General features: G+C 35.4%; 19 protein-coding genes across 29 annotated transcripts in view; 8 read left to right on the top strand and 11 right to left on the bottom strand.

Moving 5' to 3' along the window:
• LOC115447366 (ras-related protein Rab-23) overlaps positions 1–15,888 on the top strand; it is a 43,101-nt gene extending 27,213 nt beyond the window's left edge. Inside the window, exons 1-6 of one of the 2 annotated variants that reach the window (XM_037439288.1) lie at positions 10,268–10,351; positions 10,891–11,091; positions 11,525–11,687; positions 14,378–14,457; positions 14,978–15,153; positions 15,651–15,888. In XM_037439288.1, the coding sequence (XP_037295185.1) occupies positions 10,937–11,091; positions 11,525–11,687; positions 14,378–14,457; positions 14,978–15,153; positions 15,651–15,760 (684 nt within the window). In that variant the 5' untranslated portion in view covers positions 10,268–10,351; positions 10,891–10,936 and the 3' untranslated portion in view covers positions 15,761–15,888. Of the gene's footprint in view, positions 1–10,267; positions 10,352–10,890; positions 11,092–11,524; positions 11,688–14,377; positions 14,458–14,977; positions 15,154–15,650 lie in introns of those variants that run through there. The other variant, XM_030174396.2, reaches the window with a different exon arrangement.
• Positions 13,474–14,247, top strand: LOC115447367. Its single transcript, XM_030174398.2, has one exon. It carries the CDS (start codon positions 13,541–13,543, stop codon positions 14,114–14,116), a length of 576 nt encoding a protein of 191 aa, XP_030030258.1. The 5' UTR covers positions 13,474–13,540; the 3' UTR covers positions 14,117–14,247.
• A 9,493-nt stretch (positions 15,889–25,381) lies between the features above and the next one.
• Positions 25,382–31,865, bottom strand: LOC115447352 (BAG family molecular chaperone regulator 2). The gene is made up of 4 exons (XM_030174378.2): positions 31,556–31,865; positions 30,079–30,221; positions 29,604–29,716; positions 25,382–28,326 (listed from the first exon to the last, which is right to left on the bottom strand). Exons 1-4 carry the CDS (start codon positions 31,660–31,662, stop codon positions 28,087–28,089), a joined length of 603 nt encoding a protein of 200 aa, XP_030030238.1. The 5' UTR covers positions 31,663–31,865; the 3' UTR covers positions 25,382–28,086.
• A 953-nt stretch (positions 31,866–32,818) lies between these two features.
• LOC115447372 (protein FAM91A1) lies at positions 32,819–45,312 on the bottom strand. The gene is made up of 19 exons (XM_037439211.1): positions 45,074–45,312; positions 44,746–44,830; positions 43,982–44,089; positions 43,266–43,367; positions 42,803–42,984; positions 42,354–42,454; positions 41,731–41,908; positions 40,934–41,067; positions 40,513–40,615; positions 40,220–40,321; positions 39,939–40,025; positions 39,400–39,578; positions 39,012–39,178; positions 38,321–38,554; positions 36,863–37,009; positions 36,150–36,748; positions 35,761–35,864; positions 35,585–35,654; positions 32,819–35,472 (listed from the first exon to the last, which is right to left on the bottom strand). Exons 1-19 carry the CDS (start codon positions 45,143–45,145, stop codon positions 35,362–35,364), a joined length of 2,865 nt encoding a protein of 954 aa, XP_037295108.1. The 5' UTR covers positions 45,146–45,312; the 3' UTR covers positions 32,819–35,361.
• A 2,540-nt stretch (positions 45,313–47,852) lies between these two features.
• On the bottom strand, positions 47,853–49,265 carry LOC115447342 (ATP-dependent (S)-NAD(P)H-hydrate dehydratase-like). The gene is made up of 2 exons (XM_030174365.2): positions 48,716–49,265; positions 47,853–48,619 (listed from the first exon to the last, which is right to left on the bottom strand). Exons 1-2 carry the CDS (start codon positions 48,974–48,976, stop codon positions 47,885–47,887), a joined length of 996 nt encoding a protein of 331 aa, XP_030030225.2. The 5' UTR covers positions 48,977–49,265; the 3' UTR covers positions 47,853–47,884.
• Positions 49,266–49,376: 111 nt separating this feature from the next.
• LOC115447339 (muskelin) lies at positions 49,377–65,790 on the top strand. Of its 2 annotated transcripts, none has more exons than XM_037439215.1 (14): positions 49,377–49,658; positions 49,822–50,034; positions 50,924–51,125; positions 53,028–53,220; positions 57,988–58,154; positions 58,439–58,553; positions 58,978–59,210; positions 59,766–59,929; positions 60,263–60,401; positions 60,916–61,107; positions 61,978–62,136; positions 62,861–63,109; positions 63,245–63,397; positions 63,514–65,790. In XM_037439215.1, the coding sequence occupies exons 1-14, from the start codon at positions 49,579–49,581 to the stop codon at positions 63,739–63,741; spliced, it is 2,487 nt and encodes an 828-aa protein (XP_037295112.1). In that variant the 5' UTR covers positions 49,377–49,578; the 3' UTR covers positions 63,742–65,790. The 2 variants fall into 2 exon arrangements, with proteins under 2 accessions (XP_037295112.1, XP_037295113.1); XM_037439216.1 differs by having other exon boundaries at positions 49,379–49,658; positions 58,978–59,204.
• Positions 65,791–65,960: 170 nt separating this feature from the next.
• On the bottom strand, positions 65,961–81,990 carry LOC115447341 (protein bicaudal D). Of its 4 annotated transcripts, XM_030174363.2 has the most exons (12): positions 81,608–81,987; positions 80,108–80,248; positions 73,425–73,649; positions 73,073–73,310; positions 72,602–72,765; positions 72,198–72,341; positions 71,702–71,954; positions 71,210–71,350; positions 70,822–70,995; positions 69,310–69,567; positions 69,017–69,183; positions 65,961–68,916 (listed from the first exon to the last, which is right to left on the bottom strand). In XM_030174363.2, exons 1-12 carry the CDS (start codon positions 81,821–81,823, stop codon positions 68,842–68,844), a joined length of 2,196 nt encoding a protein of 731 aa, XP_030030223.1. In that variant the 5' UTR covers positions 81,824–81,987; the 3' UTR covers positions 65,961–68,841. The 4 variants fall into 4 exon arrangements, with proteins under 4 accessions (XP_030030223.1, XP_030030222.1, XP_037295114.1 ...); XM_030174362.2 differs by lacking the exons at positions 65,961–68,916; positions 69,017–69,183 and adding an exon at positions 70,110–70,711 and having other exon boundaries at positions 69,388–69,567; positions 81,608–81,990; XM_037439217.1 differs by lacking the exons at positions 65,961–68,916; positions 69,017–69,183; positions 80,108–80,248; positions 81,608–81,987 and adding exons at positions 70,110–70,711; positions 76,502–76,943 and having other exon boundaries at positions 69,388–69,567.
• A 1,371-nt stretch (positions 81,991–83,361) lies between these two features.
• Positions 83,362–120,341, bottom strand: LOC115447338 (guanine nucleotide exchange factor subunit Rich). 2 transcript variants are annotated; one of them, XM_037439213.1, is made up of 27 exons: positions 120,027–120,341; positions 119,075–119,182; positions 118,684–118,833; positions 118,232–118,415; positions 117,754–117,887; positions 109,312–109,403; positions 108,730–108,846; positions 108,135–108,291; positions 107,763–107,876; positions 107,324–107,584; positions 106,650–106,818; positions 105,742–105,933; positions 105,230–105,390; positions 104,523–104,594; positions 94,677–94,920; positions 94,271–94,380; positions 93,577–93,804; positions 93,112–93,255; positions 92,470–92,584; positions 92,180–92,304; positions 91,800–91,957; positions 91,276–91,553; positions 90,801–90,918; positions 89,745–89,909; positions 89,043–89,231; positions 88,671–88,887; positions 83,362–85,596 (listed from the first exon to the last, which is right to left on the bottom strand). In XM_037439213.1, exons 1-27 carry the CDS (start codon positions 120,165–120,167, stop codon positions 85,588–85,590), a joined length of 4,152 nt encoding a protein of 1,383 aa, XP_037295110.1. In that variant the 5' UTR covers positions 120,168–120,341; the 3' UTR covers positions 83,362–85,587. The 2 variants fall into 2 exon arrangements, with proteins under 2 accessions (XP_037295110.1, XP_037295109.1); XM_037439212.1 differs by lacking the exon at positions 83,362–85,596 and having other exon boundaries at positions 86,320–88,887.
• Positions 95,920–97,602, top strand: LOC115447344 (cuticle protein-like). Its single transcript, XM_030174368.2, has 4 exons — positions 95,920–96,346; positions 96,417–96,512; positions 96,584–96,680; positions 96,749–97,602. Exons 1-4 carry the CDS (start codon positions 96,329–96,331, stop codon positions 97,411–97,413), a joined length of 876 nt encoding a protein of 291 aa, XP_030030228.2. The 5' UTR covers positions 95,920–96,328; the 3' UTR covers positions 97,414–97,602.
• On the top strand, positions 97,960–99,689 carry LOC115447345 (cuticle protein 19-like). Its single transcript, XM_037439218.1, has 2 exons — positions 97,960–98,590; positions 98,837–99,689. Exons 1-2 carry the CDS (start codon positions 98,501–98,503, stop codon positions 99,344–99,346), a joined length of 600 nt encoding a protein of 199 aa, XP_037295115.1. The 5' UTR covers positions 97,960–98,500; the 3' UTR covers positions 99,347–99,689.
• Positions 120,342–120,631: 290 nt separating the features above from the next.
• LOC115447369 lies at positions 120,632–147,778 on the top strand. 2 transcript variants are annotated; one of them, XM_037439383.1, is made up of 22 exons: positions 120,632–126,432; positions 126,506–126,713; positions 127,269–127,583; positions 127,791–127,915; positions 128,195–128,332; positions 128,693–128,894; positions 131,762–131,899; positions 132,445–132,585; positions 133,039–133,158; positions 134,325–134,713; positions 135,189–135,532; positions 135,782–135,968; positions 136,238–136,408; positions 136,939–137,110; positions 137,432–137,553; positions 138,318–138,517; positions 139,741–141,098; positions 141,453–141,799; positions 141,977–142,421; positions 142,455–143,893; positions 144,235–144,362; positions 145,472–147,778. In XM_037439383.1, exons 1-22 carry the CDS (start codon positions 120,806–120,808, stop codon positions 145,528–145,530), a joined length of 12,375 nt encoding a protein of 4,124 aa, XP_037295280.1. In that variant the 5' UTR covers positions 120,632–120,805; the 3' UTR covers positions 145,531–147,778. The 2 variants fall into 2 exon arrangements, with proteins under 2 accessions (XP_037295280.1, XP_030030260.2); XM_030174400.2 differs by having other exon boundaries at positions 141,977–143,893.
• Positions 147,779–149,691: 1,913 nt separating this feature from the next.
• On the bottom strand, positions 149,692–160,572 carry LOC115447370 (PX domain-containing protein kinase-like protein). The gene is made up of 11 exons (XM_030174402.2): positions 160,153–160,572; positions 157,906–158,094; positions 156,722–156,818; positions 155,705–155,811; positions 154,395–154,511; positions 153,550–153,793; positions 153,077–153,319; positions 152,367–152,593; positions 152,185–152,265; positions 151,474–151,573; positions 149,692–150,462 (listed from the first exon to the last, which is right to left on the bottom strand). Exons 1-11 carry the CDS (start codon positions 160,252–160,254, stop codon positions 150,332–150,334), a joined length of 1,638 nt encoding a protein of 545 aa, XP_030030262.2. The 5' UTR covers positions 160,255–160,572; the 3' UTR covers positions 149,692–150,331.
• Positions 160,573–161,126: 554 nt separating this feature from the next.
• On the top strand, positions 161,127–166,422 carry LOC115447353 (ATP synthase subunit alpha, mitochondrial). Its single transcript, XM_030174379.2, has 10 exons — positions 161,127–161,297; positions 161,697–161,819; positions 162,505–162,618; positions 162,942–163,206; positions 163,763–163,987; positions 164,265–164,434; positions 164,634–164,728; positions 165,022–165,241; positions 165,629–165,796; positions 165,955–166,422. Exons 1-10 carry the CDS (start codon positions 161,232–161,234, stop codon positions 166,168–166,170), a joined length of 1,662 nt encoding a protein of 553 aa, XP_030030239.1. The 5' UTR covers positions 161,127–161,231; the 3' UTR covers positions 166,171–166,422.
• A 1,098-nt stretch (positions 166,423–167,520) lies between these two features.
• Positions 167,521–174,942, top strand: LOC115444586 (polynucleotide 5'-hydroxyl-kinase NOL9). The gene is made up of 5 exons (XM_030170412.2): positions 167,521–169,345; positions 169,521–169,737; positions 170,485–170,970; positions 173,846–174,009; positions 174,243–174,942. Exons 1-5 carry the CDS (start codon positions 167,707–167,709, stop codon positions 174,491–174,493), a joined length of 2,757 nt encoding a protein of 918 aa, XP_030026272.2. The 5' UTR covers positions 167,521–167,706; the 3' UTR covers positions 174,494–174,942.
• LOC115444587 (ras-like GTP-binding protein Rho1) lies at positions 174,915–176,403 on the bottom strand. Of its 2 annotated transcripts, none has more exons than XM_030170414.2 (2): positions 176,169–176,403; positions 174,915–175,959 (listed from the first exon to the last, which is right to left on the bottom strand). In XM_030170414.2, the coding sequence occupies exon 2, from the start codon at positions 175,952–175,954 to the stop codon at positions 175,376–175,378; it is 579 nt and encodes a 192-aa protein (XP_030026274.1). In that variant the 5' UTR covers positions 175,955–175,959; positions 176,169–176,403; the 3' UTR covers positions 174,915–175,375. The 2 variants fall into 2 exon arrangements, with proteins under 2 accessions (XP_030026274.1, XP_030026273.1); XM_030170413.2 differs by having other exon boundaries at positions 176,092–176,334.
• Positions 176,404–178,905: 2,502 nt separating this feature from the next.
• LOC115444590 (aldehyde dehydrogenase, dimeric NADP-preferring) lies at positions 178,906–220,404 on the bottom strand. Of its 3 annotated transcripts, none has more exons than XM_030170419.2 (11): positions 220,221–220,404; positions 197,595–197,638; positions 196,953–197,192; positions 190,634–190,855; positions 188,506–188,669; positions 186,909–187,139; positions 186,339–186,542; positions 183,590–183,705; positions 181,864–181,999; positions 180,998–181,148; positions 178,906–179,705 (listed from the first exon to the last, which is right to left on the bottom strand). In XM_030170419.2, exons 1-11 carry the CDS (start codon positions 220,387–220,389, stop codon positions 179,685–179,687), a joined length of 1,698 nt encoding a protein of 565 aa, XP_030026279.2. In that variant the 5' UTR covers positions 220,390–220,404; the 3' UTR covers positions 178,906–179,684. The 3 variants fall into 3 exon arrangements, with proteins under 3 accessions (XP_030026279.2, XP_030026278.2, XP_037295060.1); XM_030170418.2 differs by lacking the exon at positions 183,590–183,705 and adding an exon at positions 184,340–184,455; XM_037439163.1 differs by lacking the exon at positions 220,221–220,404 and adding an exon at positions 200,014–200,305.
• An 11,442-nt stretch (positions 220,405–231,846) lies between these two features.
• Positions 231,847–234,470, bottom strand: LOC115444607 (esterase E4). The gene is made up of 3 exons (XM_030170442.2): positions 234,149–234,470; positions 232,337–233,685; positions 231,847–232,108 (listed from the first exon to the last, which is right to left on the bottom strand). The coding sequence occupies exons 1-3, from the start codon at positions 234,350–234,352 to the stop codon at positions 231,883–231,885; spliced, it is 1,779 nt and encodes a 592-aa protein (XP_030026302.2). The 5' UTR covers positions 234,353–234,470; the 3' UTR covers positions 231,847–231,882.
• A 1,816-nt stretch (positions 234,471–236,286) lies between these two features.
• LOC115444606 (esterase E4) lies at positions 236,287–238,938 on the bottom strand. Its single transcript, XM_030170441.2, has 3 exons — positions 238,672–238,938; positions 236,947–238,304; positions 236,287–236,510 (listed from the first exon to the last, which is right to left on the bottom strand). The coding sequence occupies exons 1-3, from the start codon at positions 238,855–238,857 to the stop codon at positions 236,312–236,314; spliced, it is 1,743 nt and encodes a 580-aa protein (XP_030026301.1). The 5' UTR covers positions 238,858–238,938; the 3' UTR covers positions 236,287–236,311.
• Positions 238,939–240,714: 1,776 nt separating this feature from the next.
• LOC115444608 (esterase E4) lies at positions 240,715–243,101 on the bottom strand. The gene is made up of 3 exons (XM_030170444.2): positions 242,847–243,101; positions 241,077–242,413; positions 240,715–240,963 (listed from the first exon to the last, which is right to left on the bottom strand). Exons 1-3 carry the CDS (start codon positions 243,030–243,032, stop codon positions 240,744–240,746), a joined length of 1,743 nt encoding a protein of 580 aa, XP_030026304.2. The 5' UTR covers positions 243,033–243,101; the 3' UTR covers positions 240,715–240,743.
• Between the last annotated feature and the right edge of the window lie 692 nt (positions 243,102–243,793).

The raw sequence follows: 243,793 nt of genomic DNA on the forward strand, positions 1-243,793 counted from the left end.
CTACTCTGCTTACCCTCAATACAAGCCACACAAGGAGTATATTCACTAGGAGTATAATTAATTCCGCTAGCCATACCTCGTTGTAGTAGATCCATACTTCGCTTATTTAGATGCCCAAGCCTACGATGCCATAACTGCTGCGATGACTTTGTCTCACACAAATTCGCAATCTCCGGTCGTTCTCTACCTGACGGTTGGATATCTAGTCCATTCGCAGTCACTGAGTAACTCGTCGCACATAGCTCGCGTTTACTAGTCGGCTGCTGACATCCCACGTCCAACTGATAGACACCGTTGATCATTGTAGCGCTGGCAACTGCAATCTTACCACAATAAATGTTACATTTCTGTGCACTAAAATGCACTTCAAGTCCCTTTGAAGCCATTTTCCCAACAGAAATAAGGTTTGTTGACAATCCTGGAACGTAAACAACATCACATAATTTTGTATTTTGAGTTTGTCCTTCTAATAACAAGTGCACTTCGCCATGTCCTTCACTATACATCTTTTCTTTGTTGGCTACCGTAACCAACCGCGGTGTGTCCACAACATAATTTTGTAGTAAATATTTATTATTTGTCATGTGACAGGTCGCGCCAGAGTCCACATACCAAGCATTTGAATTGACATCTGTAGATAATGCAGTTAATAACGTTCCATTCAACGCTTTTTCGCATTTTCCACGTTTTGCATTCCGGTTTGTAAACATTGCACCTTCTTCGTTCTTGTCAAAGTCTCTGCGTAATTTTTCTTGTAATAATTTACTCTTCACTGTCTCACTACACAATTTAATGTTCGAATTTTCCAATGCCATTATAAGCGGGTCGTAGTCTGATGGCAAACCGCTTAATATTAAAATCGACAGGAAATCATCATCCAATGGAGCATTTATATCTCGTAATTGTTGATCTAGATCGGTGATCCTTAGAAGATATGCTTCCATGTCATTAAATTGTTCTAATTTCAATCCTAACATTGTACGTAAAAGTCCTAGTCGTCTACACAGCCCTCTATCTTCATAGGCCGTTTTGAGGTTATTCCAAGCCTCAAAACCACTGGATGCATTTCGTACATGGGAAAAAGACGACGGTTGCACCATTAGACATATTTTCGCAAGTGCCCGTTGTTGTTTGCGAGCATCATTGTCTTTGGGGACACCCGCCTCGCCATCAATGCAATTCCATAAGTCTTCATGAATCAAATACATCCGCATCATGAATTTCCAATTGCCGTAATTAGATATACCGCTGAGTTTATCAAAATTTACAGATATTCCAGCACTTATAGCTGTAGACGTTGAAGCCGCCATTGCCGGTTCTGGCAAAATATTTTTCGGCATAGCGTATTTTTTTATTAATATTTCTTCGAAACTAATAACGTACAGTTAATTACCACATATCCTGGGCCCATAACCTGATGGATTATGAAAGAAATAACTTAGGATTGTAAAAGTATTAGAGGATTTATTGAGAACAGTAAAGACTAGACAATGACAAAATAGAAGTATATAAATTTCTAAATTTAAAGCGGCATACTGCCAGTACTAATATAGCTCACATTGGTTATTGTTTGGTTTATACTCTTTGTTACTATACAGTTCCAACAAAAGACATCACCGGATGAAGATGGCGGGTTTCGACTTACAGCTGATCGAGTAAATTTGTGTTTTGGGGTTAAATATTATTGTAAAGGTGGGGTACTGTGATTTTTATCAAAATTGAATTTCGATAATTATAATTTGCTCTGATATAAAGTTCGCTATGTGTTGCTCAGTAATTTATTCATCGTTTTTGTTTCTGTAGTCCAAGTGTTTGAGTAAGAAAAAGTTAAGCACTGATTAAAAACTTAAGAGCATATTAGTCAAGACCTAGCTAAGCATAGCTTTGCGAATTTTTTATAAGTCAGACTCATTGTTTATATTCTGATACATACTATCTTAATAGGTATAGGTCTTTCATAACTAAATTCTAGTTAAGCTGAGGCTACAGTATAATCGGTGCAACACTCATATTTATGCAGGTTGCACCTACCATTTGGCTTCATTTTTATGACCGACCTCCCCGACGTCTACGAACTCAACATAAAATATTTCCATACAATTGAGTCATTTACGCAGGTAGAGTTGCATGTAAAACGTACTATTGATATGATATGGTATGAAAGACCCATGACGTCAGGCCAGCAGAATGTGAAACTAAGACGTTTTCTGCTTTCCGCTTAGTCGTTAAAGCGACATTACTAAAGTGCGGGTAAAAACAAGTTTTTGATCTGATGACCGCTCGTGTTTTTTGTTTTGTACAAATGACAGCGTCCTTTGTGTCTCGAGGACATTATTGTAATATGTTGATGATATTTGAATGGAGTCGACTTACTGTTTACTCGGAATGCAATTTGCTTGCAAATGCGCTTTGAGAAAATGGAGCGTTACTTGAACGAGGTGATAGGTTCCATATATACGTTCAGTCATTACCGCTTCGTCTATTTATGTTGGTAAGCAGCGGTGTGTACAGTATTTTATACCACTTTGGATATATTAACCTAAATTGGCATTTTTTTTATACGGACATATGATAGTGACCCCGCTGCACCTGCTGGTAAGTGGAGTGGAGTTCAATAAATTATCGACTGACGAGAGATAATTAGCCCTTGACAGTCGACACAATTATGCAGGCCTATTGGAACTGGATATACACTGACTGATCCCGGAACGCGACACTAACTTGGGCCACTACGACGGGTACACCTTGTGTACGGCGGTCACTATTCGGGCGCATATAAAATATATCCTTCCACCAGCAAAACTAAAGACGTAACATCTCGTACTAGATTTTCAAATAATATTCCTTAACGTGCACTATTTTATAAATTATTCTTTAAATAATCTGTCTAGGACATAAGTATAACAGACCGGTATAATTTTGGCAGCCGATGACGCAATGTCTTTTCTTGGTCGACATTATAATTGGATATTACTTATCCATTCTGTCTACAAAAAGCCGATAGATTATTCACTCTACATTGGTCCTGATCCGATCTAACTTTTTAAATACAAGTTCCTTAATTAAATCTGATTTTTTACAAACTTAACCTCCTTTAAAGGCGTGTTCATTAACTTAGTGCTCGAAGAATTTCTTAAGTGACATCATGAAAGCTACGTTGCCGCATTCCGAATGCGACCTGTAAACCGACGCGGGCGCAACTGGCTCATGACAACTGATCCCCTGGCGCGGCGTCTCAACTTAAGGGTGTACGCACATGTATTAATAAAAATTGACAATACACGTTATTGATACACGCTAATTTGCTAGTCCGTACGAATTTTTCATGAAGATCAGAATGGTGTAGAGTACACTAGTAATAAATCGAATGAATTAACATTTATGCTATGTTGTACAATGATGAACGAGTAAAATCGAAATATGGCTTCTCGCTTCAATAGGAAAGTAACTGTTGGATAGGACATAGAATAGAATTAAAATAAGAATTACCTAATAATCAAATGTTTCTCATTAAAAATTACTTAATAATCCCTGAGTAGCCTAGTATTAGAATTTTATAAGACGCTGTCCAGAGACCGAGAGAAAGTTTCCGGCAAAAAAATTAAACAAGCACCATACCGTACACTGATGAAGTTGAATGATATTGATATTTTTTGTGAAACCCGCAAAGTTTAGTACATTCAAATCACAAAGTAAACATAGTATTTTCTGAAGTGAAATTTCGACAAACAATTGACTCACTTTCTAGACAAATTGGCAGACAAATGCAAGGCTTGACGAGAGATATATTATTAACTATTACTATGGCTTAAGGCGTACTCCATAGAAAGTTTCTCTAAGGGCCTGCTTTGTAAGACGATATTCTATAAATGATCGTTTAATACTTGCAGTTATTGAAAATTAGAAATCATACAATTCATTATAATTGAACTCTACACTCACAATATGCCTTCGTTAAACACGGGATGTCGTAATTTGTACAAAGTAAGACAGTAGAGATGAAAATTGTCAAGTTGGAAGGGAGATCTATTAATTATATGAATTTATGTCCCTTGTAAATTGAGAACTGACATTAGTTTTTTTTGTAAATATTAATGCAAATTTCTGCATTGTATGTAAAAATAATTTTATTATAAAAGTTAATTAAAATCAATTTAAATAATTGATGACAAATAAGATATTAAATGAGGAGTTATGCATATGTTTCCAAAAGGCATTTCAAGTATGTTGCTTCCAAATCGGGTTATATATAAAAATATTTCTATTCTGCTAATATAAAGGTCTTAGAGGCATTATATTTAATTTCATAGCAAGAAACATTGCTAGTATATTCGAAACAGTTTTTACGAAATATTATTTAGATTTTTTCTGCCTCATGTTTTTGTTTTTGTTTATCTTAATACCTTCATTGTATAAATTATTTGATGGAACAGTTGTATTAACACAAACAAAAAAAGATAAATGAGACAGAAAAATTTGTAACAATATTCGTTGTGTACGTTTATATTGAGATATACTCTACTAATTTTTAGTATAAAAATCATGGAATACTTAAAAAAAAACATTTTTCAGTATCTATTTTCCTATTTACAGGTATGTGGAAACGCCACATTTTGGCGTAAGAATATGACAAACTAAGATTACCTAGTAAAACACTGCTCAAACGTATAAAGATATAAAAGAAAATGTACAACTAAATTGCTCTTCAAAACGATGTCGAGAGAGCAGTAAGAAAGCCAGCAGCATAACATCCCATTTATTTGTTATTGGCACACGCGATCATTACAGGCGGCCATGGTACTTTCACTCATAGACAACTACACCGTAAAATAGACAAGGTCGGATAAACTGTGATTAAATAACTTATAGAAAAAAATACGAATACTTGTTTGTAATCAATCTTATCTTACTTCTTATCTCATCTTATTAATATTACTAATGCGAAAGTGAAAAAATGTTTGTAAGTTTAGAAATTTGTTAACAGTAAACACAGTTGGCTGAACGGATTTGGATGAAATTTGACAGACAGATAGATCATGTCCTGGATTAACATATAGGTTTTTTTATTAAACATGTAAGGCATAGTGGGCCCACTGAACGTTATGGTGAGTAAATTTGGGTCCAATAGAATGTCAGCGACGAGTGATGGTTACCTCTCGACAGACGACACAATTAAACCGGCCTGTTGGAACCGAATATACCCAGGCTGATCGTGAGCCACTATAGCGGGTTTTAACACCTTGTACTACTTTTATGTAATTAATTTGCTCCGTTAGAAAATAAATGTATTTGTTGATCTGATTTAATAAGAACATGGCACTGGCGTGGTACAGGTGCCGCCAGTTATCACTACAATAATTTTGGGACTTTTGTAGCGACAAAGAATTTTCTAGCGGGTGAAGCCGCAAGCAATACCTAGTTATTAATTACAGGAACCTAATTGTAATTATTATGTAATACACTCAGACCGTTGGGTAAAGGAAATCGTAATACAATGATGGCGTATTATGTTAGTTAGATATTCCTACTAATGCGGAGGATAGGTTTTATAATTACCCAAAGACATTAGGCAGGTGGGTAGAAGGATGTACTCTTGTACATCGTCTTCGATTTCTTGTGATCAGATATTGCATTCCTGAGATGCAGGTTTCGTCTTTTTTGTCTTTTTTTTAGGGGCTCGGCATAGTGCCATCACTGCACCTGATAGTAAGTGGAGTGACGTTCAGATAGTGATATCGACTGGCGAGAGATGATTACCTGCCTCTCGCCAGTCGATACAATTATGCCGGCGTGTTCGAAAGAGCGTTAGCGAAGAGGATACATTATAAAAATAGGAAAACGGATTTTAAATTCTATAGGTTCTATTTACAGATTCAGGAAGTCTAGCCAATGCAGCTCTTAATAATAAATGTCATACAAAATTGTTAATTCCACCATTTTATATGCAATTTATTTCACAATTTTTATGTTCGATGCTAATTATTATTTTGCCTTAATATATTGCAACATTTATAACGATTCGTTTTGTGGCACCAAATACATATGTCAATAAAAATAATATAACAGTATTTTAATTAAGTATTTACATATATTGCGCAGTAAAAAAAATACCAACCGCTTCCTCTTCTGAGGTTAAGTAGGAAGTATTTCTTAATGTTTCGTGGTTACTCTATGATATATGTATCTCCAAGGACCAAGCAAATATAAATTCTACTTACTCCTATAAAACAAAAAAAGCATCGATAAAACATGGGCAGATGTAACGCATCAATTTTAAACAGAGCTTACACAATATATTTACATAAGTTATGGAATTAGTCATTTAGATCAAGGGTTATTTGAACTTGTCAGGACAGAAATAATAAATACCATATTCAAATACGCTTTTGTATGACATCCAAAAATACGCGAAACATACTGCGTGACCTGGGGCCATAGTCAATATGTCTTTCTACAATGTTAACACTAATAAAAACAGATATATGTATGTAGGTTGTCTGGAAGAAATCGCTTTTAGCGATAAGACTGCCTATTGTACAACAATCTCTTGTATTTGTTTAACTTCTATATTTTTCTGTTTGTTTATTGGTTATGCAATAAAGAGTTCTATTACTATTATTAAGTTAATGACATATTCTATCGATAAGTCTATAACTGGCATATGTCATTCTCATACATAATGTTAGCTTTAACGATCGTATAAAGGTATCTTGGCTACGGACCCAGATGTGTAAACTAGGTAACGCACTTTCTCACTCAGATATTCGATAGTTTTGGACAATATATCATAAATACGCATGCAATCGTCTATTTTACACTTTCAACACTTAATTCTCCCAACCTTTATGATGTACTGTGTGGTTTGCATCGCGAATCTTTAGTAACAATGTATTGCATACTATTATGTTTTAAGGATAATAAGCGAGTTACGACAATGCATAGAGCTCAGACTTTGTATGTAAACGATCGTTTAAATTATAATTACAGTAAGAACTGATTTTAACTGGCTTAAGAGATGAAACTTATCGAGTTAATAAAATAAAATAGTATGTGGAGAAATGTGTAGGCACCCATCAAAGTGGCAAAGTAATATACGACATAGATCCTCAAAGAAGTATTTAAAAACAAATACTACAAAGAGAAGTTAAACGCTTAACGTGTTTCACATACGACTGCAATATTAATTCTTATCTTTTATAGTTTATCCTAGAAATAACTTTCATTAGTTCCATCTGATGATTAAAAAATCAGTCCTAAAAGTCATTCTCTCTGATTTTGGTGTATGAACTCCTTCCGTCGTCACTTTTAGAATTAATATCATTAAACAATATAAATTTGTAGTTTGGTATCAGTGAATAGAACGGCCATTCCTCGCTCTACAACAGAGCCTCTTAAACTATATTTATAGTACTATCATTAACTGTATAATCAGGCAAAAATTACACAATTTTTAACCATACCTAGATGATTAAACTTGCTGACTTCCACCGCAGTACGGGAATTGTGCGCGCCATTTCCTGCATACCAGTTGTTACCGCGCAATAATTATGGAGAGGATGTATCGTGTATCCGTGTATGTGTATGATTTTAATTTTAATGGTGTCTATTATAATTGCTTGCGACCAAGTGCTTGAACTCGCTGATCAACCCTTACATTGTTGCGATACGAGTTACAAATTGGTCATCAGTGGTAAAGGATGCAATTAGTGTAGTTTATTCTATGTGTTAAGTGTATTAAAGTATACATTATTATTAATAATAGCATTTATGTATGTATATAACGGCAAAAAATCAAATAGTACAGTTTACTGGTTTAACTATTTGATTCGATTATGGCAATAATAGTGAAGGGGTCGTCCATTAATCACGTAAGGCTCGAAAGGGTGGGTTGATTTTTTTTAGTTCATACAATTTTCCCATAAGGAATTAGGATTAAAAACTGCGATAGGAGTCATTACGCAACCAACAAGCTTAGCGACTGATAACGTAATGTTTTTTGCGCCAGTTTCCTCTGAGTCTATACGGGATATAAAGAAATAAAATGAAAACGCAAAATAATCGAGCAATATAAATGTAGCATCGTCATAGGAAAGCTAAAAGTGGGCCGAGCGTGATAAAAACCTGCTGGAAAATCTAGACACGCGTGACGAGTATGCAACATTTGCTAATGAGCATCACGTTGTAATTTAAAACTGATATAACGCTAAAATTTATTTTAATAACATAGATTAGCTACCAATAAGGTACAATTAACCATATTCAAATGCTTTATTTAATATTGTTTCTAATACCTAATGTTCGTCATGTATTACATGCCGCACTGCTAGGCAATGAGAGAGTTTAGATATTAGGCCGTAGTCAACCACGCTGGCCTAGTGTGGGTTGGAATTAAGTTCTTATAAATTATTTGATTTCATGCACATCATGTATTCTTTTATCCCTTTACCACCGCGCTGCGCACTGCGGCAAAGCTGCTTTTGCAAGATAAATAACAATATTATGGAACCAAAGTATACACAAGCCTCTACAGATTACTTAAATCGGACTTAGACTATGAAACTAATGTGTTGTTCGCTCGTTACGACTCACATCTTAGGGCATAATTGTGCGAGAGCGCATCCATTCAGGTATAAAACTTGAACACTTCACCTATAATATCATACACATACACACACAACTTTATCCCCAAAGGCGTAGGCCAAGACGCAACTGGACATTCACTCCGCCGTCCGAATTCAATCCCATGATACCTAGGGGACCTACCGCCACATTGGGCACAAATTCCCGACTATAATATCATCATTAAAATAGTTTAGAAGACACGGAACCAACATTGTTAATCACGGAACTAACTGATAGTAAACAGGATGCACCAACAATACGTTGACATAATAATCTTCATCTGTTGGTATGACTCGGCATTTCCACGCCGGGAGAAACGCAATCGAAAGTTAAATCATAATGACTAATCGAAATAGGAATCATTCTATTCAATAGACTTTTTTGCTTTCATAACAAATATTTGGTGACCTTTCGCGGATATTCAGTGATAGTTATATTTGTGAATAATAGAAACTTATCTTCGGCGTACATTACAAATGATCTTAGGAACATGAATCCAAACTTTTAACATATAACTTCGTTTTAAAGTTACATCAACACGTAGGCGAAATGTTTAATAATTGTAATAAATACAATTTATAAATTTTACCAGCACCAATTCATTATGTTTATCAACAACTAGACTTCATGACAGACTGCTTTTTCTTTATCGTAGCGCGATTTTGAATCCTGTTGCAATCACATAGATGTTATTTTGTGAACACTAATTATTCTATTCCCTTAACTTTTCTAGTCTTGTAAATATTTTGTTTGCACCTGCCGAAGTGTTCTCAAATAGCTCTACAACTTGTCTTCAGACATTATTCCCATGTGTTGCTGTATCTCTTCATGCTTTACATAATGACTCAATTTCTAAGTGGCATGTTTTGAAATGAACATGGTTACAATTTTTAAGCCTGATTATAATTTGACAGCAAAGTTTTAATTCGAATAGTTGCTATATGAGAAATTGTTAGACACACAAATCGTACATAAAATTTACAAGGATTCTGTTCCTAAAATTCTGATACTGCAAAATAATTAATCGACGCCCTTTTTTTTCTTGGTCCTGAGTCCTAGTTCTGGTAATGATTTTTTATAAAAAGTTTACATTATAAAATATTTGAGCTATACATTTTATTTTTATACGATCTGCGTTTGCCTAACAATGCCTTGGAACTCTATTTGTAGAGTTTACATTGTAATTTTATTTTGTGAAAGTCTATATTCCAGTAATTATACAGTATTAAGTAGTGTAGATCTAAACGTAAAGATTCCTCTATTTTCACAATTTCTTCAACGTAATCAGTTTTCTTAGTTGATGACAGTGACGCAGTGGCTCACAGCGGAGTACAAACAGCATACCACATCCCTTTAAAACAGCCGACATCAAGCTTAAGTACGAAGATTTCATAAAATACACATTAAAGACCAAAGGTTAATGAATGAACGGAAAATAAGAGATACGTTACACATTCTTGGTAAAATATTCGCAGTAAACAATATTTTATCTCCCAGTCTTATCTCATACAAAAAATATTAATTAAAACAGTGCCAAATTTAAGCGTTTTAAAGTATTGACCTATTTACATTTTATGTCAAGTTATCGTGCTGTTTATAAAACATTATATTTTTAATGTTACTTGTATTAATATATTTAGCATAAAGTATCGCATAAGTATTTTCTAAATATTGCAGTGACACTGGTATTCAACAGGCACCAATCTTTGAAACCTTTTATTTTACAAAGGTACTATTGAATAAATTACGAGGCGGGACCCGCCGTCTATAATTTTTCCACACTTTACACCATCTAACATTCCTACTGCTTTCCTACAAGAAATACACGTATCTAATCCGCCATTTTTATCCAACATTAAACCTAGGCATAAGATAATGTGACTGATGAAAGCCCGGTTCCTAACAAGGCCAACCATCCATGATTTTTGTTTTTTTTTGTGTTGCAACGCAAAAACATACTACTGTTTTCTATAATTGTTTTTTAAAATATGTTGCATATTAACCAAAGATTTTTGAGCATACTTTTCATTAATCAATTTCATGAAGATTTTAAAATTATGTGGGCGTTCGAGGGTTGCCTTACCTTTTAATAAAATAATATTACAATACGACATAGTTCTCACCACATGAAACCTAACATAACTAACAAAATTTATGTGTTACACTTCTGGCTACCCGTGAAAAAAAGCATGATACTATATGCAATATACCTACATATTAATGTTCTTGGTATTTGTAAGTTATTTATGGATGAAATATATTTTCCAGGATCCCAGTGACTCCTAATGTACGGTGATCGGGTGATGCGGGTAGGATGCGCGAGGAGGAGCTGGAGGTGGCGCTCAAGGTGGTGATTGTGGGCGACGGCGGCGTCGGCAAATCCAGCATGATCCAGCGCTACTGCCGCGGCACCTTCACCAGGGACTACAAGAAAACCATCGGCGTCGACTTTTTGGAGAGACAGATTGAGTGAGTACACTTATAGATACGATAGAACTAAAACAAAAACTTTATTAGCTTACCTTAACTAATAAGTAATTACGACTATAGCTACGTTTGTATGGGATTCGTGACCCGGGTCAAAATATAAGTGATATTTTCAAACTCTAGTTTATATTTACATTCTGATAATGTAGCATGTACTGTGTGTACCTACTGCGTACACCACTACTTACAATTTCTGGCTTAATACCCGGTTTTTTCCGCGATTTTCTTTACAATTCTTAGTGCATTCCTAAGAGAACATATTTATAAAATTTATATTTCTAAAATCTCTCCATATAGGGATTTTATTTACAAATTATTTATACAAGTATCTAAACTCGTATATTTCCAATGCTTCGTTATAAACACGCATATCGTCATGCATTTTACTAACTACTAAATCATTTTCTCATTTCAGGATAGATGGCGAGGAAGTGCGGCTGATGCTGTGGGACACGGCGGGGCAGGAGGAGTTCGATGCCATCACCAAGGCGTATTACAGAGGCGCGCATGCGTGTGTCCTTGCCTTTTCCACTACTGACAGGGACTCATTCCTCGCTCTCCACTCGTGGAAGTTGAAGGTAACATGTTTTGTTAGATGAGAATGTTTAAGAGACTTCATTACATTAGTTGTTCAAAGGAAATAACTAGATCACAAGCGGGGTTTAGATTAGCAAGATAATTTACACGAGTTATTTATTTTATTACTTAAATAAATTTTATACCTATGAAATACATTTTTATTAATTTAACTAATAAAATGTATAATAAGTTTATTTTTTATGTTATTTTTGCATAAGATATTTTTACCGTGTAAGTCACTGCAAGCGAACTTAAACAAATTTTGGATCTCGCAGGAGTTACGACGAGTTGCATGTGTAGCTAAAGATTTGTTTATATTGCCACTAGGAAACGCATCTAGAAGTTCTTTATATATTGCTTCGAGAACTTGCTAATCTTTACTAATCTTTGTAATTGGGGACTCGGTCACCCTATATTATGTGTCTATAATTATACTCTCGCGCAAATACTGTTCGCAAATATGATAAATTTATTAAAAATATTATTAAAACTTACACGAGACATATTAAATTAATCGTAACTAGTCGGCGATTCCAACACGTATACGTAAGTAATACCGTGTTGCTTTCGGCTAAAAATATTATTCAAACGTTACATAATATGATTTCTATTGAAATACGCTAGTATTTTAACGCTCTATGTCTGTTTGCATTAAAATGCATTGTCATTTCATTTGTACACTCGGATTACAAGTTTTAAGTCGCATATTCTCAGCAAGTGGTAGGCGGTAGGTAGCTGAGATTTCTCGCTTTGATTATTGTTCCGAGAATCTGCCACAATTTATTATACTAGAAGGGTCATAGAACTCTTATAAACGTGTAATGTTGTAAACAACAAGAATATGTCAAAAATTATTATTTTTTTAGGATTTTGGCTTAGTAAATAAACTCAATGTAGCTTTATAATACCTTGTATCATATGGCGACTTTTAGAGTAGGCGCACACGGGCAGATAATGAAACGGGGAGGACGAGTACACGACTTTTATAAAGCGTACTGACTCAGCATCATACAGTTTCAATAGCAACTAAACACTAGACCATAACCATTTGGAACAGATATCGATCCAAATCGGCAAATATTGCAAACTAACTCGCATAGGTATGTACACAGTCATATATTGCAAGAAAGCGGCTGTACAGCATCCGATCATTATTTAACCACCCGACAGGCTCACCCTCTATCACATCATGAGACAAAATACACACAGCGGAAGGTAGATGCACCAGTAGCACCTCCGCCTAATTGTTTGGGAATAAACGGTGTGAGTGAGTGTGTAAGTTTTCGCCTCTCCATTGAAATAAATGAGATCCGGAAAGTTAGCCCATAACAGACTCGCAAAGATAACAAAGGTCGCGTCTTTCGCTCCACGTAAATGTGCTGTGCTGATATATGCTGATAAAATGGGTGCATTTAGACACATAATCGGGGGGTCGTGTTGTTTTGCCAGTAGTGACCATTTATTTAATTCAATTAAACTACGAGACAGCAAGTCGCTCGTGATTGGGCGCAAAAGTTAAATAACAACAAAATAATCCAGAACTGTTCAAAACATAGCACTGCATTGCGTTAATAGGTATTATATGTCAGGATGACGTGTACATAGTTATAACTACGATACGTAAAATATTTTTTTATGCATAATGCTCAGTATAATGCCAACATGTTTGAATATGGTATACAACTCAGCGAATCATCCGTTCTGCTGACATCCGCTCCTGTTACAATCACACACACTACATATCTAAAACACGCTTGCAACGCATATCGTTCGAGATACCACATGTTTACATATATAGACCTATATTTGGAATGGTCTCATCCGTCACAGTAAGCTTACATCATTCGCAAAGATGTGTCGTAAAGTGTGCGTGCTTTTGGTGCTCGCTGTGTGTTTGTTTACCGGAATAAATTGTTACCGGTCGAAGAAGGCTGAAGAACAGTGCGTCAACTATTACAGCAATGGAGAAACATTCGACTTGACTGAACTGAGTGGAAGTTTCTACGCCGTGTACTTCTGGCCGCCGAAACAACGCCAGAGGGATAGTTGCGAAGTGATCGACTTCAGAGTTTTGAGCCCCGAAGAAATTTATAGCACTAAAAATGAATGCAGACATCTGGAAATATCTAATGAAACCGCTGTTCGAGCAACATACACTAACAGCACGGGAAAAATTGTCAATTTGGTCTACTTCGGAAATAAAGAAGTGAAGACGCTTTACCGCTCGTGCGACCGGGATATCCATGCTTATATATTTTCGAAAGTGAATGATAACTATGTGCTGGGCATCGATTGTTCTTCTGGGGGCTTTGGGGTGCTGATGTCCAGGACATATCCAAGCCTGCCCGAGGTCTATAACACTGTTAACAGCATCGAGATCATGACGGGACGAGACGGAAGTCAAGATTGCGAGCTTCGTCGCCTGTAACATACTTTTGTGCTATGTATTATTATTATTTTTGAAATATATCTTTTTATAAAAATGTGATGAATACCCAAAATTTTAATGAATATTGTATATAATCACGTAACCGTTTCACAATATAATAATTAAATTAAGATTATTTTTTTATTGTCTGCCTTAATGTTTATCTTATCGCGAAGTCAAGAGGTGGGTTTCTTTTAAATTGTTTTCTAAAGACGTGACATAAAGTAATAATATTATTACCTATCTGTTATATTTTTTCAGGTGGAGAATGAATGCGGGGAGATACCGACAATAATAGTTCAAAATAAAATAGATTTGATGGACCAATGCGTTGTTGGACCGTAAGTATTATACTATTAGGTTCATTTTATATATCCTACATAACATATGCACACAGTTGGTCGAAATAGTCATAAATTCAATGTTTGCATGACATCATGCATAAAACGAAGCTCCATGTACCTAATTAAAATGTGTTATAGTACTTAAAATTGTTCTAAAGCCACTGGTCTATGACTGTATATCATAATATACATTATAGCGTCTGAAGATTTCAAATACATATGGCTAAAAATTACTAAATTTACAAGACAAAGCTACGCGAAAGCGACTCTGTAAACCTGAAATTAGATGATAATGTTTTAAGAAAGCCTTTTTAAACATTTACTCCATAAAGATATAAAAATGTTTGCGACAGAAACTTCTGTTTGCTCACAACTTTCTTACATAACTTAAACGAAAATTAAAGTGCGTAGTTTTACAAATGAATTCTCTGAGACGGTTAAAATTATGACTATAAGCAAAATACTAAAGGGACATGGTTAGTTGAATAATAAAATAACCTTAAATAAACATTATCAGAGACGAAGCTGAGCTGGTGGCGCGAGCCCTCGGCTGTAGGCTGATGCGGGCGTCGGTAAAGGAGGACGTGAACGTAAGCGCCGTGTTCAGGGCGCTGGCGACGCGGTGTCTCGCGGACATGCGCCGGGAGGACTCGGGGGAGAACGGCATGCTTCCCTGCGTCACTCCTGTTATAGGTGAGGTCTTCTTCATTAGCAATGGCACGAGCCTGCACATACTGCCTTGTATTTGTATCTGTACTTGTATTGCGTGCGCAGTACGACTTCTGCGCGGAGGTCTCGGGTTCGAGTAAACCTGTAGTGAGCTTTTCTTCAATATAAGCTATTATGGGACAGAACACACGGCGAAAAGTGGGTGCTTTGGTTGCACTGTCTGTCAACCCTTCGGGAATAAACACGCACAACGATGGTTGATGCTGTGTTTTCACGGGCACTAAAGGGTAAATCGTGGTTGTATCCGTCTTTAGATGAGCTATAGAGATTATTCGAGGAAAGATTTGATTCATAAATTATACCAAAAGCAATAGCAAAACTGCCGCTTTTGCCGGTTGTCTGTGGGACAATAATAACACTCTGACCGGTCATTCTCTCTGTGGACAGGATGGCGACAGAACGTTATTCCAGCTTAAAGCTTAAAATTTTATATATTTTTTTTATTTAATTAATTATTACAGGTACTTTCACGAACCATAACAGCAATGGTACAATATTGCTTAGGCCGACAAAACACCGCTCGGCCGGCAAAAAGAAAAATGTTCTGAAGAACGCCTGCAGGATACTGTGATCCACGAATGTACTATTACATATACGTTTATAAATATATTAACAATATATCATATTGTTTAAATACTGTATAATTTTATGCTGATACTGGACTATTTTGAAGCATAAATCATTAAACAATGAACAAAATATATATCCTATCAGTATAATCTTTTTATATATTTTATAACGGAAAAATTTTAGTCTAGTATCGTAAACCATCACAAAATCAAAGCAGCTCTTCTATATTTTCATATCATATATTTTAATAAAGTCGTTAAACAATGATCTGGTAAATTGATGCTCTACATTGTACCTACCGTCATCAAGCGAATGGGACATTTCTAGTGCATTAGTCGGATTATACTAGTTTTTATATGTACATAAACTATAGAAATGTAAAATAATCGCATTATATAATATTTTAGCTTAAATACTGTACTTTAAATGTAAACTACTTTGACACTTAAAGTACATTCTAATATTTGTACAATGAAGGTTTGATTTCAGTATAAATTCTTCTTATAATTAAGTGTACATTAGTTTGCACCATTCTTAAAAAAAACCTTTTTCCGTTCCAATATCTTTATATATTTTTGGATTATATTCTTAAAAATCATTTAAGGTATATAAATATTTTCTTGTCCTTTTTCCCATTAGTCTTGGAAAGTATATAAGTTTAATTATTATAGATACCTAACCTACGATAAAAATTATGTAAATATATTGTACACTTATATAAACGTGTAATATTATGAAAATAAATTATTTTTATTATTACATTTCTTTGAATTGCAACTCGACTAAAATAGATTAGGTAGAACATCTTGTGAAATATATGTGGCGGAGTTTGCCTTTGCGATTGATAAGTCATACTTATTTTGACGAGAGGGCGTTGCCCATCCATAGTTAAGACCAAAAAATCACAGCAACACGGCAAACTTGCGAAACGAGCGACTAACAACGGGGCAACTCTACAATTCACATGAAAATGCTTGTAAAATTATTCGCACAAAGCTTATGCAGAATATTCTATTTCAATAATTATTCCACTTATCTCCTCACATCATTGAAAACATTTCTATAGACTGTAGATACTGCCATTTCTTTAGCAATTGCCTGCACGAATGAAAAAACGAGACAACACTTTTATTGAAGTTTTCTTTATAATGCAATAGGAAGTAAATTAAGAAGTAAGTAATTGGATCGTAAGTGTATCGTCGCCGCTCAAGCTCAAAGCCAAGAGAATGACTAAAACTCTATTTAATTTAACGTTGCCCTCTGCATCTTATAATTCTAAGGTCTTATACCAATGAAGTTAAAAGGGAACCATTCCGAAGCTATATGAAGTCCAATGCAAAAATAATCATTTAAGTCGGACTATGGGATGAAAAATGGCGTTGAAAAAAATATATATGTTAGGATTATAATAAAACACAAATGTACTTAAAAACAATTTAATTTCAAACAGTTTAAATTAGATGTCCTCGTATCTGTCTAGAAATAACCATGACGTACGTGCAACGGAAATAGGAAACTGATAAAACATTAGAACTATACAGTTACTATAACAAAAATTACGACTGGATATTTAAATGCGTACTCTAGCTTGAAAATTAATGTCATTATTAACTTTTGTTTAAACTTATTAGCTGTGACGCGATATTATGTCACCCATGTTAGTTTTTCATAACAATGTTCTTTGATTATTTGTGAGTATAACTAACTTAAAATATTGGGCAGGCGCTGTTATATTTTTACCAAAAGACATTAATAACCTATGTTAATAACCATGAAACCGATAGCTATTGAGTCGGTAGTTCTTAAGCAACATCAATTTTAATAACTTAAATGTTTTTTAAAATGTTATCGGGGTTCGAGTAACATTTTTATCGAACACGACTAACAGACGGAGTTTACATAGAAACAACTGAACATTCTGTTTACATTTTAACCAAATACTAACATATTTTTATCGCAGAAAAATACAAGCATTTAATTTAAATACTTATAAGTGCGAAATACACCTTAATTTCTTCTTTCAGTAGATAGATATTAAAGAATTCAACATTTTAATATTATATACTACTAGGTATACCTTCCAAATTTCTACAAGTAAATAAAGTTCTTAGTCTATTTCCGAGAGGCTCGGCCCCATCACATCATGGGACGGAACAAACTTGACGAAAAGTGGGTGCCCTAATTGCGCCTCAGCATACTCCTTCAGAGTTATCTCTGAAGGAGTATGCTGAGGCGCACACATCACGCATTTATATGCGTGATGTGTTTTTTGTCTATCTCTGATCCAATTAAAACTATGCCTGTTCGCTAGATAGGTGGTACTCAACGAAAAACACAAATTTACAAGTGCGTGCTAATATTTGTTACGATATAGCAAACGGATGAGAAATGATAGAGCATTTACAGAACTATATTATCGCACCTATATTTCCGCGGGCGGATCCGCAAGCAGAAGTAATTAACAAACAAGAATCATTCAATTAAATATTCCAATTCTTGATCTGCAAAATTGCTATAATAGTCGTAAGACAGAAAGATATGAAACTAAGAATAGTGTGTAAGTTCAATGGAATTAACCGGAACACGGTGTAATTAAATGGGTGGCTTTTTATAAAGTTAAACAGTTTCTCTATTTCTGCATGGGCTCGTTCATCTGGAAAGCAAATAAATAAATCCATCCAATGTATAATAAAATACATCTGTAGTAGAACTGTAATATAAGCTATCAGGTACCTCCGCAATATTTGTTCCTGCCGCCAAGCAGCAATGTGTAGTCACTGTTGTTTACCGGTTTGAAGAATATTTTAGCGAGTGAACTACTGGAAGCGGTGGAATACCAAACAATACTTTGTAAATCAAGGTGTTGGATGTTTTCACAATTGTTCATGATCGGCTGTATCGCTTACCTTTAGCCAAACGGCAAGCTCGTCTCGTCATTCAAAGCAATTAAAGATAAACAAAATCTTCTAATTCTTTTGAAGTAACCTGAGATAATTGAAACTTGAATGAGATGGATTATATTAATTAAATATCTCGTATACTTGTACTCACTTTTACACTCGATGCGTCTGTCCATAATAATAACAAGCATCTCTTGCACCTCTACAGATATTAAATCTGACAATATGGCGGCTACAATTATTGGCGCATATGCCATAAAAATATCCAAAATGGTGCATATCATAAAGACTACGTTATGTAAACCCTGCAACGTAACTTATTTTAGTACAAAGCAGATTTTTTTAAGTAAATAATATAGTAGATCAAGTAAATGTGTCCCATTTCGAGACTGGCCTATGTATATTCAGTTCAAACAGGTCGACATAATTGTGTCGATTGATGAAGGGTAATCACAATCTATCTATAATAAATATCTGGACTCTATACTACTTATAATCATATGCAGTGAGGTAACTTCTACTTATATATATACTGTAAGCTAACGGTCACTCAGACTGAGTTTTTAATCTTGTTTAAATATGCTGTTGTTATGCAATAAGTTGAAGTAATTGTCTAATAATTTACTGTTGGCTGACTTAGCAATTAGGTAAATACATATCTAGTTCCAACAACCGTCATGTCAGTTTTATAGTTATTGTATGAAAATAAAAATAACAGTGGTGTGTGGTGTAACAATTTAAGAAATAGTAGGGCTTTTTACTGTTAATTCAAGCATGTTTGTTTATTTTGTTTACAAGCCTAAAAACTGAAAAGTGATTGCATTATTAGTAGGTACAAACCTCTTCCCTTGCTTCCTTTAACAAGTTTATAATGTGGTACAAATAATAAGATAGCGGCAACGTACAAAATATTAAGAGCTGAAATAAAGATATATTATCAGTTATATTTGTAAATAGTCTCCTTAAAATTAGGTAAATAAATATTAAATTTGTATAAGATTTATATACAGTCAAAAGTCATAGTAAGGTCGATCATTTAAAACTGGCGCATACAACACATTCATTATTGTGTTGCGCGGGTAAAGTATTTGGTGTAGTGTCTGAAAATAAACATGCATCAGTCGTCATGACAACGCAACACTTACGCATCAACAAAGCCAATAATAATATAATATCCTTGTTTGCATCTATATACGTATCTGCCCCTTCAATAAATGAATAGATTAGGAAACATTTTTTTAATATACTTAATACTGCGTAATATTGTATTGGTGAGTAATGCCAGCTTTAGTCAACTATTCTACCTATGCTAATTAACAAACACCATATTTGGAGGAGGATTTATATATGGCAAATTACACAAAAGTTTAAAGAAATGTTGCTTTAAGGTTCTCACTCTAGCAAAGCGGTGCTAATCGTATTTGCGGAAGCTATTTACTCGAAATTTAAAAACATCTAGGAAAAAATTAAACATCATACTTATTTCTACAATATCTTGTATTAACTGATGTTAACTTTATTTTTTATAATGTGGATATTGTGTCACAATAAAAGTACCAATAAAATTGTTGATTTCGTGCATCTCCTACTATAGTACATTATAATATAATTTTAATTTGCAACCAACACTATGTAATAAATAGATAATTTAATAAGGAATATTTTATTAGTTTAAATTTTCAAAAAGACCTACAAATTAATTTTTGAGATAATTTTTTGTATATTTCCGCAACCGTAATCTGTGCGTCGAAAATGTTTGAAATGAAAACTCAAATTCTTAAGCGAACTAAGAATAAATATAAGAAAGAAAAAGATAATCTGTGAGAATAGGAGATGTTATCACGATATTCCGACATGTCTGTATACCCGAGATGGCATGGATGTATCTACACGCAAGGAAACAACCCCCATCGTCGATTTGATGACATGAAATAGCAAGTGTGGCGAGTCTGTTGCAGAATATAGGTATGAAGGTTGGTACGCAATCTCAAACCCGACACTATCGTGTGGTGGAACGTCTATCGAATGCGAGGGTCCATCTGGGTAGGTATCCCCGCAATGGCTATTCCTGCCGCCACGCAGCGGTGTAGAGTTGAAAGACATTACAGCCAGTGTCATTACTGGGCATCATCAGATAACAGAAATAACATACAAGTAGTGGAGTGACCCACTGAACTTTGTCATTCAAAGATCTGAATGGTGTTACAAATTTATGTGCGGTCTTATCGCTTATTATCAGGCAAACGGCATGCTCGTCTCGTCATTCAATGGAATAAAAAAAAACTAGTTTGTTTTGTTAAACAAAATACTCTCAAATTAAGTACCTAACAATCAAGGTCTAATCTTGTAGTCAATCATAAGACACCACAGGCAAAGGTTAACATAGCTTGGCATTACAGTTCACATATGTAGATTATAAAGTTAACAGGTAAGTATTATTATTTTTGTACACGCGGTTTACCTGAATCTTCAATGGGTGATCAGTTGCTTCCAAGGTGTGCATGATTGTCTCATATACTTGAATGAACCGTCGCGGATGCCGGTTGCCCTGAGAGCTGCAGTTGAATTCGTTCTTCTTCATCGCCCTCCTCATCGACCTTATGCGGCAGTACATGAGTGCCATCACGAATACTACAGTTTGCCTCCCGCAAACCAAGGAACTGGTCATAATGATTTTAAATATAAAGTAATAGAGAAACCCTTCAACGTCTTGATAATAGATGATAATAACACATGGATAAATAAAAATTTTATAAATTATAATCACAAGTAGATATGTGATTAGGTAAGCCCGCAGGGGCTTGTATGTTGCTATGTTCGATATGTCATCAATCAACTTCATCTTCTTATAGTATCGTTTTAAAAACTCATTCTTCTTTGTAATTGAAATCAACACATATAGAAAATATTCGGAAATCCGAAATATGCCCAATATGATATCGATGAATGTCAGGTTAAGAAACAGCACAATCACAATGAAACAGGAACTAGCAATCATAAAGTAAAAGGCGCAGTAAAGCATCGCCAAGCAACGCGCTCGACATGAAGACCCGAAGTCGTTGTAGTAGCCAAAAATCAATGTTAAGTAAAAGTAGAAATTGATATCACAAACTAGCTTGTCCGACATGGTGATCGGTAGAGCACTAGAATAGAACAAAGGCTGCTTGGAACGCTTCTACCACTGGCTGATGCGACACTTCAATATAATTACTAATTCGTTTATGGAAAACACTTAGGTATCTAACATTTCAGGATTCCGGAGTATGTTTGGTATACATATCAGCCACGAAGATCTTTAAATAGTAGCAAAATGCAATACCATCCAGAACATTACATTATATAGCTCTACTAAAATCATTATGATATTTGATTGACATCAATTTAAATACCTAATTACTTCGACTACAATGTTCCGGCAAGAGAAAAAACCAATGGAGTGGTAGCTACTTGCACAAACGTTCGCACTGGAGACTTCATGATTTAATGCAGATATAAATCCGCGTTAGTCATTTAAATTGTTTGTAAATTTATTGCTACACCAAATCCATCTGCCATATGTAAGTTCGATATATAAACACAAATAAATGGACATTTTATATGGAAACCTTTTATTGGAATGGAACCCTCGGCGCGGAATTTTATACGAACTTTATCAGATTTTCGTGTGAGCCTACAATTCTTTATCCAATGTCAGGCCAGGAATAGAAACAATAAATTATATCCGAATTGAATTGATCATAATGCAATTGAGTTATTTAAATATCAGTAAGCATTATTATTATTATTTTAATGGAATAAATTAAATTAAGCCTTTAGGCTTTCCCGCTAGTAAAGTCCCTACATCACAGTAGCGATTTATTATAGATATTTAGAGCGCGGAAGCAAAAAAGCGAAAGAAAAGGTATCCTATGTGCTAATCCAGGATATGGTCTATCCAAGTGCGAAATTTCACACAAATCCGATCAGCTATTTCTAAATTTACTTCTAACAAACGTCCGAACATTTACAAAAACTCACATTTTTAATATTGGTAAGAGAAAGACAAGAAATAATCGTAATAAAAAAATCTGGGCGTATCTATCTATACTATTATATAAAGCTGAAGAGTTTGTTTGTTTGTTTGTTTGTTTGTTTGTTTGAACGCGCTAATCTCAGGAACTACCGGTCCGAACTGAAAAATTCTTTTTGCGTTGGATAGCCCTTTGTTCGTGGAGTGCTATGGGCTATATATCATCACGCTATACCCAATAGGAGCGGAGCAGTAATGGCTAATCTCAGGAACTACCGGGCCAAACTGAAAAATTCTTTTTGCATTGGATAGCCCTTTGTTCGTGGAGTACTATAGGCTATATATCATCACGCTATACCCAATAGGAGCGGAGCAGTAATGGCTAATCTCAGGAACTACCGGGCCAAACTGAAAAATTCTTTTTGCATTGGATAGCCCTTTGTTCGTGGAGTACTATAGGCTATATATCATCACGCTATACCCAATAGGAGCGGAGCAGTAATGGCTAATCTCAGGAACTACCGATTCGAACTGAAAAATTCTTTTTGTGTTGAATAGCCCTTTGTTTGTGGAGTGCTCTAAGTTATATATCATCACGCTATGATCAATAGGAGCGGAGCACTAATGGCTAATCTCAGGAACTACCGATTCGAACTGAAAAATTCTTTTTGTGTTGAATAGCCCTTTGTTTGTGGAGTGCTCTAAGTTATATATCATCACGCTATGATCAATAGGAGCGGAGCACTAATGGCTAATCTCAGGAACTACCAGTTTGAACTGAAAAATTTATTTTGTGTTGGATAGCCCTTTATTTGTGGAGTGATAGAGGCTATATATCATCACGCTTTGACTAATAGGAGCGGAGCAGTAATGAAACATCTTGCAAAAACGGGGACAATTTATTAGTTATGAGAGCTTCCGTTGCGTGCGCTGCGTAAACGATAAAAGTTATGCAACAATGATGTATGACGGGATTGTTCCTCTTAAAAAGTTCTAAAAAATATATTATAAAACAAAGTCCCCCGCTGCATCTGTCTGCCTGAACGTGTTAAACTCAAAAACTACCCAACGTATTAAGAGGAAATTTGGTATGGAGACAGTTTGGGAACCTGGGAAGAACATAGGCTCCCGGGAAACTACTACTTTTATAACGGTAAACTTTAGGCTGAAAAACTTTATAACGCGAGCGGAGCCGCGGGCAAAAGCTAGTAATAAATATTAATAATAATAATATCAGCCCTATATTATATGTATACTTGCCCACTGCTGAGCACGGGCCTCCTCTACTACTGAGAGCGATTAGGCCTTAGTCCACCACGCTGGCCTAGTGCGGATTGGTAGACTTCACACACATTCCTATAGAGAACTTCTCAGATGTGCAGGTTTCCTCACGATGTTTTCCTTCACCGTTAAAGCAAACGATAAATTCACAAAGAATACACACATGATTTTTTAGAAAAGTCAGAGGTGTGTGCCCTGGGGATTCGAACCTGCGGACATTCGTCACGGCAGTCCGTTCCACAACCAACTAGGCTATCGCCGCTTTTATATAATACTGGCTTCCGCCCGCAGCTTCGCCCGCGTGGATTTTGGGTTTCAAAAATGGAGAAGGTGCTCAATTTGTCGGGATGTTTTTTTAATTTATGGTGGTATGCAGGTGGTCCGATTGTCCGGTCATGGTCTGATGATGGGATCCTGGTGAAATCGAAGGAACTTTTAACCATTAAGGTTGCACACGAAATGACGGAAGCTTAAAAAATGGAGTAACTTCTCCCGTTTTCCCAACATTTTCCATCACTGCTATGCGCCTATTCATTGTAGCGTGATAAAAAGTATACTATAACCAGCTCAGGAGTATGAAAAATAATTGTACCAAGTTAAGTTAAAATCCGTCGAGTAGTTTTTGTTTCTATAACGGTTATACAGACAGTCAAAAATTTTACTAATTGCATTTTTGGCATCAGTATCGATCCCTAATCACCCCCAATTATTTTGGAAATATATTTCATGTACAGAATTGACCTCTCTACAGATTTATTATAAGTATAGATATGCAAAAGTAGCTCAAAAATTGTCCATAACGAAAACATGCATTTTAAAGTAAAACAAAAGAAATAATATCGTGAAGCCAACCAAATAACTACTGATATATTAAATTTTGTGACTGTTCAATTTAGTCGGGTCCGCGATATCACTTTTGTTGAGTTTCAGAACGCGACATTACATTATTATATTCTGTGCTCCAACGCACACTGCTTTGATGTTAGGAACACACCTACATTGCTTAGACAACAGTGAACTTTATACAATAGCAATAAAGCTCAAATTGACTCTACGTATTAGTTAGAAAACGTTTGTATGGGAAATAGAAAAATGCTGTTTTGAGGATTTTCCCGGCAATTATTCGAATTTTTCTCACCTTTTAAACCTTCCCTAGACCTCCACGAATAATTCAAGACCAAGATAAGATAAATCCGTTCAGCCGTTCTCGAGTTTTAGCGAGACTAACGAACAGCAATTCATTTTTATATATATAGATAATGGGCGTATAATCCTTTGGTGATAACTCTGACCAACCAATTAGGGTAAATTAGATAATGAAATGTTGTTCCCGACAATATTTGACACTGCGCAGTCGAGAGTAAAGAATGTAAAAAAGGAAAATTCTGGAATAACTTTATCATATGGATATAATTGAAAATAAAACTCCACACATTGGTATCTAGTTTATTATTAAATAATAAGATAGGTAACAATTTGCTTCCTAACTAATAAAAGGCTATTTCGCATTTTCACAAAATAAAGCTAGATATGAATAGCATGTGGTCTTACACGGTCTATTGTTCAAAATATTTTTAAGTATATTAGATATGTGGCCATCTGTGTAGTAGGTACCATAAATTCTCTCAGATTCAGTAATATTTTATGGAGGTTTCCCTTCTACAAAAGTCTTAAGCTATTGGTTGTTCAGTATCGTGTTTTAGTTAAATTTAGATTTTAATATTTCAATTACTATCAAGTAATTACGATAATTATATTAATATATATTACTTATATATTTTTAAACATAGTTTTGTACCACACAATAAATAGATAAAAGGTGGATTTAAAAGACTGGTCATCGAAAAAGAGTGTCATGAATCATCCCACCATAAAATGCTGCCTGGTCGCAAAAAATGCTATCACTATGCACCGTCAAATACCACGCTAAATGCTGGGGACGCAAACTTTTGAACTTCAATTTGAAAAAAGAATTGTAACATAACAGTTTTAAATATTTTTATCCTCTGAACAGCCTTGGGAACAATAACATTAGATCGTTAAAATGCAAATTTATATTTAAAAATAATTTCCAAGCAAGTCTCTTCAATATCACACGTTCTATTATATAACACATTTACAAAAAAAAGCATAAAAATGATATTAATATTTTACTACAATTTTAAAATAGATTGTAATTAAAAAGTCTTATTTTAAATTTGCACATCAATGTTTTTATAGCGAAAGCCGAAAGCGTGCTCGTTCACTGGGAAGTGGGAAGTTATATAAAATGTTTTGTTTAAAACTTGATTTAATTAATTCGATCAGTGATTGAGCTGGAATTAAAAATGTTTACACTAAAGTTCTGCACATCAAAATTAATTCCAAATATAAATTTACCCTTCCAATTGATTAATGTAAGACTAATAAGTGATTAGTTGTATCTCTCTCATTGTTCATTTCTAAGCACCAAAATGTAAGAGACAAAATATAAATTCAAAAAGTGTTTACAACAGTAATTACATTTTGTATGTAATACAAGCATTTGTATTCCATATAGACAAATATCGGACAAACGCTCATGACATGTGTGTAGTTATTCAAGATTTTTATAGGGATACACCAATGTGACTCCACTGCACCTGTTAATAAGCAAAGTGGGGTCCACATAGAGTGTTATATTATTGACGAGAGATGGTTATCCCTCGTATTATGTTTCTTTGAAACCGGATATACACAGGCTGATCCCGGAACGCAACACACGTAGGCCATCATAGCGAGTTTTACGCCTTATGTACGGTGGTCATTCGAACGGATTCAAATCCTTTACCACCAGAAAATCAACATCATAGTTCAAAGTCATAGCTTTTGGAGACTAAGGGAACTGTGTTTTTTTTTTATTTGCCGTCTAAGAATCTGCGTAGGCACATCCGAAATACCCTGAGGTTGGCATTGCTAAGGGATGACGTCAGATGGAGGGTTCGTACCTAACTTCAAGGCGGCTATGACAGCAGCTTTATTGGAAATGCTAAATCAATTACAAGACTGATATTCAAACATAATTAAGCACAACAATAATACATTGAATTGCATTTTAGGTCAACTATAGTGTACTTATTTTATTTTCTGAAGTAAAATTTAGATCAAAATGTAAATTATTACTTAACGGAAAAAATATATAAATAATTACAATCGCTAACTTCAGATCTATAACCAAAATGGACCAATCACGATGAGTTTTGACATGCCTACAGATAATTTTGATTAGATATTCTCGAAATCGATCGAAAGGTAGAGATTGAGATTATTTACCGATTGTGGCTATGTCAATGAAAAACAACATTGTTTATAATTTACCAAGATTGAGTTTACATTAGCGAAGAAGCATAATTAAAACAAACAAACGCAACAATATTAATTACATTATGTACTATTAGCACATTTTCATATGCATTTTATACATTACATATAGGATTTATATTTAAACACTGAATTGGTATAAATTCAGTAAATCCTATGTATATAGTGGTGTTGGTATAATTAACATTAAATGCAAAGTCGGTAGGATGCGTAGCTCGTCAATATTGTAATGGAAAAAGTAGCTTCAATAGTTAAAGATATAAGGTGCAGTATCAATAATAATCAAATTATATCCTTTTAAAGTTTTCATTGATAAGTAGCTAATATGGTGAATATACGTCATCGCACAGACGTGGAATGGCTACAAATAACATTTATAAGGAATTTATCACATATGCCAAAGCGAATATACCATTGTATGTGGACCCCGACATTCCGCGGGGTTTATAACTTTCAACAACTAAATATATTTAACATACGTACAATTTCATGCAAAATAAAATAACTAGCCAATCGCATTTGTTTTAATAATTTATTCAGGTACCAAAACTTTTAAATCTTATCATACAAGGAAACGGCTCGTTTCTGTTCTAAGCCTAACGATACAAAAATTAATCCCCAGTTGGATACAAAGAAACTATTATTTTGACAACGTAAAAAAATACAAAACATACCGCACTAATGTCATGCATGAAAAAACACGTATGCGTGAAACGGAACGTATGTCACAGGTCCACGCACAAGGAAGCTGGCAGTAGATCAGTTTAGGACAAGTCTGTTCGCGAGTTCATCCGCCACTCACGAGTAAGAAGTCACATTTAGCTTCGCGAAGTAGTCCAGGAGACCTTGGAGGCGTTTCTTGATTCGTTTCTGGTCGTCGAGGGTGCAGCCGAGGATGGCCGTCTCGAAGTTCTTGTCGGTGCCGGAGGTGGGGTCGGGCTGGGAGGTGCACGCGTTCATGTACGTCTGGCAGCGCGAGTGCGCCACCACCGCGTCGTCGTGCACCGACATCACCAGCTGGTCTATGTACATGTTCACCTGGAATGGACAACGCAATTCATAATGCATAAATATAACATGCGCAAACTCACGCCAGCGCAATTAATGCGTACATGGTTATATCGTCCGAAAATGTGTTAGGGGCAAGTCTGTATCGGCACATTCCAGGCTCCGCGCTAATATTGAACATAACAATCCAATATCACTTCAAGCGTCCCGGAGATCGCATCAAAGAATTCAACAGCACGGTTTTATCGCAATACAACTACGCCACCGAGGCAGTCATAGCAGGTATGCTTTATAATAATATTTTCAGACTTTTTGATCGAATGGCACCAATATAATAGCTTAGGTTTCTGAGGGGGTAAATAGATTACCGTCTCGATGGCGTAGTTGTATAACGGTTCGACTGCAGTGCTGAGGTTTCGCGTTCGATCCCCGTTTCGGGTGCGTGTGCATGTGCGTGTGTGCGGGTGTGCACGCGCATTTGAACGTGCGTGTGTACGCGCGCTTTTGAGTGTGTGTGTGCGCATTTGTGCATGGAAAACTGTGACTTTCAAAATGGTAAAATTTATGGAATCTTTTTAATTGTTCCAAAGCTTACTCTTATCAATTAAAAAAGTTACAATATTAACGTATAAACAAAACATAAAATATTTAACACTTAACTACAGTACAAATAAAAATGTTTTTAATAGTTAAGTAAAAAAACCTTTATCTCTGTGGGTACGCGGAAGTAAACGAATATAATCGAAGTAACTATTATTGAACGTGAGTCAACTCCGTGACTCTAATTAATACGCTTTGTTTCGATATAATTACGTAATACTGTGTATAGAATATAGTGTAGTTGCCAATTAAAATACTTAACTCTATATTTATGAAATTCTTTTCCATTAGATGTAGATATTGTGTTTTTATGGTCTGTCTGGTAAGTGGTATGCAAGATCAGATTATTGCATAACATCATACCACTGTGTGTGTAACGTGTCCTGTTCTACCGTCGGTATTTTATTTGATGGAATGTCATGCGCATACGCACATACCTTTGCTTGAACACCGGTCTACATAATAGCAGATTGTTAAAACGAAATTTACAGCTCAAATATTAAAGCCACTTCAAAAACAACTACAAACTCAAGAAATAACTTCAATACATATATGATCATTATACTTGAGTCAATGCTTAATTTAAATTAAATATTGCTTTTTTATAAGCTTAATTCTTAATGTATCTGGTTACCTTTGCTGACAATTTACAATAATGAAAATATTAGCTCTCAGAGCTAAAATGTGTATGTTTACACCACAGTTACCTGATGAAGCGCCTCCTCCTGCTGGGAGTCGCGGTCGGTGCGCACGGCCACCTCCACGGTCATGGCGCGCGCGAGGATGCGGTCAGCGTACCGCGTGATGTCGTCCTTATCGCCTGCAAACATTCAAAATATTATATCTCTTGTATTAAATATTAATAATATACTTAATATCAAAATATTATGAAATTAACTTGTAATTTGGAAACAAAAAAAAATTGTCATGCCCTAATGCTACTACTAATATTTTGAAAGAATTCTTCAGAGCAGCAACATCATATACTCAGTCATAATTACACTCACACACACATGTTTGCCATTAATAACAAAGTAAACAAAAAATCTGAAAGTAAACCAATATTTTTGGCAAAAATATTCATTATCTGTGAATAATTTTGGCAGAGATAAATATGAGTACCTACATAAGTGATTTCTTTTAATAAAGCAGTGTCATGATGACCCTGTATAACATTCTTACATTCTGATATGTCTGTGAGTAGTTCTGAGTGCTTGATACTGTCCAGGGTGGAAAGCAAGGAATCCTTCTCTTCTTCAATGCGCACAGTGTCTTTCCGGAGCCTTTCCACTCGCATCTCCACCTGGTCTAGCACCGCAATTAACCTACAGAAAAATTTACTATGTATTTCGCCTTGATAGAGGTTTATAAATAACAAAAGGAAAACTGACTTACTATTTAATTTATTTTTAAAGAATAAACCTATTTAAAAAAAATGTAAAGGTAAGGTAGTTCAGTAAGCATTGTATTTTATACACCATTCACCAGCAACACATAATTTTGTCATACTATGACGAATTTCTACAGTCCACAAGCATTTATAAATCATAACTCTAGAGGATATTTGACGAAACTTTTAAAAGATGTAGTAATGGGAGTACAAATGGACAATTTTTGCACTTATATCCAATCTTACTGCATTAATGATTTCATTTGTTAACACTAATGCTAGAGTTCAAATAATAGTAGTTTTACTTTTTTAATTTGATCACTGCATTCATTGTAATGATAATAGTAACAATATATATTAAGGATAAAGACCACCTACAGATTACAGATACAGATTTGATACAAAAACTATTAAAATTTCAGAGAAACTGAGAAATCTCGACATTGTTTATCTGATTTAATAATGTAATGTTTTTTATGCATCACCTTGAAACACTTTACATTCATCTAAATCACTTTAGAACTAAAATTACTTATGTTCCCATTTAATGTTTATAACTATGACTTTTATAACAAATTACTGCTTATACTGTGTAATCTATACTTACTGAGTTATTAATGTTTGAATAAATTCAATGCCATGACCCTTTATGTCAAGTTTAAGTGAATATTACATATACATTTTGATAAACCTTCAAGTGAAGCTATTTTAAATACAATTAAGCATGCTTTTTTAATTTTCGTTTCATAAATTTATCATTCACATGGTCAAGTATTCACTATACCGCATGGTGAAGAATAAAAATAGTTAACATGTTTATAAAACATCAATAATTCTAAACCACTGGCCCACTACATTGCAATTAGAGTAATGCATGTCTGTTGCAACACCAAATATATGTTTATAGATACAATAAATGCCTGTGTACATACTTATCAGTTATAATCTACGAAATGTACACTCATAGGAATGATATTATATTCGCCACACAATGCCAATTAAATTAAAAGCTATAATTACCTACATAACTATACGTGTAGAATACCATGTACGGACATTCCCCTCGTGACTAATCGAATACTTTCATGGTAGTCATATAAAAAAAAACATGAATTTATAGACGTGCTCACGAATTTTGCGGCGTGGGCGATAGCGTACAACTTTTTATAAGTAGAACGCTTGTTCCATGACCAATTTTGGAGCTTACATTTCATCAGCACTAATGACCATCGTTATTCTTTTCATGGCATTATTTACAGTAATAATTACCTGTCTTTCGGAGCTTGCGGCCCCAGCGCCGAAGACTCGTCAATCAGCGGTAGCCGTGAAACTTCAGCTGGATAAGCTAGTTCAAGGGCAAACTGATCCACTTCCATTTTTAAAAACGTCTATCTACCACTAAATTGAGTTAAATACGTAATAAACAAACTATTTTCACAATTTCACGGTATTAGAAACAAAGCATAATTATTTTTCTTAGAGACGTCAAAGATCAAAGTAACCAAAACAAAATTGATTGACGTTTCTCTGCAGTCTACCCATTGAGTCTACCGAGTTTTCAGAATAATGCACAACTGTCATTACTGTCAAAATGGAAATAGAATTATAGAGGACGTTATATTCTTTTGATATGGAAAATAAGATCGAAGCTCTATTGAAATAGAACCTATTATTAAATGACACGTACACTTAATAATATTAGAACATAGACAATATTATATACATTTTTCTGATATAATAGCGTGGACTGCCTTTATTATGGCAACTTTGTTTTTATAAGACAAGCATCTCTTCAATTTCTGCACTAAGAAGCGCCTTAAATGTTACAGCCACTCCCTTTTGCCTGGAAAGGCCATTACAGTAGCTACCTATCAGACAGTACCATAGTGCTCAAATATTTCTTTTCTAATAATTATTTGTAATTATTACACCTGCAAGAGACATTCGCAATACCAAGGGAAACGCAAACGTAGCTCGTCAAAACTATTAAGGAATGGAATACGGTGGCTTGTTGAACACTGGCCTCTGAAATTTTTACAAAGGCATCAAAAAATAAAATGGAATGTAAAACACACAAAGTTTTCTTTACAAATATTTTATTTATATCTTATATTACATCTATATTATTAAAGTAAGCATTTGTAAACGAAAACAATAATATATACTTTTTTGTAATAACTAATATTTTCAATCTGATTTATATATAACATGTGAGTTTGCGTTCATTAACTATATTAGGACGGACGTCACGACGTCAATATTGTTGAAAGGTGAATTATACAAAGGATAGATATTTTCCTGTCTTTGATAATTAGCATTACATGGGTTGATGTATCTGTCTGCATTCCAGATGTTCCGATCTTCGATTTTCAAACCTACCCTACGTTGGACGTAATTTTTCCTGTATTATTAAGACTTAAACCATTGCCCATCGAATAATCACAGATACAAGACGTAACGCTGTAGTTTCTTTACTTTTTGTTTAGTTTAGATCTATTGTGGCTTTACTTGAGATTGACATAAAACACAAACTTTTCTCATTATTTAGTTCCACAAAAAATAAAAGACAAACACTTAATACGAAATACAATTTAAAATAAAAACTTAACAACACGCAATACTGACATGTACCCAAGGAATATAAATTATTTAGAATTTGGAAATAACAATGTGTAGAAAACTTAGCCAAGCACATAAAGATAATCTCACAAGCAAGGAATGTTTGGGCCTCATGATACTTCAGATGTCTACAGTCAATAAGTTATGTCTGAAATAAACACATTTTTACACAATAGAACAAGTAGACAATATGACGCGACAGTTAACTACATACAATGATATCAAAAATCATTCAAACTATTTCGATATCTAAGATTTGTAACATCAATGTTTCATTATACATAATATACAGATAATTGCAGATAACATTGCATACAAGACTGTACGGTCTACGATTCCTTTGCCTATAATGTATATAAACACTGTGGCAAAAGGAGGGGATCATCAAATAATCCTCTAACAACACAGATATTAGGACCTAAGCATACAAAGTTGCTTAAACAAGCTCCTTAAAAAAAGTCCTGTTAAAAAAACGTCGCGTCGTGTGCCTACTCTCTTTGTGACAAACTGTCAAAGCAAATTAAATAACGACCTTCTATTGCCTAACATGCCTATATAGAATATCTTGTGCAGAATTGTAAAAGAAGAATAAAAATATAGATTTCTAAATACAGCACAAGCTATGCATGTATTCATCTAATAGCTTTATATTAATGGACATTTTCACAGTCACTAAATCAGTTGTCTGAACAACCCATAGATAACCGCTAAGAGATACCATAGACAACGATCACGTTCTACTTGTCTATGCCTTGGAATAGGGTGACCATGGTCTTATAATTATCGGGAATTTAAAGCATTTTTGAAATAGCCAATGAGATTGCTTCGTTTCTGTTCCACAACCCGCGCGTATCCATTTTGGTAATTTCGAACCATAAGGCAGTATCTATGGATGTAATATAGAACACTTCTAAAATTATTAGCGGGGTCTCTCCTAATTTGTATCTACCTAAAATTCACAGTCACTAAATCAGTTGTCATTTTCACAGTTAAAACAAAGATATCGAAATTATAATATTACTTAATTTCAAAATTAAGCAAGTAAATGTATAAACCCAGACTAATAACATGATATGTTTATGATTTTAAACAGAATATATAAAATGTGCTAATGTTTGCAAGGAAACAGGATTGTCGTGAAATCGTATGTAACATGAATAAAGTCAAAAATTCTTACAATTTGGTAAGTACTAAGTAGATAATTAAAATTATGGTAAAATTTAATAACAATATAAGTAAATTAAATTAAATTGCAATGAAAACAAACATAAACTCACTTGAGACAATATAATAAATATTTATTTTTTTTTCAACACCTAAAAATGTGGTGGTGTTTATTAAATAAAAAAAAATGGCACTTAGTAGCATAGCTTCAAGTTTGATTTTTCAACGTCATATTTTCTATACACAACATACATAACCAATGACTAAATAAATAATAGCTTTATCTGTATTTTGTAAAGTGACAGTTGAACGAATTGCAAATAAGTATTACTAACAATACAAACAAATTAATAACGCAAACGACGCGTTTTTACAATATACAATATTTGTTTTCTGATGCTAGGACCACAGTAAAGTGAATGACATAGCTTTACATAGAAATAAATAAAGCATAAAAAACTGCATGGTATCTCCATCAAACATCTATTACTATTGTCAAATTATCGTTATAAATTGTGATATAGCGATATTGGTGCGGTAATTATGAATACCCAAAGACCTTATTGTGGCCCCACCATAACAGTAAATAATTGTACAATAAAAAAAAGAATCACTCTAAAACAATTCAATTCCTGCAATTTGAATCTAAATACACTAATATTACATCTTCCTATACATTTTCCATCTATACCTTTTTTACATTACAGTTAGAAAGGACACATTTTTATGGTAACTATTGTAGAGTGCAGGCAAGCAGTGCCGCGGGTGGAGTTCAAAATGAAATGGTTACTAGTATTGTATGATATAACTCAATTTCTAGAAATACTATAGTACAGAGGACAGATGCGCAAGAGTCTCAATACTAAACGTAACCATGACACCGCTGTATATGGACAGCAGTCCATAATAGAGGTAATATTGAACGTCTTAGAAAAGGAAAACATATATTTAGAGCATAAGTTAGGGGGAAGGAGAAGTGTCCAATGAATTTGGATAATGTGACATACTTTGCATTTGTCTGAATTGTCTATGAATTTTTCTAGATCATCTGGACTATTATTCAAGGGGCCTTAATAAAGTCTTTATCTCTGTATTGCTTCCACTGACTTCAGATGCAATTTATCAGAGAGAGACAAAACAATATAAATATGGTTTTGCCCAACCGCGGCACTCTTGCACGTCATAAGAACTATACTATCTACAAAATAAAGCGCAATCTAGAACCACATACTCATACATGTTTTGTCTCCGTCGCTCTCAGAGGGGAGCGCGTGTGTGCGAGGGGGACAGCATCACTTCCCGCCCCATTCGCTGATGCGACCATTCTCGAACGCCAAGTTCTTTCTCGGCAGGGGCACTAGTGTACCCCTTTTTACTATGCCCATGTCTTCGCCTGGATAGTACTGGAACAATGTGAAAATATATTATAATACGGACACAAACATTGACAAACAATTGCCTGACTATTTTTGTTTCATATTCGTCAAGGGTTGTATGAAGAGCTCTTAAAATTACCTGACATTGTGACACGAACTTAAGTACATCCGATCTTATAAAATCGTTGTCCTCTTTCACTTTTTCTAATCTGCAAAAAAAAACAACCTTTGAAACATACAGTTTTATAAACACGACTTAAATATTAATTAACATTAAAAATACAGTAATAAAATTATTATATTTTGAATACTCACAATTCAGGTTTAGCAATTTTCTCTACAATGCACTGACATACTTTTTCGCATAGCGTTTCATCGAATAACGGAATGCCAAACTGAAGATCTAGAATTGTCCATTTCTGTAATAACGAAAACAATAAGTTTATAATTTCTAGTATAAATTACTTTAACTGCGATCCTAGTAGCGATCTATAGTCTGTAACAGAGCAGTCACAATAACCACATACACTATAAGCTGTTTGTCTCGCTATAATGAAGCTATACTATTAAATATACCTGTAAAATAACATAAAAAAATATTATTTTAATTCATTTCTAAACAAGAAATACACTGTAATAATTAAATCCTCTGACAATGAATATCGATAAAAAAACACTACAATCTATTACAATATAAGTCTTACCTCCGGCCTGCATGTTTCATCGTCGGATATATTGTGCGCAGTCTCGATACCGCTGTCGCCTTCAGTTGTCGACATTTCCGTCAACTTATCCGTCAACTGTGTAAACATCGATATCGATTCCTCGACTGGACTCAACAAATCAGGCAACTGATTCGATTTAACATCATCAGTCTTATCGACTGGCATATGCACCGGCACTATATCGTCAGATAGAGCTATCGATTCTTTGCTGATCGATTTCTCTTTGGAATGTCTGTCTTTCAAGTCTTCTATACTCGTCGATGAGGAATGTATGGGAACTAACTCGTCGCTGCCGGTTATCGACTCTTTGCTCTTTGATTTGTCGTCTATAGCGAGGTTGTCTAGCTCCTCGCACAGTAGTTGGCCGCATTCTACACTCGTGAAACCATTTGCTGGCGAGCTATTCTTGCTATCCGTTGTGGGCGTGACAGCGAAGTGCGACTCTATCGGCGATTGTAACCTACTTTTGATTTTGGAACTCTCTTCAGACGCCTTTTCAGTGGAGTCCGTTGAAGAAAGGGATATTTCGCTAACAGGATGGGCCATGCCGCATATATCTTTTTTCTTTCTTGTTTGTACTGAAATTGTGAAACATAGATATTGTTAATAATTATATAACCAAGAATCAATATCGAAAATCTTGAGATTCCCACTTTCCGTCATGGGGTGGGTGTATGTATGTATTTCCGTACCTAGCTGCACGTTGGCCGGCGGGTGCGCGCAGCCCAGGTCAGGTACTCCGATATCGGCCAACGTAATGTATCCCGCAGTGCGGTACAGCCGTAGCCTCTTCAACAACCGTTTGAGCCCCGCATGCCTCGACCACAGCGCTTGTGATTCTATAAAAATATCGAAAAATATTCTTGATTAGTATAACATAAATTATTTACCAAATTAAATTGAGCTTTTTAATCTCTACAGAAGACTAAATTCATCTTTCTGTATATAGATATTATGTTTATCATTATGGGATTAAATAATATCCAGCACGGAAATTAAGTTTGCAGTGAGTCATAAAAGTGCGTATGATCCAAAAGAAGTAAGCTTACTGAAAATATTGATATATCTATACTATTATATAAAGCTGAAGAGTTTGTTTGTTTGTTTGTTTGTTTGTTTGAACGCGCTAATCTCAGGAACTACCGGTCCAAACTGAAAAATTCTTTTTGCGTTGGATAGCCCTATGTTCGTGGAGTGCTATAGGCTATATATCATCACGCTATACCTAATAGGAGCGGAGCAGTAATAGCTAATCTCAGGAACTACCGATTCGAACTGAAAAAATATTTTTGTGTTGAATAGCCCTTTGTTTGTAGAGTGCTATTTGCTATATATTATCACGCTATACCTAATAGGAGCGGAGCAGTAATGGCTAATCTCAGGAACTACCGATTCGAACTGAAAAAATCTTTTTGTGTTGAATAGCCTTTTGTTTATAGAGTGCTCTAAGTTATAAATCATCACGCTATGACCAATAGGAGCGGAGCAGTAATGGCTAAACTCAGGAACTACCAGTTTGAACTGAAAAAATCGTTTTGTGTTGGATAGTCCTTTATTTGTGGAGTACTATAGGCTGTATATCATCACGCTATGACCAATAGGAGCGGAGCAGAAATGAAACATGTTGCAAAAACGGAGACAATTTATTAGTTTGGAGAGCTTCCGTTGCGTGCGCTGCACAAACGGTTAGAGTTATGCAACAATGATGTATGACGGGATTGTTCCTCTTAAAAAGTTCTAAAAAATATATTATAAAACAAAGACCTCCACTGCATCTGTCTGCCTGAACGTATTAAACTCAAAAACTACCCAACGTATTAAGATGAAATTTGGTATGGAGACAGTTTGAGACCCTGGGAAGAACATAGGCTCCCGGGAAACTACTACTTTTATAACGGAAAACTTTAGCCTGAAAAACTTTATAACGCAGGCGGAGCCGCGGGCAAAAGCTAGTCATAGATATTGAAGGAGTAACAGATGTAACATGTCTGAAATTGGGCGGCGACCTGCTACCAGGTCGATATAGCCCGAAAGATCTGCTTTGAGGGCGCCACCTTATTCTTTTTCATTTTAAATTTAAAACTGTCAGTACACGAAATTAATGGTATATTTTAGCACAACACAGCCAGGCTATAGATTATAGAGATTACCGGGAGAAGTGTCGGCGTCGGGCGGGAAGACGAGGTGCGTGAGCGCGGCGGCGTGGCGCACGCCCAGCGCCTGCAGCAGCACGGGCCCGCGGCGCAGCGCCGAGCTCGCGGCCGCCAGCGCCGCCGGCGCGGGCAGCGCGCCCGCCGCCTCCAGCGCCGCCTCCGCGCCCCACCACCACACCGCGATGCGCGCGTACCCGAGCAGCAGGCGCGGCACCCCGCGCAACGTCGTGCCTGACAACCGTACACTATTATTACTGTTTAGCACGAGCTGAGGCGCATTCTTTTGCGTTTATAATTTTACATACTATATTTAATAATAATTAATACATATAAGGATGACGAAGGTAAAGGCAAAAAATGGTTTATAATTTATTTTATGGCAGTGTGTCATCAATAGAATCAAACATGTCTAATTATTTTTATTTCTGCTTAAAATACGACAATTCAATAAAACATAAACAATAAAACGATGCAACAAACATGTCTGATCTGTAGTTAACTACAGTACACGGAAAATGGATAACGTAACGTAATAAACTTTCCAATACGTCTAAACGATAAAAAAAAATTAAGAAACTTAAGAAATATTTTAATTTATTCCACATCGCGAAATTTTTAGCAGTCACTTGGATTTTAAAGTAAAAACCATGAAGATTTGTGAAGGAACAAATTATAATATGAGACATACCCTTCTTGAGCAGCAGCGTGGGCGGTCCGTAGCCGGCGACGTGGTAGAGGTAGAGGCGCATCCAGGGCGTGGCGGCCTCGGGCGGCGCGGGGCCCACGTGCGGCAGCGCGCCCGCCGCCGCGCCCGCGCGCGCCTCGCGGGACAGCGGCGCCGTCGAGATCGCCAGTCTGATACACGCATACACTATATACATGTCGACAAGACTTGGTCCACAAAACAAAATGTACCCACATATCAATTACGTTTATGTATTTAGTCAAATTTTGTGATCAACATAACTTTATTGTTTTAGTAACGATATTAGAAAGTGAAGAATATTTTAAAAGTGAGCACATATTTATTTAAAAATATTGATAGCAATAATTCAACACAATAACATAATTTTTACCTGTACTTAGTACTAAGTAGCCGTTGCCTTGCCGATGTTCCCAGAGCATGCAGCGCTTCACAACGCAACAGGTCCAGCGGTCGAAGCGCTGAACGTAACCGCCGCAGCGCTGCACGCAGACTCGCTGCAGCCGCTAGATACCGCCGCGCCTCGCCCTCAATCTCTGGGTCCGCTGCCACCTATAACAACAAACTTCTTTAATGGAATTTTAGTCAGATGAAATAAATGTATATTTAAATGAGACAGTAGCAACCTGATCCAGCCCGACTATTAAGACATTGAAAAAAATAAAATTATAGCAACATGGCTTACAAGCAAGGAAAATAAGAATTAATTAAACGTGGAGACATCTGAGATTCCAGATATATCACTAACTATACCGAACGCAACAGCAAGCAGTCGCTCAACGTCAGTTCTTTTCTGATAGTGGTACTACCCTAATAGAGGTTGTGGACAACCTCTATTAGACATAGACCGAACTGTTTACAATTTGTAGTGATTACCTTAAGACTTAATATATGTCATAAAGTCTATCTCACCTTGTCTAACTCCATGAGTAAACTGTCCAAACTCTCGTCGCTGAGCTTGCCCACTTCGAACAGAGTTACGGCATGACTCTTTAAATCCTAAAACCAAATTAAACTCAGAATGAGATCAGTGTGGGATCAATATTAAAGCAAGTACAACGCAATTGAATAAAATATATTGAAAGACTTGCACAAGGAAGAGAGAAACATCTCGCTATCTTTGTTGCACTTATCAATAATATTGTCGGCAATATGACAGAGTATCTGTTATCTATTCCAGAAAAGATACTTACTGGTGACAAATTGCCCATCATAAGGTAAGCCGCCAGCGTCGAATCGAACAGTAGCGCCACCCTGCGGCCACCGTTTGGAGTCTCTGACGGATCTGGATAATTCTGTTAAAAACAATTTATCTAAATTATCTAAGTGAATTCCGGTTTGAAGGACCAAATTAACACAGGAAACATCTTTTCAATTAAGACACAAGTGAAAAAGAAAATATTCTTCTGCATACTACGTGAAATCCGGCTCGAGGGACCAAAATTACAAACCTTAAAGAGTATTAAGGATTTAAGTAAAATCTGACCTGTTTTGAAGTAGACGGTGTTTGCTTTATGAGGACCGGCTCCATTTGTATTGTTTCGTCATCCATGCTCGATTCGAAGGTCAAAGGCGCGATTTGTCTGTACCTGAAAAAACAGTACTTATGTAATTAACTAGCATTTGCTCCCAACTTCGACTGCGTAGAATCAACTTCGTGACAAATATTTTAATAAAGTAACCTGCCTCCTTTCTTTGTGTTCATCTATTCAACTACTACATTTCATAAAATCTTGACAGACAGACAGAGCTATTTTCACTATATATTATTAATAAGGATCAATAAAAATCTTCTGGTTACTTTAATAAATAGTTTTCTTAACAGGACCTATTTTAAAATTTGCTGTAGACGAGTTGGTTACACTATTTATTTGCACCAACTTACCAAGTTAAAAACGTATACTCACGGCGGATGGTTATGAGTTGTGACAGCATCGTTCCACGAGGGATGCTGCGGCGAGACGGGCGGTGGCTGCAAGTTGTTCGCAAACCCCAACCGACAGTAGAGAGATACTGCCTGCTTCACCAACTCACACTCCACCTGAAATAGGCATCATGTAATGCAAAACTTAACAATTGTAAAACAAACTGTTCAACTTTATATATTAGTATAGATCGATTAGTAAGACAAGTGCTTGCCAGCGACTGCGAGTTGTCACAAGCTACGCCCAATGAGTTGTGCACACGTTAACACTCGCCTTAACTCGGCCACGCGGCAATCAGTGCCGAGCGATGACAAGGCATGATAAATATGTGCTGTCTACACGTTAGTAATGATCTTCACTCAACGTTCGACCACGTTCAGCCAACATGTAGCCTAATAGCCGGTATAATAAATCATGATAATTTTATATATTTTTGTAATGACGATTATGTATAAATACGTAAGCTAGGGTCCACATAGATATAAACAGGTGTCTGTGTGTATTTTTGCCCTTTCGTATGCAAATAATTTTTCCGTTTCTGTAAATATGTATGTAGTTGTGGATACTATTGCAGTATCTTCATTCGTTTTATAATTCACTGGTTATAATAAACTTGGCTATAACTAAAACACAACACATGCACATAGGCACGCACACACATGCACGCACGCACTCACAAATGTATAGTAACAGAAATAAATTATAAAAAAAAAATATCCCCATTATTTATCGGCCAAGCTTAGCCCTTTACTACAGTAAGGCCACATGTACCCACCAACCTGAAGCACTGTGGCTAGCTCAGCAACGCTAGTATGTTCGTCTATCGACACGAACACTTTGTAGAGTAACGTCTCGAAGTAGTCGCCGGCGATGCGGTTCATGACGAAACCCTTCAGCGGCGGCACGGAGACCCTGTCCGCCGCCGTGATCGGCACGTCCAGGTATATTAGACCGCGTCTGTAATTTTATCGATATCGATATGGATGTTTAAATTTAGGGAGTAGCGGTAAAAGCGAAGAATGATATTTTTATTGTGAGTGTTCTTGGTCTGCAACAGGCTTTAATTTTGCAGGAAAAAAATGTATTTCGGGTCTTTTAAATAATTTAAAGACTTAACTTTAATATTCATATACCAAGCAATATTCGATACCCATAATATAGAACAGACAAGCTTTTGGAATCTGGAAGACGAAGTGGCAGAGTATAAAAATCAAATAAGCGTCTAGGTTGTAAAATCAAAAATTTGAAATATCAACTGCTTTCCCATTTGTTTTACCATTAAGGCTCTTTTCACAGTAATAATGAAATTATCAACAAAAACTGCCTTATTGTAATATATATTTGAACCAGCCCGATATTGATCCAACCGAAATAAATATGGTAAGATGAAGAGCCAACCCACCTGTACAATGTCTTGACGACGTTATAGTCAAGTGTGCCGGCGGTCTGCGAGCCGCGATCGATTAACAAGTCGATCAAAGCCCTCTCGCTCTCGGTCAGTGGCTAGCAGCAAACATGAGGTTAAATCGCACCACACATACACAATATTCATATGTAAAAAGTATTTGGAATATTGCTATTTAAAAAAACTGGGTTAGTGAAAAAAATTAAAACACTTGCAAAATTTTATATAAAACTTTTTAATTAATATTACTGAAAGTTAGATTTTTATGTTCTGTTCATTACTTCTGATATGATTCAATCCTTCATAATTTTTTTTTAGGTAATACAACATGCAGCAATACAAGAATTGAAGTATAACTTGTTATTTATAGATTATAGTTTCTGTATATTTCCAAGTATCAAAATGCCAAACAAAACTTAACTCAATTACTAAAGCATTAAAGTTACCTTAACATCCTCATCGAGGACGTATCCCAGCTCAACGCGCCACCAGGGCTGCATAGGTATGTAGAGAGGAACACGCGGCAGTAGCGCGCGTATCGCCTTAGCACGTCCACGACGTCCCAGAGACCGAGCCTTCGCAATCAGCTCTAGATACTCGTTCCTTCCTATGCCTAATAGACGTAAACCTGTAATAAACAACAAAATAGTGCTATAAATAGGGCTGAATTATCAGGAAAAGTTTCAAAAGCCATAAAGACTTATTTTAAAGAACTGTTTTTCAAGAACATGATATCTCCAAAATTTTTATTTTATACCCAACCACATAAGTTTTAAACCATTTTTTCTAAGTGGCACTATGACTGTCCCATCAAAAGTGATCTGCTCATTATATTAACTCGCATCTGGAGAGTGAGCTCACTTACCAGGTGCAGTTGATATGAGATTGTATCAGCATTAAAATACTTACAATCAGCTGCAGTAAAGTTTGGCATTGTATCATAACTCTTCTCCATCTCAATGAGCAAAGCCACCACTTCCACATAGTATATGAATGGAGTTATTCTTAAACCTGTAACCACATTTTTTTCTTATAGGGCAGTAAAGCAGAAAGTAGGTTGATCGGAAATAATCACCTTGAAATATATATGACACTTATTAGGTATGCGAATTATGAAATTTTATTTTAAGATTTTACTGCCTTTTTGGCTTCCATATTATATTCACTGAATACCAATAAATTTTTATTATAGGTATAGCTAAATATCTTGTAATGTCTATTCCAATAGAATTTACTGTTCCTTTACATCATTACATCTATTATATTTTTGTTACCCACAAACATATTAAGAAACATTATCCATATTGTTATCCATAATCATTTCAAAAGACACATTTACACACACACTAACTCCTTTTATCCTACAGGTGGTAGACAGCACCGCGGCGAATGCACCCACTTTCCACCACGTGTATTCTGTCTCATGATGTGATAAAGGTGAGTCTTTCACCATATCAGGTACAAATTGTAGACTCTAGGATGATATTAAGTAGAAAATCCAATATCACTACACCACCCGAGGATCGAACCCAAGACTACAGTACTACAGTTTTACCATAATATAAATATGCCATCACAGCATTTCATAATTACAAAAGAAAACAAAAATATTAATAAAGGAATACCTTTCACAATCATATCTGCTAAGTGATATGGATACAGCATGAGCCTCTGTATGCTACTCTGCACCAGGGTTTCATAATACTTTCTTTCATCCTTACGAACTGTTCGTACTGAAATATCATGAATAGAAATTTAATTCTGGCTAATGTCAGTAATTAACCTTCTTCAGCAATCAGCAGAAAACTGTTGGCATATGAATGATTATTAAAGTTCAAAAATAAATCTATGCTATTATATATTCATTTTATTAAAAACCTCCATAATTAATTTTCATCTATGTGTTTTGTATATTTTATGGTTGTAATAATTTGTCACATAAGCCTTTGATTAATGAAAATCCAGGGCATGCTCTATCTACATGTTAAATTTCATATAACTCTATTTGTAATCACTGATTGAACTACTGATTACTAATCAGTAGTTATTGCCAGGCTTATAAAGTTTTCATCACATATGGTTAACAAAGGTTATCGCAATATTAGAAATCTCACATTTTATAATAGTATTTTATAATCAGGAAATAGATAATATCATGAGGCTACACTATTCAAGAAAAAAATTGCCATATATTTAAAACAAATTCAGAAAATATATGAAACCTACACTATTACTGTTTTTTTTATCATAAAGGTCACACATAGATATCCAATTAAAATATACTGTTTTATTTTATGCACTTCATGCATAGCAATATAAATAACCTCAGCAATTGCGGCATTGGAATGTTTACTTATTGTTATTTTTTATGTTGGAATTAAATACTCACCAAGACTCCCTCTATACCTTAGTTGATTTTTAATACTGAATTCAAATACATATCTGTCATAGTCTTTAGAGGAGTCGCCCAGCAGCTGAAATAAAAGTGAAAGATGCCAAATTAAGCGTTCACTTTCGAAATACTTTCATTCTTCTTTGAGACCAGAATCAATAGGCGTATAACAATGTTTTGTTTATATTTACTTTTAGCTCTTGTCAATATTTATTGTAAAGACATTAGGAGGGAACGTATGTATCAAAATAAATAATCTTGTCACAATCTATGCATATCTTTGGTCACGATTTTACCTTGCAAAATATGTATACAATGTGAATACCTTTTTTACGTTCGGAGGCAACTGTGGCCATTGTATCTTTTTTCTGATGCATTCTTCAATTTCGTCTTCCATAATGTGGCACAATATAGTAATCACTACATTGAAAGTAAGTAATTTATCGGTTTTTGATTAAATTGCTTGGAAAATAGAAATATTTTCGATAAGACTTGATAGTTGATAATGTGACCAAAGAGAATATAATCACTACGTTTTAAGAGACAGGACTTAATACAAAGTAATAAAATCGAATTTACATGGCGTATCAATACCAATATCACGGAAGAATACGTCAGGAACGTCAAATAACAATACTACCAACTGAACAAAATACATAGTAGTGAGTACTTTTTATCGATATCGATAAATTCTACTGGGTGGGAATCGACGCTAATGCTACTTTGATAAAATTCATATAATGTATTTTCGAGTCCACATTATCAATCCAACTCACGCTATATAGTGAACATTTTAGCACTATAATTAATTACAAGGCTGGACTAAAATGAGGACTCGAAATAAAATGAAAAGCTTTCACATGTTGAATAATAATTGTATTTTAAAATAAAATCCTTCATTCACCATGTAGGCGAATATAGTTGCACTTATGATAGGTCAAGGTACAATGAGAATATTTAATTATAAAGTCAAAGGATGGTGACACTTCTTTGTCACACTCATTGTTTATAAAAACATGGCACGGAAATTCAAACATTTCATCAGGAAGTGGATCAGCTTTCAAATTTTTCGATGGTATGGCTGACTTTCTAAGGCGATTGTTCTTTTTATTAAATTCTTTGTTATTAAAGTGAGAACCACACACATATTTCAGAGTATGCAGCTTTTCTCTGGGAACATATATCAAATCTTCTTTTCCCACAACCTGAACCCACTTTTGGCATCTGGAAATATTTTTTAATTGTAAATAAATTGCTTATTAAATTATATTTAAGCCTAAAATCATAAACAGTGACCAGGCATATTGATTGCTCAACGCATTTTTAAGTACACACACACACACACACACACACATACACGACTTTAGTATTTTTTGTCCTGATGATAAGTCATCATCTTACTAATATTATAAAGCGTGTGCATGCAATTGTATGTTTATTATTCGTACCCGAAAAAAAATCTAAAATGATTGCGATTAAACTTGGTATGTAGATAGTTCGAATTACTACTTTTTATCACTATGTTCCCACAGAATCTGGACCTAGATGGGTGAAACCACGGAGGGCAAATTGATTAATAAATTTAAACAGGTATCGATAATAATAACAACATCACTAGTAACATAATGGTAATTAGAAAATGAGAATTTTCATTATTTCTAAGCTACTTTATTTGCGCGATGACTAAAAACATCTAATTAATGCTTACCTGACCTCATCCAATGGAAATTTCGCCATAAATATTCTGCTTTTGTGATTTATTCGACTGGCTCGATCTCCACAAATTTCACACGTAATGAAACGTTTTTTGGTGGCATGTCTTTAAAACGTATTCACTTACACCAACAAAAACACTTTTTGGTATATTTTTACTTGTTTGAATAACAAATAATACAAACATAAATCAATAAAACACAAATGTATTCCAAAACGTCAGGAAGTCAACAAACAATAATAATGGCGGTGAGGAATAGAAAAAGAAACTGTACTGAGAGAGAGAGATAACAGTATCCGCCATTAAATGCCATGTCAATTCCATACAAAAGATTTTTTGTTCCTTGTTGCGCTAGGCTGAATGTGACGGAGAAATATACTATTACATATGCAGATACGTTCAAAATTCTACATAGTAAAAACGTACAATTAGACAGTAAATAAAAAAAAATATTACTCTTCTACGTATTCAAGATTAGCAGCAATTTTCATTACAAAAATATTTTTTTATTTGTACCTATAATTGATAATCAGTGATTATGGCTAAATAGTTACTCATATTTGTGTACTTGTACCATTTTTATTGACAAAGTTTCCGAACACATCGTGGTATGTCATTCCAATAATCAATTATTGCCATATTTTCTTGCTGTTTCTTGCATACCTAATCATTTTAATTTATGCGTATTATCTAAACAATATTGGAAAGTGAAAACTAATCATAATAAAAAAATATTTATAAGTTTTTTTCTATGTTACATTTCACAATTTTATTATGTATATAGCTACACTAGTATTTGCCTCAAATTTCACCTGTGTAAAAAATTATTATCGTAAGAATCGGAATGAAAAGTGAAAAGAAATAATAAATAAAGAAGCAAATCTAGAAAAATTAATTATTTAAGAAATTGCGCTAGGAAATACTTTCTCTTATGTATGAAAGTAGCTTATGCGCTTCCTAAAATTTCAAAGTACCTCCATAGTCCATATCAAATTTAATCGAAATCCGTAAGATAATTTTTGAGTTATCGCGTTCAGACAAGCAGACATATGCGGCGGGAGAATTTCTTTAATAATATATTTTTGAGGACAACAGAAACAATATCGATTGTTGAACCACTTTAACTGTTTACGCAGCGCACGCTATGGAAGTTCGCAAAAGGAATAAATTTTCCCCGTTTTTGCAATATTTTTCAATGATACTACCTAAACTCCAATTGGTCATGTTGTGATGTTATATAACCTCTAGCCTTAATAAATGAGCAATCCAACACTAAAATAATGTCTTTGAACCAGTAGTTCCTGAGATTATCGCGTTAAAACAAACAAGCCAACAAACATTCTTCAAATTTATGTATAAGTATAGATTAGCCAACAATAAAAAACATCTGTTTTGTTTGTAGAAAAACGTATACTTTGAAATTCAATGATAGTTAAAAATTGTTTCAAATGCAACATGAATGTATTTTATCATATCCGATGCTAACAAACTACGTCCAAATGTCTTAAATGCTTGAGCATTACATTCCCTTGTAAATTTAGCAGCCGCATATGTCGCCACACTTTGTGCCAGTTGTAAGTTATTGTCACACATTTTGCTTCTTATCGCCCAAGTGTATAATGTACCCAATGCACCAGACAAAATATCTCCTTGCCCTCCTGCGCGCCGTCCAGACCCACCTTCAGAAGAAGCCCAATTATATAGAGTATTGGAAGAATAATATTGATCAATTGCGCCTTTTATTAAAACAGATACATGGTCTCCCCAAAAATTGCACCATTTTGTGTCATTTCTGCCAACAGCTTCAATTATTTTCTTAGCTTCTCTTCCATTAGGCGTCAAGATTACCCCTGGGCTAGGGTATCCATTAAGAATCGATACATTTTTAGACACAGCATATAGGCCATCAGCGTCAATTACCAAAGGCTTTTTAAGAAATTTGCAACTGTCTATAATCTCGTAAGTCAATTTCATGGATTCTTCTTCCCTTCCTAGCCCAGGGCCAATAATTATAGCATCCATCTTCGGCAATAGCGCACTTATTTTAGAAGCATGTTTTTTGCTAAGGAATGGGTACACTATAAGATCAGGGCTATAAGCTTTTATAATTGGAGCTGCATCTTCCGTTGTAATCACGTAAACAAGATCAGCGCCAATCTGGAATGAAATATTTTTCTAATTTTACTTGAATTCAAAAAATTGTTTTAACAATACTTTTACACATATCACATTTTTTCCTTGGTATATACAAACCTTAAGCGCTGATATTGCTGAAAAATATGGTGCACCACAATATTCAATAGAACCACCTATAATACCTATCCTTCCTGAATCACCTTTATTGGTACCTTCCAAAGATGGTACTATACTTTTGGTCAAAAACTTTACTGTTTCCATAAAATCATCGTGATTCGTATGGCATTCACCAAATGTAGATTCCTGAGTTTTTACAATATTATCATCCAATATAAATAAGACAATAAATACTAAACAATAAGGTAAATGGAATTTCATTGTAAATTTATGAACACAAAGTTAAAACCTTAATTAAGTTTAGCAAAACAAAACGTTTTCTCTTAAATGTAACACACAAATAAGTATTCTATAACCTACTCATTGAGTATTACTCAAAGAGAATTAAAATATATTATTACTAGTGATATGTTTTCTTTCTACACGACACTACAAGATCGATATTTAAATTATTTCACGATTTTTAAATTTATAATATTATGTAGGCACTAATGAGCGTCTTCATGATGACATTCATCATTAATTAACTATTTACAACAATCATTACCTATACTTCAGAATGAAGGTCAATGTGATGTTTATCTAAACGCTGAACTTTTTATAGTAATAATATTTTATTTTTATATTCACAAGCATCATCATAATATTATCATAGCGTGTATTTGATTCCTTATAATATAAATGTACATATAGCTTTATAGCAAAAGTTTTTTCCAAAATTTTACCTTGTTCCTCCCTTGAAAAGGACCTATTAATTTTAGTAGCAACTGGCAACCCTAGTCTGAACAGTCAAAGTCAATCAGCCGTGTTCCGAAATAATAACAAAATTCCATCGCAGTAATTTCTCAAAATATTTCATCAAAATGGATGATAAATACGAAACTATTAAACTATCTTATACCATACATAAATACTCGAGTTATTCGGCCAGCTATGTACCAGAGTATGTGGTTCTATTGTGTATAAATAATTAGATAATTTGCCCGGTCTGTGTAAAATTTTGTATTTTGTACAAAGAAAAATGTGTGGAAATGTTGTGATGCGCGTGAATTTGTGATAAAATGCGCGTTGGTTTTTGTAGTGACGTGATCGGTATATATTTTCAGGAATATAATGGTGAATAAACCTTCAGACCAGCTTTCAAGATGGTTCACAGACAGCTCCACTTCGTCGCAGTTCATCGTGTTGAGACTCAAAGGCCCCTCTATCGTGGAAACGATAAAATTTGGCAAATACACAAAGCCACATGTCAGTGATCTGAAAAAATTTCAAATTCTTGGCGGCACAGATGAAAACAACTTGTCTCTATTGTTATCTTCGTGAGTATATTATTTTTATCCCTAACATATACTGTCTGAACGGCATGGAGTTGGAGTATTTATTAATATCAAATACCAAAGAAACCTTCATGCATCCTATTTATCAAGAATTGAAAATTTTTGTGTTATATTTATTATAATTTAATCTACTCAAATAGTAATTGGAGCATTAATTATAATTGGAACATTAATTTAAAATTTTATTAAGCTCACACTATTTTGTTATTGCTATTCATTACGAAACCACAACATACTTATTTAGAGGAAATATTTTAGCCTGTACATACACACACAAGTACTATTTATATCTTGGATTTGCAGAAGTCATTCAGCCTTAGTTATAGATATATACTATTGTTTTAATTTCAACCACAGCAATGAAACAGTTTTATATTCATTATATTTGAATTTTAAATAATTTTAGAAAATTACTTTGGAATTATATCTGAGGATATTATTAATACTTTTATACCATTAAGTTTTACCTGTATTCTCATATTGATGTTAACAAAATACATTTTTGTTTTATTTAAATACTATTTTAAAATACGGTATAGTAATTTAAACATCATAAAAGCTTTAATTAAAAAAATATTATATATAACTATAAAATATAATATTAATAATGTATCCTCATATCTATTGCAAAATTAACAACAAAGATAGACTCTTTGTACAGTCCTATTACTAACTAAGTACAATAACATCTGTAATTCAAAGGAAACATACTTATGATTCACTTAAGTATGTATATATAAGGAATAAACAAGGTCTATAGTAATAAATAATAAAAGAACAAAACAAAATAAAACTAATTCTTTATTAACATTTGTTTTTAATAAACAAGTCATTAAAAAGCAATTAGTTAATGAGCTTTCTAACCTTATAGGGGTCTGAACAAGGACAGTGCTCCAGAAACTTTCAGACTTCGACACAAAACACAGGAGGGACTGTTTTTGCCAGTAACTTACATCAAAATAGTGCCACTGCAGTCGTGGGGCCCAGCGTACAACTACACCATCTGGTACGTGGAATTGCACGGGAAGAACCACAGGGAACTCATCGCAAAGACTATGGAGACTATTAACTTGGTGAGTTTGAAATAGATTGCAGTAAATTATTTGTAGTCACTCCATCTAATATTTGCAGTTAATTTATGCAAGCAAAATATTTTTTTGGTATGTTTGTTAATGAAATAGTGCAATCCATATACTATTATATAAAGCTGAAGAGTTTGTTTGTTTGTTTGAACGCGCTAATCTCAGGAACGACCAGTCCAAATTGAAAAATTCTTTTTGCGTTGGATAGCCCTTTGTTCGTGGAGTGCTATAGGCTATATATCATCACGCTATACCCAATAGGAGCGGGGCAGTAATGGCTATCTCAGGAACTACCGGTCCAAACTGAAAAATTCTTTTTGTGTTGGATAGCCCTTTGTTCGTGGAGTGCTATAGGCTATATATCATCACGCTATGACCAATAGGAGCAGAGCAGTAATGACTAATCTCAGGAACTACCGGTTCGAACTGAAAAATTCTTTTGTGTTGGATAGCTCTTTATTAGTGTAGTGCTATAGGCTATATATCATCACGCTATGACCAATAGGAGCGGAGCAGTAATGGCTAATCTCAGGAACTACCGGTTCAAACTGAAAAAATATTTTTGTGTTGGATAGTCTTTTGTTCGTGGAGTACTATGGGGTATATATCATCACGCTATGACCAATAGGGGCGGAGCAGTAATGGCTAATCTCAGGAACTATCAGATCGAACTGAAAAAAATATTTTTGTGTTGGATAGCACTTTGTTCCTGGAGTGCTATAGGCTATATATCATCACGCTATGACTAATAGGAGCAGAGCAGTAATGGCTATTCTCAGGAACTACCGTGTTTGAACTGAAAAAATCTGTGTTGGATAGCCCTTTGTTCCTGGAGTGCTATAGGCTATATATCATCACGCTATGACCAATCGGAGCGGAGCAGTAATGAAACATGTTGCAAAAACGGGGAAAAATTATTAGTTTTGAGAGCTTCCGTTGCGTGCGCTGCGTAAACGGTTAAAGTTATGCAACAATGATGTATGACGGGATTATTCCTCTTAAAAAGTTCTAAAAAATATATTATAAAACAAAGTCCCCCGCTGCATCTGTCTGCCTGAACGTGTTAAACTCAAAAACTACCCAACATATTAAGATGAAATTTGGTATGGAGACAGTTTGAGAGGCTCCCGGGAAACTACTACTTTTATAACGAAAACTTTAGCCTGAAAAACTTTATAACGCGGGCGGAGCCGCGGGCAAAAGCTAGTAATTATATAATTTTTGTATAAGCCGTTAGTCATTGATGACATACACAGTAACATTGGCATTTATTTTGTAGAAGTATAAGTGATTGCAATTTGTTTTTACAATTATAATAAATGTGTTATAATACTGCAAATAGTATTTATTATTTATTTAATACTTGCTCTATTGTTAACTGCTATTGCCACTGCTGTTGGCTGAATAAAGATAGATATACTATTATTTAAAATAAACTATTTAACTTCATTATACCCACCATTATTAGTTTATTTTAAAGTTAACTTAACCTTGGAATTTTTAATATTATTTAATATTAAAGAAACACCTTTTGTCTATCAAAAACTACATTATAAACAATGAAATCTACAATTATATAAAGCAAAAAATAGATAGCACATTGATAAAAGTATAAATATTAACATGCAACACCAAATGATAGATAATTATAGCTTGAATAGAATAACAAAAAACCTTAACAAATTAAATGTGTAAATCATTTTGTGTGTTGATAACATTAACTTTAAAATAAAAAAGCGAATATGACGCCCCTAGAGCAAGAATTAATTTTCTTGATTAAGCTAGGCTATATTACATAGTATCGAAATGTGTGCGGTCGGCTCGTTTATGCACCATATTTTTTTTATTGTTGAATGTGCGATAAAGAAAGACATCACTGTCTTGTTTCTATAGCGCAAAGAAGAAGAAGCAGTGCGCATACTGCTAAAACATCTTCGACGGCGACGGTACAGAGATGCATTTGAAGCGCTCTCGCGGGAGAGCGGCGTGCAGCTGGAGGGCGCCACGCAGGGCAAGCTCTGGAACGCGCTCGTCGAGAATGGAGACTTCAAACTTGCCGAGCAAATATTCGAACAGGCTGTTAATGGTAAGACTATTATAACGAGATATCAATTAGAAAGAAAAATTGCAATTGAGTTCGACCGTCTCAAACAATCATGGCAAGCTGTCTTGTGCAAATATTGAAGCTTACAGAACTTGCGGCGTGTCGCATGTGTAGAAATATTGCCACTAGTGTGACCACATCTGAAAGGTCATACGCAATATATTGCTAGGATAACTTGCTAGTCTAAACTTAGCTGTAGGTTGGTATGGTCGAGTATATGGTAGGGAATATCGATAGTTCCAACTTCCAATTTCGATTACCATTGCGTAATTCGCCGGGTGCCAGAATTAAACCGGCCATCTTTACTTGAATACCAGGAGATATCAGAACGATTTTCAACGGTTTTTTTACCATGTTTACAATATTCGCTATAAAATCGGGGACAAAATATATACGGCACTAGTGTTGGATTAATTAGCATTAGCATTAATTGTTAGCATGTTAAATCACATTTAGCATTTAACAAATTAAATACAGTTGCTAAATTTCGTGAAGTGCTATTTAATTCGTGCGTTAGCGCGCTTCGCCATAGCAGCACAAGCGTGCGCGCTCTTTTTAGCGCCCACAGTAATAATTATTATTAATTCCGAGTACAGTGTTTAGCACGTTAATTAAATTAATTTGAAATAGCATTAATTGCCATCACTATACGGCACACTCCCATCAGCATACATACTTTATTATTAATATAGATCTGTAAGATAAGAGAAGGCGGAAAATAGGGTATTTTTTTTTCTTAGCATCCCAAGATCACTTATAATGTAATTGTGGCTTTAATTCTTTAATATGGGGGACTTCCCCTTTCACGAGTAAGTTTGTAACAATGTTTAGATGTTTGTTAGATATAAACGCAGGAGCAGCTGAACGGTTTTTGGAGAAACTTGGCATATGGGTAGTCCATGGCCTAGATTAACACAGAGACTACTTTTTATGAGTCATTTTCAACCCATGGGAAATAATAGATTATTTAATTTGTTCTTTTAAACAGGTGGCAGTACGAATCACTATATAGTGTTTTAGCGTATTTTTTGTGGGAAAGGGTTTTCACACAACCGAAGCTGTGAGCAACAACTAGTTAAAAATAAATATAATAGATACAGTAAGCACTAAAAATAGCCTTATCAGGACAGGATTAATACTGTTGTTTTTCATTATCATTAGTATAGAACTTGGAAATAATGTGGGGTGCAGGGTGCGAGGCTCTTGTTCAAGAGTATATCGATATGATGAATAATACTTAAGTAAATTGTACTGCGCGTGATAGAGTAGACTCATTTAGGTCAGATGATAATATAATGCATATGGAAATTTTGATTGTTTGTTTCATTAGCTCAAAAGATTTAAAAATGTAGTAAAGCATATATGTAATGTAAGTATATGTAGTTGACAATGGGCAACATTGTACTTCGTGTTGAACATCATTGCTCGTCAAATATAATGACTACGGAACTATCGTATACGTAATTAGTCTTTGATAAACAATAATACAAGTTAAGCCATTTAGTAATATAAAGGGGAAACATTGAATTTTGAGTTCTCACGTCTGGTTAAAAATTAAAATTATCTATTGTTATTGAGACGTGTCGTGTGACTATTCTCAATTATTCCACAAAACGCGGAGATAAAAATGTTATCGCGATTAAAACACTGAAGTTATAGTAAACAAAATAGGGTTTACCAATATGTTAAAACAGTGATTAACCTAATTAGTGTTCTGTTCTTTTGTTCCTTCAATTATTTTTAAAGTAGTAAAAAGGTTGTATTGAACACTGATTAATAGATTTTTGTTTTAGAAAATAATAGTAATTAATTAGTATGCACCAATATAGAAAATTTTTTTAAGCTGCAGTTTTAAATAAGAAATCGTGTTTGAATATAGGTACTTAAGTATATATTTAAATAACAAAACTAGATATATTTGAATTAATTTACAGACTTATTTTTATATTATTTAACGCTCCGCTTGCCTTCGCTCGTGCAGCAAAGCATATATGCAAAAAAAAATCTATCGTACAAAACATTAATTATACGTATAAAAATTCCACTTGAAACACTCTGCCTCCGACTAAAACATCTTGAAACACTCCCAATTCGTACTCTCGTTGGTGAAAACCGTATGAAAATGTTAGGTATTTTTGGGGTTTGTTGAGTTCAGACAGACAGGCTGAGGAGACTTTGTTTTATATTTCTAAGGATATTAAAGAATGCACAGATTTTAGATAAACAAAATAACCACTGACCTTGGTAAGTCACGTGCATTCTGAGGAATTTTGAGATGGATTGTGTTAGCTTTTAGAGATAGGTAATGGGGATTAGAAAAAGGAAAGGCATTTCTTTTATATATCCATAGCAATGTGACCACACTGCAACTGATTGTAAGCGGTATGGGGGATGTGGCCTGAAGTGGAGAATAAGTATTCCTCTCTACTATTTTTACATGAATCATAAATGATTATTTTTGTTATGGATTAAAGATAGACTCATGTTTTCTCAGTGCTTGATCTTGACATAAGCTAAATTCAGACGAGTACTGGCGGCAATATATTGTGTACGAACTTGCATTAGCGTTTACAGTGGCAGCAACAATTCTATATACATGCGACTCGCCGCGAGTCCTGCAAGCTTGAAAATGTGCAGAAGTCAGCTTGCAGTTATTGTTTACAGGACGAAAATCGCTTGCCGAAGATAAATTCTGCAAGTTTTCTTACTAATGTGTAGTGGCAGAGGCGAAGGGAGACATTCTCTAGAATTACTGACCGTGTGGTACGCAACAGCAATTGCCACGAATTATTTCTGTGGTACTATCTCGGTTTACATAGTTCGAATCATTTTTTAAACTTAGTTTTATAACTTTTAAAACGTAGGTAGTAAAGCGGTTATACGTGTTACATAATAATGTCCATATTATCATTCTGATATAGGCAACTAGTTCAAGGTTACGAGTAGGCATTGCGGAAATAAAGTTTAAGTCGTCGGCGCTATATAATAATCAATTTATAGCCTTTTGGTTTTAAGGTCATTACGTCATATGCCAAAAATATATTGTGATTACACTCAGAGATCAAGATGATGCCATACAGTAATACTGTCTGTTTTTAGGAAGAGAGCAGAAACAAAGTAACATCCCATTTAATTCTTCTGTATTCCACATGGACAATATTTTGGTGGCTATTTCAGGATTTTTAATTCAATAGGTTTTATTGATACGGTATTTGAAATTATATAAATAAATTATTTATGCTAATATAACGCGGAAGTTTTTGAACACGTTTATATTTGTAACTATTGGTCAGAGTTATAATACGGCCGCTCAGTCACGGCCGTCTTGAAGTTTGTCACGAGTCGCACAAAATTGTGGTTATTGAAGTCTAGCGAGTGGCGACAGAGATAGAGAGTGACTGCTGCTTCTGTGACTAACTTCAAACCGGTCAAGACATAGCAGCCATATTGTATATTTGCACTGATTGCTTATAAATAAAAAATGAATAGTGGCCCAATAAGTGTGCCGCGTTCCGGGATCAGACTGTGTATATCCGGTTCCAACAAGCCGGCATAATTGTGTCAACTGCCGTGGGCTAACATCCCCTCAGTCGACATTCTATTGTACCCCACTCCACTTACGATTCAGTAAGGTCACTACATGCTGTGCGGTCACTTTATCATCTATACTATTATATAAAGCTGAAGAGTTTGTTTGTTTGTTTGTTTGTTTGAACGCGCTAATCTCAGGAACTACCAGTCCAAAATGAAAAATTCTTTTTGCGTTGGATAGCCTTTTGTCCGTGGAGTGCTATAGGCTATATATCATCACGCTATACCCAATAGGAGCGGAGCAGTAATGGCTAATCTCAGGAACTACCGGTCCAAACTGAAAAATTATTTTTGCGTTGGATAGCCCTTTGTTCGTGAATTGCTATGGGCTATATATCATCACGCTATACCCAATAGGAGCGGAGCAGTAATGGCTAATCTCAGGAACTACCGGTCCAAACTGAAAAAATCTTTTTGCGTTGGATAGCCCTTTGTTCGTGAAGTGCTATAGGCTATATATCATCACGCTATACCCAATAGGAGCGGAGCAGTAATGGCTAATCTCAGGAACTACCGATTCGAACTGAAAAATTATTTTTGTGTTGAATAGCCCTTTGTTTGTGGAGTGCTCTAAGTTATATATCATCACGCTATGACCAATAGGAGCGGAGCAGTAATGAAACATGTTGCAAATACGGGGACAATTTATTAGTTTTGAGAGCTTCCGTTGTGTGCGCTGCGTAAACGGTTAAAGTTATGCAACAATGATGTATGACGGGATTGTTCCTCTTAAAAAAGTTCTAAAAAAATATATTATAAAACAAAGTCCCCCGCTGCATCCGTCTGCCTGAACGTCTTAAACTCAAAAACTACCCAACGTATTAAGATGAACTTTGGTATGGAGACAGTTTGAAACCCTGGAAAGAACATAGGCTGCCGGGAAACTACTACTTTTATAATGGAAAACTTTAGCCTGAAAAACTTTATAACGCGGGCGGAGCCGCGAGCAAAAGCTAGTGCCCTTATAAAAAAAATACTGTGTATGTTATATATGCAAGTCAGTTACGGCACAAAATTAATGTCTTCAGTCGTTGACAGATTAATCGTAGTGATCTTGATTCGTAAAAGTGACTCAATTCCCTTTTAGTATTAATTTTATATTATCATATCAACATGTATGTATTTGTATGTGTATAGTAATGATTGTATTTTGTCCAGATGGTGAGCTGGAATGGTACATGTCATGGCAGCCGTACCGTCCGGAGTGGCGGCAGATGTCGCCGTGCTCGGCCAACGTGGAGGAGCGGCTGTGCGGCGGCGACATCGTGCCGCAGCGCATGCGCGCGCCCCCGCTCGACCTGCTCTGCGCAGACCGGGAGCAAAACGTGAGCCATACACTGCACACACATACACCTGCGCGCACGCATATAGACTGATACGGGTTCGAACAGGAGACCTGAACACGGTAGTCGTGACGCCTGTGCAGTACAACTATGCCAATTGCCATAGACGGAGTGATCAAACACTGTATATAAAAATATAAAACAATGTCATTTCATAAAATGTCTTGGACTTGGTGTGATATTGAGCTTTTTCCTTAGTTTCGTGTATTTTGTCATAATAGACAGACATAAATTAAATTTATGTAAATATCCTTATGATTTTGTAGGATGGCAACGCAGCGGAAATGGTGGACCTGTGCGACATCACGTGCACCGCCAACTCATGCTGCAACAAGCCCGGCCCTCGCGGCGGACACCAGCTCGTCGTAGACTCCAGCACCGGTGTGATACCTCTATAACATTATATAGCACTGTGTGTGCCAACGACAACGGCGAAAACAAACTGTTTTAATAAAATAAAATTAAGAATTTAGAGTCTGCAATGTTGGGGAAAATCTGGGTAAAATAGAACATAATATGGCAATTGACATCTAATATTGTAAGCTCTGAGTAGCACGATAATTTGATGCGAATGCAGAACGAATAACGATTAACAAATAGTAAATAAAAAAATAATAATTAAAACACGAATATTGATTTAAAAAATTGAAGTACGAAAACTAGAATGTACATAAAATTAACTATACTACATATTAAAAATAAAGAATCAATTATGTTGTTTGACACTTTGGGCTTCAGGCGTGAAGCAGCAGTGAAGCGACTTCGCCGAACCCCTATAATAAAATGAATGAACATTGTTTTGTAGGCATACTGTACCTGTTCGGCGGGTGGAACGGCACGGAGGACCTGGACGATCTGTGGTCGTACTGCACCACCACGGAGCGCTGGAAGCTGCTCTGCCGCCACAGCAGTCTCGTCAACGGGCCCACGCCGCGCTCCTGCCACAAGATGGTGTTCGACCCGGTCCACCGCCGCCTCTACACGCTGGGCAGGTACCTCGACAACGCGCAGCGGATACCCGGCAAGATGAATGTGAGTGTGAGTGATATCTGGGGATACTATGGATGTCTGTGGTAGATATGGTACAATATTGTTTGCATTTGTGTAACTTTGGTTTAACGCATTTTTTTTGGTTTCTATTTTGATTTAATTGTGAATTATTTTTTATTTATTTTGTACAATTAAAAGTAATAGATTTGTGATTATTATATTTAATGTAGGTTTTTAAAAAGCTATTAGAGATTCCTTGGTTTCAATGGTTATAATGATTACAAATACATTAATTTATTCCGTGCACAGCACTTGTGAAATTTTTTTTTCTGCTTTATATTTGTTGTGTAGGTGTTAAGTGTAAGTAGTACTTTTTAAACCCTACATTTAATTTATCAGACTAAAGGCGGACTTTTCAATCATCAGTATTGTATTAACGCCTCTAAACCAACCATATATGCTGTACACTTGACGCATTTGGGCAATGTAGTCGACTATGAACATAAAGGACACAAAGTCGCCTTTTGGACATTGCATTGTCCAAACAGCGCGAATATGTCGACGGGTACGCCAAGTGTAGTGCCAACATATGTGTGTGTGCAGTGCGAGCTGCACGCGTACTCGGTGGACAGCGGCGAGTGGAGCGTGGTGTGCGGCGACACGGCGGGCGCGGGCGGCCCGCGGCTCGTGTTCGACCACCAGATGTGCATCGACCCCGACACGCGCACGCTCTACGTGTTCGGCGGACGCGTCATGCCGGCCAACTCGTGAGTCGCACGATCACTTTATATCTACTCGGTATAATAAATTCTAGACTACATATTTGTGGCTAGATGTCTGGAGGAGGATGTCTTGTGTTTTGATTTTGTCCGGCTCGAAGGACCATAAAGTTTTTGAACTCTTTCCACACCTTTGACTTATAAACACAATACGTTTATAATAGTTATTAGTGATTTATCTTGGTTAGTTTAATAATATTTTCCGTCAGAGAAAGCGAGGAAAAACGTGTTGTGGCAGCGTTCTTACGTTTTAAACCCATTTCATATAATTCTTTGCCCTGATCGAAATGAATTCACAATGAACATAATCACGTGTGTTAGTGACGAGGTGGCGACCGTGCAGTACTCGGGGCTGTACGCGTACTACATCGCGACGCACACGTGGCAGCAGCTGCTCCCCGACAAACACTCGCTGCCGGCGCCGCAGCCGCGCGTCTCTCACTCCATGCTCTTCCACCCGGTGAGTGAACCCGGGAGCTAGCTGTAGTATCAGCTAAGTAAAGGAACAGACGTCACTGAAGCGTCTTTAGTCGAAGCTAACTATAGTGGCAGCTAAGTAAAGAAACAGACGTCACTGAAGCGTCCTTAGATATGTACTTTGCAAAAACTCGATTCCTACCGGCTTCCCTTTTGCAATTTATTTATAATCTAATTATAATAAGAACGATTTGTAGGCCGTATTTATGCATATTATTAGTACCTACAACCTGTGTCGGATTCCTTTACGGAAAATATCACCCTTCACAACTGCTTTGGATACATGTTTTTTTATCGAATCGAAAATAAACAATCATTCAAAGGACAACTAGCTCGTTACTGTAAAAAACATCAAACCCATGAGAATATCAAAGTATTAATAAAGTGGGATATTGATGGTAATTGATCTCCGCCATTATAAACACTTGCAAACTTTCCACTATAGAACAATAATTGACCAAATTTGAACCTTAAGCAATACAATAATGCCATTCTAGGTGCAGCGTCGGCTGTACATATTCGCGGGGCAGCGCAACCGCGAGCACCTGCTGGACCTGTGGTGGTGGGACGTGAACACGGGCGAGACGCAGCCGCTGTGCCAGGCGTCCGCCGCCGCGCCGCCGCCCGCCGACGGGTTCACGCAACGCGCCACGCTCGACCCCGACACTGATGAAATGTTCGTGCTCTCGGTCAGTTGCTTTTGTGATATCAGGGGAAAGTGTAAACGCTTTAAAAATAAACTTAAGTTATGTATTATGAAGCGGCGATAGCCTCGTCGGTTGTGGAACAGACTGCCGAGACGAATGTCTGCAAGTTCAAATCCCATAACCCCACACCTCTGATTTAAAAAAAAATTGTGAGACCCCTCTCAGTAGTAGAGAAGGCCGGTGCCCAACAGTGAGACAGTATATAATACAGGACAGATATTATTAAGTATGATTGCGACTAGTAACAAAGACTAACTAATATTCCTACTTTAAGTTATAAATTTATGTATCTCATTATAAGTATTATAATTCTTATGAGAATGAAGCTCTTTAAACTTATATCAAGCAGTCGAGGGTAGATTCCAAAATTTTAATTTCGTGACTCGGCGGTTGCATACGTGTGCTTTGTACGATTTCCGTGCTGTGGCAAAGTGAAGCATCTTTTAGTCGGTAGGTAGATAGACAAATATATTAAATGTCTGTAATTATATAAGCGACTTAATTTGAGTAATCATTAAATATTCTCATGTACCTTGACTTATCATAAATGCAACGTTTGCCTGTGTGATGAATAAAGCATTTTATTTTATTTACAAAAAAATACCTAAATGAATTTTCCCGTGTTATAAAAAGGGTGCCGTTGCTTCAGGATGCCAACGGAACCTTATCACTAAAGCTAAACCGTCTCGCTGTCTACCTTTGAAGAGCACCATATTTTTTTCAACATTCTGTCCGTGAAAGCTCGATGAAGTTTTCAAATAATACATCGGTGTTGATTAACAAAATTAAATAATTTTATATGTTTGGCTATCGGTACACGAATTTTAACTTTATATATTTTATCGTTTCCAGGGCATGAGCAAGGAGAAGGACAAGCGCGTGTACAACACACTGTGGGCGTTCTCGCTGCGGCGGTTGTCGTGGACGTGCGTGTACCGCAACGACAGCGTGGCGCCGCGGGACCCGCGCCCACGGTTCGCGCACCAGCTCGTGTACGACCCTGTCAAGAAGGTACTTGAACACTTTATAGGTCATGTTCGGGGACGGTTAAATTAAGAAACAATCTTCCGAGATACAAATTGTGACAAAGCGAGCGCGTGCGTGTATTTCCCGCAACTAACTTGGCGTAACGCTATCAGTACTGCACAAATAGCGTATGAGAAAGAGTGCTACGCATGCTCTGTTGCAGCTTCAATGAATACATGTCTAACGAGTGCTGCCGCATTTGTGCTGCAGCATTTGTAACATACGCCATGTTATTTTTTATTTTGTTCACTAAACTAGGATTTACACATTTTAACAATTATCAAATGTACAGAAATGTAGAAAGAATGCATTACACAGTTGTGTATGCCTTTCTGGAAGTGAATACGGCTTGCTTTTTAACTTCTTTCCTTTTTTTTAAATAAAATAAATAAAGTACATAATTTATACAAACCAAAAAATAATAAGGTCAGGCGGGGCAAGTGCGCCGACGGGGGTAAGTGCACCTGCCCTAAAAAAATCGAAAACTATTGTTGTTATACAATTACCGCAATCTTACATCTATGCTACTAACTGAAATACAGTTCCACTAAAAAACATAAATGGCTATGTTCATTTTAATACGATTTATTCGCCATTTTATTTTAAGTGTCATTTAGACCTGTAAACAGAAATGAATTTTTAAATTATTTCAATGACGAAACTTATCGACATTAGATAATTCTATAAAAATAATGTTTTGTATGAACAGATCCACTACCTATTCGGCGGTAACCCGGGCATCTCGAGCCAGCCCCGGCTGCGGCTGGACGACCTGTGGTCGCTGCGGCTGACGCGCACGCCGGCGCCGCGCGTGCTGCAGGACGCGCGCGTGGCGCTGCGCGAGGCGTGCTACCGCGAGCTCGCCTCCACGCCGCGCCAGCCCGCCACCGCCGCCGCCGCGCTGCACTACCTCAGGAACGAACTCGCTGCCGTGTTGGACCACTCCGATCCTGAACAGGTATTAAATATGTCCAATGCTATAGGAAACGGTTTTAGGTTACTTTCTGAATGGTTAGGAAAGGTTAATCATCAATAATTCATAGAATTTTTGCCATCAGTAGCAATTATAATTGGAAGTGATGTTTGTGCGCAGGCGCGTCGGTTCCAGAAACTGGCGACGGCACTGTTTGCGGGCCGCTCGACGGAGTACAACGTGCCCGCGCTGACGTCACGCCGCACACGTGCGCTGGCGCGGCGCCGCGCCCGGCCCCCCGCACCCGCTGACCCCGCCATCGCACTCGCGCAAGTATGTATACTTACTAGTACGTACGTTATGAACAAAATACGATGGGAGTTATTGTTAACGCAAATTCGGAATATTATCGATGAACAAGAATCTCAATCTTTTTCTTTGTTCTCCAGGTACTAGGCGCAGAAGACAACATAATAGAGCCCATACAGCCATACGAGGACTTGTTAGAGCCGGCGCCGGACACGTGGGATGTCGCCGACGACGACGACGACGCCGCGCCCGACGCCGACTGGGACGCGCGGCAGGCCCGCGTCAACCTCTTCGATAAACTTTGCACCTTCTTCCGACCCACACAAGTACCTCCCCGCGCAGACATCATGGACCTCGTCGTACTGTAAGCTGCACACACACTTCCTCTAGTTTGTGACGAAAAATCAATCAGCTATGAAACTGCAAGCTAATTTTAGATAAGAACGTTTCGATAAAATTTCAATCTCCATTATACATTTTTTATTGAAATGTGCAACAGTAGATTTAGGGCGTCTTCAAATTACCCGCGCGGCTGCAGGACGGCAGGAGCGCTGAGATCGCACGTTGAGGTGAACTCATATAAAAAATACACCCGCGACATTTAGCTGTAAATTTAAGGAACTCTTACATATTTCCCTTTAGCGTCGCTAGTGTGGCAATTCTTGTGGATTTATAAAGCAGCGCGCAGCCGCCGCACGGCTAGTTTAAAAGCGCCCTTAATCTAACATTACTAAAATATTTTTTCGATTTAAGAACTTCGTCCCTTTTTAAACAGTATCACGCTACCATAGTTCTGATAGAACCGTACACCTAAAATTCACTGCCATTGACTTAACATATTGTAATATCGACACTCTCTTATCAAATTGGCATTAACATTACTGACGTTTTTTATAATATTAAGATTTGTATCTATTATTTATACCATGATAGCACTTATATTGTCAAATTTAATTGATATTTATAAAAATAATGCAAGTTCCAATAAAAGAAAAATACCTGACATGTGTAATATATAATACGGCTTGTCCAATCATGAGTAGTTTACGTTTTCTTATTGGTAAATGTTTTAAATGTAAGACTCTTTAATTCTTCCTCTGAAAAGATTTTCACGATGTAAGGATGAAAATGCTTTTCCTAATATATCCTTAGTTTCAAAGTACACAAAGTATTTACTTTGAAATTAGAATTTTAAAGCAGACAGTTGTATTTTATATAATCTACGATATTTTGCAATTTTCAAATTAACAACAATAATTATAAATATTAATTCGATAAAATTATGATTTTTAAGGAAATTTACAATTCGCAAATATTTATTCGTAAGTCATCACAGTGGAATATAATTAGTATGAATGATTTCAAATTTTGTGTTAAATTATGAAAATGTGAACCTAAAACTTCGCTGTAATTTAATCATTCAATATACAAGTCATTAGTATGTAGTGTTAAAACATGATGAGACGATGGAAATGTTACTTTTATGTTATACAAGTGTCCCAGTAGTCTTTGTTTTTTTTTTATTTTAATGCTTTTGGGCACTTATGTATTGAACTTTTGTAATTAATTTATCACACTACGTTTTTATTTACAGACTGTGATAAAAAAGCCATATATTCGATAGATTTAATTTGTAATTCTTCGGGAATATTCCTCACTTGGTTTACCACCGCTTTCAATAAATGATCCCAATCTCAGTCTTCAATCCGATTCCAAAAAAATCTTTATTCTGTTTCGTAAATTTTTGTGAGATCGAAGAAAGCGATTGAGAGCCTTTTTTTGAAATTAGCGGTTAGCCGTTGCGGTACGAGTGACGCGACAATACTCTTCGGATTTGGAATTCCAATCCAAGTATTCTGGATATTTCACAGTCCTATTATATTAATCCAAAAAGAGGCTAAGGAATTTATAAGAAATAACTTTAAGTTACGACTTTGTCTCGGTCTCTTCACTAACGTGGCTGCAAAATGCCAGTCATTATAAATCTGTTATGAATTTCTACCTCCGATTTATATTTATATTCTCATTTCGTCACGTGCAAAATTTAACACAAAATATTGTTCAGTATTTGAAATAATTCATAAGGTTTTTTAAGGTTTTATTAAATTAGTAACGGGACAGAATAAAGGAAGTGAAAGTGAGGTGCAGCGCATCGATTCAATATCCATTCGATTTTCAAAACAAATCGTTAGGCCATTAAAACTGACCACAGACAAAATGGCGGGATTTAGCACACGGAAGCTCAATACTCGTTTGTAAATAAATTAAGACATGTGTATCGCAAATTGTCGTGACTCGTTCGTTGTTTAATGTAAATATGCATTTGTATCATGTAAGAGTAAATTATTTGTTTTATTGTAATTAATGTATCCATCGCCAATGTAAATATACATACGTAATAAACATTATTTATCGGATTTTATTGTTTTATTGTATAGGTCGTAAAAGCTAGTCTTTTTGTTGCTGGACTTTACTGTTACATTGTGGTACTCAAGTAAATAAGCATGTGATTTCGAGGGTCAACACTGTTTCTGTGTAAAATATTGGTTAACATTGAAAATCATGTGCGGCAAATGAAACGATCACAAATTTTTAAATATAATAATTTATTATTCTTCATACATGATTCATATCAGTCATTGTGACAACACGGTGTGCCTTACAGTTTGAAAATAAATCCGCTCTGTCATGATATGTTCCCGATGCTGGCTCATTCGATCTGTCGGTGAATACTGAATACAAAGCGGAGTTCTGTCGCAAGCTCGGCAATGCTTCGCAAAGACATGTAATCTGGTGTCGGAGGAAAACAAACGGCGGCCATCTTGTATCGGATGCAGGGGAAGCTACGCAGCTACGTCCGCACTATGCCATAGTGAACCATCAAACTGTGCAATAGTCGAGGCCGGCTACTCATTGACCGTTACTCAGCTACAGATAAAAATGACACCGTCATAGCGCGGGAACATTCATGCATCGAGTTGTCCAACACAAATCATGTCGCAATATAATCAAGTAGCTGGGCAATTCATATACTTTCCACATATAAATAACAAAAGTCAATACTTCTCTATTAAATATAAAATAATATCTATGCCTACGCAATAATAAGTGATCTAAAATGTTATAAAGAAAATATTTGGTTAATCGCTCTGTTCGGTGACACTGCGCACCGCCAAGCGACGGCGGCAGCACACACCGAGCGACACCACCCTCACCAATACTCAATACTGAATCTATACCGCACAACAATAAACTCAATTGCACTAACACAGTAAAGTCATCCGAAACACCTTCTACATAATAACTAATCGTTAAAAAATATACAACACTTTTACCAACGCTATTCATGCTCTGTCACATTATACATTAACAATTATATAACTGTAATAAATAATCATGTCAAAACAAGTTCAGACAAACAGGGCAATGTAACATGTCAAATCATAAAGAATCAATTCAGAAACAGTGAGTTTATTAATGAAAACTTTATCAACAAACTTGTAAATAGTAATACATAAAGCCCGGCCGCCTTCGGAATTACATAAGAACGTTTGACAACAAGCGGGCGGCCGCGCGGCGAACGCTGTAAACGCAAACATATCGGTGACTAGACATAACAATACATAAACGATGTCTGCTGCTAAGCTAAAGAAAATAATACTTAGAGAAAGATGAACACTAAAGCTAACAATAGGTAAGTCCATCGTTTAAGTACACGAAGAGTGATCTACGCTAGAAGCTAGACGTTATACGATTACAATCTAGTAAACAATAAATGCAAGGCCGTGGTCCTGCGGACGCGCACGCGCTCCCTCACAGCGGGCGCATGCGCGACCTCTCAGCGGACGCCGAGAGCTATGCGAAACAATTATTCTACTATGTTAATATTGCAAATTAATTCCACTACCTCAACGGAACGTCCGTACAGTTAGTTAACCTACTAAGTTATTTGAAGGATAATGTATCAACTATATCTACGCCTAAATAAGTAAAAATACTCGCCGGGGCCGAGGGCCCCGCTACGTGGAACGGTCCGACTAGCCTACGTCAGTGAGACGCTACGGAAATACAAACGACTACGTCATCGAGCGGTCGAAGCGATCTCATCACGGGAAGCTGCCAATATCACATCCAATCAACGTAAATAATAATAAATCGTAACATTTTCAATAAAATCTCTTGTAAATTTTGTCTCTTATAAATAGATCCACCGGTCGACTCCCGTGAGCAACGTCTTGAGCAACACACGAGCGGTTTCAGCAGTACTAGTGCGCGTGACACTTGTCGGAATCGACCGGCTCTGGACAAGAAATGGACGCGTGTGGCGACGCCACGGACACCACAGGACGGCAGAATGCGCCGAGCCCGGCGCTGGACCGCGCTCAACGAAACTCGAAACACTACCAGTACAACTAGAACAAGATGGACGAAAGTATTCGGCGGAGGGCCACAACAACACAACGAACGTATCCACTATAGAACAGATTACATAGTCTTTTGCGCACACAATGGATGGACGACGACGAATATATTTTTTTTCGATTTTTTTCATTTGGACGTACTGAACATTCGTATCGATCGGAGGATTCTATACGTGCGAATCGACTCGAACGTTATATATAATTATATGTATATCATAAAAAATAACGTTGCACGGTTTCATCGCGTATCCGGCTCAATACACACACAAACATACGAGTAATATTATCATAACAATAAATCTGCCTTTGACGTGGAATATACCGTCATCTGCGACACCATAACAACGGCGATAAATTCATTTGCGTAACAAAATACACTGATGCTATTACAAAAATACTCGATAAACATCGATCTGATGACGTGCAGACAGACAGCGAGCGAGTGACCTGATGTCGAAACATACGAGGGCGCGAGGAGCGGGAACAGGGAGTGGGGAGTGGGGGGACACGCACGAGCGACGGGCTCCACGAGAGCCGCCAGAGAGAAGCCTACGGGTAACTAAGGATGGGCGGTACAGCGTCCCGCAACATCTGCCGACTCCCTCCCACACATCAGTCAACTTTAATACACAACACCAACCGTTTCCGGGCGGGCGGCGGCGCGGCGCGGCGCGGGCGCGCTGCACAGTTTGACGGTTCACTCGTGGCTCCGGGCGGACGCCCCGCCTCCGCGCCGCGTCGCCGCCCCCCGGCCGCAAAACCGATACCACTAATTAAATTTAAATTTTATAAAACGTACAAATAACGGGGTCCGCGGGACCCGCCACTATAAAAATTCAAGGGCGACGGTCGGCCGGCGCCAGCGCCGCGCGGCGGCGGTGCGGCTGTGCGGCGATGCGTCGGTCGCGCGGCGGCATTAGTCTATAAATTCGTTACGGAGCGCGGCCGCTAGCGGCGGAGGCGCGCGGGCGCAGTCGCGCGGGCCGGCGCCGGCTGCAGCAGCGCGCGCAGGGCCGCCGCCGCCGCCTTCAGCGCCGACACGAGCCGCTAGAAGTCCCGTCCGCGCGCTCGTGCGCCGCCGCTGGGCTTGGGCACGCGCCGCGTGCGCATCTCGCGGTCCACCTGCACCAATCATATACGTGTTGTTATTGTATTCTTACATACTAGAAATAATCGTAACGAATAGATTCGATATAGATAATGATCTAATTGATTATTATACCTCGAGTTCCTCGAGGCGCTGCGTGAGCGCCAGTTTCTGTTGCACGGCGAGCCGTAGCAGCTGGTTGAGGGTCTTTTTCTCTTCCTCGGCGCTGGTGAGCGACTGCGTCAGCTCATCCACCTGCGTCACGTACTCTTCGCAGCGCGCCGCGAACATCGCACGCAAACCTACACACACAAATCCATGTATACACTTCACGCCTCATTGGTATTTTTGTAGATAAAACTGAGTTCACCGCGTTTTGACAATCATAGTGACCATATGGTAGCTTTGCAATGATGCAGTCAACTCACTGGAGAATGTAGCGGCGTCCTCCTTGAGCAGCCGCAGCTCGTTCCTGAGCTTGAGCATGGTCTCCGTGACGATGGTCTTCTCCGTCTCGTACTTGGACTTGAGGTTGGCGAGCGCCACCTCGGCGGTGTTCTTGTTCGACTTGAGCACAGTGCGCAGTGTTGCGATCTGTTCGCGTTTTGTCGATAAGAGTGACTTTAGCTTGATCACTTGTTCTTGAAGTTCCGCGAGTTCGGCACCGCGCTCCTCCGTCTCCATTACTGTTAACAAACGATTATCATATCGATTAATGTTGTACACTTTACACAAACAATATCGTCTTTTATGATTGGCTATACACTTTTCATTTATATTCAATTTACAGGTACTTAAAATATCGATACTTTGTGACGCCACAGTTGACATGCCACCAAAATATTTCTTTCTTAAATATCGACAGTTTATGAAGTACATACAAGCAATGACATTTTAAATTCTACAATATAGTAGGGTGGGAGAAACATTCATGTTCAATTTAAACTTAGAAAATCGATACAGGATAGGAGATGGAAAGCAGGAAAGATGGAGAAAATACGACGGATATTTACAGCTTCTTAGCATCCTTTCCAACTTGCCTAATAGCGTGACGGTGCGTAATTGGTCAGAGCAATACAAACAAAAATAATCTACCATTTTATCGATAATCTACTACAATTTTATCTAAAGGAATTTTAATTTCAATATTGAACAAAGAAACATTTAAATAAATAGTAATATCGACATTTAACTACACCGAGCTTTTGACAATAGTGTTGTATCTTACGTGATTCTTGATATATCGATAATATCACATGATGTACTGCAACATCAGCACACAGGTCATCAAACTTGACTTCAACATGTCTCTCAGGTTAGGGAATGCTAATTTCTTCTCTTTTTTTTGAGATGATTCGAGACATTGTTTAGTACAATTTCTTTGCAATAAATTGTCTTTCCAAAATAAATGTAAATTCGGAGCAATCGTCACGTCTTTGCTTGTGAATAAAATCGATCTTCTCGGAGAGGACAAACACGGAATGTGAGGTTTTAGGAAAGGATGTTCTTTTCTATATCTTTTAGGACTATAAACTTTCGAGGAATTGACTAGAGTTTCATTTGTAATCCTTAAATTATGAGGAGCGTTAACGCCTTGAGTATTTGAAGTTATTGACGACATATTTTCAAAATAATCTGTAATCTCCTTAACCGTACGTCCAGCACATATATTTTTTTCCAAATCATTTGTATTGATAGTTTCCTCACGGCGTGAGTTTAACTGTCTTATCAAAGAATTTAATTTTCTTCGCGTATCGGCCATTTTTAATTTAGCATTCGTTTGCTCTTTCGTTTTCTTTATCGAGCTATAATTTGTGGCCATCCAAGGTTCTGAGAACAGTGTAAATTCATATTACTGTAAGTTTTATAAACAATAAGTATATATTTATTTGGTGTATGGTAGTCGTGATCGTGTGGTGTGTGGGTGTGTGTGTACGCACCGGGCTGGTGTCGGTGCCGCGAGTCGAGCGCGGTGTCGAGCGCGGCGCGCAGGTGCGTGAGCTGGTCGAGCAGCGCGTCCGCCGAGCGCGCCACCTGCCGCGCGCCGCGCAGGCCCTCCAGCTCGCCCGCCGCCAGCGCCAGCGCCGCCGCCTCCGCCGACCCGGCCTCGCCGCCTGATGATGGGAACGTATTAACTATCGACACGCAAACTGACTCATCAAGTAAGCATTATGTGTAATAAAATGTAATAAAATGCTTTACACACACACAGTTTAGCATCCAATAGCATTAACTTGCAACTATTTGCACACCACGACAAATTTTTCCTGTAATCATTTAACCGTTGAGTTACACCCATATCTCTAGTAACTATTGCACGTTACTTACTGTCGTTCTGCCCGGCGTGTTCAAGCAGCAGCCGCTCCGGCTGCGTGCCGTTGACCGCGCAGACATGGTGGTAGATCTGCGCGAGTGTCTCGGCCGCCGACAACAGCGCCGGCGCCGCGGTCGATAGTGCGCGACCAGCCCCTGAAATCACACACAAAATGTTCAATATCGATAAAATTAAGCAACGCCTCTAAGCAGCAATTTTAATTGTAATGGTATAGCCGTGGTACTTATAACCGTTAGACTACCAAGTTCTCTCAAATTTGTGCTAGAATTTTCAGATGTCTTTATACTAGCGGCGGTATTTCAATAATTGTATACACGTGCGACACGCCGCGAATACTGTTAACTTCATAAACTTTGCGGAAGTCAGTTTGCCGCGACTAAGATTATGGTAAAAATCGCTTTTGGAAGGTAACTTATGCAGGTTATATTGCTAATCTAAACCCTATGTCATAGGTATGCAACTTATGGTGCCGTGTGGTTGATTACCCGAGGCGAGCGTGCGCAGCAGGTCGGCCTCGGCGTGCAGCTCCGCGCAGCGCACCTCTGCCTCGGCGACGCGGTCGGCGAGGTCGACGAGCGCCTGCCTCTGCAGCGCGGCGGGCGCGTCGCCGGGCTGCGCGGCGGCCTGCAGCTCGCCCAGCGTGGCCGCCAGCGCGCCCAGCTCGCCGCCCGACACGCGCCACCACGTCAGCCACTTGCTCGCGCGCGCCGACACGCCGCTCTCGTTCTTCTCGTCCTCCTGCACGAATTAACACGTTAACTATATTATACACAATAACCTAGACTATAATACATTTCATTAATAAATACCGAATTAACGATGTCGATCAATTTGATACATATTATCTTGGCAAAGAAAAAACAAGAAACTCAATTACTTACTTAGATTTTTTAATACATTTTAAACGAATGAGTCTAGACTGCAGATCCAAGGTTATCACAGAATTGTAGTTAGCAATTCAATGTCGACATAGTATCTCACCAGCGGTCCGCAATCGCCGTGCAGGTTGTGCAGCGCGGAGACCCGAGAGAGGGCGCGAGTGACGCCGGTGCGCAGCATGGTGGCCGCCGCGCTCTCGCTCTCCGCCGTGGTCTGGGCGCTGCGCACTGATGCTGACAGCTGACTCTGCATAGAAATAATACACCATTTAGCTAAAATGATATAATTTTGAAGTCATACGAAATCTAACAAAGAATAATTAAATCATACGACTGAATAATAACTGAAGACGGAAAAAACATAAACGAATTAATCCTCTGTTTGAAATAGATTAAAACGGAATCATTTTGTCCAATTTGATAAACTTAACAAATGGCACCAACCAACAAAAATATTAAACTGAACTTTATCTCAATTACAACAAAACACAATATCGGTATACTTACGATCTCGTTGTGTGCTTGTTCGAGTTGCTTTTCGAGGCGAGATATCTCGTGCAGGTGCACTTCGGAGAAAAGGTCGGCGTGGTGGTCACCCATCGCGGTGGCGAGCTCCGCGGACGTCGAGCCGCCTGGCTCGCCCTCGTCCTCCGTACCGTCGTCTGGCATACCTAGAGAAAATAATGAGGTAATGTATCAAGTTTATGCTTGTATGTTACATTAGAGGCAGAGGTTTAACTAATGGACTGCTAATAATTACATCCAATGATATTTCTCGATATTGTCATTGATTAGATATTAACTAAGTGAATACATTAACAATCTTAAATGTTTTGCTTAATCTGTAGGTATATCAAATTTTGGATACTTTTTAACTGAAAACATATAGACACTACTAGTTTCTCGATATAAGTGAACAATGAACACACAAGACTCTTTCTTTTCTTCATAAAAACTTACAATATACGTAGTAAATACCTCGTATACTGTATGCCAGATTGGTAATGTTGTAAGCAGCTTCTCTGCTGAGATGCGCGTCTAATTCCTTCTTGGCGGCGAACTTGGCTTCCCTCTCGGCTTGCAGCGCTTCCAGCGCTTCGGCCAGCTGTCGCTCGGCGATGCGGCGCAGCGCTGCCATCTCCTCAGCCGCTGCACGCGCGTTCTCCGCCTCCTCGCGCAGTTGACGCACTTCATGTTTGAGACCTTCGAATTCCACCTGGAAAAGTAGATTAAAACATTGTAACGATACAATTACTTAAATTATATAGATTCAGGCCAATAATGCTGTCCAGTTTTTTTCAAATCATCGATGGTAGTTGTCGCCACTGACCTGCGAGGACCGCAGCGCGGAGACCTGCTTCTGCAGCGATATGTTCTCGTCCTCGAGGTCGCCGATGTCGACGAGTAGCCGCTGTTCCCTCTGGCGCGCCTCCCGCAGCTCGGCGCGCAGCGCGGCGCGCTCCGACTCGCGCGTGGCCTTGTCCGCGCCCAGCTCCGAGCTCTCTGCCAGGAGACGGTCGCGTTCGCTCACCACGCGGTCTAGCTCGTGACGTAACTGTACACAAATAATTCAACTTTAATGCTACGTATTAAAGATACGAATAAAGTACGCTGGCAGCATACATTGAGTTATGACTATTGACACTAGGCATATGTATTTCATATAATTCACCAATCAGTTTGCTTGTGTTCAATTAGTGTTTAATAAGCATCTTTTTCATATTGGTATTTTGTTTAACCATTCGAAGATCATTGTACCTATTAATACCACTATACTACCTAGAAGAGTGTTGGCTATAATCTATAATGTAATTATTGTCTTGATGAAAACATTGTAGGACGTAAGAATAGATTTTTATATATTTTTTAATCTTTTAACGATAATAAAAAATTCTAAATACATTTTAATGTATAACTTGTTTTCTTACTTCATTCACGTGACCGAAAATAAAAAGATAATTCCTCTTTCATTATCAATGAACTAAACATATTTCGAACAAGAAACAAAATAAAAAAATGCAGTATACTTCCTAAACAATGATAAAAGACACATTATCGCGTGTGAAACATAAGACTCGCCCATGTATTAAATGTTATGTGTCCAAACGAAGCCGTCTGAAACCCGCCCCTATTTCATTTAGGTGTACACAAAAACCACTTTGTTGATTAGTTGTTTGTATTAGCGTCTGGGAGCGGTCACTCATAAATTCAGTTTGCCGTGAGCCAAACAGGCGTGGGCCAGTGGGACATGCCACGTTAACTTTCAACTTATACTGATTCTAACTTATTTAGCGCCGTGTTTCATACAATCAAATTGTATCGTTGGGGAAAAGGTCTTCTAATTAGGTATCACTAAGGAAATTATTCGTCTAATTCGATATTTGAAGTTCAAAACTAGCAAAGTATGAGAGTAATTACGTGTTTGATTCTGGTTTGAATTTTCGAAACATATCTATTTTATTTTAAGGTCCCATATACTACTATTCTCCTAAACTATGCAAACATACACGCAAACGTTTATAAACCTATATCATGTTAAAAACATAGTTGTTTATAAGAAGTACGTAAAGTTAAAAACTGCAAATGGTATTAAATAAAATTTAGCACACATTTAAAACAAATCTTTGTAACTATGTACGCTAATATTTTATCCAAAAATAGACGGACTTTACTTGGGGACAGGACTCTAGTCTTCCCTATAGTAACTTGAATGATAGATAACCATCCTTTAATGTTTATTCGTCGCACCACCACCGTAATCTACGGAGCTACGACTCCCAGGAGTATTTTTGAAACCAGGCCACTTTGAACGACACTTGGGAATTTGTTCATTCACGGCGTAAGTTTGATCAATGGCTCATAAAGAATGAATATTGTTTGAAAACTTATAGGAAATTGTAAAACTGAAAGTAATTAGCAGACTCCGTTTTATCTTATATATATTGAAAGTAGAAAACTTCATTAATACATATTATCTAATATTATGTTCTAATCAGCTACAAAAATCTACTCCGAACTAATTAAAGCTTACCTCGCTAAAATCCATGACCACAGTGAACTCCGCTAATAAAGATGACAAATGTTACGGTTTTAATTATAATGCCTGAACTTGAAATAATTTTACACAAAAGTAATGTACGCTCCAGAAAATTAATAAACATTCAAACGACGTTCGACATAGATATTGATTTAAGCGGTATCTATTAATATAAATATATAATGTAAAGGCATATATACATTGACTTCGAATGCTTTATCTCAAACATTATTCAATACCGTATAAAAATAAAACATAAATCCTCAATGTTAACAAAATAAATATATTCAAACGATATTGACTAAATTAATAACATCAATAAATTTTAAATCGTCAGGTCATTCGCGGCATGAAAATCATTACGCGGTTATCTCGCATCGCCGTTCGCGGCCGTCGATGCATCCAATAAAAAAAATTAACAGCGCGCAAATCACTACTAATTATTCAATGCTGCGTCGAACCAGCCAGTGTGAATAATCCTTAACGATAGTGATAACCGAGATGACCTGAATATACGCTACGGATGAACATACCCTTAGTTCTGACTAAGACATTGTCATTATTTAAACTTTACACTCATATCCTGCGTAATACCGTCTCGGAGGAAGGTATCGGTTGCATTGTTTGATGAAACGTGACGCGGAAGGAGTTCCAGACGTGAGAATACAATACGCGAGACTACATATTGTTTTATACTTATGTGATGTGATAATGTCAATTATTATTCATTGGGTTTATTATTGTTATTAACAATTGAGCGGTTGCTATGTGATTGTGGTTTGGGTGTATTGCACACGTAAATTCGGAATAGATAACTAAATTATTTCGGTTACAAATTCTCTAATTAAACTTTTAAATTGTGATGTTGACTACTGAACAGCACACGCGCGGAGCTCTACAGGATCCCGTGTCATAAAATGTAAGTATATATGTATAGTGTACATAAAATGTGTTAGTAACAGGGCTTCATATGATGACTATCCATTCCTGGTGTCCCGATTTACGGAAGGTTCAAGACATGAGAACAAAGCTATTTTTGTCGTCGGCTTAGCCATACCCGCCGAGCCAAGACGGCAATTGAATCACAATAGAATGATAAGTGAACAAAAACGCACCAGTCGACTCATTGAAATTTTCGCAAAGTTGGTAAGAACTTGCGATAAAAACTACAATAAATCTATAAACGACACTTAAATGTCATATTAGTTTGTCTGGCAAGCTTCCAGCGGCTGAACAAGTGTCAACAATGCTCCATTATTTGTGTAAACACTCTGTGACATGAAATACGAGCCGCCCCCGTCGGACCCTCTGTGTACTCTGTACACTGCCAGAATAAATTGTTTGCAAAAAATATATATTAAACGGAATACCTCTCCGTCTTCATTCATTTTGATGTATCCACGCCGTGTAACGCACTAAAACATTATTTACACAAGTTCCACTTGGCACACGCACTGAACATCGCGCATGATATGAGACACACTAATGCACGGCGCGCTTGTGCATTTCCCAAAAACCTAAACACCATTGAGTAATGCGTGAATATGTGAATCAAGGCCGGCGATATAAAAAAGTATTTCTGGATCAGTGTTATGGATTCCCGACGGCTGCGCTTACGCCATTCGCGGCATTACATCACGGACTATAGACGCGTTTTTGGTCTGTATCGTCTAGAACGAGCTGTAGCGTTGATTACATGCGATTAATCACGGCTAGCGGTAATACGCGATTTGTTTTATCACTAACATGTACTTTTCATGAGAGAAAAATGTGTGGTGAAGAGGGGCGTCTCGCGCGCACTGCTCCGAGGGACCGCCGATGATTCACATCAATTGCTCCCGTTTCATTAAACGGGGCGTAGGCATTAGCCGTCACACATGCGTCTCGGGAAACTGGATGCTTAATAACATAATGAGCGCACCGGATGACGCTTCAAACGGCTTAATCGGATTTTAAGCAATGGACGTTTGTCGCCTCGGCGCCGAGGAGCGCACGAGTCACCCACTGTTACTTTCGGGGCCTACGTCATACTCCATTAATGTACATACGTTATCGTTGGAAGCGCTTTAATTGTCTTTAATCGCTCGCCAATTAGAACACACAAAATCCTTATGTAACGATCCTTATTTGCCAGTTTAAAAGGATCTTCGGTACTCGTCATTTAATTGCGTTCATACCGCATTTACATTAATTGAAACGTGTTCCGTTGTTGGGTAGTGGCATCAATTCCCACATCGAGAATATTATTATAATGATTAATAAGTACTTCTTTCTGGTCATGGGATATGGACGCTGTGGGATTGAAAATCCATTAGAATTGCAAATCCACTACATACCTACTTTTTCTTATAATCTCTTATCTATTCGATACACCGCATAGATACAATAATAGCCGAAGGTCGCCAAATGGTTAACCTGATAGTGAACAGTGAAATCGTGTATAAATTGCTGGTGGTGGGATATATTTTATAACCGCCCGGATAGCGACTACCATACACAAGGTGTTGAAACTCGCTACAATGGCTCACGAAGTTCTGGGATCAGCCTATGTATTCCAACAGGCCGGCATAATAGGGGACCGGCCTATGCTTGATTTTGTATATTATTCTATATGTAATGGTTAATAATACGAAAAAGAAGCACCCCTGCGAAAACTACATAAAAATTGGTTAAAAAATGAGCGAGTAATTGATATTTAAAATATTGTAATGTGCAGAAGTGGGCGCGATGTGGGGATATCGCTTCATCTCTTTCTTTCGCACGCGTCGTAATTCCCGATGACGTCACATGAGGGTATTTCGTCTCTTTTCTGTTTCTTGTTAATTACCCCTTCCACCGAAATTCAAATGCTTAAAACTTGCTGATTTCTTACAGGAATTTAATAATTCCTTTTGTGTTATTATTTATATTTTGTGAATATTTGATAATAGTAAACAACAAAAATGAGTCCGGTACCCTATTGTTGCGACTGTCGAGGGGTAATCATCTCTCGTCAGTAAACATTCTATTGTACCCCACTCCACTTACCGTCAGGTGTAGCGGGGTCACTTCGACGTGCACGTATAATTTTTTTAATGGAAATAAATATGGAATTAGTAGAGTTACTTTATATTTCTCTATAAAACAGTTGTACCACCTAGAGAGTCCATTCATGCTGGGAGAAAACAATACCATACGTATACACCAAAAATTATCTCTGTGTGCTGGTTCGTAATTGGCTTAATGATTTTTTTTATGCCTGTTCTTATAAATGTAAGCCCCCTAAAAATAAATATATATGTAAGTACACTTAACAAACACGTTACAAGATTTTTTATTTCATATTCAGAATAAACACAATCACAAAGGCGAGAATGCCAACCACCAGTATGCATATTAAACACCTTTTCCCAAACGTCATTAGCCGTCGTACCGTCATTATACGTTAACCACTTCGGACGTCTACAACGACCGAGCGAGGCTGCGAAACCCTGGCCCTGACCATTAACATCACATTAATAATTCGGCATCTCATCAGTAATAGCGAACTTTCGCCGTCGACGCGAACTACGGCTATGATTATTCATAATGTCATTGTTACGTAAGCACCTACGAATTTGGCGCGCCGTGCATGTTTTAATATGCAAATAGATGCACATATTTTTCTTAATGCACTTCCCTGGCTTCCGTGATTTATAATTGTTATAGAACGTGTACGCCGGCGTTACGGAAAGTCGTCTTAATTTTATTTTTTATGCTCTGTCGGTTCAGTGTAACTGTTTAAAATATTTATGTTTGAAAAATAGTTGGAAACAACGATGAAGTGTGTAGGTGTTAAGTTCCTTATAAAAATAATTTATGCATTATCATGCCTCCGTCCTTATTCCCCCACACATTATTAAATTTGTACATGTCTGTTAGTTTCTACTAACTTTGATAAGATTTTATTGCAAATCAACTAGCGCAGTGCACGCAATCGTGATTATACGTTCAATCCCCATACCTGTTGCAATGACATGATGTGAATGATGTGTCATCGGCCAAATATAAAGCATTCATACGTACGAATTTATCCTTAGTCGGTATTTCCTCAACAGATAATTGACAAAATAACAAGAATAATTCCATTCTTGTGTCAAGCCGGGAACGTTTAAAGGATTTAGACTCAAATACATAATTGAAACAATTAAAATTTACCAGCGGAATTAGACTCACCGCCGCCGACAACCATCGAGCGGCGAATTAATAAAACGAGTCGTAAAACTATTTGGATTAAAATGCATTTCGCTACGGAAAATCGGATTAAGCGTTTTAAATGAATATAAAAATTAAATCATATCAAAACGGCTTCAACATCCATCGCTGCAAACCACTTAAAAACCGCACGCTAAGTGACCTAATTAAAAATATGCTTACAACGTTTTTGCTCGTGATGAATAGCTTGTATAAAATTATTGTACAAGTATTTTAAATTATTTGATGTATTTCGTAATTCGGATGAAATAAAATTATTCTTTTTCGGCTCGCCGAGCAACATGCGCTTGATTCATGTTGGAGAAGGAAATTTTATGTTTCATCAATTTGAATACACATGGGATATTTGGGGTATCACGCAAAAATAAACATAATGTTCTCAGGGCAAAAATGTGATGGAGACCTACCTATGACCATGTCTAGCAAATACTCTAAACCTGTAAAATTGTTGTTTATCAAAAATCTTACAATGTTTTCAAGAATGATCCATGACTTTGTAAATTAATTATGGAAAATAAATATTTTTATACACATATTATGGTAAACTTAAAACTTACTAATATAGTATATTATACCATGTAAATAATTTTATAATTAACATAATATTTTATATGTAGAATGTATCAAAATCTTAGAGCCCATAAATTTGGATGACATGATAAAATTTCCAAATGATTAGTTCTCAATAATAATATAAATAAATTCACTACAACTAACAGATTAATGAAATAATGTATACTAACCTGCTTGGTCTCGCTCTCCAGCTCCAGTATCTGGAGTGTAAGCGAGCTCTCCATCGCCGCTGACTCGTTGAGCAGTGCATTTTCTTGTTCTATACCACTTCTTGTCGTTACTTTTTGTGTTGTGTCCAATTTCATAAGTGCCTGTTGATATAAAACATCCATATCATCTCTGTGTATTTTTGAATGCATGGTAATTGATATGTAAATTGTCAAGAGAAAGGCTGTGTTAATTTTTTTTAGACAAACATTCAGTTAGTTTTCTCTCTGACAAGAAAAAATTATGCCTATTTTAATGACTTGGTAAGAAAATCCCATTTGCATTATGTTGATTTTATTTTTAATAATAATTTGTAAGTTACATGCCTTCATAAGAAATATAGGCTTTTTATATTATTCATAAACATGGATTTTTCCAAGCATTTATATGTTCAGAGAATAATAGATCACTATCAAAGATAGATTAAAACATGTTTATAGATAAGAAAAGTTAACATATCCTCATAACTATGATTCATACATTCTACATTAGCAATATTATTAAAAAAGTAAGAATTAGAAACAAGTTTTCATCATTCTTCCAGTTACAAGAAATAAGTTAAAAAATGTTACAAATTGTAAAGCACAACATGACTAATCAAATACATAACAAGAGCGATGAAAGGTTTTTTACTGCTATAAAATGAGGATATTTGTGTCCAAAGCATAACAAAAAAGTTTCTCTCATGACAATGACCCTATGTTCTCAGTATCTGAGACAGTTTAGTAATAATTTACAGACTACACCGACAAATATTTCCAAGTATAAGACATCATCATATCAGCCTATATCTTTGTCCACGGCTGGACATAGGCCTCCTCCTCTATTTTGCCATTTTACCCATATACATATCGGTAAAATGATGCAAAATAAAACACATAGTCCTTTAATTTTTAGTAAATGAGTGAGTTGAAAGAAGCTCCTGTATTAAAATAGCAAATGAAATATAATTAAAACATACAAAATGAATAAAACACTTTATTATGTATGTGAATAAAAAGAGAAAGTAGGATTGTGGTGGATGATTTAAATTTTTAGCTTCATTGTTATAAACAGATGATTTGAATTACTAATGAGTGTTAATAAGATATGGATTGGATTTTTATAGCCAGTTTAAGTTAAATAATCTTGAGGTAATAAATCCCATTGTTTGATTATACGCCATAAACATAAACAATGATTGTTGCACTCTGATAAGGAAAAGCTTAGGTGTAAAACATCTGAAACAGTGTTAGAGAGGCTGAGACGCATTAATGTGATACAGCACTTAATTAATTCTTACTAAAACTCTATGTAGGTTATACTAATCAACAATATTTTCCACTTGAGGCTTTTGAAAGTAGCTCACAGCTTGTGTGCGAAATTGTAATAGAGATGATTTAAAATTTCCGTTTCGGAACATTCTTATGTACCCATTAATGCATGAAGAGTGAAAATAATGAGAGAGAATGTAGGCCACTAACCTCTTGTGTGATGTCGAGTTCGTGTTTCGTGTTCTCGTACAGACTCTCCAGCTCGTCGCATCGCTGCTGCAGGGCGCTCTTCTCCTCGAGCAGAACCAGGCCGAGCTGCGCCGATTGGATCTTCTCGCTGCTTGCCTGGTCGAGCTCGCGGCCAAGCCTCTCGATCTCGGCCTTCAGCTCCGCGACCGAAAGCTCGCTTTGAGCCGTGGCTGCCATCGTGTGACAGTTAGACGGCGTGATACTTAAACTTCATAAACAAAGTAAATAATCTCAGAAAAACAACTATATAAAACGTGTAAAATCAATTGTTTCTACATTCTCCAAAGGTAAAACGTCTTGACAGCTCATTTTAGGGTTACCGGGTGGCGAGCGCGATTTAATATTTTTGACGTAAAAAAATATTCTATAAATCTACCTGTATGTTTCGTTTATTGGCAATGTTTTAAGTTTTACTAACATACTTTTTATTTATAAATAAAATATCAAAGTAATTTGAAATTAAACCACTATTCACCTACTTTACAAAATACTTTTTTATATTCCGCTCATACGAAATTTTATTTTGGAATAGTGGAAATATTTGTGTTGGCAACAAAATATTAGGCGGTGGCGCGAACATCCAATTAGGCCTTTTTCACACGAGAGTTCTTAGTCGAAATTCCTATGTTTCCGAGGTTCTCCTACATATTTAAACTTAAAAAGTAAGCAAGGTGAACACATTTTACCAGTGTAGGAGGTAATCTCTGGAACTACTGATCCGATTTTGAAAATTCTTTCACTAATAGGAAGCTACATTACTCCTGCGTGCCATAGGCTTATAACACGGGAATATAAAAAGCGTGACTTTTACCACGGAAAAACGTTTCCACGCGGGCGGAGCCGCGGTCAAAAGCTAGTGTTATATTAAATTTCAAAGTGCGTCAAATCATTTTTATTTTTATTTAGTCTGTGAGAATCACCTTTAGGATAAATATTTTCAACCCTCAATGGTTGGTTCGCACTGTTGCGTTACAAACTGATGTCCTCAATAAAGCCAAAGGTATACTTATTTTTTACACGCACACACTCTCAATTGAGTCACACTAACATATTTATCTTCTGTTTACATGCTTATAAAAAACTATGGGTAAAAGCATATAATTTAAAAAATTAAGGAAGAAACGAAGAACCGATAATAAGAAAATTACCAATTTTTTACAAACATGTTCAAAAAAAGACATAGGTAATTATTTTTTTTTAGACTTCAATCTCTATAAATATAAGTATTTTAGAATACAAATTTCCTGAATTCTGCTAAGGGGGAAATAAAATAAATAGTAAGATGATTTGTTTTATATTTTATAATCAAACACCAATTGACTATAATATACAAATGTTACAAAAACCACAATAAGAATGTTATTTTTAATCAATGAAAACAATTTGATTTTTTTTACAGAATAGGATGAGCATACATACGCGTTTAAAGTCATAATTTACTTGTTTATATACTTTTGCAATTTCCACTTCAATAGATCAGCCTAAAATTATTTGCCTGTGTGGTGTAAATATAAATTCAAGTTGCAGGAATTATAGATTTTTATAATTATAATGAATGTGAGTATGAATTCATAAATAATAATATGAAACTTAATAATCTAGTTTTAAGATATGTTATTGTTTACATAGAAATTAGCACATTATAATATTTAACGGTTTGTAGCTAGTAGCTACAGACAATATTCCGTTTTTTTACATGTCGTAAACTGTTGAACTTTTCGTTTGATATAACCTAATGGACACTCCACTACATATATTTTTTAACCAATTATAACTGTTACATGGTTAATTGTTATTTTATTACACGTATTTACACTCACCCCGAGACAATTTCAAATAACAATATTATTTTACATAGGTTGAGTCATAAATAACTTCCGATGCAGTGAAGTAAAACCTAGGCTCATATTATCGCACCTAATATCGAATGGACGCACGTTTGTGCTTTTACATATAGATATTTGTTCAGTGGTAAAATTAATCAAATGAAAGCGGATCGTTATTCAAATCAACTAAAATTTCTTCTAGTCAAAGTCAACCATGTTTCACAAAGAATTTATAAGCTGCCAATAAGATGAAGAAAGTCATATTTAATGATGGTAAACTATTAAGTACAACGTAAATTTTTTTTATCATTCAAGTAAAATAAACAATTGATAAAAAAAATGGAAATAATTTGTGACTCAACCTTATATTAGCACCAGACTGTGTTATAAAGAGTATAATGTCATAAGAATTAATAAAAAACGTCTAATTCCAGTTTAATCTAAACAATTTTAATTGACCTTAATTTCCACTCTTAAAGTTTGTCAAAAATGAGGTCTGTAAATTTTCGAACTGTACAAACTTCAAGACCTACAGAGAAATGACAAACTTACACAATTCTTATTCATATCAAATTCTACAATGTTATTGCTGTAAACTTCATACATATTACGGAATGTCGGCTTTTAGAAAATATAGTAATTTACATTTCATTATAATACATTTATAATAATATAAACAATATGGTGATATACAATTAATAGTGCAAATTGAATTTTCCTGCAGTCACAATTAAATCCAATATTTTGTACTAACGGTGTAAATAATGAAAATTGGCACCAAGATGGTGGGAAAATAAGAGACGAGCCTATACCAGAAAACGATTATATTTTGAATACTAATTTTGATATTAGCAATAGTCAAGTGTGTAGGTAGTCAAAATGCAACCTTATTTTTAATAAAAAAAGCATGTTAATGCTTATTTATGTATTCTTAGTAGCGACTCATCTCTGTTAGTTTGAACACGAAATAAATTATGAGATTATTAATTGAGCAAAAAAAAAAAATCCACATTACTCTGAGCAACACAAATCACTAACAATAAGTACTTATTTAAGAAATAATTTTATTGCTTTATATAAACGTAATGCAGAGATTGCGACATAATGTTTATTAGTATAACTTATAATTATATAGAGATCGGATTATAAACTGACCATAAAGCATTAGTATCATATAAAGTATTACGAGGAGTGCCTCGTTGTCATAGTTGTATGGTGAGCGTGGTACAAAACCGGTCTAAGGTCTCGGGTTTGAATCCCGGGTCGGGTAAAGTGATATTGGGTTTTTCTGCTCAATATCAGCTTGGAGTGACATATGCCAGATATGGCAATAGGGTCAACCCCTGTCAGATTTTAGGACAGAACTCATTTTATTTTATTTTAAGTTCGTATACTAGGATATTGGGAATATTGACTTTTTACTGGAGAGCCACAGTGATACCAATCAAATGTCGGCAAATCAAAATGTAGTAGTGTTTACATTTGCGTCGAATTACTGCGCAAACGCAAAGTGGTATATTAAATTTTTCTGTCAGTTGTATATTGTCCGGCTTTATATAGCTTTCTGGAATGATAAATACAAAAATAATACACAACACTTAAATAATATTAGACAATGTTAGATAAATAGATATAGATATATGGAATATCGAATAAATGCAAATCCGATCTCTATACTCCACGTCTGTTGCTATTACTATGTTAATTAAAAAAATATATTGATTTAGGTGAATCGAGTTAAATTAGTGAAAACATTTTATTAAATATGCTTACGTCTAAAAAAATATTTTAACGAAATTAATATGTGACTAAACTATCCACTTGTACTGTTAGTAATCGATAATAATCTAAATGTATTAAGTAAATACAACCTATCATTAGATAGGTTTAACTTATATACAACCGAGTTGTGATCTCGAAAATTCTATTTCATGATCTAGAAAAGACATGATTTCCGAAGGCTTTATATTTATTGTAATTAACATTTTAACCAATAACTAATAAATTGCCCAAATAAAAAAATGTCTCACCTAATATATGGCTACACCGAATACAAAACCGCTTTTTTGTGGCAACACTCGTGCAGTATATTCCAGTTCCGACATAGACCTCGTTCTATACGATCTGTAATGTACGGAGAAAGCTAAAAATCACGCCCATCAAAGTACAATCTTCACAAAAAAGTAACTCCAGTTACTTTCAATAATATTAAAATGAATAAAATTAATTGAAGGTTCAGTTATCTTTTCTAGATCACACAAACAACATCTATCTTCAACTATCCGTAGGAAACACGAAAATATTCGTCACACTAATATCATCGAGGAAGACAAGAGTCCGCCGACACAATAATGTCGGTAGAACTTCGATTGTTAACCTAACAAATTACAATTTACAGTATAATCCGTTTATTATGACTCTGCCTATATTGACCAACCTCTTATTATGACGTAATTACACTACGAAGTTTGGTTTTCATATAAGATTCTTTATAAAAAAGTCGAATATAATGACTTCCCTTACAGTGACATGTCGCTTATTGTGACCCCTTTTAATAAATTATGTCCGGTTATAATGACCGACATGATTCTTTACGCCCTCGGTAATGTTCCTTGATTCCCGACGACGTTCGGCACGTGGCTCGTTTTTGTTTTGAATCTCAGTGAGTAATTGACATAGCGATGTCTTCTATACACAATAGTATTAGAGACTGTTTTTACAATAAAATAAAAACAAAAGCAGACAAAAATTACAGATTACTTACATTAAAAATACAACTTTTATGTACATACATAGGTATGTACTTATTACGTGCATTTTTATTTTATAAGTTACTATATTTCTCTATTAAAGTACTTAAATACATGCATACTATTTACATATTTTTTTTTTCACAAAACGCTTTGTATGACGTCCGCTTATTATGACGTGTTTGTCAATTCCCTTCGATGTCATTATAAACGGATTCGACTGTACCTACATACATAACGCCTGGTTTGAAGTACAGTCAAATTTTTTTTTCGTAGCATTAAGGATCTTACTGACTGACCAATTTCAAAAAACGATTATAATATGAATCTTTCATCGGATCTCGAGTATTAACAAATGTAAACATGTCAATTTATTTTTCTCTTATTGGTCTATTTTTGTGACCGGTCGAAAAAACGATTGCGTTCGTTTTTTAAAATCAACGGTTAAAGACTGGTTTATAAATTCTTGGATAATTTACAGGAATATATAATATTTCGCCCAAATCAAATTAGAAAAAATATTGACATCCTTTTAAAAATAATATGTAAGTTTCATTAGTGTTATAACAAATTCAAGATATAAGCTGTATGTTTCACAAAAAACGAATTGTAGCCAGAGGCGTAGCTACCGTAGGGCTAGGCAATGCAGTGCTCTGAGGCTCCCAAGGTCAGGGGGCCTCCTGACTGACCAGTGACCTTTTTTGTCATACCTACCAAAATGTTCAATCTTTGCTTTATAATTTGCTTCGCTCTGGGTCCTCGTATCGGCTGAGCGTTTTACGCACACAAAGTCTGGTGGGTGTTTTTTTAACATGGGCGTTTGATTATCTAACTTTGGTTCTGACTGTAGCTTCTCAAATATTAAAATTGTTACCGACTGTACTTCACATTGAATGTAAAATATATTGACAAGCATTTACTATTAGGAATTTTATCAAACCGGTGTTTTAACATTAAATTATTACAATAACTGATATGAATTTTATAATATTTAGTTAAAACTAAATGACTATAACAATTATCTAATCAAGCAATTATACTAAGAACCCAGCTTTCGATATTACTAATGTAAGTCTTTACTTCTCTTTTGCACTAATGTAATTTACAATAATATATTTGTATTTGAAAAAGCATATAATGATATAAATTGCCATAGATAATACTCTACCATAGACAATAATTCCTTCCTTCTTTGTTGTTTTTTGCTTGCCAATGAAACTATGGTTGATGGTAAGTTTTATAGTTCAAGCATAATATCAATCAAAGAACCTTACGTTCCTTGAAGTAGTGTAAGCAGAATTATGTCAGCCCGTCTTATTTAGTTGATTACGAAATGATACAGTATGCTTGATCAAAAATGGCCCGTTTGGAGTCAGGAATGATGCCTGCCCTCTATATCTGTCGTGCCAAGTTAGTTCCCAAAAAGTTTGGGTTAAGATATTTATATTCCTCGAATAGCGACCACCATACACAAGGTTTAAAATCTTAGTAGTAAGTGGGTTATGTTTCGGGATCAGCCAGAGTGTATCCTGTTTCAAACAAGCCGGCATAACTGTATCGACTGGCGGGAAATAATCTCTCATCAGTACACTCTATCTGGACTTTCCTTACCACCCGACGCAATGGCGCACAATACTGTTCCCGTATGAAAAAAAACATCTTTGTCGTCGCTCGTAACTAAATTCAAGTCATATAGATATCAAATCGAAAATATGAGACGTTATCTTTAGTCGACGTAATATTGAAAACTGGGCGTGTAAAATTGAAAACTAATAATTCAGAAATCTCTTACATTAAATAATATAAATAATTTATTGATTTACATTAGTTATTAACTAAAAGGCTACTAAAATGTTGATACATTTCACACTGTTTCGAATTACATAAAGTAATAGTACTTTATTATGACAGGAAAAATAAACGAAAATATCTTAGAAATATGTATCAAGTGATTATTAAAGGTGAAAAGTTATTAACTGTATTGAAGACTAGATGAATGAACAGAATAATAATATTGAAATTATGTTTCATTATTAAGCACCTAAAAATGAATGAAATCGTATGATACACCTATTTTGAGTTTATTATTTAAACAACCACGTATTAGTCTCACCCAAATATTAAATAGACGGTTCTATTCTTATTATAACCCGATTATGTTTAATCCTAATGATGTAGTATTATTTTCATATAACATTACGCTAAATAATGTTTTCTTCTTTTAAGAAAAATATTCCATTGCCTATGAACATTAGATATGATTTAACATAAATATGGATGTAAGTGTGAAATTAAATATAATTCATTAATATCGCATCAGTCATGAATAAGTTACATTATGGCACAACCGGATGATACTTCGTCGCGTGCGGGCGCGCTCGTCCGCGGCGCATGCGTAATGGACGCGTCCGTTACCTCCACGGGCACGTTAGGAGAATCCTTCCTTACCGACTGTTTGGACATATCCTGGGCTTTTTGCGGTGGAGGGAGTTTGGTCTCTAGTGGAGCTTGTATCTTCGGCTTCGAGTCTTGGTTGAGAGAGCCTGTGCTTGGCGTTCGGACTCTCGACTTCACCATGGACATGCGACGCTCCCGTGTGTTGATGATTGATGTCAGGAATGGTATTTGATTGCTGATGGCCATCATGAATGGTTTGTAGCCTAGGCTGTGGACGGATTTAAAAATGTTTTCTTCATATCAACGCTGATATAAAATTTCCGATGACTTCATGTTTTTAACTAAATCTTAAATATAAAGCAACCCATTATGATACTCAGGGTTACAAGCTTAGAGTGTAGTAAGTTCGGCATAGTATATTACCACTCGTCCTCGGTCCAGGCGCAGAGGTCCCGCAGCGCGCGCCGCAGCCGCCGCGCGGCGTCGAGGCTGACGTCGTTGGCGCGCGCCGCGTTGGTGATGCGCATCACCGCCAGCGCGTCCCGCAGCACCACCGCCACCACCAGCGCCCACTCCACGCAGCTCGCCTCCGTCATCAACTGCTGGAAGTATCTGCACAGTGCACGTGACACAACCATCATACCCATCTTTCGTTTTCATACAAGTATACTCCCATAATTACACCAAAGTCTAAGGGAAATAAAACTTAAGAAAGAATCTACTTATGAGGTAAAGCGATTAAGCATATAACTTTTATATAATAATTTGGCTTAATAATCGTAAAAAACAATCTTATAAACGTAGGTAGTGAATTGATGCTCAAAGATACCTCTAGTAAATAAGATGTCTGTTGACAGAGACTTGTTGGTACAGTAAACATTACAAGTATCAAACACAAATTAATAGTCGTGGGGGTGAGCTCGTGTATCTAGATATTAGATGGAAGTGTACAGAGATCGCATGGCACATGTAACCCAACACACAACAAGCATCCATTAAGCAAGCAATAGCGCGAATCACCGTCGAGGTCAAACCGACCAATCACGAGTGTGCTCACGACTCGTGCCTTTATCTGTATCAGTTTGACTTGTTGTGCGTGTTGATGGCTGGTGATGTGCGCCGTACCTGAGCTGCACGTGCGCGGTGTGCGTGCCGCGCGCGGCCTGGTGGTGGTGCAGACGCTCCATGAGCGCGGCGTAGCGCCGCTCCTCCACCGCGTCCGGCGACTCCAGCGCGGCCCCGCCCCACGCCACCCCGCCGCCCTCCGCCACGCTGCACTCACCCGCTGAACTGGATAAAAAAAATATACGGTGTAAAATAAACACAACAATTGTATAAAATATATACTTTCTACAATATAAGGCATATTATTTTGTACCACACCATTTAATGTTTTTTTTTTATTCATACCACCCAAAAAATACATGATAATGTGTGAATTTAAAAAAACATGATTAATCTATACTATTATATAAAGCTGAAGAGTTTGTTTGTTTGTTTGTTTGTTTGTTTGAACGCGCTAATCTCAGGAACTACCAGTCCAAATTGAAAAATTCTTTTTGCGTTGGATAGCCCTTTGTTCGTGGAGTGCTATAGGCTATATATCATCACGCTATGACCAATAGGAGCGGAGCAGTAATGACTAATCTCAGGAACTACCGGTTCGAACTGAAAAAAATATTTTTGTGTTGGATAGCACTTTGTTCCTGGAGTGCTATAGGCTATATATCATCACGCTATGACTAATAGGAGCGGAGCAGTAATGGCTAATCTCAGGAACTACCGTGTTTGAACTGAAAAAATCTTTTTGTGTTGGATAGCCCTTTGTTCCTGGAGTACTATAGGCTATATATCATCACGCTATGACCAATCGGAGCGGAGCAGTAATGAAACATGTTGCAAAAACGGGGAAAAATTATTAGTTTTGAGAGCTTCCGTTGCGTGCGCTGCGTAAACGGTTAAAGTTATGCAACAATGATGTATGACGGGATTGTTCCTCTTAAAAAGTTCTAAAAAATATATTATAAAACAAAGTCCCCGAGACAGTTTGAGTCCCTGGGAAGAACAGAGGCTCCCGGGAAACTACTACTTTTATAACGGAAAACTTTAGCCTGAAAAACTGTATAACGCGGGCGGAGCCGCGGGCAAAAGCTAGTTAATTAAATAAAAATAAACAGTTACCTGACAGGTCTCGGCGACATGGGTCCCGTGGTCAGCGGTAAAGCGGCGCGCAACGAGAGACTCATATACCCGCTGTCACCACATAAACTGTCAGAGTCCGCAGAGGGCGTGTACGGACCTATAATACAAAAAACATTCTTTTTTATACATGTATCGCAACTTCAACAGAACAATTATAAGCGCTTACAGAAATAGTTATTTTCTGTATATCACCATTTTTTTAATGTTCAAGTTTTGTGAGTATATTTTAAATTTTAGCAATAAATATAACATAAAAATCATCAACGTGTTATTCCTTTGCATGGAGAATTTTCTGAGAGTACTCAGAAGTGACCATAAATAATTCAAATGAGATTCCCTGTTTTCTACAACAAAAAAAAAAAAACACACATACACACACACACACACACACACATACGCACGCACGCTCGCACGCACGCACACACACACACACACACAAACACATTGTACTTACTTGTGACAGTACTACCCTTCCTCTGCACATATTGGTCTTGCTCAACGGGCGGGTACGGCCAGGCGAAGTCCTCGTGAAGCCGCTTGACACACAGTACGGCGCTATCGACCCTGGCGGCACGCTCGCGCTCCCCCGCAAGCCACGCCACGAGCTGAACGTCGAGCGCCGCCGCAAGCCGTCCCAGCGCGTGGAGTCGTGCAGTGGAGAGGAGCAAGCGCGCGTGACGCTGGATCATCATGTCGATGAAGAACTCCTCCGCTGTGCCGCTGTATGAGTCTCTAAAAATAAACTTTGTTTATTATTTGCTTTATTGGTTTAATATGTACTACAACCGCCTCAGAGGCGTAATGGGTGGATTGGATTGGATGGTTTTGGATGTTGCTGCTTCAGCTTTGGAGTTTAGAATTGTGCCCGGTAAGTAGCAAGACCGTAACGTAAAGCATGCCTAGTACACGGTCCATACATAGTATATATGTAAGAAGCGTAAGGAATTTAGCTTGGATTGACAGATCGCTATACGTTACCTGTCTGCTCTAGCAGGTACGGACTTCTTCCGTTTGACGGCGGCCGTGGCCCTGGCGGGCGGCGCGGCGGGCGGCGGCGCAGGCGCAGGCGGCGCGGGCGGCGAGGGCTCGCGCGGAGACACCGTCGTGCTGAAGCTGCGCCCGCGACCGCCTGCCAACTGACACCACATACTTAATTTATAAAAATACACGCACATACACACACACACACACACATACAAATAATTATACTCATAATTAATCCAAAGGGTTCCGCAATTTCAACTTTGGATTTTTTTTTACTGACGGTATATGAAAATTGTCGGTGCCGATAAATGAAAAAACGTTAAAAATATAAAAAACGACAGTATAAAATAGGCAAACAAAAAGTAACATTTTACTTGCATATTCCCCAGGATGACGGACAAATCCTCTGCATTAGGACTGACTGTTTGTGACTGCACCACTTGTCCATACTTCGCTTGAACGTTAACAGAATTCCGTGGCGAATCGACGTCGTTGGGATCTACAATGAAAAACATATTTATGGGTAAAAATATTAATAAAATGGTATTATAAAAAGGTTACTGCACGGCTTGTTTTTAAAAAAAAAGGAAAAGAAAAACAAACATGACATTAAAATCAAAATACTTATCTAAAAAAAAAATCAAAACATATTTTAAAAACATACCTATAGCCCTGAGGAATCGCACCAGATCTCTGGCAAGGTCCCATCTCTCCTGCTGCAGGGCCGTGTCTAGTAACTGCGTAGCGAGCTGTCTGCTCACTGTGGAACTTTCTAGATTCTGCGGTCAAACTTTATGCATTACTTATTAGTCATAATTCATTGTGGATCAATCGCAAAGTTATGGTAACATAATTAGATATATTATCTTTCATTACCTGCAGGGATTATAAAAAAAATACAAATATTTAGATTGTACCTTAGTATGCTGTAATAAAACACACAATAGACGGTTTTCAATATGCTTTCATAAATTAAAACAAAAATTTTATACCTTATAATATTATACTTGGTGCTTATCAATTAATAAATGATAACAATAATTATTATTGGGTAGTCGAACTAATGCCATTGGAGAGGCTCTTGCAAAAGCAATCCAGTTTGATAATGGATGTTGATCGTTGTTTTGTATTTCCCAATATAAGTTTATGCAAAACTTGGCCCTAGATAAATAATTAACGCATAAGTCGAAAGTTGTAAACTAAAAGGGATTATGTTTAATCTTGATTTGGTTTTCTATGTATAATAATTGATAGTAAATAAACCCTTAACACTTACATTGTAGAGTATCAATTTGAATAACATTACCTGTAATATGATAAGATATGACGCGGCAGTGTCTAACATCTTCCTTTGAAGACATTCTTGAAACAGTTCTTTGGGTTTTCCAGCGGCGGAAAAGAGATATGCCCATAATGCTATTTCTGTCTTTCTTGCACATTGCACTACTGTCTGGAAAGGAACACAAACATTTGATATTATGTGTTAATTGTTGCCTTAAGTTTATATTAATTATGTTTTCTATGTTCTAGCATTATTGAGAGAATCATATTCGAAAAAAAATATCTTTTTGTCATGTCATTGTTTAGCCATCTCACTCGCACATCCCCATCTTATTGACGGTGACGTCATGGTTTAAGTATCTTCCACCAAATTTTAAAAAATATAGCTTATGTATTTTGGAGCGTATTTTTATAATTCGGAATATCTAAACTATTTATTCATTCATTTAAAAATGGTTTATAAAAACCCTATTATAATTTAAAATCGCACCTGTAAATAAACGGGGAACTCGTGAACGAACTCTATAATGCTCGGCAGCTGCGCGTCCGGTATCGGCTCCTTGCTGGTAGCTTCCTCCTCCAGGACCTCGTGCAGTAACAGCTCCAGGGAATGAGGGAAGTATGCGAGCTGCGAGCATGAACGAGCTATCTCCCACGCGTGGTAGCCCAGGTTCCTTCTCAGCAGCTGACGCAGAATTTGATGGAGATAGACTTGACTCTAAAATTAAGATGTCAACATTATACGAAATGAAGTACGCAGTGGTAATTTTTAGAACCTCAGCACGTTATGTTGCAACACATGATAATGAGGTACAACTTTATTTTTTGTAAGTGTTACTAATGAGACAGTAAGAAAATTATAAGGGTTAGAGACTTTAACGCCCACACACCAACCACCCACACTACAACTGCTGTACACCAAGATCAACAGTAGGTCGCATTTTATGAAACCGAGCAGTGAAGCTCGGCGAGGTGAGGCTTAGGGAACAGTAATCTGTCTTTATCATTTGTTTATGATAACCCTTATCAGACAAATAGGATTAAATAAAATTTAATTTTCAATAAACACACGGTTAATTTGTACCTCTTGCTTACTATCAAATAACAGACAACCTATGTAAATTTATAATGTGAGATCGTAACAATTCGAATAGTTTTTAAAATCAAATGAGAGAATAACTCACCGTCCTATTGACCACGCAGAATGGAAGCGAGAACACCGAGCTGGAGTCGGACGCGTATAGCGTGGTGTCGTTCTCAGCGCCCAGCAGGATGGCGTCGTCAAATAATATCGCTGTGGACAAAGTTCAATGACAAATGGTCTAAAATCTCATTTTGACATTATAGATTTTGAGTTTTAAATTAATGCAAACGATTGATAAATGGATTTGATAACGTCTTAATTTTAAAAAGTTTTTGGCGCGCCTAAATTAATCCTCAGTTACTGTTCAAAATTAAATCAAAATGCTGACATTTCAAAGCATATAATTCAATCGTTTGTTTAAGAATGATCAGGATGTGTCGCAAAATTGTGAAATATTCCCAAGCCCCATCACTTTATTAGTATAAACAATGACGTCACAAACTTACTCAACGGATAAATATTCAAATGGAACGGTAGCATAATCCTTTTCGCCATGAAGGTGTGCCGGCCCGAGTCAGGGTGCCGGGACGCGTCGCGCGGCAGAAGGGGCAGCCACACGCGCGCGCCCAGCGAGCCGCACCATAGCCACAGCGCGCGGGACAACTGTGTGGCCGATGCGGAGGTGGTGCCACAAGACCATACGCTCTCTACACATGAGGCTAGGACCGTTGCTGGGAGACAGCTGTATGCCTGGAATTAAATGTATAGGTTTGTTTGTGATAAAAAAATCGGCCCACAAATCTCAGATAAATCTATGCAGATTTCTTACAGACACGAAAAAAATACAAACACACAAATTGATAACTTCTTTGGTTGAAAGTTGATTAAAAACAGAACAGATTGCTGGATGGAAAATAAAATTTAAAGTAAAAGCAACAACGAAAAAAGTTATCGTACGTTTCAATGTTATAATTTATTGTTATTAAAATTAATATTGAAAGACAATAGGTACCAGATTATTGTAACAAAATGTTAACTTGAATACTGGCAATAAAAGCAGCTCATATCCTAAAATAATAAATTTTATTGTCTAGTTTCATTAAAATTGACTAATAAGGATAATGTACTTTGCGCAATAATATTTCAAAATACTTAGCCAATACAATGCAGACATTGATTGATGTGAAGGGAATACTCGAACAAAGCGTTAACTTTTAACAAAAAGTAACTGATTAAAATCAATACGAGCTAAAGAATTTAATAAAACGTTCAGATGAACGCGAATTAAGGCTAAAATATGATAATGATTGAAACAATAATATAGAAACTTTAAGACCTTGATTGTTTGACAAGTCTGCTCTACATTCTTAGTTGATTATTAAATTTGAATTACAAATAATTAAAAAAACGATATCTCAAATGATAAATCAAGTTCACACGATTGATTGATTTAGTTATTAAACGATATAAGATTATACAACATCTTTGACCGACATTTAGCGGGCGGGTGGCAGTCGAGCGTGCGTCGCGTGCACGCACGTTACCGGCTGACCAATTGGAGCGCGTCGCACCGAAACGGGCACGTTGCGACAACGGTCACACTCTAACGAGCTGGCGTATTATGTTACTTATGTCCATACATGGAGATGTTATCCTTCATAATCTATTGTTGTAAATGAACAAGTATGTTCGATCGTAGTTTGTTTTTTAAATAGAGATATTTTATAAGTGAGAGGTTAATTTTTACATTATAATATGCACGTTTTCTTTGGGATTTTAGCTTTAGGAGGAGTAAATAAAATTAAAAAAAAAAACAGATTAAGTAAGGCGTTTTGAAGCCGATGTTTGTTTAGTGGCAATAGAATAATATAAATGGCGTGAAACCGGTTGTAAGCGTCGGCGAACGCAGACACAGACGTCCTGAATGTACAGTCCTCGTTGCATATTAACACGTGTTTTCACCGGCCGAAGGCTGTTCTATGAAAATGAGGAAGCCTGATGCAACCCTTGTGCGTTATTGCCAGCCGCGAATGCGCACGCGCAAAACATCCGCTGGACGTCACCTCATGAAGGTCTGAACCGGTCTATAAATTAACTTAAACAGCTCCATCCAATCAGTACGTTTTTGACACCAGGTGGTCAGTGCGTCTCCGGCAAAATGAACTCCTATGTTGCGGTCCGTGTGAATATTATTAAATTCAATCATCCATCCATAAGCATGTGAAGTGACAATTTGAATGTTGCAGATTTGGTGCCTCCTAGCTTTAACCGCGTCCACCAAGGCCGACGGTTCGTGGGGTGGTCTCGTGTATGCACCAGGACACGCATCAGTCGATTATTACGTGAGTTTCTAAACGTGTAACAATGTTTGAGCAAATACAGGGAATGTTCTTAAAAATATATGTTGTTTCAGGCGTATCCTAGATATGCCTTTGAATACTCCGTGAAGGACCCCCACACCGGAGACAATAAGGCGCAGTGGGAGAAACGTGATGGAGATACTGTTCGAGGTAGTATAATGTGCTCATAACCAAAGTTTTATATTTTTAAAAATTACTAATGTGTCAATGCATTTCAGGAGCTTACTCGCTGGTGGAACCGGGCGGCAGCATCCGCGTCGTGGAATATTGGGCTGACGACAAGTCAGGTTTCAATGCCGTCGTGAAGAGGCTCGGTCCGAAAGTACACCCGGTGGCAGTGCCGGCAGCGCCAATCTACAAGGCGCCGATACCGATGCTGAGCCCGGCGCCGATCGCACCAATAGTTCCGATCTCCGTTGGTTCAGTTGCGAAATTCGGCGGCCTCGCCAACGCTCCACTAATAGGCGGACCGCTGTACGGTGGAGCGCTGTCAACCGCATCAGTATACAAGGGTCCTGCGGTCTCGATTCCTACTCCGATCCTGCCTGCGCCAATCATCAAGGCGCCGTTGCCGATAGCGCCAGCACCAATCCTGCCCGCGCCTATTCTTCCAGCACCGATCATTAAGGCTGACATCGGACACTACCCAGGACCCATGCTATCCGGACACAACTCTGGACACATCCTCCCCGCCCCGCTGCCAGTTCTTAAAGGACCTATCGGTTATCCTCTCGCACCTATCGCTCCATGGGGAGATGGATTGATCAAAGGTCACATGGCCGGACCTGCGTACTTGGATGACTTAGGGTACGGTCTACTCTCAAAAGGCTCCGCACTGCCGGCGTGGGGCCCTTTGAGTTATGGCCTAGGACTTAAACACTGAAAGAACTGACGCCTGCCATAACGTATTAATACTTGCCGCTGCCCATTAATGTAATACCGCCATGCCCTTCCAAAGCCGACAGATGACCTTAACAAACGAGAGTTACGAAGACTTACGTGTAAATTATTTTAATTTATATAAGAACGTAATTGTTAAGTTAAAAATGCACTAATAAAGCATATTTGTTTATGTGGATTTTCATTCATTATTAAAGCATAACAAATTATTGCTATGTAAAAAAGTAAAAAAGCCGTTAATTTATGTACATAAAAAGCTTGCGATGCACACAAATATTTATTTATGTCGTTGAAATATTCATTAACTAAGGGCGGATCCTAACTGTTGTTTTACAAGCGGATGTTACAGTTTGACAATCACGCAAAAACTTGTAGAAATAACGAATATTAAGCGAGTATTGGCTATTCATAATATTAGATAAGTGATGGGCGGTACGCAACATGCGATGAAACGGGTTGCACTAGTCTTTCAATGAATATTATCAAATAGCCCCTCATATAAATGCTTGTGTACGAGCTGACACTATTCACTCGACATTAACACCTCGTTGCCAAAATGAACCCCTTAGTGATGGTAATTATTTCACGTGCTATTATCACAAGTATAACAAAATTTTACTGTATCAGTATAAACGTGTTCCATCTCGGAGATCATCTAAGTGTTAGCGTACCGAACAATTTAACACACGTAACATTTTGAACGTGATATAGACATATTAAGAATTTAGAAGAAACGAGCAAAATCCAGACTTTTCAAATACTTTTGTAGTCTGTATGGCTGACACTAAAGATTTCACGAAATAAAACAAAAATTTGCAAATTTTATTCATGAAAACATGGATCAATCTAATCATTGTTTTTCTCCTTGAATTTCGAATAATTAACGCGAACAAAAACACGATAAAGCAGTAAATAGTTAGACACGAATTATTATCCATTATGAGTACGGGATTTTACTAATTTTGTTTCGAAAAGTTAAATTAGTTATCGACACAATTTTTGATTAATTGCCGACAAGAATGTAGGAAGCTCTTTTATGGGTGACAATAATAGAATCTGGCACATTTCAGATGACATGCCTGCTGGGTTCAGCAGTGGGCGTGGCTGTACATGACAACACACGCGTGCCTGTGGCAGTCTCTGTGATTGCTGATACAATCGTAAGTATATATTACAGCATCAAACCGCAATTATTAAATTATTTATTACTCTTATTTATATCACTTGAATTCTGCCAAAAGCGTATTCACGCTTCAATAAAATCTTTAATGGTGTTTCCATTTAGCACACGACTAACCTACTCTATTATCAAGTTTAGAATAACTTATGACCACTATCTTTCATTTATCCTTTACACTGCTTTCCAACCGTCTTTTTCGTAAACATATTATCGTTATTATCTACAGGATCATCCACGCTACGCGTTCAACTACGCCGTAAACGACCCTCATACCAAAGACAACAAAGCTCAATGGGAGTTGCGAGACGGGGACGCTGTGAAAGGATCCTACTCGCTGGTGGAACCTGACGGCAGCCTACGAGTCGTGGACTACGCAGCTGACGACGGCGGCTTTAATGCTGTAGTCAAAAGACTTGGACTTTACACTCATCCTTCACCCCTACTCACTAAGACACTAATTCCCATAACAGGACATGTCAACTACGGCTTCGGAGGACCTATAGTAGCTGCCCCAGCGCCCGTAACAGTTCCCGCATTGGGAAAATTTAGTTTGCCTTGGGATCCTCACACCCGTTCCTTTGGAGGTTGGGTTCCATTGAATGCCCCGTTACTACCGCTTCCTGGACCGCACGCGACTATAATTAGCACGAAGGTTACAGACGATAAGGTTATTAAATGGATAACAGGACCCATACCTCTACACGGGAAGACACTCGTCATTAAGAAGATACATTGAAATAGTATTTGGATAAAATGAGCTGAATAGAACGTTTGTTATAAGACCTATTAACGTTATGGTTGAAGTATTTAGCCTTGATCTTGGGTAGTAGGTCCTTGATAATGTAAATACTGAAGAGGAATAGTGAAATAAATAATTTATTTATTGTGATTTTGCGTATACTTATCCCCATACACTTGTTAACATCTATTGTCTCAGACTAACCAGTGACGACGTCAATACAATACCCACTATGCAGTGCAATATGAGCCAAAGTTCGGTTGGTAGTGTTATTTTTTATGGACAGTGTCATTACCAACAGGTGTGTGGGCTGTTCACCTTGTCATTAAGTTTATAAAATAAAATAATAATAATTAACCAATTTTTAATGTGGTGTTGACAGACATATATACTATATAGCCCTAATTATATCAGATACAATTTCTATTACGTAGTCGATGAAGCATGGCGTATGCATCATGTATAAAACATACATTTTGCATATGAAGAATGTAATATGTTCACTCGTAATATGCCGATGTAATGAGATGATTAATGCATTGTTTTTTGCAACACCATACCGACTGGTTTGCTTGTTAACATGATACTTAGTCAGTTTGAATGGTTATTGGTGTTTTAATATGAGGGCCCGTTCAAGTATAACGTACTTAAATTAATATCAGATTAATCATATAATTCATTAATAACTCAGATTAGATTAAAAATATATAATGTAATAATAATATCAGCCCTGTATTGTACACTGTCCCGCTGGGCACGGGCCTCTACCACTGAGAGGGATTAGGTCTTAGTCCACCACGCTGGCCTAGTGCGGATTGGTAGACTACACAGTACACACATCCTCAACATTCCTACAGACAACTTCTCAGGTATGTAGGTTTCCTCACGATGTTTTCCTTCAACAGTAAAGCAAGCGATAATTGCGTGACGTCAGTGCCATCTATTTTTTTTAATAATAAATATTACCTACAGAAGCGAAATGCGGTGACAAATGTACCCTATGTATTAGTACATAGGGTAAGGTAGGGAGCATATCCTGGGTTAGCCCACGATATGGTCCATCCGTGTGCTGAATTTCATTAAAATTAGTTCAGCTATTTCCGCGTTAACTCCTAACAAACATTAACATTTACACAAACTTTCATATTATGTTCGCCATAAGTGATTTCTATATCATAAGAAGGAAGAAATTTATCGCATGTAAGGAATGATAACAAAGATACATATTCCACTTGAATTTGTAATAAAAAATTAAAAAACTTATCGATATTATACGATGCAATGCGCGTGGTAATGTAGTACCTGAGATTTGTACACTACGCCCATGTAGACATGCTGTTAAACCCTAAAGTTTTAAAATCCATAGATGGAAACTAAACTCATACTGTGGTATATGTCAGTGTGACCATGTAGTGTGAGAAATTATTAAATAATTTTGGAGCCAATGAAAAAATTATACCATTTCAAACATGGAACAAAATACATTTTTTAATAATACATCACATAATCACAATCATCGCATTGTTATAGCTGGTCGCGAGAATCAGAGTTGAGGCTCATGAAATAACATCTACAGCAGAATGCCTCTATATTCTAGAAGTTTTAGTTTGTTCACTACGCTTACTCTTTCTCGTCTCCTTACCGCCGCACAGTGACGTCACTGTAATAAGCATTAGACAGTTTTCGTGATTCCATTATTTGAATTTCCACAGTAAATTAACGCTTAATATTATTACTAAATACTATTGCCATGAATATAGTAATGTAGGAGTAGGACTACAGGTGAGATTTTTGGGACAATTCATTTAATATTTGAATTATAATAATAACTAGTTTTTGCTTGCGGCTTAACTGGCGTGAAAGGTTTTTTCTAGGATAAAGTGTTGCTATATATTTAACTAGATAAATGGCTTTTGTCCTAGCAGGGTCTCAAACTGTCTTCATACAAAATTTCATCACAATCCGTTCAGAGCTCTTTGAGTTTATCGCAGTTCAGACAGACAGACGCGGTTTGAGACTTTATTTCACAATTTGTATATAAGCATACCGATGTCGTAATTCATTAGTTTATGCCCCACTTGGAATTTCGTGTCTACGCGTCAGAAATACTGGCAGGAGACTGCTGAGACAGTGCTCCAATTACACCCAGTTATTTCCTTTTTTTATTGCGTTGTATGACGAGACGAGCTAGCCGGTCGCCTGATGGTAAGCGATACGACCACCCATAAACAGAAGAAACACCATCCAACACCTTGAATTACAAGGTATTGTTTGGTATTCCACCGCGCTCGCCATACTAAGACATGAGATGTAAAGTCTTTTTATGCCCGTGGTTACACTGGATGCAATGTCCTTCAAACCGAAACACAACAGGGACGACACACTGTTGCTTCGCGGCAGAAATAGACATTGCGGTGGTACCTTTCCAGGCGGACTCTCACATATGAGAGACCTACCACCAGTAGTCGTACTTTGATAATAAGACCGGAACATAATTGGGGACAATTAGAACATAATTCAACAACGCACAAACACACGCAACCATCCATTTGTATAATAAACGGGTTATTTACGAATAAGAAACACTGGTATGCTAAATTTTTGGGGCAAAAAAGTGATCCAATCACAATTGAGCCGTGGAAACGGGATGTATGACAAACCGGAGCGCCGCCGGGTGGAATAATTAGTGTAGTATAAATAACCAACTGACGAATGACAAAACATCAGTGCACTTCGTTCGCTCACTGGAATACCTTGTTGGCAATATGAACACATATCTTGCGGTAAAGGACAATTTTGAATCATAAGTGTCAAAGAATAGAATTTGGAATCCTTTGCCTGTTTTCACCCGGCTTTTACTAATTAAGGGGGGACTTCTGGCGGCTGGATTAAAACAAATGCAACATTGGCCAAATTGTCTTTAAATTGTTCGTTAGAATGCATTGGCCACGCACCATTTTGAGATTAAAATTTACTGGGCTATTAAAATCACACTGAGTTATCTTTATAGCCATAGTTTTTTTTTGTTTTCTCTTGGATAATGTAGCACATGTAGTTAATGTAATAATTCCTTGCAGATTACTTGCCTCTTGGCATTCGCAGCAGTGGCTCTGGCAAATCCACCAGCAGCACTGTCATACATTCCTATTGCCACCGTCGATCGAGTTGTAAGTATATTTAAATTATTCCTAATATTGCATTTTAAAATTTTGTATAACTTACATACTTAGCTAGGGATAGTTGTGCGATGGATTTACCTTAAAACTTTAGTCTGAAACAATAGTGTTTTACAACATATTTCGATGAGACCTTACAGCGGTGACATGAAAGATTTTTTGAATGTAACTAGCATTTTCTTCACAATTCAATCCTAAAACATGTTATTTCATAGTATTACAATATAGTCTATCTTTCCCCAGTCGAACCCGAGCTACAGATTCAACTACGCCGTAAACGACCCGTCGACGGGCGACAACAAGGCGCAGTGGGAGGCGCGCGACGGCGACGTGGTGCACGGCGCGTACTCGCTCGTCGAGCCCGACGGGAACGTGCGACTCGTCGAGTACACCGCCGACCCGCTGAGAGGCTTCAACGCCGTCGTCAAACGAACTGGCGCCAACATACATTCTGTTTCGCCCGTCGCTCCCGTTATTGTGAAACACGGGATAGCTCCGATCGCTGATATCACACATGGTCCGATTGGCCATATTGCCTCGCACGCAAATATTGGCCATAGTCCGATTGGCCATATTGCCTCGCACGCAAATATTGGCCATGGTCCGATTGGCCACATTGCCCCCCTCGCAGATATCGGCCATGGTCCGATTGGCCACATTGCCCCACTCGCAGATATCGGTCATGGCCCGATCGGCCACGTCGCTCCGATCGCCGATATCGGCCACGGCATCGGCCATATTGCCCCGATCGTTACAGGACCCGCGCACGTCGCACCGGTCGCACCGGTAGTGGAGGCAGCGCCCGTGATCGACGCGTCTCCGATCCACGTCCCCGGGCCGGTCATAACCCCGGTAGTTCCCGGCCCAGTGATCACCCCGGTCATTGAGACCGCGCCGATAATAGCGCCCGTTCCCACATTAGACGTTGTACCTTTCTTACCCTACCACGCACCGTCCCCGTGGGTGACGGTCTCCGGCACCACATATGGCGGCAAAGGCAAAATCGTCCGTCGCTGGGCGGTCGGTCCCATGTCCTTGGCGGGCAAAACCGTCACGATCAGAACTAAGCACCACTGAGTAGTATAAGCTTCATCAGACATAACCTCTCCGTGTATAGGTAACCTATTAGTTACTCGCGGCGCTAGTGTGTTCTTGCACGCTGTACACGTGCAAAAATACACATAGGTCATGTTATAATTTAAGCTATACGGTATATCCAAAGCAACGAAGTGTACCTGAACGATATATGTATTGTAAATAAAATAATATTTTTATAACTAGCGATGGTTATTACTTACATAATTTGACAACTCTATGTTTTAGTGGATAAGGCGCAGGGTCGAATAAAGCGGAATCGAAATTGTAAGACTCGATTCGATTCCGTTTGTCGGGTTCAGTCGACGCTACTCATAAGGCGTAGAAAAAATGGAATCTACAATGTCTAGCAATTTTGTTGGAATGCTGTTCACCTAGTACGCGATCCACATTTCTAGATAATTCGATGTTGATTATTTTTTCCTGAAAATTACAATGTTAAGTAACGCGTAATATAAGTGGCAATTATATACGCATAACAGACATCCACTGACAGGTATAATTGTTACTAGATTCGTACGCACGACCACGTTAGGGTTGTCGCGTAGTCTGACAGGTTTGAATACCAAAATTATAGATATATTTTTTTCGTACTAACGATGCATAATTAATTAATTCGCATATAAACTGCTGAAAAAAATTCGAACAAAGCATTACTGCAATAGTAAAAAAATAAAGCAGATTTTATTAAACTTGAGAATTCGTACGTTAAATGCTTTAGTCAATTTATAAGCAAACAAATATAATAATACAACTAATTATATAACACGGTCACAAATCCAACAGATTCAAACATTGACTTCAGTTTAGGCAAGTGCCAACCCTAAGTGTAACGTTTAATATACGCAAAACATTCGCCGGTTGCAAACAGGAAACTATTATAAAACTGAAAGGCCACTTACCGGATTGTTGTCTTCGTCGATATCATATTCCTCTCTTTGCACCATCATCAGTTTCCCGCTTGCGTTTATAACCTACGAGATTGCAAACCGACTAATTATAATCAAACACAACATAGAAACTATATTGAAAAAGTTATTCATAATACTGTCCCATTGCTGGACATAATATAACAATCAAAACGTTTTCTATATGTCGGCCTGTTTGACCGGATATATACAGCTGATTTTGGATTAGCATAGTTTTGTGGGCCAGTGCGATGGGTGTGTATTGTGGCCACACCTTGGGTACGGTGGTTATTCTTGGAGCGGATACAAAATACAGGTTCATTTTGATATTGCGTTAATAAACGAAACCACATACTTTTCTTTACTTCTGCCAACATTGTACCAAAGATCATTTATGGATGATGAAAAACGCCCAGTTTTAAGTTTCCGTTTTTTTTTCCATCTTGTAGTTTAGTGAGAATATGGCGTGTGCGTATTTTGGGCCGCTATAAAGAATTCTTTTACGAGTAGTAATAGTAGCATTAGCGCGTATAAAATTAATTTTTTTGGGACTATTAATTTTTTTCATAATTTAAACTTTTTTATTTTACATCTAAGGTTCGATGACTCATTGTGTTATTTTTAAGAAGATAAGTATGTGGTATCATTAAGTAACACAATGTGAACATGACTGGGTGGTATCGGCTCGTGACGGCGGTTACCAGCGAGTCCGGATGTCGCTGCAGGTGCTGCGTGAGGTTGTGCGCGCGCAGCTTGGCGTGCGGCGCCTGCAGCCGGCACAGCGCCGCCGACACCACGCACGCGGGGTGCGACAGCGCCGACACGTCCACCGCCTGCACGCACCGCAGCTCGATGTTGCCCGCTGCGGACACACCACGGATTACTCGCCACTACCTCGAGTGGTAGGAATTCAACTCATTATTTCCTGGACAGTGGACAGTATAGTTTAATGTCGAGTAGGACTATTGATGTTTTGTAAGGATAAAAGTTCTAAGCATCTAGGTCTATATAAAATATTTAAATCTACCTATTCATTGATGTGTCAGTATAATAATGTCAAGAAACATTAAAAAGATTGAGGGCAAAATCTCAAATTGATCTGATTAGTTTGTAAATCAACAAACATTTTTAGAACGCTATCTAAAATTAGCATAGCGACATCTAGCGGCACTCTATTGTAGTACTTTTCTATTGAAACAACAAAAAAACTTACTATTATCAATGCACGTGAGTTCGTATATGGTGACGAGTGCGTCTGCGCCGAACACGACGAGCTGGTCGTCGAGCATGTCCAGCACGAACACCTGCGACTGCACGCGGACTATCTTCGCGAACTTATTGTCGAGTCGCGCGTCGCGTGCGTAGAAACGGATCTCGTCGTGGCCGTCTAGAATACTGTAGCACCCTGTATAACAACAAATCAATATGACATTTGTGTTACACAAAAACTTAGTGTCCGTATGTCACTTGGGTCCCTCATTGAAAATCAGCACTGCAATATTAATCAGACTGGTATTGCACCAAGTACTGGTTGAGAGTACCCATTGTTGGGGTAATAGGTATAATTGTGTTATATTGCTTTTTGATTTTCTTTCCTTTTATTGTACATGTTATACTCTTATTGTCGGAATAATTAACCTTTCTTTCCATAGTAGATAATATTTTATAGGTGGTAGGTGATTCTATACACATATTTGTAATGAACCAGCTCGATCATTCACAGGGCACTATCATTTGCCAGAAAACAGATCCGAAACTATCCAGATTTCTATCTCCTATGTTGAGTGACATATTCGGAGGTCCCAATTATTTACTATTCCTTTCTATAAAAACCCGCATTCAAGATCCCGTTACATTTATGTAGGGCAGTAAAGCCCTTTTACATAACGTTACTCTTATTCATTGACCGACTTACCGCCATTTTCATTAATCGACCCCTATTGCTTTTTTCATTAATGGATCCCTATTGCTTTTTTCAACCTATCTTAAAAATGAACCAATCAAAACAAAATTGTATTTGACATGTTTACAAATGAGTTATTTTGATCGGTTAATTCTCGGAATCGGATTGAAGATTGAGATTGAGATCGTGAACGGCTGCTATACTTTAAGATATGTCACCTATAACGATATAGTCCCGCCACCACAGCATGCCGCCGGTGACGACGAAGTCCTTCTCCTGCGCCTCGTTGCCGAAGAGCTTCCACCTCCTGGCGGTGGTGTTGTAGTGCGCGAGCCCGGTGCGGCCCGCCACGCACATGTTCACGCCCGCCTCGTCTATCGCGCTGTACTGGAATGCATTAGTTAGCCTGGTAGAATGACCACTGTATTTGATGTTAATAATGTAGTTATAGCTGGGCTATCCACTGATACGAAAACCTTTGCTTAAGGTAAAAAATTGAAGAAATATGAACGCAATCTTCACTCAAATGTAATTTATTGTGACCGCATTAAGACTGTTGCATTGTCTATGGTCATTTATGCTAACTTGTATTTTTCTTTTTTAAATAAAAACCGTTCGCACTGACTTTCATGCTTCAACTCGTGTAGATTCCTTATAAAAACTAACTGATATTATATATGATAATTCAGTATTTTATCAAAAATCAATACCATTAAACACAAAATTCATCGAGCTTTTATTTTCCCAAGCACCGAGTTTAAACCCAAAACTTCATTCTGATTGGTCCATTTCTGCCAGCAATCCAAAATACATCGAGTTTTTATCTTCCCAAGCACCGAAATTACGCTCAAAAATTCTGTTTAGACCATTATCCCCAGCAATCCGTACTCACCCTCAAAGGCCAATTAGTAGCGATATAAGTAGCCGGTAAGGGCAACACTATCCACTGTTTCCTGCACTCATTATCATCGACAAACTCTCTGTAGTTAGTGCTGTTCTCATATTCCAAGTTACACTGGTCGATGCCATTCTCGCCCTGATACGCGTCCGCCGTCGAGTCTATGATCGATATCTTAGTGCGTTTCGTCAGGTTGTCTTCCAAGTTCACGTAGAGCTTATCATCCGCTTGCAGATATAGATGCCGCTGGTTACTCTGCACATAAAAATATGTAGCTTGTTTTTGGAATTCACAATAAAGATTTACATTGTGAACAACTTTATCGATAATCGATAAGCGTGCTGTTTATCAGTTGACATAGATATTGTTGTTTATATTTAAAAAATATACTTTTTGAAATGTTTTAAATTAAATGAAAAGTTAATTTTATTACCATGCATGGATTAACGCTGAGTGGACTCTTGATGAAGTCCAACTGGATCAAATTGGTGCTTGAATCGGGCTCGACTTTCACCATCCAAAGTTGGTAACCTTCTGTCGCCCATTCCTGTAAATAATTCGAAGTTTTAGTTATGCTGTAACATCGGTTGAAATATGAGGAATTGACGAATGAATGAGTTGACTGATGTATAGCACAATTAATACTCATGAATACTCACTGTATACTAGTATAGGGGAATCTATATGGCTGGGGTATGAGTTAGCTGTATAATATTAAGTTGCGTATGAGTTTATGGGTCGATTATTATCGGTTCATATGTTGGTGTATAATATGTACAACCTACGAAGCGTACGAGTGGCATACCAGGCTGGTGACGACGAGCGGGTTGACGGTGTCCCTGTCGTGGCTGAGCCCGTAGTCCCAGGCCAGCGAGCAGGCCAGCAGCGCGCCGAACGTGCTCCACACGGAGATGCCGCCGCGCTCCCAGCTCACCGCCACCGCGCGCCCGTCCGCCGTCCATCTGGCGCAAACCACACCACACCTTACACCAGTATTCACAAACAATACTATGACGACGCATAGTACGCATCATGAACGTATTTATAGTGCCGGCAATTTCGTTGTTGTCTTTCGACGTTGTTCAGCTTTGTTTATCTAACGGTCAACTGAAGTAAAGTTGTATCTCAATGTAAGCCAATCAAAGCTACCATGAGCCTACGCAATGCGCGGCGCATGTCGAAAGAACTGGGAAACAGGCTTTTTGTCATAATAATGCTCCGTATTTAGCTAAGTATTGTTTATGAATACATTCAACTAACAATTACAATCATACAACTGGCAGTTGAGGCGAGGTAACGCATACTATACATTGCAATTGAAAGAAAACATAGCCGAGTATAGTTTGATGATATCTATTTCACATGCCACAGAAATTTTAGAAATACAATAATCACTTTACCTCATACATTTGACAGGGCCCGGATCCCCGGGGAAGTCTTTAGAACTGAGCACCATCGTGTGCGATAGCTCCAACCCGCCCGTCGCCTCGTCTATCGTAAACACGTCCACTTGAGAACTGGCGACAAAAGTATTGTAAAATTACCAATATTAAACTTACTAAACATAATAATATGGTATATATTAAAATCTATTCCGGGCAAAATAAACTAGTGAAAAACAATCTTTAGTCTATTTTACAGAATATGCATGGAATTTTATTACATAGTCTCCAAATATCTGTTTACATACTAATAGACGTTCTCGATATTTCTAATTTCAAATATCGATAAACATATACTTGTTTAGTCTAAAATTAAATGTAATGTAATTAGTTGGTAAAAGTATTTAGCAAGGTTTTGATTATTATTTAAAGTCGACTTAAGCAAGTAATTTTTACTTTGCACGTTACCATGCTTTAGGTATTGCTGCAAGTCCTATTTGTATAGAACTTTGAAACACTACCGTATAAACGCACCTTACGTAATATTGCTGCAAGAACTTGCTAGTTTAAACAAAGCATTATAGTTACATTAATACTTACTTCCTCCTTCCAATAGCTATAAGTCTGAACTTGTGATTGACGCGCGCACACGTCGCATCGTCGATGCCTTGCGCCCATATACCTTGCACTGCCTGAGAATTAATAAATTATTTTGAATTATGGGATTTTTTATTTCATCCAAACAATTAATAATTACAATCACATACATAGCTCATCAGAACTTTCTTGTAATTATGTTCCTATTATACTATATAACGTTAGTATACCTAGCATATAAAATTATTTAGAGATACTACAAAAAGATAGCCCATAACGGATGTGTGATGAAAAAATTTCTAAGCTTTGTACTTTTATTTTACTTTTTTTGCTTGAATAACACTATTTGTGAGTGGATGTGGAAATACTAGCTTCAAAGTATGATAAATACAAGCTAAGAATGTGAGACCTAGGAATTTTAGCGAAGAGTATCTTGAGAGATTTAACACCAGTCTAGATTACAAGGGGTTAAGACAAGGTGAATATTCTGCCTGATGTCTTACCCTCAAATCTGTTTCCAGATATGTCTAGGATGGTAAAAATGATTACTCAGCATAAAGTCTTAAACCGATATACAATTAATGTCAATAATACAAACCAAAAGATTATATACATTTGTTTTCCATGTTTATGGTCACATGTTATATTTTTTTGGAGTTGGATCTTTTCTTGTCTATGAGGATAAATGACCTAGCAGTCCGCTTTTGATAGTATAAAGCCAGGGGTATGTCACTCTCAAACAGTCACTCTATTTGTTTTTGGTCTAACCTCAAATTAATTTTGTTGTAAGGTACTTTCAGTTAGATGACACTGGAAATAAGTTTTCAAAACACTAATCATGCCTTTTATCCCTATTTATAAAATAATTATGTACGTAATTAAATTAGATAAGTAAAAACATAAAAACAAATGTCAGAGGCTATTTTCATTAATTAAAAAAATATGCATTAATGAAAATTCCGAACGAAATACGATAAAAAATTGACTGACACAATGACAGAGATTGTGGCAAGTCGTCTGACACAATTTCAAACGAGTTGCCACAATATCTGATGATTGTTATTAAATGGTAAAATATTAAAGTTCTCTTTTGTTGTAATATGACAACTGAATCTTAATTTAATTTTTCCATTTTATTAATACAATTATAAACAAAACAACGCATACTTTTTAAATTTTATTCTAGTTTCCAATAAATTACATATCTATTTTCTCATAAGCATGTTAAAATATTTATTGCATTAAGTGGCAATATCGCCTTGTTTCCGTAATTTGAATTCCGGTTGAAAATTTTCAAATTTCCCATTGCAGTTTGTGTGCGATAAGTTCGATTACGATTTCCTAAATAATTAAAGAACTTTGCTTATTCAAACGGACCACCGCTGCCTTCTTACTAATTCACCCCCCGGGCTTTGTTATTTGTTTTGCACGCGATAAGGAACTGATAAAATATTTGGACAAAATGTCTCATGTTATCTTGGTTGTGCGATTGATGGTAAATGACATTTATATTTTTATAAAAATAATATCGATAGTACTCATTAAAATCGTACATAATATTTACTTAGTCACCGCGATGGCGAAATCTGCTCATTTAAATAGTCTTTTTTAAAATACGTGTGGGAATCTGCATACCTTAAAATTATGCGATATTCATTTTTGATTTTAAACTATGAAAAATCTGTTGGTAGACAAGATTGTCGTTATTACGTCATCTTGGTTTAATTTACTTATTTTAGTTTGACTATTGAATAAACAAATATCAGAGCTGTATCTCTAATGGACAAAAAAAACTTGCGGTACACATATACATAAGCACTTTGAGAGCTATTATAAATTATATATTGGTGCTTTATGTAGAACTACATTTCCCACTTTGAATCTAGGTAAGATGTTTTCCACATGTTGCGCCAAGAAATTTACAGGTTGAACTGATTCAGATACTTATATATTATATATCTCCTTAAAAGTGCTTAGACTAGATGTTGTACCCTTAAATATATCACACTGACGGCATACGATATATCACACTGATATATCAAATGCATAATGAATTCGCTGTAAATTCGCGGCGGGCGTGCAGCGAACAAGCCGTGGGTGCGTAGCGTTCACGCAGCGGGCTCACAGTTGGCTACGCATTTTGGACAGTTAGTAATAGAGTGAATTCAGATGAGGAAACATTTCTATTAGCTTTGTTAATTGGAAAAAGTAACTAAAAAAAGGGATATTGCCATGGTTACATGACACCGTATTAAAAAGTATGTAAGTTGGGACTAAAAGTACAGGCGACAGGCACAACAGCAGCCTGAGTGCTTACTAATATAATTTTATTTAATTTTTTTATAATGTGTGTATAATATATGTGTGCTAAGCGAATTTGGCACACGGACAAAGTTGCAATAATATAAGATAGGCTGGGTGCTTTTTATCCCCTGGATAGTATTTTAATTCTGAATCTGAATATAAAATAGACAGTGCTATGCATCGATACTGTTATTTAGGCATTTTTCTAGCGGGAAGGGCTTTTAACGTGCGTGACACTACGAGAAAATCTTCTCTAAAGATCTCGGCTTTCACTTTTCTGTCCGTTCATGTCTCTCATATCGAATTATGTTACAGAACATTATACACCGGATATTCATTTCATGAAAACATGGATTTAATGGCCGAAAGAAGCACATATCTCACCGGTAATGCTATATACATATATTACTTAAAGTTGTGAAAATGTTTACTTAAACTTTTTAAAATTTAGGATGTTAATTTTGACAAATCACACTAATGATGAGGCTAAGGTATAATCGTTATTGAACGTATTCGATTATCGATTACCATTTTTATAAAACTTGATATCGATAGTTGCATAATTATTTGGTATGTTCAGATGATATAAATATTTTTTTTATTGAATTATCTATTATTGGTAAGCCATTTCCATTTATGTTTTTTTTAAACCCTACACCACTTGCAGTTATCATTGTGTTAACTATTTAAATCGTGAAAACATTATATATATTAATTATAGATTTTTTTACCAATAAATGTGATAAATTACAAACAACTCGAATATTTGCAAAAAATAATATAATTAAATCTAAATGCAAATTCTTATATTATCGATTTATTTTATTTCAATGGCGATTTGCGATAGTCCGTGATTGTTCATTATGATAATGAGTGGTACTTCAAAATAAAATATGATATTACCTGTAGTAAATTTTACCGAAAAAATACGAAACTTCATGTGAAGGAGCTGTCAAAATTACCATCCTATATTTGATAACGTATAGTTACTAATTAGAATTGGGTAGGACATGACATGAAAAGAGTTTGTAAGAGTAACCTCATTTTAACATTGAGCCGGTACAATATCCTACTTCAAATTAGGCGAGGCGTACTGAGGCGAGGCGCTTTAATGTGCGCCTTACAGTATTTTGTAATGATAACACTCAAAATACTTTCCTCTGACTCGCGACTCGAAACGCAGTACCATAATATTCATTGTAAAATAACGTCCTATTGTAATTGTCTACCTCTCTGTCCTCGTCCTATAGTTAACCACGGAGAATGAGTAACGCGACTGCCGCGACATAAAGTTTAAAGTAGTACAATATATAATTTTGAGCCACTCTTCCTTTTTGACGTTATGTACGGGACAAATGTACCGCTTCTTATATGTCCTACTCAACAAGTTACTTTTCCTTGCTCGAACAGTAATATTCATTAATGTTTTATTTTTCAGATATTACTAAAGTATTTTCGGACCATATCTACTGCCTTACAAGTAGGTCCCGAAGACACGCGGTATACAATACTCAAATTGGTTTATTCCAAAAAATATAAAACATTTACGAAAGCGAAGGGAAGACGATTTTCACCAGAGGAAAAAAATTGTCATTGTCTTTATTAAAAAACGTCCTAAATGTTACAAACTTTTATGCAAGTATTTTACTCTACCATCATCAAGAACTGTAAAACGAGTACTAAGCCAAATTAATATAATCGCAGGAATAAATCCTATAATTTTCCACTGTTGGAAATAAAGGAAAAAGATTGTTTTTGCTCTGGTATTTTTGTCTGTGTCATATGATCCATACAAAGATACAAGAGTTTGCTTCACATTAAAAATGCTCTTTTTCTAACTACGCTTTGGTTTTTATAATAAAAGGCATAAAAAATATTTTAATCAGCCAATAGCATATTATTTCACAAATGGACTTAATAAGATAGAGCTAAAAATATTAATACGAACTGTCTTGGAAGATGCCATTGATGCTGGGCTTAACGTAATCAACACAACATGCGACCAGGCACCCGTTAATGTCGGTCCCATAACAGAGTTGGTTAAAGAAAGATGTAACTAAAGCTGTATATTTACGGAAAGGAAAAGACTGGTAACATGACATAATACGCGTTAAAGGACAAATAACAACCCCGTTTATTAGCTGTTGCGGCTGAACATTTAACGGCAAGAGCAGAATTCCAGCAGAATGTCGTCAGTTAGTAGATTTCACACTTTTACTTAACAATTTATTTAATTCATTGAACGGGTGTAGCGATTTTTATTTATTGTAAACTATTATTTATTAGTTTATTATTATTTATACAGATATTTTTTTATCTTTCACGTTCGTATTTAAATGGTAAAAGGTGCTGCCCTTGCTGTCCCATCTTAAAAATAGAATATGTATCTACAAAAATGATTAGCAGTCTCATAAGATTGATTTCTTGTGACTACAGTGTTTACGATCCCTTACTAAAAGATCCTTTAAAATTACCATAAGGGCAAACGACTTTGATTTGAGTTTAAAATAGATAAATTATCAAGTCCAAGTGTGATTCTTTTTACTGATGTATCCTTCATGGACAACAGCTTCAGCGTAAAATTAACATTTCAAAATGTTAACGTGCCTTAAACAAAAATACCATTTCTTAATTTTTCTACTCTGAGTACGATTATGTATATTTATATATATATATATATATATACATATATATATATATATATATATATATATATATATATATATATAACCCTTCTGTGTCGCCTAATAATATTGCATCGTTCAGAAAATATTCAATCGTTCCTGCGTCGACCTGCTTGCTTTAGTTGATGTTTTGTTAATGTAACCGGTACGTACATTTCTGCAGCAATTCGCATTACTTCCTTTATATTTTATGTAACAATTATCATTTTGTATACGACTTATTTATGATTTCGTTATTTGATCATAATGCTCATTTTGTGTTTATTGTATGTTGTAATTTAACCACCACGTAACCCATAATTAATAGTTAAGTGATGGCAATTTAAAGATAATATCATGTACACAAGTGCGAAATTATTTTGCTTTTATCGCGTAAATTGTTCGAATCTCTCCTTTTTTTTTAGTACATACTCTATTTAGATCATATACCCACTGTTATGGTATATCTATATATATAAAAATCAATTGCTGTTCGTTAGTCTCGCTAAAACTCGAGAACGGCTGAACGGATTTATCTTATCTTGGTCTTGAATTATTTGTGGAGGTCTAGGGAAGATTTAAAAGGTGAGAAAAATTCGAATAATTGCCGGGAAAATCCTCAAAACAGCATTTTTCTATTTCCCATACAAACGTTTTCTAAATAAAATGGAGAGTCAATTTGTAATTTATTACCGCTGCATAAAGTTCAAATTCGCGTGCGCGTTGGAGGATCTAATATCGCGTTCTGAAACTCAACAAAAGTGAAAGTGAATCGCGAACGCGACAAAATTGCATAGTCTCAAAATACATAGTACATAAATAGTGGTCGGCTTCGAGAAACTCAATTTTAGCTAACTTCAGTTGTTAATATAATATATAACTCAAAGGTGACTGACAGTGATATATCAAGGAACAGCCCAAACCATTGGACGGATCGGGCTAAGACTTTACATGCATAAAGCTACTATGATATAGGCATCCCCTAAGAAAGGATTTTGATAAATTCTACCCTTAAGGGGATAAAATAGGGGATGAAAGTTTGTATAAATGTTCTTAGATTTTCGACTGATTGAACTGAAATTATAGATTGGGGATAAAATTAGTTTGAACCTATAAGTACCGGGAAAATATGTAGCAAGACTTTTATCAAACAGTGGAATTTTATCCTGGAAAACACCTTCACGCGGGCGAAGCCGCGAGCAAAAGCTAGTATCTAATATGTATTGGCAATTTGTATCGCATTCGCATTTCGCTGTTGATTACTACCTGGTTTCATAGACCTGTTTTAAATCAGTTCTTATTATAATTATTTAATCTTTCTTACTTAACAAATTGTTAAATTAATCTGTTTGATATCTACATAAAATATTTTTTATATTATTATCATAAGTAAAACAACCTTCGCATGACGAAGAAAGTATATTTTAATGAATGCTAATCTTTATAGTTCCTTTTTCTATGGATAGGTATAATGATCATTGTAAACTTGATGTTAATTTCTTTTCCAGTGAACATTTTCAATTTTTAAAAGTAGCGTGACTTATTTGTGAAATAATTTTGTTTGGCTTAGAATAAGTTTGTTCTTGTTAATATTAGTTTCACTTGTTTGTGTAGAAAGATAATGCTAGAATCCGAATTTCCTTTTGATGAAGACAAAGATAAATAATATGGCTATCTAGTATGTTTCAGAGTTAATTGCTGTTCTAGATTTGTAAATTTTTATGTATTTCTATATTGAATCGTATATTATTAGGCAATTTTTATAAAAAATAATAAATTCTCTTTTATTTGAACATTGATACTTGATATTTATTTGATGATACATTAAAATGATTATCGAAATACAAAAGAATTCATATATTTTTTATAAAGTTAAATCAATAGGGGACCGGCCTGTGTTTGATTTTGTACATTATTTTATATGTAATGGTTAATAATACGAAAAAGAAACCATCCTGCGAAAACTGCATTGAAATTGGTTAAAAAATGAGCCAGTAATTCATATTTCAAATATTACTATGTGCCGAAGTGGGCGCGAAGCGGGATTTCGCTTCATCCCTTTCTTTTGCACGCGTCGTAATGCCCGATGACGTCACACGTGGTTATTGCGCCTCTTTTCTGTTTCTTGTTACTTACCCCTTCTACCAAAATTGAAAGACTTATAACTTGTTGATTTTTTACCGGATTTAAATAATTCTTTCTGTGTTATAATTTATATAACGTAAATATTTGATAATAATAAAGAACAAAAATGAGTCCGGTCCCCTATTGTTATAAAAATATAGTTTGACAATTGAGAATGTTTTAGCATATTATAAATATCAATGTTAATTATTATTCGTCACAGTATGTATTTTTAGACATAAAATAATTTTAAGTATATTTTATTATTTAGTATTTCGGAATTTTACAGTGTATTACAGTTTATTTTAAAGTAGTATCGTTTACTTTTCCATTGAATATAATTAATAACTAAGATCAAATTATCAGCGCTTACATAGCTTAATAGAGGTGTAATACTTTGTAAATCTAATATTGAATGTGAATATCATTAGTACTTACTATAAGCATTTTGTACACAAAATGTTATAGCAAAAAAATAAAATAAAAATAATATTTTCAATATGATGTTTGTCTGATTAACGATCTTATTCTTAGATCTTATTACTATCGAATTATTATGTATTGATAATGATAGAAGTACACTGTAAATAAGATGTCAGAAATATTATACTACGACGGCATAGCAAATGCAGATCTGCTTCTAAGTATTTTAATACTTGGATTGCCGTCTTCTGCACTTTTAAAACCGTTTGCAAAATAATAAAACACAATAAACCTGAATCGTGAAACGCAACGAAAATCGCGAACGCCCTCTACCTCACAAGTATGAAGCAGCCGTAATGTCGATTGGCACAAAAACCCAACGAGTAGGCTCTCTATTTCCATATATATTATAATTCTCTTTGGTATAAAGCAGGGATGGCGAACCATTCACACGCGTGCCTGTGGCGGCACGACACAAAGTACATAATTCGGCCACAGATATAATATGCTAAACAAAAACTTTGTTGGGACATAAAAAAGGTCGCTGAAAAGGGGCACTGGTGTAGATAAGGCCGATGGAATGTTACCGGAACATTATATATATTTTAAATAATGGCTCATTAACCAATAAAAGTTCGCCACACATGGTATAGAGTTTCCAAGCACTGATCACATTTTTGTACCCAGACATTAAAAACATGTGTTACTCAGTGACAATGCCAATGTATTTACTTTTGTCTCTCTGTTGATTATTTTCAATAAACAATCCTCATGGTGTTTTCTGATCCATCGCAAACAGTTGTATTGACATGCTTAAAAATTACTAAACTTCTTTTGTCAGGATCAATCCAAAGATATCTATTAGTATTGCTTGATATCTGCAGCCTCATGATAGAGAAAAGAGAGGGATAATTATATTGCCATCACTTACATTTGGGTCAAACTTGAGATTGGGCGCTGTGAGGTATGCTGCACGTCCATCGTTGAGCGTAATGCCAAAACCGCACACCAGCGGCGAGTATTCTATGTCGTTCACGTGAGTGTTGTCTTCCAAAATGGGTTCCGCTATAATATAATAAATAACTGAATTTTTTATTTCATTCTCTTTAAAGGTAAAAAATGTTACAAAGTAAAATATCCTTCTTTACATAAATGTTACACATGATCCGTCTTACTTCTAAACTCACGTTATGTTTTAACGAATTGTTTTGCCGCCGATTACCAAGAATTTTACTTATAAACTTGTTTTAGCATTAAGAGGTGGTTAAGCATTGCTTAAATATCTAACAAAATTAAACATTGCCAATGATTAAAAGTTTAAGAGCAGACTAGTCAAGACGTAACTAAGGATAGCTTTGCGAATTTTTTATAAGTAAGACCGAATATCTATACATCTTAAGAATACGTACCTTTAGAAACCTGTTGATTAATGGAGAATGGTATCCGTCCCAAGTCAAGACAGTAGTCCCTGTTCTGCGTACCATCCCATCGGTACCGCAGTAAATGAGCACGCGTCGTGCACACCAATATTTCTGTGCCTGATATACAGCACATGCGAGTTATATGACCATCCCACACTAGGACTTCTTTTAACTGAAATTAAGGTGGAAAGTTGCATAATAAAACAAATATGATTTGAAATCTTTTTTCGTAACTACTCCATATAAAAATCTCTATGCTATTTAGTGCCTGTTTCATATTGTCAGGGTAATTGGTAATCATTGAATACGTTATAGGGCGCAGGGCGACCAAATATAAAAGTCATGTTTGCAAATAAATGATAAACAAAAGAGTATCTTACATTATGTTAACTGGCAGATAAACTTTAGCATTAATATAAATTATAATGACAATACAGTACCAGGGTAATTTTAAGTGAAGGTATGACCTCCTTCACAAACAACTCTGCGGAGTCTCGTCGTAGACTGGCCGTTGGCGGGTCATACTGCTGATAGGCAGTCTGTTCACTCATTGCCTCCACATTGTATAGAATCAAATGCCCTTCTGATGTCTGGAAAAAAGTTTGTTGGAAAATTAGTTCTAAAGCTTTCTATCAGTTTTATTTTAATTGGTAGTATTAGCAGGCAGTAGTCCTTTTATTGAGATTACTTTTAAGGAAATTAAATATACAAATATGTTATTACTGTAATTATTCAACACACAAGTAATTTGGGAAATATTATTTTTTAACTTATTTGTCTATACAACAATATTATTTAATGACATGGAATTTATATACTAGAAAAACAAACCGAAATGCATAACATGGATGAGTCTGGCTTCCATTCCACCCCAACATTAGTGCCGAGCCTCTGCAGAGATTCTGTGCTTCGTTTGTGATACACAATTGGTACCGTTGGCTGAAACAAAAAGAACCATTGACCTCAAACTCTATAATGGACATACATGAAATGTGAACAGATAAATTAATTTATGCAGGAAATGATTTCATGATAAACATTGTGTTATCATACCTTATAATATGTACAGCATGCTAAGTTATATATTGGGCTAAATTTGAAGTGTTTTTTGGATTCCATGTGGAACATGTTAAAGTTGTTTATAAAAGCAAACTCAGAATGAACAAAGAAACCCATAGACAAAATCAAATAAAAGAATCAAGAAAATATCAACTACCATCGCCATTAATGTAGATGAAATTGAATAAAGTAGTGAGTCAATAATGTTGATGCCAGTTGCAACTGAACTCTACATTAGATCTCAAATAATTTTGTTACAATCACTATGTGAAAAATTTACCAACTTTTGAGATGCAATTTATTTGTATGGGAACTAAATGCATATTGTGCAACTAATTAATGTAATCTTGGTTACATCATCACTTATTGCTCAAGGTTAATAATCAATATAAAATTTCTTATAAAACACTATGTAAAAAATGTATCCAAACTATTAGTGTTGATATAGAAATTAAATCTTCATTGATTAATTGCTACACAAGAAATCACTTAGGGTTTAATGCATCAAAAGCAAATGTAAAGAGATGAATCTAATCAAATCACGATAAAAAAAAAATAATAAAAGTACTCATCCACCATGATTAGTAAATCTAAATAATTGTATCACTAACACGACACTTGTTCTGTTTCTCACGGTCAGTTATGATTATTGTGTTTCGCAGCAGTGAACCTGAGCTTTGTACATCAATTACACGCAAATCATATAGGAAACCCGTTAACGTACCTTACAAAACCACACAGTGATACAATCATCCGTGAGAGCCGCGAACAATATTTTGTCTCTATTTGACACGATCTGTTTAATAATTTGATTATCAGCACCTACATTCTGCAGAACTTTGGGCCATCCTATTGGAAAGTACATTTTGATTCACAAACATTTGCTCCTTTTTTATAGCGTTTGTTTCTCTTTCTCAGTCAGACACTAAGGTGTGCGATTTATTTTTATGTACTTTAAGAATGCCTTTAATAATGAAATTAATTTTTTCCACACCAAAATCGTCAACACAGTACACACAACTCTACATTGTCACCAGAATTGTCACCAGAGATTGTCACTGATAGTTAGTGTCAAATTTGCTTCAAATGTCAATGTCTCACGTTTCAGCTTGGATATTCATCATAAAATAAAGTAAAAATTACCAAGCTTTGTAATTTAGTTTTATTACAATAATTTTAATAAAAAATTAATTGATTAAATAATATGATGCATGATGTTATTTTTATTGTGTTTATAATTTACCATTGACTCCTGACATTTGATTTTTTTAAGGACGCTGCTAGAAGAGTTAAATGAATAAGTAATAAACAAACATTTTCGCAGGTGATAACATTGAAATTGTAATTTGTATGTGGTTTTGAGTTTTGACTTGACGCTATGTATCAACAAAATTAGGCTTTTTTATTTCACAAATTGTGATCTTAAAAATGTGAACATTTACTTGTCATGTGCATTCTATCGTTTTTAAGTAGGCAATTAATGTCGATGAACCTTACGCTACCATGTCTGAGCAAATTGAATTGGATGATTCCAACCTCTGTATATCTGAAGATGCATTTGAAAAATTTCAAGCTATCTCAATGTATGAAGAAAATGAGTATATTACTCTGACCAATGTAGTGCCGACACAACCACCTGAGGGTAGCCTTGGCGATAATACAAAAATGAAATCCAGTGACGACGCAATGGTTAATTTGAATACCGACGGCGAAGTGTATGTAAACACTCAGAAGTGCCCTGGCGAGCCACAGAGCCCGCAATACGAGCTGGCTGAGAATTGTGACAGCACAAATGTTATACAGCCGCCTTCCGGAGAGTCCAATAATTCCGCCGTAACATCTAAACACGTTTACAAGAGAGATAGAAAAAACAAAACAATTACCGAAAGTGGTGAAAATATAAGTGAAAACTATAGTGAATCTGTGAACATTGTAGACAGTACTAACGAACCTGCAGAGAGCATTGAAGATATCCAAAATTTTATTCGAAATACAGAGCCAGAATTGACGCCAAAAAGGCGAGGGAGAAAACCAAAGCATTACAATATTAGTGCTGATGTTTTGTCAGGGCCAACAATAGAAAAGTCTAAGGAAAGTAACATAGATACACTTGTTCCACCTTTGAAAACAGAAACAAGTATTACTTATAAAAAAAGACTACCAAGAAGAAGAGTTCAATCTAGAAGATCTCCAGAAACTTCAATCACCAACATCTCATCATCAAATGAAGATGAACTTGCAGTAGTTGATATCACCAACCAGAGTGTATCAACTGATACTAGTGAAGCATCTAAACGAATAATGAAAAAAAGAGGTAGGCCAAAAAAGACATCAGACAACATAGAAACAAATCAAATACAGAGTACTAACATTGTGGACAATCCCAAGTCACCTGATATATTAGACTCTTTACAAGAAGCCCCAGTTACCAAACAACCCAAAAAAAGAGGTAGGCCAAGAAAAAATAGAAATACTGAGCAATTCCAAGGTGAAAGTGGAAGTGAAAATAATGTTTCATCACACAACACCTCTTTAGAATGTGATGATGATGACATATGTTTAAGTAACATAAGCAAAATGGTCAATAAAAAACCTGATTCAGTCGAAGGAATTGATAATGAGGATAAAATAGAATTAAATGATCTATTGGAAATTGATAACAATACAAAACACACTGAAAATGTTAAAAAGAGGGGTAGACCTAAAAAGATACTTCCTGAACCTGTTTCTCAGGAGTGTGACAAAAAAAAATCACAGGAGGATAGCCCCAACAATAAAAAATTGCATGAGGATGGAGATGACGTCTCTCTGAGTGAATTTAAAAAGGCTTTAGAAGAAAAAATTGCAGTACACAAACTAGAAGAGACTTCTGACACCAAAATTATACAACAGTCCTCTGAGAAAGACATTAACTCAACAAAAAATGATGAACAGATGCAATGTTCCAGTAAAAGGAATTCTAAAATGCCAATAATGTCAGATTTTGAATATAATTTAGACAATGTTGTTATTGAAAATAAAGAAATTGAAAACACAGATTCACAAAAAGATGATTATTCCTCTCTTTTAGTGGAGGATACATCAAGGAGACCCACCAGGAAGAAAATTAGAAAAACATTACAGTACCATGAAGATGAATCAGATGAAGATCCTTTTGCTAATGTGGAACTCTCTGATGATGAACCTAGAAAGAAAAGAAAAGGTAGAAGATATAATTCAGATGATGAATACTTTCCTGGAGATAGAACAGAACCAGCAACACCAAGTTCATCTGACAGTGAATCTAACATTGATTTGGACACTGACAAAAGAAATAGAAAAAGAAAGTCCTCAAAGAAAGCAGACAGCCAGTCCCCAAGAAAGAAAGGACGGAAACCAATAACAGAAAAGACTGAAGAAACAGGAAAAACTTCAGATCAAAACAATGATGATGATTTAATAACAAATGATATTGAAGATTGCCTTCATTCATCAGTCATTAAAACAAATGATGAAACATCTAAAGCTTGGGGTACCACAAAAGAGTTTGAGAATTTCTTAGCAAAAAAAATTCAAGGTACCAATTTAAAAATTAAAAAAGTTTCATCAAGTGAAAATGCAGATACAATAACTCCATTACAAATACCTACAATAGATACTAACGAAGCTAAAAAGACTATAGAGATGTGTTCTCAGACTACAAAAATAAGTACAAGTAATATTCAAGTGCAAACTGGCTGTATATATGATGTCCCAATGAAAGAAACTGTCAAACTCACCGCAGAACAATCTGCAAAGTCATGTGAATTTTTAACAAGCATAGTGAACACAACAGCAGAATTAGGTAAACTCATGACTCAAAAATCTGAAGACTTTATAAAAAAGAAAATAAACACTGATCATGTCACAGACACTTTCAAGATGGACTATTGTGTCAGAAAATCTTTCTTGTTATTTAAATTAGCTAAGCATAACCTAACACAAATGGAAGAAGATTTAGCAAATCAATATGAGCAATTCCTTCATAAACATGATTTATTAAAATATAGAGAAGAACCAAAAACAATATTGCCAACGGCCAAAGCTGATAGTGATAGTGATTGTGAGATTGTTGAAGTACCACAGGAGGAAAAGGTAAAAAAAACTTCAATATCAGAAAAATTCAATCCCAAAACTGTCTTTCTCAACAAAGAATTATCAATAAAAATTGCCAAAAAGCCTACAGATGATAAAAAAATTAACATCAAAGGAAAACATACAGTTTGGATCAGTGATTCTGTGATGGTAAAGAAAGTCAAACCTACACAGTCTTTTTTAGCCCAGGACAGCCGAAATAAAAAACCACCTGATCAAAAGTATGTTACTGCAGAAATGGTAAGAGATTTTTTTGAAGATTATTATAGAAAAAAAACATTGGCCACATGCGCTTTATTTACTTCGCCACAATGGCTTAAATTGAATAACAATTATATTTGTAACTATTTTGTGACCAAACAAGGATTTGCTGCTAGTACCAACAATAACGAAACGGCAACTTTTGCTCTGACTAGTGCCAATACTAGTGCTAGCGCAACTGACATGACTCAAAACATGAACACAGTAAAAGGTATATTTACAACATCAGAAACTATCAGTCCAGAGCCATTAATGACATTATGCACTAAAGTGCTACAAACTTTTTTTCATACATCATCTTCTAAAATAAATACAATAAACTCAAACAATAATCAACTTGAAGATGCAAGTTACAATATAAAGGAAAAACCGAAAAGACTGATGGAACTTTGCATAAATGTTCTCAATTTTACAAATGATGTCAAGGATAAACAAGGCCGAAATGGATACATTCATCAGTTGCATGAACAAGTGCCTTCAAAGAAACCAGTTCCATCATTAAAATCACTGTGTCACAAAAAAGTCACACAATTACTTGTTAATACTATAGCGTCCCATGAATCAATTTATAAATGTGATAATTATCTGGAAAATACCAATTTGCATCCAAATAATAATAATATTGTATTGAAGGAACAGAAAAATATTAAATCCTTATTTTCTCTATGTACGGAATGCTTTAATTTTAGAAATGATTGTTCTGTCCAATATGTTCTTTATCCTGATACAAAACAGCAAGGAAAAGCAATCCAGTCTTTGTTTTCTCTTTGCGTTGAGTCTATTCGCCATATTCATGAGAATTCTAATAAAAATCTTGAGACCTGCCTTAAAACTGAAGACTTCATGGAAGAAATTATGCCCAGCAAAATAAAACAGAATAAAAGAGAGTTGAAGTCTTTAATTACTCTTTGTGTTGAGTCTATTAACCTTAGGATGAATAAATCTGAGTTACAGACTATGAAGCCAGTAATAAAACAATGTAGCGGAGATATTAAAACATTGTTTTCCCTATGTGTGGAGTGTATACAAAATATACAGATGGCCCAAAAAAATAGATCTCCAAAAATTAACATACAAATGACACCTTCACAGCTTCTACACACACCTCAATCCTTAAAGAAAATATGCTTTAAGTATATGTTGGGTTTACTTTTTAATAATGAAGAATTTACGTATATGAATCAAGATATAAACACTGAACCATTATATAGTAATAATGATTTAACAGAATGTTTTACCATAAACAGTGTAAATACATTGTCTGAAGAAGCATTCCATAGTCTTCAAAACACTGCAGAGCACCATCTTTATCAAGAGTACGACAATGAAGAATCCTATTTAAGTAACGATGATTTTGAACCACCCTATGAAGAAACCGAAGAATATGGCATAGACGATAATAACTGGGCATCTCAAGTCCAAATGAAAGAACTTAGATCATGTGCCAAAATAAACAACCTGGCAGATACACATAATATATTAAACGGCGACGGCTTAGACACCCTACCTCCTGTAGCCATAAAAACTGAACCAATTGAAGATGTATCTGAAAATGTGCTCAATTCCATTACTGTAAAGATTGAGCCTATGAATGAATTAGATGAAATGATCATGATCCCGGATAGTGTCGTTACAAAAGCCGAGACATCGGTAAATTCTCAAATCACTGATCATAGTCCACGTCCAGCTAATATCAGTTATTCTGCGGAAACTTTTGAAGAATTTGTGCGTAGAAGTAAATTAATGTATTCTTTAGACGACGAGGGCTACAGAGAAATTTACAGTCAAAGTAGTTCAAGAGTACGTAGACAGTTTGAACCAGACTACGATGAGATGAATGATGGAGTTGATGGCCTTCTCGTTCCGCATACTTATACAAATATTTATAGTGCAAAAGATTGTCTGATGGAGAGTAGTTCTGATGAAAATAATATTGACAAAAATGCCGGAAAAAAGAGACCATCTAAACGTAAAGTGAAACCAAAAAAGACAGCTACAAAATCAAATAGTAAAGACGTGGCCCCGCCAGTGAAAGAAAAATCCAACTTGGGAGCCAGTGAAGTCGATGAGCTTACAAGAAAAATGAAAGATAGAATACGACAAGAAGAAAATGACAGAAAGTCTTCCGAATCAGAACTCGAAGATTTGCCGTTAGGAAAAAGGAGGAATAAAGGAAACGGAAAGGATACTAATAAAAAACCAGTATTCGATAAGTCTGCCAAAGATGCAATACAGTGTAACGATGTAGATTCGACCGAACCGATAGACAATTCGCAAACCTCTGTCATTACAAATGATGCCGCGAAGATTTCTTCTAATTCTGTCGAAAAAAATAATTCATCAAATATAACAGATAAAATAAGAACCCATAGAAAAAAGAATTTACACACATCCTGTAATTTCAAAGGACCTTTGGAACTCTTAGAATGTGAACCTACTATACATGTAGATGGTAATGACGATGACCAAAATCTAGCAGAGATTTTGAACGAATCTATTAGTGATGGTGTAACTAAAAGCAATGGTGCTATAAAGGAATCTAATAATGAAGTCACAAAGGAACAATTGGCAGCTAAAGAAGGGCGTGAAATTGTTGACCGTTGTGGTTGGTCATGTTATCCTATTAATACCAAAGATACTAAACTGTATCAAGAAGCTTTCGTACTATTGGATAAATTGCCAGAGTCTTTTGTCCAGACATATCTTCAGTATCAAGAAATTACTGAACATAATGAGGTGGACAGGGAAATAGACAGGTAATAGAAATCATTTCCAGGTTGGTTCTTTAAAATAATATCAATGTACTAACCATTTTTTTATCACTTATAGGTTAATAAACGTAAATTCATTAAATAGACTTTCCAAAGAGAAAGCGAAAAGCAAATTGCGTAGCAAAGTCGGTGTTACTGAAAACAGTAAACCAAGCCAAAAAGATACAAGTCCCATACATGAAAATACTGAAGATAGCGAACAAGTTTATGAGTTCGCGCCTTCTGATGATGACGGAGCAAATTTCGACGACGAGCTATTGCCTCCTGTATGTAATTAATATTATAGTATCAATTACTTGGTTATTTATCTATTTTATACAATATGTATTCTTAGTTGAGGACTTTATGGAAACATAACAAAAATCGTAAAAGTCTTATCAACGTGTGCGTACCCTGTGCTGGGTACTTGTTTGATCTGTCTTATCGGTTATTACGTATAAATATGACGTTTAAGTACGAACTGTTTTCCCCTCTTACTTGAAACCTAGTTTAGGACATGCAAAAATACCTAGGTGTCAAGAAAATTTGGACGAGAATCGAATACTTAATAGTCTTCTTAAACAGATCCCTTAACTAACCATACATAGTGTATATTTTATTATAGTACAATATCTATTAATCACCTATCTGCCCATGTCGTATTAATATCACAAAAAGGATTTTGCTTAATTTCTACGACCGCCCAACAAGTCGTAAACTCCCATGCAAATCGTAGTCAATTATAATTGAAACGACCTTACCCATGTCAAAGCAACAAGAATGTAGAATTTTTACAAATTCAAAAACTAAACTTTGAAAAATGTATACTATTTCTTTATAAGGTGCCTCAGAGGAATGCAGACAACGTTTTAGCTAAAAGTTCCCTCATGAATGACGAGAGTGATGACGAAGGGAGGTCTAGTCCTAAGCAAGTTAATATCAAACAAGAGCATGGTGATGCGCCAGTCAAGAAACGCCCAGGACCAAGATCGAAAACGAGGGCAGAACCAACTATTCCTGAAGGTGAATTAGTCTTGACTGCTGACAAGATGATGAAAGAGGAACTCACATTGCTTCATGCACCGGTGAACATGGACTCCACTGAAGTGAATGATGTGGATACTACGCATAAAGAGTTGGTTATTCGAACTAGAAGTGTAAGTGATATTTTGTGTTATATTTCTGGTTTAGCCATTTATTTAAATAAATAAAAATTTAATAATAATAACTAAGTGTCAATTGTTTTACATAAAAATAAAAAAATATATAATCTAATATCAAGTCTTTTATGTAGATATTTTTAAAGGGAAAATTGGCAATGTGTAATCATAAAAAAGTAATATTTAAATTAAATAATTTTATAGAAAACGCATAAAAAAATGCAGCATACAATGAAAATCGAAGATGACTCGTCTTCGGAAGAAGAGAAACAATGGGTCAGCACTAAGGAAAAACTGCTGAAGAGGCTAAAAAAAGCACCAGATGCTAGGTATGTCGCATCCTTACATTCGTATTGTGTACTTGATTATTCATTATAAATGATATTTTGTGGTGTTGCTCATCGACATTTCAAAGAAGTAAAAACTAATGAGAAACAATACCTTATCAAGGAAACTGATAAAACAAATATTTCCTCTAACAACTTTTGTGTAAATTCTTAGAAAAACAAAATTCTCAATCCCATGTCTTCTTCTTCTTCACTGAGACTTCTTTTTCTTTATAACTCTGTTTGTTCTTCGTATTCATTATACTTTACCCTTTTTCCCAGTGTCAGTGACGCTAAACGGGCAAAAATGGTAACAGAGTTTATTGAAAAACGTGGAGATGGTACCGAGAGCAGGAAAGTGTCGCGAGCCAAATATCGTGGATCAAAGAAGAAGTTTTTGGAACGAGAAAAACAACTGAAGTATGTATTTTAGTTACTGTTTTTATTTATTAAAACCTAACTAATATTTTAGACATAAGAACATTCCTGAAACTTCTATGCATTAGTACCATGTTGTTTCGTGTTGTGTCATTAACAATTAGTATTGTATGTTTTTTTTTCCTGGATAAAAAGTAGTCCATAGCACTCAGGAGTAAAAATAAAACAAAATTGTTTTGATAGTGTCTGAGATTAGAGCGTTCAAACGAAACATACAAACTCTTCTGCTTTGGGTATTAGTCCAGATGTATGAAGTATGAACTGTTATTGTTTATGGTCCTTTAATTTTCTTTTTTGTATACCAAAATTGAGTTTAAACCTCTTTACTGTTTTTAAATACAGGGTGTTGTCGAAAGAACTATACGGCGAAACATCTTCAGACGCGGTTCATCCGCGCAAGAGCTATATGACGACGATGAATTACAAAGGTCGCAGAAATATAAGGAAGGTTATAGACAAGAAATCTCTGGAAATTAGTACCCTCAAGGCTAATATAGAAGAGTTGGAACGAAAACGCAGGTTGAATGAGCGGCAAAACCGATTGGTAAGTACCCACTATTCATCCAAATTTAATCAATCAAGAAAATTTAAGGAATATTATTTACAAATTTTGTTTTATTAAGAAATCATTTCTGTGTATAAATTGTATTCTATGAAATTGTGATGTTTTATCAGTTCATTTACCTAGAATTTTGTGGTATGAAATAAAAAAAAAAATACTGTTACGTGTAAACGTTAAATATAATAGGGTAGTTTATTTGTTTTTATTTTGACAGTCTTATTCGGAACACCAAATAATACAAAAAAATGAGCCCTTTTGTGAAACCAGCGATAAAATGGTATAACAATTCATATTGAAAATATTGTAATGTGTAAGAAAGAGTGCGTAGTGGGAATAGCGCGCTAGCTCTTTCTTTCGCACGCATAACAATTGCTGATGACGTCATAAAATAGTATTTCGTTTCTTACGTTTTTAGACATTCCATCGGATTTCAAAAGTTTATATCTTATTGATTTTTTATTAAATTACTAGCTTCCGCCCGCAGCTTCGCCCGCGTGGATTTCGGACTTCAAATATGAAGGAGGTGCTCAATTTGTCGGGATGTTTTTTTAATGTATGGTGGTATGCAGGTGGTCCGATTGTCCGGTCATTTCCGTCATACATGATTTCTGTGTAGCTTTAACCATTAAGGTTGCACACGCGACGGAAGCTTAAAAAATAGAGTAACTTTTCCCGTTTTCCCAACATTTCCCTTCACTGCTCTGCTACTATTAATTGTAGCGTGATGAAAAGTATACTATAACCAGCTCAGGAGTATGAAAAATAATAGTACCAAGTTTCGTTAAAATCCGTCGAGTAGTTTTTGTTTCTATAACTGTTATACAGACAGACAAAAATTTTGCTAATTGCATTTTTGGCATCAGTATCGATCCCTAATCACCCCCTGCTAGTTATTTTGGAAATATATTTCATGTACAGAATTGACCTCTCTACAGATTTATTATAAGTATAGATATAGATATAGATAGATGATCGTGATTTCTGTATTAAATGACGTAAATCTTGGGTTTGAAGTAATAAAAAATATCAATAAATGGCCTATAATCTTACCCCCTTATTCATAGACGTTTTTTATCTAACGATCGAGTAAGGCTGTGATAACAAGTCTGTTGCTCAGTGCTGACGGCATGGCAGTCGTCGCAGTGCGTAGACGTAGGGCCGTTGTAATTGGCAAATATTAAAATACAACAATAATAACCAATCACAACGGCCCTATGTCTATTTCTCAGTGCCGTTGGGCACTGAGAAACAGGCTTGTTATCACAGCTTTACTCCGTCCTTAGATAAAAAACGTTTATGAATAAGGGGGTTAGTATTTTCATATGTTTTAAAATTAAGACGGAATCCAGAGCTCAAATTCTTGCCGTAAAAACAACAAAATTGTCTATATCATTATCTATACTATTATATAAAGCTGAAGAGTTTGTTTGTTTGTTTGTTTGTTTGTTTGTTTGTTTGTTTGTTTGTTTGTTTGTTTGTTTGAACGCGCTAATCTCAGGAACTACCGGTCCAAACCGAAAAATTCTTTTTACGTTGGATAGCCCTTTGTTCGTGGAGTGCTATAGGCTATATATCATCACGCTATACCCAATAGGAGCGGGGCAGTAATGGCTAATCTCAGGAACTACCGGTCCAAACTGAAAAATTCTTTTTGCGTTGGATAGCCCTTTGTTCGTGGAGTGCTATAGGCTATATATCATCACGCTATACCCAATAGGAGCGGGGCAGTAATGGCTAATCTCAGGAACTACCGGTCCAAACTGAAAAATTCTTTTGCGTTGGATAGCCCTTTGTTCGTGGAGTGCTATAGGCTATATATCATCACGCTATACCCAATAGGAGCGGGGCAGTAATGGCTAATCTCAGGAACTACCGGTCCAAACTGAAAAATTCTTTTTGCGTTGGATAGCCCTTTGTTCGTGGAGTGCTATAGGCTATATATCATCACGCTATACCCAATAGGAGCGGAGCAGTAATGGCTAATCTCAGGAACTACCGATTCGAACTGAAAATATATTTTTGTGTTGAATAGTCCTTTGTTTGTGGAGTGTTCAAAGTTATATATCATCACGCTATGACCAATAGGAGCGGAGCAGTAATGGCTAATCTTAGGAACTACCGGTTTCAACCAAAAAATTCGTTTTGTGTTGGATAGCCCTTTATTTGTGGACCGCTATAAGCTATATATCATCACGCTATGACCAATAGGAGCGGAGCAGTAATGGCTAATCTCAGGAACTACCGGTTTGAACTGAAAAAATCTTTTTGTGTTGGATAGCCCTTTGTTCCTGGAGTGCTATAGGCTATATATCATCACGCTATGACCAATAGGGAGCGGAGCAGTAATGAAACATGTTGCAAAAACGGGGAAAATTATGAGTTTTGAGAGCTTCCGTTGCCTGCGCTGCGTAAACGGTTAAAGTTATGCAACAATGATGTATGACGAGATTGTTTCACTTAAAAAGTTCTAAATAATATAACAAAAGTCCCCCGCTGCATCTGTCTGTTACGTGTTAAACTCAAAAACTACCCAACGTATTAAGATGAAATTTGGTATGGAGACAGTTTGAGACCCTGGGAAGAACATAGGCTCCCGGGAAACTACTATTTTTATAACGGAAAACTTTAGCTTGAAAAACTTTATAACGCGAGCGGAGCCGCGAGCAAAAGCTAGTTGTTACATAAGAAGTGTCACATTATCACATTTAGCAGTATTAATTCACCCAGTATCAATTCAGTTTGTGACCATGAAGGCTGCAATCTTTTCGAAACTTCGAGAGAAAACAACAATATAAATGACCGCGATAAAACCCCTAAAGTTATATTTCAAAGTATATAATAATTTCTAGAGGGAGCACCTTGGCTGCGACGACAATGTGAACGTGCTCGTCATCAACGACGAAGTGTGCCTTGAGTACGACTTCGACGAGGACCAGCCCGTCGTCACCGTGCACGCGTTCTTTACTAAAGTCATGAAGGCGCACCAGGTTAGCAATTTTGAGCTCTATTTACAGAATGAACAAATCAGAATGTCGCTCGACTAGCGCCACAAATAGGTGCCAAACGCTGTTCCAGCAGTGGAAGTATTTATAATAAATAGGCTTTAAAAAAAGGAGGAGGTTCCCAATTAGTTTTTTTTTTAAGTTTGTTACCTTAGAACTTTTGACTGGGTGAACCGATTTTGATGATTCTTTTTTATGTGCTTTCTATTTGTATATTCTATGGCTCCGGACGTTTTAACCTCGGATTGTTGTTTTACTCATTGGACACCAAATGTCTGACTCGTATAAAAGCAAGTTCTTACTTCCCCGTTGATGACCCCAGTCTCAGTATTATGGCATGGGTCTAATACTTTTTAATTGATCTTTTTCTTTACTTTGACTTCCTTAACCCAATCGCCTTATGCCCTCTGTCTGTATGAAAAGGTATATTGTCTCAGATTGAACTTAGTTAAATATAATTTGTAATGAATGATTCTGTTAATCGTTGTTTTATATGCATAACTTAACATTTTATTCATCGGTGTTGCCAGTACGAGGGCGTGAAGTTCATGTGGGACGCGTGCTTCGAGAGCCTGAGTAAGATCGGGTCGGGGCACCCCGGCGGCGGCTGCATCCTCGCGCACTGCATGGGGCTCGGCAAGACGCTGCAGGTGTTGGCGCTGCTGCACACCGTGAGTAGCTACACGAATCACTCGCTATCATAGGACTGATCTCGAGAATAAATCATTAACGGCCGTTTGCAATACACGATCCCAATTTTAATCTTGGATCTGATTCCGAGTATATATCGATCAAAATTAGTCATTAGTAAAAAACCTTTGTTTTAATTGATCCATTTTCGCGATCGATCTGGAGATAGATTGGTATTGTTCATTTAAATCGACCCATTTTTAAACTTAATCCTTGGGCATGTTAAATTTATTTGAATGTAACATAAACATGATAAATTCCTGTGTTTGATTTTCTTCACCATTTTAAACACAATCGAATCACTTGTTTTTAAATCCCTAATTATAGTTTATATTATTATTACATTAGTTGGTTATTTTTTTGTCTTCTATGTACAGAACCCTTAAATTAAACTTAGACAGTCTTTAAATTATAAGTTATCAATATTCATTCAGGTATTAACGCACCCGCAAGTGGGTATGAAGCGCGTGCTAGTGTGCTGCCCTCTGTCGACCGTGCTCAACTGGGTGGACGAGATACACAAGTGGATCGGACCCGTCACCGACCAGCTTAAGGTCAGTTTACTGTATACTGTGTGTAGCGATACCTTTGAGGAAGGATATAAGTTAATTCAATGAGGGCAAATTCACTATCAGTTTTAATGTTTCTAAAGTTTAATATAACGTAAATGATCACATTCGAATATATAACACAATTAATGAAATTTACTATCTACTATAAGTCTAATATTAAAACCGCTTCTACAATATTACCTTTATTTTTCCATCAATTTAAATTTCATTTTAGTCATTTTAAAAATCGTTAATCATTCTTGTGTCTTTCTACAGTTTTTTTTTTCTTTCCTATTCGTTCGATTTGACCACGTGACATATGTCACTTGGTCAAATCTTGTGTTATTCCCATGCATTCATTTTCTACTAGTGTTAATGAATATAGAAAGACATCTTGCCTGAAGCCCCAGATATCGCATGGAACAGAGTGGACTTATAAAGTGATGTTATAATATTTCATAGCGTCACTACTGTTTAAGATTAAGTCGAGGAGCACAACGTCATCGCCTTATCGATGTTAAATTAGGGCCACACATTACTCTTGTTTAGTGTATTGAAATAAGAGAAAGAAATGACTTTTGTATGGGAATAAATTTATTTTCTGACACAAATTTAGACATGTTTGAGGCCCTGAACTTGGAAAATAAATAATTAATAGTTGAATAATTATAATATTATATCAATATCAAATATTTATATGATTTATGCATTTACATGTCATTTCATTTTTTTTTATATAAATTCGTGACAAGACATTTCTCTTAATTGTTTCAAGCCGCGTAAATTAAAGAGGAAGCTGCAGGTAATCTAATTTTAAAACATTTTGAGGTTTTGACAGTATTCCTTTATAAAATCTTTGGGTGGAAATTGATGTCAATTCTTTAACTCATTTTTCTTCATAACTTTATATAATAAATTCTATAGAATGTGATATCATTTTATTTTTGATACCTTTATTTCACTGTATTTTATGAAAATATTATTGTTCACTCTTTTTATACCCGAGTTATTTATTAGTGGAAACTTCAGTAGATTTTTTAATACATTTCTTTGTTATTTACATTTGATGTTTTTTGTTTCTTTCTCAAATAATAAATAAGTAAAGTTTTTTTTTATATAAAATATATTTCACGTGTTTATTTATTAATTACGAGTAAAACTCCACACAGGTATTCGAATTGTCAAAACTAAAGAAAACATACGAACGAGCGTACCAACTTGAAGACTGGTACAACGGCGGTGGGATATTTATTATCGGATACGAGCTGTTCCGAAGTTTGACCACACTCGACCCTGTAATTGACCACGTGCGTCCAACGATTGTGAAAAAAATCCGCAAAGCTCTACTAGACCCCGGACCTGACATCGTAGTGTGTGACGAAGGGCATTTACTAAAGAACGATTGCTCGGTGCTCGCTGTGGCGATGAGCCGCGTCGCCACCAGGCGCAGGATAGTCCTGACCGGCACGCCCATGCAGAACAACCTGAGAGAGTATTACTGCATGGTGAACTTCATCAAGCCTAATTTACTGGGGTCCTATGCGGAGTATTCTAATCGGTAAGTGACTTATTTTTATTTTTCGCGGCAAAGTGACACGGCTGCACCTGATGGTAAGTGAAGTGGCGTCCAACCGATTACCCCTCGGCAGTCGACACAGTTATGCCGGCCTGTTGGGACCGGATATACACATTACACACATACACATTACTACACTTTCGAATTTAAAATGTGATCTTGGTGGAAATTTTGCTGTGCTTATATTGGAAATAAAATTTTATGTAATAGATAATGTTAGAGAATGATGAGCTATGTATAATTGAGGGGGGTTGAAGAGGAGAAAAAGGGAGCATGGTGCAACTGCTCCATTGGAACACATTAGAACATGTCAATTAGTTACTTCATATAACTAGTCTTATTCGTTATATTACTGTATTCTATGTATTAATTGTAAGATGTATGTCATCAAAATCAATAGTGTTTTTTTATTAACCATTCATAGTAAACTACTGACTATATAACGGTTCTTTCACAGATTCGCAAACCCAATAATGAACGGTCAGCACAGAGATTCAAGCGAGGAAGACATCAAACTGATGAAAACCAGAACACATATATTGCACAAAGTATTGGAAGGATGTCTCCAGAGACAAGAAGCCTCAGTACTATACCCGTATCTGCCCAAAAAACACGAGTATACTGTGTTCATACCGCTTACGAAGTGCCAGTGGGATCTCTATAAACATTATTTGTATACATATTGTAAACAAAACAAGCAAGGCATACTGAAGGACTTTCATATACTGCAGAAGATATGGTCCCATCCTCAAGTGCTGCACAACTTTCATACTAAGTTGAGTGATTATAAGCGAACGAAAGGTATTGTTTTATTTCTATAGTTATTTGTAATTGTGTTGGTCACGCTGAAGTTAGTCACAATTGGTGCGGTACTAACTTCAGAATAGTCTAAATAATTCGAGATATTTAAGTTTAATTAAGAAATTTTTATTAGGTGCAATAAAAATACAATACTCTTGAAAATTATAAATAATGTTCTATCATAGTTACATGTACAAACAATATGAGATAAATAATATACTATCATTACCAAGTGTTGAAAATTTTCAGAGGAAAAACTCGAAGATGATTTAGCAGCGGAAGACCTGTCGGTAGATGATATAAAGCCTACTGATACTGAGGTGTGGTGGCTGCAGTACCTCGACGGAGGCAACATGCTGGAATGTCTAGAGAGTTCGAACAAATTCGTCGCTGTGTTCAGAATACTCAATGAGTGCGTTACGCTGGGTGATAAAGTGTAAGCAATTCACTTTTAAAATTTATTTAAAAATATAAAGTAATATTCATTGAAAATTATAATTCTTATGGAATAGCTTAGTGTTACCCTGTGTTTTATCGATAATAAAATTTAGAGTAGTAGAAATAATTTAGATTGAAAATATTTTTATAAGCCGATGAAGTAATACCTGAGGTAACAAGAGGCCATTTTATAACCTACCCACCTACCTTCCTCTGCCCCTTGGTACCTTTTTTTGGTAAATATCGAAAAAAAATATTTTTTTCTAGTTTAATATTCTCGACATCGCTATTCTGCCTGGACACGCTAGAGTATTTCCTGAAAAAGATCAACTGCTGGAGTCTGGGCCAGGAGTACTACCGGCTAGACGGATCGGTGCCGCCTGAAGTGCGCCACAAGTGGTGCCGAGAGTTTAACGCCGACAACAACGTTAAGACTAAGTGAGTTGTTGCACCTTCATGGGTTTTTAGAATTATAGTGGCCTATTTGTCGGTACCGACGGCACTCCATCACTGTCGGTACGTATGACATTTCATGGTCTTATAGAGTACAGAACCTTTGGTGAGCAAAATGGACACGAAAATTATGTTTGTTTGTCAAATATGCTGTATAAAAACAATATATCGTGAATAGGGTGGTTGACTTATTTTTATTTATAACTTATTTAAATTATGTCCGTCGTATAAATTGAAGCAATCATTGAAATCTACAAAAAATTCTACAAGCTATAAAGCTATTCCCACTCCGCGTCTACTCCCGCACGTAGCAATATTTGAAATTTGAATGACTGCCTCATTTCTTATTGAACTTTCGGACAACTAACTATCTGATTCCTTTTTATACTAATTGATATTACACATAAAAAATTCACAAAATCAAACATAGTCGAATACCCTGTTTCAGTGAACATATTTATAAGTAAACGACAGCTTATTGAATACAATTTAAAACATTAAAAATTCTTCCACAGGCTATTTTTAATATCGACTCGGGCCGGCAGCCTCGGCCTGAACATGACGGCTGCGAACCGAGTGATAATCCTGGACACGTCGTGGAACCCCGCGCACGACATGCAGAGCATATTCAGAGTGTACCGCTTCGGACAGAAGAAGGACTGCTTTATATATCGACTCGTTGCTATGGTGAGGAGAAGGAAGGATTATGCGAAATTCGTAATGTGTACCATCAGTCGAGCAATTTTCTTGTTTCTCGTTAATAAACGATCCCTATCTCAATCTTCAATCCGATTTCAAGAATAAACCAATCAAAATAGCTCATTTTTGGACAAGTCAAAAAAACTGGGTTCTGATTGGTTTACTTTTGAGACAGATCGAAAAAAGCGATTAGGATCATTTATTGAAAATGGCGGTTCGCCATATAAATATTGTTATCATAGAAAATACATTTGGTTCTCGATTATCTGTCAAAATATATATTTTCATACATGTCTCAATTCCTTCCAGGGAACAATGGAGCAGAAAATATACGAGAGATCTGTGACCAAGCAGGCCGTCGCGTGTCGCGTGGTTGACGAGCAACAGATCGACCGACACTACAACAGCGCAGACCTCGCCGAGTTGTACAGGTATGTACCTATAGTATTAATAAATCATAATAATTATTTCCCTAAGCGTCTGTTTCACAATGTTGGAGTAAAGGCCATCCATTATAATAGTAGGCGACGATATATAAAAGTCAAGGTTCAAAATAAATGGTAATCAAAAGAGTATTGTCGTATACGGTAATAGGTGTATAACATTTACTTAAATATTGGGAAAAAGGCCCTAAGGCACCTTAAAATTATGCCCACGGCGGTAGCATTGGCACGTTCCTTATTTATAATTTCATAATAGTTGTCACAATACAAGTGTCGCTAAAGTAAAAGACTTGAAAGCTATCTTTTTTATACGGATTTACTGTAGCTGCGCGGTAAATTTAGAGGCGCTTAAGAGTTAGACTGTCTTGGTGGCGTAGTTGTATTACGGTACAATTGTAGTGCTGAGGTCTCGGGTCCGATCCCCGGGTCACACAGTAATATTGGATTTTTCTACTTAACATTAGATCGGTGTCCGTAATTTGTGCCTGATATGATTATAGACTCGTCCTCTAGCACATCATGGAGCGAAATACGCACAGCGGGAAGTGGTTGCACTAGTTGCGCCTCTACCTATCCCTTCGGGGATTAAAGGCATGAGTATGTGTGTGCCCTAAGGGTAGGTTTGAAGATAGAAATGCGTCGCGCATTTGCTCGTATATCATATTTTGAACGACCAATATAATGCACTTATGTATCCGTTAATCGAGTGAGTTATCATGTGATATGTAGTATAGAGATGTGTGTGTGCGCAGACTGGACGAGGCGGGCGGGTCGGTGTCGGGCGGCGTGGCGGCGGGCGTGCGCGACGTGGCGCTGCTGCGCGTGGCGCGCGACGGGCCCGTGCACGCCGTGCACGAGCACGACTCGCTGCTGCGCGCCTCCGAGCCCGCGCTGCCCGAGCACGAGCGCGCCGCCGCCTGGCACCAGTTCCAGCTCGAGCGCGCCGCACAACGTAACAAACGCACTACTCTCCGCACACCGCACACCGCACACCACACACCACAGTACTAAACAACTTCATTTAGACGTAATGAGACGAGATAGGTTGGACTGCGGTTTTCAGAAGTCAGATCAGAATGTAAACCAACCTCTACGGCCGATATCATCGAATCAGAGGCGGCTCATCCGTAAGAGCGCTGGTGCAGTGCACTCCCATGAAAATTACATACTTAGCTAATTTAATAATTTATATATATTTATAATACATAAGATCCTTATATTACATTCTTTATATTTTACTATGCCTATAAAAAGTCTATTATATTACCTATATAGGTACATGTAGCGTCAATTTGTAACGAGTGGAGCGCCAGCGATTGTGCTCCTATGAAACAAAGTTTAGTACGACTCTTAGTACTGTATTCAATGAGTGCGAAAGAGAGAAATCGACTCGGGCTGACGCGTGAAACAAAAGATATTGTATAAAAAATTAGCGTGGTCTGGAGCGCCGCTCACGCGTCACTCAGTTATTGTTCAGCCAGCCGTGCGCGCGCCGAGGGGATATGCTACGTATGCGCAGTTGTCCTTCTTATGTATACAAACAACTTCAAGCAAGCTCATCGACTTCGTCAGTTAATACGCAGTTTTTTTTAAAATAAGTATTAAAAAATAGTTTGTGCGCGATATTTTGTGTTAAAATGGAACAATACAGTATATCTTTTATTAAACAGTGTGAAAAGATAAGATATACAAATAAAATAAATAGTTAGCTCTAGTTTTTCAATTATTTTTTTGTGAAACCCCATCAAAAAATTTCACGAGCCGCCTCTGAACCATATCCGTTGAACCATAATAGGTAGCGGCGGCGTATACCTGACGGCGCTTTCTACACTGATCCACCGCGTGCAACCACTTATTTTAACTTCGACAGCGCATGTATACATAATATATCTGAATTTGAACCGGTTCTGTACCGGCGCGGACCTACATCCATTAGGAACACTAAAGATACGGCTTCATAACATCTTTAATAATAAGCCATAGCGGCAGATTAAAACAAAAGTCTACAACACAAACATGTCTCACGGCACGGCAGTCACTTTAAAAAAATATATATCAATGTAATTCTTCATTCACACCTTATTATTCTTGAAACCCTTCACACCCAAAAACCCAGATATCTGATTTAAGCAGTACAATTACGAAATAATTCATTTATTATTTTTTTAATTGCAGCAACCAACGTACCTACCACGAAGAAAGGCAAAATATCAACAAAAAGTTTACAAAATGCAAAATCCAAAACAACACAAGAACAGAATGAAAACGATTCGCAAGAACCACAAACAAGTAAGGACAAAGATGTAGTAAATTGTTGCATACCGATTAAAAGTGAGAAGCCCGTGTTCTTCACAGACAATGATATCAAAAATGAAATAGCTAACGACGTGGTGCACACTCTCATAAAGCAAAATTTCCCAAACATGCAAGCGATTAAAGACGTGACAGCAGTAGTGACCATTGTAAAGAATATAGTTGAAAACGTACAAACTAGTGAACAAAATAAAACCGTCGCGACCATAGTTATAACGAAAAGTATGTTTGCACACGCGCACCTGCCACTATCAAAACTGTTGAATAAAGTGTCGCATAATTTGAACGCAAACATTGAAGCACAAATGAAACAACTCGAACAGCCCGTCAAACCGGAACCCGAGCCGCCAAAGAAAAGTGAAAGGTTAAAAGAAAAAGAAATGGGACGACAATTGAGATCTCGAAGTAAATTAACGGAGGAACCATTACCTCAACCTAAAAAAAGAACTAAAACTAAGAAGAAAGCAGTTGTTGCGTCCGAATTGACCAATGAGCAATGGGACAATAAAAAACAATCGAGTGGCGATAGCAGCGCCACGGTTTCGGCTGATGAAAGTGTAACCTTAACGGAAAAGCCCGGGCCTCTGTGTAAAAAAACATATATAAAAGCTGCAAAGAAAATACAAAAGCTGAACGACGCAGCAGAACAGCCAGTAACAACCGATAACAGCATGCCAGGAACAACCAATAACAGCCTACCAGTAACAACCGACAAAAGCATACCAGTAACAACCAATAATAATATATCAGTAACAACCGATAACAGCATACCACTAACAACCGATAACAGCATACTACTAAGTGATGACGATGACGTCACTATAGTGCAGACAAGTCAACCTCTAACTATTACCACAAAAACAGCGGGTAATGTAAATCCGAAACCTGTGCAAGTTCAGAAAACACCAACTGCAATGCCAAAATCAAAACAAATTAAACAGACTGGTTTAATTATAACCGAAACGCAGTCATTGGCAACAAGCAAAGGAAAAGCCGTGACAGAAACCAGGGATTCTGAGCCTGTGCCGTTGCACCCATCGCTTCTGACTAACAAGAACTTCATCACGATCGTAGCTCATAAGTATTTGGAAGCGACGCCGTTGCTGGACGAAGACGCGGCCACGCTAGCGGCGCAGTATAGCACGCAGAAAGCCAAGAAGGAAATGGAGGAAACTGGCAAGAGTATCACCAGCGGACCTCTGTACGATATCGCGGTCAATGTACGTACGTGTTTTGGTTATACGTGTGATTTAATCGTCTTTACTAAATAATTATGTCAAAATTAATAAGGCCATCAAATCCAATTTGATATCAAATTTTCGTGGAAACCTGTTTTGCTTACAGCATTATTAGTTAATTTTAACATCTTTAAATCAAACATCGGGACGATTAATTCAGCGGTATCTTCTATTATTCTATACACAAACAATTTAGCAACATCAGTTTAGTAGTTTTGAAATAAAAACATAGAATTTGCATTATTTGTAATAAGCCTCACTTTGATAACATATAGGAATACCATAAATAATTATACCCTTAACTAAAATCTTTAACTAATAGATTTTTTTTCTTAGTTATTAGGCATAGAGACATTGGAAAAACTTAACAGAGTTACACCGAAAGTAACGAAAGCTAAAAAAGCAGAAGCGGCAGCGACATTGCAGTTGCAGGAGTCAGTAATTGACGTCGAAAAGACCAGTGCGTCTAATGAACTGAAACCTGACAACACCCAGCTCACAAAACAGGTAGCGAAGCCGAAGCCAGCGCCAAAACAAACAACAAAAAAAGACTCGAACATTAAGGAACACAAGCTTGTAAAACCTGTAGAAAAGCCGCCAAATCCAACAGTACCTGCGGTCGCGCCACAACACACAGCACCTGTAGTAACGTCCACAACGTCTAATGTTGTGCCGGTGGAACTGTAAGTATATTTATAATATTTTGCCGCCTAAAGCCTGAGCGCCTTACGACAAAACATTATTTATTTATGTATGCAACTGAATAGTGTTTGGTGTAAAAGCCTTGCTTATAATTAAAGAAGCGTGTCTCAGGAATTTCTTATTCTTGTCCAGCCATAAACACATTTTATTTTCCCCAGGTTCAAGGGTCCCAGTATACCGACCAGCAGCCAGTATCCTCAACAAAACTACGAGGAATGTATCTTGCCCGACGACGACGACTCGCCATCTATAGTCGCAGAGACGCCACTGCCACCACCACAAAATCCAGTGCCAGTTAAAGTTGCCACTGCCAAAACGGTGTCCAATCAAAAAAAGAAAAAGCCTATTATACTTAGAACGGCGTTAAAAATCGATACAAAATCGAGCCCGGGTCTGCAACCAGCATTGGTCCAAGTGAGGACAGCCGGCCCGCAGAACGTGACGGTGGGCGGACTGAGAGGGATGATCTCAACCGTGGGAGGGAAAATAGTAGTGGACGCGTCGCAGTTGGACAACACCATCTGCTTGGACAGCGACGACGAGGAGACGGCGGCGCCGGCGGGCCCCGTGCCGGTGGCCCTCACCCGCGTCAACGCCTCGCAGGTGATGCCCATCACCCGCGTCACCACCTCGCAGGTGATGCCCATCACCCGCGTCACCACCTCGCAGGTGATGCCCATCACCCGCGTCACCACCTCGCAGGTGATGCCCATCACCCGCGTCACCACCTCGCAGGTGATGTCCATCCCTCGCGTCAACGCGGCGCAGGTGATGCCCATCACGCGCGTCGTCGCCAGCGCCGCGCCGATCCTCTCGTCTGGCTCCTGTCTCAATGTTTCCGCCGCATCGGCCACAAACAATTTCAGCAACCCTGTTGCCCTAATTGGGACGCCCGTTGCTAACACTTCCTTATTGTACACAGTAAACACTTCCTCAAACTCGTTCGTTAGTACTGCCAATAGCTCGCCCGCTATTTTGGCTGTCAGCGCTCCATCTCCATCGTTTTCCACACCCATTGTCAGTTCGCCTATCAGTATCGTCTCTAAACCCGTCAGTTGCTCTTCAAGCCCACACAAAGCAGATCAAGCTTCCTTGCCAAACACTAGTATTTCAGACGATTCGAATCTCACCATAAAGGCACAGAAGTCGAATCAATTCATTTTAAAAATAAATAACCAAACTCTTAAACTTGTACAAACAACCCCTCCACCGGATTCGGTCAAAACTATTATCAAGTTAGGAAAGAATGACATATTAATTCCGAACGCACTAGACAAAGAAGTGTCGGTGAGCAAAGAAACCATGAATCAAGACCATAGCTCCGCGTCTACAAGACCATCGACGAGAAAGGTTGTCCCCATTAAACCTGCGCAAAGTGTTAACGCCAAAAAAATAGTTGAGGCATCGACAAGTCGCCGATCGTCGTCTGTTTGCCTATCAAGTGACTCCGACACACCAAGCTCGTCAAATGCGAAACGCGATGACCCTCTTGACATATTAAAAGACATAGTTCACATACAGGCATATACCAATGAAAATGATCAGAATGAAAAATCGTTGCGGAATAAAGGGAAAACCACCCAAGACATAAGTTCATCGTCTAACAAAGCAAAGACTTTGCAGACCAATTCAATGACCACAAAGGAAGTGAAAGCATCCAACTCCGAAAAAAAAGGATCGCTGAACTTCAGACAAATAGCTGCTAAACCTAACACTACTGATTTAGTATTGCGTTTCAGCACGGATGCAGTAAAATCGTTAAATAAAAAGCTAACTACCACTCAAGCGTCGTCTTCTAAACCTACAGACAAATCCACAATGAAGGCTAAGGAAATATTGAATATTAAATTAGATAATCCTAAGGCGAAAAGTAACACAAAATCTGTTCGAAATGTTATAGATTTGACTAGTTACTGTGCTGTGGAGCCAAACAAAAGTAAGGATACCAAGAATAGTAAAAAAACAACGCAAGACAAGTCGAGACCCGCGGTGATAAACCTGACTGACAATGTTGTTTGCGTCGAGAAACCGCTGCTAGAGCTGGCGAAGAATGCGTTAACCACTGTGGATATTACGTACGTATATTATATCTGTTTAATCGCATCTTTGGTAACTTTACGTGTGTTGATATTTAAATTAAGATTACCGCAATAATATATAAATTATATTTTAGTGCATCTAACTTTGACAGATATGCTATAGCATTTTGTCTGCAGCATACATTTTTCGACTAGCTTGATAGAAAATGGGGGTGAAGTAGAGCGTTTTCTGTTTGTATTCCTTTACCTTCGGGAAACGCATACATAATATCACGAAATCGATTGTTCATAGAACACCATAATAAAAACTTGGCGCCGTGAGTGATTACGCTCATTTTCAAAATTCTGCTATAAAACTAATTTTATATTTTGCTCAGGGGAGAACCTTCGAGACCCAGACCCGCTACCAGAGCGAAATCTGTCGCGCAACACACGCCAACAAATGACAAAAAAAGATCTTCCACAACTGTCGATACGAAATCCGCAAAGAAAAAGAAGGTCAAAGGTAAGTGTATGTATACCATCATGTATGCTGTTTCACTTTGACGCGTTATATGAGCAAGTTGTTAATCCTGTCATATCTAGTTGTGCAATACTAAAAGTAAAGTCTTAGTTATATTTATTGGATCTTTGACGCTGTACATAGGGATTGCAATCCGGTACAAACTTAAATCCGGCCGGATTCAGCCGGAATCACGAGAATTCCGCCGGATCCGCCGGACCGGATTGCAATCCCTAGCTGTACAGATGTCGAGTAAGTTTGTAAAGTTAGTAGAAGGACCTGTTTAAGGAGGGTATTCAATGTTCGATTCTGCTCCTAAATATATATAAAATGTTTAAGCTTATTTTAACGGAAAATTAAGCAGCTCGGTATTTTTGCCTTCCAAAGCCAGGTTTGTAGTATGAAGGGATTATTATTATTATTATTATTTAAGCCTTTATTCATACACAACTTTTTTGCTTTGTTATTCATATAGTAAACTTTTGTTCCATTTTTGTGTATCCGTTTGCCAGGTGGCATAGGCCTCCCCCAATCTCCTCCATTCTGGCCTTTCCATGGCCACTCTACCCCATGTTATTCCTGCGACTTGTCTAATGTCGTTATCCCACCTTCTTTGTGGTCTACCTATCTTTCTTTTTCCATCCATGAAGGGATAATCAGTCATAATTAAAAGGCATATTGATACATAATGACCGATAAGATAGGCTATACAAGTAATAGTACCAAAAAGATGGACCTTTTTTTAAATAGATTTATACTCTCATTTATCTATATATTTTTGCATAAATTTTTATTAGTTTGATGCCCTAAACTGCCGTTTATTTAAATAGGTCCCTCGGCTACAAATACATTCCGTATATTTTAAACTAAGTACTATCCCGCGTACATTTTTTTCGGGATAAGGAACCCACTATTTATTTTGCCAGAAGTAGAACCCTACGAGTATGTTAAATTAAAATGTAATCTGTGTACAAAATTTTATCGCAATCCGTTCGGCAGTTTCAGCGTTTACTTTTAACAAACATCCAAACATCTTTTCGCATTGATAAAATAGAAACAGTGAGAATAAATTACACTTAAACTAGGCAATAATATATTTTTTCTCTTTCCAGAATTGACTTTGCAAGACTTCGATATAGACGACTTGGATGATATTATCGAGTTGGAATGAAAGAAGTCTTTGATTTTGGATTAAATTATTACAAAGAAGAGTTATAAGTTAAAAGTTAGTTTTATCACTAAAACAGACGTTATCTTTTTGAATGTAAATAAATATTGACATACGAACTTATGAAGAGACATGATACATTTTTTGAATGTACATCGCTAGTACTACATTATCTTACTGGCGATATTATGTCTAAAGGCAGTGATTTTATGTAAGTGTAACTTTATACAGCATAGACTACACATTAGAATCGATAAATTATCAGTAATCGATTGTGAAAATTGAAATGAACGGTAATTTTTATTACTAGTTTATTTTTGCGTTTATTCGAAAACATAAGTATTAAGGGAACGGAAAAATTAAATGTAAACAAATGTGTACCCATTTTAACAAAAACATTATTTGAAGAAGTTTTTATTTGTTTACCTTTAGAGTTTAGTTTCCTTGGGTAATTATAAGAAAACTGTCACCTACGCAAAAAAATATTTTATAATTGTTTTTTTTTTTTGCTACAAAATGGTATTCGAGTATATTTATTGATCAAAATTTATGCGAGAATTTGAAAAAATCTGTTAAATTTGTCCATTCCACGAAGCCGATCAGGTGGAGGAATTCCGCAAGGTGCATTTCCACCCAAGATGTGCGAATATTCGTAGCGAGGCTGTGAAACATTGTGACTTTTTCATTTTTTCACCAGATCACCGCTTTGCGTCCTCGCACATCTAGCGGATACGCACCCATAATACTAGCACTACACTTGGCGTATTCGTCAATATATTTGCGCCTTTTGGGCAAAGCAATATCGACTTTGTGTACACTTGGCGTACTCGTTTGAGCCTTTTGGGCAAAGCAATATCGAGTTCGTGTTCTCTATGTAAAAATAATGTGGCATTGGCCAAATAACGCAAATATTCGTTCAAATGCGCCTAGTTTAGTGCCAGTACAAAATTTAATTAGATGACGTTTTAAGAGATTTTTTTCTTAACGTTCAATTTCGCTCGGTTGGTCATTGTTTATGATCAATCGTCGAAGACCCTAATTTTACTGGTTTAATATTGTTCCTATGAGCCTCTAAATGGGTATTCTTCCGTGATATTCGGTCATTTAGAATTGATAAGGCCCTTTATTGCCAGCCTACGATAGCGCAATAAATTGGTATGAAAAATTAAGTACCTAAATTCACTTTTGCATCTCAGTAAAATTATAAGGTTCAAACGTAATAAAACTTGTTACTTGCGCGTGCGCGTACAGGTTTTAAATTATACCTGCCAATTTTAATAATCTAACTCGACTATAGTTGAAGGCCTCACAGGCCTAGTAAGATTCTGTATACACAAGTGTACAAGTACAAGAAAAATGTTAGTACACTAGATAGTGATTCTTTTAATTTCATTTTTTATATTGTGATAACGGAAAGGATACACTTTTCTTTTTTTTTAATTTTGTGAATATTACTTTACTATAATTACACGTAGACATTATGAACGTTAGTGTAAGTTTAATATTAATTATATAAACATAACCTCTGAAGAAATAATTGGATATTGGACAATTGTATGCAGAGGAACATATTATTTTGATGCTTTATTGAATAAGATATTATAAGGTATTGTTTAACACTCGTAGTGTATTTTAAATTATTAATAAGTAGACCATTAACGTTCGTGATTAATCTCAAATATTTATAATATGTGGTGTTGCGTCAATTCACTTTATAAGTTTGGTATTGTGTCCACAAAATCTGTCTTCCGTTGAAAAATTGTAATTCAACAACTCATGAGGTACTTATCATATCCAATTATTTCTTAAAAGAATGCTTTTAATGTTCTGTAAAACTTAACATTAATAATGTATATTATAGAAGATAATTAAGGTTACTGGATGCGATTTAGTTTCAATTAACAAGTGCATTAGGCGTAGTCGAGATTTAACGGGTTAGAGTTTAGACATAAATGTTATCTGGTCGCTTTATCAATCTTGTAGGCATTGTTTTTTTTTTGTTTTTGTAAAGAATTATCTAGAATATATTGATGTGCATGCGCCCTTATAATCCAGGCTACGCCAATGTATATCTTATTTCTAAGGATATGTATCTCATTATATATTATTCTCTCCACCACAGGGCCCTTCGACGATACATATGTGACGCGTGAAAGCCTTTCGGTAATGTGATTGTTTTAATTTTAAACTATGCAAGAATATGAGTGTTGTTTGTTCGATTACATTAGATACGAATAAATATATAACTGTCGATTGGTTTTTATTTATAATCCTTTTTTCAAGTCATAATTTTTTTTTACGGTTTACGCAATTTGTTCTGGCCTGGAGGACATGGTGATTCGATATTTACAAGGAGTGGATGCCCAAACAGAGATAAAATTACTAATATAACACCGGGAAGGTAAATTGTGTTTAATTTACAGGTAGTGAGCACAGGATTCCTTGTAACAATAAAATTATTAGCTTTTACTTACAAATAATTTTCTAAGTTCTCATACAAAGTATTCCTCTGCCTTGGAATTGTTTCCAAGATTTTTTACTCCATATTATTCACACTGGAGACAAGGGTTGGGCTTACAACCCTTGTCTCCAGTGTGAATTTGGAAAATTAAAGACAATTATCGTCTCAATTCTATATTCTCATATTCTTACAACAAAATATATTAAACATATTCATGTAACTTAGCACTAATATTAAAGCTGTTACATACATATATTATGAAATAAACAATTTCAATGTAAACCAATGCTTGACCAGTTTATATCACTTTATACTTAATACAAATAAATAATTCTGTAAAATTCCTAAGATATTTTTGGTTTATAGACGAACTGTGCATAGTTATTAAATAAATAACAAGAATGAAAAAAATTATAAATAAATTTTAAATTTCATGGATGACAATATAACAAAAAACAATAACTACAAAAAATATGTAAAATAATTATAAGACCCTGTGCATAAAGCACTGTCTAAAGTCTAAACAAACCGTCATAGTACATACAGACGCTTGAAAGGCAATCATATCTAAGCGACAATCAGTAAATTTTTGAGTAGAGTGCTTTAAAGTTTTGATTTTAATATGAAATTTTAACATAACAATTAAACTTTTTATTTTATAAAGATATTATAAAACCTAGATCAAATGAGGCAGAAAAAAATGGCGATTCAAAATATTTATATTATTCATTGTCGGTATATTTGTCGCTTAGATATGATTGCCTTTCAAGTGTCGATACGCAAATCTACCCGTCGACCGCTTACATGCGCAGGAGGCGCAATAAAAACATTCGATAATGACTACGATTGAAGATTTATTTAAACCAAAAAATAACTATACACTGTTCATCCAATATTTTATACATCTCCCGCAGGTTTTGCTATTTAAAAACTTAAACACTAAAATAATACGTCATTATAAGATTTATAATTATCGATATCCTAATCCGTACATTAATTACAGATTAATTAAATTATTTCTTTGAAACTATTATCTTGTACTGTTTTCAATGTGTTTTTTTTACAATTGAGGTGAATTTAAAAATAGAATAATAAGAGTAGTCACATTTTATTTTTAATTGTTTTTTTTTAAATGGTCACAAATGTGAAATTTTTTTGCGAGCTCGTGTCGATTATTGAAAATATTCTTAAAAATATATAATTATTACATTTCATAAACCAATAATAAATTTAAAAACAGATCGATATTTAATTAATCTTAAATTTAAATAAAACGAATACAATATTAGAGATCTATAATTTAATTTGTCCACTGGGTCTATTTCTATAAGTATGTATACAATTTACACATAAACCGATCATCTAGAAAATTTAATTATGATTCAAATTAGTATATAAAATCATGATCTTAAATTCGATAGATTCTCGGCATAATCTTCACAGTTTTATATGTGTATTGCTTTTTGTATAAAATGCACCATTAGTTTGAATCTCATTTCAAAAATAATCATTAATATTTAAATGCAAGGTGCACCGACCTAGACAAAATTCATAGTTCATACATTGTTTCATCAACACCATTCAACAAAAAAAAAATACATTTTAATAAATTCTTCATAAATACCTTTCGTGAACTGAATTCATTGATGATACAGCGTGTAGAATGTCCTATATTTCTCTTTGAATATTTTTGTCACCTACTCAAAGGCTAAACAACTGGGGTACTTAATTCTAGTTGGTCCTGCCAACGTTTTGCATAGCCAGAGAAATACTATTTTATTAGGTGCGTTACTTGTCATGTAATGCTGAACAACTAAAGTATAGATAAAGTGTAAAATTTACTTCCACCTTACCACTGTTTTGTGCAATTATAATATTTATTAAATGGGGCACGTGACCGATTTAACACACACGTGTGTGTTTACTAACTTAAAAATATTTAACGGAAGCTAGCTAGCTACGTTTGTTGTATTGGTCAAAGGTGTTTGCTAAAATCGATCACTCGCTATACGCTTACAACACGCTGTATCGCCGATAACTAATTATACACCAATTTCTTATTATTTTCACATGCACATTTAGAAGGTAAATCCACCGCTAATCGATCTATGAGCTGCCACAGCCGAATAGGTGTACGTAAAATTGAAACTCCAATTATATTGAACATAAATAAAATTTGATAATTTGTGACAAGTCGATACAGATTTATCGATATCATAATCTAATAATCAACCAGAATAATAGAATCTTCTCCAAGCATAATCGATATATGTTATCCACACGTATCAAGTGACCTTTTTCGTTCCGACACAAACATCGGTCTGACAATCGTTGTCGAGTTGTTTATAAGACGCGGGCGAGTTTGTTCTTGTCGAAGGCGCAGATGGCGTCGAGCAGCGCGGAGCGGGACGCGCTCGGACTCGCACCCGGCGCCGACCGCGCGCCCGCGCACGCGCCCGGGGACTCCGCCGCCGCTGCACCACACCCGACACGTCAGACCATTGTACCCAGCATGATTACCACCCATCACGATACTTAATGTTTAAGGGTGACGACTGACGAGAACAGTGGAATGCAACACGATAGTTTGTAATTTAAAATTTGGCTGATATTTCACTTACCATCAGGCGAGTGGCTTGGTCGTTGAGTCAAGCACTTGCATAAAAAAACATAGATACCAGGATATTTTTTTATATTATATTTTATACATTATAAATGATATTTAACTTGTACCAGCCTTTTTCCCACTTCGATGGTTGGGTGCAACGCATGCACTTTTAAACATGTTGGCCCAGGGGGTTTATCTCACTGTAACCCCCTTTAGAGGAACATTGTAAGGGAGGGCGTGAGTTAGTAACAATAAAAAAATTGGGATTTTCATAATAGACACTTATTTAAAACTTTGTGGAATAACCGCGTAAAGTTACAATACAGAAAGAGGCACGAGTCGTGAGCACACTCGTGATTGGTCGGTTTAACCTTGGTTTTTCATGCGACGTACCATGCGGCTACTATACACTTTCGTTAAATTTGTACATGCACGAGCTCACCACCACCGCAGTTCATCTATGCCTATGACATGTTGTTAAACCTCATTTAGACGGATGAATTATCGCTAACAATAATTGTAATATGTGTTATTGCTTTAAAAAGTTATCCCGCATGAATATGCGCAATAGCGAAGCAATTCGCGCCCGTGTTGACCTACACGAGTCCTTTCACAGATATTTAAGTCAATTATAATTGCTAAACATGCCTACCATTATTGTTTGCAACAATCGCACAGTCTAACCACCATTTTCAATAAACGATCCAAATAGCTTTTTCCAATCCATATAAAAAATGGACCAATCAGAATAAAGTTTTTTTGACATGCTTACAAATTAGTGATTTGATTGGTTCATTTTCGGAATCGGATTAAAGATTGAGATTGGGATCATTTATTGAAAACGTCTGTGAAGAGGTTTAATTATAACTATACATACAGAGTGCGGGCGGCGTGGGCGACGACGCCGTGCTCGCGCTCTGCGACCGCACCGTCTCCGCCAACGACGACGTCGACTTCCAAATACTCTCGCGCTTCTTCTGCAAATTGACAACATTTCAAAATGTAACCGTGCCTAAAACAAAAATACCGTTTCTTAATTTTTCTACTCTGGGTTCGATTATGTATTTTTAATACTTAATTTCAAAGAAAAAAATTAAAAACCGAGAAATGCTTGATGACGTCACACATACAGTTGAATGAAGTTGTTCCTTGGTCCACCTTACTTTTTATTAAAAAAAAACTAAGACACCGTCATTTATCAATGTCAAATGTCAATATTACATTAGGTCCGTCACAGCTGTCACTTTCAAGCAGAGAGAGAAAGAAAAAAACTGTCACTTCACTTCTTTTTTACTGCAAAGCAGAGCTTGAGCCGTATATGTGACGTCATTTGGTGCTTACGTCGTCTTAGAATAAAACAAAATTCAAAATGAAAATCATGAATGAAAATATCTGAATTTTGAAAGAAGAAAAAAAAAGTCATATAATTTTAGATCTAGTTTCATAAAATATAAACATTTGAGTATGTTGAAAAAATGAAATGTTGTTAATTAAAGTACCGTAAAAATATCAATGAATTATTATGCTATTAATCATATATCAATCTATCCACTCTGTATCAATACATTTCACGACATAAAACAATTACCGCTTTTCGTTTTTGCTTTTTCAATTCCTCTTCAGAACCTAATATTTCTTGTATTCGCACTTCTCGCTTCGCATTTCGCACCTGTAAACATAAAATGTGATTAGTATGATCTACTTATATCTTTCGCCAGGCAGAACAGTACAAATTCTTTAGTATTCCTGTTTGAACAACAAAAAACGTACCAATTTCTGCTGACTCTTCAACCTGGCTTCAGTGTTCGCGGCGGCGGCTCTTAGCTCTTCCTTGAGCGGCAGCGGGAACTTGAGATGCGGTCTAGCCTCATCTCTGACGCCCAACGTGAGGCCATTATACGGGGCGCCAGAGAACAATGGAGCTTGGAGCAGTTGGTCCAGCGTGGGACCGCCGTGCTTACACGAGTAGCTTGATAGGCACATTTGAAGGACTGATTCTGAGGAGAGATCGATATCGTAAGTATTTGAAGATGAAATAGTATTTGTGGCTTCATCGAGTGTAAAAATACTTTAGTATAAGGATGGCAAACATATTATGTATTAAAAATGTTGGTAGATAAAAAATTAATTTACATAAATTTAATACACAATTGATGACAAAAAAGTAAACCCGGAGTTTCTTTCCGCCTTTCTTCTTCAGGTAGTCATCACTTATCGGATCGCGACGCGCTATCCTTTTATTTCCCCCTACTTGTCAGCCCGAGCTGGCTACTTTGGTTTGTACCTTGTATTCCTTATAAATTTTATCCCTAATTTAAAATTTCCATAGTTATATACGTCATTTTAATTAATATTTAGAAATAATAATAAATATTCTTATACATTGTTTTGACATATTATATTTTATTTTATTTATTATTTTAAAACAATAAATCCATTAACATCTTAATCCTTACGAACGATTATAAAAAATAACTTACCTAAGTCTTGATTAATCTCACTTTGATAATAATCGCAGTAATACTGTTCCATTGGCGATGCGAAGGCCATCTCGTACAGCGTCCTACCGAAGCAGTAGACATCGACCGCCTCCATAGTCGACACTCTCCTCAAATCCAAGAGTTGGGGCTGGTGGAGGCACGGCACACCTAGCACGAAGTTCTCGACATCCATGAGCAACGCTCGTTGGTTCTCTATCGCTATGTTGCCCGGGTGTATGTGACCTGGTAAAGTCGATAAAATTAGGAAACCGATAAAAAATTAATAAGCAGCTGTTTGTTGCAAGATTTATTAGATTTAAGAAATTATAAATTTTAAGTATTAGATGTACAACTTAAGATATATTTCTAGTTTTATTTATAAAATAAATCACAGGAAAATTATTAGTTTTATAGAATATTATACCGCTTTTGTACTAATTTTACTTAAATAATGTGTTTATAACTTAACTCACCGTGAGGTATGCCTTTTTCATGTAAAAACTTTAAAGCCTGCAATATCTGATATCCGTAATGTGCAATCTGGCCTGTAGTGAACGGTTTCCTCACTTTAGGGTTGCCATATTTGGATAAGTAATTCTTGCTATATTCAGTTCCATACAGGATGTCCCTTAGACTTCCGTTTTCATGTATCCTTCTAACAACGTACGCGCCTGTTTCCAAATTATGAATAGCTAATATTTGGTCTATGTATGGATGCTGTGAACAATTAGTCAATGTATAACATAAACAGATAAGCCTTTTCGCAAAAAAACACCGCCGGAATGCATTGTCCCGAAAAATAAGTAGTATGACAATCTAGGAAATCGTCATCTGTGTTCTGCCTTTTATTCAAATCTCATACATACTTTATGCGTGGTTGGTAAACATCCAAACATCTTCCAATTTTTTTAAATCTATATAAATAAAATGAATCCCCAAAATGTTTGTACGCGCATAACTTTCATACTATTTCACAAAATTGGATAAATCTTCCTTTTATGTGTTCCTTATTGTCAGGTTTGTATAAAAAAAAATAATAGCAAATATTTAAAAATCTCAGTAAAGTGTGTGTGCGAATGAGACAGAAGAAAAAATATGACGCTACAAAATTCGCCAGGTCAGCTTATTTATAATATTAAAAATATATATGTTTCATAGGCCTAAAATATCCCAAAAAAATCTTAAAAAACACCAATTAAATAGCACATTTCCTATTACCTTATTATTAAAAAAGATACCTTTTTACAAGACCTTATAACAAGACAAACTAAATAACTATATTTTATTAATAACAGATTAGAGTCCAAATGTTACTCACAGATAAACTTTGAAAACTCTTAAATGTAACTTGTAAATCTTTGTCGCACAAACATCTGTCAGGTCCATAATTTTGCCAGGAAAGTAAACAGTTTGTCTTAGTACTTGTATCAGTCACCTGTAACAAAACGAGTCATTTCCGAATACTGTAAAATAAAAACAACGGAAACACACTTTCTTTTAATCAAAATGCATCTAAAATAAATATAAAATTTTTATATAAATATTTTTCCGGAGTAAAAGTAGTCTATAGGCTCAGGGGTAATGTGGTTCATTATTAGTGAAACAACTATTAAGATCGGTTTATTAGTTGCTGAGATTAGCGTATTCAAACCAAACTCTTCACCTTTATATTTTAGTGTAGATTTGTAATAAAAAAATGATGATGATGATGATGATTTGTAATAGAAATATGTAGCTTGATACAGATATTACAAACAAAACACATTGCATTCTCTCGGCAATAATAATGGCCCGACAGCCGAGAACAGTAACAGAACTTTTCTTCTTATTTTTTTTTTATGTTGCTGGCAACATGACGCTCTCGTGAATGTTGCTCAACATATTGGGCATCAAATGTCTTAATAAAACTACTTTATATGTCTGAATCAAGTAAATAGGTACAACAGACAATATCGCATCGTTACAATGCCATTATTACTTTTACAAAGAGCTGTACGAACCCCACGCAGGGAGCAGTCAAAACAAAGTTGCAATGTATTTTTATCTCCACCGATAAGGCAGTCAGTGGCTTGCTGTGTTGTGAATCATTATTTTCACATCCTTTATCTGTTTCTTTTTTATATTAAAACGGATAAATAAAGTGTATGCTAAATAAATGTAGGTAAATCTGGACGTAACCTACATTTCGATAATCAATGTTATACTTCTTTCACGTGATGTAGTCTGCAGCATGTTGTACCTACAAAAGTTACTCCATATTTGTCCAACTTTAGTAATTTGATATCAACATAGCCTCGCTGTAGTCTACAAATAAATTAAGCTTCCGAGTGTAGCCTTCTTGTCGTCTACATATAAATTCAGCTTCTACCCACTGACATTGCATATCCGCAAAGTATAATGATTCATTAACCGTCGATTTTAATTTTCGAACGAGCGCGAAATTTGACCAATCAGAACAAAGATTTTTGACATCCATACATATGACTTATTTTGATTGGTTTTTTCAAATCAGATCGAATATTGAGATTAGGATCGTTTGAACGCCCGTTAGCTGGCCAATGCCATCAGGAAATCATAATGAGAACGCAAAATCGTCCTTACGATCAATACGAGTAAAAAGAAACTCACCATAAAATAATGTTTCCGTATTCGCCATCCGATATCGGGCACCGGCCCCTTGAGTTCGTACCTACCGTCGCCTCTCAGCGCAATGGACACAGTCTGCAGGGCCTGTTCTGCAACACAATACTGGCCGGTCAATCGCTAACTATCAAATTGCATACCGTTATTGTATGACGGCCTTCGCAATCCGCGAGAGGAAGCGTAGTTTAATGTTACGATGTGGTTTAGTGACGAGATATTTTAGATATTACAGTTTCGACAAGCCCTCTTATATTTTCAATAAACTGAAATTATTTTAGGACATAATATTAGTTGTACATCAGATGTAATATTATAAGTGTTTTAGTATTTTATAATTTTACATACTGTAAATTAATTAAGAAAAATAACTATCGTATATTTCGGCAGATACATAACTGCAAATATTCGCTTAGAACATAGGAATGGTCCTTATTCTACTGTGATTCGGCGCGACCACAACATTTCACTCCCACCATAATATACAAATACAGGAATCCACTGTCAAAATTGTGGTCGTCTCTTTCGGGCCAGAATCGGTCTGACAAGTCACCAGCGTAGGTGTATATCGTACCACGCATCTTCAACATACGCTACTCAATCATCTTACGTAGATGTTTATTACCAATGATTATGAATCCATTTCTAATAAAGATTAAAGTCCTCAGCGAGAAACCCTTTCCTACAGAGTATTTGAACATTATGTAATGACTTTCCTTTTATAAATTATAGATGATCATTATGGTGTTTAAAATAAACATTGTTACTAAGTATTAGTCGATAAAAAATTAATTCGATTACTGGATTGCCACAAAATAATATCATCATCATATTATGAAGTCCAGTGCTGAAAGCAGGCCTCCCTAAAAGATTTCCATACCGAACTGTTACAATCGGATTGCATCAAAGGAATCTTCGGCAATTATCAAGTAGTCTGGTCACGTACATAGCTGCTGGATGTGTGATGTACTACATACATTGGTATAAACAAAGGAATCAAATTACCTGCAATCGCCAGCGAATAATTATTTGGGTCCAAAAAGCTTCTCAATGGCAACGAAAGTGCTAATATTTGATGTTTTAGCACTTCATTTATGTAATTCTGAAACAAGAATGGTATGATATAAGGTTGATTTTTGGGCAACATGGATGTAACAAGTTTAAATTCTACTTAGAATCGGGTAAACGTGATTGTAAAGTCGCCAGTCTTGCTCGGGTATGAAGTAGTTAAAATCGCAAAATGGATATTTTGATGAGTTTTCTTTTTAATTTATTAACTTTTACTTACGCTTTATTTACGCAGACGTTGCACTATTTGCAATAATTAATTGCGATACTAAATATTTGCATTTATATAAAGTTAAAAGGTCATCTATTTATTGGCACATTGTTTAGCAGTGTTTGTATACACAATATTTTAATTAATGTTTGTTATTCATAAGATAATATTTTTCTGAAATATTTCTTTATTCTTTACATTTAACAACAAGAACAAGAACATGCATTACTTATTAACCGTATACCTAATTCCTTAACTTTCTGATCCTGAGATAGTCACTTACACATCCAGCTGTTATATCTTGAAAAGAAAAAAAAAGCGCCACCCTACGTCATTTTAATAATATCAGCCCTGTAATATATACTGGTCCACTGCTGGGCACGGGCCTCCTCTACTACTGAGAGGGATTAGGCTTTAGTACACCACGTTGGTCAAGTGTGGATTGGTAGACTTTACACCCTCAAAATTTCTATAGAGAATTTAGGTAGGCAGGACTTTTCGCAATGTTTTTCTTCACCGTTAAAGCAAGCGATAATTCACAATACACACACATCGTTTTAGAAAAGTCAGAGATGTGTGCCCTTGAGTTTTGAACCTGCGGACATTCGTCTCAGCAGGTCGTTGTACAACGAACTAGGCTATCGTTGCTTGCAAGAAACCTACGCCGTTCACACTGAGTTAGCGTTTGTCAAAAACCAATTTTAATTATTAAACGCCCTCAAACGAATCGATGACTTTTAATTTAAAACCGACCGCCTGCATTATAAATTTTCTATGTGACCTACTCTCAGACAAATGGTACTGGAAAACCCCATTTAACTATTACATGATCTGGGATTCGAATTAATGATTTTCAAATCTGGAAAAAAACACAAACCCATATATATACATTATACTTATAGTAAATTACCTGTAAAGCTATTTGTCTCTCTGCTATAAATGATGGTTGCATGTTCCCAATCAGCTTCTTTGGTGGTAACGGCAGCTCAATGTTGGCCTGTTGTAAAACTGAGTGCAAAGCCGCGAAATCTCTGTAACGGCGAGACACACTCCATTTGTTCTCTTTATGTGGTCCCTTTTGTACTTGTAGTATGTATTCCTAAAAGAATGTGATTTAAACTGCGTATTGATTATTAAAAAATAGCTAGTATTAACGAAGTATGGCATTAAACGGTTGTATTAAATGGTTAGTCCATTGAACAATGCGATTCCCGGAACATAAAATAATGACTAACAAATAAGTGTCATAGTCATTTTGTTTATAAATTAATTGAAATAGTGATAATATTTTAGGTGTTTTGATGATACTATGTATAGTGTATTTTTAAATAACTACAGATAATATTACCAAATACTTATTGTTCAATGACTAAAAGAGGTTTATTGTAATATAGATCTTGAAAATAATATTATTAAGAAAAATGATAAGTAAATTTTTATGACTGTAGACATAAAATACTGACTCTAATTAAAAAAATAATTATTTTTATTTTGAAGCATTTTATATTTTTTATAATTAGGTTTATATTATTATGAAATTGAATTTAGTACTGCTTAGATTTCCAATTAGTTTCAATGTGTGTCCACAGTGATAAGACATACAAATTAACATAAATGTAATTAATATTATTCAATTGCTTTTAACATAATATTCTCATAGAACTTGTTGTAACTAAACACATTTAAGTCATGCATGACATTATTCATATTTTTTATTATCATTCAATAATTATATTTGCCATTCTGAAATATTATCACTTTCTGGAATTGTAGACACGCCCCTATAAATATAACATAATTAAGGACTTGTATCATAGAAGTTTTGAAACATGTTTCCATACGTAGAAGAAACTAAGGAATATAATCATTAAAGCAAAACTACTTAATGTAAAACTGGTATAATATTAATAAAATAATTCCAAATACATCAACACTTATTAGCACATGTAACAAAATTAAATATTTAACTTGGTATGACACTGACCTTGTGATCAATATTATTACAAAACTGGAATACTGTTCTAAAAACCTTATCTTAATTTCAACATGGAATTTTTATAAGCTTGTTTCAAACTAGTTTCTGAGTATATTTAACTTAATCTTTGTTTAACATAGGAAATACCATTGCTTTATTTATACTGATTATTAAAAGAACCATCCCCATACTTGTTATATATACTGCAGTATTCATCTGTAAGCGGTAATGATCACTAACTAATGTTATACTTTCTGTTTATTAATCCATCTTATATCAACAATTGAAAGGCTAAATTATATTATTATAAAATTAGTTTAGAAACATTTTTTACAACACCAAGTTTCATACATTAAATCAGCACTTTTTTCTATGTTATTTAACCTAGATAAATTTTTTTGAAAAAAAAAATATGCTTTATGCAATTAACCTTTTAACCTTGTGTGATGATGTGTATATATAGCGTGATATAATTGTATATAACATGTATAAACCTACATAATTAAACTACTAGTTGTTCAATAACATGTGTAGATGGGAAATATTATTGTGCAGCATATTAAGTAGTATTTTCATTGTGGTTATTACAAATGGGATAGTATAAAGATTAAATAGATATATCCAGCAAAATATATCAGTATATTAAAAGGTATTGCACAACTTATACAATGTAAAATCTATTTATTCAAAAGATAAGTATGTAAACATCTTAACAAATAGATTTAAATTGTATAATATATGGATAGATAACATTTTAAAATAAGTTTCTAGTTACTTAAATAGGCAATGAATTTCAAATGGTTTTAAATTTGTTAACACCACACTACCAACATAATTCTATATAGTTCATAATTTTATAGGGCGGAGATAATCTATTTATGATAAATCAAAATCTAATGAGTTATTTACATTCTAATAAGTTTTGTTTTCATTTAGAAATATAACATTAATAAGGATATGTCATGGTAAATATTTTTTAAATATGTCGCCTTTTAGTAAATAACTAATACGCAAGTCATATAGAATTAATAGTAATCCGATTACAATGATAGTTTTCATACCTAATCTCAAAACATTGTCAGTTGCATTCTAACGAAAAGGCATCGTGACGAAATATTATCCTAAGAAATAGTGAGAGGTCTTTATTAGACCGTGTTATTGCTTCATATTAGTAATACTCACGGTGTGTTTATTAATATTGTGTGCATTTTCTACAGTACACAGCAGCTTTTCAGTGTCGTCTATACGACATCTCGTAAAACTCGATTTGTCGAACATAGCCATGGCCACGAGATACACAAATGCATTGATTATTATGTTATTGACCGCTGAACGCAATAAACACTATGTTATCGCCGTACAACACACTACACAAGACTTCACAAGAGGAAAAAAGAAGTATTGAAATCTCAATCAAATCCAATCACAGAATGTCCCGCTCTGTATAATAATACGCATGTTGGCACCTGAGTTCGTGCTCGCTCTTTCTAGTTTACTGATTTATGAAAGAAAATACGATAATAATGCTAATTTTATATAAAAATACGCCGTGAAGAAACTGACAACTATCAATTGACATGACAGCTGACTGACAGCTGATCACAGTTGACAACTCGACATTATGGTTTTGTGGGTAGTTACTTTCCGTTTTTGACCATCAATCAATATAATAATGTAATTTTATTGGTAGATTTAAAAATGACTATTTTAAAATACAATTAATTATTTAGAAACCTATATATTTTATGCTTTATATCAGCTCACATGTTTACTTCGACTGTCAATGTACGTGAATTTATAAATAAATAAATCTAAAAAGTTCTAAATACTACACATCGAACTGTCCAAATAAAATTGGAAAAATGGCGTGACAATGAGTCTGCCGGCATCTCAGATCTAGTTTATTGGTCTCTGATCTCAGAGCCGGCACAAGTTCATAGGTAAACCGGAAATACATGTGTCATAAAACGTAAAGTTACAATTTATTCGAAATACAATTGCATAGATTAATATTATTATTCGGTCTTGATTATATTTTTCTTTTATTCCTATAAAGAAATTAAATAAAAGTTAGAACTACATCGCTGAATTATAAAAATTCTAAGGTATTATTTTTTCCATATTGTTTCCGAACGAAACTTGTATTACGTAAAGACTATAGACAAGGATCGATATGTCATTTCCGGTTCTGCCGCAACGAGTCGCGAGCGGAGAACTATACGGTCTCTTCTGTCTGCCATAGTTATAAGAGTTTGTGAAAAATGTCGCTCATCTCCGCTCGTATTGCCGGCTCCGTGGCCAGGCGCTTGCCTAATGCCGCTACACAGGTAAATACTTTTAATTTATTAAGTTAAGTGAAATAATTGTTCCTTGGCGTAATAAATGACCCGGTAATCATGTCTGGAAGGTTGCCCACGGGTAACTTATTTTTTGGTTACTTAGTACACATTATTGATTTTACATTATTAGTTATGTAACAACATAGTTATACGCTAAAGCGTTTTTAACAATTATACAATTTATGTCAATAAATTATTTGGGTATGTGTACGAATCGGTGTTATGTAATAATGGGCGATGGAATTTCTGTCAGTTTGTAATCCTGATAGACTAAGTAAAAACGTCGATAATGCCGGTTCCGCGTGAGTTTTACTTGAACTTAGAATTAATTTAGTGTAAGTAATGAGTGTAAGTGCGATATTGACTAGACATGTTGGTTATGTGCAGGTGTCGAAGGTCGCGGCGCCCGCTGTGGCCGTTGCCTCCCGCAAGCTCCACATCTCGACCCCGCATAGGGCTGCCGAAATCTCCACAATCCTCGAGGAGAGGATCCTTGGAGCCGCGCCCAAGGTCAGTTTTGTGATGTTACATAAACTCATGTTCTGTTATCAGGTGCGCGAGGACTTCAAAGGACGACGCTGTGATGCTCAAAAAGAACTGTCTACGGATTTTTAGGTCACCAGTATTGATCCATGACCTATTTGAATAGTTCATTCAACTTGTGTAACAGCTGATTTTTATGATCTGTCCATTTGTAAATTCAAAATTATTAATTACAGTTAGGTACTTATAGGATTAGTGTTTTTTGAAAAAATACTAAGTTCAAAACTATAAAAAAAACAATATTTAAAAATTATTACCTCCTTGGTTATTCTCCTAATGAGAATAAAAATATTCTTATTATTAAGTCTTAAATAATAGCATATTCATTTCCAACTTGCTTTTCTTATGCTTTTTCTACATCCATAATGTAATTAAAAAAAAACAGAATTTTATTCAAGTAATTAACAAAGCCATGGTTCAGAGGAAGGTAAATTGTTCTTCTCAACTCACATGATGTAGAACAACAGTGGAGAAATACAGAAGAAACTTGTCCCATTTCAAAAGGCTTTTATAAAACCATTTCAACCTCACTGTCCTTTTATGAATGTAACAAATTATTTGTATTCACCAAAAAAAAAAAATTAGAATTAATCCTAATCCCATGCAGATTATGTTAGTAGTGTAGTCTTAATGCATTTTATTTTACATATAGGCTGATCTGGAAGAGACCGGCCGTGTGCTGAGCATTGGTGACGGTATTGCTCGTGTATATGGTCTCAAGAACATCCAAGCTGAGGAGATGGTGGAATTCTCCTCTGGCCTTAAGGTTTGTATGCACTTCATGTTTAATACATTCTATAACTTCTAAAAAAATATAGTATGAAATTCATATTCAATTCAATTCATTATGTAACTGTAGCACTGGAAGTTTTTTTTGTCAAATTATAGATTCATGAATTTAGAGTGATCTTTCCTATCAATCCTAAAGATTGACAAACTAATCATAAAAATGTAAAGTTTCTATTGAAATTACACAATGTTACATTGCATACTGTTTAAACCATTTATATTTCAACACTCCAAAAAGAGAGTAAACTAAGAAAACACAAATTAACTGCCAAAATTAACAATCAATTTTAAACCTTATAGGGTATGGCTCTTAACTTGGAGCCCGACAACGTTGGTGTGGTAGTGTTTGGTAACGACAAGCTGATCAAGGAGGGTGACATCGTCAAGCGTACCGGCGCTATCGTAGACGTGCCCGTAGGCGAGCAGCTGCTTGGCCGTGTCGTCGACGCCCTGGGTAACCCCATCGACGGCAAAGGCCCCATTGACACCAAGTCGCGTATGCGTGTCGGTATCAAGGCCCCCGGTATCATCCCCCGTGTGTCTGTGCGCGAGCCTATGCAGACTGGTGAGTTTGTTTTATGTAAAGTATTTTAATAGAGAATGTGCAGAACTGTCTTGTTATGCAATAATGATTGTAAGGGTTGTGGAGTTATAGAAAATGTAGTATCTTCAATTATAATTATTGTGATTTCTATCATAAACATACTATCCATGTGTTGGGTAAATTTTTTGTTGTTTTTTGATAGCCTATTTATTTTGTTCAACTCTTAACTCATTTGCTGTACTAATGTAAAGAATATGCTTCATTAAATTGATTTATTTATATTGCTGAAAAATATTAATCAGCCATTATACAGTAATGATAACAGATAATTACATAAAATGAACATAGATAATACTTCAGTGAACTGATTTTTATTTCTATACCATTTCTTTAGATTAATTTACTATAACTTGTTTGCCATTTTCAAAAATAAAAAGAGTGTGTATTCGCCACAAATTACCAAATATATGAGATACAAGCTATTATAACATTCTCCCTGAATTATTATCAGCTCTACAACAACATTAAATTTTATTTTTCCAAAACAATGTTTTCATTTAAGAATTTTGTTGAACAGGTATCAAGGCCGTAGACTCGCTGGTGCCCATCGGCCGTGGTCAGCGTGAGTTGATCATCGGTGACCGTCAGACCGGCAAGACCGCGCTCGCCATCGACACCATCATCAACCAGCAGCGTTTCAACAAGGGCGAGGACGAGAAGAAGAAGCTGTACTGCATCTACGTCGCCATCGGACAGAAGAGGTCCACCGTCGCCCAGATTGTAAAGAGGTTGACTGATGCCGGTGAGTTTAATATCATATAAGGACATGGTATTGTTAAGTCGTTATTGTCAACAAAAATACTACATGACTTTACATAACTACATTTGAGCTCATATTATGTCAATTATTGAAGCTTTTTTTGGTTATGTAACAGTAGCTCTATTCACGATTTTAAAAAGATATAATGATATTTGATTCGATTTGATTTTGATCACAGGGGATCTACAGCCAAAAGCCCAACTAGGTATATGAACGAAACAAATAGTTCCTAATTTATCTAAATATGTATCCATTACAGGTGCCATCAACTACACCATCATCGTATCGGCCACCGCCTCTGACGCCGCGCCTCTGCAGTACCTGGCGCCCTACTCTGGCTGCGCCATGGGAGAGTTCTTCCGTGACAACGGCAAGCACGCCCTCATCATCTACGACGACTTGTCCAAGCAGGCTGTCGCTTACCGTCAGGTACACACATTTAAACGCCATTATCATAATCAAGTTGAGATGTGTAATTTGATGTTTAAATATGTCAGCTAAGAAAATTTTTTAATAATATTCTTTGATATTTTTTTAAATAATCTAGTTAGAGATTTAAAAATATAGATTTTATTTATCATACATCTATTCATGAAATAATTTCCTACAATAAACTTCGTTGAAACAGATGTCCCTGCTGCTGCGTCGTCCCCCAGGTCGTGAGGCCTACCCTGGTGATGTGTTCTACCTCCACTCGCGTCTGCTCGAACGTGCCGCCAAGATGTTAGTATAAACAGTTTAAACACCATATTTATTGTGACTTGAAATGTTAATATCAAAGTCACAGTCTTGAAGAAAAATTGGTAATATAGTTTACATATTGAAATGATTAATTGATACATCATTTTTTGTTATATAACATTTCAAAAGATTTTTATAATCTCTTCAAACTTCTCAAAACATTTAAAACTCATAACTGTACTCCTTAAATTACTTACATATTATGGCACTCACTGGATTAAAAAAAAAATACTCTTTTTTTAATTTAATTTTTAAAGCTGATTCACCACCCACAGGTCCGACAAGATGGGCGGTGGTTCCCTGACCGCCCTGCCAGTCATCGAGACCCAGGCCGGTGACGTGTCCGCCTACATTCCCACCAACGTGATCTCCATCACTGACGGTCAGATCTTCTTGGAGACTGAGCTGTTCTACAAGGGTATCCGACCGGCCATCAACGTCGGTCTGTCTGTGTCGCGTGTAGGATCCGCCGCTCAGACCAAGGCCATGAAGCAGGTGATGTATTCTATAAGTGATTTATCTCAGAATTTATTGATTAGTATGAAATTCTGTTGACTGACTGACTGACTTTCCCACCTGCGAACTCAGTTTGGAAATCACTTGATCACCAATCTTGAGTAACTTCGTCATGCCCAATAAAAAAAAAGTGATATTAATTTGAGGATACAGTATGTGTAAAATCCATTCTAAAAGACTTTGTTGCTGGTGAATTCAGTAAGATGGAACTAGCAATATTTAGAAACTTAATATGAAGGATGTCTGTATCTTGTTTTGCTAAAGTATGACATGGCATTATCAGCCACTCACAATCTAATCATCAATTGAAATATTTTATTTTCTAGGTCCTTCTTTTTTATTTTATGTGGTTATGTATTTGTGTAGGTGGCTGGTTCCATGAAGCTCGAGTTGGCCCAGTACCGTGAGGTGGCCGCTTTCGCCCAGTTCGGTTCCGACTTGGATGCCGCCACCCAGCAGCTGCTCAACCGCGGTATGCGTCTTACTGAGCTGTTGAAGCAGGGACAGTATGTGCCCATGGCCATTGAGGAACAGGTAATTCGATATTATTGTTATTACATATAGTTGAGCAAAATCAAATTTTTACTGTATTTGCTTTAGAATATGTGGATGTATAAAAATATTAAACGAATTTTGCTTTAAGTCTATTTAAAAAAAATAACTATTACTAACAAATTCGTAAATGTTACCAGGTTGCTATCATCTACTGCGGTGTCCGTGGCCACCTTGACAAACTGGACCCCTCCAAGATCACTGCTTTCGAGAAGGAGTTCACCCAGCACATCAAGACCAGCCACCAGGGCCTGCTGTCCACCATCGCCAAGGACGGACAGATCACCCCCGAGTCCGACGCGGCGCTCAAGAAGATCGTCACAGACTTCCTGGCCACCTTCACCCAGTCGCAGTAAAGCTTAGAGTAAACGAAACTTGGCATGAGGTTGAGCTCTGAAGCATTTAGAACACGCTAGCCCAGTCTCGTGTCAGTGTGTAAGCCGACGTCCATTGATGTAAGCATAGATAATTTTTTTATCTATGTTTTCACCAATGGAACTGTAGTTATCATTCGTATGGACTGTATTGAATGTTGATACAATCATGGAATGTATTTATCTCGCAAGTCTAAAGTGGTTATACATTAATTAAAATCTCTTAAAATATTGTGTTTTATTTTTTTGATCCCGATTTTAACATGTACTCATCAGCCTATATGAATAAAAGTAATGGAACCCAACTATGCAAGGAATGTTTATTATTATAATTTGTGGATTGCTGTCTACCACCTTTTTCAATAATTTCGAAATTGGAACATTGATCCTAATTACAATAATTATATTAGTGGCCAAACAAGGCCAGAGAACTGCTAAAATTCTTTGGAAATCTCGTTATAATAATGAAGCTGTTGCGCCTCATGGGCAAAAATACCCTTGGGCCTTATCTGTGCAAGTGATAAAAATCCTACATCATTTTTTATAAAATCATCAGGGGATTGGGATTATTTTTCTTCAAGGAGTTTCTTCTTTGCTCAAGTGTAAGTATTTTGTGGTATTTCTAAGTTGGGGGTTAGAATCTCAACCTTTGATTGATTCTTGATGTAATGATCATATCGGTGCTTGGTTGAAACGCATATATATCGGTTCTGAAACATAATTTAGGAAGATCTATTCATCCTCAGTAACTTCAGCAGATATAGCGTGTTTGGGCTCATAAGAATATCCTCAATGAATATAATATTTAGTAAAAGGCGAAGATTGAGGTGAACGGTGTAGAATATCTATAGTTTAAAAAAAAAATAACCCCCACATCAAAAACTTGTAAGCGGTAAAGAAATAAAATGTGTGTATCAGATTGTATTGTTTGTTATTTGTTTCTGACTGCTAACGAAATATTTTCATCCCTTCGGTCTAGGGTTCGATCCTACAATGCGACAACATTTGAATCAAAATATTACTTGTTACCTTTTAGTTATTTTTATAAGTGTATACTTTAATAAATTTAAAGTATGTACAATAAAACGCATATTTTTTACAATTTAGTATTCTTTTTTGGTACCGGAGATTATATTATTAATTATTTTATTGCATATGTATAATGTATGTATTGATTCTTTTTGGTTTTATTTTGAACGCCCTCCTTTTTTTAAATCGTCCTACCGAGAACTGGCTAAGGCCAAAGACCAGGCTGCCATATCATAAGTAAATTGCTTCATTGTAGGTATAATAAATTGAACGCGCTACGTCAATGATAAATGTCAATGATTAGGTATGTCAAACTGACATTCGGAGAACTGTGGAGGTTAGCGAATTGTAAACTTTGCAAATAAGTTTAGAATTTTCATATTTAATAAAAAGGGCACAATAATACATTGCCAAAGATATTTTTTCTGGACTTCTGGGTTTTCAATATCATCGTTTTTAGCTTCATTCATTACTCTATACATAATAAAAATGGATTTCTTCGAAAGAGCGCATGTTATAAAAAAACCCGCGGTGAAAACTACTAAATCAGATGAAACAGTGAAGAAACAACTAAAGCAGATGCTCCGTGGTTATAAACAAAATGATACCAAGATTATTAAACAGGCAGAGAATTTAAAAATTGATCTCGACGACACTATATTCAGTGTCGAAGATTCGGATTCAGTAAGCGGTTTTTCAGACTTAAATCTGACTAATTCTAGTAATGAGAACGAAAAATCTAAGGATACTATCTCGGATGTCGAGAGTGTTCTAAATACAAGTAAAAGTAGTAGTATTTTAAATGAAGAAGAAAACCAAAATAAAAGTTTGATACAAAGCGCAGAGTCAATATCCGAGTTTGAAGACGATATCCAATCTTTGCCTGAGAATACACAGGAAGTTACTAATACAACAATGTCAGAAAACAGTGATGATACATGGGATCTTGATAAAACAACAGACAGCAATATAAACAGTGACTCTGATAAATTTGATCCAGATGGTGCTCTCGCTTGTAAAATACTTAAAAGAATTAATGATAGAGAAAATGCAAAACCCAAAAAGAGGAAATTGGACAGAATAGAAACATCAAGTGATGAATCTACAGAACATACTAATATTATTAGACAAAAAGAAAATACACAAAATTATGTTCAATTAAAACCAGTTGAAAAAGATGAGGACTCTGAATCTACAGACAACACTGATACTAGCACTCAAGATTCAGTCTCAACCACTATATCATCACCTTACATCTCACTAACAGCAACTGAAATGACTGAACAGAGCCTGAGTGAGATCTTGGGAGAGTACCGACATCCGACCACGAGAAACATACCGTGTGAGAAACAAAATGTTATTTGCTCAATGGATTATAGTGAAATCTTCCCCACAGAAAGTGTAGAGGTAGCTAACATTGTGACAGAAGATGAAGTGGATAGTTTGGTGCCAGAATTAGGTGATGAACCCACAGTGGAAGATTTAGAAGAGCCACCTAATGTTACTTTAGAAGCACCACTTGATGAGCCATCAGAAATTGAAGATACATCAGAGATGGTAAAACCTCTGGATGACAGTCTGCATGCTGGCTCTGTGGATTCAGATGTTGAAAATCCTATAAAAGTATATTATGGGACAGACACATGCATTTTCATTTTAAAACATCCCACTAAGATTTACTTGCATGGTAAAGTAAAGGCTAAGGCACTTGGAGGAACAATTGAAGTATTTGGATATACACTAAACAATGAATTTTCTGAAATATATGCCCCAACGTTTAATTTTGCTCAATGTATCAAAACAGTTGAATGTGAAAATACATATTACGGTTTGTTTAGGAAGTTAACATCATCAGGGATCTCAATACAAGATGCTGAAGAAATAGTAACAACGATTGGAGAGTATGATGGAGTACTCTGCCTCTCAGCCCTGAGCAACCAAAGAATAGATTTTGTTGAAAATAATTTTACTACTATGGATCTGTTTAAGAAACCAAAAAAGTATAACAGTGGTGATAGTAGCATCCAAATGGCTTCAGAGTTCTTGGATTGTTCTTTATATTTGACACAACCTGGCAGGTGTTTTGTGGAGAATGTCAAATGGGAGCAGATTATTGGTTGTGGTTTAGGTCAGCATTTTTTTATACAATACCTATATTCATATTGATGCATGAATATCAATTTGTTTGCAGTCAGAAAATTAAAAAAAGAAGGATGGCCGATAGCCACATGTTTTAAATTTATATTTGGGCAAGTGTGCGTTACTTTAAAAAATATATATTTAAAATTCCCATTACTTTTCAGACAGTCGTAGTAGAGCTATAATCTGTGGTGGTAAGAATACTGGCAAATCAACATTCCTTAGATATTACATAAATAAGCTGGTAGCAAATGGACCTATACTAGTCATTGACTTGGATCCTGGACAAGCTGAGTTGACAGTAGCGGGCAATGTGTCAGCTACGGTGGTCACAAAACCATTATTAGGTCCAAACTTTACGCATCTACAGAAACCAGATAAGTATGTACTATGATGAATATTGTCCTCTGCTTCTAAATTTGTTTAATTTTTAAATCACACTGCAGATGCAAAGATATGTTTCTCAATTACACAGTCCTTTACAATAAAAGCAGTGTTACTCATGCCAATTTATTCCATAATCAGGGAAGGAAAACACCAAATGTACACAAACTTTATTTATATCCACTGAATTGAATGTTAGATACATTAGAGGTAAAAAGTTAAAGGATTCTGGTAGCCAATTGTATTATACTTACATAAATTTTCTTTTTCTAAGAATAGTATAAGTGCTTAAATTTATGCTAGTTAGGATAATTCATTCAATACAGTTTGTATTGCCGCAGTATGTGTTTCTTAGCTCGTGTAAGAAATCACTAGACTCTAAGATCATTGTAACGAAAATCAGAGTTTATAGATTTATATTGTTATCAAATATTTCCATCGAAGTAAGGGCTGAGTATCATAGCACCGTTTTTTATGTAAAAGCTTACTATATTCGGTAATAGATAAAAACAGACAAATTTGCAATGGATGGATTAAATCTGGTCATATTGTTAGAAATCCACCAATCAACTTTAGCTTAACCAATTTGTATAATAGAAAAGTTTACAGCTTATTTACAATTTAGTTCTCCTTCAGTGGGAATGCACCTTTAGGGCTTTTTATTTATACGTACCTTGGTAATATTAATCTGCAATTAGTAGGGTTTATAAACAAGTCTTAAATAATTTCTGCAAATTCTTTCAGGATGCTAAACATTGGCTTGATAAGCACTATGGACAGTCCATCTCGGTACGCTTCAGCCCTGATCAGTCTCTTCGAATATTGCAACTCGAATGAGAACTACAAAAACATGCCATGGGTGGTGAATACCATGGGAATGTCCAACAATTTGGGTCTAAAGTTCATTACACTAACTATACTGCTTGCTCAACCAACACTCTTAGTTCAAATGGATTCGATCAATCACAAGAAGCGATTTGAAATAGATCTACACCCGTTGAGTGTCCAAGGTTTTTTGGATAGCAATAATTACGACAGAATTTTCAAAAATGTGCCTCATTCTGAAAAGATTGAGTACACTTTCATAATATCTAGTCCGGTAGAACTGGGAGCGAAGACTGAAGTAGGGTTAGCAGCGAGGGACCAGAGGTATTTGAATTTCCTGGCGTATTTCGGCGAGTTGATGGATATTCACACTGGGCCTAGTATATTGGGAATTGTGCCTTATGAGTGAGTATAAGACCATCCTATAACCATATCATTGTATTAAAGATTTGCGATCTGTTTTATTTTACGCGTGTTCCCCTAAAGTTTTCAGTGGTATTACTATAGGTAGGTGACACGGCAGAGTGTTAAGTAATTTGTATTAAATTTCACTAACGCATTACGCATCATCATGTATCAGAAACGACTTCGTACATTATGAGACATGTAAGTTTAGTATGCTAGTAGCAGTCTCAATTATGTTAATAATTGCCTACCACCACATTTATTTTTACCGGTAGACTATGGAGGTAGAGCGCAAGTATGGAAGTAGTATACCTGTTCGAAGGACCAATATTCATTTATCTAATTAGTGCAATTTTGAAATGACTTGCAGGTCAGTGTGGATTTGTTATAAAGCCATCTCTCGGGGTATATATAACTTCATTGTCTATATTTTGCTAAATAGGTGTGTGCAGGCACTATTTTGCTCGGGCTTGAAGGGTATTGCAGTTATCAGACTAATGATGTAATGTAATATCTTAGGGTCTCAATAGTTATACTTTTACAGTTTTGTATTTAGACGTAGTAGTTATCATCAGGCTAGTTACTCAACTCGTCAGTCACTCATACAAGAAGAGTCAACGCTATATATCTCTCTGCCTACTCAGTGCCGAGTAGAAGTGGTCGTTGCGTATCATTTTAGTGGTCGAAAACAGCTATTGATGTAATAGCTAAATAGCGGCTTTCGTGATGTTGATAACTAGTTATTGGCGAATAACGCGGGACAACAGGTTAGACATTTTAGTGAACTAAGGTAATAGGAGCTCACGTTATCTCCTACTGTTTCAAATATCTCGAAACTATTGCGTAGCCCTTCTTAAGTTCTCTAATGTAAACATGTATATTAGTATCCAATCAGATATAACTTATCAATAACCATGAAACATATAGTAGAAAGTATCTAGTTAACACCTAGGTTCAGAAACCATTATCGATAATAACAATAAGGCGTTTCGTTGTTGCTATATCACATAACGTCCAATAACAAATGTCAATACTGAACAAAGGATATCCTGCCGCAAGGATTTATTTTCTTAGAAGTCATCTATTTAGTTCCTGCTCCATACATGGGTACTCTGTCGAAGAACTATGATCCCTTTGGCATTGTAGATGATTATAGGCCAGAGAAACAGGGCGATGACCTGCCAGGGATCAACTTGTCCGTTTGGCATTTCTGGTACAAAAAGTAAAAAAACAGGTTTTCATATGAAGGGGGCAAAGATGTTGATAAACTATTACATCAGTTAGACGCATGGCAGCACTATGAATCATATATGTCGGATCAATTTATTGAATGATAATTTATTATTTAACATCTTGCTGAAATCTACAAACAAAACAACATTTCTATTAAACTATAAAACATTACAATAAGCTCGGTTCCTATTACACGGGACCCCATCAGCTTGAGAAATGTGGGTGTGATACAACTCTGCCTACTTCTGACAAAAGTAATAAGCGTGATGCTATGTAATACAACTTATTGGAATATTGCATCAACATAGAAATTTGATGCACGAAACAGGTATGACATCACGTTGCATATTTTTGTTACTCCCTTTTCTCAACATTCATGCCTTCATACCGCATTGTAACGATCAAAACATTCCAATCCAACTTTTAATATTAATAAGAAAGGCCCGACGAGTGTAAATATAATCTACATTAAATTTTGTTCAGTCCGTTATGATCCTTTGTCGTTTCCGGTGCCAATTGAATAGTAGCGTCGTTGGTCCGCCGTCGAGGCGTCACGCACTACGCATAGCGCATGACTCACGTCGCATCTCGGCCTCAATGGAAGCGTCGTAAATACCCACATCACTCGTGTTTTGAACATTATTATTACGAATGCTGTTTCTGTCTGTACCATTCATGCATTTGTTTTTTTTATGCACTTTTTTATCTATTATTCAGAAATAGAAGTAGATAGTTTTGTATTTAGCCTAGCAAGCTTTTCTGGAGTGGAGCAATGTTAAAATAAAGGAACCCTTTATCATATGTAAAATTATGAATCCTAGTTAAATGCTCAAGAGGGTCAGACTCACCAGGCTAACCCCTGCAATGGTAATGATGAAATTTTAGCCCGTTTCATGTCGATTTGAATTCAAGTCGAATACCACACGTCTTGTGAGCCCTTTTATATATCTTACCCATTAACAATCCGCCTTCTTCGCCAAAATCCTTGATACATTCATGCCAAAATATTTTTAAAAAGTATTTTAAAACCAATTACGTGCAACTTTATTAATAGGGCGTTATGTATTGATACAAGTAAATAAACTTATCAGGCCACGTTCTAGTCGTGAGTAATGTGATAATGTTTTGCTCCCGGAATCGGATGAATCATCTGGTCACCCAACAATTCGTAATTAATCAATTGAATAGTCAGCGTCTGTTATCATTAGCTCTTGTTTAGTAAATTCATTTCTGAATGGTTATTGAGGCGCTGTCCCCTGGCTAACGGTTTATGTTGCAGTATAAGTAGTTACGTGATGGATGAATTTGTTTGTCAAGCCATTTTTATCTATAGGGATGACGTATTAGTACGATGAATAATTTGCAGTTTTTTGTGCCTAGCTTGTTAGCTTTGGAACCCGTTTATCGCTGATATTCAAGGCATAAGATTTTAGTCTATTTTCAGTTCCATCTAACTGGGTCCACCTGTAAGGGCATAGTCACGGATTTAATCTGATAAGAATTATAAACTAATTGATACTGCGATAGTCTTGGCCACACTCCAAATACGCCCAATGTCGTCATCACAAAGAAACCCTGCCCTACTTGGTTTAAAGGCCTTTGCGTGACTGTCACAAGCTTAACTTTCAATGTTTGTTTTCAGAGTGAAATTTGAGGATATAAATATTGCCACCAATGCAAGCGTACGAAAAGAAGCGATAATTAGGGTGATCAATGGCAAAATATTAGCACTCTGTCAAACGACAACGCCAGATAAAGGGAGAGTGTTTAATTTGAGCGATAATCCGGTGTTGTGTCTTGGCCATGGTAACTATCTTTTCCATACAATGTAACCTATAAAAATACATTTTAAATTATTGTTTGTGTCCTCGTAAGTTTTCCCCCGATTGATTAACAAATTACTGACCAAGAATTGTGATACATGCACTAGTAACAATATCGTAAATACGCTATCATAAAAGTGCTGTAATAAAGTGCCGATTAAAATGATAAGTCGAACACAGTGGTGATGCATACAATGATGTTTATTATATTTGCAGGTTTAGTCCGTGGAGTTGACTTTGACAAAAACCTTTTGTATATTATAACTCCGGTACCTGCGTGTACTTTGCCTCAAGTCAACACATTGGTGTATTCAGACTGGGTGCCAGAACTCAAAGGACAAGACCTACAGCTGCCAAATGGGACGGTCATCCCATATCGCACCACATCCAACCAGAAGAATCTCATGACCACTCCACATCGTCGCTTCAACCCATTAAAACTATTGAAAATGTCAAGGAAATCCTAAATTGAAACCTTCAGTTATTAGTTAATAAATTTGTAATTGGAATAGATCCAAAATAATTATCTTAAATTATAAAAAGAAGTCTAATGATAATAATGTTAATGTATATTAGAAAGATAATTTTGTACTTACAATACTAATAAAACATAACATAAATGTTTTTAACTTAAATATTTTTCCCCCATCGACCATTTATTTATAAATGCTGTATTAAATTTTTATAAAAAGTAAAAAGAGTCCTAGAAGAATAATGTTAAACATGGGGTTGGTTTACTAATAAATTATATAAGCAAGATAAAATGTCACACAAATTGATATTACAATACAACAGCCGCGCATACGTACAGAACGCTGGAGCTTTAGCTGAGAGGCACTTAGCGAGAGTGGGGCTCACGCTCCATGTCAAATAAACATCCTACACAAATTTAAACATCACTATTTTATTGAAAAAATTAAAATACAAAATACCAAACTAAACAATCAAGTCTCGGTGAGACTACACCCAATGAGGAATAAATTTATAATATTCAAGAAATGCTAATGGATTATATAACATGTTTATAGCACAAAAAATTCCAATGGCCCTCGGGAGGCGCGCGGGTGGTGCGCGATCACCCCCGACCACATGTGATAAGGCATTTATGCTTATTCTTTATAGATATTCTATAAAATGTACAAGTACCAATAGTGAAAATGTAGCCACACGAATACTGAATGAGTGTGCGTGCAACGCGCGCCGCGACATCGCGTCAGCTGTCAGTATCGGAAGGAAGCACTGTGTGGCCGACGTCGCGACTGCAGAGTCCGAGTCGTTTCAACTTAAGTGTCAGACTGTATGCGAACGATTCATAAATCAGAGTTCTCCCGAGCACGACAACGGCACACTTACAGCAGAGAACACCTAGTCTTCTTCTTCTTCTTGACCTGGAGCGCGGCGCGGGTCGCCGTCTCGAATACCTCGCGCACGCCCTCCTTGCTCTTGGCCGAGCACTCTAGGTACGCGAACGCGTTTATCTTCTCGGCCATGGCGCGGCCTTCCTGCGGCTTCACCGGCTCCTGTTTCATCTTGCGTAGCTCGTTGATGGTGGCCGGGTCGTTGCGCAGATCCTTTTTGTTACCCACCAGGATGATGGGCACGTTAGGGCAGAAGTGCTTTACCTCGGGCGTCCACTTCTCCGGGATGTTCTCGAGCGAGTCGGGCGAGTCCACCGAGAAGCACATCAGGATCACGTCAGTGTCGGGGTACGACAGTGGCCGCAGCCGGTCGTAGTCCTCCTGGCCGGCCGTGTCCCACAGGGCCAGCTCCACCTGTTTGCCATCCACCTCGATGTCGGCGACGTAGTTCTCAAACACTGTCGGCACGTACACTTCCGGGAACTGATCCTTGCTGAACACGATTAGCAGACATGTTTTACCACACGCACCGTCACCGACGATCACTAACTTTTTGCGTATCGCAGCCATTGGTCCTGTGAAACAATACAACGCAAATAATTACGATAGTGTCTAGCGTCAACGCCTTTCATGACTTATAAATATGGCCGCCGTATAGGATTATGGGTAGGGAGTAGTCAGACAAGCCCTCAAATGTGAATAAGCACCTGAACTAGCGGAAGAAGAGCACCACCACATAGTACCCTCACATGCGAGGGTGTTATTTATTATATTTTGTAGATACCTGAAGATTCTGGCTAATTTCTGCAGAATATTGGCTTATCGACACTTTTTTAATCGTCTTTGCTCATCACAAGCACTTTCGTTCATAAGTCACAAATGTTGCTATGCTTGAAAATGTATCTGTTTAAAAAGTTATATAAACATATTTATTTTATCTTAATAGAAGTTTTTATTTTCTCTTTTTAGTTAACTTAAACATAAAATAGCCTTAACTTTGCTTATATTCATTTAAATCCTATATTTTAAGCGTAACACATTTAATTAAATATTTGTTTTGAATTTTTTTATTACCATATGAAAATATTTTAAGATTGTGACATTAGGTCAGTTCGGATACACAACAAATTATTTTTAGTTCACAATGACAGATGTTTTGACAACTTGTTGATTCTTTAAGATTTTTTCAAGATGTAGACTGTGAACTTCAAAAGGAAAACTAGAACCTCAAGCAGACCTATCTACATCATTATTGAATATTAAAACATAAAAAAACCTATTCTTACACCCACCGTCTCTGAAGATTTTTTTTTTTTTTTATAAATTTGATACCGAATATTTGTAATACTGAGGTTTATTATGTACATACTTATCTACTAGATACCGTGTCCGTATGAAAATATAGAGACCTAGGTAATATTTAAGTACTTTTAACTACATACCTTATGTAATATAATTTTATTTATTTTCTTTTTTTGTAAAGTCCTGTTACGTTGATTGTTGACGTCACTGCAACTAAAATAAAACGGTGACGCCATAATAAAATTGCTATTATGATAACGTAATGACGTCATGCCACTACAAGTAAGTATATTACGGAAATAATTAAATTAGTACTTATTCAAGTTTGTGTTTTGAACATTTTACGAAACTCGAATGCTATAAGTACTTACCTATTAGTAATAAGTATATTATTCAGATTTGCTTACATTAATTTCGTTATTGTACTTACTAAAAACCTTTTTTGGAATTCCAAGTTTAGATAAGATTCATTCGGGATCACAGATTCGGGAAGAGATGACGTAAGGCAGACGACTGAGCGTGGAGACTATTCTAAAATACGAATAAAGATGCAGCTGGCCAGCTACTTACCTATTTTGCCCCGATGCCCTATTGTAGTGGGTTAAATCCAAAAGGACAATAATTCAATATACTTACATACCTACTATATCGCTATAGTTATAGGATAAGTAATTATAATGCAAATTAATTTATTTACGTGTGATTTTCGGAATTTATCAGGGTACATTCGGGTAAGTTCGGATGAGGGGTAAGGCCGCCTAATGAAAAATTCCGCGAATCTATGATTTTTTTTTTAATTTAGGCGGCAATGCCGTTTGTTTATGCGCCGCTTTATATATGTGGACTTTATATAACGAACTTCAAAAGCGTTAATAAAACGTAACCCGATCTTTTATCCGCTACTCTTCAAAAAACCGTTCGAATTTAGCCGAATGTACTTTACCACAGGAGTTTTAATTTAATATTTAAGTAATTATAATACCCAAGTAGTAATTTTTGGATAGCTGTGGTGGTGACAAGGAGAAGGCCAACAGGAAAATAATTATCTTAGGCACATAAGTACATATTTGTGAAATTATCATTTCAGAGATGTTATAAGTAGCGGATCTTCACATTTGTCGCCAATAAGCTATTGACATTATGCCGCCCCTATCGACCTTCATATTTCGATACCATAGGTCTCAATCATATTATTTAGGTACCTAATTAAGGTCAGGGGGACCTATTCCTTCTACGGGGTAAACCCGCTTTTCAGTTCGAACAAAATTATCTAGGTGGCATAAGTCGTTATAGGAAAGGATGAAACAGGGATTGTAGTTCATTAGCATTTTGAAATTGAAACATGATTGACGTGTATTTTAGTTTTAACGCGCTTAAACATAAAATTATGTATCATACAGTGTCAGAAGTACTGTAAGTAATATATCATGTCTAATGTCCGTCTAATCGTTCTTTGGAGTCATTTTTCAAGAGAATGGTACAATTTTTTTTTTAAACACATTTGCTTGTAAAATGTCAACCGATATGAATATGGAAATGTAATGTGATGGAGCTCGAAAAAGAAAGATATTAAGATGTTAGGAACATAAAATAATTGATAAATTAAACTAAAAAATGACAAATAAATAATAGTTTAAAAAAACTAAAAAAACACGCTTTTATTGCTAATCGAACGAACTAAAAAGGAGAAAATAATTTCTAAGTACAAAGAATTTATATTACAGTAGTAGAAGGTTGTAGGATCAATCATAGTTACGTACCTCAAAATAAAATTATAATAAACTTGAAGTTATGAACAGAATAATTTAACTCAGAGTAAAAAGCGTGGGGTGCATTTTACTTCGTTTTCATAATTCTCCTGTTATAGATAGTAGTCAATAGAATGATTATAATACATACTATATCAAGCACCCATCAATACGAATAACTCTTACTATGGGACCAACTTCCAAATCGTAAAATAAAAAACCCGCTGCTCCATATATTTTCATTGAGTAGTAATGTACAATTTAGTTGATTATTAAGGTAGGGCATTGCCCCACAATGCCCCCCCCCCCAGCTACGGCCCTGTTCATATAGCTTATAATGAAAACTCAGACATACTGTTTAATTTAGACAGGATATTTTTATGTGTACGTATCTCAACTTTTAAGCCATCCTCCTTCGTTCCACGAAAAAAATCAAGGTAATCAAATTATATAAATAAAAAAAAAACAATATATTCATTATAATTTTTATTTTGCATATTTAACCATTTGATCCCGTATTGCGACATAATTATAACATATCTTAAATCACAAATCTTTACATACCCACTATATAACAGATTAACAAACGCATCATTGAAGTAAAAAAGAAATCAAGAACAAATAATAATTTACATTTCAATTTAATTTAAATCGAGAACTTTAAAAACATTGTCATGCCTGTGTATGTCTATAAATTGGTTATATTTCTTTTGATCACATAAAACTATAACATAATAAATGCTTATATAAATACATAAAAAGTCAATATATTATATCTAAAAATACAATATTCATTTTCTTAATAATTTCAACATATAAACATTATAAAGAAAAAAAAACAAACATGCAATTATTATTCTTTGTTTTCGATATTTTATTTGCTCTAGGGTTTTACATGCTTACTATATTTTTACATGCATTTCGCCACAACGGTAGCATCTGTTTTTTTTGTCACAGCCTACATTGGCGTCTTGGGACTGCCTTTTAGTTAGATTTCATGTTATATTAAAATGTAGGGGACAGAGCAAATCATATCAAACATATGAATATTCTATATATAATTATAATTCACCTCCAACTATTTGGAGATCATGTGATACAGTCTTTATGTTTCTTGATAAATACACAAATATCGATAATAAAATATCATTCTGAGTTATAAATTATTTCACTTAGATCCTAATTTTATTTTAATATGGTGTGACTAAAGCATCTTTTATCACAAACTCGGAACATCTTCAAGTCTTAGCTTATAAATCATCGGACGCCACCTGAAAAAAAAGGTGTTTGAAATTATATATTTTGCAAAATAATATGTCAACTGCACGAATATCTACACTATTGCATAAAACTAAAGATATTATTTCTTTTGGACGCATTCATTTCTAAATTTAATTGGAGACAAGAATAAACATTACGTAAAATTGATTGTTTCTCTAATTATTTTAAGTTTTGACACATTTGTTATAAATAATTTAAAATGAAGCTATAGACTCTGTTGCAAATTACTGGCATACTTTGTTTTCTTTTTGTTGTATCACAATATAAACTTGGCTTCTTTATAGCACATGAATTATATTATGTTAATAATGCTCTATTTTATTTAGTATCTATTACTCACTTTTACTATTTTCTAGAGTGCAAATAATTATGCCCAAAGGCAAGGTGATATATTTCCAGAAATATTGGTAACGAATCATTACGTAAGAAGCGAAACAACTGAATTTAACGATTAAAAGCATAGCCATATAATGATAGCCAGTAGCAGCTTCCTTTAAAAAAGCCATAATGAAATACTTATAAAAGAAATAATAGGTGTTTTAAATTTAGGCAGTCAACGTTCGAAATTCGCGCCACTATAGACGCCATTTTTGAAACAGTGTTGCCATATTTGAAGTTTATCCATAAATCTTAATTTTGTTAATAAAGTTTGGTTATCTAAATAGGTTTCAATATCGTTTAAATGAAACAAACATTAATTTTGAAAAAGTTTATAGGAATTTCTCGTGTCACCATTATTAACAATAAAACTGACAAATGTATGATTGAAAAACACAGAAATTTACGCAGTTTAAACAAATAGTCAACGTATTTTGGCTGCGTTTACACAAAATAATTATTGGACATGATAGAACGCTATATTAATGTTTTAAACACATACTACATACTACATAAATATAGTTAATACATTTTTGTAAAGAAAGTAATCAACGAACACGGGTGTTATGAGGTCTAACGAATTAATTTAATAATAATATTGTTATAATTTAATATGATTGTGTGCTCTCATTCCCTCCGTGAGCTGCTAACGCTTATAGTGTTAATAATTATAATAAGTTATTACTAAAATATAGAATTTATTTCAATGTTTCCAACTTGTATTTTATTTATACCATAGTTTAATAATTACAAATTATTCTTACTGGTAATGTATTAAATAGTGATTCCATATTTAAAATCGAATCTCATGATTTTATTCGAACTTTACTGTTTAATACTGTAACAACTATTATTTGATAGAACGAACGCATTTTTATAATTTCTTTTTTATTTATTTCTTTACCTTTTGCCAGTAGCAGACACCGTAAGAGACGCCCGCGCCGAGTGCGAACGCTAGTATGTATGGCAAGAATTTTAGCGAGGGAGCGAACCGTTTGCGCATCACAGTCGATATGAACTTCACGTTGCCCTCTGTGTATGGTGGGTAGCGCTTCCTGGAAAATTAATAATTGCCAATGAGAAAATGAAAAAGGCCCAGCAAATAGAGTGGGTGGACCTAGACTGATGTTGTCAATGATTAGAGGAGGGGGTCTATTGTGAGTGTGCCAAGCGGCCCTATAGCGGCCTCGCGCGGTCCGATTTAATATGACGAAATTTTAAAGGCCGAAATATCCATGCATATTAATTATTTTTACGTTTTTTTTTTCAACTGCGAGAACTAATCACTAACTAGACGTGAATTTCAATTCTTTACTTGTCAATACTTGTTTAGTTACCCAGATTAAAGGTGAAACAAAATGTATGAAAATGAACCTTAAGCTATGACCTTAAACCTTTTTAGCATGTTACATACGGAACTGTTACAATCGGAAAGTTTTTTTTTGCTTTTCACGGGGCCATACGTCGGTTATTTTTTCACTTCAAGATGGTTAAGACCTCCACTGTTGGTGAATTTATGCATGCCAGTGTTGCTATTATTAAAAATAAAGGTGGCGCCAGATTAATAATATGTACCGCCGTAATGTACCGCCCGGCCCTGGGGACTAAAAATCTACTGGCGGCCATTTAATGTTAATATTTAGACAAGTAGGTACTACGATTTTTTTATAGTAACACTGAAATATTAAATACGATTTTGACCATTAAGATTTTGCTTTGCAAAATTTGGCAGGACAATAAAAAAACGAAGTAGAATTCAAAGTAACTCACGATGCCAACTTCTCTGCGATGGGGAAGAAGGACTTCTTCAAACAGCTCTTCTTGTGAGTGAACGTGTCGAAGGTGGCCTTGCCGTGGTACGCTCCCAGGCCGCTGTTGCCGATCCCGCCGAACGGCAACGTGTCAACTATTACATACAATTTAATCAGCTATAGTTTAATTATGTGTCAATGTAAAAGAACTCTATTCGTGTAGCTGTCGGGAAACAACTTGATCCATCGCTTGAAGATTGCGGGAAGGGTCACATCTATACCAGTGGCGAAAAGTAAAATTTTGAAACCGACACAACATGAATGTACTGATATGCCTGCGGTCTGCAAATTGTTTTAATGATAATTATAAATAAATTATGAAAGAGACGCCGGCAGAAACTGGATTATATGGACCCTTCGCCATTGATATTAAAATGATTGATAGATCAGGCAACGGTCGCTTCACTTCAGGCCACGTTTCTGCGTCAAGTCGATAGACGACATCTATATAAAGCATAAAGCTATTCATGTTTTAAAATGAGCCGACGACGCAGTACAATACGGACTGTGAACGGGGGTTTAGTTTGCAATGTTAATTTTATAATATATGATAAAGTACAGAAAATGCGTCATTAGCGCGTTTATAAAGCATTGTTTATGTAACCTTTTGGTTTATATAAAGTCATTTATTAGCGGGCTTCGAACCCACTTAGTATTAGTACTGCGTTGCGATAATTCGAAATGTAATTAATTATAACTGTAAAAGAGTTCAAATTATATTTTTAATTAAACTGTAATACTTCTAAAAGATTCATGCACTTTATAATAAAATTATTTTAATCTTAACATCTATGCATGCAATAGTCAAAGCTTGAAAGTTAGTTTTAATTAACAAAAGACAGATTTATTAAGTAAGAAAACTTTAGTAAGATTGTAAACAACATGCAAGTAGGAGTAAATTAGGTGACTATATACAGCAATTATCAATTATTAATGTTTAGTAAGAAATTGATAATGTTGATGAATTTTTTCCATGTATAACTAGAACGTCTTTGGCATATTATCGAGTCTTCTCAGGAATAACATCGTAGCTGAATCTTTAAAATATTTACTAATTGATTTTTCCTTATAAATTCTAAAATATTTATTTGCTGTGTTTATTTCCAAAATTCACAATTTATGAAAATATTTTTGAATTAATACTGAAATAATTCGCGTCGTATCGGTTAGGGTGTCCTTAAATAAGCTCTATACCATCACTATTAACGTAAAAATATTATATTGAAAAGAGTATTCTAAAAGTTTGTAGAAATTAAAACGTAAATGTGATAATTATGGCCACTCTTTAGGTGCCGACGCGGTTTACCATCAGGCTTTTCCAGTTGTAAACGTATCTATGGTTAAAAACTTTTTGTAGTTCATAATTTAGTCTTCCGCTTTGTTATGGAGGGTAGACAAGAAATATATTTCCAACTTCTCTCTATCCTTTTATTTAATAAATTTCACTGCGGGATAGAACTAATAAGTTCTTCCCGAAACTCGACGAGCTTCACCGCTCAGTGTCATAAAATGTGTGCCACTGCTGATCCTGCCTTACAGGAGTTGTAGTGGTGGGCAGGACAGTCACTTACCATCAGGCGCCCCAACGTATTTATTTGTATAAAAAAATAAATTCTTATAGCAATATAAAAAGAAAACTAAAATACCTGTCTTATGTACTATTTAAAAAGGTTGAAAATCCAAACCTCCCATGTGCATCATAGTGTCGTTAGTGCACATTCCGCCGCTACTGGTGTTATTCACAAAGCTCTCGTGTACGTCGTCATTACTGGTGAACACGTACAACACTAGCGGCTTCTCGCTATACCGAAACAAATTGTGTGAGACGATTTGTTGTTAACCAATGTATACGGAAAAAAGTTATTGAAATTATAAAATTGTTACATTTTTACACATGCTATATATTTACAACGTAGTTACCGATCTATCGATAGTTTCGATATCGATATAAAATCGATTAATGTTATGAAACTTTAATCGATTGAAACAAAGAGCGGAAATTACATTAGAATTACTATTTAATTCTATTTATTTCATACTAAAACAATTATTATTAAATCATAGTTAATCGATATATCAGAACCGCCACCAAAGACGAAGCCACCACCGATCTGCCACCAAACTCAAGTGTTGTCGACATGCTAGTGCAAAGATATGACCAAACAGACCCTGTAGAAGACAGACGAAAGGAACGCAGAGAAACCAAATCCCAACTATTAATAAAACTACTTCTAGTAGTTTATAGTGACATGTTGCAAAGACAAAAGTCGATTCCATATAAAAAAAAATTACACTATACAGACAATAGTAAATGCAAAAATATTTTATAAACCCGTGTAATTTTAATTACAATCATAATTATATGACCTCGACTGTTTAATTTCAATAATAATGTATTTTGTCTTCACAACGTGTCATGACGTTGGTCACCTTACCGGCGAAAAACATGACCGTATCGTTGAAACTGATAGAGCCTGAGCGAGTCTGTTCAGTGAACAACTTCTGTATGTTGTTTTGATTGGTGAACGCGTATATCACTAACGGTTGTTCCCTGAAAACCGGCAAGGGCAATGCTAGAGGATGGGACGTGTATACACGTTTTTACAACGCAAACAAAAACAGATTTTATCTTATGTCTGGTAGAGTATACATTTCTTTTAAATAATTTATGGAGAATCTATGGGCTTTGCTAATAAAAATATTACTATTTGCAAAAATAACACAGTGGCTGTATGATTGATTGATTTTTCTTCATTTTTGAGGCCTAGTAATTCGTACCAGATATTTGTGATTTATCACCGAATGGTACGATTTAGAATGAATGGGTATGAAGCATAATAAAAATTTGCTAAAATCATTAATATTTTTTAACCAAATCCAAACTTATTTTTGTAGCCACTATACTACTTTGTTGATGCTCGATGAAACCAGACCATGGTTTTGTGCTACATATAAAAAACACGTAATATTTGGCTACAAACAACAAACAGTTTATTTACATTTTATTTTATTCAGTTTCAAGATAAAGCTATCAAATAAACAGAAATTACGATCCCTATTTCGTATGAATGCATTTGAATTTATAATATTTTAGAATCAAATTTTTTATTTCTTTTTGGGTATTTTTATATATTCCCAGAGTAATTATTGTTTGGCGTTATTTTTGTATTTTTTACTCCATTATAAAATAATTTCAACAACTATTGTATGTGTTTCTTTTTACATTCAACTTCATAAATTATTAAACTTCATTGCATCTAAAAATAAATTTACTAATAATTATTAATCCGACGAGATTTGTTTAGGAAAAAGTAAATAACATTTTGCATCACTGGATTTGTACAATCTTTACATTAATGAAATGAGTTTTGATGTTTCTAATGGTATAATAAATGGTATTGTATGAGTGACTTCAGAACCCCACACTATACCTTATGATAACGGAGGCGTGTGTCACGCTGTGTATCGTAATGAATTCGTGCCAATACATTCCCATGATGCACATATCACACATTGGTCCCTTTAGACAGACTAATAAAACCTTTTAAAACCAATTTATGAATTAAAATTTTTATTCGAGATATTTAAGGTAGATTTTGGGGTACTTTATGACCCGGGTCAATTTTGGCACAGTGTATTCACCAGCCAGTACAAGAGACGTTAGCAAGTAATCTATATCCATTTATAATATTGTTTCCTTTTTGACTGGTTTCGCAATATTTTATTTATGCAAATTTGTGATTATATTAAGTAACCCCCTTATTCATAAACGTTATTTATCTAAGGACGGAGTATCGCTGTGATAACAAGTCTGTTTCTCAGTGCTGACGGCATGGCAGCCTTCGCAGTGCATAGACATAGGGCCGTTGTGATTGGCTAATATTGAGATACAACTTGAATCTAGTTGGCTGTCAGATAAACAAACCTGAACAAACGGCAAGCTGTCAGATAAACAAAGCTGACAAACGGACTTGTTATCACAGCAATGCTCCGTCCTTAGATAGATAACGTCTATGAATAAGGGGGTAACTATTTATACTTTACGTGGTTACAGTTGACAAAAAATATACATTTAAATAGAATCTATTAAGGTATTATTTGTAGTCTTTGTTTTCGTATCTTTTACTGACTGGTAAATACATTGTACAAATTACAAGGCGTAATTATATTCATATTTGCGGTTATAACAATTTGATTACTCAAGTAATGGTCATTTAATGTATTATTACTTTACTGCAATCTATATCATTGAATCCATTTGGAATAATTATACCATTAAAATCATTCGTGTAATTGATACTTTTATCTATTATATTGCCATAAAGTGTGATATATTTAATATACCATCTTTATTCACATCCCTTTCACACACAAGAAAATACCAATATGATAAACAGGGACAAACTCAAACGCATATTAAAAAAATATTCTTACCGTTCGTTGATAAATTTAATAGCTTCGTACGCATTTTCCACGGGGACTATGGGCAGTATGGGTCCGAATATCTCATCCTCCATAACTTTGTCTGACGGCAAGACATTAGCCATGACGGTCGGCGCGATGTATCGGTCGTATGCGTCATAATTGCCTCCAACGACTACTTTATCCTTACTAGCGTCCACTAGAGCTTGGAGGCGGCTGGAATTTGTATGGTCGGTCATGTTAGCATTAGAAATGGTTGAATAATTCATGAAGCCTACATGTGAATTAACTTGTTTCAAACTCCTTACCGAAAAAGTTAGGCAAAAATATTATTTATATTTTAATATAATGAAATATGAAATAATTATGTATCATTAATTTTTAAGCTACTGATTAGATTTTAATAATTTATATAAACGTAATTGGGTCATTTTTGACCCACATCTGTTATACGTTTGTTTTGTTAACAATATTACATCTGCAGTTTACCTTACTATCCGGACCATTACAGTAATACTTTACAAAAATACAGAATCATTATACTCACATATGACCATTACTTTTAAAACAAAATATATTTACCTAAAGTGCCTGCTGTTAATAATACGGGCAAAATCAGGCGACTTCTGCGGGTCCTCGCCGTACCACTCCTTTATGACCTTCTTGGCTTCCTCCACGAACTTGTCCTGCACCTCCTTAGAGCACAGTACGTAGTCGGGAGCGATGCAAGTCTGTCCGCCGTTGATAAATTTACCCCAAAGGACTCGCTTGACTGTGATTACCAAGTCCGCTGAGTTGTCAATGTATACAGGACTGTAGACAGTGATTTAGATTATAAAATATTTGTGGTATAGGTGTTTTAAGATTAAACTCGAGGTTTTATTCGCGACTTATTCATCTTTGTGCATGTATCCTTTTCCTATTCTAATTTGAGCAAGCACCAGAGATTAACTTATAATAAAATACGACCGGCAGCATAATATATATAAATTTTTTAAATATAAATAAGGTTCAACCAATTTTGAATAAACCTTCCCTGGTGCATACTGGCAGTATTTATTTTATTCGAAACTTTTTAAAATTAGAACCACAGATAAGATATTATCCCGCTCGGCGTTTTAAAATACGAACATCTTTGTTTATAACCTATTAGTAATGTTTAATTATTGCGATAACTTGTAAATTACCGAACTAATAAACTGTTGATTACCTTGTTTAATTAGTGTATTTACAAGTTCATGTTTAAATTTAAACTAATATTACACTCACTTTGACAAGTTTGAAATATATTTTACTATTACAATGTTAACACGATCCACGAATATATCATACTTTTTTTTCTAAAGTTATCTGTGATAGAGCTAGAGACTTTATTGAGCACCTCACATTCTGTAGAAAGTGACAAAGTGACTGGGCGGCCTATTTAATTTTTGTGTCAATATGAATTAGCGAAAAAAAAAATTGGTCTTCGTTTTGTCCCTCAAACTTTATGCCCATATTAGCTTAATAACGGGAAAAACAAGATGCTTTCGTCGTCGACTCTCCATGCTCTATATATTATAATCTATTTTAATACGTGAGGAAAAACTACTGATTTTCTAGCTCGTAGCACGCACGGAGAAGTGTGAAATTTGACAGAAATAAAATTCTTAATATACAATAGTGTTGAAAGAAATTATATATTACTAGCTTTTACTAGTGGCTTCGTCCGCGTGAAAGGGTTTTCCGGGATAAAAGTTCCGCTTGTGCATTGTAAAAGTATCCGATTTAATTATATTTATGGCTCACTATTTTGGTTATCGTGGCTTCCACATAAAAGGTAGATATATGCTATCGCGGATTTTTATTTAGGACTATGTAAGACAAATAATCTTATGGTACATCATCTTTGTCTAACTCCAACGATTTAGGTAATGTACGCCAGGATAGGTATCATTTCAGACTTACTTGATATGTATCGTTATATACGACCAAATTACACAAAATCATTATAGCCTATGTGTAATTCTGATGTATAACCAATATTTCTATAAAGTTTCATCCAAATCCGTTCAGTAGTTTTTTCGTGAAAATGGAATAAACATACATACATGCAGCCTCCCAAACATTCGCATTTATAATATTAGTAGGATATGAGTTACAAATATATTAAATTCGAATACTAGTAATAATCCATTACCTCTTCCCACCGAGTTCCAATGTGACTGGCGTTAAATGCTTGGTGGCAGCTTCGTATACGATTTTCCCGACGTTTGTGCCTCCAGTGTAGAATATGTAGTCGAATTTTTGCTTCAGTAATTCCGTGGTCTCTTGAGGACCTCCTTCTATCACTATAATAGCGTCCTAAAAATATCAAGAACATAATCTATATATATAGAAATGAATCCCTATTTCCCTTGGTCACGCCATCACGTGTGGACCGATTACACTTTTTTTGTTGTGTTTGTCAGGAGAAGGTTCTTATGAAAGAAAAAAAAAAAACAAAAAATGCGCGGATAATTAGAAAATTTAAGAAAACTTAACCAAAATATTAATTTTATATAACTGTCAATTGTTTGAAATAACTGATAGCGATTGACAGAATGCGCGCTGCAAATTCATAGTTAAGATGGGACAACGTCTGTCGGGTCAGCTAGTTGCATATAAATAATAATGGGACGTTGTTTTGATGAAAGATCCTGCTGGTGGTAGGATATAATTTATATGTCTCCGGATAGCGATCACTGTACATAAGGTGTTAAAACCCGTCACATTGGCTCACGTAAGTGTTGCGTTCCGGGTTCAGCCTGTGTATATCTGGTTCCAACAGGCCGGCATAATTGTGTCGACTGTCGAGGGGTAATTATTTCTCGTCAGTCGACATTCTATTGGACCCCACTCAGGTACAGTGCGGTCCATGTATACGGTACCATGCACTTAATAATAAAAAAAAAGACATTTGCAGGTACCGAATATTAATTAATGTTTAAGTAAAATAAATATTTTTGGTCAACTAGCCGGTTGCTAGATATTAAAAGGTTGGTATTTTATAATAAACTAGATTTTGCCTGCGGTGCCGCCCATGTGAAAAAGTTTTTAAGGGATAACTATTTAAACGGCATAAAAAGTAGCCTATAGTACTCAAGAGTAATGTAGCTTTTTATTAGTGAAAAAAAAAAATCGGTTTAGTCGTTCTTGAGACTGGCGCGCTTAAACAAACAAACAAATAAACTCTTGTAACGTTACCAATTATAAGTTTAGCGGGCAGGCTCCAAACCGCCACACTCTTCAGCTTTATGTACAAGTATAGATATAAATAAATAAAATATATTGTTTCAACATAAAATGTGGTATACATTTCAAACGATACAATAAAAGCAAATTTCTTTGCTTGTGTTTGAAGACTTCACTCTTCCAAATCTATCATTATAAATAACCTACTAACCTCAACTACTAACAAAGTGCTGCTAATGAATTTACAAATTTACAGAGTAAGTAATAATTACAAGAAACATACATTTTATAAACTAATCATTAAGGTGTCTTGAACAGTTCTCTACACGAAAATAATAAATGTGTTATAATTAGTGGTGGTAAATGTCCTATAATTATTGTATACCTAACTCAATTTAAATGAGTATGGACTCGATCCGTTGGGTATAATAACGTCCATTATTAGTATCATAACCTTAACCAGTTCCCTTTAAAAACTTATTTATATTACGTATATGTTCGTTTGATATGACCTTAATGTAGATTAAATCTAGAAAGTGCCAAAGTGAAATTTTCCAAGAAGGTTTACGATTTGGCTAACACAACGTCATTATACAAAGATTATGATTTAATGCTCCGTTGGCTGTTTAAAAATTTAAAAAGAAAAACATTAATCTGATAAGCGCCACAGTTGAAATGGTCCCACGGTTCATGTTATTTTTCAAGCAAATTAAATTGAAGAGGTCATGGGAGTTAATGGTCTTAATGTATACTATCTATACCTACATATAAAGCTGAAGAGTTTGTTACTATGTATAGTAACGTGTAGGTTGTCAAGTTTTTGTTTATTTGAACGTGCTAATCTCAGGAACTACTAGATCGATTTAATTATTTTTTTCACATAGGTTTTTTTTTCACGTATATTACTCCTGCTACTAGGCTACTTTTATCCCGGAAAAACTTTTTCACGCGGGCGGAGCCGCAGGCAAAAGCTAGTATACAATATACAGGATACATAAATCCGAGTAATTAGAAATTTTAAAGAAAAGTTAACTTGTCAATGTCACACTGTCTCGGGACGTTAAGAAAAAATCAAGTCAAGATCAAATGCTTACATTGTCCAAATACTTCGGCAAGGTCTCGGCAATAAACGTAGTGCACGCAACGGCAAGCTCGCTCGGCTTCAGGACAACGGCATTGCCGGCAGCGATGGCTCCTGCAGCCGGCAGCAACAACAGTTGCAGGGGGTAGTTCCACGCGCCGATAATAAGCGTCACTCCATAAGGCTCGTTGTAGATTATGACTTCGTCTAGCGCGTTGACGATGCCTTTGCGTGGCTGTGAAAAAAAAAAGACATAGATCATATGCTTCATACTAGAGAAAGGCAGGTACAGTCACTGAAATAAGTAGCTACCAATTATTTTAAAGTGATTGTACACACTACACTGTAATTTTTTTTTTGAACACTAATGCGTTCGATTCCTAATTAGTTTTAACGCAGTTCAGACTTCAAGTGCACTGTCGTTAAATAACCTAATTTCGATAGAAGGTCGTATGTTGACTATGCTGTAGATATCAACAAACACATAACCAGTCTCATAAACCCGTTTCCTTGAACTTTACATCATGTTTAGGTATACCAATGCATGGTTTTATACGTTATAATACATCATATGATTTGCGTTTTATGATATAAAACGCAAATCATATTTATTTCAAAACATAGTGGTGTTATAAACATCTATAGCGTTTGTAAACTAAGCCGATATTACAATTATTATTAATTAAAACGTAGTTAATTCCTGTACCCCGCTTGGCGGTTTCATATTCCCCGGTATGACCTAAATGACATTTGATCTTCCATTGTTCGCGGGACGTACTTGTTAAACAGACGGCGAGGCGACAGAATTATTATAATTTTGTCAAACAAGTTTAACTTGTACGAAAATTGCGTTTAAACAATTATAATATGCCAGAAGCATGTGACGCCAATTTGCATTTTACTCATCGAAAATATTGGAATAATGATAAATTTAAATTTGATTTGTTTTATATATTTTTTTTTATTCATCTGATTACTGATAAAAAAATTGCTTGCCTGTTGGTAAATTCTACGATTGCAAACCGACTCCAGAGCTCGAATTACAAACTACTTTGAACAGTCTGTGCTTGTCCCTCTGAATCATAAGTCAAGAAGCTTTCCCAATAATTACACTGCTTAGACATCTTTCAAAGCAGAATCCAATAGTGTTGGTATAGCAAATTTCATTCACGAAGACGCGCCCCACCTCCTTCTGATCGGGGTGTTGCGGGGTAAGGGGACTGAACCAAGCACTTGCTTCGACGCTATCCATTGTAGTGTGCGTGTACACATGTTGCTCATTGTACACAGCAGGGACTAGGGAAGGTAGTGGGGGCGCGTCTTCGTGGATGACATATGAATAACATTTGAACTTTGAACCCTAATGTTTATTGCCTTGCGGGTGATTATGCAAAGCAGTGCATAAATAGACTCTAAAAATAATGTAACTAGCATATTATGAACTGTGAGAACAAATTATGTTCTTAAATTATGTACAGTGCATTAAAAATATAATAAAAATGTATTCTTAAATGTCATGATAATTATGTAGGTGCCAACTAAACATATTATTTAAACAGCTTTTGAAATGAGAGGTACAATAAGTTAGTTTAGTTTGATAATTTTAATTGTACATTTAAGAGTACTGTTTACGTTTAATGTATAAATTTAATATGACGAAATTTTAAAGGCAGAAATATCCATGATTATTAATTATTTTTACGTTTTTCTTTCAACTGCGAGAACTAATCACTAACTAGACGTGAATTTAAATTCTTTACTTGCCAATACTTGTTTAGTTACCCAGATTAAAGGTGAAACAAAATGTATGAAAATGGACCTTGAGGTATCGCCTTAAGGCTATTAAATATGACCAGTGGGGTAGATGTATTACGGTACGACTGCAGTGGTTAGGTCTCGGGATCGTTCCCCGGTTCGGGCAGTATTTAATTTTCTACCCAGTATCAGCCCGGACTCTGTAATTCATGTCCGAAATAGCGAGAGGCCCTTTTATCACATCATGGAACGGAATAAACATGGCGGAAAGTGGTGCGTCTCTCATCAGTTGCGTCTCTGCCTACCCATACGGGGATAAAAACCATGAGTGTATGTTTATTTACATTATTTACCTAGTAGGTGTAACTGTAGAATTATTGTATAAAAAGGTTTTGTATCGACCTTAGACATTACGTTGGCAACTATTTACAGTCATAAATATTCACAACTAACATGCATTTGAAACTTTGTCTTTTATGTGTGATGCAATAATGATTCAAAGGTCAACACATTATAGGTAATATAGATTTACAATTAAACAGCAAATATTCAGTTTTATATAGATAAAGTTATTTGTTGATAATTATAATCAATATAATCCTCTTACAATATCAAAATACAAATTTGGAGTGAAATGAACATTGCTAGTATTTTTAGCAGGTTTTTATATTACAATTATATATATGACCTTTTACCTTTTGAGAGGCAGGAATACTGCTGGTATCTCTTATGCGAGGGGCCGTCTAAATAAGTGCCAACCACAGGCTTAGTCAAGTTTTAGAACAAAATGTGCTTTGAATGACGTTCATATTCATTAGAAAAAAAACAGATGGTTGTCTGTCTTAAAAGTTTAAAACCAATCAATTGTTACTTAAACACACTTTATTTGTGGGGATTAAACACCCACTATATAATGTAGACCTTTGTTATAGATAACCCTTTTAGTTGTGCGCTCTTTCACATTGTGAAACGATAAGAAGGTCAAACAGGTTGGATAACACTAACTGATAAACATTCAAATAGTCTAAATATAGGCGAAATTACATTTACAAGATAACAAAAGTTAAACACTTAAGAAAGTAATTTTTGTGAACAAGAGTGTTAAGTATAGGGGGGAGGGGGGGTGAACCTAAAACAAAATTTTTCTTCGCCATCATCTTCAACTTTTGGAAATATACTGGTGGACATAGACCTCTCCTAAAGATTTCTAGACAAACATGTGAGACGCGGGCTGCATCCAACCAGTTGGTTTGTTTAATTCCACTCAATAAAACAAAGAAAACACAAATTTGGTACACATTTGTTTTTATTTTATTATTTTGTTTTAATATAGTGTAATGATGGTAGGTATTTTGTATGAAACTGTGTGGATGGTTTCCGTTTAAGCAGCTGTTGCCCAAAGTGTGTTTATCGTTATAATAAATAGTATTTTACTAATTTTTGTTCTTTGCTTTTAACAAATGTTTCCGTCATATAAATTCTAACACAGAAAGAATGATTAAATATAATTCTCTGGAAGATTCTCTGGATTGTCTGGAAGACATCGCTTTTTTAGCGATAAGACTTTTTATTATACAATTATTATATTAATTTTACCTCATTTGATGTATATAAATACAATAAAGTGTTTGCATAATTTCATAAAATCCGGTACGAAATCGATAAGTTATAAGGTAAGTGTCAAGAAATGAGAAAAGAACAATGATTAAAGAGTATAGAGGATGGGTAATATGGTCACGTGACATGCGGCACATTTAATGCATAAAATGGCGCCGACTCCGCCCCTTACAATAGTGATATGCTAGTACCGAAAATTTTGTATCGACATCGAAGAATTAAAAGAGAGACAAACAAGCCCAAAAAGATCAAATACGAAAAGGGTTAGGTTCTACCATAATATAAATATAACAAACCATAATATAAACAAACAAACTGAAACTGATTTATAAGTAACAATTGTTAAAGAAAGCAGTACCTGTTGTGACAAACATCCAGTTGTGTTTGATCTATATTTGTATGTTGCACTATTCCTTGCTAAAAATTTAAGTTACAGATTAACATATTTACTTAATACATGATAAATGGAATAAGATAGCGTAGTCAGCAATTATTTGGTTGGTTTTATTTTATTTTATTATTATGCTCTTTGATCGAGAAACATAACCATGTTTCCAGCAAACTAAAAATCAATGAGCGTAAAGATGGTGGTTAAGATAATCAATTATAATAATTATTTGCAATAACAACAATATGATTATGTATCTATTTCCGTGCATGCAAAGGTTGCTCGAAACATAAGACCGCCAATTGTAAAAATATATCTTACATTTCATCTTTATGTTGTTTCTTTTATGTAACAATTCTAATTTTATTCATAGCAATATATTAAAGTAATATTACTATTAGGTGAAGTATAATAATCATTACTATTTTACTTATCGGGAATATTGTTGGAAAACAGTTATCTTTACTCGCGTTAATTAAACGTGTGGTTTATGCATATCTTCTCAAAATGTAAAAGAAATATGTATTTGGTGTAGGATTCCAATCACGTCGCTCAATATTCTCAATTCATTTTGCCTTGGTTTTTAAATTTTTTGGTTATCTTAAAAAAATATTCTAATTTCACTTAGTTTGTCGTTCTGGATAATACAATATTGATGTGTGCTCTAACATTCTTTCAAAGACAAAAACCGTAACTGATAAACGGGCGTCTGTTAAAATATCGATATCAATAATTTCTAAACAAATCCACCCACCCATCCCTAAGCTCGTGTGTAAACAAACATAATGATTTTAATGTGTATAAATCACGCCTAAAAGGGTCCAAAGCTTAACAAACCAGATCCACATATCATTTTAATTGATAAAAACAAATCCAAAAGTAAATATACAAAGATATTTGCTAATTTTCGGTAAAAACAGTTACTAACCTATGAAAAGATATTTCGGGGTCTTTCTTGCGTGAATTCGATTTGCATCCTTTCACACAACACTGAGTCATTTTCGAAACTTAACAAATACACTAATAAACACACTGAACAATTGAGAATATGATTATATTACTTTAAATTCAATATTTATGAAGATTTGTTTACATCGTCTGACACTACATGTACTTGCTGACTCGCCTGCAACAAATGGTGTTTCTGCCGCAAGGCGGTCCCAGTGTGTTGAAGTAAACGAAATAGTCCCATATGCGAAGAAAGCAATTATTTTTGTCTTTTTGTTGCGTTCCAAATAAGCTTTGAGTAAAAGAGATAGACATATATATTGACAATTCTGCGTCGATTTCCCTGACATAAATATAACTTATTCATATAGCTAATTTTTGAGGCCTGTCCTCTTTATATTTAGTCATTGGAAAAGAAACACAATACGCGCATGTGACGTCATCGGGAATTACGACGCACAAAAGAAAACGATGGATCGATAACCTCACTACGCCTCCACTACTGCAATATTTGAAATTTGGAATAGGAATTATTGCCTCAATTCTTAACCAATTTTAATGCAGTTTTCACAGAAGGATTTCTTTTCGTACTATATGCTGTTACACATAGAAAAATTTACAAAATACAATATAGAAATATACCCTATTGGTCATGTCGAACATAGGATTGTTATTTTGTAAGAAATCCAAAATTGTCCTCGATCGATCGAAATCAAAACCGATAGAATTTATCATTATCGTTTTATTCTGAATAACTAATATATGAATTAGAATACCTCAGTGTATAATGAACTTTCTACGTTTTTACAATTCATCATATTAACTTTGGTGTTACTATATATTTATCCATATGTCTATTAGAATTGAAACTTACCTATACTGACACAAGGTTACACCTATGTAATTATAATAATTTTAATTGTAGATGAGTTGTGTCACGTATAGAAATATTAACGACAGACTATAAAAGCGAAATTGTTTAAGCAAACAAAATGTGCTTTGTAATTCTACTTTTATGTTCACACTTCACACCTCCATTGAGGAGTGTGTTTTTTGTTCTTTGCTTCACAGCCATTTATTATAATTAATACTTAACACAATTGGCAATAAACGTTTTAACAAACAATTCAAACCCTATTGCCTATAAATTATTTACTGCAAGAAAGTGACAGCAATAATTACCGTATCATTCAGTTCTGACATTCGCGAAATCGTCGTTATAATGGAGCCAGAAATATGAAAAGTGATACAGCCTAGTTGGTTGTGGAACGGACTGCCGAGACGAATGTCCGCAGGTTTAAAACCTAAGGGCACACACCTCTGACTTCGCTACTAAAATAATGTGTGTATTCTTTGTGAATTATCGCTTGCTTTAACGGTGAAGGAAAACATCGCGAGGAAACCTGCATACCTGCGAAGTTCTCTATAGAAATTTCGAAGATGTGTGAAATCTACAAATCCGTTACTACGGATCAGCGTAGGTCAGCGTGGTGGACTAAGGCCTAATTCCTCTCAGTAGTAGAGGAGGCCCGTGCCCAACAGTGGGACAGTATATGTATAATACAGGGCTGACATTATTATTTTTTATTATTATAGAGCGAGGATAAAATTTTAATCAACTCACCAAAACAGGCTTAGTATACTCGTCCAAATGGTGCAGCACACTCAATAAGTCATTAGTCAAGTAGTCTATCTCAAGCAGTTCGGCTTCCGCCTTGCATCTCCTTAGGTCTTTCTTCAGGGCTTCTACCATAGCACTCTTGTTCTCTTCGTACATGCGCATCAGGCTCTGTAACTGCTTCCGACGCCATTCTATAGGCCTGGTGACACCACGGTTGAAGGCGTCGCGTGCCTTTTGGACCGCCTGTGGAGAAATGTATTTTTTAATATCATGAAAGCGCAGAGATCTTTCTGCTCGTTGGTCTCTTTTCTATAAAATATATATATTCATATGATTTATTACCTACTTGGTCAGTCAAGGTTACGTTTTAATTCAGACTTTGTATCGTTGCGTCATCAAAACAAAGATAAACGTGTGGTTATTTAACTACATACATTTATACATAATATGTTAATATTGTCTAGGAATTACAAAAGTGTGTTTAGATGGCAAATGACGTCACATTTTATATTGAAGATATAAAGACGAAGATTGAATTCGATTTTTGAAAACGGCTGTATGTGAATGATTTTTTTAAACGATTTTTATTTGATTAATCCCAAAACATTTTATGATTTAATGGTGAAGAGGCATTAAAGGCCTTACCTCGCCTATATTAACCGGCTTGGCTTTTGAGTTAGTGACGGTTCCTGAAACAAAAAATAATTAAAATGTATCGACTTCAAAACAACTTTATACAGCGTTTTCAATAGACGATCCCAATCTCAATCTTCAATCCGATTCCGATAATGAACCAATCTAAATAACTTACTCGGAAACGTGTCAAAAATACTTTGCTCTGATTGGTTCATTCTTGAGATAGATCGAAAAAGCGATCGGGATCGTTTATTGAAAATGGCAGTAAGTGTAAAGTTTAAACTGTATTATAAATTATAATACGTATATCAGTTACAAGTTCTAATACAATAGGTGTTAAACTGTTTATTGTAATTAGTTAGAATAATGGTCTGATAAGGATACTTATTATGCTATAATATCTTCCTTATTATTTAAGCGAAACCACGACTAAAAGGCTTTGATTCGTTTCGCATTTAATAGCGCGCGAATTACTGACAGGAATATTCAGATTTACGAATAGCTTTTTCTTTTTAATTTTAAAAATGTTTACTACCAAAATACTCTTTAATTAAAATGATGTGTATTTAATTAAAATGATGTGTTTGTATGTGTGTGTATTACGAGGAGATGTACGGTTCTAACAATTTTAGTGGCATTTTAGTCATGAAATTACTGAAACAAATGGCAAAATTAATCTAAGATATTTCAAAAATATGTTTTTTTTTTCATAGTATGTATTTCAAATTTCGAATAGATAGATTCTAAAAATACGGTTAGCATGCCGTATTTCTGGGGGATGTGCTTAATATTCGTTCTGAATCATTAGTTTTTACTTAAAACCTCCATCGCAATGTTTAGGATTTTTACTTTATAATGATTTAAATAGGTATTCACGCTCCCAGAAATTACCTAGAATGCGTAATGGCGTTATTGAACATTCGTAGAACATCCAACTGCATGGGTGTGGTATTATTTTTTTGTTAATAATACTTAGGTAAGTAAGTACTTTGTAATTTTTCGAAATATCGTCCGCAGGTATAGGCGTTAGGTATAATCTCTGGGTCATTTTATAAATGATTTGTATTTTATCTGTTTCCTGTTACTGCGCGTTCAAGCCTGAATTTGCTTCGTATATAGTCTCTCGTCCTTTCAAAGTTCAAGGACACAAAGTTTGAATTTCGAATATATCACATTAGTACTGGCGTAAATCTGCGTAAAAAAGACATCTTTAATTATTCCAATCATAAAAAATAGTTTTAAGTACTGTTAGTGATAATTAAAAAAAAATGGGTAAGTAGTATGTTACCAAGATAAGGTCTACAACAAACAAGTAAATAATAATGTAACGGATAAGATAATTTGGTGAGCACTTTTAGGTGTATTCTGTTCATAATGCTGACAGTTTATCGATAATTTATCAAATTAAATCGATAAAAGCTGTGTATAGCGATTTTGTACTTAATTGGCCGATAATTAAATAGCTTACCCGAAATGTTGAATAAGATAGGTAATAGGTACTGACAACAATTTAAGGCGAAAAAATTATGAGAATATAAATCAATTTCGAAGAGTTTTTTTGTTTGTTTGAGCTAATCGCACGAATATTCAACAGTTTTTTTTATATTTATCCCGTAAAAACTCGTGCTAACGGAACCGCAGGCAAAAGCTGGTCTAAGATAAACACAGCAATTTATTAAATCATTGTTTTTATTGGTCATTTTTTCGATGCGCGATGTTTTCTTAGTCATGATTGTTTACGTTATATTTTAATTTATAATCACCATCGTAGCGTGTGGTAAATGTGTGCTTCGCCGCTTTATCATTCGCCGTCATCTTTATGCTTTTATTTTTGACGAGTTTTAGTGGGAAGTTTTTGCCAAGAGCTACTACTATTTTATATACCTATAAGTCCAATCCATTGTTTGTGATAAATAAAATAATAATGTAGGTATCCATTGAAATAAAACTATTTACGGATTTTATCGCGGTTACTTATATTATTATCTCAGTCCACCCCGTGACCATGAAGGCTGCAAAGTCTTCGAAACGTCGGGAGAAAATAATAATATAAATAAAATCCATACCTAAATAGTTTTATTCAACGTCCAACATTCACATAAACATAAGAAATCATTATTAGTAGGTATACACCGTTTACAAAAAATATCCTATGTGAATATTGCTTCAAAACTATATCGTTCTGGTTGTACGCGTGTATTACGCACTTAAAATAGTTTACACAACAATCATGCTCTGGAATTACGTAAATTGGAATTTGGAACCTAGTCGGCAAATTAGTACACCGCCATCAGCCATACCGTTTCGATGTATGTTAAGACAAAATATATATTTTTTACTATTATTACTCTGGAATAGATATTCTGGATTCATGTAACTAGGATCTCAACAAAGAGCTTTAACAAAGCAAAAGGGTCGATGAACTCACCTATAGTCATGTCTAAGCCGGCGATGCAAATAAATTCCTGTTTTCACTAGATTTCAATATATTGCACAAACCTATGACGTCGCAATATTGTTGTTACGCGCTTATGTTTGTTTTCACTCAGTCACAAGTAACAAGCGAGAAAGGACTAACTCTTTTCGTATAGTAATAAAAGTGAAATGGTTTTGCTTTTATGCGGAATGTATTAATTCACAGCACAACTTGTCGCTCAGCTGCTCGATATGACATTTGAGTTGACGTTTCAAGTAAGCAAGTTTTTATGGCACAATGTTGTAAACTGTAAGTCACAAAATGTGAAAATGTTTTGCATTTAGTTTCGATCACACATACTAGATGGCGTTAAATACAATTTGTTTTATTTAGAGTGTTATTACTTCATTACAATAATAGATGTCATTGTATGCGCTGTTTTTCTAGATGGCATTAAAACAGTTTTCATGCGGTAAAGTGTTACTGGTTTATGATAATAGATGTCATTGCATGAATATTATTCTGCATTCAAATTTAGAAATTGTAAAATAACATGATATTGTAAATGTCGTTAGATACAGTTTTCCATTTTGCAAACTGTTACCTAATGACAATTATAATGAATTAAACTTGTTACTACATAATATAAAATCGGCAAAGTTTATAAGTAAGAGTAGAAAGTCATTCAATGATACCAGGCTTTAATGCCCCTTCCTGACCAAACGGCCTTGAGCAATTCTCTTCATACATAACGCCGCGCGGGGTCAGGGCAGAAATATGCAATTTACGAAAAAAATCCTTAAATGTGAAATGTTTAGCAGTTTACATGTTCGGATGATTATAAGCAGGTTCTTATAGTAGAAATTGGGTAACGAATTTGGATGAAAATTTATACTCAGATACACAGTGTCCTGGATTGACGTAAAGACTACTTCCATCCCAGAAAAGTACTTAGTGGGACCTTTAATTACCTATATACGTATTTATAATCAAAGAGTGGAACATTTATCATCCAGGTGAGCGGAGCCGTGAGCATCATCTAGTTAGTCATAACTCAACACATGTGCATTAATGATAGGTTTAAATTGTTTAAATATTTGTGTTTGTAATTGCCGTCTCTGTTTAAGAGCCAATAGCAGCGTCATATAAAATAACAATAAAAGGGAATGTCACTTTGAAAAAAAAAAGCAATTGATGTGTTTTATTTATTTATTTTGGACTTTGATTTAACTGATAGAACTAGGTTGTAAGTATACATAGAAAAGCCATGTAAAGTATAAACTTTACTGTTGTATTTAGTTTAGTCGGCTCGGTTACCGGAGGACTAAACCTATATTGAAAAAAAAATACTAAAAACTATTTAACGGATTTTATCGCGGTTTTTTATATTATTATTTTCTCCCGACGTTTCGAAGACTTTGCAGCCTTCATGGTCACGGGGGGGACTGACCCTGACTGACGGGAGTCCCCCCCGTGACCATGAAGGCTGCAAAGTCTTCGAAACCTTTAAAATTTCGTCATATTAAATTTTAAAGGCCGAAATATCCATGATTATTAATTATTTTTACGTTTTTCTTTCAACTGCGAGAACTAATCACTAACTAGACGTGAATTTAAATTCTTTACTTGCCAATACTTGTTTAGTTACCCAGATTAAAGGTGAAACAAAATGTATGAAAATGGACCTTGAGGTATCGCCTTAAGTTTGACGTTTTGTTACTAATCCAGTGGTAAAATTTTAAATATTTTCAATTATGGCAGTGACAGCCCTGACTACATTTTAAGACCTAGAGAAGGCGAATCCTCTATGTCACGATGACATTGGATATAATATATTTGACTTCATTGCATATTTTGACCTCAGTGTCATTCCAGTCTATAAATATGTTTCCGGAGTTGAAATATATTCAGATATGTTCTGTAATTTAAATTGAAGATTTTTTGTTATAAACTGTATTTTAAAGAAGCCCATACCCCTTAGAATGTTCCAAAAAGGCGACTCGTAAGTCGATTTCGTTTAATTTTGAGGTTTGTGATTGATCGAGAGACCAATGCGGTAGTCACGTGTTAGTACTCAAACCTCAGACCCAAACAATCCCAATAAAACGACACGGAGTCGTGTCTTGTTTTTTTTTGCCACATTCTAAACATACCATATTTTATATCCTTTCATTTTATTTTTATAAATCCTCTCTTCTGCATAGGTTGGCATCGAGTCTATCGTATTGGCAGTCTGGGTGTTCATAATAAAGTAAAAATACTCAGTCTTTCTTATAAAAAGTAAGCAAAGCTATGCTTCGTTAAAACACAAATTTACTCGATCAGCTGTAAGTCAAAACCCGCCATCTTGCTTCTTAATAAAGTTTAAATTAGGAACCGGTGATGTTTTTGACAGCTATTCCTCAACCCTAAAACAAGTTTATAAGTAAGACTGACTATCTACAAAAATCTGTGTTAAGTGTAACAGCGGTGACAAATCGACTATACGACCCAACCATTGTCTCATATTATGAGGTCTAATTGGAGGTTGGAACTTAATACTGTATTTAAAAAAATGAAAACTCATCGATGGGCAGTATATCTTCTCCGTTGATTCATTACAAAAAAATCTAACCTCTTACTTCTGTGCTGATGAGAGGAAGGTCAGTTAATGCGTTTAGTTAGACATGCAGTATTTGTCATTTAATATTATGTACTACATAACATTACGCACGTAGAGTTGTTTATACAACGTGATATACATGAGGTTCACAGGTGAGCGCATAGAATTATAATAATTGCTTACCTAGCCTATACATGGGGTTGCCAATACTTCTTCGAGGAAATATACTATTTTTTAAAATAAGCTATTTAACCATAATACCTTTCATAAAAATTTTGTATTTCACGGAAAAAGCGAAAAAAAGTATTTTTGCATACTATATATTTCTTCAACAGTATATGGTATGCAGACCCAAAATATAGTACAATACTATACATTATAGTACGGTTTATTTATTTATTTATTAGCACTGCCACATTGTACATATAATAACAGTTACACATAGTTACACTAGTTTTAAACAATAATTATAGTCACTGATATGTACAACAAGTACGGCGTACATAACATTCGCCACAGCACTCCGCGAGTAGCATATTTTTATGGGGCCTCAAAACGGTTGGCAACCCTACCTATACACAATCACGCACGATCGGTTCAAGGTTATTATAATGAGGATTTAACGTAATAATAATAATATGGTTTGAGATAAGGAAGAGTTTTGTTGCTAAATACATATATGATTATTTCTCGAAATAAATGTACGCAACGAAATGGTTTTAATGAAATTTTGTTACGATTTTTTTGTTTCACAGTCTTTTTCTTTTGTTTAATTTCATACATTTATGTTTCGCCAAATATTATACTTATCTAGAATGATTGTATTAAGACAAAAAAACAACAGATGAGACGAAAAAAACCGTAAAAATATTTCGTAATAAACTTTTCGTTACTTTCATTTATTATGAGAAATACTCATATTACATATGTATGTATATATATCTAGTTATTTTTTGTTATTTTACACTGGTATTTTAGTGTCCGTATTCATCTATGGGGTTCTGCAAACAAAGGCATATTTTGCAAATTTAAGAAATATAGATAAAAATCGGGACTATAAATGTCTTACGTTTTAATAATAACAAAGATAGCGTCTTAAGTTTCTTCCTTTTTTTCAAGTAAGTGTGTGCCTAATAGAAACAAATAAAAAAATAACATTCTCCTACCTGTCAGTACGAAATACAAAACACTTCAATAATTGCTATGTAAAAATACATGATTTAATATAAAATTTATTAAAAATCTTTTTGTTTAGAAGTAGCAAGTGCTTTTGTGTCAAATAGATACGTGAATGTTAAATCAATATGTTGGTTATTTAATTAAGGCGCCACGCCGCGTCGATCCCATGATAGTAAATTATTTATAAGTTTAAGTCAGTGCATTTAAAATGTTTATATTAATACTTGTCTAACATTATTTGTTTGCAAAATAATATTATACAACCTGCGAGACTGTTGGGGTTTTTATAAATGAAAATATATTTTATTTAAAAGAAAATACATAATACTATTATGCTATGTTATATACACATCATCCAGAAACAGGCATCCATCCACACAACAAAAATAATAAGTAAAGTTCTAGGGGATTCCGTTTTCACTTAAAGGGAAACTGGGCCACCCTTTCCCTCAGGGTCTCAGGGCGGGCGCTCAGTATACCGAGCTTAGCTCGAGCAGAGGAAAGCCTCTAATATAAAATAGTATGTTATATATGCTTGGGCGCCTCCAAGATTAGTTTTAGGGAGGTTCATTTGCACTTACGCACTTTACATGATATCTAAGTTTTTTTTTAGACCCAAATCGCCCGGGTTTTGAAATGCTTTATCATAAATAGCCTTTGTCGTCGATAGTTCCTATTGTTGTATATTTATTCAGTGACTTATATTTTTTGTGATTAATTTCTGGACGGGGGATGCACGGTGCACCTACTTGCAATCCTCCCACCCTCCGCGGCGTCCATGTATATAATGTGTAGTGTTATTGTCTTAATAGTTGAATAGTAGACTCAGCTTTGGCTTTAATTGACTAGTGCAATTGCCTTTTGTAAAAACGAAGACTTAAAGGTTGCTTTTAGTAAAAACGAAGACTTATTATTTAAAGGCGTTAATCGTGAGAATAAAGTCAACACGTATTTTTTTTTATTCCATATTCAGTTCTGGCGTCGCTTTCGACTGCTTTAGTTTTTATATAGACTAATGGATAAACAATATAATTAGCTGAAAGCTGTAAATATTGAGTCCTGTCATTTCGTAAAAAAAAAAAATGTCAGAAAAAAAAGAGTTATGTCAAAAGTCGTCATTATAAACTCAGAATTATAAAGTTCTAAATCCACGAGAAACAGACTGATATTGCCCGCACGTTTCGGCTTATTCACAAAGTCATATAATATGTGGTTATATTGCTAATTCAATAGTCACACTTCACATTTCTGGTTTGACCAATATTTGAAATAATTAACATGTCGACATACACATGGTAATCAAGGTCTAAGGCAAATGGTCATCGACCAGGTGAGAATCCAAACGCCTTTGTTTGAATACATACAATTAAGTCATTCACATATAAGCAAAATGGGTTGCAAAATTTAAATCCGGTCCGAGTTAGAGGCCTTATAATATTTTAATTGCCGCAGAAATTTAATAATCGAGGTCCAGTTGTTTCTATGCAGACAATGTAGTGTATAATACTATCAAAACCTCAAAATTGACCACTTTGTAGAAAGAGATAAAGCGATTGTGCGGCTAATATCTATCTCTTTCATGTAGGTCCGTTGTGTAGACATGCTCTAGGTCTATGGTACGGAAGATAACTTAATTTGTATTGCAAAATTTTTACCAGTATTTTGGTACTTGCTGGCTATTCTTTGTATCTATCGACAACAATCAAGAAGCAAATTATACACATAATTATAATTTAAATATACGTATTTTAATATATATTAAATAAACTAAGTTATAATTAATATGAGACTATTTTTTTTACAATCATCATAATGCAACCAATAATAATTAATCCTTTAGTGTCATCTTTTAATAACATCTGGGTCAGTTAATTGTTAAGAATTCCATGCAATTGACATGATAAAGCTTTAGTAGAATAATAAGACTAATAAAGGAAAATTACATATCGATTTAGATCCTAATATTATCTTTATCCATTCTAGTAGACTGATGTACTAAGAGTAATCCGGTGAGAAATCGCTTATTATCGCAAGATAGCTTTGTGTAGAGCAGTCGTATTCAACTTTTTTTTATTCGGGCCACAAAGGCGTTTTAGTTATTGTGATTCGGGTCTCAACGTAATTTTAATGGATTTTTAAGTGTCTAAAAACGTAATTAAAGTTAATGTTACACAAAAATTATTCACAATTTGTTGAATTATTTTATTGTCGAAGGTTGTTTAAGGTCATCGTGCAGTTTTAGTAAACTTAGGTGTTGTATCTATATCTATACTATTATATAAAGCTGAAGAGTTTGTTTGTTTGTTTGTTTGTTTGTTTGTTTGAACGCGCTAATCTCAGGAACTACCGGTCCAAACTGAAAAATTCTTTTTGCGTTGGATAGCCCTTTGTTCGTGGAGTGCTATAGGCTATATATCATCACGCTATACCCAATAGGAGCGGGGCAGTAATGGCTAATCTCAGGAACTACCGGTCCAAACTGAAAAATTCTTTTGCGTTGGATAGCCCTTTGTTCGTGGAGTGCTATAGGCTATATATCATCACGCTATACCCAATAGGAGCGGAGCAGTAATGGCTAATCTCAGGAACTACCGGTCCAAACTGAAAAATTCTTTTTGCGTTGGATAGCCCTTTATTCGTGGAGTGCTATAGGCTATATATCATCACGCTATACCCAATAGGAACGGGGCAGTAATGGCTAATCTCAGGAACTACCAGTCCAAACTGAAAAATTCTTTTTGCGTTGGATAGCCCTTTATTCGTGGAGTGCTATAGGCTATATATCATCACGCTATACCCAATAGGAGCGGGGCAGTAATGGCTAATCTCAGGAACTACCGGTCCAAACTGAAAAATTCTTTTGCGGTGGATAGCTCTTTGTTCGTGGAGAGCTATAGGCTATATATCATCACGCTATATTCAATAGGAGCGGAGCAGTAATGGCTAATCTCAGGAACTACCGGTTTGAACTGAAAAAATCTTTTTGTGTTGGATAGCCCTTTGTTCCTGGAGTGCTATAGGCATATCATCATGCTATAACCAATAGGAGCGGAGCAGTAATGAAACATGTTGCAAAAACGGGGCAAATTATGAGTTTTGAGAGCTTCCGTTGCCTGCGCTGCGTAAACGGTTAAAGTTATGCAACAATGATGTATGACGGGAATGTTTCACTTAAAAAGTTCTAAATAATATAACAAAGTCCCCCGCTGCATCTGTCTGCCTTAACGTGTTAAACTCAAAAACTACCTAACGTATTAAGATGAAATTTGGTATGGAGACAGTTTGAGACCCTGGGAAGAACATAGGCTCCCGGGAAACTACTATTTTTATAACGGAAAACTTTAGCCTGAAAAACTTTATAACGCGGGCGGAGCCGCGAGCAAAAGCTAGTATTTAATATTAGTAAAATTTTCATTTTGCGGTCTTCTTGCAAAACCTTGGTGCGCCGCAGTTTGAGCACAATTGGTATCGGGCTACAAAACGGATCGTAGTAGTTAAACAGAAGTGGAGATATTTAATCTAGCCAATTAAAAATCAACTTAAAAGCCAAAAATCTTCCAGATTAAAGCAATAAAGCTGGTTTTAAAATATCACACATTTTATGGACAAGCATGTCCTTGACAAGACTATCTTAATAGCGTAGTTTTAATGCGTGCGCAATACGACTACCGGTCCGAGATCTCGGGTTCAAATTCCGGGTAGAGCAAAGTTATATTGGGTATTTCTGTTCAGTATTAGCCCGGAGATTGGTATTTGTGCTCGATATGGCAATAGGCTCACAAGGTTACAAGTGGGTGCCCTAGTTACATCTCTGCCTACCCCTTCGGCCATAATGAGATGTCGTGTAACGTGTTTACGTTTTTATTTTATTGACCGCTGGAAATTCTAAAGGTTACGAAAAATAAACAATGAATTTTTATTAGCAAGATAAGACATTGCTCCTATTAATGCAATTATCACAGGACACTAATGCAAATAACATTAACAACATCTTAGAATGCAAAAATGCAAGTACACATAAGAAATCTTGACCTAATACTAAATTTGTTTGGCTATAAAATTAGCATGTAAAAATGACTGCCATTGTCAATGCAAGGTTAACTTTACAGAGTCGGTTCTTTGTTGTAACTGCAGACTATTTATTTGGCATATTTACGCATTCTTAAACGAGGTTTAAAGAAGGATTCACCTGTGGCAAAAGGCGAAATTTTCCGATAGGGAATCCTACACGATATATAGGTTCTAATACCTATGGATAAACGCGATCTGCAAATCATTTTAATAATAGTTAGATTCTACATAGAAGGAAGCGGGCAGGAATCGGGTTATATGCGGTTATATGCATAGGTGCTCACCTTCCTGTATGTAGCGGCTTGGTTATGCACCCGGAATTGCTTAAGTTCCATAGGTGGCAAGTACTGCTTGCTATCAGGCGGGCTGTATGCTCGCTTGCGTGCGTCGGTATTAAAAAAAAACTACGTGCGTATTGAGATTAAGTGTTCGATTTATTAATACAGCTATGCGATTTTTTTTATTTATACCAAATAATAATGCAATTATAGAAAGTCATTGTATGGACAAAGACTTATTTTTAACTGGGAACGAAATAGATTAAATAAAAAAAGGGGAGTTGGAAATATTAATTTTAAAAACATTGCATCCCGCATTTGGACAGAGATTTTTTTATAAATAAATGCTGGAACTTTATTTTTCTGTGTCAAATATTTACTGTATAATCAACTATTAAAACAACAGAATTGCTTCCAGTATAAGAGATGTGTTATTTATGTCTCTTTAGTGTTGCATATATCCGTCTAGATGCAATCTGTATTCTGTAATCACATTGGAAAGTGGACTATCTATGCCTTTATGGCGACCTGCATCGTAAAACCTTCATTTGTGACAACGCAATAACTAGATGACCATAGATATCGATAAAAACAACTTAAATGGAGTGTTCGAAAGTTTTTATAAAAGAGGATTCATGTAAATTATTTGTTTTTTAAAAAGTAGCGATAGCCTGGTTATTGGCAGAGACACGGTCTGCCGAAAGTAATGTGTGCAGGTTCAAAATTGGAGTTCACACACCTCTAACTTTTCTAAAGTCATGTGTGTATTCTTTGTAAATATCGCTTGCTTATCCGTGAACGAAAACATCGTGAAGAATCCTGCATGCCTGAGAAATTCCCTATAAGAATTTTGAGGGTATATGAAGTCTGCCAATCCGCACTAGGCCAGCTTGGTGTCCTAAGACCTAATCCCTTTAAGTAGTAGAGGGAGCTTGTGCTTAGCAGTACGACAGTACAATATAGAATTGGTATTATTATATAATATACATATTTTATGTATTGGTTTAGGAAATCATTTTGCCCAGCGAAATATAGTAAATTTTAAACAAAAATCATCTATAAGCCGTATAAATATAGACAATATGTGGGCGATAAACTAAGATCAAACGGTTTCTAATTTCACAAGACGACATTTCATATGTTTCTTTCTTATAGTTCTATCTTTATGAAAGTTCTAATTTGGAAGTATTTTCCCGCGAATGTAACATAATTATGACCTCTGCACCATGAACCCCATGGGATTCACTGATAGTGAATGCCTTGTATTAAATCCCCCTTTACATTCAGTGATAAAAAACTTCTGGGCCTTAAAGATCAAAGTAACTATAAACAAAAAATATTATATTTACGTCCATAAAGGTAAATCTTAATCGATTTGTTTCATAACTTCAAATGCCATTATAACGCACGTTGACCTTGCTATGCAAATAAACATTGCTCAACAGTTTTTACGAGCAAGGCAATAGCAGGTTTTTAAAGCTTCTAAAATTCTGAACGGTTCAATTTGTAATAAAAACAAAATAATTTATTTGAGTCCTTAAATTAATTCGAGTAGTATTTCAGTTGCACATTCTCATGTCACTATGAAATTTAAGTGTATTGTGTTATTTTGATATAATAATGATAATGTTGAAATAAACTCATATTTTTTATTAAAATAATGTTTTTATCGCTGTCAAGGGCGTCGCCAAGGGAAGGCAAGGAGGGGCAGCTGCCCCCCATTATAGGTTCAAAAAAATCGCCAAATGTAAAGGACCTAAAATCGAAGTCTTTGACTGGACTTTCTTGATCGATCATTGCCGTACGCTCAATTACACTCTGCTCTATGTTATTGTTAAAGCGAGAGAGGGGAAGTAGGGTAGGAACATGTGCTCTCCACTTTACATACAATTCATACTTTTCTCATTCTTCATATCAACTTGCCCCCCCTGGGCCATCGGCCGGCGTCGCTCTTATTATGTAGGTTCTTATAAAAAGTTTTGTCCTTGAAATTCTTGTACAAGTCACTAGTTTAACGAGACGAAAATATAATGTACCTATATTAATGATACTAAAATTTACTTATTCTTTTTCATGTATAATATATTGAACCAAAAAACATAGAGATTTAAGTGCATATTTTTAACAGCGTAATTTTTTTTCTTTATTTATTTGGGGTTTTGTACAGCGTAATTAATACGAACAATAAAGCTTTAATGCTCTTTGTGTTCGGGTTATCTAAGGCTGCGAATGATGTAATTACCTGTCTAACTAGAAACGTAGATAATTTGTTGTTACAAAATCTCTAAGGTCACTAATTAAATGCGTTTTTTGTTTTTTGACTGAAGGTAATAATTATTTCTTATGTATATGTAGATATTGATATAAAAGTACGTATTTTATCGCGGTGTTTTATATTATTATTTCCTCCCGACGTTTCAAAGACTTGCAACCTTCCTGGTCAAGAGAGGACTGAGATGTCGGTCGTCCGAAAAGTCATAGTTACAATATATACCTACATTTTACAATTATACAAAATTGTAAAGTTTTAACTTGAAGGTCATAAATGGTTAGTATAAATTTTGTTTTAGTTTGTGTTTTATGCCTTTACCTTGACACCCTTTGGTTACAACTGCTGGGGATTTTGTAAGGGGAAGTGAACTAGATTACCGGTAAAACAATACGGGGTCTGCTTAAGTTGTTTACCGGTTGTTGCGTTTTTTATCACTAGTAAGCAGTGGCGAGTCGTCCATACAACCCGATTCCTACCGGCTTCCCTTTTAGGTTTATTTACGTTTGTCTTAGTTTTTGTTATGTGTTAAATCGACCGCAATATGTTAACTAGGACAATTTTTATTAACTTCGAGTTACATTTTGAAAAATTTCACCCTACGCTACATTTCACGCTACGCTAGTAAGGTATCCTGAGGTCAAGACACCACCTCTCTTGCCTAATTATTAATTTACGATTATTCTAATATAGTGAGTGTTTATGGGCAATTGTCATCAGAAATGCAGGAAAAATATACGTAAAAATTCAATCGAACGAAGATTACGCTTTATCAGTGAAAATTATTATTTATGTGGTAATTATTGTAATAGTAAAACCATTAGTGCGTCGCGTGTCGACCGCTTTGTAACAATTCTATTCTACTTTATCAAACATATCAGCATTATAATACTGATAATTTGATTATTTTTGTCATTAGCTTATGATATGATTGTTTATTTATTGTGCTCTTATTCCTTATTTATACTTGAACTTGCAGGTAGAATATGAATAGGAAAATACAATTTATAGGTAATGTTAAACTAGATCTATATATAAATGAAATAAAATATTTGTACCTGTAAAACGTTAGACATTGATTGAATTTCGTCAATGTTAATTCTACCACCAGTTCTTTGTACTTGACAGAGACGAACGGGCAAGAAACTTTAGTGTTTCCCTTTTCAAAATCAGTCTAAGGTATAAACTATTTTTTATTATTTAGAGCAGTTCATGCAAAGAAGATACCTATACCTATACACACCTATATACCTATAGATATGTATCTATATAGTATATACCTATAGATTTATTGCCCCTGTAACAGTTTTAGCTTATTATATAATTATTTGAAGGATGTTAATTTTCGCAAGCGAATTTGACCGTTATAAAATTTATAGTAGGGTCTTCGAAAAATAACTACATTTATTGTTCCTAATACTACTACTACTACTACCTAATAAAAACTAACCTAACACGATGGTTGATTTTCGTCATTCTTTTTTTAGTTTTATATTTTTCAACTTTGTTTTAATCCATAATATGAAATGAAAGCTACTACAAGCTTTGACCTATTTAAAGAGCACGTAATTTAGAGTAATGTTTTATGTTTTTTTTACAGTGTATCTTTTATTGACAATCCTAAAATAAAATAAATAAATCTACCACCACATATTCAGCGATTTTTCATAGAGCAACACAAAGACAAAAAAATGTATCTAGCATTAGTATCTATTTTCAAATTCGAAATACTTTTTTAGATTCTTCAAGTCAAAGATTTTGAATAAAATGTAATAATTTGAACGTTGAAGTATATTATTCTAGCTGCTCCGACAGACGTTGTCCCGTCTTAGCTATGAATTTGCAGCGCACATTCTGTCAATCAATATTAAGAATTAATATTTTCGTTAAGTTTTCTTAAATTTTCTAATTTTCCGCGCAATTTTTTGAATTTTTTCTTTCATAAGAACCTTCTCCTGACAATAACAAACACAACAACAACAAAAATTAGTGAAATCGATTCAGCCATTCACGCGTGATGGCGTGACCAAGGGAAATAGGGATTCATTTTTATATATATAGATGTGTATTTGTATAATGTACTACATTGGTTCGACAAATAAAAACACGAACTGAATGCCTGTCATTCTGGCGTCGTAATTGGCTTCCGCACGTCTGTGATATTAACCTGAGAAAAAATTACCTTTGATTACAAATAATAAGCTTATACGACTTTGACCTTTACGATTGAATTGTACGTTGTAAGTGCTGCAAAAAGGTAACTTTTTGGAAACTAAGTGGCGAGTTGCCGCAACTGTGGATAATACAAAGAGACGGGTTCGCCTCCGGAGCCGGAATAGGATCTTCTGACTACATCTAACACATAGATGCGTGATTATAAAATCGACGTAATATTGTTGCTAATGATTTAAGCAATTTTGAGGTCAGCGGCTTTACATGGCCATCGATCTGTAGCTGACTACATGTGTATCCAGCCATAAACAATATCAAGAATAAAATCATAGAGCATAAACATTGAAATAAAATAAGTAATTCTTTTAATAATGTTTTGACGTAACTACGCGCGGCACGATTGTTTTGAGGTCTCGGCTTCGAATCCCAGCTCGGGCAATGATATCGGGTTTGTCTTCTCAGTATCAGCCCGGAGTTTGAAATTTGTGCCCCAAATGTCGATCGGCTCGATCCCTAACATTTTAAGACCTTTGTTACAAGACTTTGTTTGTCTTCCCTTTCGGGGATAAAAGAAGTGTTTTTTTGTTGTTGCATCGGCTTGTCATGTTGTGAATGCAGCTATGATATGTATGAGTTTGATATGCATTAGGTATTCACGCTCTTCATAGTTTTGATTTTTATAGAATTTGTTTTGTGGAATGGTAGATGATTCGTTAGCGAGAGTCCTAAAGTTTCTAGAATAAAGAAGTGCATTGTATATTTCAATCGCCAAGTAGCAATTTGCGCAGTTTATTCATTATTGTACCCAGTATATTTCATACATACATACATAACATCACGCATTTATCCTCGAAGGGGTATGCAGAGGCACAACTAGGGCACCCACTTTTCGCTAAGTATGTTCCGTCCCATGATGTGATAGGGGGCGAGCCTATGGCGATAGGCCATATCGGGCACAAATTCCAGACTCCGGGCTGATATTGAGCAGAAAAACCCAAATATCACTTTGCCCGACCCGGGATTCGAACCCAGGACCTCAGAGCGCTTTTGTACCGGACATGCAATACAACTACGCCACCGAGGCAGTCCATTATATTTCAATCATATAACATGTTGGTATTTTGTGGAAATATTTACATAAAATTGCAATAAAATGTATATTATTTATGTATAAGTATATTTTTGTTTTTCACAGGTTTTATAATTGCATATTGTTATCTTTTGATTGACGTAATAGTTTACTATTTTTTTGTTAAAATAATCATTATGATCATAAAAAGGAAATTAAGGCTTCTTTATATAACGCTGAACATTTTTCTTTGTAATTGAGACGATGCGAAGATTAATAGTTATATTACTCTATTATAACAAATAAATTATTTAAATTATTATTCAGTATTTTTCTTATGAAATAAAAAAACAGTATAAATACAAAAAAAAAAAAATCATGATGATATGCAACAGATACGTTCTAGGTATTTAGCTGCTATTTGCAAATATATTTTTTTCTTTAACATATCTTACCACTTTGGAAAGTAGATTGATCGCGTTTTTTATGCTTGAAATTTCACTGAGCTGCATAATATACAAATTCTTTTGCCTTACAAAATTAGTTATGAAATAAAAAAGCAATAAAGTTGCCGAATTCCGAATAAACTTTATAACGTTATTTGAAAACTTTCCGCACATTTTATTAAAAACAAAGTTGGCGTCATAAATACAAGCAAAAAATATGTTGTGTAACATTAGGCCGGCATTACGCTGTCAATTTGAAACGAAATAATTAAAGCGACGGCGCACGATGAGCGAAAACACAACAAAAATTTAGACGTATAGACAACCAGCAACAAAAATAACTGAACAAATTCTAAATTTAAAATAACCATTATTCTTTTGTGTGCAAACCTATTTTTTGCTGAAATGAAGGAGAATGGCTACTTTATTTTAGTTTAGGTGTAGTTTAAATACCTTTGCCTAATTTTTTTTTCGAGGTATAACGGCTGTTCGTCACTTAATTTATATTGCCAACCTTTTTTAAAAAGTTACCATATGTGAATGCAACGGAAACTTCCAGCGGCAGAAAGTTTGCTCAATTTTCATATAATTGCACTCGTTTAGTGATTATGACGTAACTAACCAGGAACTATACATATATTCTTTTGTACCAAACTTTTTGTATTATTAGATGACCTCCGTAAAACGTGAGTACGTGTTTTTTACGGGTCAGCTGGTTTTAAAACATTCATACTTTGCCATAATAAAACATTATTTCATCATTTTGACAGCTTTTAAGGCGTAGTATTGGACTTCATGGAGTCATTAATTATTTACGTACTAGACTAAAGCGGTCAATACACACAGAAAGAATCGATGTTCTAACAGTAGCGATATCCGGCGGATAACCATAATTAGGCAAAAAAGAGGCCGAATGCACGTCTACTTTGCCAATATGACATATGCGGACGCGGCCTTAGGTGGAAACCAGAGGCGAACCTGGGCACCCGCTCGGGGCCCCGCGTGGTACCTCGGAGCAGTCCCGGATCTTGAAATTTTTCGAGGTGGGGCAAAATATGGAAAATGCTGCCCCACCCACCTATATTTTTACCTTTGTCATCATCATTATCATTTTGCACCCAGAGGGAAATAATTTTAGTATTGATTGTACTGGATGTCTCAGTAGGTAGTCAAAGTTGCGTTAATGGCGGGTTGTGTATTCGTCTACCAAGTTTGAATTTGCCGCCCTCTCAATTCGCCGCCCGGGGCATGAGCCCCGGCTAGCCCCCTCTTAGATCCGGGGCTGCCTCGGAGGACCTTTTTTACTATCTTACTATCGAAATTGTTACACCGAGGAACCTTTTTGTTCCGCCCAGGACCTCGCGTCATTTTTTTTGCTCTCGCTTGGAGCCTCGCATCGGTTCAGGCCGCCACTGTATGTATTTGATTCAGTGTCAACCTAGAAAGGGGAAAGATTGCTTTAAGTGGTTAAAATTTAGATTTTCCGGTTGTCGGAGTACAGTTTATCGTTTCCGTTTGTTGTCATAATTGTCATAATCGGTAGAAACCATACCGGAAGGAATATAATTTAGAAATTATATTTTCTTTTCTGGGTCTGTGTAACATCGCATTAGTACTATAACTGTTGTGGTGGTTAAGTGTTAAAAATAAATAAAATGATTAATCATTTGACTGGAAGATAAGTAATTTATTTATATTTGTGACTGTAAGTATTGCAATTTGACCATGAACATATAAGTAGTTCAACAAGAAACACGTATTTTATTATTAAACATTATCAACAATGATGAAAAAAATAAAAACGCAGTCGCACGCATATTAACATATATTTAATTATAAGCAAAATTATCATATTAAATTATTATTTTTCATTAAATAAGATACGTAAATAATGTGCAGAATCTCATTTTTTTTCTGAGACTTAATTGGATTTTTATGAAATTTGCAAATAATGATTTGACAGCAATTGTTCTTTGCACTGCAAAAACCGTCAATACTATCAAATTTAATCAAAATTAACATACATTCTGTTAAACTGCACCCAAAATTATTAATAAAAATAAACTCTCATTATAAAAATAAGTCGATGAACTGAGGCTGACAAAGTTAAAACTAAATATAACCTTATTTTCCTTTAATCAATACCAATAATTATAATAATTAAAAACGAATGTAATTGTAGGTTTTACACTGAACCGATTTTAATGAAATTTGGCACAGAATGATCTTGGATTTAAAAAAAAAAACTTTTTATATTTGTTATTAATCGAGGCAGGAAGGTCGCGCACAAAAGTGTTCAACAACTGCTTAATTAAGTAATTGCTATGATGATACGTAAAATTGAACGAACTTCATTATATGAAATAGTTAAAAATGACAAGTTTATAAGGATAATGACAAAATGACTTTAAATTAAACGCATACCTACAATCAAACATGTGAGTCGTTCTCACGTTTCGTTCAAATTACCTTTCCGATGTTTTAACTTTAACATTTCTGAATTTTACATTAAAATCGATGGAGGGATATATTCCTACCTAATGAAGGCTTAATGTCACCGAGTTACAAGGAGCTATATCTCTATATAATAAAGTTACTGAAGAAAAACACGTCCAATCTCATTTTTCTCCGCTTACAAAAAGTCTCACCAATAAATTACCAGAAAAAAGTTTATTGTTTACAAACAAGTTTTCAAAGAATATATATTTGATACAGTTTACTTAAAACAATGATTGCAACTTCGCGATAATCCATATTAAAATTTTGTCCAATGAAAAAGTGCATTCCTATTCGCACTGTCGGATGTCTATGTATCTCTCAAATTCGAACCTGTATAGGGTAGTCCCTTAACCCATGCGACTTGCAAAGGGGCATTCGTCGCCAAACCTCCCACGGTTAAGGCTTAAGCGGTATACCGTTCCAAAAAAAATTACTTACAATTTTGTGCAGTCAAGAAGACTTTGTCAACGTTTAGCTGTGATTGCCATCCAGTGATTTTTAAGGTTTGCAATTTTTTAGGCTTTCTTAGTTATCTAATATTTACCACTACTATGGCACTGTATTATATACAACTTCATAGATTTTTGGCGTAGACCTAATTGGAATAATTTATAAATATATGAAAAATACTCATTTCTCCCCAATAAATTTCACGTTAAAAATTACCTGGACAGTAATGATCGCGTTTGGAAAGGAATGACTAATTATCAAATCTAAATGAACTCGTTTAATTTATATCAGGTATTATATACATATTATAAAACATAGTTCCCAAAGCTGTCTGTCTGTATTTGATCGATTTTATCAAAATATACTTGACGGATTATTGTACGGTTTTTACTAAAAGATAGTGCAATTCTTCAGGATGTTGGGGCTACTTGGCTGAAATACAATGATTACTGTTAAAGAAGTCGCTATATTTACGAGTATGAGTTCCACTGTGGCACCAGTGCTGCAGAAACAGCTAGAAGGATTAACGATGTGTATGGCGCTTGTGTCACAAAAGAAAACATGCTACGTTTTTGGTTCCAAAGTTTACGTTCTAGAAATTTCGACCCCTAGAATAAGCCCTGGAGACGGCTAGAGACCAAGGTAGATAGTTAGGAATAAAAGGCTATTGTGGAAGTGGATTCATAGCAAACCATTTCAGAGTAAGCTGCAGGCTTTAGTGTGAATGATAAAACTATTTTAATCCATTTGAAGTACATCGGAAAAGTAAAAAAGCTTGATAGGTGGATACTTTATGAATTGAGTGTATCAAACCAGCAAACATGCGCCAGCAAGATGGCAAAAGTGCATAGATAACAATGGTGCATACTTTGATTCATTTAATTTTACAAAAAAAATCGACTTTGTATTTCTTACATACAAAATACCAATTTCATATGTAAGCACCTTGTATTATACGATTCAAGGGACTTGGGCTTATTACGTAGAGCTTTCATAGAAGGCGCTATATGTTCTGTCGATGCTCTTGATATAATTTTTTTAACAAACAAAACTATAGGACTTTACTGATAGTCATTTGAGTATAACAATGATAATTGAATGCTATAAGTTTCGAAGCCATACATATTTATTGTATCATTTTCATTCTATCATAATTGCATTAAAATCTTACTAATATTATAAATTCGAAAGTTTGTGAAAATTTTTGAATGTTTGTACAAACGCAGAAACCTCTGTACGAATTTGAATCAAATTTGGTACTCTGGTAAAGTATGTACTGGATTAGCATATAGGGTTCTTTTCTCAGTGATTTGCTCCTCTATGTCTGTGGTGGTAAGTTAGCTTTCTGTCAAATATAATTTCGCTCCTTGCATAGTTCATTCTTCTCCAGACAGTTTTCACGAATTTGCCTTTCACGAATTCATTACTTTCTGTCGCTTAAAAAAATATTTTTAGGGAATAGAAGGTGCCTTTAACAGATAAATTTCCTGGTTATGGATCTTATTCTATAAATTCAAATTAAATAAAAATTATTAAATTCTCATACATTCCGAAAATTTTAACGAAACGTGAGAACGACCCATGTACTACATCGAAGTAGTAATTTCACACCTCATTTGTGTCGTCTATATTCTATTAATACGTGCGATTGATTTTTTTACACCTTCGTAATTTGTTTTTAACCTAAAAGATAATCTGACTGATTGGAGTGACCATGGACACCGCCAATTAGCGACAGAGACCAGAATATAGATTTTCAAAGTCCTGCCAGGCAGTAGGTTTGTTGTCTCAACTCTAAAAAAAATATTTTTTTATTGCATCCAAACTATTCACTAGCACAACGTTTCATCGGACATAATATCTACATTTAGATATGGCTTTAACATTGGCCTTGTGTTTTATTATTACGCGGAACGTGTTTTTTTTTGCTTAGAGTTGTTTATTCAAAATTGTATGTGTATGTTACTTGACTATGTTGATTATTGGCAAGTACAGTATATTTATTCATTTATTAGGTAGTTACAGACTATAGTCTAAACAAAAATTAGATTTTTTATGTTAAGTACATAAAAAAAATATGAATCTGAAGTCCTTATTACATCTATACACAATTAAACGGTAGCATTTTACAAAACTTAAAATATATTGTAAGTTCCGGTTGGCAACGGCTTGGCTGTATCTCTGGCGACTGGCATTGCTTTAGTTCTTGGGCGGTAGATGTTGCTTACCATCAGGCAGACTGCTCGTTCATTTTCCTACTAAGAATATAAAAAAAAAGTGTTTATGCCGGAAGAAACAGCTGTAAAATCGAAGTAATCAAGTAACGTTGCAGTCGAACTGGGAATGGGAACCATATTTAATTGTAGCATATCGAAATTCATTGAAGTCGTATATAAATGAGTAGAAAAAACATAAAATAAGATTTAATAATAATATCAATATATATTTATTAGTATTAGTTAAGGCGATACCTCAAGGTCCATTTTCATACATTTTGTTTCGGCTTTAATCTGGGTAACTAAACAAGTATTGGCAAGTAAAGAATTTAAATTCACGTCTAGTTAGTGATTAGTTCTCGCAGTTGAAAGAAAAACGTAAAAATAATTAATAATCATGGATATTTCGGCCTTTAAAGTTTAATATGACGAAATTTTAAAGGTTTCGAAGACTTTGCAGCCTTCATGGTCACGGGGGGGACTGACCCTGACTGACGGGAGTCAAGCCGAAACAAAATGTATGAAAATGGACCTTGAGGTATCGCCTTAATTTCCTAAATAATCATAATGCCATTAAGTATTTATCTGTTCCAAAGTATATATTTTAGACTTTACTCTTCATTGAAGTTGAGAGATACATTAATGCAAAATGTAAAATATAACGGCGATTTATTCAACGTATTTAATACGCGATTCATTAATTCATTCAAATTACTGTAAAACAACCAAAAAGATTTTAATTTTACAATTTCGTAAAAGACCCTTACTGTTATTTAGTTTATCAGAAAAGGAATATATATCAAACTTTATGCATTTTAAATAGGTCCTCACTTCAATAATATTTATTGTCACTATAATATTATAAGAAAAATCTTAAATTATCGTAAATCATAAACAAACCCTTGGCAACTCAGGAATACCTGAAGTAGGTACCTTTGCCTTATTTTTTAAAATAAAAAAAGACTCACCATTTCCGTTCATATTTTTACTTTCCACTTTATCAATCGTAATATTCACCACAGGCGCTTCGTCCGTCTTATCGAATACTGTATCGATAATATTATCGATTTCGACTTCGATGTCGATAATATGCACGTCACTGTTTTGGTTCGCGTGTGGCGCGCCCGGCGATGTCATCTCAACTAACACTGGCTTATGCCGGTCACGTGTTTCTGCGGGTTGTTTATGATTTTTATTATGCTGAGTATGAAAAAGGCGCGAATTAGTAGGAATTACGTATTGTACTACTACTACATACTGTTTCTATTTTGTGTATTGTCTGTCTTGGATATTTTAAGTCATATAGTGTCATCGTGTTACGGCTTCCGTATTAATAATAAAAATGTACAAACTCTCAAAATAATTTCAAAGGCGTAAAAGAATTAGTTATACTTAAAAGTAGGAAAATAACAATACAATAATAATACCACTGTATTTTATGGAAATACATAAATTTATTATATTTTTGTTAGTTTTAATCGAAACACATTTTCTCAATAATTCTAGATAGCAGTCAAATCCAAACAGATGCAGAACAATAAAAAATAGAGAAACTAGGTAATACTATACTATTTAATAAGCTAAACACGTGTTTTTCAATACTCGTATGTTTTACTAGTTTTCCGGGATGCATATCTGAGAACTTATTAACGTCACATCAACGTGATCTATTTATAGTGTAAAGCGAATTGAGACTCGTTTCCTTTGTTTAAAACTTAAGGAAAGAACTAGCAAGTAATGTTAGTTAATGCCTTAAATACAACATGCTGTCTGCATTTCGTTCTTATGTTCATTTAATTTAATATAAATTACGAAAGGGAAACCAGCAGGAATTGGGTTATATGGACTGCAACAGAGCAATTGAACACGTGGTGGCTAAACATGACTTGCATGAATTTTTTGCTTGTAATGAAGGTGTTGTGACAATATGGAGAGATAATTAATAATACTAAGTACCTCATCTTGGGTCTTTTCTTTTCAATTGTTGATACTATTTTTTATCTGAGGTCCGATTTTTCCACCATCAGATGAAACTTATTCGTGACAAAATACAATAGTACTGAAATAAAATGAGCTAAGTTACCAAGCGAGGCCCCTGGCGGTTACCCGGTTCGCCCCCCCTAGGCCGCTACTCATTTATAAATCAAGCTGGTCCATTTAATCTGCGAAACTAGCTCCGTGACTACCATAAAAACTAGTTTTAGCTGTAAATATTTTTTATCATTGTACCGAAGAATACTGAGAAGTATTTTTATTTTTTTACGTCTGTATGTATTGCGTCTTTCAATTGTTGCCAGAAATATGTCCTGTTTTATTGGACATAATTCGGCAGTCTTCTGAACTCTAACAATTAGTCAGATATTTGATTTTCCTTTACGTGTACTATGGTCGATATTAAACGGTTTACCGAGTGGCGATAGGTGATATTTTCCAAAATTGAACCCGACATAACATATAGGTACTACGCATAAATGTAGTCTGCAAATCGTTCTGAAGATAATAAGATTCTATATAAAGGGAAGCCGGCAGGAATCGGGTATATGGATACTTCGCCACATATACTGATTTCAATTTCTATCATTATTCCTTTACCTATTCTACTAGTAAGTTATCTATATATATAAAAATGAATCACTATTTATTTCCCTTGGTCACGCCATCACACGTGAACGGCTGGACCGATTTCACTATTCTTTCGTTGTTGTGTTTATTATTCTCAGGATAAGGTTCTTATGAAAGAAAAAATTAAAAAGAAATGGGTGGAAAATTACAAAATTTAACGAAAATATTAATTTTATATATCAATTGTTTGAAATAACTGTCAGCGATTGACAGAATGCGCGCGTGCATACATAGTTAAGACAGGACAACGTCTGTCGGGTCAGTTAGTTATAATATAAGTTTTCATAACAAAAATCAAGCTAAGACACGCTGCGTAACCTAATTGACGCGATGGGAACCAGGAAACGTGTTACATAGCGTAAAATAACCCGCACTGTAACAGACGGTAACGTTACGCGGATGTTTCGTAATCAAATCAGTAGTTTGTGGATAAAAAGGCCGGTTGCTTCGGATAATTGTTACGTTCGCGTACATCACGCCTTTTTCCCTTTTAAGCGATAGGCAGATATGTAATATGTTGATAGGTGTTAGGTGCCATAATACGGGGCGAATGGATTTTTAGGGTACCCTTCGTCTACTCACTCCTGGTATTTTGCCAGTCCTGGTAGCCTATTGTTACGCCACTATAAGTAACAGATAATTTATTTGTTTATTTGCACTTAATATACAATTACATATTCTTTTTTTTTGGTTTGAATAACTCCTTAAGGAGAAGGTAAAGGCTTTCAGCCATACAGCCTAGTATGTATTTTATTTTATACGTCCTATTTATTACAATTTAAAGGCCGGAGTCATGTCTGTTATAACAATTACATATATTACATAGGCGGATTTAATCTTTCCCGGTCAATCATACGGCGGTGCAGAGATAAATAAGGTAGGTGCATCAAAGAAATCGATTGCGGTAAGTATATAAATACAACAAATATAAATCATACGATATTATATGCAAATGTTAATGCATATGTCCTATTTATAAGGTTTTACGGAAATCGATGGCAGAATGTATTTTAAAATAGTGTTCGCATGTATCGATGTCTATATTTTATTAGTTTCGTGTGAAATGTGCCCTGCCGTAACATGAATAGTATACACGCCTATACAATTATCATGTTTTCGAATCGCGTTGACATAAATTATATTCGTGGGGGTGAATATATGTACTTGACCTAAATAATTAGCCGGCATTTCATTATTAAAGTTCCAAAATGTATATTATAACACAAGTATAGCTTGGTGTGGGGATATGGGCATGGAAGGTAAGAAGGTCGGAATAAATAATATAAACCTACGTCTTAAAAACGATAAAACGTCAATGAATATCGATTATTTTCGATCGATTTATTTACACTTGATTAAAGTGAAGATTGACTCGCTCCTTTAATCTACTGTGGTAAAGGCTTGAAGAGAATTTTTAAGTAATCACTTTGCTTGAAACGGATTGTATAATTCTCAAATTCAGTTATAGTCTATTCTAATATAAATTAAGCTGAAGAGTTTGTTTGTTTGTTTGAACGCATTAATTTCAAGAATTACTACGCCGATTTTGAACATTTTCAATAATAGCAAACTACTCATGAGGGCTACAGGTCACTTTTATCGCGGGAAAATAACCTTACCTGTAAAAGCTTTACCACGCGGGCGAAACACGAGCAAATATAATATACAATGTATTATGATTTTGTTTCCCCTGTTTAATCACATCATGGGACGGAATACACTTGGCGAAAAGGGGGAGCCCTGGTTGCGCCTCTGCATGTCCCTTATCTCTTCGGAGATAAATGCGTGATGTGTGTATGCGCAGAATAAATGGTCGCAATGATGGTCTCAGGGTAATTACGTTCAACGCTGTTTATGCTATTAAAACTTTAGTGCGACACATTAAAAGTACTATCGATTGGAAAAAAGCATGTGAAATAACAGGTATCAGCTATATTTACTTGTATTTCTGTTGAGGTTTTAATTGATGCATACCGACCGCCTCAATAATAAATAACAGCGGGGAATTTTCCCATACATTTTAATACTTAATTTCATTTGAATAATGATTTTATTTTTATTTACTGGATGGACGTTTCGCTTCCTTGGTCAAGTGTAGAACAAGTGCACAGACTAGGAGATTTCGTGTTTGGATTCCAGGTCAGCATCATATGGATTTTTCAGATACAATTTTTCGGAGACTGATTTTTGGAAGGGCAAGCTGCACTAACTTCCTTTTTTGTTGAGCCTAAAGTCGCATTATTTTTTTTTTGGAAATGAGGCATTGTAGACCATATGTTTTCAGATGATTATTGCTTGACTAGGACATTTGACGTCGTATATTTAAAAAAAAAAATGGCGGGGTGATCATTTAGTACAGGACATTTGCTTAAAAATGCAAATACATTTTATTTCCTGTAGAATATATTATTTATTAGCTTTCTCCGTAACTAACACTTTGAAAAACAAAATAACGATTTAACATTTTAAGTTTAAATATGCGCGTAATTAACTACAATAATAAATATAAATGAGTGTTAATTAATGTTTAAATAAGGGAAGTTGTCTATGGTTTATGTAGTTTCTTGTATTTTGCAAAACAAAATAATTTTGTGCGACGAAATAAATATATGAAGATATAAATTAAATTATAAAATCATTATAAAATTATAACGAATTAATCCTATTTGTAATTTATTAAATCAATGAAGTTCTTAACCTTCTACCTTCGAAAATGAAAAGTTATAAACAGCAGTAAGCATAATGCAGTAGCGTCTAAATATATTCGCAAATAGACAATGCGCCTGTGAACCAAATTTTAATTTGCATGTTTCCATATTTAAAGAAGGTTAAGGTCAAAAGAGTCCATTTGGCGGTTACATATTACACTGCAGACATTGAATCTTTTAAAAATATTCATTAAATAAGTGTTGTTTTCGATATCATTTTTTTTTTTAATAAATAGCCTTGTCTGTGGCCTAGGTAATCGGACAATGCGTGCAGCATTGAGAATAAACAAAAAGTCATGTTTTGAGTTATAAATACTAATAAGTATAAATAATTATTTTTAAATTTTGTACCTAATGTTCAACGTTTTAAAGATGAAGATCCATATTTTATATCGCCACTATTATTAATTTTGAGACCGGCGGTGCCACGGTTGGCGATCGCGTGCTCACTGAATAAATAACGCAGTATCAATACTTACGTAATTTGAGTGGTAAAAATGGTTGGATCGAAGGACCAAGTGTATTGCAATCTTAGTGACACAATATTCAGTTAACTAATATGTGTCCTTTATAAAATTTAAGACCGCACAGTTATATTTGAAGCATTGAAATGCTTGGTATCGAATGTAGAAGTTATATTTATGTGCTTAAGGCGATACCTCAAGGTCCATTTTCATACATTTTGTTTCGGCTTTAATCTGGGTAACTAAACAAGTATTGGCAAGTAAAGAATTTAAATTCACGTCTAGTTAGTGATTAGTTCTCGCAGTTGAAGAAAAACGTAAAATAATTAATAATCATGGATATTTCTGCCTTTAAAATTTCGTCATATTAAATTTTAAAGGCCGAAATATCCATGATTATTAATTATTTTTACGTTTTTCTTCAACTGCGAGAACTAATCACTAACTAGACGTGAATTTAAATTCTTTACTTGCCAATACTTGTTTAGTTACCCAGATTAAAGCCGAAACAAAATGTATGAAAATGGACCTTGAGGTATCGCCTTAACGTATTACCATTCAAATGAATAGATGATTGGATGAATGAGTGACTGAAATATATTAATTACTTTTTATAGGTGTTGCTTGGGTGAAAGACTTCTCTATATGTAAAAGTACAACGCAATTTTCCGAGATGAAAGTATAAATTAATCTATGTGTTTTTGTAAATCCGTTCTGGTTTGCTTGTTTACTTCCAAAAAAATTCCAAGCTTTATTGGAATCTTGACACTCACAACTATATTAATAATAAGAATGGAGGTAATTAAAGTGTTATTATCGCAAAAGGAACATGATACACGGACGGCGGCTTTCGATGACATTTGCTATAAATAAGGTCGAAGTCATTGATTTCAGATGCGGCGGGCAAGGTTTTAGAAATCTGTATCTTAAAGAATATAACCGTAGACACATTTTTTATTGGATTTACTGTTGCAATATTTTTCAATTCTGATCGCATTTTGAAACAAGATAGATTGATAAACAATGAGAAAGTGTCAATAATATAGCGGTATAAATATGTACTAGCTTTTCTATAGACAAGAATATATCTATATCTATATTTATAAAATATATCGCGAAACAAAAGAAAATACTTCAAGAACCATGGAAAACTGGATACACTACAAACTATACATAATATTAAAACATGAGCGATGAAATCTGCATTACTACGCACAATAAACAACTTTTAAGTTCATCCTCATAAAATATGCCCCCATAAAGCATTCCCAGGCATATTCATTACAAATATATTCCGCAGAGGAGACCGCAAAGAGGTCTGTTATTTCTTATGTAGGCATCCCACTTTAGCACTCCCTTTCTGTAGGATCTTATGCCTGAATGATAGGGTACGACTTCCTTACACACGAGTACGTTTCCTCTTCGCCTATTTTTAAGCATTCTTTCTAGTAAGACGGTATGTTTAAAATTGCTTTCTCTTATCCTTCCCTGTTAGGCTTCCTCAGTGATTCTGGCTTTGCTATGGTCTATGGACGGTGTTCGTCGGTAACAATCAGATGGAGTATTTGCTTGTACGCCTAGTAAGACAAGAAAAAAATAATTATAAAGACTCAGCATCAAAGAGATGTCAAATAAAGATCGGCAGAAATATGAAAAGATCATGCCGTTCATAGACAGAGAAGCTTTACCAGACCATCAAAGTGGCAGGTATTAACCTGTAATTTTTATTGTCTCATTTATAAAGGGATTTATTATGTAAGGGTATTGTTTGACCAATCCCTACATTAAATGTCATGTTGCATCATCTGCAAACCGATTAAAATTAGATGATTTTTGGCAGCGCGGTACTAGAAATGAAAACAATATACTTTTGTTATAAAACGAACTAAATGCTACTGCTTTAATTTATGTAGGTATACGAATTTAATTGGAGGCCATTCGAATGGTATTGGCATTTCTTTTCGTCCTTTGCTCTTATTACGTCAGTGACGGTGGGTGGTGTGCACGCAACATTTACGTCACAGCGACGGTAGCCGTAATCGGTAGACGATAGAAACACACGATAGCACGTACGATCCGACCTCACGCCTATAGTAGATGACCTTTTGATAAGTATTTGTGGCGCGGTTTTTTATATATTGTTTAACCAGCACTTTCTCCATGGTTCGGTAAAGTGACCGCACTGCATTTGATGGTAAGTGGAGAGGAGCCCATAATGATTTTTTATGTTTACGCGAATGTTAGATGGAGAGTAGTCCAATAGAATGTCGACTGACAAGAGGTAATTACCCCACGGCAGTCAGCACAATTATGCCGGCCTGTTGGCATCGGATATATACAAGGATCTCGGAAAGCACCATACACAAACACTACGGCGGGTTTTAACAACTTGTGTACGGTTGCTATCCAGGTGGATATAAAATATATCCTACCACCAGCAAATGCAGCATGCTGGTTGGTGAGACGTCTTGGTGTTGTCATAATGCACTTACAGGTGTAATAAATGACAGGACCCTAGGAAGAAAGAAAATAACTTTGTTTGTTCGATCCGTAGTACCTATCGTTTGACCTGCCAAAAGCAGGTGTTTCATTAACCAATCATGACGTTTTAATTATGTACATATCAGCGTTGTCTATGTGTACTTTTAAACTAAATATAAATTCAAACACACACCAAGCATTAGCAAGTAGCAAAACTAAAAATAGTTCACTCAATTACATCTTCAAGTTCCTTTCTCAATTAAATGTTTCGAACGGAGTGAATCCTGTTTTCCTTGGTCTTAAATGTGTTTAAATGAAGCCAAAGTCCGTATAAGCCAACAGAACAGGTTGACAAGGTCATTGTGAAGCTTTGTATCTGAATGCACTGTACTTATGTCAACAGATTGGATAATTTTACTAACGTTATGAATGCGAAAGGATGTGATCTCGATGTATGTTAGAAGGAAATAAAGAAACCTCAACGGATTTGGATAATATTTGTAATAAATACAGATAGCTTGCATCGGTTGATAGGCCGATATATTAGGTGCTTACCAGTGGCGAAAGGTGAAATTTTCCGAAATGGAACCCGACACAACATGTGTATAAACGCGGTCTGCAAAATGTTCTAATGATAATTAGATTCTATATCGATTTTACTTAAAGGGAAGCCGGCAAAAATCGGTTTATATGGACCCTTTGCCACAGGTACGTACTTATTGTTATTAAGTTTAGTTTGGTGCTGTTTTTCACTTTCGAAGGTGTTATTTAAGTTTAGTTTGCTGCTGTTTTTCACTTTCGAAGGTGTTATTTAAGTTTAGTTTGCTGCTGTTTTTCACTTTCGAAGGTGTTATTTAAGTTTATCTTGCTGCTGTTTTTCACTTTCGAAGGTGTTATTTAAGTTTAGTTTGCTGCTGTTTTTCACTTTCCAAGGTGTTATTTAAGTTCAGTTTGCTGCTGTTTTTCACTTTCGAAGGTGTTATTTATGTTTAGTTTGTTGCTGTTTTTCACTTTCGAAGGTGTTATTTAAGTTTAGTTTGCTGCTGTTTTTCACTTTCGAAGGTGTTATTTAAGTTTAGTTTGCGGCTGATTTTTACTTTCGAAGTTTTGGTAAAAATTACTTCTAAATCTAAAGTTTCTTCTTCTCTACGTTTGTGGGTCAGTCGAAAGAACTTTGTTTAATTATATAACAGTTTATTGTTTTGTTACATCTTAGAAATTGATCAACACGGACATTAAAAAAGCGAAAGTTAATTAAATTAATAGTTTCACGCATTATGTCGGTTTTTAGCGTGAAAGGCGCAAGTGCAGGCTGGGTATTAAATTATAACCACGTAACTTGTAAAAGGTATGTATTTAAGGCAAGAATTAGATTACGTGTGTTTTATAAGTAAAACAAATCATTGATTTGCGTGATTGTTTTGTATATTTTTACACGCAATATTGTACCGACCTATAGGTAAGTTACTCGACCTTTTAGGTCTTGACCCTAACTTAACTTTTATCTTGATAGTTTAAAATGGACGCTAGTTACTTGAAATTACTTGGCATCAGATGGTTTATAAGCATTAAGATATATTTAACAGATTTTAATAGTGATAGAGTATCGCTCTTACATACATCAATGACATTCAACCACGAATCTTAGAATTCTTTAGTATACATATGTTTTTATCTACAGCATGAATGGCAGAAGCGAGGCATTACTACTATAAAATCCAAAGTCATAGACAGCCTGTTGAGTTTCGTATGGAGAGTGAGATTGTAAAAACAAGTTTTCGGATTTTATCGCAGTGTTAAGTTTTTTTTCGACGTTGCAAAATCTTTGCAGCTTTCATGGTAGGTGGATCATTACTAAGGTGCTGGTCTTCCGAAAATAAAATATTAAATTATTTATTTCACAATTACACAAAATTTTCATTTAATAAATACACTAGTGTTTATTACTCACTACAACTATGTAGAGTCCGTTTCACGGAGCAAATTAAATTAAATTAACTATGTTAAAAAATATTAAAGAAAACGTTATAATATGGCACAAATAATACCCCTGAATCCTGCCCAGTTATGATATAATATTCTAGGCTGTGCACTTGTACTCGACAAACTGGTTTATATTACGCTCTTGGCTAGTCAATGTTTCTTTCAAACTTACGAATATTTGATTAAATAATACAATAGTTTATGTGTTCTATGTTATATACGTAGGTACTTACGTAGTGTTTAGTACATATCTATATTTAATTATACAGAATTATAAAAAAGATAATGTCAGCTTATTATATTTTGTATACATAGAAACAAAATTGTCGAATTTAGAAATAATAAAATTGTCTCCAATATTTAGAAAATGATGACACTTAATACATAATATCATATTTACTGTGGCAAATTTAAATTCATCCTCTTAAGTCTGCAGTAAAACCTGACTAGGAAATACTAAACCTGCTTTAGAGGCATCACTTTTATTGTTTTGTTTTAAACTCCCAGAATAATAACAAAAAGGTAACGTTCTCAGTACAAGATATTAGTTTCATATTTTATCACTACATAGCGAGGTTTTATATTTTCCTGTTCAAGCTGTATTTGCAATACATTCTAAAAAAAGGAGCGTAATGTTATCCAAATTTGCAAATAAAACGATACTTGTGTCCGGTGCACAACCTGGAAAATACAGCATAATTTTTAATAGTCAACGCCATCTAGAAAGATTTTTTGAAACTAATTTGTGCAACAGCTCTTGTTGTCTGGATGTCGCTTTTATACTTTGTATAGTAGGGAGCCCCTTAATTTGCAAATGTCACAAAAGGTGGCAATGTAAGTAATTTTTTTATTAATAGCATAGGCCCGCAAACTCGTAAGTGTGTCACCTGAGGTTTGGTTATCTTTATTGTTCGTAAAAAAAGTGCAGTCAGCATTGAGCCTATGACGTTTGCACGCATTAAGTATACGCGTCTTTACATATGTTGAATTTACGCCTTTACCATCGAAAGTATAGACCTTTGGATATAAAAAGGGTGACTTTTATGTCCAATATATTACCGTAGAGTTATTTATTTAATACACTGCTTTACTTTTAAAAGTATAACAGCCGATAGAAGGTTCGAGGCATGTTCTCCCGAAGATTTCTATAATATAAACAAGTTTTATGATAAATTCTCATTGTGTTGAATGATAGGAGCGCAAACGATCACGAATATAATCTTCATCCTATTGAAAACAAATATTTACATACCCATAAATAACTATGCAAAATCTAATATATAACGTAAAATTTTCTACGCGAAAGTCCAAACTTTAGTTCATACTTCATACATAGTACGTACCAATATAGTACATCGCGTACACCAGGGATGGCGAACCTTTAATGGCTAAGGTGCCATTATTTATAAAAAAATAATATTGCCTGTGACGTGCCGTCCAGGACCCGTTTTATCTACTTGAGTTCCTTTTTAGCGATTTTTTTATGACCCAACAATGTTTTTTTTTTTATTGCAAAATTACTTCACTTCACCTGATGTTAAGCGCAGTGAAGGTCAAAGAAAATTACATATACAATGTTTGGCATATTACTCGCGTGCCTGAATTATTATGCCACATGCCACTGGCACGCGTGCCATTTGTTCGCCATCTCTGGCTTACACCTTCGCCGTCAAAGTCGAAACTTCGCATGGAACGTATTTAGTACAAGTGCCAAGCCCAAACATGAACAAGAATTTGAAAGAAGCAGAATTTGGATCATCAACTCATGTCGACTTTGTCTCGAGTAAAATTCCATAACTTCAACAAAGTTTAGTTATTTGCGTTTGAACTATGCTAATACCTGTTGAGTTTATATTTTGTATTAATATTTCTTGTGTTTTTGAAATTAAATACATGTTTTGATGGGTTTCTATTCGAGTAATGTTATTCAAACTTCCGTCTCAAGTTTTGTTATTGATTGCTCTAAGGATTTATATGAAAAACAAGAGAAAAAAATGTATGAAATTTTATTCAATTCACATTGAAACAAAGAGTTTAATTTTTTAATGTAATTAGGTAATTAAGAGCTCGCTCAACTAAACGTAAATGATGTGTGTCCATAAATTAAAAATATGCCCCTCAAAGTATTGAAGTTTGAAATAGATGTTGTTAATAACCATGTGATAGTTGCATAATGCTCAGCAATTATACTAGTATTTACTTGTTTGACAATGTACTTCAAAGTGGATAAATGCCTGTAAACTTCTACCTTGTAGCAAAAATGGACAATTACTAATCTACACAGGCTAGTTTAAGACTTATTTCATATAGTAAAAAATACATAAAAAAATCAGATAGATACGAAATAAAAAATGTATTAAAACATATTACTCCTACAATTCATCTTTCACAATTTCTGGTTTCCTCACAACACCGTCCACAACCATTTGTGAATATTTTTCTAAGAATTGATCCCAGAAAGCGACCCTGTCTCCTATCGGGTTGGTTTTCATGCGGAGATTCTTCGAGACATGTAGATATTTTAAATCTTCAGACTTGTCCAATGGTTCCCACGTGAAGCCGTTAAGAACACCATCGTCTTTGTCAGGCGTGGGGTTCCTAGAAAAACATGGAAGCTCACTTAGAGTTTATTCGGAGAAAACGTATGTATTATTAAAATAATGGTGTTATTATTCATAGAAGAAATCAATGGTTGTAGAGTATGGTTAGTAGAAACAATAATCTCTAATGTCTTAGTAATCCAATAATATGGATTGCATAGCAACAGAAACCATTATTAAATGAAAAAATAATAATATAGGTATATTAAATTATCCATACACTTACCGAGTTTTAGCAAAGTTGGCCCACATTCGTACCATTCTGCGCAGAATCTTTATTTCCTTTGGATCGGATGGCAGGTTCTTAATGTCTTTGTAATACTTCTCCATACGAGTACATAAATGTAAGTAACAAAGCTCGTCTGTTATCGATGCTCCTGTAGGATCTATGGGAATCATAGACCGTCGCCTCAAGTAATAAGAGTTCTCGCTAAATTGCCCACAAAAATCGAACATATAGTAATATATAGAGGATTTTACTTCATTCATCAATTTCTTAATAGCTTTATGGTACGCATACATGTGTATAGCGTCGCCAGCGTACGCCGCGTACTCCAAAATGTTACCGTCGTGAATAGATTTGTGTTCAAAATAGAAATCAATTATCTCTCTTGATGCTTCTTTGTATGCCGGGTCTTTAGTATGAAATGCAAAATCAACTCGTATTGGTACATGTAAAATGCCTAGTTCTACGTCATGCGTCATCAATCTTGGTACAAAAAGGAAATGCGATGCTAAATCCAATCCTTCTCTTGAGTTAAACCCGAATATAATGGGTACATCATTCACAATTTTTCCTTCTTCTGGGATAAACTTGAGTACTGCGTTGGGACTGTCGGGTTCTACCGTGGGAGTAAAAGGGAAAGTGCTATGCTGTTTAAAGTCTTCGTCGATATTATCTAGAACTTCTATTTCTTTTATGAGCAGTTCTTCTGCGCTAGCGTTTTGTAATGCTTCAAGAAGTACTTTACTATCGTCTGTTTCTACCTCAAATATTTTACCTAGTGCGAATGCTTTCTCTTGTGGATTCTTATAAAAATACAAAGATTCGAAGGCGGATCCGCTTTGCATAATGACAGCTGAAAAAAGACCCTTGGCTTTTTCTGAGTACAACATAATTTCTGCAATCGTAGCTCCACCGCGATTTCCCATTATAGTAACTCGATTAGGGTCACCACCAAACTCTTTTATATTTTTTTGTACCCACTGGAGACCGAGAATAAAATCTCTTAAGCCATTATTACCAGGAATAACATCATTTTCAGTTGTTAAGTATCCTAAAACACCTAGTCGATGATTAAGGGTGACTACAATAACTCCTTCTTCGACAAAGAATTGCGGTGAATAAGTTTTCGATCCGTTGAAACCTGTTCTAAAGTTATCATTGTAATCGAATACTATAACAGGAGCGGATGCTTGTAAATTAGGTGTGAATACATTGATGTAAAGACAATCTTCTGATCCGGATATTCCGAATTCTTCCCCGTTGCGCATTCTTGCGTTCAGTTGGAGACATGTCGGTTTATTCTCAAGTGCTTCATAAATACCCTCCCAGCCTTTATGCGGTACTGGTGGCTGTAATAAAAAAAGATGTTACAGTTTTTTTTTATTTCTTTCATGACGAGACGAGCTTGCCGTGCGCTCGATAGTAAGCCATACGATCGTCCATAAACAGTAGAAACTTCATACAACACCTTAAGTTACAAATTATTGTTTGGTATTTCCACTACGCTTACCATACTGAGACATGAGATGTTAGGTCTTATTATATCCAGTAGTTGCACTGGTTACAATGTTCTTCAAACCGGAACACAACAGTGCCTATACACTACTGCTTGGCGGCAAAAATAAATATTGCGGTGGTATCTATCCAGGGGACTCTTACATATGAGAGACATACCACTAATAATGATTGCTATAAAGACATCTAGAACCCCCGAAGTTATTATAATTTATAGGTTCCTGTACTTTAACTCGAGATTTAATATAACTCTATTAGTAGTTAGTGCTTTGTAGTATTAAGAATATTAAACTGTACCTGGAATCTAAGTTTGCCAACAGGCGGTTCTGCGTACGGTATTCCTTCAAACACATAATAACTTTGTTCCTTAAAAAGCGTAACATTCGTTTTTCCTAACAAAACACCTTGTTCTAACTTCACCTGAACATTATTTTCACTAGAACACACATTTATAAAAAATTGTATTAATAAAATATATTTAAAACATCTCATTCCTAACATGTTGACGATAATTTTAATTTCTTGGATTATTTGCTAATGCATTGCGTCCGTTTCACATACAAACAATTGAAGATAAGCTTGGAAAACGTGGACTTCAGTTATCAATTGTAATCGATATAAAATTATGATGTTATTATCGAGGTATTATACAAATATATAATCAAACCATTACGTGTCTCTGAGATAGTAATAAAATACTAATAATAAAATTGACATTTCTTGGCAATGAGGTCCATAAAACAACTTAGATTTTTAAAAACCTAGATTTAATTTGTTAATGAATCTGATTTGGGATATAAAATTGAACTATTAGGGGAATATTTTTTATTCTTATCTTGGTGTTAACGTGGGGTTAACACAAAATGATAACGTGTTGCAGAAAGATAGGTAAGTCAGTTACAGCGGGGATTATACGAAATCTTTAACTCAGTATTACGACCGGCTGCCGGCCTGCCTTTATTGGTGACTATCTAATGATTAGAAAAAAAAAATTCCAACTTGGGACGGCAACTATAAATCGACGGCTAACTATTGCAAAGTTCTATGTTATATGTTATGTACAAATTGAATTATATATATCAGACAATAATCCCGCACGATAAATAAAGGAGAAACCATGAATCATTATCGTTTCTAGTTTTTACTGATATGAAAATTTTATACCAATTTTTTTCAAGACAAGTATAAATAGCACACGACTTTGTAAAAGTAGGCCAGTGAAATACACTTCAAAACGCATAAACTTTCATCTCTTATTATGCATAATATTAAACGTTACACCGCCAAATTTAGTCATGATTCGTTGACTGTTTTTTAATAAATCAACCAAATAAATGTCATATTACCTATGGCCAATTAAATTAATAACAAAAGGTAAACTACGAAAGGTGAGTAAGTATAGGAGTTGATTTACTGCAGTATAGTTACTCGCATCATATCGTTGGCGATAGTGCAATATGGTGTAAGTGAAAAAGTATTAGTATTAGTAGCTGTTTAATGTCTTTAATAATAGTAAGTATTAGTATTATTAAAGACATTAAACAGTTAATTATAGAGCGGACATCAGGTCAAAATTTGTGCTGCGAAAGTTATTACCAAGTTAAGACGTCTTGTTTGAAATCTCCGTGTGATAAGATACTTCAGCGTCCTTAGATATTTAAACAAAAATAAAATATTTGCAGAAAATATACTAATATGCGCATTAAAAACATACAAATCAATATGGGAAAAATATGAAGTTTACGTGGGTATTTTCCAATTTCATGATAGATTGAGAAATGATCGTAATTGCACAATTTTTTGTATAACTATCTTCCCAATGTCCGCTCTATAAAATCTTAGAACTCTTTAAGTATTATCAATCTAAAGTTTAGTATAATAAAGATCAATTTTTAATTTCTTTTTTTGTCGTGACCATGAAGGCTGCAAAGTTGTCGAAACGTGGGGAGAAAATTATTATATAAAAACCACGAATAAAAACGAAAAACAGTTGTATTTCAATGTCTAACATTCGTTAAACATAGAAATCATCAACAAAATTTAATGAAAAGCATATTAACTTGAAATATATATTTTTAATTTGTTTTCCGTATTTGCCTATCCTAATATAATTATTTATAATCTTTCTAGGGCAGACGGGTACTAAGTTATCATCGTTAATCGAATTATGATAGCAATCATACTTTACGTTTTGAACAATTATCCTAAACTAACGAACACGGCTTTATGAATCATCAATTAAAAATACTTTAATCATCAAAGGTATTGATGATTAAAGTATTAGGAATTTGTCTTGGCCTTTTTATTACCTGTACCAGAAGTTAGTTCTAAATTTATCACAAAATTGCTAAGTTTTTTATTTTCCCGGTCAGGCTACATATTACTTTATGTGGTCTACGTTACGATAGGAAATTTGAAATAATAAATAAGACAAATATAATTAAAAAGTATATTTTATAATTATAGTTCGTCTTTAACGCCCTTGATGACACCGTCCTCAGCCATGTCTCTGTACTTGGCTATGAAATCGTCCCAGAACTTAATCCTCTTCTCGTGAAGGTTGGTCTTCATGTTGAGCTCGTCACTTATCACCAAGCAATCCTTATTCTCCTTGGTTGCTGGCTTCCATGTCAGATCTCCGCCAGGTGGTGTTGGATTTCTGAGAAAAAAGCAATTGGTATATAGACTGTAAAAAACCTATGTAAAGCCTTTCTCTTCTAAATTTCTATGCGTTCTTATAGGTCAAAGACCCACGATTCTTGTTTCTGGTCGTTAATGATTACCAATTCATCTACCATGAGGTAATCAATCTGCTTGCCTACGTTCTAAATTAAAAAAAAATATTGGGGAGGCTAGGGCTCATTAAATTATTTTAATTGGCTTTAATCCAGCATATTTTACCATCCGAGAATCTAAGATACACCACCCCAAGAAAGAAAAGCAAAATTCATTTTAAGTGCCTAAAATTTGATCGGACAATTATTTATTGAATCAAATTTTGTGCAATAGATTTAAATCTGCTACAAATTCCCCGTTAATAAATTAGTTGATTTATCTTCGCATCTTCTATGATGTCAAAATCAATTAGCCCTTACCCAGTTTTAGCAAAATTAGTCCACATACGGACCATGTTCTTCAACACTTTCATCTCTTCAGAATCTTCATCTTCCATAGCTTTTATGTACGCTTTCTTAATTTTATTGCAAACGAACAAATAGCAGAGCTCGTCACCAGTGGTAGCGCCCCACGTCCCTTCCACCGTAAGTGCTTCTTCCATCGCCAAATTCTTCCTCATATTTAATTCTCCACTATAGTCAAAAGCATAGTAATAAATCGGCGCAGACGATATATTCAAATATTTCCTTACTGTGTAGTCAATCGGATAAATGGCCGAGGCATCCCCGTGGTACATCATATATTCACCAGGCTTGCTTATCTTTACGTAGCCTTCCTCGAAGTAGAAGTCTTTAACTTCTTGTACAGCATCCCAATAAACGTTAGTGTTTATTTCGAAATGATAATGGACTCGTATAGGGAACATCATCAAGAAATCTCTGTCGGCGAACGTCAGGTACTGAGGCTTTCGTAAGAATCGCTCACATTTCTCAAGACCTTCATTAGAATTGTACCCGATCATTATTGGTATATCGATTTTAATATGCGAGTCTTCTGGAAGCTGGTTAATTATGGCATCAGGATGGTCGTGTTCTATCACCGGGCTGTTTCCAAGTATACCCACTTGAGCATGTCGCGAATCGTCAGTGGGAATTGAATGTAACTCAGATTCACTAATTTTCTGCGCAGAAAATTCAGAGAATTCCTTTATGAGTTGTGCACTTGTACTGACATGTTTTTCTAATTCCTTGGCGAGCGCTAGAGCTTTGTCGCGAGGTTTACCATTGAAGTACATGGACTGCCATGTTGTTCCGCTCTGCATAATCACTGCGCTGAACAGCCCCTTGGCTTTCGGTGATTGTAAAAGAATGTCAACGAGTACTCCACCGCCTTCGTTGCCCATTAAAGTGACCTTGTAAGGATCTCCGCCAAATTTATGGATGTTCTGTTGTAGCCATTTCAATGCTAGAATTACATCTTTGATGCCATTGTTGCCAGGCAGTAAGTCATCTTCGTAGCTGATGAATCCCATAGGTCCAACTCTATAGTTGATATTCACTATCATTACGTCTTCTTTCATAAAGAAATCTGGACCATATTCTCTAGAACCGTTGAAGGATAATCTGAAATACTCATTGTAAAAGAATACGATAACTGGAAAACTTAATTCATCTTTGACTGGCACCTTCGGGGTATGTATGCCGAGTCGTAGGCAGTCTTCATCACCGTAAAATCCATAATCTTCTATGGTCCTCGAAGGCAAGTAAAATTGGGAGCACGCTTTTGATTCTTTTTTCGCGTTTAATACATTACTCCAACCTTGATGGGGTATTGGAGGCTAAAAATAAGTTAATGGTTTAAATAATTTCAATATAACTTATAATAATATTAACTGTCTATTTATGAACTATTTAAATAGATTTGCTATTTTAGTTTTGGTAATAAATAATATTGAAAGATAATTAAAAACATTCCCTCCAGACAAGCAATTTGTGGGTGAGATAAATCTCCGTCTAGACACGAGAAGAAAAAAGTCGTGTTATTAACTATGTAAAATTAAAAATATGATTTGTTATTTATATTACTATTTTAAAAAACTAAAAACGTTTCACGTCAAAACTAAGAAGTCACTGGTTTCATTTATAGCACAGGCCATTCGACCTCCTTTGCTTAACGTATTGCCATAAAAATTTAAGACCACTTACCATAAACCTTAATTCACCGATCGGCGGTTGAGCATACGGGATGCCCATAAACGAGTAATATTTCTCATTTTTAATAATAGAGGGCACTTCCACGCCCTCAACTTTGCCGGAACTGGTATCTACAATCAGATTTCCTTTTACAACAACACATAACGATAAAAATAGAACAATATTAACCGCCATCATGGTAAACAGTTCGCTTGTAATAACAATATGTTATTTGTACTCAATATTATTAATTGTACACTGACGTGTACCTTGATAAAATGTACGAATTGTTATCTTTTACCGGTGATATGGTATTACAGGATACTTATATACTTAACGTGATAATAGATTAACTGTTGCTTGACTTCATTTTTGGGAATTTTGTTAGTAACATATATTATTACTTCATCAAAGTTAGGAGAAATACGGAGTATTAGCTACTATTGTAACCGCAATTTTATTTTCAGCGATAGGAGTTCAATAGTAATTTATTTATTTATTACACTTAATATACAAAGAGAATAAAGGCGGCTTTAATACCGAAGGCATTTTCTATCACTCAACCTTTAGGTGGTGCAGAGACTAAAGAAGGCTATTTGAAGGCTGCTTATTCCTTAATTACTTTCAATGACCTTAAAAAAGTTAGCTTGAAAGTGTCTTCCAAAAGAATCGTTTAAAAAAAATTCATAATTTGAGATCAAACCGAAATATATTTCGTTAGAAATGTAATAAACCTGTAGAATAATTGTTACTATGGAGATTATCTTTTATTTATTGTCTGTAATTATCAGTTGATTGGGTTTTCCCGGACAAACTATAGACTACGATATATATAAGTAAGAACTAATTGTCCTGTAAAAATCATAATTAATTTATTTTGCAAATATATAGGATAAATTGTGATGTTTTATATGTTTATATATTATACGTGCAATATTTTTCCTCGTTTTAACGATATGAAAAATTTTATGTATAAGTAGGTGCAATAGGATTTTAAGATATTTTTATAGTTGTTATTCTTTATATATAGTCAATATTCCGTCTACGCAGGCATATCCGTCTTTTCCAATTACGAGCATATAGGTTTTAGTAAAAAAGTCCCTTATTTATCTATACGGCTATCAAAACTGTCTTTCGATAATAACAGTTGTAATTGTAACTAGACGAATTTCCCCACGTGGACGGAAATGGGCTACTTGAATACATATAAGGCTAATTGCTTGAGCGACATTTTTCTTAGAAAATTTTAACTACGTTAAAAACATAGAAAAATTAGATGACTTTAAATATGTATGAAACTATGTGTCGCAAAAAATGACACTTATAACTGTCGATATAATTTGTCTATCATTATTTTTTGGAACTTTATTAAAACCTTTTCACATCTCTTATTTTTCACCACCATTAACCACAAATTATTTTTGTGTTTTAGTTATAAAAATATATTTTCTTTTTAATATTCAAATAGAATGTTCATTTGTTTTGTTCAAATAAGTAAATGTAAAATCCTTACCTCTAGCATCTGATAGCTTTACATTTCTTTGGAAATGGACAGAAGATTTTTTTATTGAGATATTTTATAATAATTTATACATACAAACACACTCACTCTTTCTATCACCGACGGGGTAGGCAGGGATGCAATTGCTTTACCTACTTTTCACCTTCCGTATTCCATCCCATGATGTGATAGGGGGAGCCTATCCTTATATCAGGCACAAATTTTATTAATTTAATTTTATTAATAACTAAAGTTAAATATTGTTTTAATAGCATATTTAATTCATGCATTATTTATTTATAAAAAGAGCATTCTATGTACTACCATACCTTTCGGAGTAAAATCCCAAATTAGTAAAATATTATAAATGCAATTGCATTTATTCCACTAATAATACTGAATATTGTAATATTTTTATAGACTTTCATGAATCCTTTATAAGTTATAATTTTAAATTAATTATATTAAAGTTTGATATTATAATTTGTAAATTAATTGTACGTACGACAGAAATAACAAGACTATGCGCTCTTAAAAAAAATAATAAAACAAAATTTTCTTCCAAATTAATTTATTTGAATTGTTATAACTCATTTTTGACTTGTTTAGGCTTTTTGACTACTCCATCCACAGCTTCCCGTTGCCATCTTTCGATGAAATCATTCCAAAACTCAAATGTCTTGCCGTACAAGTCTTGTTTAACTTCAATTTCTTTGTCTATATGGAGGTATTCCTTATTTTCGACAGTGTATTTTGGCCAGACGACCCCGTCCAGTGAATCATCGCTGGTTGGTGTCGGCTCCCTGAAACGAATCACTTTATCAACTAAATTGTTAATGGATTACATGAAAAATGGTCCCAACTCAGCGGTCGGGAAACAAATTGCTCGGCATAACAAAATGTTTAATAAATTTACCTGTATTTAGCGAAATTTGTCCACAGTTTAATTAGTTTCGCTTGAATTTTACTTTCCTCTGATGTTGATTCATGGTGTTTTATGTAGTTATCCTTAAGACCTGGGCATTTAAAGAGGTAGCAAAGTTCGTCAGCGGAAGCCGCTCCCCAAGTGCCATCTTCTATCTGAGATAGCTTCATCAAATCGTTTTTGTTGTCATTCAGATCGCTATAATAGTCAAAGAAGTAATAGTACACGGGTTTCTGTGAAGTAACTGCATATGTTTTGGCCGCGTAGTCCACAGGGTAAGCAACTAAAGTATCGCCCGTGTATGTTATGAAGTCTTTAATACTCTTCATGTTTATTTTATTTTTGAAGTAATATTTTTTCAGTTCTTTCTCGGCATTCAGGAAACCATCTTCTACAGGATCGAATCTTAAGTCCATCCTCCTAGGCAGCAAAAATGGGAAGTCTTTATTGAGAAAAGTAATAAATGCCGGCTCTACAAGATATTGTATAGAGTATTCCATACCCTCTCTGGAATTGAAACCTAACATTACAGGAATGTTTAACTTCTCTTTTGATTTCTCAGGATATTCAGGTATAAGTCCGTTTCCAGCCTTTTCCACAATTGGTCCAAACGCTGTGATGCTTCTTTGTGTTTCTTTAAAATAGTCTTTTGGACACGCATGCATTTCTCTAACAGGCAGATCGATAGCTGGTACATCTTGCAGCTCTTTTAACAGTTTGATGCCATTTGTAGCAGTTCTGTTTAGCAGTTCTCCTAAACTAAACGCTCTCTCTCGGGAACCTTCTTGTAAATATGCCGTGCTCCACGAAGAACCACCTTGTAATATAGCAGCGCTGAATAATCCTTTAGCAGTTGAATGCATTAACAAGTCTACAGCTGCTGCACCTCCTTTGGATCCCATTAGAGTTACTTTTTCAGGATCTCCACCAAATCTTGCTATGTTGTCTCTTACCCATTCTAATCCAGCTACTATGTCTTTTAATCCAGCATTACCCGGTAGGAGTTCTTCGTCAAGCGAAAGAAAGCCAAAGACCGCGAGTCTGTGACTTATTGTAACCAGTACTACATCTTCTTCAATGAAGAAATCGGGTCCATAGTCTCTGGTTTTGTTGTACGAGTTTATAAAATTATCGTTCAAAATGAACACGATGACGGCGCGCTTTTTATCGTCTAACGCTGGCGTGAAAACATCTAGATACAGGCAGTCCTCTGACCCATAGTAACCAAGAGGCTGGCCTTTTTTAATGTTGTTGTTTATTTGCGAGCAGGCGGGTTTATCCTTTGTTGTGGACAAGACGTCGGTCCAAGGCTCGACGGGTTGTGGTGGCTGGAAAAGGTACAAATGTTTACATTAAACGAAAGAGTATTTTAGATTTCGCCAGTGGATTTTGCTGATTCACCTTTGCTTTAGGAGTCTGTCATGTTTTTAAGAACTGTATTCAGTGTTTATATACACTATATTGTCAATAAACTGCATGGAATGCCAAGTAGCTCTCATTTGTATATTATTATACTGATCAATTTAAAAATTAGTTAAGTATAACAAAAATAGGGTGAGTTTGTTAATTGTAACTTTTTTAATCCAAATTGTCGGGAATACAAATCATTTGTAACATTTAAATATAGGTTACGTTGGATATATTCTATCGTCATATAGAAGTTACAATCAAACCCCAAAAAGCAAATCTGCGTTCCCATCTGCGTTTTATATCCAATAAATTCTATTATAATTGCCAAAGAATAATAGCATTTTTATTTACCATAAACCTCAAATCTTTCAATGGCGGTGCCGCGTAGGGTATGCTCATAAAGCCGTTGTATTCAACATTTTTTATTAGCGTTTTTAGCACTTTTCCTGATATTTTTCCATTTGTTGTATCCACTATTGGTTTGTTACCACTGATTCCTATTATGTATGTAGCAAATAATATTAATTTATAATACATTTTAATGCGATAACGTGACGATGTGCATGCCTAACATATCGATCGCTACTGGGGTACTGGGCTTGGATAAAGATAATTACTTATCACATTAATCTTAATAACACGCGGAATAAAGTGAATGGTTGTATGAAGTTTTGGCTGTAGATTAGTATTACGACTACAACTTTGTACAATAGAAATAGAAATAAAAAATATATTTAAAATTAAATTATACAGGGTTACAGGTTAAGTCGACCTAGATCCTTTAAAAGGTTATTGTTTCCATCATTTCTGACTACATTCGCTATGAAGCTTAAAATTTTTCTATTTGCCTATTTTTTTAGTTTCTATCATTTGATTTACGTATGTTTTCTTTTTTATTGTCGGAGACAAGTTTCAATTTCAGGTTTATGAACCGACTGCGTTGTAGCAGACGACTGATTATAAAAAAAATAACCCTGTATATACACATTGAGTTTTTCTAACTTAGGCTTACATTTTAACTATAAGTTATAATATTTTAACTATTGTAATCGTGGTATTAAGGCTGCTGGAAAAGTGAATAAATAATAAATAAATATATATTTGATAAGACTCCAAGTCTTGTCTTGTACCTTGTATCCTTCGCCGACCTACATCAAGAAAATAAAAATTAAGCAAAACCGCAAAAAATCTGTATAACCAGCTCTGAGCTGTATACTTTATCTATATTCGTAAGAAACTCAAATCCAAATGCGACGACAAGAACTCCATACAAATATGTCCGAGTCAACGCTTTTACG

The sequence above is a fragment of the Manduca sexta genome, chromosome 16 (assembly GCF_014839805.1).
Source record: "Manduca sexta isolate Smith_Timp_Sample1 chromosome 16, JHU_Msex_v1.0, whole genome shotgun sequence".
Classification (NCBI taxonomy): domain Eukaryota; kingdom Metazoa; phylum Arthropoda; class Insecta; order Lepidoptera; family Sphingidae; genus Manduca; species Manduca sexta.

Coding starts and splice junctions, on each gene's coding strand:
- LOC115447353 (XM_030174379.2), top strand. CDS start 161,232: ATGTCGCTCATCTCCGCTCGTATTGCCGGCTCCGTGGCCAGGCGCTTG. Junction 162,619..162,941: donor AATTCTCCTCTGGCCTTAAG/GTTTGTATGCAC, acceptor TAAACCTTATAG/GGTATGGCTCTTAACTTGGA. Junction 165,797..165,954: donor CCATGGCCATTGAGGAACAG/GTAATTCGATAT, acceptor AAATGTTACCAG/GTTGCTATCATCTACTGCGG.
- LOC115447372 (XM_037439211.1), bottom strand. CDS start 45,145: ATGGAAGACGAAATTGAAGAATGCATCAGAAAAAAGATACAATGGCCA. Junction 43,368..43,981: donor AGCAGATATGATTGTGAAAG/GTATTCCTTTAT, acceptor ATGTGGTTACAG/GTTTAAGAATAACTCCATTC. Junction 40,322..40,512: donor CACCGTCTACTTCAAAACAG/GTCAGATTTTAC, acceptor TGTTTTTAACAG/AATTATCCAGATCCGTCAGA.
- LOC115447342 (XM_030174365.2), bottom strand. CDS start 48,976: ATGAAATTCCATTTACCTTATTGTTTAGTATTTATTGTCTTATTTATA. Junction 48,620..48,715: donor CAGCAATATCAGCGCTTAAG/GTTTGTATATAC, acceptor ATTTCATTCCAG/ATTGGCGCTGATCTTGTTTA.
- LOC115447338 (XM_037439212.1), bottom strand. CDS start 120,167: ATGTACTTTCCAATAGGATGGCCCAAAGTTCTGCAGAATGTAGGTGCT. Junction 119,183..120,026: donor TCACTGTGTGGTTTTGTAAG/GTACGTTAACGG, acceptor TTTTTGTTTCAG/CCAACGGTACCAATTGTGTA. Junction 108,292..108,729: donor GGCCCTGTCAAATGTATGAG/GTAAAGTGATTA, acceptor GGTTTGCGCCAG/ATGGACGGCGGACGGGCGCG.
- LOC115447367 (XM_030174398.2), top strand. CDS start 13,541: ATGTGTCGTAAAGTGTGCGTGCTTTTGGTGCTCGCTGTGTGTTTGTTT.
- LOC115447341 (XM_030174362.2), bottom strand. CDS start 81,823: ATGGCAGCCACGGCTCAAAGCGAGCTTTCGGTCGCGGAGCTGAAGGCC. Junction 80,249..81,607: donor AACTCGACATCACACAAGAG/GTTAGTGGCCTA, acceptor TTATATCAACAG/GCACTTATGAAATTGGACAC. Junction 70,712..70,821: donor GCGGCACCGACACCAGCCCG/GTGCGTACACAC, acceptor CACTGTTCTCAG/AACCTTGGATGGCCACAAAT.
- LOC115447370 (XM_030174402.2), bottom strand. CDS start 160,254: ATGGCTATGTTCGACAAATCGAGTTTTACGAGATGTCGTATAGACGAC. Junction 158,095..160,152: donor ACAATATTAATAAACACACC/GTGAGTATTACT, acceptor ACATTCTTTTAG/GAATACATACTACAAGTACA. Junction 154,512..155,704: donor TACGGAAACATTATTTTATG/GTGAGTTTCTTT, acceptor GTTTTGTTACAG/GTGACTGATACAAGTACTAA.
- LOC115444607 (XM_030170442.2), bottom strand. CDS start 234,352: ATGTTAGGAATGAGATGTTTTAAATATATTTTATTAATACAATTTTTT. Junction 233,686..234,148: donor TTGGCAAACTTAGATTCCAG/GTACAGTTTAAT, acceptor TTTTTATTACAG/CCACCAGTACCGCATAAAGG. Junction 232,109..232,336: donor GCCAACTTTGCTAAAACTCG/GTAAGTGTATGG, acceptor ATGTTTTTCTAG/GAACCCCACGCCTGACAAAG.
- LOC115444587 (XM_030170413.2), bottom strand. CDS start 176,122: ATGTGGTGGTGCTCTTCTTCCGCTAGTTCAG. Junction 175,960..176,091: donor CTCTTCTTCCGCTAGTTCAG/GTGCTTATTCAC, acceptor ATTGTTTCACAG/GACCAATGGCTGCGATACGC.
- LOC115444608 (XM_030170444.2), bottom strand. CDS start 243,032: ATGTATTATAAATTAATATTATTTGCTACATACATAATAGGAATCAGT. Junction 242,414..242,846: donor TGAAAGATTTGAGGTTTATG/GTAAATAAAAAT, acceptor TACCTTTTCCAG/CCACCACAACCCGTCGAGCC. Junction 240,964..241,076: donor ACAAATTTCGCTAAATACAG/GTAAATTTATTA, acceptor GATTCGTTTCAG/GGAGCCGACACCAACCAGCG.
- LOC115444606 (XM_030170441.2), bottom strand. CDS start 238,857: ATGATGGCGGTTAATATTGTTCTATTTTTATCGTTATGTGTTGTTGTA. Junction 238,305..238,671: donor TCGGTGAATTAAGGTTTATG/GTAAGTGGTCTT, acceptor ACTTATTTTTAG/CCTCCAATACCCCATCAAGG. Junction 236,511..236,946: donor ACTAATTTTGCTAAAACTGG/GTAAGGGCTAAT, acceptor CTTTTTTCTCAG/AAATCCAACACCACCTGGCG.
- LOC115444590 (XM_030170419.2), bottom strand. CDS start 220,389: ATGACATCGCCGGGCGCGCCACACGCGAACCAAAACAGTGACGTGCAT. Junction 186,543..186,908: donor ATTAACAGCAGGCACTTTAG/GTAAATATATTT, acceptor TACAAATTCCAG/CCGCCTCCAAGCTCTAGTGG. Junction 181,149..181,863: donor ATCGCAGAGAAGTTGGCATC/GTGAGTTACTTT, acceptor TTAATTTTCCAG/GAAGCGCTACCCACCATACA.
- LOC115447352 (XM_030174378.2), bottom strand. CDS start 31,662: ATGGAAGTGGATCAGTTTGCCCTTGAACTAGCTTATCCAGCTGAAGTT. Junction 30,222..31,555: donor CCGCAAGCTCCGAAAGACAG/GTAATTATTACT, acceptor ATTTTTCTGTAG/GTTAATTGCGGTGCTAGACC. Junction 29,717..30,078: donor ACTCACAGACATATCAGAAT/GTAAGAATGTTA, acceptor GAATGTTTGCAG/GCGATAAGGACGACATCACG.
- LOC115447339 (XM_037439215.1), top strand. CDS start 49,579: ATGGATGATAAATACGAAACTATTAAACTATCTTATACCATACATAAA. Junction 59,930..60,262: donor CGCGTCATGCCGGCCAACTC/GTGAGTCGCACG, acceptor CACGTGTGTTAG/TGACGAGGTGGCGACCGTGC. Junction 60,402..60,915: donor ACTCCATGCTCTTCCACCCG/GTGAGTGAACCC, acceptor ATGCCATTCTAG/GTGCAGCGTCGGCTGTACAT.
- LOC115447369 (XM_030174400.2), top strand. CDS start 120,806: ATGTCTGAGCAAATTGAATTGGATGATTCCAACCTCTGTATATCTGAA. Junction 132,586..133,038: donor TGTTGGCGCTGCTGCACACC/GTGAGTAGCTAC, acceptor ATATTCATTCAG/GTATTAACGCACCCGCAAGT. Junction 141,099..141,452: donor TGTACGATATCGCGGTCAAT/GTACGTACGTGT, acceptor TTTTTTTCTTAG/TTATTAGGCATAGAGACATT.
- LOC115447345 (XM_037439218.1), top strand. CDS start 98,501: ATGACATGCCTGCTGGGTTCAGCAGTGGGCGTGGCTGTACATGACAAC. Junction 98,591..98,836: donor CTGTGATTGCTGATACAATC/GTAAGTATATAT, acceptor TATTATCTACAG/GATCATCCACGCTACGCGTT.
- LOC115444586 (XM_030170412.2), top strand. CDS start 167,707: ATGGATTTCTTCGAAAGAGCGCATGTTATAAAAAAACCCGCGGTGAAA. Junction 169,738..170,484: donor CATCTACAGAAACCAGATAA/GTATGTACTATG, acceptor AAATTCTTTCAG/GATGCTAAACATTGGCTTGA. Junction 174,010..174,242: donor GGTGTTGTGTCTTGGCCATG/GTAACTATCTTT, acceptor TTATATTTGCAG/GTTTAGTCCGTGGAGTTGAC.
- LOC115447344 (XM_030174368.2), top strand. Junction 96,513..96,583: donor ACGCATCAGTCGATTATTAC/GTGAGTTTCTAA, acceptor ATGTTGTTTCAG/GCGTATCCTAGATATGCCTT. Junction 96,681..96,748: donor TGATGGAGATACTGTTCGAG/GTAGTATAATGT, acceptor AATGCATTTCAG/GAGCTTACTCGCTGGTGGAA.